Source organism: Rhinatrema bivittatum, chromosome 2 (genome assembly GCF_901001135.1).
Source record: "Rhinatrema bivittatum chromosome 2, aRhiBiv1.1, whole genome shotgun sequence".
NCBI classification, from domain to species: Eukaryota; Metazoa; Chordata; class Amphibia; order Gymnophiona; family Rhinatrematidae; genus Rhinatrema; species Rhinatrema bivittatum.
Window position 1 is genome coordinate 498,133,637 of NC_042616.1, and position 288,358 is coordinate 498,421,994.

General features: G+C 43.6%; 1 protein-coding gene across 1 annotated transcript; it reads right to left on the minus strand.

Moving 5' to 3' along the window:
- Positions 1-30,403: 30,403 nt before the first annotated feature.
- LOC115086185 lies at positions 30,404-242,240 on the minus strand. The gene is made up of 7 exons (XM_029592678.1): positions 242,028-242,240; positions 227,978-228,230; positions 226,573-226,736; positions 196,252-196,411; positions 68,360-68,569; positions 47,345-47,492; positions 30,404-30,644 (listed from the first exon to the last, which is right to left on the minus strand). Exons 1-6 carry the CDS (start codon positions 242,120-242,122, stop codon positions 47,349-47,351), a joined length of 1,026 nt encoding a protein of 341 aa, XP_029448538.1. The 5' UTR covers positions 242,123-242,240; the 3' UTR covers positions 30,404-30,644; positions 47,345-47,348.
- Between the last annotated feature and the right edge of the window lie 46,118 nt (positions 242,241-288,358).

Below are 288,358 nucleotides of genomic sequence, written 5' to 3' on the forward strand. Positions count from 1 at the left end.
CCGGGGCTTGCGCACGTCGCCGATGCAAAATAGGCTTGGCACGTGCAGGAGCAGGTTTTCGGGGGTTACACTCGGTAACCCTTTGAAAATCTGCCCCTATGTGTGGATCAATTTCCTTAGATAATTTTCAAAGTGAAAACATGCATGTGCTTTTACTTTGAAAATTAGTGCAAAGTCTATACGTTTTTTCACTTTGCTGATATGCAGCCATTGCTTCCATAATGATCTGATAAACTCCCAATGTAATCCTTAAAATACATCCCTAAATATGAAGCAACCCTATAGGATGTCCAGAACAGAGGGACGTTTTTGGACTAAAATTATTTTTTTTTAGTCACATGTTTTCATTGGTAGTTCAAGGGAAGTTACATTCAAGTACAGTAGGTATTTCTCAGGCCATAGAAGGCTTATAATCTAAGGAGCCGTTCTATGTTTATTGGAAATTGGAAAATGCTTAGTAAATGACCCCTAAGTTTGTCCCTGAGACAATGGAGGATGAAGTGGTTTGCCTAAGGTAATAAGATGCATCAGTGAGAGACATGGGATTTTAACCCTTTGCTTCCCTGGTTCTTAGCCTTCTGCTACAAACAGTAGGCAACTCCTACACTTCTTAATAATGCTTTAGAAGGAAATATAGCACTATTTATTTTAGGATTTTGAAAAATTACATTTTTTTTTTGCCCTGGAGGTTTTCTCCTGCTCTTTGGGCTTCCAGCTCAGTTGAAAGCAGGGCAAAATCTGGCATCATGAGCCTTCATTCACAATTTACTACCAAGCATTGTTTCCCCTAGTTTATATATCTTTCCAACTCAGTTTAGCCAGTCATTGCAACAATAATCCTCAGCCAGGTTTTCTCAGTGCAACTCATTCTGTAACCATTAAATTATGGGCTACAAATTTTTTTTTAATTTATTTTAATTCATTTTTACACATATCTGATAGATACAATTGGGCAAATTTTAAAAGCCCTACACGCGTAAATCCAGCTGGATTTAAGTGCACAGGGGAGTTACACACACCAAGCCTATTTTGCATAGGCCCGGCGATGCGCACAAGCCCCAGGACGTGCATATGTCCAGGGGCTTGAAAAAAAGGGTGGGACGTGGGTGGTCTGGGGCATGGCGGGGGCATGGCCAGAGGCCTCCGTAGGGCCTCTAGGCCAGGGGATTGTGCATCGGCACTTGGCAACTTGAAAAATAAAGGTTGGGGGGGGTTAGTTAGGGCTGGGGGATGGGTTAAGTAGGGGAAGGGAGGGGAAGGTGGGGCGGCGGAAGGAAAGTTTCCTCCGAGGCCGCTCCGATTTCGGAACGACCTAGGAGGGAACGGGGAAAGCCATCGGGGCTCCCCTAGGGCTCAGTGCGCGCAAGGTGGACAAGTGTGCACCCCCTTGCGCGGGCTGACCCCGGATTTTATAATATGCGCATGGCTGCGCGTGCATGTTATAAAATCGGGCGTAGATTTATGCGCGCAGGGTTGAGCGCACAAATCTACGCCCACACGTAGGTATTAAAATCCAGCCCAATGTTCTCAGAATTATAAGACAAAGAAAAAACATAATTCTAACATTTATATTATGAAATTTAACATTCTGTATACATTGTCAAAACACTATAGGCAATGGGTGGCCAAAATGCAAATAAAGCAGTCATTCAAAGGAATTAAACATTTATCCATATATACTTAAGCAGTATAGTTACCACATGCTAATAATTTTGCCAACCCAACAATGGAATCTACTTAGGAGTGATTATCTAAATATAATCTCAACTGATCAGAATCATTGAAAACATATCTCAAATTTTGATATACTACTAAACATCAGCAGGGAAAGCGTAGAATAAATTTTGCCCCTCTTGTAATGGTCTCCTCTCTCATTGCAATGAACTTTTTTCTCTTTACTTGAGTATTTCTTGCAATGTCCGGGAATACATGGAACTGCTGGCCATAGAAATTTTGCTTTTGATGGCGAAAAAACATTTTTAACACTGAGTCTCTCTCAGATGTGAAAGTAAACTGTACCAATAATACAGCTCTAGTGTCTATGGACATCTCAAACGACTTCTCCAAAATATCTGATATATTCACATCCAAATCCAGAGGGTTTTCTTGTTGCTGGGTATTTTCTTCTCTAAGTTGAGGTAAATAGTACAACTTGGAGATTGCAGGAAGGGCTTGCTCAGGGTATTTCAGAATATTAATCAAGTAGCTCTTGAACAGATCATTAGGAGAGATCATTTTTGTCTTTGGGAAGTTTAAAATTCTTAAATTAGATCTCCCCAGCTGGTTCTCAAATGCTTCTATTTATTCATTTGAAAATTTTCAGATCTGATTAAGTTACTTTGAACCGCCTCCATATTTTCTATTTTTTCTTCCATTGCTTTTAAAGATGTTTCATCTTTGTCACTTTATTTTCCAACACCTGGGTCTTAGTTATACTTTCTTGTACCATATTTGTCAACGTATTAATGGATTTGTCCATCCATACTAGCATACTCCAGATTTCTTCGAGAGTCATTTTCTGAGGCCTTATCAAGGGGGGATTGTAAATAACTTTTATATTTTGATTCTCAATTCCTACCTCCTCTGGGTCCTTTCCATCAATATCTCGGTACTGTGCCTGTGCTTTTTGGCCCCTGGAACCCTGTATATCTGGGTTCTCCGAAGGGCTTGAGGTTTCCTCAGCCCTTCTCTGGATACCAAAGCTAAACGAGGCCAATGGTTTCTCCAGTAATAAAGTTGGTAGGTCCGCTCTCACCAGGACTCTGGACGGCGGTTCGGGTTGTTGGCACGCTGGGCTAAGGGATGTTTCGTCATCCATGGGGCTTGGCATCTGCTCCACACTGTCCTCCCCAGCAGCTCCTCCCTCCGGCTGAAACGGCATGGGTCTCACGAACATGGCCTCTATCCGAGGTTGCCTTGAATCTGGAACTGAAGTCAATGTAAATTCTCTGACCTTGGCTTTCCTCTTTGTATAAGGCATTATGATTCCAAAGCGGCAAAAAGAAAATAGATAAATCAGCCAAGGAAAAAGATTTTTTCTAGGAAACCGGAGCTGCAATGTTTGCATGCACTCTACACGGCGACCATCTTGCCCATGGGCTACAAATTTAACCACTAGGTACCACTTTTGTGAAATGACTCAGACAGCAGTTTCATGTGTCATTTTACTCAAACTGAGCAGATGCTTTCCAGGGAGTATGCACGTAAATGTGTGCACAGAAGTTATGCTCGCCAAAGAGGAGGTATGCAAGTGAATCTCTGAGGGCACCTGGCCATACCAGTGAATTTTCAGAGAACTTTTGTATATACGTTTGCTTTGAAAATCCTTGTAAAAGTCTGCAGACTTTACTGCTATTCTAGGAATTATAAAATTACCATCCCAAAGGTCAGTTTTCAAAGGCATCTATCTGGGTGAATAGATGACTAAGAGATGTATTCAAAACATTACATCACCACATATTTTAGATTTTAAACCTTTCTTTGTCATCAATTGTGGAGACCAGTCTACCTAAATAATCTAGCACTTACACCAAATGAAAATAAAGCACTCTACAGAAAAAGATTTAGACTCCTGACGTCATAATTTACACAAGAAGCCCTTGCAGTCTGACCCAGTATTGTAAACCCTCAAGTACAGGAGCAGTTTTCCATAATACTGCACACAGCACCCAATTCTAGAATACAGTGAGGAGAGAGAGGAGCTGCTACATTTTCCAGTATAATGCAACTTAGAAGCAGAGAAACATGAGGGCAGACAAAAAGATCATATGGCCCATCCAGTCTGCTCATCCACCCAATCAATTTAGCTTTATAATTCCCATCACTCCATAGAAACGCATGAGGTCTTTAAACAGGAAAGGTCAATAAATGTGGCAAGAAAATAATCTCTTGGTTGCTCAGAGGTTCTCTATTCTCCCCTAATAGATTTATGTGTAAGAAATGACTCTTCAAATTTTCCTACTCTCTCAGTTTACAGATAAAGATATTAGAACAGCAGATATAAAGAAAAGACTTTAAAAATAAGGGGCTGAATATTTCCCAAGTGCATCAGGAACACAGCCTGCATTGTGAAAAACATCAAATTGCCTGTGCTTTGTCTTTTCCATGTGTCTAAAGCCAAACACAAATAGCTTAATACAATGTGCCAACAACTTCAATGACTTTTCTTGCATGCAACTCAGTCGCCACAAATTCTATTGTTGATAGGTATTATAAAAAGTAGGAAAATGGATAAAAGAGATGATGAATGCAAATGTTACTGTGTAATGCATGATAGTGAAATAGAGTAGCATGGGATTATTAGTTGGGCTGTACAGTTGGAGGCAATCAAGGTGCAATTGGAGGTGTTAGCTGTGGAGTAATGGATAATCTAGAAACAGTTGTCTCTCTTCCTCAAATCTCTATATTGCCAATGGAGACTGTTTCCCACTCTGACTGTTATTATTATTTTTAGCCAAGACTTCTCAAAACCCAACCTTGGCATTTATAGAAAATGAGTTGTACAGGTTATAGAAACTATACTCAATCTACCCGCTCCTGCTTTCTCTCTGTCCTCCGCCCTCCTCCACGCACCCACAGCTCTTGCCTTTGGGAATTTTAGTGAAGGTTTTCCCAAGAATACAACCCCCCCCCCCTCCCAAGTACTGTGAATTAAATTTCTTACTTTAGCATTGTATATCAGATGAATTTTCAAAGGAGCTACATGCAGAAATGTAACATCATAGCAATTTTCAAAAGCCATTTACGCGCATAAAGTGCACTTACACTGGTAAATCCTATGGACAATTCAATGGCATATATTGTAGCAGTTTTCAAAAGTCCACTTACATGGGTAAAATGCATTTACATGTATAAAATCCATTTTTAAGCATGCAAATTCTTTTGAATATCTGGCCCTTGGAAAATAGTGGATGCAATCAAAAGCAAACCATACAACAAGATGGGAAGACGTTCAAGTCCCAGATGGACGGAGATGTACCGGAAATGGCATTTTTTTTCTGCAGCAGTTTTCTGAAGGCTCAGTAGTGGACATTGTAGTGGCAAAGGAGAGTAAGGGAATTCTGTGGTTCACCGTATACTGCATGCAAGCATTGTTAGCTCTGATCAGCATAAGAACTATGCTAGCTGTGCTGCTTGGCTCTCCTGTGCTTCTTCTACAGCAAATGTAGTGTAGGGATTGGTACGATAAATGCATTGCAGTCCAAGCAGAGCAGTGCCGGGCAACTCGACTAGGATAGCTCTTACACAGATCGAAGCTCACTGTCTCCATGTGACAGCTTGCAGAACTGAACAGGGCCACAGACTGTCAGGCAGATGGATATGAACTGCCCATAATGCGCTCTTTTTTTTCTTCTTAGTAAAGAACACCTAAAAATATATATTTGGGTATAAAAGATTCAGGATTTTGTTTATGAACAGATTTCTTGCAGGTACATTTTGCCACCTTTTAAAATATTTATGTTGAGCTCTGAAAATCGTAAATTAATTTTAACATTTTCGCATATGGACTTTTCTGAGCTATTAGTTTGCTATATTTTTTTTCCAGAACTTGCCAGGTCTGTTTTCTTCTTCTTTCCATCATATCTAAAAAATATGCACACGTTTGAGTTATGACTTTCCTAAAGGAACTAACAGCTGTATGTGCAAATCATGCATATAAATCAATTACCAAAGCCTATGTACTATAAATGCACCCATTAATTAAGCAATGTCAGATGCTGTGAACCATGAAGTTCATTACATCTTTAGCATTCAAACCCTGGATTATTTGAAGAAGAAATGCGAAGTTTACCTAATAGTTAATGAAATTAAGCCAGGTTGTTGCCAGCATTCTTATTTTATGCCTAATTCAGTGTTTAAATGTTTATGAATAAAACACTAACTGCTGAAAGCAGAAATGTTGAAATGTAATTACCAGTAAGTTATAACACACTTGAGGACTCATTATACCAGACTTGGGAGTTTTAAGATTGCCAGTATAACACGCTCTCCAAAAACACAGAATTTTTATGGGCTAAAAGCTGGAAAGACATAAATGCTGTTGAATTTGTCCTGGCTGACTGGAAATTTTGATGATCTTGGTAGTATGATTTATGATTATAACATTTTCCAGTCATTACATGATTGCATTTCTGCATTGTGACATGATTTGCATATGTGAATATCCCAGCAAATTAACTTCTGATGAGTGCTGTGTTCTCCTGTGCAAAGAGCTCACGTCTTAAAAAAACGATCCAGCTGCTACCATACAGGTCATCCTCTGAACAAAGATATTCTGGTTTTATCAGTTCTCTAAAAATATACTCTAAATTTAAACACCAAGTGTTGTATTTTGCAGCCAGATGTAAAAGGCTCTGACTGACATAGCGGCTGGCCTTTCCCCAGAGAAACAATTTCAGTTCTTGATTCTGGCTTTCTGCTGTTGCTGTAGATCTGAATGGTCATAAGATGTCTGATTTGAGATTGCTTTCATCTCACCTTAAATTTGAGTTGTTTGATACCTGCTGATACTGCATTAGCATAAAATGCACACTGTCAATCAGTATGGAATACTTAGTGGCAAAGCTTAAGTTATTTACCTCTCTTTCATTTTTATTTTATCCTGTATCTCTGCTTTTTACCTCCTATTCTCCTAACATTCACAAATGTAGGGTTCTAGTACTCACACTCCTCTCCTTTTTTTCTGTAGGCTTACCTACTGCACACCATCATATTTACTACTATACAACATTCTTTAAATTATTATACTAATAATTATAATAAATAAAAGGTCATTTTTGCTGTCATCTGGGCATAACTAGTACAAATACAGTAATATTTAGCATCTTCAAATACTTTTTCATCTTTTATCAACATTTGTTATAGGATGTGATATTGTACCGCTGCAACTGTCCTACAGATCTGGACATGCTGCTAATGAAAAAAAGCATGGAGTTATGTGTATTTCAGCTGTGTACACACTCACTTACTATTCTGATATACAGAATTGTTTGTGTATATGATGCTTAATGAGCTTGCAAGGACAAGAAAACACTGCAGAATAGAAATGTTCATTTAAGTCAGGTTTGAAGATGCTGAAATTAAAAAAAAAAAAGATTTGGAGAAATGCCTGGTATAGTCTGTCATGTCTGTTGCTACTACTATAGACAGGGAGAAAGATTTTGGAGACATAGATTATTAGGGTGGGGAAAGATTGATGGAAAGATGAAATTAGGGGAAGGTTTAAAAGGGATTGAACAGAGGAGCGAGGAAAATGAATGAGACAGAGATGAAGGACCTGGAGAGAGCTAATGTGTAGTAGGAAGTAAAGAAGTGATGATGGATGGGGAGGAATCTAGAAGAAATGAGATGAATGTCAGAGACCAAAGGAAAAAGATGGATAAAAAGGAAATAAATAAAAGAAAATGCAGGATTGTTATTATTATTAATTTGTGTAGCACATACCAGATGTATGTAATGCTGTAAAGAGACATGTAACAGACATTCCTACCTACTTGGAACGTACAATTTACTCTAGGCAGACATAAGAGTATGAGTTAAGACAATAAGGAAGCAGTCTAGAGAAAGGCAATCAAAATGGTGTAGGGTCTGACCAAAACTAAAGGATTGAAATGAAGAAAAAGGCTTACCCTTTCACCTTTAGGTATAACATTTTTGCATGGAGGTAACCTGTATTGAACGGCAGTTACCACCCTTAACAGAAGACATGAGAGTAACCCGCATGGAGCAGCAGCTACTACCCGAAACAACTAACTGTGGAGATTGGATGGCCTTTTGTATATTTATCTGCCATCTTATACTGTTACGCCGGTCAGCCACGGATACCGCGGCCAACCTCACTCACCTTCCTACTGGGCTGACTCCCAGCTCCGCCGCGGGCCGTTGGAAGGGCTCGCAGGATGCCGATCCATTTCGTGGCCTACCCCGCGGGCAAGAGGCCTCGACTCGCAGCAGGGACGCTGCTGCCATGCTAAGCTCTGCCCCCTGGACCTCCATAGGCGCGTGTGCGCGCCACTGGATACTATTTAAAGGGCCCAGGCCAGGAACCCTGGGCCGGCCCTTTTGATGATGTCACTATGGCGGAGGCTATTGAAACTCCTTCCTGCTTCCTACTCATTGACTTGGCAACGAGTTCTCTTCTTTGCCAAATCCACCTCCCGCTTCGGACTTCGTTCCAGCTCCTACTTCTTGGACTTAAGAGTCTTAGGGTACCCGCTCCTCAGGGGCCCTTTTCTTCTCTCTGGCTATCCACTCCTCAGAGGGCCCTGCGCTTGGACTGTCACTCCCTGCTCCTCGGGGCTTCCTTTGGAACCTCTTCTATTTCTACTGAGGAACCCTCGTCGGTGTACCCCGCTCTGTGGACCACTACCAGACTACTTCTATGGTGGAACCCTGTCTCTCTCTCTCCCTCTCTCTCCACTATCTCCAGTTACTGCTGCTCTGTGCATCCAGCTGTCCAGACCTTGCCTCCCGACGGTGAGACTCAGTGGGGCTCCTCCCCAATGGGGAATACCACCTCTCACCTCGGCCAAAGGGTCCACATACCCACAAATCATAACATATACTATATTAATAAGGTTATTTAAGAAGATTGGTGAGAATATTGGAAGAAGGGCAGCTTTTGAGTGAATATCATTAATTTGATATTTGGATATGGAGATGTTTGAAAGAGAATTCTAGATATGTAAGTTGTTTACAAGTTATCTGTGTTATAAGTAAATGTGAAACTATCTCTACAGATCCCTCTCTGGGCACTGGAGAAGCCGCTGGACCTCTAAACTTATAGTTTAAGACAATATTTTCATAATTTGAAAGAAGCTACAAAAGAACAGAACTCTTCTCAATATCACAAGCAATTCCTCCAGTAGTAGGTGGACGCTAATCAAGTAGGTTGTGGATGGGAATAATTGAGAAAGGGGAAGCTTTAACTGGGTAAGGCTTTAAGGAATCATTTTAGCTATTAGTTAAATTAGCCCAAAATTAAATCCTTGTCCAGAAGTAAATTCTAAAGAAAAGAAGAACATGGGTGAGTGGCAGAGGGGAATATAGGAAGGGAACACAATAGGCCAATTTTGGGTTTCAAAAGAGTTATTAAACCTACTGCATTTGACAAAGAGTTCAGTCTAACTAATAATAAGCAGTAAAAATGATGAGATGAAATTGAAAAATGAGTCTGAAGAGAGATTAAATGAAAGCAGAAAAGAAAAACCATTACTGAACAAACCAAATTATTTTTTAATTTTCACTTTATTTACATAAGAACATAAGAATTACCATACTGGGTGACTCCATGATCCATCAATCCCAGCATCCTGTCTCTGACAGTGGCCAATCCAGATCGCAAGTACCTGGCAGATCCACTGACTAATAATGTTTTATGGACTTTTCCTCCAGGAACTTTTCAATACCTCTTTTGAATCCTGCTCTGCTAGTCACTAGGGTGTGAATCATTTATCTGATGATTGAAAATATTGGACGATATTTTCAATCTCGTCAGATATTGGCGGGTCCCCGATAGCGATAGGAAACCCCACGATTCATTTTGTGGGTTCTCTTATCGTTATGGGGGGGGGGGGGGGGGGAGAAAGGGCACTTGCAAAAACACAGCCCGACCCTTTAAAATTATTTATTTATTTATTTATTTATTTATTTATTGTTTTTGTTATACCGAGTTTCATGACATGCATCACATCAACCCGGTTTACAATTAACAGAGTGTGTAAAGCATAACGTAACGTAAACAATGTTCTCAATAAACGTAAACAATGTTCTCAATAAGAACCTTGAACTTTAGATATAGTGGATCAGATAGAGGATGTGAGAAAGTTACAATAAAACAGGGAAATTAACTTGGAGCTGGAAGAGGGGAGAGATAGAACAGAGCAATATTTACATTTCAGCCTATTAATGTAATAGAGTAGCAGAGTGAGTAAATAAAATATGTGAGTAACTGAGGCAGTACATCACTATGAAATGGTACATAAATAATCAAATGTATAAATACATTTCAGCCTATTAATGTAATAGAGTAGCAGTTAATGTAATAGAGTAGAGTAGCAGTTAATGTAATAGAGTAGTAGTTCTTTAGTATCCCCCCACCCTCCGGACCCCTCCAACCCCCCCCCAAAAAAATTTTTTTAAGTACCTGGTGGTCCAGTGGGGGTCCCGGGAGCGTTCTCCCGCTCTCGGGCCGTCGGCTGCCAGTAAACAAAATGGCGTCGATGGCCCTTTGCATGTGACAGGGTATCCGTGCCATTGGCCGGCCCCTGTCACATGATAGGAGCACTGGATGGCCCGTGCCATTTTTAAAAGATGGCGCCGGCCGTCCATTGCTCCTACCATGTGACAGGGGATGGCCAATGGCACGGATACCCTGTCACATGCTAAGGGCAAAGGGCCATTGGCGCCATTTTATTTACTGACAGCTGATGGCCCGAGAGCGGGAGAATGCTCCCCGGATCACTGGACCACCAGGTACTTAAAAATTTTTTTGGGGGGGTTGGAGTGGTCCGGAGGGTGGGGGGATTCTAAAGAACTAATTTTAAAGGGTCGGGCTGTGGTTTTGGGTTATCGGCTTGGCACAGCCGATAAAAAAAAAACCTATTGAACCGCGGGAAAAATAATTTCCCGATAGTCCATGAATCCGAAACCGGAACTGATTCCAGTTCCGATTCACATCTCTACTAGTCACCTGACAATATCATCATCTGGCAACAGATTTCACAGTTTGATAGTGTGCTGAATGAAAAAGTACTTTCTTTGATTTGTTTTTAATCTGCTGGTTGTTAGTTTCATGGAGTGTCCCCTTGTTTAAGTTTTATTTTAAAGGATAAATAACCATCCTTTATTACCCATTCCACCACACTCAAAATTTTAAAAACTTGTATCATGTCACTTCTCGGCCATCACTTTTACAATTTAAAGAGCACTAGCCTGCGCAGCCTCTCATCATAGGAGAGATGTCCCATCCCTTTTATCATTTTTGTCACTCTCCTCTGCACCTTTTCTTATTCCACTATGTGTTTCTTGAGGTAGGGTGACCAGAGCTGCACACAATACTCAAGGTGCAGTAGCACCATGGCTCAATACAGAGACAATATGATATTTTCCATTGTATTCCCCTTTCCTTTTCAGATCATGCCTAACATTCTATTTGCTTTGTGATTGCCACTGAACAGTGAACCGAGAATTTCATCATATTGTCCACAAGGACTCCTTGGTCCTTTTCCTGGATAGTGATTCTCAATACAGAACCCAGCTTCATATACCTGTTGTTGGGATTATTTTTCCCTATGTGCATCACTTTGCAGCACAGGACATAGTACTCATTCTTTGTGGTACTCCACTAATGACCTTTCTCTATTTAAAAAAAAAAAAAAAAAAAAAGATCATTTTGTCCTACACTCTGTTTCTGGCCTTTTAACCAGATACCAATCCACAATAGAACATTGCCTCCTATCCCATGCACAATGTTTAAAAAAACATATTATGGGCAATATTAAATTGTGTTGCTTTATTGTTAATTAGTTTTGATTATAAAAGCAGATCATGCTGCCACAGATCTAGGCGGAGCTACTTTTGTGAAGACCATATGGATCCAGAGCCTCAGATTACAATGAATGCAAGCAGGAGGTGAAAAAGCAGGATTGATTCACCTATCACATTTTGTGGATAATATACTGAGAGCGCATTTAAAAAAAACAAAACCCTTTAGGTTTCATTTCAGCAATTGCTCATGGGCAAAGGGTCTACTGTAACTATTCCCCAGCCAGATTGGGTTGATGTTGGCTCAAACATTACCCCTGTAAATCAGTAACATTTTAGTAGTGGGCACAGCAGTAGTTAGAAATGTCTAGAACTGCAAAACATTTGAATGCAGTGCAAAAAGAAAGATTATGAATTGAAGCTTTTCTCTAAAAACAACCCAAAGACTTTCTGTATGAATTCAGTTTTCCTGCCTGAAGTTCAGCCTGCTGGTTATTCACATTCAGAAGAAGCATCTTGCACAGTAGTTCTAAATTTGTTTCTTGGTACGAACTGCAACAGGTCTAATTTGTAGGGCAACCAAAATATGCAATTCAATTAGGTTCATGGCCAAAAAGTGTGTTAACTTAGTTATCAAGTTAATAATTGCTGTGGATCTTCTGAAAACCAGAACCTCAGGGAATTCTTCAGGATCAGATTTGGGAACCATTGCTCCATTAAAGTCAAAGAAAAAGATTAATACAAATAAATGGGATAGAAGGATAAAACAAGGCAATGGAGAGAGACAATGACCTTTATTATAATGGAATTAACAATATCGAGCTCAACACCAACTGGCATATAGCTTTGCAAGCTTTCATTTTCTTTGGCAGATGCTGCACACATATCTCTGCTGTATGTTTCAAAACGGGGAATTTTATAGAAGCTCTGTATCTAAGAATGTAGCAATTTAATAGTTGTACTATTCACAATATGCCATGAATTACCACATTAGTTCGTCTTTGATAGAAGAGTATGAAAAATTATCAGCTATTGTATAATGAGATGGAAGAATATTTGAAATAAAACCAGTGCACATAAAATATAAAAAAGATTTTTATTAAGTGACACATACTGAATTTATTGTTAAAAAAAAAAAGAATCCGTTTTCTGCCTGTAGGTTAGTCCTGCACTGTGTTAATAGTAAGAAAATCTGGGGATGAACTCTGCTAAATAAGAAAAGAGGCTTAATCTGAGAGGATGTTTAATAAGTGAAAAAAATTGTAAAAGAAATCATCGGGATTTAACTTTCCTTTATTATACTGCAAGTATTTGTTCAGGAACATAAACAAAGATGCAAGAAATGTGCGCAAGTGGAAAAAATACCGATTTTTTGAGAAATCCCTGGGTTACTAAGGTACAGAATTCAATATCATTGTCAATCTATTAAACTTTTACTACCTAATCTTTTTTTTTTCTTTGCAAAGAAATTACATCCCAAAGCTCAGTGCCAAAGACACATGCTAATAAGCTCACAACTTTTAATTAAGCAATATGTATAAGTAGATTCCCATTAAGCTGTGATTTGTGGGCTAGTTCATTACAGTGGGTTCCAGCCACCAGACATATATTCAATACAAATCAAGCAGCCTGCATATTATCCAGCTTAATGTGAGCCTACTTGTGTGATGTTTTATCACTAGTTCTGACTGGTGACTTCTAGCAACTATATTTTTCATAGCAGTGGGGCTGTGACTGGGACCCAACAAGTTTCACTGTATTATTAGTATACTGGAAGAAGGCAAGATAATCATTTAACAATTATAATCCTGTATTCAAGTATCTTTAACAGGATCAGGGAACAGGACTGGGGAATCAGCTACAGCTACAAAAGAAAGTGTCCTCTAATGTTAAAGCTTTATGAGTTCCGTGAAATCAAAATAATGAAGAAAGGACAGTGACTTTGAAACCAGCGTGTGGGCGCACAGGTGTGTGCAGCATCAAACCACACCCAGAGACGTGGCCATTTTATAACATATGCGTGCAAAATGCCACCTCTTTCATATAAATTGGGGGATTTTAAAAGGAGCGTGCATGAGGCTATTCCCAGTTTTTCCAGTTCATTCCCAGTTCACCCAATTAAGAGAGATCTTCCAACCACCCAGTTTAATAGACTTCCCTCCCCACAGTAAGCCCCAGCCCTTAAAACCCCATCTTTGTGCCTGCTTTTCTTTAGTTTTTTTTTAACTTACACATCATCCATACAGAAGTAAAGTTAAGTGGCATTTTGAAAAATGGTGCTGACCACCCATTGCCCCTATCATGTGAAACCAGTAGAACCACTAGCCCCACCACAAGGTAGGGGCAAAAGGCAGCCTGTGTCATTTTGAATAATGGCAGCTGCTGGGTCTTGGAGTGGGAGGTTGTTCCCAGGCCCCCACTAGACAACCAGGGAAATTTTGGTGAGACATAGAGGTTTGGGAGGGTAGGCTAGGGGGCTCAGCTGTTGGGAAAGAGTGAATATTTGAATAAATGGGATTGGTTGTGGCAGGTCCCAGAAGCATTTTTTAAAATTAAAATATAGTTTTTTGGGGCTTTTGTTTCTAATCATGAAATGAAACGAAATAGGAATATCAACAATATTTCCTATTTCATTTCAAACAAATGCACACCCCTACAAATTAAACAAAAAATAAGTAACAAAAAAAAAAAAATCCTCCATAAAAGGAAGCAAAACTTCAGGGTGACCATATCAAACTCCAAACTCAAAAAAAACAAAAAAAATAACAGTAATTGATACAAAAGTCTAAAGACAGAACAAGGAACACAAGGTAAGAACACATTCCTAACAAAGATCCGGACCATAGCCCTCAATTGCATCCAAAAAAGTCTTCCAAATCATAGAAAAATTAGGGTAAGATAAGTTAAATTTTCCATAGCATAAATATGTCAAAAACTTTGGAACCATAAAGACAGAGAAGGTTTGGATGATGAATTCCAATGCAAAGTAATCAGATGCCTTGCCGCCACCATGTTAACAATCAAAGTAGGGCACCTAACAACATCAGCATAAAATTCAGCATAATACAACATTAAGTACAACTGGATCTAGAGGAATTCTTACCTTGGTGATCTTTTAAATCCATGAACTAATTTCAGAAGAAAAATTTGTAATAGCAGGGCACTTGTACCTGACATAAAAAAAAGAATTCCTTCCCCCATGACCACTCAAATATAGAGGATATTTTTAAAACCTTAGTTTCACTGAGTATAATATCAATATTATAAATTTTTATATCCATTCTACTAGGTAAGAACACTAATAGAGTTTCCTTTACTTAACCTAAGAAAAACATCGTTCCAGGCCTCTTTTGGCAAAACATACCCAAAACACTTTAAGGTTATCAATTAATTACTATAAAATCAGCATTCAAGAGCAATTTGTAAGTAAAATTAAAACTCTGGGAGTCATGAAAGATAGCACTTTATTTTTTTGTCCACATATCAAACAGGTTATTAGAGAAGGATTCTTCAGACTATGTGTCCTTACTGGCCTAAAAAACTTTTGAATGCTACAGAATTTCGTACTGTTCTGCAAGCCTCCATTTTCCCGGTCATTCACTATTGTAATAGCCTTTACGCTGGCCTTCCTTGTTCAACACTTCAGCCGTTTTACAACCACTTTTAAACTCTTCTACTTGATTAAAACAATTTGATCCTATCTCTCCAGTTTTAATGGATTTACACTGACTCTCTATTGGTGAAAGTATTAAATACAAAAACAGCGTGACAGTTTTTAAATTGATTAATGATCAGTCCTATCCTTGGTCCAATGCAAATATGTAGAAATGTACGATCTTCTCAGAAGGGTCTGTTAGACATTCCATCACCTAAATTGGCATGATTACACCTTACTTGGGAATGTTCTTTCTCTGTTACTGGCCCAGTCCTCTGGAATTCCTTCCTTATGGAACTTTGGTTGTGTGACTCGGTTAAAACATTCAGAGGACTTTTAAAGACTTTTCTTTTTAGATTAGCCTACATGTAATTTTAAATAGCTCCCGGACCCCCGCTGGACTTTTAGCAAGTCTTGTGGGGGTCATGAGAGTCCCCCAAGACTTGCCAAAAGCCCCTGGTGGTCCAGCGGGGGCCCAGGAGCTATCTCCTGCACTCGGGCCATTGACTGCCAGTAATCAACATGGCGCCGATAGCCTTTGCCCTTACTATGTCACAGGGGCTACTGGTGTCATTGGTCAGCCCCTGGACGTTTTTGTGGATTAGTCAAGTATGTTATGGCCGGGTTCTGCGGCTGAATAGTGGACCCTTGGGCCAACCCACCCCGAGGGGCGGAGTAGGTCGGGAGGCGGAGCCAAGACTCAGAGGGCAAGGATGTTTAGTAGCAATAGAGTCTGATACAAGATCTTCACCCGGGTACCCAGGACCCCCCAGGAGGAGCCCGTAGGGTTCCGGCACCTTGGGACTTGGGCCCCAGAGAGAGAGTCCAGCAACAGAGAACCAGGAAGTCCACAGATGACAGGGGCTGGCACAAGCTCTTCACCCGGGCACCCAGGACCCCCCGGGAGAAGCCCGTAGGGTTCTGGCACCTTGGGACTTAGACCCCTGAGAGAGAGAGAGTCCAGCAACAGAGAAGCAGGTACAACCAGTGGTAACAAGGCTAGCACAAGCTCTTCACCCGGACAGCTAGCAACCCCCCAGGAGGGGCCTGTAGGGTTCTGGCGTCTTGGGACTTGGGTGCTAGTGAGAGAGGCAGCAGCAAGGAACTAGACAGTTCAGAGAGAAGAGAGTTCAAGACAAGAGCTTCACCCGGGCACCGGGAACCCCCCAGGAGGGGCCCGTAGGGTTCCAGCACCTTGGGACTTAGGAGACAGCAGAGACACCTCTATCTCACAGGCGTAGTCAGGATGGACTGAAGTCAAGGCAAGCAGCAGGCAAGGCGTGGTCAGGACGAACCGAAGTCAAGGCAGGCAGCAGGCAAGGTGTAGTCAGGACAAACCGAAGTCAAGGCAGGCAGCAGGCAAGGCGTAGTCAGGACGAACTGAAGTCAAGGCAGGCAGCAGGCAAGGCGTAGTCAGGACAAACCGAAGTCAAGGCAGGCAGCAGGTAAGGCATAGTCAGGACGAACCGAAGTCAAGGCAGGCAGCAGGCAGGAAACACAGCAAGGAACGCAACTCAGAGCTACAGGACTGTAGTGAACCTCGTTGCAAGGCGAAGAGGAGTAGTCTGAGCGCCGGTTATATCTGAGTGGCGGGTGACGTCATCACTGCGGGCGGAGCCCGGCTTCTGGGTTCTGGGCGCCCAAAGAGTCCGTACTCACGCGCGTGCGCGCGAGGCCACTGCAAGCGGGGCAAGGAAATGGCGGAGGCCTCATGGGCCTATGCGCGTCCCTGGGAGCTGGAGGGTGGTGAGCGCGGCGTTCCCTGGCCCGAAGGTAAGTGCCAGTCAACGAGGAGAGAGGGGAAGTGGAGCAGACCGCAACAGAACCCCCCCCTTTACGGCCCCTCTTGAGGGGTCCAGGCTTCTCAGGATGGTCCTGGTGAAACTGGTGCAGAAGGTCCTTGTCAAGGATGTTACGACTGGGCTCCCATGTATTATCCTCGTCGCTACAACCCTCCCAGGCCAGGAGGTATTCCCACCTGCGGTTATGGAATCGAATATCCACCACGTCTCGTACTTGATAAGTAGGATCCTTATCTATGGGTGTGGCCATAGGATCCGGAGGAGTGCGATGGAAACGGGAAAGGACCACAGGCTTCAGGAGGGATACATGGAAAACATCATGGATCCGGAATGTAGACGGCAGTCTTAGACGATAGGACACCAAGCCCACTCTCTCGGCCACACGAAACGGGCCGCAGAACCGGGGTGCAAATTTCTGTGAAGGGAGGCGAAGACGGATATTCTTGGTGTTAAGCCACACCCGGTCTCCTGGTTGATAAGCGGGGGCTGGTCGTCGACGTCGGTCTGCCGCTTGTTTGGCGGAGGCAGCTGCCCGGCGTAGTTTGCTCTGGGTTCCTCGCCAGAGAACCTGAAGCTGGCGAGCGGTAGCTTGGGCAGCTGGCGAAGTGCTCGCGGCATCGAGAGGGAGTGGTGGTCTTAGGGGCTTCCTGTACACCACCTGGAAGGGAGACATACCCGTGGCTGCGTGGACCTGATTATTATAAGCAAATTCCGCCCACGGTAGTAACTCGGACCAATTATCCTGTCGCTCATTTATGAAAGAGCGAATATAGGATTTTAAGGTGCGGTTCATCTGCTCTGTCTGTCCATTGCTTTGCGGGTGGAACACCGTAGAGAAATTGAGTTTTACTTTAAAACATTTACAAAGGGCTCGCCAGTAACGAGCTATGAACTGGGATCCTCGATCTGACACAATGTCCTGAGGGAGACTGTGCAGGCGAAAGATGTGCTGAGCAAACAGAAGGGCCAGTTCGGGAGCAGCTGGAAGCTTGGGAAGAGGGACCAAGTGCACCATTTTAGAGAAGCAGTCTACGGTTACCCAGATCACTGTATGGCCGCTAGATGGTGGCAAGTCTACCACAAAATCTGTGGCTAAATGAGTCCAGGGTTCCATGGGGATAGGTAGAGGTTAAAGAAGACCGCAGGGAAAACCCGGGCTGGGTTTCTGGTGGGCGCAGGTAGGGCAAGATTGCACATACGTGGCGACGTCCCGTCGGAGATTGGGCCACCAATAGTATCGGTTAAGTAGTTCTAATGTCCTTTCACGGCCAGCATGGCCGCCAATGAGGGAGTCGTGAGCCCATTGAAGTACAGTCAGGCGATCCTTACGAGGAACTATAGTTCTGTCCTGGGTGAGTACCGTCAAGGCTGAGAGACGGACCTTACTAGGATCCAAGATGAATTGGGACGGCTCTGGATCTTCCTCCTTACAGGTGGTTCTGGAGAGGGCATCCGCCCGGACGTTCTTGGCCGCTGGTCGATATTGTAAGACAAAGTTGAATCGACTAAAAAACAAGGTCCAACGGGCCTGGCGGGGGTTCAGGTGCTGGGCTTGTGACAAGAACTCGAGGTTTTTATGGTCTGTAAAAACCGTGACGGTGTGCAAAGCTCCCTCCAGCCACTGCCTCCACTCTTCCAGTGCCAGTTTAATGGCCAGTAGCTCCTTGTCTCCAATGGAGTAGTTGCTCTCAGCTGGGGAAAACCTTCTTGAAAAGTATGAGCAGGGTAGGAGTTTCCCTGAGTCTGAGTGCTGACTCAGCACCGCACCTACTGCGATGCTGGAGGCATCGACCTCCACTATGAAAGGCCTGGAGGGGTCCGGGTGCCGGAGGCAGACATCCGACAGGAAGGCCTGCTTAAGATCGGTAAACGCAGTGACCGCGTCCTCCGGCCAGTTCCTAGCGTCAGCGCCCTTGTGGGTCAGAGCCGTGAGTGGAGCCACCCGATGGGAGTAAGCGGGAATGAAGTGCCTGTAAAAATTTGCAAACCCCAAAAAATGCTGGAGTGCCTTAAGCCCTTTTGGCTGAGGCCATTGGGTAATGGCTGTTACCTTCTCTGGGTCCATTTGGAAACCGGTCGAGGAAATAATATAGCCCAGGAAAGGCAGGGATTCTGCCTCAAAGGTACATTTCTCCATTTTGGCATACAGATGGTTTTCTCGGAGAACCTGAAGGACCTGTCTCATGTGCTGTCGATGAGATGCCAGATCTTTGGAAAATATGAGAACGTCATCCAGGTATACTATCACGAAGGAATTCAGGAAGTCTCGTAGAACCTCATTCATAAGGTGTTGGAAGATGGCTGGGGCGTTGCAGAGACCAAAGGGCATCACGAGATATTCATAGTGCCCGTCCCGGGTGTTGAAGGCTGTCTTCCTATCATCCCCGGGACGGATGCGCACCAGATTATAAGCCCCCCTCAGGTCCAATTTGGTGAATACCTGAGCACCTTGGAGGCGATCCAGTAGTTTCGGGATTAATGGGAGGGGATAACGATCCCGCTTGGTAATTGCATTCAATCCCCGATAATCGATACAGGGCCGAAGTGTCCCATCCTTCTTGGCCACAAAAAAGAAACCAGCACCTGCTGGCGAACGAGATGGCCGGATGAACCCCTTGGCCAAATTTTCCGCCACGTATTCCGACATGGCCTTAGTTTCAGGTAAAGACAGCGGGTATACTCGGCCGCGGGGCGGAGTGGTCCCCGGGAGTAAGTCAATAGAACAATCAAATGGCCGATGCTGTGGGAGGATCTCCGCCATCTCCTTTGAAAAGACATCTTCATAGGACCGGTATGGTTCAGATAACAGCTGGGATGAGCAAACGCTCAAGGGTCTGGACGGAGACGGAGGTTGTAGGCAACGGCCAAAACAAGCTGGACCCCACCGAACCAGCTGAAAGTCATCCCATTGGATGGAAGGCAAGTGCAGATGGAGCCATGGGAGGCCCAGAACCAAGGGATGCACTGCCCGTTCCAGGACGAGGAACGAAATCTGCTCGGAGTGAAGTAACCCGGTCTGTAGCGTAATGGGTACGGTGGAGCTGGTAATGACTCCGGGGAGCAAAGTGCCTCGGATAGACGAGATCCATAGAGGAGGGATCTTTTGGACTGTGGGAAGGGCTAGCTGGGCCACCAAGTCGGCCACTATAAAATTCCCTTCCGCACCAGAGTCGATGAATGCTCGAAGCTGGATTTCCCCACCGGGATACTTCAAAATGACCGGTAAGGTGCAGAGAGCAGCGGTTCCAGAAATGCCTAGGTGTAGCTCCTCCGTATAGCCTAGGCAATGGCGTTTCCCGGACGTTCCGGGCAAGTTGAAAGGAAGTGCCCCTTGTTTCCACAGTAGAAGCAGAGGCCCAGTGTACGGCGTCTCTTCTTCTCCTCAGGGATTAATGGGGACCGGCCCAGTTGCATGGGCTCCCCTCCGGACATTGGCGTGGGAGGTATGCCAGTACTCCTGGGTCTATGAACGGTAGGTGGCTTGCAGGTGGAGCGAGTTTCTTTAGCTCGCTGTTGAAGACGACGGTCCACTCTACCGGCTAAATAGATGAGATCATTGAGGTCTCTTGTGAGATCTCGGCCTGCTAATTCGTCCTTGATACGGCCGGATAGTCCCTCCAGAAAGATGCCCTTCAAACAATCATCCTGCCAACCGACCTCAATGGCCAGTGTACGAAACTCAATGACGCAGTCTGCCACGGAACGAGCTTCTTGCCTGAGGGTAAGGAGTTCTGAGGCTGCTGTACTGAGGCGGGCAGGATCGTCAAAGGTAAGCCGGAAGTTAGTGAGGAACTCTTCCAAATTCTGGAGCATGGAATCCCGTTGCTCCCATAAGGACGAAGCCCAATCCAGGGCTTCACCGTCCAAAAGAGAAAAAATGAATGCCACCTTCTCGGCGTCAGAGGGAAACTGAGCCGGGAGAAGGGAAAACCGCACCTGACATTGGTTTAAAAACCCTCGGCAAGACTTGTTGTCCCCAGCATATCGGGAAGGCTCAGGTAACCACAGATGACTAATCATAGCACCGGCAGGATCAGCCAAGATCCGTCGTGACATGTTTCCCAAGCGGGAGACCAATTGGCCTACCGTGGCCGTAAGAGTGTCAATGCATTGTTGCTGATATAAAAAGTGACGAAACGTGTCCTCGGACTCTTGTTCCTCCATCAAAGGAGCGGATCGCGGGGCAAGGTTCAAACGCCCCGAGAGGTCCTGCATGGACCCTACTAATAAATCAATGTCGCGTATCTATTGCTGCCGTAGATAATGCATTTGTTGCACGATCGCCGAAGGAGACCGGGACCCCGAAGACCCCGCCGAGTCCATGGCCTTGCAATCTGTTACGGCTGGGTTCTGCGGCTGAATAGTGGACCCTTGGGCCAACCCACCCCGAGGGGTGGAGTAGGTCGGGAGGCGGAGCCAAGACTCAGAGTGCAAGGATGTTTAGTAGCAATAGAGTCTGATACAAGATCTTCACCCGGGTACCCAGGACCCCCCAGGAGGAGCCCATAGGGTTCCGGCACCTTGGGACTTGGGCCCCAGAGAGAGAGTCCAGCAACAGAGAACCAGGAAGTCCACAGATGACAGGGGCTGGCACAAGCTCTTCACCCGGGCACCCAGGACCCCCCGGGAGAAGCCCGTAGGGTTCTGGCACCTTGGGACTTAGACCCCAGAGAGAGAGAGAGTCCAGCAACAGAGAAGCAGGTACAACCAGTGGTAACAAGGCTAGCACAAGCTCTTCACCCGGACACCTAGCAACCCCCCAGGAGAGGCCCGTAGGGTTCTGGCGTCTTGGGACTTGGGTGCTAGTGAGAGAGGCAGCAGCAAGGAACTAGACAGTTCAGAGAGAATAGAGTTCAAGACAAGAGCTTCACCCGGGCACCGGGAACCCCCCAGGAGGGGCCCGTAGGGTTCCATCACCTTGGGACTTAGGAGACAGCAGAGACACCTCTATCTCACAGGCGTAGTCAGGACGGACTGAAGTCAAGGTAGGCAGCAGGCAAGGCGTAGTCAGGACGAACCGAAGTCAAGGCAGGCAGCAGGCAAGGCATAATCAGGACGAACCGAAGTCAAGGCAGGCAGCAGGCAAGGCGTAGTCAGGACGAACCGAAGTCAAGGCAGGCAGCAGGCAAGGCATAGTCAGGACGAACCGAAGTCAAGGCAGGCAGCAGGTAAGGCGTAGTCAGGACGAACCGAAGTCAAGGCAGGCAGCAGGCAGGAAACACAGCAAGGAACGCAACTCAGAGCTACAGGACTGTAGTGAACCTCGTTGCAAGGCGAAGAGGAGTAGTCTGAGCGCCGGTTATATCTGAGTGGCGGGTGACATCATCACTGCGGGCGGAGCCCGGCTTCTGGGTTCTGGGCGCCCAAAGAGTCCGTACTCACGCGCGCGAGGCCACTGCAAGCGGGGCAAGGAAATGGCGGAGGCCACATGGGCCTATGCGCGTCCCTGGGAGCCGGAGGGTGGTGAGCACGGCGTTCCCTGGCCCGAAGGTAAGCGCCGGTCAACGAGGAGAGAGGGGAAGTGGAGCAGACCGCAACAAGGTATGTCTGTTTATCTTTGAATGGTGGTGAGGAGTAGTGGTGGAGGCGTTTGGAGTGGTGGAGAGGATGGATCATGGAAGGCATGGGGAGAGAGGAGGAGGGAGGAAGAGGCAGGAGGGAGGAGGAGGTGGGACAGTAGGAGGAGAGATAGGAAGGGATAGGAGGAGGTGGGAGAGAGAAGGAGATAGGCAGGTGAGTGTGGCTGGAGGAGGACAGTAGGGTAGAGCTAGACAAAGAGGGCAGGGGGGAGTTGACAGGGCAGGTGAAGGGGGGAGGTAGGAAGGTAGGGAGGGGAGTGGGAAATGGGAGCAAGAGTGAGGAAAGCAACACCTCTCTAGAAACAGAAGTGGCAACCCACTCATCTGGCAGCCAGGCAGCAGGGTGGACTCGTCTTTATGCCTACAAGTTTGGAGTCAAGGACATCGAGATGCTTATCACTGAGGTCCTTGACAACTACGGCATGCTGTTTGGGAAGTGTGCACAACAAAGAGGACCGAAGAGCAGGTGACCCACTGCTAACATGACATCTAGACCCAGCTGAAGACCAAGGTGGCGAGCCGCAATAAGTATCTGCACCAGACAGGAGGAGGAGCCCCTTTTCCCACATTCCTGACCACCATGGAGCAGCACCTGATTGAACTGTGGGACCAGATGTCTTTGAGAGGATGGATGAAGGCCTGGACACCATGTGACCTGGGGCTGGTAAGTTCACCTTACCTGTAAATGTCAAGTCTGCTATAGATGCCACATATTTTGGCATAAGATGCTCACATTGATTGATGCAGAATGTGCATCTTATGCCAAACAGTACATGTGTACTTCTTAGCATTCATACTTATGTCTTCTTTTTTGTTTCCACAGCTCTTGCCCAGGAACCTGCTGGACCCAGCCATGAAGCCCCAGGGACCAGCAGCACAGCACCAACTCTAACTGCAGCCTTGCAATTGAATAAGAACATAAGAACATGCCACACTGGATCAGACCAAAGGTCCATCAAGCCCAGCATCCTTTCTCCAACAGTGGCCAATCCAGGCCATAAGAACTTGACAAGTTCCCAAAAACTAAGTCTTTCCCATTTTACTGTTACAGTGACTATTTTCTAAGTCATCTTAATTAATAGCAGGTAATGGACTTCTCCTCCAAGAACTTATCCAATGCTCGGACACAATAGAGCTCCTCCCCATGTTATTTTTGTTACTCATCTAAAATGTACGCATGTATGTGTAACAGACACCTAGTGCTGTCACCAGTAAGGCCTAGGAAAACCCTTAGTCAGAGCAATATAGGTTAGTGCATGAGGGAGGTTACCATTCAAATGCAGCCCCTCCCTTTGAGGCTGCAGGAATGGTTATCCCCCTGAAAGGTATTTTAAGCAGCTCTCTCCAATGTTTCCAATGTTGGCTGTCTCTTATGGTTTACTTGGAGTTAGGAGGAAGTGAAGAGCTTTTTCTGCATTGGATTTTTCAGGCCCAGTTAGAGGACCCTGCCTGAAGAGCCTGACCAGGTTCAGGAGAGTATTCTTTTCAGTCTACTCACTGACTGGTTGGGATTTTTCCTCTGGGTTGTTATTTCATGTTTTGACAAATTTTCGTGGTTGGAGCCTTGTGAGATCCTGGGTACCACCTAGACTCAGAGCATGGGGAACCCTGTGCTGGGACTGCTCAGGTTAAAGAAGGCTTGATCTTCCATACCCTCAGTGAGGGAAAAGGACTTGAGTTTAGATCCAGAAGGAGGATTTTTGGCTGCCCCTTCTTTTTTGCATTGTAACTCCTCCCACTGGGGATCCAGAAAAGATAAGAGTCTGAGAGATCAAGAGAGAAAACAAAAATATTGCAATGTGCAGCCAATTCCCACCTCCTACATAAATAAAATGGTCTGATGCCTGGCATCCCCCTCTCCCCAGTTAGTCCTCCTCCCTCCCAAGACCTGAAACTGGGTTACATGCCCTGATGTCCCCTCCCTGGCTAGTTCCCACCCCTTAAGATTAGAGAGAGTGGAATGCTCTTTTGCTCTTCTTTGGATAGACCATGCTCCTCAAAATTAGGCAAAGTACTCCTATCCCAACACCCTCCTCCTCTCTAATACCCAAGCAGGAGCTGCATACCTTAATGACCCACCTCCCACCCCTCCAGAAAGACATTTCCAAGAGATGATCTGAGCATGACTGAAAGCTGGCCCAAATATATGTTTTTACAGAATGCCTTAAAATACTGTAGGTAAAATATCTCCAGATATTCAGTCATTGAAGTGACTCAGGAATTTTGCAGAAATTAAGCCTTTGTGTTTTATTAAAGAAAAATATCATTTAAGTAGAAAAGAATAATAAATTGGAATGCTTGTTGCCCATTTCAGAGCACAGTCTATTAAGAAATATTTTGAGCACAACTCATCCTACAGTAGATGTATTATATTGAGAACTCGTTAAGCAAGTGCATGAAAAATGAGGGATTCTCATCATTCCGTTAAATATAGTGCTAAATGGTATGTACCAGCATTAAAAGCAAATTACTTAGCACTTCACCAATCACAGCATGGGAGCATTCCATTGGAAACAATACTGCAGTGATGCTCACTCCTTGCTTTTATTAAATAAATCAAATGATAATGCTGAAAGATGAGCTGGAAGGGCACTGCTGCAATAAAAATTCTGCTGTGCAATTAAAATTAGATGTAGTGGGAAGGTGTTTGAAATATGTTATAACCAAGAAGGAGCAAGTAGTTATAAACCAGCACAACCTAAACCAATGTGGCATAATTTAAGTAATAAAATAAAAAATACCCAGACAGCAATTGTTTCTGATTCCAAGCCAGTTATCTTAAAGTCATTGCTTCTAGCCGGGCTAGCTAAGTTGCAGCTGAATTGTATATGCACTGGTTGTGGTGTCTTGATAGCTCATCTGGGATTACTTGAATACTTGTATTTGCTCCCAAACATACAAAATATTTAAGACCCATAGACCATTTCCTGAGGTTATAATCCCAAATCATCTGTTACCTGGACTAGTTGAATAGAGTTTAAAATATCCAAATTTACATATATTTTAATTTTAGAATAGTAACAATTTAAAACTAAATTATTAAAGTAGTATAATGCCTCTAATAAAAACACACACAAAAGCACATTGAGTGTTCTATGTGAGATCTCCTCTTAAGGTGACTCTTGGAAAGCAGGGACACACAACAATCACCATGGCCACTATCTCTCCAGATTCTCTCTCTCTTTCTCTCTCTCTCACAGTCAACACCCCACAGAAGACTAAAGGGGTGCCAGGGTTCTTCCAGTGGAGAGGAGAACAAGTCTCTGGGTAGGGATGTACATTCATTTAAAACGATGGTCTATCCAGGAGAAATATACCATATTCCTTTGATGTGTTTGCCCCAAAAAACATATAAGCAAGTCCCATGAATGAAACATGTCATTCATTTAATTTGTTTACATTTCCCCCATTGAAAAGCATTGGTTGCATTAATAAAATAGTGTCTAAGGCTGGGCAGGTTATGTCGGAGTTTCCATAGCAACAAACCCTGATAACTATGATTCATTTGTGAGGTCAGAGGAGAACCAGGATCTGTTGTCAAGGAAATCAGACTGACAAAGCAAGGGAACATATCAGAGGGAAGCATTTTTCTAAATCAACGAATCACTGAACTTTCCATCCTTCTTATTGTATTTGCTGACTGTTTAAGGTGGCAGTTGGATTCTCTCAGTTGTGGAGGATATTAGAGTGCACGATACAATACAAATGCCCCCGATTTATCGTCAGGGGCATTTGTATTGTATCGTTAAATAGGGCACGGGAATTATTTGGCGGAGGGCGGGAAAACCGGCACACCAAAACAACCCCTAAACCCACCCCGACCCTTTAAAACCAATTCCTTACCCTCCCCCACCCTCCTGAACCCCCCCAAAATGTTAAGTTACCTGGTGGTCCAGTGGGGGGGGGGGGTCCCGACGTGATCTCCCGCTCTTGGGCCATCGGCACCATTTTGGCTGCCACTAATTAAAATGGTGCCGATGGCCCGATAAAAAAAAAAACCCTCCCAACCCTTTAAATCGACCCCCCTTAGCCTCCCCCACCTCCCGACCCGACCAATCGCTAACTTTTTTTAGGGAGGCCCGCGCCGCTAAAAAAAAAAAAAAAACCACCCGACCCTTTAAATCGACCTTCCCCCTCCCGACCCCCCCAAAACCTTTTAAAGTTACCTGGTGGTCCAGGGAGGCCTCGGGGGGCCTCAGGGAGAGATCCAGGGGGGCCTCGGGGAGAGGAGAGATCCAGGGGGGCCTCGGGGAAAGATTTACCGTTCCCAGGCATCAGCTGTTCTAAAAAAAAAATGGCTGATGGTTACTCATCAGCCCCTATTATAGAGTATATTGTAATAGGGGCTGATGAGTAAAGATGGCCGGCGCCATCTTTAAAGATGGCGCCGGCCATCCAGTGCTCCTACCATGTGACAGGGGCCGGCCAATGGCACGGATACCCTGTCACATGTTAAGGGCAAAGGGGCATCGGCGCCATTTTCTTTTTTAGAACAGCTGATGCCTGGAACGGGAAATCTTTCCCCGAGGCCTCCCTGGATCTCTCCTCTCCCTGAGGCCCCCCTGGATCTCTCCTCTCCCCGAGGTCCCCCGACGCCCCCCTGGACCACCAGGTAACTTTAAAAGGTTTTGGGGGGGTCGATTTAAAAGGTCGGGTGGGTTGGTTATTTTTAGCGGCGCAGGCCTCCCTAAAAAAAAATTAGCGATGTGAATTGGAATCGGAAACGATTCCAATTCACATATCTTAACGATCAGATTTCTCCCCCCCCCCCCCCCAGCTGAATCTGATCGTTAAGACAATCTGGCACATGATTCACATCTCTAGAGGATATATGCTGCTTTGCTGTTGTGTGTGAATTCTGTAATTATTACAGTCTTTTGTATCAACAGTGCTTTTGTTCAAGATTAGAAACATTCCATCTGTTCTAAACCTGTTAGCAGGTAGCTGCTGTCACACCATGTTCATTTACACAGGTTTTAATTTTTTTTTTCACATCTCACTGTCACTGCCACTGACATAGAGGAAGATTATTGTTTTCCATCACACCCTTCTCCTCTACTGGGGGAATGCATTGCAGGCTGCCTGCCTGGCAGTGGATCTTTATCCAGTGATTTATTAAATGTTAAACCTGTTGATAATCAGTGTAGTACAGTGCTGTAGCTGAACTCTGCCACAGTATCACACATAAAGAGGCTGTTTTAGGTCTCTTTACCTGGGTCTGTGTCTGTTAGATACATCAGTGCATCCATAAAGAGAACAGTAGGTCTGTGTCAGTTACCACCACAGGTACAACCAGTCACTTTGTGGATTAATTTATTTTGTACACTATTTAAATTTCTAGTACACTCACTGTACTGCTGTTTTACCAGTACTCAGTGCTCACACGCTTAGTACAGAATTATACCATTCTTTGCTTTTACTCTGTGTGTGCATCGGCATGCACTGTAGTCAGCAGAGCAAAATACTAAAATAGTTATTGTAGTGTATTGATCAACCTTATACACAGAAGGATCACTGTAGTCACACTAGCATCAGTGTGTCCCACATCAATCCACCAAATTTTCAGAAATAAAGATTAATTGACAACATCTTTTGTCCAACACTGGCGCAGATTAAAAAAAGAAATCCACCATGTCAGGCAAAGGATGTGGGAAGCCTGCAGTTGTTGCAAGGAATTTGCTAGTCAGACAACAGTGAGTCTTCCAACTAAAATAAAGAGGAATTTTTTCAAATCCCAAATGTCCGCAGGAGAGACAGGTATGTCAAGCTGCAAGATGTTGAGATTTGGTAAGCATTTTCCAGTAGTTCCATCAGTGTGTCAGCCAGATCCTGCTGTCTTAGAAGAGAGTGAAAGAGAAGGCACTACTAGTAGCAATAGAGTAGTACCACCACCAGTGCCTTTACACTGCTAGATGTGACCCCTGTGCTGTTGGTATTGTGGTACTTTAGTTTGAGGCTGCTGCAGGATCTTTTTAGACCCCTGTGTTGTTGATGCTGGTTATGGAAGTAAAAGACTACTACTGGATGTGCTCCCTTTGGGTGTATTTTCAGGGAGTTTTGAGATACTTTTAGGAGCCTCACTGGACAGTTGGGCCAGTCTTGCAAACAGGGATTGGGGAAGCCTGTGGGTGGGCCACCTAGAGATAGGGAAGATACACCCCTGAAATGGTGGTGATCTGCTGTGAGGAGGGGACTCTGCTGTTTAGATTCTGTTCCTTTTGGGGGAAAGAACATTTTGAATTAAAAGATCCAAGAGGAAGTTTGGCTATCCCTTCCTTCCTGTTTGAAGCAGCAGAACTTCTTGTTTCCAAGAGGATCCTTACCACCAAGGATCCAGAGAGAGAGAAAGAGTACTTAAGAGACTGTGTAAAATAAAAGAAGATCCAGAAGATCTCCTAACAGTGAGTAAAGGAAATAACATCACTGGGGACATCCATCCAGTGATCACCACCCTGGAGTGAGAGAGGATTTACTCTCTGTGCCATGGGACTCTAACATTTTTTGTTGGTCTGGAAGGGGTATTGCCTAGCTTTAAAAGACCCTGCCCATCTGGGAGCTCCACTTCATCCTAACCCAAGAGAGTGGTTGTTGTCCCTTGTCCCAATACAAGGGAATCCTACACAAATAGAGGAGAGAGACTGTAATAACCAGAGAAGAGAATTATGTGGTGCCGCAGTTTCATTTTTACGTCACTCATCATCACTGTTAACAGTAAAGACTTTTATTCTGGACACTAGCAAAGTGACTCCAGGGTATTCATTTTGCACTCACTGCACCCACTTCTGGAACAACCATCCTCCCCAGGGGAAACCACACATCAGGGAATGTGTAAAGAAGCCACCCCTGTCACATCGGGCCCTGGAAGTTTACCTTATCCCCACCTACAAAGGATCCAGCCTTGAGAGAAAGAGCAAGTGTGAAAGAGCTAGCCGGTGAGAGGTTCCAGCCCCGAAGAACAATAAATAAATGCGTGTACTACACTGGGGTGGGGTTACATAGTATTTATATGAGCACATATCTGGGAAAATGATTTTCCAGCAACTGAAAAACACAAACTTGCATATCATCATAAATGTTCAGAATTCTTTATTTTCATAAGAAAAATTGCACTTTGCAAGGATTGGAATCATAAACATCACCTTTAAACCAGGAATCTTCCAGTAGATGGGGTTTGTTGAAGTGGGCTCAAATGATATACCTGTGTATTTGTACTTCAAATTTTAAATGGATAAGTGAATAGTTTTTACTTATGTTATTTGGACGCATTCACCCTCCTGTAAGATGTCTTGTACTCACATAAGTCAGGAGATTTTCTAACATGCATGCGGCAATGAAATAACCAGTCTACCAGTTCACCCAGACCACCTGCAACTCATGAAGACCCTCCTGGCTTTTCAGCCTGAAGTCTTCCCATTTCACCCAGACCAACCCCACCCAATCATTTTTTTCACTTTTAAAGAAGTTTTCAATCACTTACTCTAGATAATGATCTGGTTTAAATATACGCAAGTAATAGAGTTATGCATGTCACTTTGGCAGGTTGTAAAATAGGAATTTACTTGTGTAAATGTTGGCCTCACACCAGAATGTCTCTAGCCTCGTTTTTACATGCACAAATTCACTCATGTACCCTGATTTACATGTGTATGTTGCAGTTTTAAAAATAGCACAAAATCACGTACATGTGCTATTTTTTACATGTGCAGCTTTTGAAAATTCACCAGTAAGCATTTTGTCATGAATGTGTACATATATCTATAATACTCAGGAGGCCTTTCTGTCTATCTCTTTCATTCCCCTTTCCTAGAAAAGAATGCAATCCAACAAATTGATCTGCAGGTTATTTTTATTTCAATCTAGGCCAGCAGGATCTGAAACATTCTGTAATCTTTCAAAACCCTGCACTGAAGTTCAAAATTGTTTAATTTCAGCATTCTAGCACATAAATGCAGTTGTCTATATTCAACAGAAAAATTTAGGGCACACAAATACAGATTGAATCTTGATCAGAATTATGGTGGGTGCTGGCAGACAATAAACCATGTGCATTCTCATGTAGATAATATACTGTATCATGGATTCTTCCTGAATGTTTGGGTTTCTTTCTGAAACAGCTGCAGCAAACTAAGAGAAAAATAATGGAAACAAAAATCAGTCTGAAAGCAGTCAACAAATCTGTTCTAGCATTGTCTTCTAGGATTACCAAGAGGGATCTTCTCATTTGCTAACTTTACATTCCTGTGACCTGAAATAGGTAGATCTTTCCAACATTATAGCTTGTGTTGTTTCATATCATATTGTACACACAGCAATTAAAGTTGCTGTCACTATATTTTTTGTTCTAATATAGCGTGTTAGCTTTTGTTTAAGATTTTATTCTGCATTTCATTATTGCTATAACCAAGGAAAAGGTAGCCATTTTGGATTCTGATTAAAGAAAAACTGCTACCTTAAGCCTCAACCTACTTAAAGCTAGTTTATTTACGAGTGAATTTTACATCCCCCGCGTGCATAAAATCCAGGAGTTATGCATGCAGCTGGGCCTTGCACGCGCATTTTAGAAGGGGCCCGGTCGCTCGCAACAAAATAAAAAAAACAAAAGGTAGGAGAAAGGGTTTAGGGGGTGGGAGGAAAGAGGAAGGGGAAGAGAGATTAGGTAGGGGTTAGGGAATTTCTCTCCCAGTCCACTCCTTAATTGGAGAGGACTGGGAGGGAACTGGGAGAGGCCCAATCTCATCGCCGCGCGTATGTTTGTAATATTAGGTCCCTCTGCACGTGCCGTCCGCACATGCGCACGCAGATTATAAAATCCGGCACGCATGTGCGTGCCGCCCCCGGATTTTATAACATGCATGCGCCGGCACTTGCATGTTATAAAATCGGCGTGTCCATGTGCACGCCAGGAAGCGCGAGCACATGGACGCATGCGCGCTTCTTTTAAAATCTACCCCTTATTGTATTATTGACCCTGCAGTTCCCCCCGCCTGCTGCTTTGGGCTTCCCACTCAATTGAAACCAGGGCTGGAATCTGGTGAAGTTACTCCTAGTATATAAACCTTGTCTGGGGATGGAGAGTATGCACTATGGCATCCTCAACAACTCTGCAGGTATGGGCCCCAGATCCGGCCAGTGGGTGTCACTATTATACAATGACTAAGACGCCTTCCTGCCAAGGTGCTGTGAATGTTGACAATGTGCGGAAGATCAGAGCCAGGGATTGAATCCTCTGGAGGGCGGTGCACATCACAGCCACTAAGACACCGAGCTGGCCCCATGGCAGGGATAATTTTCAAACTGTTGACTGAGGTAAATATTCCAGGGGTACTTTGAGACCTTGTACATAATTTTCAAAGGGAAAGTGCACCTGTATTTTTCCTTTGAAGATTGTTAATGGAAACAAAGAAGCCAAGGAATTTGCACCTGTTTTTCCTGTAGATAAAATTTCTGTAGAACATAATATATAAGATTTGAAAATACAATCTGCATGCATTATTTTTTTTATCCTGCCTAAAACACGCCTCCAGGAATGCTTCCTCTCAGTTCAGGTAGAAGTACAACACCAGGGAATTCTTTGTGGATTTTTAGCTGGATTAAGTCAAGGAGATTTTTAGTCAGTTTAACTGGGTACATTACTATTTACCCAGGTAAATGGCTTTGAAAATTGCCCTCTGTAACAAATGTCTTACTACATTTACTGAGAGTAATTAATTGCACAACAGAAGTTGATGAGTTTCAGAGTAAGTTAGCTTTGGAACATGAAAGACATTTTATGTTCAAAATAAAGTACTGATGCTTTATAAAACTGGCTTGTATTATTTTTATTTTTTCCATTTAGGAAGAAGGAATAAGTGTACGAGAAATGTGTGTGATTGATTCAAAAGTAAGAGATAACTGATCTAAGCAGCAAAATGTTTTCATGAAAATGTGTTTCACATAAATCATTTTGTAAGAGGCCCATAAATATGCAAAAATGTGAAAGGGTGGGTAATGTATGCAAAATTTTTCATAAAAACATCTTTTGTGAAAAATATTTTCAGAAATGTGCTTTACAGTAGTAAACTTTTGAGGTTAAAATCAAGGATAGTGCAGTTTCTGGAATCCAATGGATTACAAGGTCCAAGGCAGCCTGATTACACATGTAGATTTTGTCAGATGAATCAGATCAATTTCTTTGACTGGGTGACCAGAGATTTAGATCAAGGGAGTTGACTAGGTGTAGTGCACTTTGATTTCAGTAAGGGCTTTGCCACGGTTCTGCATAGCTGACTTATAAATTAACTGAGTGCCCTTGGTATGGGCCCTAAGGTTGACTGACTGGGTTAGAAACTGGTTGAGTGGGAGGTGCAAAAGGGTAGTGGTAAATGGAGCTCACTTCTAGGAGAGGGATATTACTAGTGGTGTACTGCAGTGATCGCTCCTTGGACTTGCTCTTTTCAAAATGTTTGTCTTGGATGTTGTTTGACTATTGGGATAGGTTTGTCTTCTCTTGGATGAAATCTAAATATGTAACATGGCAGACACCCACAAAGATGTGGAAGCTGTGAGGAGGGATCTAGTGAAGCCTGAGGAATGACAACTAAGATTCAATGCTCAACACTTTACCCTCCCCATTGTCACTTTACCCTGCATTACCTCAGGTCAAGTCAGTTTACCCTCCATTGCCTTTACACTTTACATTGTCACTTTACCCATTGGGCCGGATTATAAAAGAGTTACGCACATAAGGTACGCACGTAACTCTTTTAAAACGCCCCTGCGCCCGCCGAGCCTATATTGCATAATCTTCCGGCGCACGCAAAGCCACGGGACACGCGTAAGTCCCGGGGATTTCTTGGGGTGGGCATGCTGGGAGGCGTGATGCGGTCGGCATGTCAATGGGGGCATGTCGGGGGGGGCGTGACGCGGTCGGCGCGTCATCCGGGGGCGGTGCCGCGGGCGTGGTTTCGGCCCGGGGGCCTGGTCCGTGGCCTACGGACCAGCCCCCGGACCTGAACATGGTGGCGGCAGCCAGCCCAGCACGCGCAAAGTTACGCCTGCTTCGAGCAGGCGTAACTTGTGCGACAAAGGTGGGGGGGTTTAGATAGGGTCGGGGGGGGGTGGGTTAGGTAGGAGAAGGGAGGGGAAGGTGGGGGGAGGTGGAAGGAAAGTTCCCTCCGAGGCCACTCTGATTTAGGAGCGGCCTCGGAGGGAACGGGCAGCGCGCGCAGGGCTCGGCTCGCGCAATTTGCACAAATGTGCACCCCCTTGCGTGCGCCGACCCCGGATTTTATAAGATACGCGTGGCTACGCGCGTATTTTATAAAATCCGACGTACTTTTGTTCGCGCCTGTTGTGCGAACAAAAGTACGCGTGCGCACTATGTTTTAAAATGTACTCCTTTTTACTTTACCCTTTACATTTACATTTACACTTTTACATTTTACTTTTACATTTACACTTTACATTTACACTTTACATTGTCTCTTTACATTGTCTCTTTACCCTCCATTGCCTCAGGTACAAAATTAGATTGTAAGCCTTCCGGGGATAGGGAAACATCTACAGTACCTGAATGAAATTCACTTTGAAGTGCTGAAAAAAAGTGTGAAAAGTGGAATATAAATCTAAATAAATAAAAAAATAAACAATGCAAAGTCATGCATTTGAGCCGCAAAAACCCAAGACGGTAACTTTCAAACCGACACACATGCGCAAATGTGGGCGAATTTGCCAGCATGCACACATGGACATGTCGATTTTATGACATGTGCGTGTTTATGCATGCATGTTATAAAATTGGCTACTCACGCACACAATTTTACATCGACGTGTGCACAAATCCAGTCTCGAGCATGTAAAGGGAGGAATTTTAGTAGGCACGCACGGCGACACAATAGACCTATTTCCCATTTCCCTCCCAGTTCACCCCAGTAAAGGAGCAAACTTCCTAAACCCCCTACCTAACTTGCCTCCCTTTTACCCTACTAGTCCCGATCCCTAAAATCCCACTGACAACCCTTTTTTTTTAAATGTAACTACTTATACACTGTCCATAGCAGAAGCAAGTTATGTAGTTGTGGGATCCCTGTGCATGCTAGTGCACGTAACTGACTTCTTAGGTGCAGTCCCAGCCTGCCCATTCCCTGTCACCACCCATGCCCAGACCCCACCCCCATCACACCCCTTTTTCACCAAACCTTTTTTATCCATGTACTGGGAGATATGCAATGGCTGCAGGCCTCTTAAAATTCAAGCGGCCCACACGTGTCCCAGTCACACGCATATCTCTCAGATTTGCCACTTGTAGGGCTTTTAAAATTCGGCCTCAAGGGAGCAATACAGGAAATGAGGCAACCTTTTTCGAAGCATGAAAGTAGAGCAGGATCTGGGGGTGATCACACCTGATAGTTGCCAGACAGGTGGATGCATAGGGAGAGGAATGGTCAGAAGAAAAAAAGAATATTGCTCCTGTATGAGTGCCTGGTGAGATCTCACTTGGAATGCAGTGTACAGGTTGTGGCTCTTTACAGGGGTCAAGAAAGCTTTATACAAATTGATCTTGAGGAGCCCTGTGTCTGAAGCTCTCCACAGGGGTCAATAAAGGTCTATACAAAAGACCACCAGATACAAACAGCTAAGAGCCCAATGTGACATTAACATCATAGCTTCTGTACTGCAAAGAGGCACTGAAGTCTTCTCCAGATACAGTTTCAGCAAAAAGACTTGAAAAGTTTTCCAACATACGAGAAAGCTAACAGAACTCTATGTAAGGAGTGAGAGATGCAATTTTATAACTCCTTATTTAAACTGTAGCCATGTATCCTAGTTAGGTATATCTTTGGTAGCATGATGTCAGAAAAAGAGCATACAGCCAGGTATCTTATCTGTCCATCCACACCAACTGCTCAGCTCTACAATCCCTTTCATTCCCTTAGAGATCCTCTGTGCTTATCCCATGCTTTCCTGATTTCAGATACTCTCCTTGCCTCCACCACCTCCACTGGCGAGCTGTTCCATGCATCTACCATCTTCTCTGTAAAAAAAAAGTATTTCCTTAGATTACTCCTAAGTCTACTTCTTTTCACACATCTCGCATGACCCCTCATTTCAGAGACTCCTCTCAATTGGAAGAGGCCCACCTCCTGTGCATTAATACCTTGGAGATATTTAAATATCTCCATCATATCTCCCTTATTCCGCCTTTTTCTCTAGGGTATACATGTTTAGGTCTTTAAATCTGTTCCATATGCTTTAGAATGAAGATTATTGACTATTTAAGTAGCTACCCTCTGGATAGACGCTACCCGGTTTGAAGTTGCAATCTCCAGAACACAGAAATATTTAAGAGTATTGCCTTCCATTGTACATTTGTAATTATGCTGATTTGGTTTTCCTATGTTCTAAGAATCTTTTCTTGTCTGCAGGCAAGAATATTTCCCCAGCCATCTATACTATTTCAATATGGTGATAACGATCCAGCAAATGAGTTAGCACTTTAAGTGTAATGGTGATGAATGTGGACTTTGTTGTACCTAAGGGCTGGATTTTCAAAAGGTAGTTAAAAAAAGAAAAAGGGAGGAGGAAAGGGTGGGGAGGTAGGGGAAGCGAAGGGAAGGTGGGGTGGGGGGGGGGGGGGTAGGGATGTACCCTCCGAGGCCACTCCGATTTTGATTTTGGAGTGGCCTGGGAGGGAATGAGGGAAGGCAGCGTGGCTCAGTGTGGGCTCGGTGCATGCAAGGTGCACAATTGTGCACCCCCTTGTGCACACCGACCCCTGATTTTATAACATGCATGCGCTTGCTCCTACCATGTGACAGAGGCTGGCCAATGGCATCGATAGCACCTGTCACACGGTAAGGGCAAAAGGCCATTGGTGCCATTTTGATTATTGGCAGCCGATGGCTCGAGAGTGGGAGATTGCACCCGGGACCCCCGCTGCATGCCATATTAAGGCAAGAATTGATCAGTAATTCTGTTATTGGAAAGTCGGTATAGAAAAGTTCTAAATAAATAAAATAAAATAAAAAATAAGATGTATTAGTTGATTATACACAGCCTGGCTCTGGCCAAAGTTTCGCGTTTTAAAATTACCTTGTTAAAAAGTGAAAAAGCACTGAATACTTAAAATATTAAAAATTGAGGGCTCAAATAAATACAGTATATTGAAAAAAGCACAGAGTTAAAATCTAAAAGAAAGCTGCATAAAAAACTAAAATAAAAACAAGTATGTTAAAAAACTATATAAAAATCTATAGGGATGTAAAATGTTTAATATTTTAAGTATTCATTGCTTTTTCACTTTTTAACAAGGTCGTTTTAAAATTATTTTATTTTTTAATTTTCCTCAGTAGTAGAACACTATAGGGATGTGAATCGTGTGATTGATCGTCTTAACGATCAATTTTGGCTGGGGGGGGAGGGAAATCTGATCGTCATGGTTTTTTTTGTTAAAAAATCATCAAATCGTAAATCGGTGGAAAAACTGGCACACCAAAACAACCCTAAAACCCACCCCGACCCTTTAAAACAAATCCCCCACCCTCCCGAACCCCCCCCCAAAATGTTTTAAATTACCTGGGGTCGAGTGGGGGGGGGGGCCGGCGCGATCTCCCGCTCTCGGGCCACGGCTGCGTTAATAGAAATGGCGCCGGTGGCCCTTTGCCCTTACCATATGACAGGGCAAAGGTAGCATCGGCACCATTTTGGTTCCTGTCACCCGACGTCACGAGTGCAGGAGATCGCTCCCGGACCCCCGCTGGACCACCAGCAACTTTTGGCCAGCTTGGGGGGGCCTCCTGATCCCCACAAGACTTGCCAAAAGTCCAGCGGGGGTCCGGGAGTGACCTCCTGCACTTGGGCCGTATTGCCAATATTCAAAATGGCGCCAGCACTACTTTTGCCCTCACTATGTCATACGGGTCGTATGACATAGATCGCTGAATCAAAGAAGTAATCAAAGGAGCTTACATAGAGGCAGGGAAGCCTTTACCCCTCCAGGTTAAAGCTCATTCTACCAGGGCCCAGGCAGTATCCTGGGTGGAAGCTAAGCTACTGTCTCCTGCTTACATCTATCAAGCAGCAATGTGGTCCTCCTTACACACATTCTCCAGGTTCTACCACTTGGACGTTCAGGCCCAAGAGGATGCTGCCTTTGTGAGGGCAGTGCTAACTGAACCATGAGCAACCTCCTGCTCCATTCGGGAGTAGCTTTTTAACATCCCATTGGTCCTGAGTCCATCTGGCTATATGCTAGGAAATGGAGAAATTACTTAACTGATAATTTTTTTTTCCTTAGTGTAGACAGATGGACTCAGCATCTCGCCCTCAGCTGCCCATGAATGGTGCCACAAATCGCCCATGAGGCGAATCTTAATCCCATGAGGATGCAGGTAAGCCATTGCTCTATCCCCAGATCAGGGAATCTATTCTGTTGCAGAGATCTAGCGCTTCATGGTTGAGTACAGTTACAGTCTCCAGTTTTTTTTAAATCAAGTTTTAATCAAGTTCTGATCAAGTTTTAATCAAGTATTAAGTTATATCCAAGCTCAAATTAAATGTTTGAATAGTATGTCCACATTGGCTTTGGAAGAGAATACTGAATGGTTGAGGTCACTGCAGGAGTATATCTAGGATGATGTCAGCTTTAAAACCTGACTCCATCTCCATCTGCTAAAAGGGGAGCACATAACCCATTGGTTCTGAGTCCATCTGTCTACACTAAGGTAAACGAAATTATCAAGTAAGTAATTTCTCCAATTCTTATATCTTCCATGTGACTCATTTGCAATTTACAAAGCATCTTTCTTGAAGTCCAGCTCTATTGCAAGTGTGTCATTGTTTCACACTCTGTATATATTTTGACAATTTGTATGTTGATATCTATACATGTTATAAATGCATAACACAACAGAGTTTACAAGTGGTGTAAATGATGAATGATTGACTAGGGTAATTGATAAATATATGTGTGTTATTATGCCAATTTTATTTTTTGAATTATTTTGTAATAGTTTTTGCCATTATGTAATAAAGCTTGCAATATTAAGCAGCTTTCAAATTATATATATATATATATATATATATATATATATATATATATATATATATGATGTGCATTCATTTGAAATGAAACCAAAAAATAGAAGGCATGAGCCATTTTTTTTTTGTTTCAAATGAACCAAATTTTCTTTCCTCAAAATGAAAAATTATTAATTTTTCACTTTCTGGAAATAATGTGCCCTATTAACAAATAGGATGCACTATTACCAGAATGTGTGTGTGTATGTGTGTAGGTGATAGAGTGAATTTTCAAAGGGGTTTTGTGCATAAAAGTAGCATATATGTTCATATATAGCATGAAGCCACATATGTGCTGTTTTATAAATCTTGAGCAGGGATGGACCCAAAAAACAAATCAGAAGCCAATCCAGTTAGCTGTATAGCAGTAAGGAAAGTGAAGATCAGTGTATGGAAAAAGCCCTTTATTGAAATTGGCCCGACTCTGGCTGAGTTTTGCTCTTTGGTCGAGAGCTGCCTCAGGGGCAGTATATGTTAGCAGGGCTTATTGCATGCCTGCAGGGCTGATGCCACAAAGATTATGTATCTACTTTGTATATAGTCTTTTGTTCCTTTGGTTGTGTACAAATCTGTATGTTAAACCATGTAGTCATGCTGTGCAGCACAAGATGAAATAATCGCGTTGCTCAATTTGTGTTTCCAAAATAGGAAGAGAGCATAAAAAACTGTGGTGTGTATCACAAAAAATTCAGTGGCAGAATGGCAAGGGGAGAGGATTTTCTACACAGCCAATGCAGCTTAGTAGTAGTAGCAGCAAGAAAAAAAGCAGTCTTGCCTGCCCCTAAACTGAAAAGAGATTGTTTAGCTGCTGCCGCAGTGGAAGCCAGCTCAAGCCAGAAGAAATTGAAATTTGGAAGGCATATGCCACCACCATTTATTCCTCTTCCTCTTGTTTTGGAGCAAAGGAAAAAGGCAGGAGAGCCATCCAGGGTTGGCATTAGCAGGGCAGGGGCATAGACAAAAACAGCAGAAAAGCAACACCCAAAACCAGAAGCTTGTTCCTCAATGCTTACTGCTTCTGAGGCAATGGAGGCAGTATTTTCAACAACTGACTCTGAGAAAGAATCTTGTCTAGGATTCCATAAAATAGAAATTGAAGAGTTAGTAACTGAAAGAAAATTTTAGAAGTATAGTCCATGTTGTTTTAGCTTCCAGTGAGGTGATGGGGGAGATAGATAATAATGATGGTGTTGAGAGCAATCCCCCGGGAAGAGCAAGCAGTTCAGGTAGAGACCATGAGCTACTCCCCTAGACTTTTTCCTCAGGATCCACCAACAATCTCAACTCCAGTGCTAGCATTAGTCCTCAAGGAGCAGAGAAGAGATCTGTCAAGACCTACCAAGTCTAGAGGCAATTTAAAGTGAGGGAAGACCCACATTTTGCTTAGAGTATTCACTTCAGTAAGGACATCAGTTGAGAGAAGCAAGTGCAGAATCTGACAAATGCTGGTATACAGCAAGCATCACCTGCAGAAGCAGCATCTACTAGCATTAGCATCAGGGGAGGGTGGCAGTAATAATCTAAGGACCCCTTCTACCATTTCAAGTAAAAGGCTCTAGAGGAAAGGGGTTGAGAAAGGGAAGACTTTCCTCAGCATCCCAGCAGCCTTCTGCTATGCTTCTGCAGTGACAATCCACCATAGAGGAAAAGGGATAGTGTTCCATATAACTATCATGAAGCAAGAAGCAAGCAACACTGAAAATAATAATGAGCTCCATTAGGTGAAATGAGTGCCCTGGATGACCAGCCACAGAAGATAGTGGAGAACATGGGATTTAAAAGTCTACTGCATATGCTAACCTCCAATTACAGCGTACCCTCGAGGATTACATCTAGTAGTCATTTATCTACACTGTGTACAACTATTGCCATAGTCACATATAGGAGCATCTGGGTAAGGCATATGGGAGTGGCACACATTTTACCAGAAATATCTGGATCAGCATGAAAGCTATGCAGTCTTATCTCTACATGAGAGCACACTGGTGGGACCTGACTGAGGCAGAGGCAGGCAGCAGCTCTAGCAGGTACTGAGAATCAGGGTACAGTTGGGTTGTGCTGAAAACCCAGGTGATAGATAGCTGTTATACCTCATGCAATATTTTATTAGACATAAGAAAGATGCAGGAGGGTTGGCAGCTAGACAGAAGATGCAGAAGTCTTCAGGCAGGTTTCAGCATGACAAACGGTGGGAAAAATATGCTGAAGACAATGGAAAATGGGGGATATAAAGGGATTTTCTACTTTGCAAACTTGCTGCACCTGGGGCTGAGGCCCAAGTTCCATGGATGTTATATTTGCCAACTAGCAGGACTTCCCCATGAGCTGGCACAACCTTCCCGAACCCTACAACAGCAGTCCTCACTCGCGCAGCATGGATGCCGCCATCCTCACACCAGCCCTCCTCTCTTTAGGCGCACACGTGAGCCAGCCATCCAGACTTAAAGGGCCCGCAGTAGAAAACTGGCTGTGGCACCCTTGGATGACATCATAGGCTTCAGCCCTTAAAAGGGCATTTCGGATATCAAGACCTTGCCTCAGCAACAGGTTTCCTGCATTCCCTGCAGTACATGTTGCCAGCATTTCTGTTCCTTGTTCCATCTTCCAGCCTTGCTTTGTCTTCTAGCCTTGCCTTGTCTTCCTGTCCAGCCTTGTCTTGTCACCCAATCCAGCATCATCCAACCTGTATTCTTTGTTCCCATCCTCAGTGTCTCCTGTGTATCTATGTCTCCTACAGCTTGCTGCTCCAGATATGGCCTCTTGCCTAGACCTGACCACATTTGCTTGCCTCTTGGACCTGATCTTTAGCCTGGACCCGACTACTCCTGCTCACTACCTGCCCTGACCTTGGCTTTCCTCTGACTTCTGTAAGCCTAATGTGTACCTTGTCTCTGATGTGTCTCTGGACTCTAGCCACCACTGCTGCACTAAGTACTTACTTAAGTCCTGCCAGCCACCAGAATCCAGGGGCCCAACCTGCGGGGGAGATGACTGGTAAAGGTGAGGCTCCAGACTTTCCCACTACAGAGCACGTTTGCCAGCTGCTAGTGTGGGCCTTGGGGGGCTCTACTTCTAGGCTGCATCACTGTGCCACAGCACTAAGGACTAACACACCCTGAATCTGTTACAGATTGCTAAGGCCATGAACTCAGTGAACTTGACCCCAGATTCCACCATTGCCGGCTTAGCGCACCAGGTCCAATAGCAGCATGATCAATTGAATACCATGTTTTGCTATCTTCCAGGCATTGCGTGTTCTGATGCCTTTTCCAGAACCAGTCATCTGACCTGCCATGCCCGTGCTCCATTTGCATCCATCTCCGAGTTATGATGGGGACCCCAATAACTGAAAAGGCTTCAGATGAAATTTGAGCTGCAGGCACCCTTGTTTCCAACTGACTGAGTCAAAGTAACCTACATTCTTTTCCTGTTAGGACACACCACCTTGGCTTGGGCATCCCCTCTTTGGGAATGGAATGACTCACTCCTGGAGAATCTGACCTGCTTTTTGCAAGAGTTCCAGCAAGTATTTGATGAGCCCGGTCTCACCATGGCTAAGTCTTCTAAGCTCCTGCAGATCAGACAAGGTTCCTGCTTGGTGGGAGAGTATGCAGTGCACTTTCACACCTTGGCTTCTGAACTGCAGTGGCAGCTTGATTGAAATTTTCCAATAAGGACTTTTGGAATGCATTAAGGACGAGCTGGCTGCCTGAGACCTACCTCCTAACCTGGTTTGGCTGATCAATCTAGCTATACATATAGACCTGAGTTTCCAGGAAGGGGCCAAAGAAAGAATTTTGACCCAACACCCCGCCTACCTTGCTCCATCTTTTCAGAAGCTAGCGACTAACTGTTTCCCTTCTGAGTCTGGTTTACCATCAGCAGAACCTATGCAAGTGGATTGTTTCCGAATCTCAGCTGATGAGTGGCAGAGGTATCAGACTCTCAGCCTATGATTCTACTGTACTAAACCAGGCCATCTTGCAAGGGAATATCCTAACAAACCGGGAAACCGAAGGAACTAGGCCAGGTGGGAGAATCCACCCTAGGTCATCCTTGCACCTCTCCAGAATTACTGGTTCCACTATGCCTGCCTCACAAAGATGTTTTTCTCAATGCTCTTGCCCTCCAGGACATAGCGCTGGAGGGAGCTTTATCCATGAGGCTCTAATCCAACACTATAGCCTCGCATTCCAGCCTTTTCTTGTCCAGCCTTGCCTTGTCTTCCAGTCCAGCCTTGTCTTGTCACTCACTCCAGCCTCATCCAACCTGTCTTCCTTGTTTCTCAGTGTCTCCTGTGTGTCCACTTTTGATATCTTCCATTTACAGAGATCCTCTGGCAGGATAGATTACTAAGATTACAGTATCACTGACCTTATAGACTGGGAGTCATATATAAAGAGCAAATCAGTCTCTATGTGTTACCCAAGGCAATCATTACTTAGGGAATAGCTACTGCTATTAATTGCATCAATAGCATGGGATCTTCTTGGTGTTTGGGTAATTGCCAGATTCTTGTGGTCTGGTTTTGGCCTCTGTTGGAAACAGGATGCTGGGCTTGATGGATCCTTGGTCTGACCCAGCATGGCAATTTCTTATTTTCTTATGTTCAATCATTCTGGGCCTGCCATGCTTCATGATTCACCACCCTACATTGACTGGGCAGTGATGAAAATTGCTAGATTGAATCCTAAGTGTCATGAACAATGTATTACTAGAGTTTCTCCTGTGCTACTGGGCACCTGGACTGCTATCTCTGAACTTGCGGGCCTACCACTACAGTATACTTAATTCACTGATATTTTCAGTAAGAAGCAGGTGGAGATCCTACCACCTCATCATTTCTATAATTGTGCCATAGATTTCCTTCCAGGTAAGGTTCCACCTCAAGGCCGCATTTATCCTGAAAAGAGACAATGTCTAAATACATTAAAGAGAAGCTGGACCAAGGCTTTATTTGTCCATTATCATCACCAGCAGAAGCTGGATTTTTTTCTGTAGGGAAGAAGGATTGGTCATTACATCCCTGCATTGACTATTATGGTCTCAACTCAATTAAAAAAAAATTGATACCCACTTCTGAACTCTGAGCTCATTGACCGCCTCTGGGATGCAAAGTATTTATGAAGTTGGACCTCTGAAGAATTTGATCCGAATCTGTGAAGGATTTAAGTGGAAGACCATCTTTAACACCCACAATGGACATTATGAGTATCTAGTTATGTAATGCCCCCACAGTCTTCCAATTTATGGTAAATGAGATATTTCAGGACTTCCTCGACTCACAAGTAGTGGTCAACATAGATGACATCCTGATCTTTCACAATCATTGTCTGAGCACTGATACCATGTGAAACAATTCCTGCAAAGGCTACATGAGTGTCATCTCTATGTTAAGATAGAGAAGTGTATTTTTGAGCAAGAAAAACTCCTGTTTTTGTGTTCATCATGTCACATCAAGGCCTTCAGATGGATCTGAGAAATTAAAAGCCATCTTAGAATGGCCATCTCAGAATGGTAGGCCTCAAGGCAATTCAATATTTTCTGTGTTTCACAAACTAATGCAGACAATTTATACCTGGATATTACACCTTGGTGGTCCCATTCACAGCCCTTACTAGAAAGGGTGCCGAAAGCAGGAATTGGACCTCAGATGCCATTTGGGCTTTTATACAGCTAAACAAGGAGTTCACCTTTGATATCTACTTACATTACCCAGATCCGTCTCAACCTTTCATTCTGGAGATAGCTTTGGGTAGATGCTACCTTCCTACAATATAACATTAAGGGTACTCTCATGACTTGCTTCAATTTTTCTAAAAAATTCTCTCCAGCAGAGAAGAATTATACAATTGGTGATCGTGAGCTGCTAGCAAACAAACTAGCCTTGGAAGAATGGTGACATCTGCTGGAGTGGCCCAAGCACCAGATAACCATTTAAACAGATCACAAGAACCTTGAGTATTTGGCACAGGCTCAAAGACCGAGCCCCAGGAAAGTCCACTGGTCATTATTCTTCAATCGATTTGACGGTGAGTTGCTGTACTGACTAGCTAACAAAAACCGATGAGTGGATGTGTCTCCCAGTCATTCAATATGGAATGGACCCTGGAACCCCCATGGCATATATTCACCCAGCCAAAATTGTGGTTTCCACCAACTTCACAGTTCCTGTGTCAGAAGGTTCTCAAGTGGGCACATGACTCCCAACTATCGGGTCATCCTGTTATTACCTGGGCATTGGAACTAATCGTGCAACACCATTGGTGACCACAGATAAAGACTGATGTTCAACATTACATGGGGTCCTGCCCTACATGCGCCATGTATAAAAGTGTCAGAGCATAACTGTGGGGGTTATTACAGCTAGTGCCGTCTCCCTCAGAACCCTGAAACCATGTGGCCACAGCAGTGTATTTGTGAACTGTGTTCACTTAGTGATGACTAATTCCTTCCACACCAAAAAATCTGTTAGTTAAACAGAACTAAGAACTTTGACTGGATGCCTGGTAAGACTCTTCATCACTTCAGTTTGTCAGTTTGCTAAGTTAAACTCACTGCTGTCTTATTTCAGACACTCAAAGATAAAAAAAAAATCGCTAGAACTGCTACAATTTCCATGCTTCTTCATTGATCCTCCCCTGCTACTGCCTTTGACTTTCTGACACACTAGTAAGCAGATGCAATATAGTGCACTCAGGTTAGTGCACCAGGTAACACTCTATTGGACGAGAGTTTTGGACGCCCTAAAATAGCCTCTGATACAATATAGGGATTAGCGCATCCAAAACACGCATATAATCAAGCGCATAGCTAATAGCACTCATCATATGCAAATTCCATGTAGATGAGGCTATTAGCTATTTCCTTGAGATGCCAAAAATTGCTATGGGGTCAATGCACCCATTTTAATGCAGCAAATTTAATGTCTGCCTGGGAGCTGGCATTAAAGCATGCCGCGCGCAAGGGCTCACCCAAAAAAAACAAAAAATCCTGCTTTCTGAGATGCCTTACAGTACTAAGTAGGAAGAACCACAGAAAGCAGAATCATGCCACGCTCAAGGGCTAAACACAAAAAATCCTGATTTCTGTGGTTCCTCATAGGGGGAGCCAAAGAAAGCAGCATCCCCAAGGTCTAGCCCACTTGGAACCCCTGCCGGCAGTAAGTGAAGGAGTGAAAAAATTGTCAGGCACTTAATATTTATTCACACCTTCACTTACTGCCAATTGGTCCACTCACTGTTAAATGTCAGTGAAAGGACCAATCAGGACAGCCCTACTGGGCGTGGGGAGGTAGCTCTGGCCAGGCTGATGTGCCCAATGCAAAGCACTAGGAAAGCACAAATTACCCATTGCATGACCCTTGCAGTGCAGCAGTTCATTTGCTATTGCATCAAGTGCCCAGGAGAGGTAGATGTGCGTGCATTCAAAATACATGCACCTAGTTTGGATGCATGTTTTCTATGCGATGATATTGCATCAGCCTGTAGGTCAGATTACTGCAACATAGAAGATCAAAAATAATCCTTTAGCAATGCCAAATCCAAGTTTTTATAGCTTTTTTAAAAACTCCGAGAAAGCTTTTTAAAACAGGACCTTCCAAACAACTGCTAGAGACAAAAAACAGAACTTCTTGAAGATGCTCAGACTTTACATTAGAAATATATCAGCATCAATTGAGTCAGATAGCCCTCTGGTCTCCTTGCCAACTTGTCTTGCCTTGACTCTGACAAGGCTATGATGTCACACAGGCAAGACTTGGGGCCGATGCAGTACAGTGCGCTCAGCCGAGCGCACTGTATAAACCGCACTCCGACGTGGGTTAAAATAGGTGCTAATCCACCCCCTAATGCATTAGGGGGATTAGCGCTTATTTAACAGACGTCGGAAGTGGAGTGAATGTAATAGCGCTCATCACATGCAAGTGCATGTGAATGAGGCTATTACTCATTCAGTCTGCATGCAAAAAAATAAATGTGCGTCTCAGACGCACATTTATCGCTCAGCTATTAACGCCTGCCTGGTCAGGTGTTAATAGCTGAGCGATAAATGTACATCTAAATGCTGGGTGCCATGCGTGTGTTAAGAAAGCGGGTGCTGAAAAGTCAGCGCCTGCTTTCCGCAAATAAGTTTACAGCAGCTCCCTTGTTTCCTATAGTTACCATTTGTTTTGTTTGCTCAGCAGTGCACAGCCATAGGCTTGAATGTGCCACAGACTTGAATGAGAAACATAAACAAATGAGATGACAATTGTTGTTCAAATTTGTAGAATTCCTCCATTTATTTTGGAGTTCCACGCATGAAAGAAAAATAGACTCATCTATTGTGTTTTACCAGTTCATTTCAATGGAATTCACATCTCTGTCAGGGATTAGGAATCTGTTAAGGCAAAGTTTGGGAGGAGATTCTGTATGGTTGTGTGGGTTTAGGCCAATCTAAAAGGGAATGAGCACTGTACATATAGTAAATGGATTGTCCTGGTGCCTTAGGACAGGACGTGAAAGTTGTAAGTATGACATAAACATTTAAGCATAGATTAAAGACACTCTTTGCTACTCTGAGTAGTAATTTCAAGGGAATTGACTATAGGTCAAGATGAGCCACAAGCAGCATCCTTTGACAATCACTCTAGACTGACTTTGAATTAATGTATCAGGATTCCTGAATCAGGAGAGAAAACCAATTTATTCCACTGGCAATCTAGTTCCCTTTGTTCCTTCCTTTAAAGTCATTTTATTAGCAACAAAGAAAACTATAATATAATTTACCTTATCATCTTGCCGCATTTTTCTTCCTTTCCCTGAACTCTGAGACAGATGAAAGTTGCTGCATTTTGTCCATTTCATTTACATGGTCTTCAACCGCTGTGCTAATATCATTATGTAGGGGATTTATTCCATTAATGTCACCAAATACCTGAAAGAAGAGCATATCAAGTGAGAGACACTATATTCACCAAATCTGTGGTTATGCACAGTTTAAATATGTATTCTAGCTTTCTTCACTTATTTTATAAATATTACACAGCATCTAACTGCCTTTATGAAACTGCATTCTGTCAAATTAGTTTTAAATTACAGCTAGTGGTTGAATATTTACATACTAATAGTGCAAAGTTTATTGAAAGTCATAGCAGAGACAGATAACATGAGAAACTCTTTAAAAAAATAGAACACTGATATTTAAACGCATTTGAAATAACAGTAGTGACATATGATACTCTGAAGGTTAATGATATTGATTAGGGTGCCCTGTAACAGAAAAGGATAAGCTGTTACTCTCAATCACACCTTTTTACTTATCCTGTAATCCAGTCCTGAGTTTCCAGTCATTCTGTCTAGAGTTTTCTTATATCTGATTGCACTCCACGACAGAATTTCCAGCTGACAACCTGTACCCATCTAAGGCCAGGTGCTACCAGTTTGCCTGATAAGGGAAAAGCATAAGATGCTTAGCCTGAGTACGTGAAAGGAGAGGAAGTAGGGGGTTGTTAAATTACAGCCAGCCTTGTGAGAGCTTTTAGAGGAAAGAGAGCTGTTGTGCTATATAGATAACCCTGAAAAATCTCCCCCAGGTGAAAATCAGGATTGTCTGTTGGTGGAAAAATGGACAAGGGGATTGCAAGATGGCTACTTATTGCTGCAAAGGCCCTCAGTCCAAACAGATGCCAAGTTTTGCTTGACTCCGCTACAAATAGAGAAAGAAGATTAGAGATCTGTAACTCTTCTCTCGGTCTTTCAAGGGCCTAAAGGCACATTACATAAAAAATACCATACTGGGACAAACCAATGGTCCACTGAGCCCAGCGTCCTGTCTCCAACAGTGGCCAATCCAGGTCACAAGTATCTGGTAGAATCCCAAAGAATAGATAACAATCCTTCTTGCACATAACAGGATAAGCAGTGGCTTCCCCAAGTCTACATGCTTAATAGTGGTTTATGGATTTTTCTTCTAGGAAGTTGTCCAAACCCTTTAAAAAAAACCAGTTACACTAACTGCTTTCACCACATTTTCTGGCAGCATATTCCACAGTTTATTTGTGTGCTGAGTGAAAAAAAATACTTTCTTCAATTCTTCAATGAAACTATCTATTAGCTTCATGGAGTATCCCCTAGTGCTAGTGCTATTGGAAAGGGTATACAACCATTCCCTATTTACTCATTCCACACTACTCATGATTTTGTAGTCTTCTACCATATCTCCTCTCAGCCAGGCTGAAAAGCCCTAACCTGTTTAGCCTTTCCTCACAGGGGGAGCTGCTCCATCCTCTTTATCATTTTTCTTGTCCTTCTCTGTACCTTTTCTAGTTCTGCTACATATATGTATAACATTCCTGGACTGAACTAGACCTTTCTAAGCATCTTTTTTTCTGAGATGGGGGTAGCCAGAATTATGTACGATACTCAAGAAGCAGTTGGACCATGGCTCGATACAGAGAGATCATGCCATCCTTTTTTTTTATTTTCCTCTCCTTCCCTTACAATACCTAACATTCTATTTGCTTTCTTGACCACTGCTGCACACAGAGCTAGGGATTTCAAAGTATTACCCACTGCATGCCAAGATCCTCTTCCTGGTAAAATATCTTTTCCTGTGTGCACTTTTGTTCTATTTAGTGACTAGGGAGAAAACAGAAAAGGGAAACTGATATCATTACTTTCAACCCTGTCCTTAGCTCAATGGCAGAAGCCAGGTAACTTTTACAGCTAGAGTTTGTTCCAGTCTGCCTCTATTTACATTCGGCTATAATTGAATGCACTGATCCCAGACTGTCCATACCCAGAAATCCTTTACTCGCTGCCTAAAGTCCACTAACCATTGGTAACTATAATTTAAGGCTTCATTTAAGGAACCATAAAAAATATCTTCTTACACTATCCTTGCCACCATGGATGCCAGTGCCCCATAGATAGGATATCTGTTTTGAGATTTTAACCAATAAACATCCCAGTGATTCAATGAAATGTGTGTGTATTGAATAAACACCAGGAAAACTCTGTAAGTCTTCAGGGTTACTGCGTAGTACTTGAACGGACACCATTTTCTTGGGAGTAGAAGGATCCTTCTTTGAGCGTCTAGTATTGGTATTGTGTAAAAGCAGCTCCTGACTTAGGCCTGGATTTTCTAACGTCGCACGGCTTTCTGAATCATGTGGTAATGGGGGGCAGGGGGGCGAAGCGGGGGGCAGGCCTATGAAAGCCAGCAGCGATCGCACCGCCGCGGTGTTATCGCTGCCGGCTTTCGCACCCTATAGCACCACCGTGAAAGGTGGTGCTATTGGGCGCGCTACTGGCAGCAATAACAGGTCTTACCTTATCGCCGCCAGCAAAGTTTCTGCTGCGTCCGCCCCGATGCCGCCCCCGACTCCTCCTCTTCCGGTCTTGACTCTGCCTCTATCTAGCTATCGCACGCGAAAAGGGACTTTTCGTGTGTGATATCGATAGAAAATGACCCACTTAGTGTTCTTGCCACTAGAGATTTTGTGGTTTTAAAATTGGGTTTGTACGAAAAAAGATAAAAACAGAGTTTAGCCTTAGAACTATAGCCTTGCTCTTCCAAATTTAAATGAGAAGTTATCCCATTTGCAAATTTTTCAAACTGGTGATACTGCTTAAATTCAACACGTATCAAACCATAGTCTATAAAATCATCTAAGCTTAGAACTCATTTCTGCATTGAACACCTTAGTTCTCAACATGAACTCAAAGTTCCAGTATTAAATTAATCTGAGCCCAAATTATGGTTTTCGAAGGCAACTTGGTGGCAGCAAGCTTAAAATTAATCAATCATATGCTAAAGTTCACTTTCTAGTTACTGCAGTGTAATTATAAAGTGAGCAAATTATAATTGGTGCATTTTGTCAATGTAGATTGCTGCAAGGTACTTTTTCAAAGGTTATTTATATTCAGGCAAAATAAGTTAATAATGTTTTGGCAATTATCCTTTGACTTAGCAGTTTTAACTGCTGATTCCAGGAAAAATATTTGAACTGAAATTATACAAATTTAAGAGTTCAAATTGCTTGTTACTGCAGCGCATTGCATTATCCTTACAGCACAAAGTCAATCATCATGCAGAGTTCAGGCTGCTTAAAAGTTACGGAGTTTGGTGGACATTCACAGGGAGTTCCGTTATTTCACTTAAGTCAGTTTACAGATGGCTGCCACATTTCCACAGAAATCTGTAACCTTATAATGGTCTCTGCTGCTGCAGTATAGAAGCTTTAGGTTTTGATTCAAACCTTTGGGACATACCTATTCTTTTCAATTTTTTTATGCAGGCTGAGAAAGCGATTACCTAAAGATCTGAATAATCTAGAAAGGTTTCTGCCTCTTACAATTACTTCTAATCAGCTCCACAGAGAAAATATATAGGAATGTTTCCTCCTCTTTACTTCACGCCTTTTGACTTCTTGCATTGGTCTGCTGCTTTCAGAAAGTTGCATTGTGTGATGTCACATTTTGACATCTCTAACATTCTTTGTAAGAGAACTGGCTGAAAAGAGTCACAATTTTTGCTTATATTTATATAACACTCTGAGGGTCCATGCCTGTTCAGAAGCACAACACTAATCCCTCGGTAGGGATTAAAATAATAAATTGGTCACTCAGCTAGTGTGGTGTACCCAGCCTAGAGGGAAGAGCATAAGAACATAAAAACAAAAGATTTGCATATTGGATCAGACCAAAGATCCATCAAGCCAGTATCCTGTTTATAAATATCATCAATCCAGGCAGGATCCTAAAAGGCTGACAGATTCCATGATACTTATTCTAGGATTAAGCAGTAAATATCCCTAATAATGGTTTATGAACTTTTTTTCCAAGAACTTGTTCAAACCTCTTAAAAAACAGCTACACTAACAGCTTTTACCACATCCTCTGCCAACAAATTCCAAAGTTTAAATATGCATTGAATACAAAATGTTTTCCTTTTTGTCTTAAATGTATTACTTATTCCAAGCAACTTCATTGTGTGTCTCCTAGTTGTTATACTTTTTGAAAGACTAAACAGTAGACTTGCATTTACCCATTCTACTCCAATCATTATTTTATAGAGTCCATTATATCTCCCTTCAACCTTCTCTTCTCTAACCTGACAACCCTTTATATCTTTAGCCTTTCCTCATAGAGGAATTGTTCCATCCCATTTATCATTTTGGTTGCCCTTTTCTGTACCATTTCTAATTCTGCTATGGCTTTTCTGAGATGACCAGAACTGCACACAATACTCAAGATATATCTTACCATGGAGCGATACAGAGGCATTATGATATTCTCTGTTTTATTCTCCATTCCTTTCAATAATTCCAAGCATTCTATTTGCTTTCTTGGCCACCGCTGGACACTGAGCAGAGGATTTCAACACTTTATCTATGATGATGCCTAAATCCTTTTCCTGGGAGGTGACTCCCAATGCGGAACTTTGAATTGTGTAGATATAATTTGGGTTGCTCATTCTTTGATACATCACTTTGCACTTGTCCACTTTAAATATCATCTGCCATTTGGATGTCCAGTCTTCCAATCTAGCAAGATCATCTTGCAATATCTCACAATTGTCTTACAATTTAAAAATTTTGAATCATTTTGTATTATCAGCAAATCTGATCACCTCACTGGCTGTTCCCATCTCTAGGTCATTTATACATATTTTGAAAAGCAGTGGTTCAAGTACAGATCCCTGGTTTGCTCTAATATTCACATTTTTTCAATTAATAAAATTGACCATTTAGCCCTACTCTCTGTTTTCTATCTTTTAAACAGTTCTCAATCAACTATAGAACATTGTCTCCTATCCCCTTACTTTAGAATTTCCTCAAGAGTCTCCTATGAGGTATTTTGTCAAACACTTTCTGAAAATCCAGATAAATAATATCAACTCACTTACCACTATCCAAATGTTTACTCACACCTTTAAAAAAATATAGCAGATTGGTATGGCAAAACTTCCCTTGGCTAAATCCATGTTTGTTTTGTCTCATTAAATTTTGACTACAGATATGTTCTTTATAATTGCTTCAACATTTTTCCCTGCACTGACGGAAGGTTCACTGGTGGCGGTCTGTAGATTCCTGGATAAGAAACAGCAAGGCAGGCGATCTAACAAAGCCGTGAGGAAACAACAAAGAAATAGATGCCCAAGGAAATCTTTGCCAAATCTTTATTGGGTGGAGACGTGTTCATTAAAAATGCCTGACTCAGGCCAAGTTTCGCCACATTCCAGTGGCTGCCTCAGGGGCTTGAATTTGAAAACACTGATAGTCACAATGGAATTCAAAATGTCATCCGCAGTATAGACATATCTTATATGAAGTAAGTATTGCTTAAACATCTGTTGGTTCCATTCACTAATGGTTCCACATACGTTCTCTGCAGATCAACACGGACCGCCCCTGAGGCAGCCACTGAACTCGGCCTGAGTCGGGCATTTTTAATGAACATGTCTCCACCCAATAAAGATTTGGCAAAGATTTCCTTGGGCATCTATTTCTTTGTTGTTTCCTCACGGCTTTGTTAGATCGCCTGCCTTGCTGTTTCTTATCCAGGAATCTACAGACCGCCACCAGTGAACCTTCCGTCAGTGCAGGGAAAAATGTTGAAGCAATTATAAATTCTTTGTTGAATGTTTGTAAACATGTCAGGATGTCCCTAGGCCTTTCAGATGTTCACGGCCCTTGCACCCTGTGTGCTCTCTCAATGTGAAAGGCAGCAGATCCTGGCTCAGTGTCCTTGTCTGCCTCGTCCCCATCCGCTAGTAGGAATTTAAATATTTTGGTGACTACCTCCCTGCAGTCAACGTATTCTTGGAGTTCTGGGATGCCCCGTATACGTATATTATTACGCCGGGATCTTTTTTCAAGATCCTCTACTTTTTCAGCGATCGTGGTTAGGTCTGCCCAGATCTGAAATGTATCATCCGCCATTTTGTTTATTACCTCTTCTTGGTTCTCGACTCGGGAATCTAGGTCATCCACTCTGTGACCCACTACTGCAAGTTCCTCCCGAACCTCCAATATCGAATGCAGGAGCTCGTGTTTATGTTGTTTGAGGTCCTTTCACAGGTCAGTGAACCACTCCCGCAATTCAGCGCAGGTAGCCGGTTCGGAGAGTGATACGGGCGCCGCATGGTCTATTTCCAGCTCTGGGGCCTCAGTCTCGGCCAGTTCCTGCAATGGCGTGTCATGAACTTTGCTGGATTTTGAATAAGAAAATTGTGCTAAATCCGGGTTTTTTCATTTGGACGCCATCGCGGCACTCCGGTAAGCGATCTGGAGATCCTTGCAGCATTTTTACCAGCTGGATGCAGGTGATGCGGGCTGATTAAAAAATTGTCGCTGGGAGCTTCCGCACTAGGCAGCCATTCCCGTCGGTGACGTCAGTGCGCCCTGTATTCTTATATAATATAAGAGCGGTATGAAAGTACATGCTTATTTTTAGCCACTTTGAGAGGGACAATTTTCAACCAGGACTATCTACCAGGGTAAATATTTACCTGAGTAAATCCCTTTGAAAATTGTCCTCTAAGATGGTAATTTTCAAAGCCATTTTCATAGATAAAACAGTGCTTTACCCATTGAAATTGCTTTTTACCAACTGAAATGGCCTTTTTCAAAATTGCCTACACAAAAGCCTACTCATCTGTGTCCTGTATGTGAATAAAGTTATGGAGGGGTTTGCATTTATGTACATACTTTTGCATTTTCATATCCTCCCCCCCTCAAAAAAAAAAAAAGAAAACTGCATACAAAATAGCATGTGTAAGTGTGAGGGGGGTCATTTTGGTGGGATCATTTTCAATGGGAAAGTACAAGCATGCATTCCCTTTGATAACAGGTGTAAAATAAATGGGTCATTGAATTCAATGTTATGAAGGCTGTTAAAAAATTACCCCTAAATATCTAACACCAGGCCCAATGTGGGTGTTAAATTTTAGGCATTAGTAGGTAGACACAAAATACATGAAGAACAGCACATCATGCTGTTTCACGCTACCGACAAAACATAATTTGCATGTAATGATCCTTCACTTACATGTGGGAACATGCTAATTTTAGTCCATATCCCTAATGTATTTGGAAACCAGTTTAGTGTACATGCTAATCAATTAGTGGCTAGCATGTAATATTTTGTGCATGCTATTCGGCTTTAGGATGTATGCTAAACTTTAATGCATAGGGCCCTAAATATCAGAGCACTGTTTCTAAGGAAACTGCTGTCATCTTACATCTAAAGACCAGTTTGTTTACTGGCTGTATTTTATATTCTTTAGAAAATGACACCAAATGGCAATAAAATCATTGTAAGTATTCTACTGGGGAATATAAATGCCCTTTGGTTACAGTGAACATATTTTTATACATAATTCCAGTGTATTTTCCCTAGAATTATGTTAAATATTTAGAAAGCCTTTTCTGATAAAGATGAAAATGCTAGATATTCTCAAGGTGTAATTTAACATTTGTGTCAAGATTGCTTCTGAAAATAAGCCAAAGCTACAGTTTCATTCTTTTTACATATCACTCAGTATGCTCTACTTGATTTTGTATTCAAAATAAACTTGCATGATTTTATTCATTTTTCCAGAAGTGTAAGAGTTTAAACAATTTAGGGTTGATTCGCTCAGATTTAGGATTTAGAAAATTTTCTAGTAGATAGTTTTTGTTTATTTTGAAAAATAAAAATATTCATATCCTATATTTGAAAAACATAGCTCAGAGGCCTTTATATCTTATGAACAGTAAAAAAAAACAACAACCCTTTACCTAAGTTTTTAGACTGGTCCTGCCTTAGAATTGTATAATAGAATTTTGGCTTCCTTAGAATAGGCATCATCCTTAATATCCCTTTTCCAATACGCAGATTCCTTCTCCTGATGCCAGTATCCAAAACTGAGCAGGGGAAGTGATCTGGGCATGCTACCAATATGATATCTGTTTGAACTTAAAAGGAAAGAAGCCCCCCAAAAAAGTATCCTTCTTTACTTAAGTTACTACACTTTCATATTTAAGTTTGTTGGAAAGCACTTATGTGCCTCAGCTCCATTAGATTAAATGGGGAAAAAGAAAATAAATATCTTTCTTGATATTGGAAAAAGTAATTTAATATTTATTTTGTGCTTATTGGATATGCTTTATATACCCTGAGCTATATTTTTTTAAAGACTGTATGATAGTTATATATCTAAAAATCTTAAATTAGATATCTATTTAAATGAGATACTGTAGATGTCTCTTTGAATATCAGGCATCTAACTATAGGCAGGTGTTTAAATGGGTGGCAGGAAGAGATGAATTATGCCAGCAAGGTACAGTGGCTGAAAGGAGTGAAGAATCCCAAGGTGTAAAATCTGCACATGTCAGCAAGGCCAAGCAGTACAAGGATCTGAAGGTGTAGGATGAGGGGCATAGCATTAAGGCAGAGTGGCATGGGAGATGCCAGCCATTCCATTGGAGCATACAGACCATCTAGGGGGATGCTTCTTCCTGTCAAAGTATGGCTGCACCTGGCTGTTCCACCAGTTCTGTAGGATATGTTTGTGTCACAAAGTAAACCACGCATGTCAAAGGTAGGTTGTAGGTAGGTACCCAAGTGTGCAGTACAATAGAACTGTGAGTGGATCATGAACTAAGTGATGGTTCATGCGGTGGTGCCACAAGTGTGCAAAAGAATGGATGGCTGTGGCAAGAGATGTCAAGAAGGTGAATATCATACATGAAGAATGGTATTAAAATCCTGAGGAGTGTTTCATTAAGTTTGCAAAGCAATGTATGGCTAGGGTATGATGAAAAGTGGGCAGGTACTGTAGAGAAAGGGTATTGAGCACAGCTGTAGTAGTAGGAAGTACCCTCAGGTACCAAGACTGGCTTGGAATGGCAGCAGCAGCAATAGTGCTGGTATATCTTAAGAACTTAACGGTAAGAGCAGAGCAATGCAGTGAAAAGGGTATCTGTATAATACCTCCAAAGGTATTTGCCAGTTCCTGCACATGCACGAAGAAGCGGAGTGAGTAAGCACCGTAATGTGGTAAGAAAGCTTGGAGCAGCAGAAGCAGAAATGGTACTGGTAAATAATACTAAAATATTAGAATGGTAGTAGCAGAGCAATACAGTGAAGACTGTAGCTGTAATACTCTCTAAGCTGTGGTTGTCAGTTTTAGGTCCATATAGCATTTGAGATAGGAAATAAAGCACTCTGAGGCACTGCAAAGTTTATTGGAAATAAGTAAGAATCTTGAACCTTGCTAAGACTGTTTTGATATGGTTGGAGCATGGCATGCTGAAGCTGGAAGTTTCAGGTCTCAGGGGTTCTGGTTTAAGCAAAACAGGCTTAAGTAGGATAAATTAGGCCTGAGTGGATATGGTTGAGCATGGGATGCTGCAGCTGGAAGTATCAGGTTATGGTGTTGATGGCTGGAGCAAGATAGGGTAATGCAGGACACATTAGGCCTGATTGGATATGGTGGAACATAGGAATCCAGAGCTGGAAGTGTCAGGACATGAAGGTCATGGCTGCAGGATACTTCAGGCCTTGCTTTTCAGGCCAGGGAGGCAAGACCAGTGTGGTTGTTGAAGTGTAGCCCAACTAGTGGTGTTGAGGACACAGCAGGATACAGCATTGGTGTGTTTTGGCCCTTGTACTGGCTTTTTGGGACAGGGAGGAAGCAGCAGTGTGGTTGTTGAAGTGTGGCCCAACTGATGGTGTTGGGGACACAGCAGGCAGTTGCAGTCAATCAGTCACAGTCACTGGATGTTGCTGGATGCTGGATGTAGGCCCTATTGCTGTTATTGAGGCAAGGCAGGCAGACAGTCAGGCAGAGCAGCCAGCTACAGTATGTTGTGAACACCAGCCCCAGGGACTGTCAGGAACACAGCTCAAGGGATGGCATCTAAGGGGTACCTCTCCAATCACTCCAAAAGCTCTTTCAGACTACAGGTATACGTGAGCCCTTATGCCATGATGCGACTGACACAACCCTGGGGATGGCCGTGGTCCACGCCGTTGGTGAGTGAGTGCATCCAGACACAGGCTAGGCTAAAGTTGAAGACTTGAAGTCTAAGCAAGATGAGGAACCAGGCAAAGACTGAAGACAAGGAGTCCAGGCAAGACAAGGGACCAGACGAAGACTGAGAACCAGGACCAAACAGACCAAGACAGGACCAAGACTCCAGAAGAGAAGGCACAGAAACTTTGGAACTCAGAACCAGAACTCGGGAACTCAGAAGACTATTAAACAGGACTAGGAACTCAGAAACAGGACTCTGAATACTTGGAACAGGACATTGGCCTGAAGGCTGAAGACTCCAGAGCACTGAGATGGATTGAAGACATAGGACGCTGGCAAGATGCTGACACAAGCTGAAGATACCAGAATGCTGGACCAGGATGAAGACAGCAGGCGCTGGAACAAAGCAAAGACCAAGACACTGAAACAGGCTGAAGATCAGGACGCTGAACATGATGAAGACTACAGGAAATAGGAGACAACAGGCAACCTTGAAGGATCTGGAGACCACAGGAACTCCTTGAGAAGGCAATCCTGTAGAGACAGAAGAGTCCTTTTATAGAGCATCTAGTGATGACATCATTGAAGGGTGCTGTGGCTTTTCCCGCCATGGGTCCTTTAACAGAAGAAGAGACGTTGTGTGCACGAACCTAGCAAGACAGCATGCCACGTCAAATATTGTCGGCAGCGTTTCAGGGCCACACCAGCTCAGAGACTGCTTCCGGCCACAAAGGAAAGCAGAAACATTGGCATTGGTCTCCCACCAGCCACCACTACATGAATGACCGGTGAGATCTCTCTTGCCACAGGTAGCAAGGGATGAGTGTAGCCACTCGAGGGCCTAACCTGCAAGTGGAACTAACACAGGACCTTCAAGTTCTTTTATTCATCTTGCCACTTGCATGGCAAATCTGGAAAGCCAAGCAAAGGCAGATTAATTTTAAGGAACACTAGCTGCTCCATCAAGTGTGGTGACAGCCTGGAGCAATGAGGGCTTATGATGTCTCCTGTCATGGAAAACACTCTTTCATTGGGGACACTCATTGGTGGGCAAGAGAGATAGTGTTGAGCCACTCTCGCTAGGTCTGACCTGAAGCTCGACTTGTGGGACTAATATGCCAGCATATCTGTCTCTATATCCTTGATGGTCTCTGTGAGATAGCGTGTCACTGAGATTTGAGCTGCTGTCTCCTTTGCTGGTATTGGATGTGTGTTTTTCTTCTGAGCTGCTTTCATGATCGCCTGAGACAGACGTGAGAATTGTTTGTTTTACTGTGCTAGAGGGAGTACTACGTGGCAATGACAGGGTGCTGCTCTAACTTGCACTACTGTCTAACCTGAGCAACGATGGTGTTTCCTCCTGTGCTACATCCCTCTTCTGACTCAAACTCTGTCAGCATGCTCTTCATATATGTCAGATAGCTGGTAGGGATGTGAATCGTTTTAGGACGATTAAAATTATCGTCCGATAATTTTAATATCGTCTTAAACCGTTATGGAACACAATACAATACAGATTCTAACGATTTATCGTTATAAATCGTTAGAATCGTGAGCCGGCACACTAAAACCCCCTAAAACCCACCCCCGACCCTTTAAATTAAATCCCCCACCCTCCCGAACCCCCCCAAATAACTTAAATAACCTGCGGGTCCAGCGGCGGTCCGGAACGGCAGCGGTCCGGAACGGGCTCCTGCTCTGAATCTTGTCGTCTTCAGCCGGCGCCATTTTCCAAAATGGCGCCGAAGAATGGCGGCGGCCATAGACGAAAAAGATTGGACGGCAGGAGGTCCTTCCGGACCCCCGCTGGACTTTTGGCAAGTCTCGGGGGGGTCAGGAGGCCCCCCACAAGCTGGCCAAAAGTTCCTGGAGGTCCAGCGGGGGTCAGGGAGCGATTTCCCACCGCGAATCGTTTTCGTACGGAACATGGCGCCGGCCATACGCGTATGGCCGGCGCCATTTTCCGTACGGAAAATGGCGCCGGCAGGAGATCGACTGCAGGAGGTCGTTCAGCGAGGGTTCCGGCGCCTCGCTGAACGACCTCCTGCAGTCGATCTCCTGCCGGCGCCATTTTCCGTACGAAAACGATTCGCGGCGGGAAATCGCTCCCTGACCCCCGCTGGACCTCCAGGAACTTTTGGCCAGCTTGAGGGGGGCCTCCTGACCCCCACGAGACTTGCCAAAAGTCCAGCGGGGGTCCGGAAGGACCTCCTGCCGTCCAATCTTTTTCGTCTATGGCCGCCGCCATTTTTCGGCGCCATTTTGGAAAATGGCGCCGGCTGAAGACGACAAGATTCAGAGCAGGAGCCCGTTCCGGACCGCTGCCGTTCCGGACCGCCGCTGGACCCGCAGGTTATTTAAGTTATTTGGGGGGGGTTCGGGAGGGTGGGGGATTTAATTTAAAGGGTCGGGGGTGGGTTTTAGGGGGTTTTAATGTGCCGGTTTTTCGATTTTTCGATTTTTCACGATTTTTCACGATTTTTCACGATATTTTACCCCCCCAAATGGCAACAATACGATTCCCTCCCCCTCCCAGCCGAAATCGATCGTTAAGACGATCGAGGACACGATTCACATCCCTAATAGCTGGCCTGCAGGGCAAGTCTCATTTTCAGACATGGATCACATAATGTAGCGAGCATTAATGTGGGGTTTCTGATCAGAGGTCCTAGTCTCTCTGTCACCTGCTTTTCTAAGGACACCAAACATTGCAGCACCTTATCTCTCATTCCCTCTTCCTGTTGAAAGAGGGGAGCCTGAATACATATCTCAATTTCCAGTGACAGATCAAGCAGAGGTGTCTGATGCTCCACTAGCCTCTGAGCATCCTGTATGTTGAATTCCAGTGGTACCATATCTATAATGAGATGCTTGTGAGGCATCTCTAATTCCTCCTGCTTTTTATGGAGAGAGTGCCATGCCTTCACACTTTGGTTCAAGTGCTCAGCTATTTTTCTACACTTCTCTAGTAAACTATGCAGGTACACATGCTATGGGTCCCTGGACCCCAGCCACAGTCCCAGAGCCTCATTCACTACTAGGTGCAGGCTGTGAGCAAAGCATCATACACTAGTGATGTGATTTGGCCGAACCTTTTGGTTCGGCCTTTGTTATTGGCCTGCCATAGGAAATTTTGTTTCCTGTGGTTCGGACCGATTTTATTTCATCTACTCCCCTGAAACGAAGCCCGAAGCCTGCCCCGAATTAAAACGGGGGTTGTAAAAAAAAAACAAAAAAACCAAACCCACCCCAACCCTTCAAATTTAATTATTGCACCCCCCACCCTCCAGACCCCCAAGAATTACACGACCAATACCCCAAGACTTACCAAAAGTTCCTGGTGGTCCAGCGGGGGTCCTGGGAGCAATCTCCCGCTCTCGGAACATCAGCTGCCAGTAATCAAAATGGTACCAATGGCCCTTTGCCCTTACCATGTGACAGGGGCTACCTGTACCATTGGCTGGCCTCTGTCACATGGTTGGAGCAATGGACAGCTGGAACCATCTTAAAAAATGGCGTGGGCCATCCATTGCTCCTACCATGTGACAGGGGCCGACCAATGGCACCAATAGCCCATCACATGGTAAGGGCAAAGGGCCATCGGTGCCATTTTGATTAGTGGCAGCCGACAGCCTGAGAGGGGGAGATCGCTCCCGGGACCCCGCTGGACCACCAGGGACTTTCGGTACGTCTTTGAAGGAGGTCAGGCAAGTCTTGGGGGGTCGGGAGGGTGGGGGATTGCAATTAATTAAATTTGAAGGTTTGGGGTAGGTTTTGTTTTTGTTTTTTTTTTTATTGTGCCCTTTCTGCGCCCCCTGAAGTATGATAAGAAAACCACACAAAATTTCGTGGGTTTTCTTATTGTTTTGTCGCCCTCCCGAAACACGACGAAATAGGAAATATTGTCTCTATTTCCTATTTCATCACAAACAAATGTGCATCCCTATCATATACCCTGATATCCCCTATTGAATATTGCCTTTACTATATTAAATTAATTGTTGGTGATAAAGAACCCTGTATTAAGAGATCTGGCTTTCTGATCCAGCTACCAGCCCCCCAGCATTTATCTAATAGCTGCTAAAATATTGGCAGAGGTATGGAAATTGTCTGCCAGGTGAGTGTGCAGCAAAGCCCACCTGCATCTTGTTGCTCTGGCCCCTGTGGAGCTGCTGCCTGCCCATACCTTGGCCAGGTTCCACCAGTGTGCTGTCAGAGAGAGGAAGGAGTGTGAGGCATTTGTGGAAGTCTAGATGTCACTTATGAAATGCACATTGCTCCCCTGTGCCTTTACCAGCAGCACCTGCAGATGGCAATGATAATGCTTGTACAAACTGGGGATGACCTTTCTGCTGAAAGTGTTCCTGGAGGGCACTTTATAGTTTGGCGCTAATACCTGCAGCAAATGCCTGAAATCCATGTTCTCCATTACCTGCAAGGGTTGAGTATTTAAAGCGATCATCTCACCAATAGTCCTAATCACCATTTTCAATGCTGCCCGCCTTCTTCCCTGTGATAGTGCCACCAAACACCAACCAACTTCCTCCATTGTGTGCTGTCACTTCTTAGATATAGCTGGGGTCTGCTGCTGTCAGCGTGCCAACTGATTGGTAGGAGGAGCTGAAGGCTTGGAAGTTGCTTGAGGACCACTCGTCCCCTTTTCAAATACCAGTGTCCTGTGTTTGCAGAAGGCGATCTCTGATTACTACCATTACCATCCCCAGGTGCACATTGAAGGGGATGCTGCTTCTTCAGGTGATGCTCTATCCCAGAATTACTTAAGTGGCCCAGTTGATTCCCTCAGCTGATGTCCTTCACTCAATAGTTACAATGCACAAAGCATGGGTCCTCCCTGATTTCAAAATGGATCTAGGTCACAGATTTATTTCGAGATTATTGCATCTGTCTGCATCTTTGGGGGTGAATGATGCTGCTGGCACTGAAGTGGTAGTGGAGACAGATGGAGGCTGAGGAAATGGTTCAGAAGATTCAATCATCCTCTCTTCTTTCACTGTCAGTGTGGTCTGCTCTCCTTCACCAACATCAATTCCTGCCTCTCTCCTCTGTCAGTGAAGTGAAAGCTAGAACTTTACTGACTAAACCTCCTAATATTGGGTCTTCATCTAATGCCTCTCCCATCTCTGCTTCAGGAAATCCTTTAAAGGGAAATTCTTCAAGCTCTGTTTCAGAGGAAGAGGATGGCAAAACTGCTTTTATGTCCTTTGCTGCACTAAGGGATTTCACTTCTGGTGCTTTGAGTTTCACCATTTATACTTTTACTTCTAAAGGTACTGGTGGTTGTATTCTGTGGCTGCTACTAGTGCCTTCCTTTTCCCTCTCCTCTGACACAAGAGGACCTGGTAGCAACACTGATGAAACTGGCATATTATCCCGAAATTTCAATTTTTTGTGGCTTGACATGCCTGTTTTTCCTGCTGACATTTTGAATTTGAAAAAATCCCTCTTTATTTTGGTTGGGGGACTCACTGTTGTCTTGCTAACATATCCCCTACCAACAACTGCAGGCTTCCCATATACTCTAGTACCTTTTCTTGACATGATAGGATTTTATCTGCTGCAGTGCTGGACAAAAGATGTTTTAATCTTTATTTTTTAAAATGAAGTAGATGTGTGAGTGACACACTGACACTAGTGTGACTACAGTGATCCCTCTGTGTGTAACGTTGAATAAAACACAGAGAATACACTGCAGTATAACTATTTTAGTATTTTGCTCTGCTGACTAGTGCACTGCACACACATACACACACAAACACACACACACACACACACACACACACACAGAAAAAGCAAAGACTGGTATAATGCTCTAATATGTATGTGAGGAGTAGTAGCATAGCTCTGCACTATAATAAGTACAGTAACAAAATAAATTAATCCACAAAATGGCTGGCAGAATCTGTGGTGGTGACTGGCATAGACTGCTCTCTTTGTGAATGCACTGACTCTTGTACACAGTACACACAGACCCAGACACAGAAAATTAAAACAGCCTTTCTATCTTGGGTACTGTGGCACTGGTACTACACTGGTTCACATAGCAACAGGTTTAAAATGTAATAATTTACTGTAAACACAGCCACTGCCAGGCAACAGTCTGCCTTCCCTGAAGGGAGCAGAAAATGAATAAGACAAATGTTCCTTCAAATCAGTGGCAGTGACAGTGAAATGTTAAAAGAAAAATAAAATCCTGTGCAAATTAACACTGTGTGACAGCAGCTAAAAGGATTAGAAAAGTTGGAATGGTTTTAATGTTGAACAAAAGCACTATTTATACAGAAGACTGTAGTAAAACACAGAATTCCCACTCAAAACACTATGAGGTAGGGATGTGAATCGTTTTTTTGATGATTTAAAACAATTGTCAGATATATTTTAAATCATCAAAAATCGTTAGAGCAGCGATACAATAACAATTCCCCCGATTTATCGTCAAAAAATCGTAAATCGGGGGAGGGTGGGAAAACCGGCACACCAAAACAACCCTAAAACCCACCCGACCCTTTAAAACAAATCCCCCACCCTCCTGAACCCCCCCCAAAATGTTTTAAATTACCTGGGGTCCAGTGGGGGGGGTCCCAGTGCGATCTCCCGCAATCTCCCGCAATCTCCCGCTCTCGGGCCACGGCTGCGTTAATAGAAATGACGTCGGTGGCCCTTTGCCCTTACCATATGACAGGGCAAAGGTAGTGCCGGCGCCATTTTGGTTCCTGTCACCCAACGTCACGAGTGCAAGAGATCGCTCCCGGACCCCCGCTGGACCCCCAGGGACTTTTGGCCGGCTTGGGGGGGCCTCCTGACCCCCCACAAGACTTGCCAAAAGTCCAGCGGGGGTCCGGGAGCGACCTCCTGCACTCGCGCCATATTGCCAATATTCAAAATGGTGCCGACGCTACCTTTGCCCTGACAATGGCATACGACCCGTATGCCATACTCGCCATACTCACGCCGTATTGCCAATATTCAAAATGGCGCCGGCGCTATCTTGTCATACGACCCATATGACATAGTGAGGGCAAAAGTAGCGCCGGCGCCATTTTGAATATTGGCAATATGGCGTGAGTGCAGGAGGTCGCTCCCGGACCCCCGCTGGACTTTTGGCAAGTCTTGTGGGGGTCAGGAGGCACCCCCAAGCTGTCCAAAAGTCCCTGGGGGTCCAGCGGGGGTCCGGGAGCGATCTCCTGCACTCGTGACGTCGGGTGACAGGAACCAAAATGGCGCCGGCGCTACCTTTGCCCTATCATATGGTAAGGGCAAAGGGCCACCGGCGCCATTTCTATTAATGCAGCCGTGGCCCGAGAGTGGGAGATTGCAAGAGATCGCGCCGGGACCCCCCCACTGGACCCCAGGTCATTTAAGACATTGTGGGGGGGGGGGGGGTTTGGGAGGGTGGGGGATTTGTTTTAAAGGATCGGGGTGGGTTTTAGGGTTGTTTTGGTGTGCCGGATTTCCCGCCCTCCCCCGATTTATGATTTTTTACGATTTAAAAAAACAAAACAAAACATGACGATCAGATTTCCCTTCCCCCCAGCCAAAATCGATCGTTAAGACGATTGATCACACGATTCACATCCCTACTATGAGATAGATCTTTAAAAAGTATGCGCGTGCGTACTTTTGTTCGCGTAACCGGCACAAACAAAAGTACGCTGGATTTTATAAGATACGCGCTTAGCCATGCATATCTTATAAAATCCTGTGTCGGCACATGTAAGTCTGCGCAAAATCGTCAGCCTGCGTGTGCCGAGCCATGCAGCCTGCCTCCGTTCCCTCCGAGGGAACTTTCCTTCCACATCCCCCCACCTTCCCCCTCCTTCCCCTATCTAACTCACCCCCCAGCCCTACCTAAATCCCCCCCTACCTTTGTTGTGCAAGTTATGCCTGCTTGAGGTAGGCGTAACTTGTGCGCGCCGCCTCGGCATCCCCTGGCTCAGGCCACAGTGCCGGGGGACTCGGGACCGCTCTTCCGGCCCACCCCCGAACCACCACCATGCCCCCGGACCACCCCCTGACCCCGGACATGCCCCCCAGACACGCCCCCTCCCGCCCCTTTTATGAAGCCCTGGGACTTACGCGCGTCCCAGGGCTTTGCGTGCACCGGCGGCCTATGCAAAATAGGTGCGCCGGCGCGCGAGTGCCCTGCGCACGTAAATCCAGCAGGATTAACGCGCACAGGGCTTTTAAAATCTACCCCTATGTATCCTCCACAAGAGAGAAATTCAAAAGCACTGGGAGCTAGTTTTTGCCTAAAATGTCCCTGTGAATGTCAGATAACATATCAGATTAACAAGTTTATTTTTCTAGATCCCTCACACTTGGAACGTTTCTTAAGGGATAAATCTCAAAAATAGAATAAATTAAGGATTATTAAGGTGATGTGGGTTGTATAAAAAATTACAGACACACTGAAGGCTAGAACTCTCCTTCTCCTACTAGACATGGGCTATATTATTGTTTAAAATATATTATGTATAGTTTTGATTATTGTTATTATTTCTGGAAATTCTTGGATTATTGCATGTGTGTTTAAATGTTATAACTCAATAAATAATAAATAAATAAATAAATAGATAGATAAAAAGAAATTCAAAAGCAAGCTGTAGTCTGGGAATACTTTAAGAAGAATAGACAGAGCAGTGATTTGCTGATTTACAAAATGCTTCCCTCTGATATGTTCCCTTTCTTTGTCAGTCTGGTTTCCTTGACAACAGATCCCAGTTCTTCTCTGACCTCACATATGAGTCAAAGATATTAAGGCTGGTTGCTATGGAAACTCCCACATGACCTGCTCAGCCCTTGGCTCTATCTTTCCAATGCAGCCAATACATTTCAAAGGGTATCATAAATGAATGAAACAAATGACATATATTTTATTTGTTGTTCATTTGTTTTGGGGGGCAAACAATTCAAACAAATACAGCATATTTGTCTTGAATAGGCCATTCATTTAAAACAAATACACATCCCTATTTACTTACATATGTTCATTAAAGCCAGCAAAGACCTATGAAAGATATACGAAGTAGGTTTGCTCAACTAATCTCTTAAAATTAAGAGCATACTTATGCATGGTAGGCAAATTTTTAATCATACACATGCAAGTGCATGAATGTCTTAAAATTCAAGTGTATCTCTTCCTGCACGCCGATATGTGCATGCATGAGTGCATGCAAACTCATTTTAAAATTATCCTGTAATTCTTTTATAGCAATAAAATACAAATACTGATATTATAGTCTTCTAAGGCAATGTTCTACAATCCTCTCCTGGAAGCACACCTAACCAGTCTGGTTTTCAGGATATCCATAATGAATATGCATGAAATAGATTTGCATATATTGGAGACCTATAGTAAGGAAATCTATCTCATGCATATTCATGATGGCAATCTGGAAAACCCGACTGATTAGCTATGCCTCCAGGAAAGGAACTATTCTATAGCAGACCTCTTTTAAGTAAGGTGTTTATAAGAACCAGAAGATTTGCTTGTTATTCTGTTGCAAGATATGTTATTTAAATACAGTATAGATGCTGTTAGTATGAAGATTTAAATAGATTTGTATAGCAAGTCTTAATCAACAACATGGTATATATATATATATATATATATATATAAAATAGTGAGACTGAGTTTATACTCAGAGATGCAGTCATGGATTGGCCTCTGCCCCCTACTTTTACCTCAGATCCCCATCCTTAGCAGCAGGGTTATGTCTCATCTGAGTCAGTTCCTTAAGAGTGCAGGAATTAGAGAGCCTGGTTATACTGGTATCACTGCCAGTTCATGATCTCCTGTGCCTTTAAGAGAGATAAACTGAATAGGGAAACAACATTGCCCTTGGGCTAGATTTGTAAAAGTTTGAGGCCATCAAAATCTTTCTATTTTCTTTTGGTAGATAATTATCCCACCTTCTCTCACCTCCGTCAAAGTTCAGGAATGCCTAGGTTGGGTGGAAAACTGGAAGCCTGTTTACATAATTATACTTCAGCTTCCTGAGAGATTAATATTTGCATAAATTAGCTGCATTAACTACTGAGGGAAAGTGAGAAGCAGCAGTGACAGGGTAGGGATAGGGTGAAAAAACAGGTAATACAGAGTATGGCCAGAAATTAACAGGTTTTTTTAGCCACTGCCTTGAAGACCCACATAGAATGTGATAAGGGATGGGGGCAGGGCAGGGGTTGGCTCAGTGCCCATCCATGTTAAGTTTGGGCCCCCCAAAAAAATTCAATTCTGGCAATGCCCATGGTGGTACTATATATTTTTGCTACTGTAACTCACATATACTCACAGTGTTCCAGTTAATTGTTGTACTATAATAAGCATATATGTGCATTTTGTCATAATTTTTCAGAGATATCTAGGTAGGTGGTAGGTAAGAATAGAGAACTACTCAGAAGTATGAGACTAACTAAGGTACTCCTATCCCAATCCAATTGACTGATGTACGTACTTTTAAAAGGCAAACTGAGCTAAATAGGCAGAAGCAAGCTATGTGTGCATAGCACTATTGAAAATACTGGATTTTTATGCCTTAATTTCTGGAAAAACACATGCATTTATTTCTATGGCTACTTTGCACAAAATCCAAAAGTTGCAATTCCAAACTTTCAGTCACTAAAGAAAAGACTTTAGGAAAACTCGTCTTATTTATGAAATGCAGTAAAGGACACATCTTCCAAACATTTGAGGACAATGCATCTAATTTTGACAGATGAATAGAACCGGAATTATTTACATGATTCTCTAGACATACCTCAATGATGGCGCCATCGGGTAATCTGAGGAAATGTCGATACAGTTCTTGGAAACCACTAAGGTGAACAGTGTAGATGGAGACATGAATAGTGACATCTCCTGTATTTTCTGCAGCTTGAGGGGCATCATCCTGATGCTGGTGGTGACTGCTGGTTACAACAGACCTGTTGAAATTATCCTTCCTCCAGACATAATCATACACTGCCACCTAGTAAGACAGAAAGCAGATTTTATCACGCAACTCCACCCAAAAAAGCATACAATAATTAACTACCAACAAGCATTATGGACAAATAGTGATTTTCAATAAACCAAAAATACTAAATCATAGGCAGCCGTGGCTCTAAAACTAAATTTATGAAGCGGAAGCAAAATGGGCTAGAATAGGTTAGCAGGAAGATTGAAATCTGAAATGTCACCTTAAGGAAAACTAAAATAAAAGGAAGATAGCTAAATGTATTTTTTCATTCTCAGAGTTTAAATTATCAGCTCTATAGGGGTCTATGCATTCAAAGATGTACTAAATTGAAGAAGCTAAAAAAATTATATATATATATACTAGGGATACGAATCGTTTTTTGACGATTTAAAATATCGTCCGATATATTTTAAATCGTCAAAAATCGTTAGAGGCGATATACAATAGGAATTCCCCTGATTTATATGGCCGTATGGCCGGCGCCATTTTGCAATACGGCAATAAGATTCGAGTGCAGGAGGTCACTCCCGGACCCCCGCTGGACTTTTGGCAAGTCTTGTGGGGGTCAGGAGGCCCCCCCAAGCTGGCCAAAAGTCCAGCGGGGGTCCGGGAGCGATCTCCTGCGCTCGTGACGTCGGGGGACAGGAACTAAAATGGTGCCGGCGCTACCTTTGCCCTGTCATATGACAGGGCAAAGGTAGCGCCGGCACCATTTCTATGAACGCACCAGTGGCCCGAGAGTGGAAGATCACACCAGGACCCCCCCACTGGACCCCAGGTAATTTAAGACATTTTGGGGGGGTTCGGGAGGGTGGGGGATTTATTTTAAAGGGTCGGGGTGGGTTTTAGGGTTGTTTTAGTGTGCCAGTTTACGATTTACACGATTTACACGATTTAAAACAAAACAAAACCGCGACGATCCGATTGCCTCCTCCCCAGCCAAAATCGATCGTTAAGACGATCGATCACACGAATCACATCTCTAATATATACACCTAAATTTTACTTAATGTGTGATGCAGTAATTGTTTAACTGCACAAAATTAAAAAAATAATTTTGATAGTGCATAAACACCCAGCGAGTATGCTAATGCATAAAATTGTTGTGCCTTTTTGGTAATAGCATTTGTGTGTTGAATTGCATGGGGCTAATACAAGCTGAGGGCAGCAGGCTTATTGAAGATTTGCTTCCTTCCCACTGTGCTGAAATGCATTCAGCAGAGATCAGCCTCTTCTTCCTGATCCTGTCCCTCCTCTTCCAGGCAGCATGAAGGGAACAGAAAGGAAAGGGTGTCTTGAGCAGACATAGAAGAACAAAAAACTACTCTGCTCTCTAATCCAGTCCCTCCCATCCTGTCGTTCAGTGACAGGAGAGGAGGACATGAGCATGGAGCAGACAGAACTAAGGGAGATGATTTTAGAAAGGACAGACGGAGATGAATGGGGGATCATTTGTAGGTGAGGAGAGAGGTTGCTGGACAAGAGAGGACCAGCTTGTATGTGTGTATGTGATACAGAGACAGTGAGAGAGAGGAATAGTAGGGATGTGAATCGTTTTTTGATGATTTAAAATATCGTCCTATATATTTTAAATCATCAAAAATCGTTAGAGGCGCGATACAATAGGAATTCCCCTGATTTATCGTCAAAAATGTTAAATCGGGGGAGGGGGGAGGGGAAGGGGAGGGCGGGAAAACCGGCACACTAAAACAACCCTAAAACCCACCCCAACCCTTTAAAATAAATCCCCCACCCTCCCGAACCTTCAGAGTGAGGAAACTCGCACAAAGATGAGATTTGTGCAATGTGCAATGTTCTCTCAACCTAGCTTAATGGACTCTCTACCTGGGTAACAGGAAGAGAAGAGGAACAGAAATGGAGAGATGTGAAGGTGAGATGACTGAGAATGAGGGGAGGAGTGTGATCAGGAAAGAGGATGGGGGTGGAAAGAGAAGGGAGAGAACCTTGGAAGGGGAGGGTTGGAAATGATGAAGAACAGGAATCTGAGATGAGAGAAGAAGAGGGAGTTAGTTAGGTTCCAGGATCTGGGGAGAGATGAGTTAAGGAAAGTAAGTTCCAGGATATGACAGGGCAAAGGTAGCGCCGGCGCCATTTCTATTAACGTAGCTGTGGCCCGAGAGTGGAAGATCACACCGGGACCCCCCCACTGGACCCCAGGTAATTTAAAACATTTTGGGGGGGTTCGGGAGGGTGGGGGATTTATTTTAAAGGGTCGGGGTGGGTTTTACGGTTGTTTTAGTGTGCCAGTTTTCCCGCCCTCCCCCGATTTACGATTTAAACGATTAAAAAAAAAAAAAAAACAAAACCGCGACGATCAGATTCCCTCCCCCCCCAGCCAAAATTGATCGTTAAGATGATCGATCGCATGATTCACATCTCTAAGGAATAGATAAGAGGTACAATGTTTGTGTATATGAGACAGAAGGGATTGATGCCAAGTGTATTTGTGTTTAAATATGCCAGATTGGGTGGGAGATTAGAGAGATTGATGTAAGGGAGAACAGAACTAGAGTATGGGCTTTCTCTCCATCCCTTCCCTTCCCTCCACTATCAAAATTCAGATACGCTCTTTCCCAATCTTGTATTATATTCCCCAGATCCTGGAACTTACTTTCCTTAACTCATCTCTCCCCAGATCCTGGAACCTAACTAACTCCCTCTTCTTCTCTCATCTCAGATTCCTGTTCTTCATCATTTCCAACCCTCCCCTTCCAAGGTTCTCTCCCTTCTCTTTCCACCCCCATCCTCTTTCCTGATCACACTCCTCCCCTCATTCTCAGTCATCTCACCTTCACATCTCTCCATTTCTGTTCCTCTTCTCTTCCTGTTACTCAGGTAGAGAGTCCATTAAGCTAGGTTGAGAGAACATTGCACATTGCACAAATCTCATCTTTGTGTGAGTTTCCTCACTCTGAAGGTCCTCATATCTTCAAAAGAGAGCACTGAGCTGTTCGGTCATCTCACTTTGAATGTCAAAGTGGCCCCTAACCCCTAAACTAATACCTAAACCTCACCTCATGTTACTAGGTGGGCTTCCCATAGAGATATAAATACCTATCTAGTGAGAGACCATCATGGCTAGGTGATCTCTCTCTCTCATAGGTATTAGTGCACTTTGTGATAAACTGCCTATTACCATAAAACACACCCCCTTTTCCTATCACATGATATTTAGTGCATTTTGATAAATCCAGGCCTTAGAGAGCCCAAGGAAAAAAAGGTTGGGATATGCTGTGTCAGCACATAGTTGCACTGTCTCTCATATATATCATGCAGCCTAACAACCGATTTAAACAAATCACATGTGTGTATACTATAAAATTAATTGCAAAGAGCTAGCTTTATATAATGCTCTAATGTTAATCAAAACCCAACAATATTGTGCTGGATACTTTTAAACTGATGATGGTTTTGATTAAAACAAGTATGATTAAAGCAAATATTTGCTTATAGCTCTGATTAGTAACAGTTTGCTCATAATGATTTGTATTTTGTTATCCTATGACCATTTAAGTCTCTGTGTTTTGCATAAAGATCAAATATGTCCATTTGTAATTCTCTTGCAGCTATTTACACAGCAAACTGATACCAAAACTGTAAGTGAAGTCAGATGTAGAAATGCAGGCAAACACATAGGTGTTAGATAGAGCGAGACTTATGACATAGTTATATTTCTTCATGTTAGAGGGCTACCTGTTTGCTTGCATTATGTGCTTTCTGATTTCTATAGGAATAGGGGAATTCTAGGAATTCCAGTGCAACACATTTTAGATTATTTCTAGGTGCGGATAATAAAATAAATAGAAATGGCAGACAATACCATAAAACAGCCTTATGTTTCTCATCACTAAACTTGTTTTTTTCTGTTCAGCAATTTGAAGTGTTGCCAGTAGAAAAAACATTGATATTGGTAAGAGCTCTTGTGGATAAAAGATAAAAAAAACAAAAAAAAAATACTTAAGAACATAAGATATGCCATACTGGGTCTGACCAAGGGTCCATCAAGCCCAGTATCCTGTTTCTAACAGTGGCCAATCCAAGTCAAAAGTACCTGGCAAGTACCCAAACATTAGATAAATCACAAGCTACTATTGCTTATTAATTACCTAATAGCAGTTCATGGATTTTTCACTTATAAGATCTAAAATTATTTTATGATATCAATTTTACAATGAATACCTTGGAATGTGTCTAGAGTATCAGATTGAGCTTTATAAAGAGTCTCTCTCCCTCCTTCCCTCCCTCCCTCCCTCTCTCTCTCTCTCTCCAGCTGAGGAAAATTAGGAGTTATGTACATCAATGCTGGAACACCCCTGCCCTCTCCAGCTCTTTAAAATGCACATATGTGGCTGTTTTTGAACACACAAGGCTTTTAAAATCTACATCTTAAGTGCATATTTTTCTTTGTAATTACAGTTACACATATTTTGAACATTTAGCAAGAGCAATCTCTGTATAGATCCAATGAAATGGATTCCTTAAGTAGCTGAGATCATCACCTGAACGTAAGAGTGCTATGAGTACTTTTTATAAATTGGACAGTCTCAGAGGCCAATGCAGTAATCTGTGGATTAGCAACTGTTTAGTGTGAAATTTTGCTACAGATGTTAATGAGCTAGGCATGCTTGACCTTTATTTGTGTGTTACCATGGCCATGAAACACATGCATTCATGGCTGTGGCAATGTGAAAACTTGACCCAGGAAGCAGCAGTTTGCGTGAACTGACCCTAAGGGATTTAAAGGGGCATCATAGTTTGTGCAAATTCCCCTCTCCATACATTTCATTAAAAGTCTTTGTGCTCTTAATGTCCCCACCCATACCTCTGTGCTCTTTGTGGGCTGAAAGACAAAAATAGAGCCCCAAACAATGCCATGACCCTACCCACCCTATTCCCATGCCCCCCAAATCATAGAAAAACCAAATTAAACATCGACCACTCTTCCTCCCTCCGAGCCTCCAAAAGCTTACTGAATTTCTATGGGAGTCTTCCGGGAGCAGCCCTGGCTTCAGCCCAGGACCAATATGGATCACTACTGGTCCTGATTCCAAAATGGTGCTGGTTGACCTCAGGAGCTACTTTGCATGACTCAAAAGAGCTCCTGTAGTCAACCGGCACCATTTTGAAATCAGACGCAGATGAGGCAGGAAGAAGTGGAGGTTTTTCTCCTGCCAGCAGAAGACCCCCACAACTACTGGGTAAGCTTTTGGGGACATAGGAATGAGGAGAAGAGAGTGACCCCTAATTGGGGTATTTTATGATTTTGTGGGTGAAAGAGATTAGAGTGGGAAGGAGACATGGCTTGATATTGGCCCATGAGCAGCACGGGAATGTGGGTAGAGAGGGATCCAAGGTCAACAGAGACTTTTAATGACATTTGGAGGGGGAATCTCACATGGGCTGTGGGACCTCTTTAAATTCTTCTGTGTTTCATGTGAACTGCCACTTCCTGGCCAGGAAAATAACTTGAGGTGTAGTTTAATCCCCTAAGCTGTTTTTGCACACCCATTTTCTCAAAATGACACATTACTGAGCTATATTGCATGGTTTTGCATCACAGATGGTCACTAATGTGCGCTTTGAATGAACTTTTGCACATGGTGAACTATATTTGAAAATTGACTATTTTAAGGCGAATTTATACAACATTTTTTCACAAACGTATTTTCTTGAAAAATGTTAGGTAAAACTGTACCCTTCAAATTCCCCAAAGTACCAAAAAGCCAAACTGAGGTTTTTGAAACAATGAGTTACAAAGAGAAAAAAACCCAAAACAAAACATTTTTTCATGTTTGTGTATTTGTGGATGGTATGTGAAATTTTTCACACAAAAATTCCCTTTTTATAAAAAAAAAAATTGCAGCTTAAACAAAATTAAGCAAGCTTTGAAATTTATACAGAAAAAGTGATCAGTATGGATCTGTGACAATGTATGATGCTTGATATATATATTATTATAGCCTCGATCCTTAAATCAGTATGCCAGCTACCTTTTAAAAATGTGCCTCCCTCCAATCCCCTCCCACTTCCCAAGACAATCACAACCTCCTTCAAACCCCATGTTTCCTCACAGAGATTTGTATTTCCTAAGGAATCTCCATAAGAATTTGCATCCATAATGCCCAGTCCTTTCTGATCCAGACATGAGATGAGTAGATGTCAGATGTACTTTGACATTACAGATATTTTTTGTATATTTTTTAAAGATAATTAGGAATGCATTTCTATATATCTATATCTATCTATCTATCTATCTATATCTATATATATATCTATATATATATATATATCTATATATATCTATATATATATCTATATATATATATATATCTATATATATCTATATATATATATCTATATATATCTATCTATCTATATATATATATATATATATATATATATATATATATATATATATATATATATATATATATATATGAGATTGGCTCTACTACTCACAGGTTGCAAACTTGTGTCTATGAGAAAAAAATAACATCTTAAAGACATGTCTCCAAAGCTACAGATATTCACGGTAGACTCAGATCAACTCTGTCTCTTTTTACTTCAAGATATTCAGGCATAAAGGGGTGCTCCTTTTAGCCTTTAAGAAAGTGTCCCTACCCTTTATAAGCATGCAAAATATAGCTTCAGCTATATTTTGCATGCTTATTAGGGATGTGAATCGTGTCCTCGATCGTCTTAACGATCGATTTCGGCTGGGAGGGGGAGGGAATCGTATTGTTGCCGTTTGGGGGGGTAAAATATCGTGAAAAATCGTGAAAAATCTAAAAATCTAAAAATCGCAAAACCGGCACATTAAAACCCCCTAAAACCCACCCCCGACCCTTTAAATTAAATCCCCCACCCTCCCGAACCCCCCCCCCCCAAATGAGTTAAATAACCTGCGGGTCCAGTGGCGGTCCGGAACGGCAGCGGTCCGGAACGGGCTCCTGCTCCTGAATCTTGTTGTCTTCAGCCGGCGCCATTTTCCAAAATGGCGCCGAAAAATGGCGGCGGCCATAGACGAACACGATTGGACGGCAGGAGGTCCTTCCGGACCCCCGCTGGACTTTTGGCAAGTCTCGTGGGGGTCAGGAGGCCCCCCACAAGCTGGCCAAAAGTTCCTGGAGGTCCAGCGGGGGTCAGGGAGCGATTTCCCGCCGCGAATCGTTTTCGTACGGAAAATGGCGCCGGCAGGAGATCGACTGCAGGAGGTCGTTCAGCGAGGGTTCCGGCGGGGGGGGTTCGGGAGGGTGGGGGATTTAATTTAAAGGGTCGGGGGTGGGTTTTAGGGGGTTTTAGTGTGCCGGCTCACGATTCTAACGATTTATAACGATAAATCGTTAGAATCTCTATTGTATTGTGTTCCATAACGGTTTAAGACGATATTAAAATTATCGGACGATAATTTTAATCGTCCTAAAACGATTCACATCCCTAATGCTTATAAAGTCAGTGTGGTAAGGGGGACCACCACTCCCAATTGGGAGGGGAAAAGAGAATGGTATAAAAAAAAACCCTTCTCCCTGTGAGCAGGAAATCTTTGAGGATGGATTGTTGTGAGATGTGAGGAGTAGGATTTTAAGCCCTAGTGTCCTGAGTGGTATCTAGAGGCCTCTCTCACTGAGGTCCCAGTAAAATTCCAGGGTGGAAGTACGTGGGAGTTCAGTAGAAAAAGAGAAAGAGAAGAAGTTCTAGCAGAGTTTGGTGGACCAATGTACTGGGAGATCCCAGGAGAAAGGGGTAGCCTGCCTGGGAAAGTTCACCAGAGTCAATGTGTGATTCAGCTAAAATCAGCCCAAGACCCTCAGAAGAGTGAGATGAAGATTAAAGGGCAATGAAGAAACATATAACATCTACCAAAAAAGTACTGGGAGGGCCCAGGATATAATGGATACCTGTCCCAAATAGCTGATCTGTTTGAGGACAAGATGGAAAGAGGCTGTGATTTTTTATTTTGTATTCTGGATTGAATGGCAGCTGAAGTGCACTAACCCAAGTGTATTGTTTTGGACTTTGTGTTTTGCTACCAGTGTTTTATATTTTGAACAACAAACTCCACGTGAAGAGTGATTATTTGTGTTTCTGACTGATGTGCAGAAAAGCCTCAAGAGACAAAAACCTAAGGATCTTGAAAACTGTTTCTCATACCCTCCCATACAGGAACTCCCTGGTGAGCCTCCCTGCCTCATCAGGAGATTTAGTTTGGAAGAGATTTCTCCCTCATATCTTTTGCAGTGAGAAAGATTTTTGCCGGATCTCCTTTTGGGAACTCCCATAAGGGACTGAAGACCTGTGAACCTCATTCTACTCCTTAGGTGAGGCCAACCTCAATGACAGTACCCAACTGCATGAGATTTTTGTTGGCCAAGATGTATCCAGTTTTTTTCCAAAGGGACAGCTGCTTAAACCTTGCACCCTTTGGAGAAGGGTCCCCTTGATACAAAGGACATAGGCTGAAGGCCTGTGAGCCCAATCTACACCCTAGATGGGGCAAGCACCAGTGACGGTAGAGCAGCAGTCACCGAGAGATTTCTGTGGCAAGAAAGTATTCAGATATTGTTTTGTAAGGAAGTTTCTTGGCCCATTCCTCCCCATAAGGGTTCCACAGCTGGGATAGTCTGGTTCCCGATTCCTAAGAATTTTCCTGCAAGAGAAGTCACTGACACCAAGACTATGGCAAAGGATCAAGATCTCTGGAGACCTCCTCTAGGATCTCCACCCTATGGGACTAGGACAGGCTGGGTAACTGCGAATAAACTGACTCAAGTAGGACATTTTGTGTTCGACAGGAAACCCTCCAATAGGATTCCCATTTAGCCCACTGGGAAAGCTCTGTCCACTTTAAAATCACCATGGGAAGCTTTACCCAGATACCTGAAATAAAGGACACCTACCCAGTCAGCTATAATTTCACCTTTTATGGAAAAAAATGGACTTTAATCTAAATGTTAAAGAATCAGTAAACTTTTAATTTAACACCTAAAGCCTTGTCCCAGCATTTCATCCCTTGGGATGCGGCATCTAACAGAACACACAGAAAATAACTCACCACTGTCTGGGCCACAAGCGAGAGCTTCACCTCACAAAAAGGATCCACTCTGGGGACAGAGAAAGCTATGGGTGAAGTATTGTCTGGAGCAGCTCCAAAGAATAAATAAGTTTGTGTACCCTTGGGACTTAAAGCTTCCCAAGCAAGGGTTACATAATATTCACGTCATCCAGAAGGAAATTTAGGCCATGAAGTAGGAAGAACAACCATAGGTGCTTCATTAATGCCCACTGCTTCACTTTCAAATTGGCCCACGAAGGACTAGTCATCCACTCATATTCACACTTTTAGTCATTGCCCAGGGTCCTCAGACCTAAATATATTTATTTCAGCTAAGGGCTAGAAAATCTTAGAGCAGGAGTACTGGTGTCGCCTCATAGCTCTCATTTATCAAAATGATTCTTTAACTTTTATTTTATATTATAATCATAGAAAAAAAAATGGGAGTCATAGCCTAAACAACCTGTGCCATTTTACACTTATCACATGCCATGGGAAGGAGATGTGAAAAATCATTCTGCTCTCTAAATATTTGCTCTTATGACTTAGTTTAAAGAGGCTAATATTTTTGCCACAGAAATTATGTCACTCACTTTTTTTTTTTTAAAGAACTTTATGGTAGGGGGGTGGTGAGAACTCAAGCTCCTACAGGATGCCTATGTAGAAAGAAGGCTCCCAGGTATATCCCCATTTTTCTCTGATATTTTATTGCTCTAGGGATTTTTTTTGCACAAGAACCTTTCAGATAATAATGTCTACAAGTAAAGCTGGAAAGATTGAGGCATAATTTTATGGCCGCCTCTGCTGTTAAGTGACCAAACTCAGACCCTCCCTCTCCAGTCAAACCCCACAAACCAGGGCTTACAGTAAATCTTCTATCTCGATTTTTGACCAACTTCAGGAAATGATAATTAATCTTTTTGAGAACAATACTGCGATTCAGGAAATCAAGATGGAAATTTCTCTTACCAATTCTCATTCAAGTGTCTCAAACACATCTGGAGGAAGTGGAAATGTGCACAGGCTGGATGGAAGATGTTATTTGGCCTTACAGAAGCAGTGCAAAATGGCAGACACTCTTATTCAGGATGTCAAGGATTTTACTAATCATAACCACAGGAACAATTTAAAGAGTTTGGGATATCCTGAAGGTGTTGAAAGTAATAACCATGTGGACTTTCTGGAGATGGTAATCCCATAATTACTGAATTTATTGTTTTCTAAATAATTTGAGATGAAACAAGTGCACAGAGTGCCTTTTTTCCCGCTGCCTAATGAACCATTTTATAGACTGTTCATCATTAAAATTCTGTGGTTCCCACTGGTTGCTAAAATTCTTTCTAGAGCAAGGCAAAACCCACAGATTATGTAGGAAGATAAAAGGATCTTTGTCTCACGGACTTTGCTCAAGGGGCAGCCGAAAGATGAAATCACGTTAGCTCTGTATCTACATCTGCAAAACTTGGGGGCACAAGTTGGCTTCGTTTTTCCTTTGTGTATGAAGACCACATATAATAACACCACTCAACAATTTTTGGATCCAAGAGATTTGGAGAAGTATTTGTCTAAGCATGAGGCATTGGCTATGGTTATTAAATGACATTCAGGCTGATACAGTACAGTGCGCTCCGACGGAGTGTTCGCCCGCACTACCACAGACTTTACTGTATTGGCCCGAAAATGTGTCTATGGATAATATCGTGGACATTTATTCTATGGCATTTTCTTCTGGAATGTTGTCTACTGTGACATGTATTGCTGATTTTTGCAAATTTTGTTTCTCTTTTTTTGGGGATATTTTCTTGATTGGTTCCTTTTTGCCTTTTGGATCATGTGATGCTAGCCTGTTCTATTGTATTCCCTGTTTTTTCCTTCTTACACAAGACTTGAGTAGGGGAAGAGCTCAGTAACCCTTTTTCCAGTGGGAGTATGGAGAGGCGAAGATCATCTTGCTGGTGACTGAAGAGGATCAGTAATTATTGCTTTTGGAAATTTTAGGACTTAAAAAGATTGGGGGAAATAGGTGGGCCTGCGCCTCCTGGCCAGAGCCCACCCTTAACCGATGCACCAGGACCACGATAGGATGGCGGCACGATGGGAAGGGGAGGAGGAGAGGCACACAGCGACGCAGACGGGAGTGTTGGCGCATGATTCGCAATTGAGCCCATCCCCCTTGCGCGAGCATGATGACATGGTGCTAAGCCCTGCCCCTGGCTTCAGCGCGTAGAGGGAGCAGCGGTGGCACCGGCTGATAACGTCATCGGCCCTTTAAAGGGCCACGATGGAGGTCTGAGAACCCCCTTTGATCGTGCACTGGCAAAAATATAGTATCGGAGCTGAGCTACCCGCAAAACAGCAAGTACAGCCAAACTCGGATTAAAAAAAAAAAATAGCAGGCTACCTCGGGGGGAAGGAAGGGGAATGAAGGAGCATGAGGCTCTGGGGGCTGACATAGCAAAAAGAGGGGTTGAGGACTTAGATCCAGGCTGGTAGGGGGATAGACCAGCCAGCAGGAGTTAGATCCCAGGCAGGGGAGGTTCAGGCAGGCTTTAAGAGGGGACAACCCCAACCCTAAGAGCCCGTGGGGTACCTTCAGGGGAAGAAAGTAATACTCCAATCAGGTGGCAGACTGGAAGCCACTTGTTAGACAAAAAAAAAAAAATAAAAAAAGATAGGGCGGGAACCAGAAATGTGGTAGCCAATCCCCTCACAGGTACAGGCTGCAGGTTCAATTCCCACTTAGATATATTAAAAAAAAAATTGTTAAAAAAAAAGTTATTTTGATTAACTTCGCCACCTTATCCCATACATATATATATATATATATATATATATATAAAACTTAATAAAGGAACAGATTTAAAAATCTGTTGTAGTCAGAGCAGATAGCCAGGGGAGCGAGTTACTTAGAAGCTGCCCCTAGTACCCAGTCACTAACATTAAAAAAAAAAGAGAGAAAAAGAGAGCGAAACAGAGTATCAGGTTAGGGAGCTCAAACACAGGACTCAATTAAAAAAAAAAAAAAAAAAAGAGAGAGCAGGCGGAAAAGCTAAGAAAAGGCTAGAATGCTTGCGACAATCGCGGGCTCAAAATGCCTTCTGGTCCAGCCAGCAACACTCCCGCAAGCACCACGACAGCGACAGAACAGCCAGGGCGCAAACTGTGTTCAGTGCGTTCAACAGCTTCGAAAGAGAGAAACATAGAAGAAGGATCAAACACAGGGATCATGTCGCCAGCAAGGCAAGAGACCGTGCGGTGCAAAAAAGGAACAAGAGCAGGAAGCAGTCGAAGAAAAAGTCACGGCGGATGAGGTTGGAGTTGAGAATTGTCAGAGCAACAGGCGACTGCATCAGTCGAACCACAAACAAGTGATACAACGTCAGCTGTCAGCCGCACTATGGAGACAAGGGCAGAAGGAGCCACGGAGTTAGGGCTGCAGCAGCACACCTCTGAGAGGGCGACGGCTTCAGACACACCACACCAGAGCCCTCTTGGAGGCCATAGCCGCAGGCCAGCCAGAGCGATTATCAAAGGCCTACGAGCAATGATGGGTACCCGTGCCCACCGAATGGCGAGCCATCCCCTTCTTCTTCAGGTTGGATGCAAGGACAACCTGGACACGGCAGCCAGCCATACCCTACATGGCAGAATCTTGACTGTGCTAACTGGCACCCAAGAGCGCCATGGGGACACAGCATTCATGGCCCATTTCCAGGATAGAACCAAGTGGGTGTTATGCATGCCGTCCGTGGCAGACCCGCGGCACGGCCCCCTCACCTCTCTGCAGTAACTCCAGCTCCTGGTTCCTCCTCTCTGGTGGCATTGGGCCGCCAGCTCCATCCTCGGGCCTCCCCCAGTGCCTCCGGCTCAGCTGCAGTCCCTGGCGACCCCTGTCCAGCCACCACATCCATTGCTTCTCGTCGTGTCTCTCCGCATGGCCCGTGGAGAGACACTGCTACTCGGCACCATGCCCCTCCCTAGGCGCGTGCGTGCATGCATCACCAATTTTTAAGTAGGGCCCACTGCGGGAACCTAGCCGCGGCCCCAGATGATGATCTCCCACTCCCGGGCCGTCGGTTGCCACTAATCAAAATGGCGCCGATGGCCCTTTGCCCTTACCATGTGACAGGGTATCCGTGCCATTGGCCGGTCCCTGTTACATGGAGGGAGCACTGGATGGCCGGCGCAGCCGATAAACAAAACCGCGATCGGGCCGGACGAAAAAAAAAACCACGATGTGAATCGGAACCGGAATCAGAACTGATTCCGGTTCCGATTCACATCTCTAATGATTTATCACACTCACCAAGTAATATTTATTATATAACTATATTACCGTAACTTGATGGCACCTGTTTAATTGATATAATTTAATACATTTAGCAACATTAATTTATGTGCCTTATTGTAAACCGTTGTGACTGTCTCTATCTTACCGACGGTATAGAAAAGATTTTAAATTAAATTAAATTAAATACATGTTTTCAGTGCATTCCAGGTAGTTGTGCGTAAGCATAGATATGCACATATATTGAGGGTGAGATGGTTATAAAATACTATCATAGATATACGTGCAAGCATATATGCACATATATGATGCCATGTGAAGTTGTTTGAATGTTATCCTTATAGATTTTGAGAATAGTTATAAAAGATATTTACTCAGGCAAAACTGCTTTATCTGTGGAAATGTTTTTTTTTAAAACCTGCATGCCCTATATGTAGGGCTTCTGTGTCAGCACTTTTGCCTGCATTAGAGGGAGGCATTCCTTGGGTCAGGTTTGGAACTATGGGGGTCATTTACCAGATGGATCGCACGCGATACGGGACATTTCGCACGTGAAAAGTCCCTTATCGCGTGCGATACCAAGATGGGGGCGGAGTCGGCCCCGGAAGAGGAAGAGTCGGTGCGTCACCGGGGCTGACTCTGCGAAGACGCTGCGGACGATGAAAAGGTAAGGGCATTTTTGCGTCCTATTTCGCGCCCAATAGCTACACCTTCTATGGTGGCGCTATTGGGTGCGAAACCAGCAGCGATTGCACAGCGGAGGTGCAATCGCTGCCGGCTAGCGCAGGACCGCCCCCCGTTTCGGCCCCCCACCCCTAATTACCTAAAGTATTGCAGGCCTGCGATATTAGGCCTGCAATTTGTACATGCTTTTCAAAAGCATGTACAAAGATTTTTTTTTTCCATGAAAGCACCTGTACAAATGAAAAGGTGCAAATGTGTGTAGGTAATTATCCTGGGCTAATTTTCAAAGTGAAATTTATGTGCATCCTTTCACTATGAAAATGAATTTGTCTGTGGTAAAAAGTACCCACAGACTTTACACTTATACACACACAGATAGATTTTCAAATTGTTGCTTGAGCAAAAATGGGGGGGGGGGGGGGGGGGGGGGGAAATAGAACATTTCTTAATTGGAGTTTTTATTCATCAGATTTTTGAAATGTTTTTGGTATTTGGGAAATTTTTGATATTCTATTCATTAACTGGTTTCAGATATTCTTTTTATGAATATGACTTTACTATTATGAGTAATGTTTTATATATCTTGATTTTATTATTTAATGTTTTATGAAGAATGGTAATGTTTCTATTTTTCCATTGTTGCTCTGGCTTGTTGTGGGTTGCAGTTCAGTTCTTCTTAGCACGTTTCTGTTTATACTTTCTGATCTCTTTATTCTGTATTTGGTCAGGGTCTCTCTGTGTTCGGCATATGTGACCAAGGTAAGGTATTTTGCTAGCATGACATTTCTGTGTAGGGATCTACAGCAGCCTGGTTTCCTAATAAGAGCTTTTATTGGTGTTCTAGGGCCTGGTGTAATATGTGCAGTGTTGCCTTTTCATAAATAAAATGGTTAGTAGGGTTGTTTTGGTATGGGAATGGGTATGGGAATGGTAATTCTGTTTGTTCATGGCTTTCTGAGGGCCAAGCCCACATCCAGAATGCATTACAAAAAGTTAAATTCCATAGGTGCTCCAAGTGTCTTTTTTGCAGAGTTTCTGCTTGGCACCACAGGAGTGCATGTAAATATAATGGGGTAGATTTTAAGACCTGCGCTCGGGCGTACATTTGCACGCGCTACCCGGCGCGCATACATATATGCCCAATTTTATAACTTGTGCGCACAGGCTGCGCAAGTTATAAAATCGGAGGTCGGCACACGTAAGGAGGAGCACACTAGAGCACCTTGTGCGTGCTGACGCCCGCGGGCTTCCCCCGTTCCCTTCCCCCTAACCTAACCTTCCCACCCCTTCCCCTAACCTTTCCCTCCCCTAGCCCTACTCTAACCACCCCAAAATTTTTATCAAATCTTTTGCGCCTGGAGGCAGGCACAGGTTGCACACACCAGCAGCCTGCCGGCACGCGATCTTCCAACACAGCGGCAAATAGCCACTGTGTCAGAGGCCTCTTGCCCCGCCCCCAGACCACCCCTTTTTGCAAGACCCGGGACTTAGACGCGTCCCTGGGCTTTACGTGCATCGCCAGGCCTTTTATACAATAAACTGGTTCCCCCTAGTTTATTGTAAACCGGTACGATAAGACCTTGTCTTGAGTATCGGTATATTAAAAGAATTTAAATAAATAAATAAATAAATAAATAAATAAATAAAATTATTAAATAAGCCCGGCACTCATAAGGCACTCTATGCGCGTAAATCCACTGGATTTACGCACGTAGAGCTTTTAAAATCCGGCCCAGTATGCATGTTGTAAGTGATATTTTTGTCTCAGAAGACTGTACTATTGAATGTTCTTTTTCATGTAAAATGTGTTATAAATGCATATGGGAGTGAGAGGGGAGGTGGCGTATGTGCAAGGCTCTAAGGTTTGCCTAAGGTACCAAATACAATTCCTTATCCATGGGTTCTGGGCAGGAGAGGGGAAGCTTGTCAGTTTTTAAAAATATAGATTGCAGGATGGAGCTGGGCTTTATCTGATGGGTCCGGGACAGACATTGAATGAATCGGGGGGGAGCAGCACAGTAAGTTTTTGCCAAAAAACAGGGACCGACCCTGTAAGAACACTGTTCTAGGTCTTATCTTCTTAATTGAAGCCCCAGGTAATAGACCAAAAGATGTCTATATTCATCCACCATGTGGCTCTGCTAGTTAGTTGTGCCACTGAATATACCAGATATAAAGTTAGCTGGATAAGCTTATCCGACAATTTATGAAAGCTCTATGGGCCAATCAGAATTAGCTGGATAAGACATCTGGGTATCTCAACTCCTCCCCGTTACGCCTCCGGAACACCCCTAACATATCCAGCTAAATTCTAGCCTGATTAACTCAGTATCTGACTAGAATTCAGCCGGTTAAACACCCAAATGCTTTTGAATATTGACCTCCAGATGAAGCTGAATTAGCACAAGTTTGAACCTTGTGAACAGTAGCATAGTTGCCAGGATTGAAGCATTGATGATTGGCATTACTGCCTTGCACACAAGTTTTAAAACTTGTGCTAAATCGACCCCTTTTTGCATCTATTCTAAGTGCTGCATTGACTGCTTCAGGATCATAATTTGACCACTTTGAGGTCTCTGAAGAACAGGGAGGGGAAGGGAGCAGAACGACAGGGGCGGAGTGAGTGCTCTCTGCTCTGTCTTCTTCAGGCTCAAAGCCCTCTTCCCTGCAGGCAGCCCAGAGAGAAAGGGCTGAGCTGAAAACTCCCTGGGCTCTGCCTCTTAAGTCTGCAAAGAAGTGCTGGAACTGTGATCCAGGCCGCTCCCCCTCAAAATATAGCCCTTCATGTCCCTTATGCCATCATTTTGAAATGGGAAGATTATGAATGCACATTTAGTTGCATAGCAACCTAGAACTCCACACAATTTCTGAAGATAGATTGAGTTTAAAGATTGTATTTTTTTTCTGAGTACTTTAAAGTATGCATGGAACTTTGCAGTTAGTTGCACTACTGCAGATTTACCCTATAATGCATGATAAACTAAAACAGCAGAGGCAAACTGTATCGTTTCTCTTTTTTAATGAGAGATATGCAAATCCCTATTCTGGATTGTATGCACAAAAACAAGGCCCCAAAAGTACTGTATGATACTTCATAAAATGCCCATGAAACTGTCCTATATAGGAAATTCCATACGACAGCTGCCTTTTAATGTCTCACTGTACATCTCAAGGAACACCAAGGGATTTGACCATACCTGTCCAGCACTCACTTGCAGCTCTTCTATCAGCATCAAGATTAATAAAAGGGATGGGAGCATTTATCAAAATGAGGCTGTCTCAACTGGGCTACCTTTCTTAGGAGAAAGGAGAATGAAAGGAATATGAACACTGCATCCACATCATAGAGCATTATAAGCAATTGAATAGGAGAGTTTCACATTTAAAACTATCGATAAAGCTTTCAATTGAGATTACAATGAAAGAGATGCTAGCAGGTTCAGGTGAACGCATTCTAGGCACTATTAGATTAGCTAAAATAGTTCCAACTTCCAGTTTCTTCTAAAATGATTTTAAAAGTTTAGTTTGATGCATTTCTCGTAGTTATTGGTATTACTGAGTATTTAGATTTGACTGACTTCTAATTAGTAGGTGCTTATCTGGGGATTTATTCTGAACTTTCTGGAGGTCCAGAAGGATTTTTTATTCTAAGGTATATAATAGGCTTACATTTTTTGCAAGATGTTTGCTTTCCTCTGAATCACTCTTAACAAGAGATCAGCTTGACATAATTTCTTTGAAGAAGGATAAATTTGATAGATTTTTTTTTTATTTTTTTTTTTATATCAACATCATAACACAATATCTCAAAAGCAAAAGGAAATAACATGACATAGGCAGAAGAAAAACCAATGCTACTGAAGGAAATATAAGCAAAATAAGAAGAAACTAAATAAACTTATATTACATGTTCTAGCTAGCTCTCTACAAACGAAAGATTCGAGTCCAAATAAATAGAAGAAAAACACCTTGGGGGTCATTTATCAAAATGCGCTAAGGCGTTTTCGCATGCGCAAAGCCCCGTTAATGCATGCGATAGCACCATATCGTATGGTGCGATGCAAACTTGAAAAAGAGGAGGAGAGTGGGCTTGCCAGTCTGTGAAGTGCTATCGCACAGACTTAACACTGATTTTAACTACACCTTTTGCAGTAGTATTAAGCTGTGTGATAGCTTGTGTTACAGGGTGGTAAGGTTTTATTGCATTTCATGATGTCTCCTGAAAGGCCTGTTTTAGTAGATTTGAAGCTCCTGGAGCACCAGTCTACCCATCTGGGGGGGGGGGGGGGGGGGGGGGGAGAGAGAGAGAGAGACTAGCCATAATGTCCTCTCCTTAGATAGGTATTTGTATCCCTATGGGTAGCCCACCTAGTAACCCGAAGTGAGGTTTAGGTATTAGTGTAGGGGGTTAGGGGGCCACTTTGACATTCAAAGTGAATCATACGAACAGAGCAGTGGTCTCTTGTGAAGCGAGAGAGAGAGAGAGAGAGAGACACTAGCTGTAATGTCCTCTCCCTAGATAGGTATTTCTATCCCTATGGGAGGCCCACCTAGTAACTTGAGGTGAGCTTTAGGTATTAGTGTAGAGGGATGAGATTTGGGCAATGTTCTCTCCACCTAGCTTGATGTTACTCAAGTAGAGAGTCCATCAAGCTAGGTTGAGAGAACCTTGCACAAATAACATCTTGGAGTGAGTTTCCTCACTCCGTAGGTCATCAAATCTTCACAAGAAACCACTGTTCTGTTTGTACGTCTCATGTTGAATGTCAAAGTGGCCCTTAACCCTCTACACTAATACCTAAACCTCACCTCGAGTTACTAGGTGGGCCACCCATAGGGATACAAATACCTATCTAGGGAGAGGACATTACAGCTAGTCTCTCTCTCTCTCTCCCCCTCCTTGAATAAGGCAAATACACCCCCAACACATCTAGAGGAAAACCAGGAGACTGACCCCCTTCCTGGGCTACTCAGTCCTTCAGAAAAGATTTCAATTGTTTGGGATAATACAACAGTTCATTTATTTAGAAATATTATATTGTGCTATATTTATAGAGGCTGCTGAATGGGGACTACATATTTACAGTCATAAAATTTCAACATCAAATATATACATAAACTTCTTACATTATACACATTAATAGATACAGATTAAAACCTAATTAAATTGCACAGTTATTCACTTAACATAAAATAATCGATACTCATGTCTGAAAAGCTTCAGTTCAACTAACTACTTCTATGGAAATTTAAGGAAAATTATACAACAAGAGAGTTTTCCTACATTTTGTTAATGTATCATCACATTTTAATCAACCTTTTCTTATTCTGAAGCCATGTCACAGTAATAATTAGGAGTAAAAACCATTCAGAGAATGTTAGCTGTAGCTAGTATTACATAACCTTACCACTCACTGTTTATTCTTATATATCATAGGGGTCTAAAGCTTAGTATGCACCCTAAGGCCATTTAGAATGCAAGCAAAATTGTATGTATTATAAATAGCAAGCTGCAAGAATACCATTGACAAGTGTATTTTTGGCAATTTTTCAAACAGAACATGCCCACTTTATTTTTCCATCAATAGAAAGGGCCTGGGGTGCCTCCTTAGCCCTGGTCCTAGTCTGCGCCATTTTCAAAATGGAGCAAGGTCCTTTCTCTTGATGGATATCAGCCTTTTGACATACAGGGAAGCAAGAGGGGAGGAGGGCTCCCCAACTAGAAACCAATGATTCCTTAGAACTTGGAGAGTCTGGGGGAACCACTCTAGAATAACGAGGTTTTGGTTACATTTTGGAAGTTGGGGGGTGGTCCAGAAGGGGAATCTTCCAGCTATGCTTTATGTGAAAGGGGGAATGGGAGGGTAACATTGTTCATAAAGGTCTACTTGGTGTTTGGGTTGGGAGCCTGTCATCATGTGACCATCATATATTTATTTTTACTTTGGTTTTGGTTGTCAGGGGCAGCCTCGAGTGGCAGTCCCGATATGGAAAAGAATGCCGTTCAGTGCTGAAAATGCTAACATATCATAACGTATTACAGCCCCTTGATGAAGAGCTTGTCAAGGGACAGCTTGAAATGCTGTCCCTTGTCGAGCTGGAATATTGGGAATTGAAGTGGGCATTGGGCATGACAATATCACCACCGACAAGCATCTGACTTATATTCAATGGTGTTATTTCAAGTCAAAGAAGAAGATTTACACAAAAAATCTACATTTGAATAAGATAAGTTTTGTGAACTTTGGTGATTTCAAGATTTAGTTATGAATGCTTTCACACAATTTTAGAAAAGACTGGATATATTATTTGCAACAAAAAAAAATTCAAAAAATAATTTTTGCAGTTTCACATTGGATGATAGTTAAAAAAAGACTTGGGCCTGTCCTTACTATAGAGTTGTTGAGCCAGCATGCAGAAGAGATGGTCTAGTGTCAACCATTGTGGCCCAACAGCCTAACTAAGAAGGCCTTCTTGATGCTCTGCCCAAATTCCAGCCTCCTTGAAGTTGCCTACACTCACTCTCCACCTGCTGCATCATCTCATCATGTCTCATCTTGTTCTCCTGATGGTGGTATCTCATCTCATCTCAGCACCTGCAAGTGCTGCCTCCATGCTGATTGTGTTTAATCTCATCTCAATTTCCGCAAGTGTTGCCTCCATGCTGCTGGGTCTCCTTCTGGGCCTGCTGCCTCCATGCTGCTGGGTTTCCTCCTGGGCCTCCTGCCTTCATGCTGCTGGGTCTCCTTCTGGGCCTACTGCCTCCATGCTGAACTGTTTGTTCTTGGTCCTGCTGGCTCCATGCTGAACTTTGCTGCTGTGGCCCTTAGGCTGTCCCCTCCAGTGCACTCTTTCAACATGGACTGTCTGGGGCGATTGGATTTACAGCACATAGTGGTGTTACTTTTCCCTGTAACATTACAGCAGGACTCTACCTATTGGGGTGCCACTTCCACTTTCTATCTTTTTAGTTGTTATAATGATTGTGTGTAAAGGATAAGATGCCAAGCCTGTATATTTATGTAATGATGCCATTTCTAACTATATGTACAGGTGTACACAGAATGTGCAGTTCATGAAATTTAAAATGTTTTGTGTTCTTTGCTTTCTTGTCCTTGCAGAATGTGATCACCTAAGACATTTACTTTATTTCAAACAGTGCACTACATGTCTTTGCTAATAAAGTGGTGACTGATTTGATAAATAAACTTCCAGGTTGTCTCCTTTCATTGTGTGATTTTAGTGTTCATGTTCAGTATGTACAATGGTTACCATCCACATGATCTTGCATGCTAGAATGTCCTGGTACATTCAAACTTGGCACTTATCTAGCAGGCAAGACCATATGGCCTACGTCATACAAGTGATTGCTCAGTGTATGGTTCTAAGGAAGACAACTTGTGGTAAAGAAGAAGCTCATTACTGGAGACCTTCACTATAACCTCGTGTTGCCTTCTTCACACACACCATACTGTTAGGTCACTCCTGCTTACAGGGTCCAACATGTGACATTGACAGTAGCTTCATGCACAACACAGATTTATTGTGTACATGTAGAGCTTGTGTGGTGTTAAGGGGAAATTAGAGTTATCATCACACAACACTTGATATTTGGTCCCCTTATTTGTGTCATCACAGAAAGGGTATGTGAAAGCTCATAGGCTGTGTACTTGCTGAGTGTTGTGTCACAGTGTTTGCGGATGTGTGACAAGTAGAGAGGAGGAGTGAGAAAGTAGTCTTTTCTCCGCAATGTCCATAAACAAAGAGCTGAGGGTCTAGAGGGCTGCTGCTGCTGCAGGGAAGCAGGCACACTTCAACAGACTGCCTGCCACCATTGTACTGCTATGGCTTAGGTGTCAGTATAATGCATGTGAGGTAAGGATGACCTTACAGGTAGCATCCAGAGCCTGAAGGCAGCCCATTACAGGGATGGCAGTCAGTTTGTGGAAGTGATTAATAGCAGGTAATGGACTTCTCCAAGAACTTATCCACATATTTTTTAAACTCAGCTACACTAACTGCACTAACCACATCCCCTGGCAACAAATTCCAGAGTTTAATTGTGCGCTTAGTGAAAAAGAACTTTCTCTAATTAGTCTTAAATGTGCTACTTGCTAACTTCATGGAGTGCCCCCTAGTCCTTCTATTATCTGAAAGAGTAAATAACTGATTCACATCTACCCATTCTAGACCTCTCATGATTTTAAACATCTCTATCATATCCCCCCTCAGCCGTCTCTTCTCCAAGCTGAACAGTTCTAACCTCTTTAGCCTTTTCTCATAGGGGAGCTGTTCCATTTTATCATTTTGGTAGCCCTTCTCTGTACCTTCTCCATCGCAACTATATCTTTTTTGAGATGCGGCGACCAGAATTGTACACAGTATTCAAGGTGCGGTCTCACCATGGAGCGATACAGAGGCATTATGACATTTTCCATTTTTCTATTATTTTGCTTAGATAATCATTTGTAAATCGTTGTTTGTGAATCCTTCCAGACACAGCCCTTTACAGTGAAACATGGCTGTGTTGGGGGGGCTCTGTCTTTATACTTCTTTGAAGCTGTCTACATAAAGCTATTGTCTTGGGAAGTCCCTCGAAGTATTGTCACTTTATTCTACATGGAACAGCATTAGTGACTGGTTTCACACCTGCTTTTATGCTATGTGCTTTTTTGTGTGATCTGCATTTACTCCATGCTAGCTATTTGTGATCTTTATTTTCTCAATAGTTTTTCAAGTACAGTCTACTGCTCCATTATGAAAACAAATCTTGAGCAGGCAGATGTGTTTTCTGTTACACAGTCACCTAAACAGCGAAGCAGTTACAGAAAGAAAGAGGAGAGCGAGGAGAGCAGCAGTTAACAGATTTATTGCCTCCCTACCCTGGAAGGAGACGTGGAAGGTAAGGCCTATTAGCCAAAGTAGCGTTCAATCAGGTTTTGACGAATCTGGCTGCCACTCAGCATGGTGTCCTGGGCTCATGCAGGAAGACATGGGGGGATACAGGGGGATCCCGGCGTATCTCCATTGGTACTCCATACCTGAGAGCCAGATTATGGAAAACGCTGTAGAGCAGCACGATATCAGTAAATTTGGGTGGGGCATACATTAAATCTCCACCTGTCTTTTCCAAACAGTGAAAGCAACTTTTGAGTACTCCAAAGATGCATTCAATGCCACAGAGGATAGCACATAAGGCCTCATTGTATCTAGTCTCTGCCAGCATGTTAGAAATGGCAATGGGGGTGAGAAGCCAGGACCTGCAACCATACCCAGAATCTTAGCCTAAGTGCCTATCATATGTTTGTGGGCCAGTATATATGCAAGCTAGATATAGCCAAAAGGAAAAGAATAGAAATAGAAATAGAAAAAGCCAGCTATTTAGGAGAACTAAATCACATGTGGGTATTGCAACACTTCGGTGCCAGGCACTTGCAACCCAGCAAAGGCTACAGGTGTGTAGTGGCCTGCCAACTTTGAAGCAATACCTAAGAGCTGCCACACCTGTATTATCTGCAAAAGTGTTACCTCATGGTGTGAATGCAAATGTCCGTGGCAGTTCTGCAGTCTGTCCCCCCATAGAAATCCATTTGTGACCCCACACACAGGGAATAAGCCAGGCCACCAACATGCACAGGTCACTGCTTGTGGTATAGGTGTGTGAGGCTCTACAGAAACTGTGGGCAACAATCTTGAGGATGCCTAAGTAATGGCCCACATGTGATGGTGCTGTGCCAGCAGTGTGGACAGTTTAAGCTTGTGATTCACCAGTGAGATTGAAAAAGTTCCCAAGGAGAGGATAGGAAAGGGGACATTTTGCAAATGAAGATGTTGAAGCATATAGTGGCTGCTCACGCAGCAAGTTTTAGGCTCGGTGCATTGTTTGCCATCACAAAATTTCCAGGCCTCTGAAGCATGGGGAGAAAAAGCCATGACCTGGGCCAATGGCCTGTAGATGTGACTGTACAAGGCACTTGTCAATGCACCGATCCTTTCCTCCCCCCAGATACCCCCATTTGTGTGCAATTTGCCACTAACACATAAGCAGAGATGTAATAGCGAAACAAGCATTTGTCTTACCTATGAGTCAACCCGTCACTGTATAGGCTGTCCTCAAAAGTTTCAAAGAGCCCCAATTGCCTAAGAATAAAGGAATCATGTGTGGCTGCTGGGAACCTGGCTACCACATCCAGAATCTGCATTTGAGTGTCTCAGATCACATGTACGTTGATGGAGTGGAAGATCTTTCTGTTGTGGTACGTCTCTCCCTCTCACTGGGTGGGACGATGGCCACGTGAGTACAGTTGATAGCTCTGATAACATTGGGAAAGAGTGCAAAGGCATAAAAATATTTCTTCAAGTCCATCAAGTCCTGTCTGATGTGAGGAAATATTATGTAGTGAGGAATGCGGTCAGTCACTGCTTTGATGACCTGGTTCAAGCAGTGCGAAAAATTGGTTTGCGTCATTCCCCCCACGAACCCTACTGAGGTTTGGAAGGAACCGCTTGCTGTGAAATGCAGGGCAGCCAAGAGAGCTGAGGCGATACCTGCTAACCACAAAGTCCTTTGGCATGCCCAACAAGGTTGTTCGTGGAGGAAAGATATATATGCTCCCTGTATCTCCTGCGCAGTGGCCTCCTGCATGCTGGCCGCTGGACCAGGCCCTGAGCCCGCAGGATCCTTGGCTCTGCCTGTGCTGTTGCTACTTCACTACGAGGGCTTGGAATGGGCCTTGGGTATTCTTTACATTGTTGTTGTTCCACTTGTTGTCTGCTGCGAGCCTGGTATTGCATCCAGTATGCAGCGATAATTACACTCGCCACAAACTATATGGCTTTAGGAAGGTAGACTGGGTAACGACCGATGGTTTTATTGGGCTAGGAAGTCCTAGTAGGTGTGTCCGTTATCATTCCAGTTTTTATCGCGTGTGATATTCGCAGCAATAATAGTGCAATCCACAATAAATTCTTTTTTCACCGTACCGCCAAAAAAAAAGGTGTAGTTATTTTCCGTGATAAATCCCACAATAATATGCAATAGTCTATCGCACACAGCGCTAGCACGTACTAATTTCTATTAACCCTGCCCAAACTCTTCCCACTTGACTACTAATTTCAAATTTGCATACGCATTTTGCACTACGGTATTTTGATAATGCTGTAATGCACGCGATAAGGTCCTAACGCAATTTGATAAATGACACCCCCCCCCCCCTCAGTTATCTCCTATTGCCTTGGCAGCTAACTCCTTTCCTCCATACCTCTTCTTGCCTGAGAAGAACGTTGCAGCCATTCACATTTCTCTGACATGACCGTTATTGTCTACATATTTGGCCTGCTGGAAAGCTGTTTTTATATTTTGCACCACACTGGAGAGTCAGCAAGATCTTTGTGAGCTACATACTGCATAACCTATGTGTATGGTGCAGCCTTCCATGCCCCAAGAAGGAGCTGTGGAGATAGAAAGAAACTATGTAGAGAAGCCAGATGAGGATAGGGAATGCCTTCCGGATGATGCAACAAGTGTTGCATCCCAGAAAATTCAAATAGTGTAACTTTGACTTTGAACTATCTGGTAGGTGTGAAGATGGGTGAAGTGTAAATGATGTCATGGCATAGGTGAGGAGGATATTTATTTATTTTATTTTATGTATTTAAAAGTATTTATTTCCTACAGCCTTCCAAACATTTGAGGCGGGTTACATAAGAATACATATGTAATAAAATCAAGACTTACAATTTGGGATTACATAAAAGACAATGCCAGTCCATCATCAGCAAATCTGATCACCTCACTCTGCCTACATGCCTCTGTGCTGCTGGCCAAATGCAATTTTGCTCTCTTTTCAGATGATTTTCAGTTAAAGGCCTCCTGTGACATAGCAGATTTGGGCAAAGAGAGGAACCTTTTACACAGTGCATTGACCCTACTTTTCAGATGCCGCCTGGGCCTGATTTAAGCCCTTTCTGTATTGTCCAGGCCAGTTTAGCTTTGGAAAAGGGGAGTCCAACATCTTGGGAGGAAGCTGCCAGTGTTAAGAGAAAGAGAAGTGTCCATTAATTAAGGTAAAGGTGGAGTCCAGGCATGGCCTCTGGGTGTGTATGTGCGGGGGAGCGGGGAGGGGGTTGGTGACATAGAATGCATGCTGCCCTTTTATGACTATAGCTTGTCGTGCATTCTAACGCCCTGCAGATTGTGTTCTTTTTCTCTAAGGAGATGTTTTCTTTGCATGTCTTGCTGCAGCTTTCCCCTTTTTGGGAAAGTTTTTCAGAGCATATTTAAATGAGACCAAGCAAGGATTGCAGCATAGACACCTGCTTTTTGTTTCTCGTCTTTAGAGTGCACTGTTGCCATGCCATGATCATGCTCTGGGATCTTCCTCTGCTTAAATCCAGATGTTCCTGTGTCATAAGAATTTCATGCATATGAAACCAACAATGAATTACATGATAAAAAGCGGACACAGGCCTAAAATAAATCATAAAGGGCATTTGTTGCTTAGATATTCAATAGTTTGGGTTTTTTTCAAATTCAGGAGACTACATTAATTCACCCAAGATGCTGAATTTTTTTTAATACACAATTTTCACATTTCTGAACAGGAGGGTGCAGCAATTCCATCCTCCCAATGTTCCCTAAGTAAATGCTAAAAAAATGAAAACATAATTATTATAGAAGAAACAAAAAATGTATAATTATACTTCTATGCATTATTAAGTTGGACTGCACAGTTGAAATTATTCACATTAAAAGACAAGATCATTCATACTGGATCTATACTGTGCAGACTGGATGGGCCATTTGTTTTTTTTTTCTGCCATCATAAATCAATGGAGAGAAGAGTGTAGCTATTCGACATCTTTTCCTATATGTATGTATAATTTCATGAGAACATACAATAAAAATATGAGAATAAATAGCATCAAAATAAGTTTCAGATGGTGAATTTCATAGGAATTTCAGCATACTAAATGCCATTTATCTTTAATTCCACTTTTTTCAAAGCTTAGGTCCTATTTGCTGAATTCCATGATTTAGACTAGTGCCCATCCAGCACAAAATAGTCTACAATGTATTTTCACTAACATCTAACCTGAAGTCAGCTCCAAAAAACAAATCTCACTGTCATCTAACTTGTTGCAATCATTGAACAAATCAAAAATGGTCCATTCATTTCTAGGAGGCATCGTGAAGAGTTAATAAATCCACTGAGACAGGCTACAGAACATGTCAGAGAAGCTGATCTGGATTCCGAAGAGCTGACAAGAAACCACAGAATGCTTGAGTGGTGAACAGTAATCCTCTAGTGAAATCTATCTTTCAGCAGAAAAACAAATTAAAGGTGGTAATTCAATGATAAAAGAGGCAGGTAGCAACAGGCTCTAACGCTGAACATCTCACAACATCGCTTAATTAAAAGAAGGGTAGTCTAAGCAAGAATATGCATTAGTTAATTTGTTACAGTTCAGTTTGAAATTAAGTCTGATGTGACTGCATAGATGGTTCCTGTTATGAGAGATGAAGGTAATGTTGAGAAACAGGTTTCTAAATGGGGGTCCGGCAGAACAATGTGTTTATGTGTGTCTTGGGGAAGGATCTTGTTTAGAAACATCTGTTATGTTTCTATTGGGGTCTATTTTACTAACCTGTGACATGCATTATTTACTGTGGCAATACATTTTCTTTCAAGGTATGTGAAGCGTGGGTGAGGGAAACAGGGTTAGCAATGTAGGTCAGATCAGATGATTCAGAAGGTTTCACGGAAATATTATCAATAACTATTCAATTTTTATTACTATTAATGTACATATCTATAGCAGAAATTCCTACCTTATGTATACTTGGGACCCACACAGGAGCTATGGAAAAAAATCACATGACTCACAACAAGGTATGATAAAAATCAGGGGGTTCATTTTCAGCCACTATGCAGTTTGGCGAGTTAGCTAGATACTCTTAGCTGTGATATTCAGCAGTGTGGGAGCATCGCCAAATATACCAGACTATTTTAAAGTTAGCCAAATAAGTATGTCCAGCTAACTTTAGGACAGTCCTCAGATCCAACCAGAGTTAGCTGGATGCTAACTTTGAATATCGGATTTAGTTGGATAACATGTCTAATTAAACTCCTTCCTGATCTGCCCATTCCCTGCCCCTGAATTATCAGCCTAAAAACTTTGCCGGATAAGTCACTTATTCTGGCTAATTGGCACCTGCTGACCGTAGCCAGATATTTAATGGAGCCACTTAGCCAGATAAGTCAGACTTATCCAGCTAAGTTGTTTTTGAATATCTGGCTCCAGAGGATTACACCAAAAATCAAATGCCTCCAAATCTCAACTTGTACTCAGCTTTCCTCTATAGCTTTATATGGTAAATCTCAAATGATACATAAGATCATAAGAATTGCTATTCTAGGTCAGGCCAGGATCCATCAAGCTCAGCATCTTGTCTCCAACAGTGGTCTATCTAGGTTGCAAATACTTGGCGGCTCTCATAAAATAGATCTAATTCTTCTTACTCACCCCAAGAGATAGCAATAGCTTTCTTTAGTTTACTTGGCTATTAATGTGTTATGGACTTTTCCTCCAGGAACTTGTTCAAACCTCTTTTAAAACCCTGTTATGCTAGTTGCCTTGACCATGCCCTCTGGCAAAAGATTCCACAGTTTGACAATGCACTAAAAGAAAAAGTACTTTCTATGATCTGTTTTGAATCTGCTGGTTGTTACTCTCATAGAGTTTCCTCTTGTTTTAATATTATTTGAAAGGGTAAATAACTGTCCTTTATTTATTCTTTCCACCACACTCATCATTTTATAAATGTTTATTAGAGGTGTGAATCGTGTGATCGATCGTCTTAACGATCGATTTTGGTTGGGGGAGGAGGGAAATCTTATCATCGTGTTTTGTTTTTTTTAAAAATCGTTAAAAATCGAAATCGGGGGAGGGCAGGAAAACCGGCACACCAAAAAACCCCTAAAACCCACCCCGAACCTTTAAAACAAATCCCCCACCCTCCCGAACCCCCCCAAAATGTTTTAAATTACCTGGGGTCCAGTGGGGGGGGGTCCCGACGCGATCTCCAGCTCTCTGGCCATGGCTGCGTTGAGAAATGGCGCCGGTGGCCCTTTGCCCTTATCATGTAACAGGGCAAAGGTAGCGCCGGCGCCATTTTGGTTCCTGGCTCCCGACGTCACACGTGCAGGAGATCGCCCCCGGACCCCGGCTGGACCCCCAGGGACTTTTGGCCAGCTTGGGGGGGCCTCCTGACCCCCACAAGACTTGCCAAAAGTCCAGCGGGGGTCCGGGAGCGACCTCCTGCACGCGGGCCGTATTGCCAATCTTCAAAATGGCGCTGGCACTACCTTTGCCCTCACTATGTCATACGGGCGACGGGAATCTATCTCTTAGGATCCTGCCAGGTACCTGTGACCTGAACTGGCCACTGTTGGAAACAGGATACTGGGCTTCATGGACCTATAGACTGAACCAGTATGGCAATCTTATGTTCTAAGGGGGAGGAACATTTCAGGGCAGGTGGGAGCACTGAATGGTGGGACATCAACAGCATCTGTGGAGTGGGGCAGGTGCCACATGCAAGGCTCACATCTTGACAGCAGAGCAGAGTGGAGGAGCAGTTGGTGAGCTAGGTGTGTGGGGGATCAGCTTTGCTTGAAGGAGGGTGGGAGTGCAGCAGAAATCTGCTTTGGGAGTTTGTTCCTGTTGTAGGGGCTAGTGTTCAGCAGCCTGATGTTGGGAGGGGGATGCAGGACGAATGTAAAGCTTTGTGTCAGGGAGGCCTAGAAGCCTGGGATGCGAGTGCTGGAAATGGATGGGATTGGAAAGAAGCACAGGATTTTGCTGGTGGGAGTTGGCTTCATTGGGTAGCTGATGGCCCATGTGGTCACTGGGTGGTTTTAGTGAGCGGATGTGAGATTGACTAGGTTGGGGTAAGGCTGGATCAGCATGAGGAATGATGGAGGTTTTGGGGAACCATCTAGGAGTATGATGAGGGGCAAAAGGGATTATGCAAGAGAACTTGGAGGTGTATCTTGAGGATGTGCCACATCTTATGGCTGGGCTTGAGATACACAGGTCCGAGATTTCTAGTGCTTCAGATGAACAGGGTCTCACTGATCAGCTGGGCATATTCAGGCAGAAAGCATGGAGAGAACATATTCTTGAGTAGGGAGCTGTAGTTCAACGTCATGCAGGATGTTCAGGTATGTTAGCAGGATTGATTGCTCCTGTGGTGGTTTCTTAAGCTGGTGAGTATGTAGGGCTAGTTAAGAATTAAGATGGAAAGAAGAATAAGGCAAGGGACTGGTTTGCATAATTATCTGACTTTTCTTCCTGTTCTTCTTCTTCTAATTCCTCTTTGTCTGGTGGGGCTACACATCCAATTGATTGGGCTTCAATAGGATATGGTTCATCCTCTTCTTATCACACTTTGTGAGCTGTGGAAAGGCATGCTGAAAGGCTTAAGAAAGAAGATAACGAATGGATCATACATTAACATAATTAAATTGTTGGAGGGTAGGGGGAGGAAGAAGAGAGGAGGAAGAAGAAGGGAAAGGAGAGGGCAAGTGTCTTAAGAAACATAAGAAAATGCCATACTGGGTCAGACCAAGGGTCCATCAAGCCCAGCATCCTGTTTCCAACAGTGGCCAATCCAGGCCATAAGAACCTGGCAAGTACCCAAAAACTAAGTCTATTCCATGTAACCATTGCTAATGGCAGTGGCTATTCTCTAAGTGAACTTAATAGCAGGTAATGGACTTCTCCTCCAAGAACTTATCCAATCCTTTTTTAAACACAGCTATACTAACTGCACTAACCACATTCTCTGGCAACAAATTCCAGAGTCTAATTGTGCGTTGAGTAAAAAAGAACTTTCTCCGATTAGTTTTAAATGTGCCCCATGCTAACTTCATGGAGTGCCCCCTAGTCTTTCTACTATCCGAAAGAGTAAATAACCGATTCACATCTACCCATTCTAGACCTCTCATGATTTTAAACACCTCTATCATATCCCCCCTCAGTCGTCTCTTCTCCAAGCTGAAAAGTCCTAACCTCTTTAGTCTTTCCTCATAGGGGAGTTGTTCCATTCCCCTTATCATTTTGGTAGCCCTTCTCTGTACCTTCTCCATCGCAATTATATTTTTTTGAGATGCGGCGACCAGAATTGTACACAGTATTCAAGGTGCGGTCTCACCATGGAGCGATACAGAGGCATTATGACATTTTCCGTTTTATTCACCATTCCTTTTCTAATAATTCCCAACATTCTGTTTGCTTTTTTGACTGCCGCAGCACACTGTACCGACGATTTCAGTGTGTTATCCACTATGACACCTAGATCTCTTTCTTGGGTTGTAGCACCTAATATGGAACCCAACATTGTGTAATTATAGCATGGGTTATTTTTCCCTATATGCATCACCTTGCACTTATCCACATTAAATTTCATCTGCCATTTGGATGCCCAATTTTCTAGTCTCACAAGGTCTTCCTGCAATTTATCACAATCTGCTTGTGATTTAACTACTCTGAACAATTTTGTGTCATCTGCAAATTTGATTATCTCACTCGTCGTATTTCTTTCCAGATCATTTATAAATATATTGAACAGTAAGGGTCCCAATACAGATCCCTGAGGCACTCCACTGTCCACTCCCTTCCACTGAGAAAATTGCCCATTTAATCCTACTCTCTGTTTCCTGTCTTTTAGCCAGTTTGCAATCCACGAAAGGACATTGCCACCTATCCCATGACTTTTTACTTTTCCTAGAAGCCTTTCATGAGGAACTTTGTCAAATGCCTTCTGAAAATCCAAGTATACTATATCTACCGGTTCACCTTTATCCAAATGTTTATTAACTTCTTCAAAAAAGTGAAGCAGATTTGTGAGGCAAGACTTGCCCTGGGTAAAGCCATGCTGACTTTGTTCCATTAAAACATGTCTTTCTATATGTTCTGTGATTTTGATGTTTAGAACACTTTCTACTATTTTTCCTGGCACTGAAGTCAGGCTAACCGGTCTGTAGTTTCCCGGATCGCCCCTGGAGCCCTTTTTAAATATTGGGGTTACATTTGCTATCCTCCAGTCTTCAAGTACAATGGATGATTTTATTTATTTTATTTATTTATTTAACATTTTTCTATACCGACATTCGCACGAGACATCACATCGGTTTCCAGACAACAGCAAATTCAACCAACAGGGCTTTACATTGTACCTCCCCAACATCCTCTTCAGTAAACACCGAAGCAAAGAAATCATTTAATCTTTCCGCGATGGCCTTATCTTCTCTAAGTGCCCCTTTAACCCCTCGATCATCTAACGGTCCAACTGACTCCCTCACAGGCTTTCTGCTTCGGATATATTTTAAAAGGTTTTTACTGTGAGTTTTTGCCTCTACAGCCAACTTCTTTTCAAATTCTCTCTTAGCCTGTCTTATCAATGTCTTATATTTAACTTACCAATGTTTATGCTTTATCCTATTTTCTTCTGTTGGATCCATCTTCCAATTTTTGAATGAAGATCTTTTGGCTAAAATAGCTTCTTTCACCTCCCCTTTTAACCATGCCGGTAATCGTTTTGCCTTCTTTCCACCTTTCTTAATGTGTGGAATACATCTGGACTGTGCTTCTAGAATGGTATTTTTTAACAATGACCACGCCTCTTGGACATTTTTTACTTTTGTAGCTGCTCCTTTCAGTTTTTTTCTAACAAATTTTCTCATTTTATCAAAGTTTCCCTTTTGAAAGTTTAGCACGAGAGCCTTGGATTTGCACACTGTTCCTTTTCCAGTCATTAAATCAAATTTGATCATGATTAAATGTGACCTGAAGTGGCAAGACCTCAAAGCAAAAAACGCTGGTATGCCTGCAGGTGTTATGATGGCTCTGTAAGTAAATAGCACATTAAGCAAAATCATAGGGATGTGAATCGTTTTTTGACGATTTAAAATATCGTCCGATATATTTTAAATCGTCAAAAATCGTTAGGGCCACGATACAATACCAATTCCCCCGATTTATCGTTAAAAAATCGTAAATCGGGGGAAGGGGGAGGGCAGGAAAACCGGCACACTAAAACCCCCTAAAACCCACCCCGACCCTTTAAATTAAATTCCCCACCCTCCCGAACCCCCCCCAAATGCTTTAAATTACCTGGGGAACCCCCGCTGAACGACCTCCTGCAGTCGATCTCCTGCCGGCGCCATTTTCCGTATGGAAAACGATTCGTGGCAAGAAATCGCTTCCTGAACCCCGCTGGACTCCCAGAAACTTTTGGCCAGCTTGGGGGGGCCTCCTGACCCCCACAAGACTTGCCAAAAGTCCAGCGGGAGTCCGGAACGACCTCCTGCGTCGAATCGTTTTTGTCTATGGCCACCGCCATTTTGCGGCGGCCATTTTGCAAAATGGCGCCGGCTGAAGACAAAAGGATTCAATTGAGGGGGCCGTTCCGGACTGCCGCCGTTCTGGACCACCAGGTAATTTAAAGCATTTGGGGGGGGTTCGGGAGGGTGGGGGATTTAATTTAAAGGGTCGGGGGTGGGTTTTAGGGGGTTGGCTCACGATTTTAACGATTTTTCACGATATTTTTAAAACCCAAACAGCAACAATACAATTCCCTCCCCCTCCCAGCCGAAATCGATCGTTAAGACGATCGAGGACACGATTCACATCTCTACAAAATCATATTTACATGACGTCTTTTTAGAGAAGATTTGTATTCGTTGTGTTTCATCATAACTGTTTCTAGTGTGTGGTAATTGAAGTCTCCCATTATTACTGCACTACCAATTTGGTTAGCTTCCCTAATTTCTCTTAGCATTTCACTGTCCATCTCACCATCTTGACCAGGTGGACGGTAGTATACCCCTATCACTGTAGTCTTCCCTGACACACAAGGGATTTCTACCCATAAAGATTCAATTTTGTATTTAGTCTCATGCAGGATGTTTATCCTGTTGGACTCTATGCCACACCTCCTCCCGAGTGCTCTTCTCTGTCATTGCGATATAATTTGTACCCCGGTATAGCACTGTCCCATTGGTTATCCTCTTTCCACCATGTCTCTGAGATGCCAATTAAGTCTATGTCATCATTTACTGCTATACATTCTAATTCTCCCATCTTACTTCTTAGACTTCTGGCATTAGCATACAAACATTTCAAAGTTTGTTTTTTGTTTGTATTTTTATTCTGCTTTTTAATTGATAGGGATGTTAGAATTTTTTAGCTCAGGTGAGTTTTTAGTTACAGGCACTTGGACTACTTTTCTAATTAGTGGAACCTCACTGTTGGGATGCCCTAATTCTAATGCATCATTAGTATCCTTTAAAGATACCTCTCTCCGAACCATGCGCTGCTGAGCGACTGTCGGCTTTCCCCTTTGTTCTAGTTTAAAAGCTGCTCTATCTTAAGGAGTAAGATGCCAAGGAATACTTTAAACTGGGTTTGGTGTTTTGGATTTGGTGTTTTGGGTTTGGTGTGTTTTGTCAAGTTGCCTAGTGTGATAGGTCTTTATGACCCTTTTTAATAAAGCTTGTTGCTGACTTTGAGGTCCATATTCAAACACTACTTAGCCTGATAAATCAGACTTAACCAACTAAGTGGCATAGCTGCATATTCAGCAGCCAGCATTTAGCCAGGTAGGTCACTTATCTGGCTAAATAGCCAGATAGTTATCGGGTGGGCAGTGGGTTTAGCTGGGTGGTGCCACTTACCCAGCTAAAGTAGCCGGATAAGTAGCGATATTCAGCCTCATCCAATTAAGTTTACTGGATAAGTTAGGTGTGACCCATAGCAGATATAAAGTTAGCCGAACAAGTTTATCTAGCTAACTTTAGTTCTTATCCAGGTATATTTGGCAGCATTGCTGTGCCTCTGAATATCCCATGCAAGTTAGCTAGATAAGTCTTATCCAGCTAACTTTCATAGCCAGCTGCTCTAAATATCTACCCACAGTATCTTGGGAGCATATAGGCATTACAAAGGTTGGCATGGTTGAATTATGATAATATGAATTATGATAATAAACGTCATGTGCTTGGGTATAGAAGAAGGGGACAGGGTCAGAACAGTGGTTCTTTTTGTTCCTTGCAGAAATCTTCAGCTTCAGAGAGAGGAGGGAGTCAGTCCAGGAGTCAGGGTATAGAGATAAGCTGTCTGTTGGCTTTTTAACAAATCATCATGGGGTTTTTTTCCCAGACTACAAATTTAAGCACTCTTGTAGGGATGTGCAGCAGGGACAGATACGTTCGATTCGGTATTCGTATTCGTCGGGACCTAAATCCGTTACATCCATTTTCGCGGAACCCCAATTCGCCCATTAGTTACATATGGTATTCGTTTCCCATTAAAGTTAAAAAAAAAACATCCCAACCCTTTAAATTTAATTAACTACAACCCCCCACCCTCCTAACCCCCCCAAGACTTGCCAAAAGTCCCTGGTGGTCCAGTGGGGTCCTGGAGCATTCTCCTGCACTCGGGCTGTCGGCTGCTGGTATTCATAATGGTGCCGATAGCCTTTGCCCTTACTATGTCACAGGGGCTACCAGTGCCATTGGTCGGCCCCTGTCACATGGTAGGATCAATGGACGGCCAGCACCATCTTGTGCTCCTACCATGTGACAGGGGCCGACCAATGGCACCGGTAGCCCCTGTGACATAGTAAGGGCAAAGGCTATCGGCGCCATTTTGAATACTGGCAGCCGATGGCCTGAGTGCAGGAGATCGCTCTGGGAATCCCGCTGGACCACCAGGGACTTTTGGAAAGTCTTGGGGGGGGGGGGTCAGTAGGATGGGGGTTTTATTCATTAGTGATGCGTTGCATTCGTGGGGGTTCGCCATACGTTTCAGAACCCCTCGAATGCAACGAATAGGAACCTATACATTGCGGATTGCGCATTCGTTCAAAATGAATGCAGATCCCTACACTCTTGTTCTATCTGCAGAGGAAGTCATCCTCCTTGAAATCAGTTAAACTAACTGTGGCACCGTGAGCGGTCTTGGAATAGCCAGAGAACAGACTTCAGGCTGGATTCTGGCAAGTATGTCATAAACTTCGTATTTTTGTGACCAGAATAAACCAAACAGCACTGCTATTCTTCAGCTCGATAAAGCAAGTGCAGTCATGCAGCTTGCAGTTCAGCTGTATTCTCTTTCCTTAGGCTTCCTTCTCTCCCCTTGACCTCAACTTCCCCTTCTGAGCCTGGCTAGTTAAACTCCTTTTGCAGAGGCCGCCATCTAGGAACAGGATTCCCTGCTGAATCAGGTTTAGGGTGGACTGGGCCAAATTGGCATTGTCTATTTCATTTTAAACAAATGCACATCCCTATCGAATTCCAACCCAGTAAGGCAGCAAAGCAATTTAAAAAAGAAAATAAGATCAAGTTAAGGAATGGGGGACCCAGAGCAGAAAAGGTACATTTCCTAACTCTCCCATCACATCACGTGATTCCACTATTAGATTTCATTTAATTTATGCTTTGTTTTACTATGTATGATGATAATGATGATGTTTCTTCTTTTCAGTATATTTTACTGTGCATCACTTTAAACCTTGTTAGGTGATTAACAAGTGCAAATAAAATAAAATAAAAAAAACATGTAATATATCTGAGCAAAAATATATTTTCATGATTTGTAATCCACCTGTACTGAAGCCCTAGGTAGCGAACATAACAATTGAAACCAGCAATCTAAATAAACAAATAAAAACAGAAATAAATAGCAGCCTGATCAATCTGCTTCAAAAAACATATGATGTTTATGGCAGCTGTACAAAAACACCTGCTTAAACAAAAACATTTTTAAAAGACCTTTGAAAATTTTACCACACTCCATTAGGCATTGCTCCTGAGGGAATGAGCCCCATAAAACTGCAGCAGCCTTGGAGAATGCAAGGCTCCCTTGCGTCTGCCAATCAAGTGTGTTTGACAGTGGGATGTCCAAGAGCCCCCTTGGTGAGGACCAAAGGGACCTGGTGTGTAGGAATTGATTAAAATAATTTAATCTGATGCCCTCTTCATTAATTTAAGGGAGAAGTTGCACTTTTGTGAAGTAATCAGTTTTATTGTAGCAGCATAAGTATACAAGGTTTAATACAGTACAGAAATGTATTTTGTTTGCTTTTCATGGAACAAAGCACTACAATGAAAAATAAGCAGAACTTATGCATTATCTCCAAGTCCAAGTTTGCATTATTATTTACACAATTGCCAACCTATTAAACTCAGCTGAAAGCCAGTGTTATGTCATCCTTAACCAGTCCAGGTCACACTCCTGTAGAAGTCCAGGATCTGTTTCAACATGCCACTGGTAAATCCAGTGAACCTCATATGGTGGATGATAGAACCCAAAGGTGTCACAGATGTCTCTGTGATATATATATATATATATATATCAGTAAGAATAGGGTCAGAAGTTCTTAGTTTTAATCCTTTCAAGGGATAGTTGATCTCACTTCTGCTTCTAGGTTATGGAGCAGGCTGCTGAGTTTGAAACTCAGGCTTACCTGCAAGTTCATAGGTGTAGTGAATTGCACCAATCAAAGATTTGCCATAGAAATCACTTAGCAGAGGTTCTTTGGGATAATCCCAGTGTAAATCCATTGTCTGCATAATTCAGAGTCCTTTTCTTTGTTTGGAATCTCATTGCATATTCAGTAGGGATGTGAATCGTTTTAGGACGATTAAAATTATCGTCCGATAATTTTAATATCGTCTTAAACCGTTATGGAACACAATACAATACAGATTCTAACGATTTATCGTTATAAATCGTTAGAATCGTGAGCCGGCACACTAAAACCCCCTAAAACCCACCCCCGACCCTTTAAATTAAATCCCCCACCCTCCCGAACCCCCCCCAAATAACTTAAATAACCTGCGGGTCCAGCGGCGGTCCGGAACGACAGCGGTCCGGAACGGGCTCCTGCATCTTGTCGTCTTCGGCCGGCGCCATTTTCCAAAATGGCGCCGAAAAATGGCGGCGGCCATAGACGAAAAAGATTGGACGGCAGGAGGTCCTTCCGGACCCCCGCTGGACTTTTGGCAAGTCTCGTGGGGGTCAGGAGGCCCCCCACAAGCTGGCCAAAAGTTCCTGGAGGTCCAGCGGGGGTCAGGGAGCGATTTCCCGCCGCGAATCGTTTTCGTACGGAAAATGGCGCCGGCAGGAGATCGACTGCAGGAGGTCGTTCAGCGAGGCGCCGGAACCCTCGCTGAACGACCTCCTGCAGTCGATCTCCTGCCGGCGCCATTTTCCGTACGAAAACGATTCGCGGCGGGAAATCGCTCCCTGACCCCCGCTGGACCTCCAGGAACTTTTGGCCAGCTTGTGGGGGGCCTCCTGACCCCCACGAGACTTGCCAAAAGTCCAGCAGGGGTCCGGAAGGACCTCCTGCCGTCCAATCTTTTTCGTCTATGGCCGCCGCCATTTTTCGGCGCCATTTTGGAAAATGGCGCCGGCCGAAGACGACAAGATGCAGGAGCAGGAGCCCGTTCCGGACCGCTGCCGTTCCGGACCGCCGCTGGACCCGCAGGTTATTTAAGTTATTTGGGGGGGGTTCGGGAGGGTGGGGGATTTAATTTAAAGGGTCGGGGGTGGGTTTTAGGGGGTTTTAATGTGCCGGTTTTTCGATTTTTCGATTTTTCGATTTTTTAACGATTTTTCACGATTTTTCACGATATTTTACCCCCCCAAACGGCAACAATACGATTCCCTCCCCCTCCCAGCCGAAATCGATCGTTAAGACGATTGAGGACACGATTCACATCCCTAATATTCAGTTCCATAGGATCCAACATTGATCTTGATTGAATGTTACCACTTCCTATACATGCAGGATTGATGGCATTCAGATGATGTCATCTGAGTCCAGATGCATATGAATATTCTCTCTGTGGGTTAATGAAGTTCATCAGCAGACATGTGCTGAACAATACTCCTTTCATAGCTGATATCATGGCTGGATACAAAGTTTTCACCAAGGACAGGTGTTCAGTTCTTGTCCAAGGTTCTCCTTTCACATTGTGAGGTACTGACAAATGTCTGATATGAAAGAAGCATAGCGTTAACACAAGAAGACAAATCAATTGACAATATATTGTGTACCAACATGGCAACGTTATATTTGATCCTTCTCTGAACAGGCAGCTAGGGGCAGTCAAATCATACCAAACTGATATGCTCCCTTATGCTGCAACCTGAGATCAATTGGGCAGTTGCATTTTGTAAAAGTTGCAATTTATTTAAAGGTAGATTTTAATAACCCCACGCGGGCATTCATGTGTACATGTTTGCCGGCATGCATGCAGGTAGTGGGTTTTATAACATATGCAGGTCGACGCGCGCATGTTATAAAATTGGCATGTCCATTTGCATGCGAGTAAAGGAGCAGACTGGGAATGAACTTCCTGAACCCCCTACCTAACCTGCCTGCCTTTTACTCAACTAGCTCCAACCCCTAAAAGCCCGCTAACTACCCTAGGTTTTTTGGTTTTAATACTTACTCGCTCTCCAGAGCTGTAGCAGGTTGCATGGGCCGGTCAGCTCCCGGCACGCGCTTCAGCAGGATAGTGTCTAATGTCGCTGTCCCAGCCTGCCCCTTTTTTGTTTAGCCCTTCCAATGCGCATATGGGGAGATATGCACATGTTATTGTTTGTAAGGTTTTGGGTGGACCCTTGGACACTGTGGCTGCTGACCACGCCCACGGGGGGAAGTCCCGTGAGGGACCACAGGTCAGGCTCAGCTTTAGGACACACAACACAGATAGATCTTTTACCAACAGTATTGAGGAGCCACCAGAGGTGGCAGTAGTGAGCAGAGATGAAGCCCGGCTGGGCTTGTAGTCCCTCAGGGCTCAGGAACAGTGATCCTTCAATGGCTGTGCTGTAGTGAAGAGAAACTGAGATAGTGAGTACAATGAAGTATATGCAGGGTTCTGGAATAGAGCCTTGTTGGTTGAGTACTCACACAGTGGTTTCTCTTGGTAGGAATCACAGGAGCTGAAGTAGAGGCAGGCCCTCGAGGAACGAGTACCTGGTTCCAGGGAATAGCTGTGAGAGAAGTAGATGGTAACTCACTGATGGTGTAGGCAGCGGTATCTTCCAGGCAGAAGTGAAGTCCAGGCAGCGAGTCTGGGAACATGGGCCATCGAGGAGCGAGTACCGGTTCCAGACAGTGACCTGAAAGAGAAGAGAGAGGCCCCTGAGGATCGGGTACCCCAAACGTCTGTCAACCACGGGAGGAGTCACCATAGAGGTAAGGAGGGCGGAGTGGAGATGTTGGGCAGCGATAGTCGTAACAGTACCCCCCCTTCAAAGGGCGGTCTCCTCTGTGGGTACCAGATTTAGGTTTTGAAGGATGCGTGAGATGAAATTGACGGAGCATCTCTTTATCAAGGATGTTAGCCTGAGGCTCCCAAGAGTTTTCTTCGGGGCTGAAACCCTCCCAAGAAAGGAGGTACTCAAGTGTTTTGCCTCGTCTTTGGACATCAAGAATATCTTCAACTTTGACTTCTAGGTCATCTTCTGCGTTGATGGCAGGTGGTTCCTGAGTTTTGGAAGAGAATTCATTGAGTATGAGAGGTTTCAAGAGTGAAATGTGAAAAGTGTTGTGGATGTTTAGTCCGGGTGGTAACTTCAGACTATAGGTGATATTGCCAAGACATCGGAGGAATGGAAATGGTCCAACGTTGAGAGGAGTGAACCGAGTGGAGGGTAATTTCAGTCTGAGATGTTTGTTAGATAACCAGACTTTGTCTCTGGGTTTGAAGACAGGCGCTTGAGAATGGTGAGAGTCATAGAACTTCTTAGCGCGGTCACTCGCTTTGACTAGCATGTCTTTCATCTGAGTCCACAGGTTATGGATTTCATCAGCAGTAGATCAAGCTGCCTGGGATGTCACTGAGAGCTTCAGTGGAAGTGGCTGTGTTGGAGAGCGACCATATACCACTTCAAAAGGTGTTGATCCAGTTGATGTTGCTGGATGAGAGATGATGGCGAATTCAGCCCAAGGTAACAGTTCGGCCCAGATATTCTGAAGGCAACTCACATAGGCTCGAATGAACTGTTTTAAGGTTCTATTCATCTGTTCTGTTTGGCCATTTGATTGCAGATGATAGGCTGAAGTGTAGTCTAGAGAGATGTCAAATAACTTGCACAAGGCCCTCCAGAATCTTGCTGTGAATTGAGATCCTCGGTCTGAGACAATGTGTCTTGGTAAGCCATGAAGGCAAAAAATATGCGATAAGAAGAGCTTCATAAGCCAGGCAGAGCCACGAAATGGGCCATCTTGCTGAAGCGATCGACTGTTTCCCAGATGGTATTCATTCCTCCTGAAGGGGGTAAATCGACAACAAAATCAGTAGCGATGTGTGACCAGGGCTGTTCCAGAACTGGCAGTGGTTACAGCAAACCCCACGGTTGGCCAGAAGCAGGTTTGTGTTTGGCACAGTTGGTACAGGATGCCACGTAGGATAGGGTATCCTTCTTGATAGTAGGCCACCAATAAAAATTCTGGATCTTGAGCAAGGTACGGTGTTGACCAGGATGGCCAGCCAGCTTGGAATCGTGCACCCAAAAGAGCACTTTCTTCCTGAGGTGTTTAGGCATGATGGTCTTACCAGTGGGCACAGAATGTATAGTCGCCAAGATGACTTTCTTCGGGTCAATTATGTGCTGAGGTTCTTCAGGTACATCCTCCTAGAGAAAGGAGTGTGACAGGGCATCAGCTCTGGTATTTCTGTCTCCGAGGCGATATTTAAGCACAAAGTCGAAACGATTGAAAAATAAGGACCATTAGCTTGTCTGTAGTTAAGATGTTGCGCATGGCAGAGATACTCTAGATTTTTGTGGTCTGCGAATATGGTTATTTGATGTTTAGCACCTTCAAGCCAAGGCCACCATTCCTCGAATGCAAGATTTATTGCCAAGAGCTCTTTATCACCGATTATTCTTCTCTGCCGGGGAGAAACATTGTGAGAAGAAAGATCAGGGATGCAAGGCTTTAGAGTCTCCAGTCTGGCTCAATACAGCCCCCACGCCGACATCTGAAGCGTCAACTTCTACGATAAAGGGCTTGTTAGGGTCAGGATGCTGCAAGCATGGTTCCATGGAAAAGGCAGTCTTTAGTCTCTCAAATGAGGAAATGGCCTCCGCAGACCGTTTTGAAGCATTGGCACCCTTGCGAGTCATTGCAGTCAAGGGTACTGTTAAAGAAAAGTAGTTCTTTATAAACCCCAGGAATTGTCTCAGGGCCTTCAGGCTGGTAGGTTGGGACAAATTTTTGATACTCTTGAGCTTTTGAGGGTCCATCTGGAAGCCATCTTTCGACTGATGTAGCCAAGCAAAGGCACTGAGTCTTTATGAAATTCACACTTGGAGAGTTTGGCATAGAGCCGGTGTTCACGGAGTCGGCGTAGTACTTGTTTGACATCTTCTAGATCAGTGGTCCCTGACCCTGTTCTGGGGGCCCACTAGCCAGTCGGGTTTTCAGGATATCCACAATGAATATGAATGAAAGAAAATTTGCATGCACTACCTCCATAACATGCAAATTTTCTCTCATGCATATTCATTGTGGATATCTTGAAAACCCAACTGGCTGGTGGGCCCCCAGGACAGGGTCGGGGACCACTGCTCTAGATGAGTGGGCAAATCCTGGGAAAATATCAGGATATCATCCAGGTATACCATGACACTCTTGTACAGCAGGTCCCACAAGATGTCGTTCATCATGTTCTGAAATATAGCGGGTGCGTTGCATAGGCCGAAGGGCATAATTAAGTACTCAAAATGGCCGTCTCAAGTGTTGTAGGCTGTTTTCCATTCATCGCCACTACAAATGCGAACTAAGTTGTAGGCCCCATTCAGGTCGAGTTTTGGAATATTTTGGCCCCCTGAAGCCGGTCAAACAGCTCTGAGATTAAAGGCAGGGGGTAGCGGTCTTTAATCGTGATCTCGTTCAAAACCTCGGTAATCGACACAAGGACGTAGGGTACCATCCTTCTTCCCCACAAAGAAGCCTGCGCCGGCTGGAGACTTCGATGGTCTAATAAACCCCTTCTGTAAATTCTCCTCGATGTATTCAGACATTGCCTTGTTCTTAATTGCTGAGAGTGGATAGACACTTCCTTTAGGAGGTTCAGTATTGGGTTTCAGTCTTATGGCACAGTCATAGGACCTATGCGGAGGAAGGATGTCAGCAGCTTCTTTGAAAAACACTGAAAGATGCGTATTGGGGCGGCAGTCCTGGCATCACTGGAGTAGTAGGCATGCAGATGACAGGAGCAATCTCCTTAAGGCACTCCCCATGACAACCTGGGCCCCAGCAGGAGAGTTCCAAGGATGCCCAGTCAAATTGGGGTTGGTGCGACTGCAACCAGGGTAACCCCAGGACAATAGGGTGCATGGCCTTCTATAACTCAAAGAAGGGAGTTGATTCAACATGGAGAGCTCCGGAGCGGAGAGTTACCGGGACAGTTTGGCAAGTCACGTCACCCAGTAAGGGCTCTCCATGGATGGTGGATAGGAGTAGTGGAACCTTCAAGGTGATGAGGGGAATCCTCAGATGTTCCACTAGGTGTCGAAGAATAAAGTTGCCTCCTGCTCCTGAATCCACCAGGGCAAGAGTTTGAAACTTAGACAGTCCGCAGATCAAGAAGACTGGGAGAGAGAGCGGAGGAGAGGGCATAATAAGGCCGAAGAACAGTCCTCCTGCAGGACTTAGGCCCGTCCATTTCCCAGACGAATTGGGCATGTTGGGACATCGTGACCAGTCTGTCCAAGTATATGCATCGACCATGCCTCTTCTGAAGTCTTCTCTCTTTGGAAGTCAAATGTCTGTGACCAAATTGCATCAGTTCATCTCCACTGTCAGCCGGAATTACTGGAACCATCTGAGGTGCAGGTTTAGTACTAGCCTCCTTCTGACCAGGTCTTCTATTAGGCCGCAGCTTTTTCACCTTATCACGAAGCCGGTGATTGATCCTAGTAGCCAAAGCCACTAGTTCATCCAGCGAGTCAGATGTTTCACGAGTGGCCAGCTCGTCTTTCAAGCGAGTATCCAGGCCTCTGAAGAAGAGGGTCTTCAGGCATTTGGGGTTCCAGCAGAGTTCTGTAGCAAGAGTCTTAAACTCTATCGCAAAATCAGCCAGTGGTCGGTTGTCTTGCTTCAGGACCACCAGAGCAGAACCGGCAATGGTCACTCAAGCAGGATCATCGAAAATGGATTTAAATAAGTCAAAAAATTCAACTATGTCCTGCAAAATAGGATCCTTGCATTCCCACAGTGTAAAGGCCAAAGCAAGGCCCTTCCATCAAGATAAGATAGAATGTAAGTAGTCTTGGAAAAAGCTGTGGGGAACTGAGAGGGCTATAATGCAAAATGCATGCAACACTGGTTTAAAAAGCCCCTGGTCTTCTGAATCTCTCCCGAGAAACAAACTGGAGCAGCCAGCGGTATAGCAGTCTTTAAAGTTACTTCATGTAACTGACCTTCATTGCTGGAATTAACGCCTTGGGTCTTCTGTGTGTGCAGCTGATGAAACGCTGAAGTGAGTTTCTCCAATACGTCTTGCTGTTCAGAAATGTGCAGGGCATTCAGCTATGCCGGATCCATGGAGTTAGCAATCTGTTATTGTTTGTAAGGTTTTGGGTGGACCCTTGGACACTGTGGCTGCTGACCACGCCCACGGGGGGGAGTCCCGTGAGGGGCCACAGGTCAGGCTCAGCTTTAGGACACAAAATACAGATAGATCTTTTATTAATATTATTGAGGAGCCACCAGAGGTGGCAGTAGTGAGCAGAGATGAAGCCCGGCTGGGTTTGTAGTCCCTCAGGGCTCAGGAACAGCGGTCCCTCAATGGCTGTGCTGTAGTGAAGAGAAACTGAGATAGTGACTAGTGAGTACAATGAAGTATATGCAGGGTTCTGGAATAGAGCCTCGTTGGTTGAGTATTCACACAGCAGTTTCTCTCGGTAGGATTCACAGGAGCTGGAGTAGAGGCAGGCCCTCGAGGAGCAAGTACCTGGTTCCAGGGAATAGCTGTGAGAGAAGTAGATGGTAACTCACTGATGGTGTAGGCAGCGGTATCTTCCAGGCAGAAGTGAATTCCAGGCAGCAAGTCCGGGAACATGGGCCCTCGAGGAGCGAGTAACGGTTCTAGACAGCGACCTGAAAGAGAAGAGCGAGGCCCCCGAGGAGTGGGTACCCCAAATAGAGTAAGTCCAATAATGGAGAGACAGAGTAGCTAGGTACGGAGAGCAAATTCCATCCGTATGGAATCCCTTTGCTAACTCGATTAGCTAGCAGTAGCATAGGCTTTTTGTATCCGGGATGCGTGACATCATCACAAGGGGATGCCCCTGAGGTTCGCGCCAAAGAAAGTATTTGAAGCAGGGCCGTGTGGTGCACGCGCCCTAAGGCAGCTGGACAGCATGGCAGGTGGCAGTGCCCAAGCCGGACCGGGGACGCCAGAGAGGACGGCAGGCAGATGCCGCGGCAGCCAAACGTCTGTCAACCGCGGGAGGAGTCACCAGAGAGGTAAGGAGGGCAGAGTGGAGACGTCGGGCAGCGACAGTCGTAACAGCACATGCCTGTAGGCCTCCGAATTGCCACGTGCATATCACCCCAATTTTGCATAAGTCGAGCTATTAAAATTAACCCTTTAGTGTAGACATTGACAGACCCAAGAAGACCGAATGACAGTAATGCAGCACAGGTAAAATCAAGGCTTTAATGACGGAGCAAAAATCCCGTGTAATCACAATCTCAAGGGACTACCAAACCTTATGGTGGATATTAACTGGACCTTCCATAACGTGACTTATCATTTAACTGTCTCTGAATCTCAGCAATACATTTTTCAGGGTCTAAGCTGAAAAATGACTACAAGTTCATGATCAAATGACAATCCCCTTAAAGCAAGATGTTCTTGTTTAGATAAATTATAGAAGGAACAGAAGAGAGATTGTTCTAACATATTGATGAGGACATGTAGAGGACAATATTCAGCCACAGTTCAGCTTGGTTACTTAGCAGGATAAACTTATCCTGCTAACTAATCCTGAATTTTCAGTGGCATGGCTTTGCCGCTAAATATACCCATCTAACCTAAAGTTATCCAGATAAGTTTATCTGCCTAATTTTAGGACAGCACCAAATAACTTATCTGGCTCCTTCCCGGAACAGCCTTGCCCAACTTCCCACATAGCTGGCCAACTATTTAGTTGGATAATTAGTTATCCACCTAAAGTGTCAGCTGTTCAATGGGGCAGGATATTCAGCCACTGCCACTTAGTCGGATAAGTCCTAACTTATCCGTTTAAGTGGCACTGAATATCACCCTCGTAAGACCTAACTTTGAAAGGTATTGATTAACAGGTCTTCTGGTATATGTGGAGCTCCTGTAGATCTGTTCTTAACTGAAGGCTTTTCTTTAATACAAGTATTACGCTTTGAGAAAAAATTGTGTATACATAAATTTAATACTTTTATAAATATCTGTACTAATGACAAAAGGATCATAGAAGGGGATTGGAACAAAGGATAGGCTTTTCTGTACAGGACATGATTGTTTTGACCTAAGCTTTCTATTAGCTACATTTATAACTACAAATCCATCGTCATCTGAGACCAAATCCTGGGTTGCACCCATCTGCAAAGGATGGTGTATGCATGGAAAGGCCTCCCAGAGGATATGTTGGAGATAAAATCTAACAAAATTCAAGAATGCATGAGATAAGCACAGATGATTCCTAGTTGTAAAGAAGCAAGAAGAAAGCCAGAGTTTAACTGGGGTCTATGACATTGTTCTAAAAATGAATTTGTCAGACTAGATGGGCCTTCTAGTCCTTATCGATCATCATATTTTCTGAGTCTATGTTCTTAAGCCTGCTGGTACTGTATTTTCTCTTGTCTTCTGTCCCACAGTTGAACAGAGATAAAATTGTATTTCATTCCTTAAAAAAGGACCTGCTGAAGGATATCTTTACTCCACCTACTTTCAAGCCTGCAAGGTAAAGCAGATGTCAAGATTTCAAAATGAAATTATAATGCATAATTTCCTGGGCCCAGTCTAACCCCCATGCCCAGTGCTGCTCCTTTTCCCCATGAACAGATGTGCAAACTACTGCAGCCTTTTTTCTTTTCAGTACTATGTGCACCAAAGCCTCATGCTTTGTCTGGGCTCACTGAGTAATGTCTGCTATGTCGCTTGTCTTTATCTTTCTTGGATACATTGTAAAACTGCTTATTATTGTGCATTCTCCCTTTTTTTTTTTCATGCTCTGTATGTTACTCCTTTCTATCTACCTTCCTCCCACTTCTCTTCATATCTCTTTTCTACGAAGACCAAAGGGCTATTATCCTCCAGTCCAGACATGCCACCAGTGATTTCATGTGTGCATTTTTTGTAGGGATTACTTAGGATGCAAAGAAATCTTTCCTATTGGAGACATGTGCTGCCTCCTTTCCTATATTGCACCTGTTGCTTGCTATTTTCACTGTTAGGCCTCCCAGGGGACTGTCCTCATTTCTCTTTTCAGTCCTGTCCTAACATACTGCTGCTTTACCTCTGGAAACAGCAGGCAGAAGATGACAAGAATGCCCATTGGCAGTGGGAAGCCCTTTTAGGAGCTGGTCCAGACATGGTGAGGAGCCCAGCTAGGAGATATATATGGTGGTTACATCTCTATGCTTCCAATTATTTTGGGGGCCATGAGATTATCTTTGTAAGTCCCCCAAAACAGCATGAATAGCAGATGACTATTCTCTTTTATTGCAATAGATATTTGGAAAAACTGATGTTTGGTTGCTATTTGCATACGGTAGTACAGTCTCAAGCCATCCCTCGAGTATTCCCGAGCAAGGCAGATTTTCTTGATATCCATAATGAATCTGCCTGAGATAGATTGTCATGACCTACCTCCAATATTTATTCCAATCTATTTCATGTATATTCATTGTGGATTTCCTGAAAGCCTGACTAGTTAGAATGTACTCGCGGACTGGCTTGAGAAAAACTGGCCTAGTGGAACAAAATCTTTGGCTATGAATTAACCCTTGTAAAACAATTCTAAATGAAAAACAATATTTGATTTAAAAATAAGATATTGTTAAAAACAATACTATTTGGGTGTTTTAACATTTATTTTAATTACCAAAAGTCTATGATTTATACTAGGGATGTGAATCGTGTCCTCGATCGTCTTAACGATCGATTTCGGCTGGGAGGGGGAGGGAATCGTATTGTTGCCGTTTGGGGGGGTAAAATATCGTGAAAAATCGTTAAAAATCGTTAAAAATCGAAAAATCGAAAAATCGAAAAACCGGCACATTAAAACCCCCTAAAACCCACCCCCGACCCTTTAAATTAAATCCCCCACCAAATAACTTAAATAACCTGCGGGTCCAGCGGCGGTCCGGAACGGCAGCGGTCCGGAACGGGCTCCTGCTCTGAATCTTGTCGTCTTCAGCCGGCGCCATTTTCCAAAATGGCGCCGAAAAAGGGCGGCGGCCATAGACGAAAAAGATTGGACGGCAGGAGGTCCTTCCGGACCCCCGCTGGACTTTTGGCAAGTCTCGTGGGGGTCAGGAGGCCCCCCACAAGCTGGCCAAAAGTTCCTGGAGGTCCAGCGGGGGTCAGGGAGCGATTTCCCGCCGCGAATCGTTTCCGTACGGAAAATGGCGCCGGCAGGAGATCGACTGCAGGAGGTCGTTCAGCGAGGCGCCGGAACCCTCGCTGAACGACCTCCTGCAGTCGATCTCCTGCCGGCGCCATTTTCCGTACGAAAACGATTCGCGGCGGGAAATCGCTCCCTGACCCCCGCTGGACCTCCAGGAACTTTTGGCCAGCTTGTGGGGGGCCTCCTGACCCCAACGAGACTTGCCAAAAGTCCAGCGGGGGTCCGGAAGGACCTCCTGCCGTCCAATCTTTTTCGTCTATGGCCGCCGCCATTTTCGGCGCCATTTTGGAAAATGGCGCCGGCTGAAGACGACAAGATTCAGAGCAGGAGCCCGTTCCGGACCGCTGCCGTACCGGACCGCCGCTGGACCCGCAGGTTATTTAAGTTATTTGGGGGGGGGGTTCGGGAGGGTGGGGGATTTAATTTAAAGGGTCGGGGGTGGGTTTTAGGGGGTTTTAGTGTGCCGGCTCACGATTCTAACGATTTATAACGATAAATCGTTAGAATCTGTATTGTATTGTGTTCCATAACGGTTTAAGACGATATTAAAATTATCGGACGATAATTTTAATCGTCCTAAAACGATTCACATCCCTAATTTATACTGATTACTTCTACCCCTGGTTTACTGAGCACAAAACAATCAGATTGACTTGTCTGTTCCAGGAATAGCAGTGAAGCCATGCAGGATGATTTTACTGGCCTTTGTCTCTCATATTGGTCAACTCTTGGGCACCTTGAGACTGGGTAAATCAATCAGAAAACACGGAACATGGCCTAACAGGGCATTTTACAATATTTATGATATAGAAAAGCTATAATTCTGCTCTTTTCATCATCAGAGAACTGACTGTATCTAAAATATAAAATGTTTCAAAAAGCCTAGCCAGCAGCTTTCAACAGATGGCTTGCTTAGAGTTTCTCTGCGACTCACTAGGGGTCGGAGTCTATTAATGTTCATGTTCTCCTTTAGGAATGTTTACATCTATTTGTATTCAAAAGATTTGTACATTGAGATAAGGATATGTGAGGTCCATAATTTGGTGGTGCGACAACTTTCCCAGGTCATTTAAATGATGATATTCATCAGGAAACGAGTCCCACTGAATATACCCTTGTAGGTTTAACGTTACCCAGATAACTTTAGACTTCTTTCAGCCACAACTCAACTTACCTGGGTGGCACTGAATGTTAGAGCTAATTGACTAAGTTTAAGCTCTGCCCCTGGAACCCTTCCATGCCACCATTCTTTTATCTGGGGAAGTTTAACTGGGCAATAACTTAAGCAGCTAAAACTTAAGCTAGGAACAGGAAACTTTAGGTTTGTCTGACTAAGATCTGACCCTAGTTGAACAAACCTGCTGAATATTGACCTCTATGTTTTTTCCAAGATTTTTCCAGTTTCCTCCATTTTCTTTCATTTTAGGACTAGCTAACTGTCCTTCATACGTGGATTTACCCTAGCATTGCTGGATCAGATAAAATAACATAAACACAAGTTGAAATGGAGCTTTCATAATCTATTCATGGATTACAGAAAGTTACGTTTCTGTATGCGGTTTTTTTTGGGGGGGTTTTTTGCATTTTATTTTTTGGGGGGATGTTTTTTGTTGGGTTTTGTCATTTTTATAAATCTCTATGTGAGCATATCCCTGTTGCAGGACATACACTGAAACATTCATTTTGGGGTTTCATTATTATATTATTTAATGTTTTTCTGTTTCTCTGTAATGCATTTGTTGTTTTTATTTTTAGCCTTTACCATTGTTTAGTAATTTCATTTGTTTCTGAAGTTGTCCCTCTAGTTATCTGAATTATCAGTTCAATCATTGTTTCTCATTTTCATTTAATAATGTATAATTTTACTCCTACCTGTTGTGGGAGTCTCAGTTTAGTGGACCTTTGGGCCGACCTGCTGGAGACTGGGAATAGATGGTCAATGTCTCTAATGAATAGCAGGCCGGGAGGCAGATGTTCAGGCAGGACATAGATGCTCTTCACCCTGGAAGCTGGTGCTCCCCCGGGAGGAGCCCGTAGGAGCCCAACCGCTGGGACTTAGGTGGCTTCACCCTTGGAAGCCGAAGCCCCCCCCCCAGGAGGAGCCCGTAGGGGCCCGGCTGCTGGGATTTAGGCGGGTTGTGGATCAGGACAGGTAACTGGAACCAGACTAAGACAGTAGCAATACTGTAACTGGGTTCGGGTACTGGAACCAGGCAGGAACTGTAGCAAGACTCGGGTACTGGAACCAGGCAGGGACTGTAGCAGGTAAACAGGAACCAAGCCGGTACTGTAGCTGGCAGGCAGGAACCTAGCAGGCACTGTAGTAAGCAGACAGGAACCAAGCAGGTACTGTAGCAGGCAGGCAGGAACCAAACAGGTACTGTAGCAGGCAGGCAGGCAGGCAGGCAGGAACCAAGCAGGTACTGTAGCAGGAACGGAGCGACGAAGCCAAGCGAGTCACTCCGGGGCACAGCGCAACAGGAAACCGGGAAGCTAACCCATTGCAAAGCAAGGACTGGACGGCCGCGGCCAGCTTATCAAGGCCACGGCCTCTGACATCAGGAATTGGGCAGAGTCACCACTGGCAAGAAACAGGCTAGAAAAGCGCTCAAGTGGCACGCGCGCGCCTAGGAGCAGGGCGTCCTCAGGCACCTTCGCGGCGGCACAGCCCCAGTGAGGACGCCGCCAAACAGGCCGCAGGTCAGGGCTCCGGAGGCGGGAGCAGGTCCGGGAACAAGGAGGTAAGGGCCTGGTCGCAGTGCTCGCGACCAGGACCGCAACACTACCACCACTGAAGCTTGTCTCTGGCATAATATCTACATGATCATACTGAAGAGCACAATTTGCTTGACGATCTATAAACTGGAAACTCATTATCTGGAAAAATGTGTGGTCCCTGGACCATGATCTATTATCCAGAAAAAAACTAGATTATCTAAAAATGTATTGGTTTCATATGTTCCAAGGTGGGCTACAAAAATAAGATTTGATTAGATTTCATATAATTTGGAAAAACGTATATGAGAATTGGTTGGCTTTATATAATTCATTGTCCAGGAAAACTTTCATTATCTGAAATTCATTTATCAGACAACTCCCATTATCTGGAAAAATGTATTATCCCAAATTGCCTTGCTCCTGACCATGCAGGATAAAGAGTTCTCAAGTGTAATACTAAATTACTACTAGCACTGTTAATAGCAGTTCATAATTATTTCTGTTTCCTTATTAGCTTGAATGGCCTTCCCCTGTTACCAGCAAAATGTCCTTAATTTTTGTCTTTAATTTGACAATGAAAAATATTGCAAAATCCAATTTCTGATACACTTAGGAGTACATTTTCATGGGAGTTGCATGTGTAAAAGTAGCATATCTCACAGCAATTTTCAAAAGCCCATTGACACTCATAAAACCTTTCGAAAATTCAGCCCTATAGAGTGAACTTTCAAAGAAGTTACTGTGTAAAAATAGTAATTTTCAAAAATTCCATTTACATGCGTATAACCCTTTGAAAATTACCTTCATAGACTAGATTGCAGCTTCTGAATCTGCTATCTGCATAAGTTCCCAGAGCTGATACAAAAACTAGTGTGTATTATTGAAAAGAGGAAAAATCAGATCATGTAGAAGTCTGTCAAGACCATGTACTGCATAATACATGATGGATCAGTTCTATTATTTAACTTTGCAAAAGATATAACAATACAGAGTTATGTTAACCATCATAGTCAGCATTAATTTACAGTGGGGAAAATAATTAGAATCTCACTTTTCTGAAGAATGGAGTGAAAATGTAAACAATGCTTCCCTCCAGGCAAGTGCTTTATCAAGTTGACAGGTGCATTTGAATTTCCCTGGGTGGGGGACATAATAGGTTATTTATGTGTCATTTTAATAGAAAGGTCCAACCATCAAGATGGACAGGAGACTTTATCAGTACTGCTGTTTGCAACTAATCCACCAATTTAGTACTCCATGAAAATACCTGCAAAAGAATCAGTCTTGTTTTCACACTCTTTTGTATGAAAAAATCAATGTCATGAGAAAAATGGAAAAAAAGTTCACAAAACTTTTTCTGGCTGTTTCTGTATAAGATTCTACTTCCATGACTCAATAAGTAGAAAAAGCATACAGCTAGACTGGGTTAACATTATTTTATATAGATGGATTGGATATTCTAACACTTAAGATATTTATAGCACAGATCTTTTTTAAAGCCTAGGTTAAATTTTAGGTGTGTGAAAGGCACGCACTGACTGCAATATGTTTTATATGAATGGAAAAGTACGTGATTCAGTGCAGTCCCGGTACAATTAGAAAAAAAAAATGATATACCCAATTCCTGACTTGTGACAAACTAATGTTGGTTCAGTGACCACTTAGTGAACACTTAATCTAGTACTGCTGGCACAGAGGCCTACCAAAACGAGAGGAGTCCATATTTCTATAGGCTTAGGGAAAACTTGTTCCATAGATCACAGAGAGTTACTATATCTATCTCCATCACAAAATTTTTGTAACATACGTTTGGTGCAGAAACAGCCACTGGGGACATTCAGAGTAGGCTTTAAATTTGATGAGATCTTCCACAAAAGGAACCAATAAAGAAATTGAAGAGAAATTCAGAGGAGAATAAGAACAAATTATGTAACACCATAAAAGCAGATGTTATAAAATTGGCACGCATGTTATAAAATACGGTTCCCACACACACATGTGCTCCGGATTTTAAAATCTGCGTGCACATGTGCGGGTGTGTTGGGACTCATGTGGGAGGGTGGGGTGGAGATTTTGTAATCTATGCTTGGCGACACGATTGGGCCTTTGCCTAGTTCCCTCCTAGTCCACTCCAATTATGGAGGGGTCTGGGAGGGAACTTTCCTTTACCTCTAACTACCCTTCCTCTCTTTTCCCCTATCCTCCCTGACCCCTAAACTAACCCTAACTAGTGTTTTTTTTATTTGTTTGTTTGTTTTTTAACTTACCTGCTCCTTTGGAGCAGAAGTAGTTACACACACTGGCCGGCTGCCGGTGAGCGCTTCCTCGGGACAGGGCCTAATGGCCACTGTTCTAGCTGGTCCCCCGGCCCGCCCCTTTTAATTGGCTCAGCACTTCACGTATAGGGCGTTACGCGCGTGGCCAGGCCCTTTTGAAAATGCACGTGGTGACTGCAGGGCCCAGCAATGCGTGTAACCCCCGAAGTTTACGCGTGTGGGCCTTTTAAAATTTACCCGTAAATACCTAAGCTCCTTGCCATAGACATATGTTCTACCCCGATCTTCTGGTTGATTTAATAAACCTTCCAATGCAGGCCCCAAGCACCCTCCACCCATGTCCTCCTTTGATTTCGAGTCCTAATAAGGACAGGCATGACCCCTCAATCACTCCTGTCCTGTGGCACTACAATCGAAAATGGCACTGATCAACACCACAGGGTACATTTTGTCATTTTTGCCATTGCTGGCTGCTGCCATTTTGAATTATTTATTTACTTATCATGTTTTATATACCGTCATTCGGCTTCATTATAAAGCCAGCATCATAACAGTTTACAAACAAGGAAGGTTACAAACATGTTAATATGAATGTTAACAATGAGAGACATTCATTCGCTAAGTTTTTAAATAGATCTAGCACAACGGATTGCACTAAGGGGTGCACAAAGGGGAGTGCCCCTTTGTCGCGCCCCTTCGGCGCGCAATGCCTGGTGGTATGGCGCGATTTAACGGTCCGGCGCTGTCTTCAATGACGTCGGGGGGGCGGGACTCCCGACTGGGGATCTCTCGATACCATTCCCTTCCCAGTTCCTGAAGAAATCTTTTTTTTTTTTTTCTCATGGCTGTGAGGTGTTGCAGGGTACCTGGAGGTGGTGGGTGGCCTCCCTGTGCGTGGACGCCTGGTGGTGAAATATACTGGTGATATATATGATATGATACTGGTGGTGCATATGTGAATGAAAATTGTTCCTGCCCCATTAGAGGCAGATTATGGTAAATGGGTCCGTGGGGATGGCTTGTGTATTGTATGGGAAGTTTCTTTTAATCAGCTGGTGGAAGCAGAAGATGATGTGCAGAGGACCGAGGCAGGCCAACTTTTTAAATTTATGCTCTGATGGTTTCTCTTGTGTGTGTGTGTGTGTGTGTGTGTGTGTATGTGTGTGTGTGTGTGTCGGGGGGAGGGGGGGCAGTGCCTCTAAAATTCAATGAAATTTCTTTTTTTTGTCATTTTGTCATGGAAATAACCTATCATGAAAAAAGAAATTTCAATGAGTTTTCCCTGTCATTTTAAAACACCAGCACACTAGGGGTGTATTGGGTGATTTTAACTTGCACATTGACACTATCCTGATATCTCCCACTTGTGATTATTTCTTATCATCAATGGAAGCACTAGGTTGGTCCCAGATTGTCCACTCTTGTACCCACAAATTTGGACGTGCATTAGATCTCTTTATTATCTGTAAGTTGTGGATCACTAATCATCCTATTACTACTTCCTGCTCTCCTGTCCCTTGGTCTGACCACTATTTAATTCAGACTATACTACCAGTTCCTGATAAGTTGTTCGCTGTGGAGAAATTCCTCACAATGTTACTCACTGATCAAGGATTGACTTGGAGAAGTTACACAGTTCATGGCTCCCTATGCTTCATGCTACCACATTCCCTGATGTGCATGATACAGTGAGTCACTGGCAGTCTCCTCTACATACAGCTCCATATTCTGTTGCCCCTAAGGTAAAACTATTCAGTAGGAAAATAAATAATGTTTCTTGGTATACTTCGGATATGAGGTCCTTAAAGCAGAAAGTTAGGAGAACCAAGCATCGATGGAGAAAAGCCAAAACTACGGACAATTTGGAGCTTAATTGCTCTACTTTTTCTCACTATAGAGCTGCCTTACTTAACACCAATAAGAACTCCTATTCTAAATGTATTGGGCATGATTTTAAAAAGCATTTACTGTAGTAAAACTGGATTTTATTCAAGTAAATGCCCTTTACTCAAATAAGTGAGATTTTGAAAATTGCTACAATATTTGCCATTGAATTCTCCATAGGATTTGCTCAGTAAATGCACTTTACTTGAGTAAATGGCTTTTGAAAATAGCTACGATAGTATCTTGTATTTACACGCATAACTCCTTTGAAAATTACCCCCATTGCCTCTGCAGCCTCTTGTCCCTAAGAATTATTTAGGGTAGTTCATACTAGGGATGTGAATCGGGCTTCGGACGATTGAAATATCGTCGATATTTTCAAAATCGTCAGAAATCAGGGGCTCCCCCGAAAAAATAGGAAAACCCCATGATATTGATCGTGGAGGGTTCTCTTATCGTTTTGGGGGAGGGAAGGAAAAACGGCACACAAAACTAATCCCTAAACCCACCCTGACCCTTTAAAACTGATCCCTTTGCTTCCCCCACTCTCCCGACCCACCCAAAAAACATTTTACAGGTACTTGGTGGTCCAGTGGGGATCCCAGGAGCGATCTCCCGCTCCCAGGCTGACGGCTGCCACTAATCAAAATGGCGCTGATGGCCCTTTGCCCTTACCATGTGACAGGGTATCCGTGCCATTGGCCGGCCCCTGTCACATGGTAGGAGCACTGGATGGCCCTAACTAATTAAGCTAGATATTTCACTTAGATGTAGTTCCAACACTGCTCTCTACATTAGTGGAAGGGAAATAGAACCAAAAGGTTACTAAGAGCCAAGAAAAACAGATAAGTATGAGAAAAAAAAAAGTGTGAAACTTGTTGGGCAGACTGGATGGGCCGTTTGGTCTTCTTCTGCCATCATTTCTATGTTTCTATGTTTCTATAATATGCCATCCTGTTGAAGTATGTGGAATGCCTGGGTATTTCTGCTCAGGTACACTCTTCGTTCTCTCCTTTTCTGACATGTTGCTTCAATAGGGTGACCACTGGGGATTCATGTTTCCACCCAATCTCTTTGTCCACTGGTGTCCCTCAGGGATCAGCTCTTTCTCCCATTTTATTCAACATTTATCTTTTGCCTCTCTGCACCATTTTACCTCAGCTAGTCCTCACTTTTAAAGTCTATGCTGATGATATTCAGTTTTTATTACCCATTTTCACTACAATTGACGCAATGTCCTCTGAGTAGCATTCTTGTTTAATTAAAATAAAATCCTGGTTATTGGTCAATAATCTGGTTTTTAACCTCAAGAAACGTGAGATTGTGTTGTACTCTCACACTGACCTTCTGACTGTACCAGCAAGTTGGTAGTTTGATGGTACCTCTATTCCTATTTCATCTAGCAATCATGACTTCAGAATGAAAGTCCTTTTTCCCATAAATCCAGTCTTTAGTAGAGCTGTGCATTCATTTAAAATGGATATGCAAAACACAATGGATAAAGGTAATACATTTCATTCATCACATTTGTTTTAAATGAATGCATTGGATCAAGTCCTAGGCCTGAGGATGGGGCCTCACCTAGGGCACAGACCAAGGCACAAAGGAGGGGTCGCAGATTATGCCCAAGGGCGATGCCATCCACTCAGCCTAGGCCCAAAGCCAGGGCCTCGAACAAGGGCATAAGCCTGTCCTATCAGAGACCGGGCGCCTCTCTGACATCACCACCGCGTGACACCGGGGCCTTTAAGGGAGGCCTCCAGGCGCCGCACGCCGGGCATCGCATGCCGAAGGAGCACGACAAAGGGGCCTGCCCCTTTGTGCGCCCCTTTGTGCAGCTCCTAATGAATCCCCCCTGCCATCACCTGCCCCAGTCCTCATGACAAGCTCTCGCCCACATCCTTCCGCCTCTACCCCTCCCTCCAATTTGTTCAAACTACTACCATACGAAGATGCTAACCTACCCTATTCCCATCTATAAACAATTCTATCACAACCGCAGAACCTCAACTTCTCTCACCCATCCCCAGCATAAGAGGTCCCTTATCCCAATCATGATTTCACCCCTTACTCAATTCCTCGGACTCTCTTTGCTCTCTCTAACCCTGTTCAATGCCCAATCACTCACAAAAAAACCTCACCTACTTAATGATTACCTACTGGACTCCAACCCTGACATATGTGCAATCACTGAAACATGGCTGAAACCTACGGACATAGCGTTATTCAATTACCTCTACATGTATATGACCTATTTCCAATACCTAGGTCCAAAAGAAGAGGAGGCGGCCTACTCTTAACGTCAAAAAAAGAGCTAAGACTAAATCAGCAGATCGTGAAACCACCCTCCAAACTTGCAATAGGCCTTTTCAAATCGAATCAGCTACGAATATGTCTAATCTACGCCCTACCAGGACTACTACACTCGGATCCATCTCCTCTCATTGAAATCATCGCCAAACACATTAATACGGACTCCCCGTCTATCATCTTGGGAGACTTCAACCTCCACATCGATACAACTCCTCATTCCCTGAACCTATCCCGTAATGTTTTACTTTTCTTACAAGCCTCTCATGAGGAACTTTGTCAAATGCCTTAAGAAAATCCAAATACACCACATCAACCGGTTCACCTATATCTACATGTTTATTAACTCCTTCAAAAAAGTGAAGCAGATTTGTGAGGCAAGACTTGCCTTGGGTAAAGCCATGCTGACTTTGTTCCATTAAACCATGTCTTTCTATATGTTCTGTAGGGATGTGAATCGTTTTTCAATGATTAAAATTATCGTCCGATAATTTTAATATCGTCTTAAATCGTTAAAGAACACAATACAATAGAAATTCTAACGATTTATCGTTAAAAATCGTTAAATCTTGTTAGTGCGCACTAACTCCCGTTAGTGCGCACTAACAGAAAATGATACAAATTGACACTTTCCAGGTCAGTAAAGGTCAGTTAGGAATGAATATGTATTCCTATTGGCTGGATGCCCTCTTATCTATTGATGTTACTAAGGTTCCCACTGAGGTGATGGTTGGGGGGATGGAAAATGGAAATGGAAACTCAGGAACACTAACAGAAAATGATACAAATTATTGACACTTTCCAGGTCAGTAAAGGTCAGTTAGGAATGAATATGTATTCCTATTGGCTGGCTGCCCTCTTATCTATTGATGTTACCAAGGTTCCCACTGAGGTGATGGTTGGGGGGATGGGAAATGGAAACTGTTGGTAGTTGACAAAAAAAGTAATGTGATCAGTCAATGTGACTAGAACTTGTGCCCTATTCCTGATACCAGGGGTGTTGTGATCTTCCTGCACTCAGTGCCCTATCCCTGATACCAGGGGTGTTGTGATCTTCCTGCACACAGTGCCTTAACCCTGATATCAGGGGTGTTGTGATCTTCCTGCATGCAGTGCCCTATACCTAATACCAGGAGTGTTGTGATCTTCCTGCACACAGTGCCTTATCCCTGATACCAGGGGTGTTGTGATCTTCCTGCATACAGTGCCCTATCCCTATTAATACTAGGAGTGTTGTGATCTTCCTGCACACAGTGCCCTAACCCTGATACGAGGGGTGTTGTGATCTTCCTGCACACAGTGCCCTAACCCTGATACCAGGGGTGTTGTGATCTTCCTGCACACAGTGCCTTAACCCCAATACCAGGAGTGTTGTGATCTTCCTGCACACAGTGCCCTATCCCTGATACCAGGGGTGTTGTCATCTTCCTGCATGCAGTGCAATATCCCTATTAATACCAGGAGTGTTGTGATCTTCCTGCACACAGTGCCCCACCCTGATACCAGGGGTGTTGTCATCTTCCTGCATGCAGTGCCCTATCCCTGATACAGGGATGTGTGCAAGAAGATCACAACACCCCCGGTCACCGGGATAGGGTACTGCATGCAGGAAGATCACAACACCCCCGGTATTAGGGATAGGGCACTGTGTGCAGGAAGATCACAACACCCCTGGTATCAGGGATAAGGCACTGCATGCAGGAAGATCACAGCACTCCTGGTATCAGGGTAAGGGCACTTTGTGCAGGAGGATCACAACACCCCTGGTATCAGGGTTAGGGCACTGCATGCAGGAAGATCACAACGCCCCTGGTATCTGGGTTAGGGCACTGTGTGCAGGAAGATCACAACACCCCTGGTATCAGGGTTAGGGCACTGCGTGCAGGAAGATCACAACACCCCTGGTATTAGGGTTAGGGCACTGTGTGCAGGAAGATCACAACACTCCTGGTATTAATAGGGATAGGGCACTGCATGCAGGAAGATCACAACACTCCTGGTATTAATAGGGATAGGGCACTGCATGCAGGAAGATCACAACACCCCTGGTATCAGGGTTAGGGCACTGTGTGCAGGAAAATCACAGCACTCCTGGTATTAGGGATAGGGCACTGTGTGCAGGAAGATCACAACACTCCTGGTATTAATAGGGATAGGGCACTGCATGCAGGAAGATCACAACACCCCTGGTTTCAGGGTTAGGGCACTGCGTGCAGGAAGATCACAACACCCCTGGTATCAGGGTTAGGGCACTGTGTGCAGGAAGATCACAACACCCCTGGTATTAGGGTTAGGGCACTGTGTGCAGGAAGATCACAACACTCCTGGTATTAATAGGGATAGGGCACTGCATGCAGGAAGATCACAACACCCCTGGTATCAGGGTTAGGGCACTGTGTGCAGGAAGATCACAGCACTCCTGGTATTAGGGATAGGACACTTTGTGCAGGAAGATCACAACACCCCTGGTATCAGGGTTAGGGCACTGCATGCAGGAAGATCACAACACCCCTGGTATCAGGGTTAGGGCACTGTGTGCAGGAAGATCACAGCACTCCTGGTATCAGGGTTAGGGCACTTTGTGCAGGAAGATCACAACACTCCTGGTATCAGGGTTAGGGCACTGCATGCAGGAAGATCACAACACCCCTGGTATCAGGGTTAGGGCACTGTGTGCAGGAAGATCACAACACTCCTGGTATTAATAGGGATATGGCACTGAGTGCAGGAAGATCACAACACCCCTCGTATCAGGGATAGGGCACTGTGTGCAGGAAGATCACAACACCCCTGGTATCAGGGTTAGGGCACAAGTTCTAGTCACATTGACTGATCACATTACTTTTTTTGTCAAGCTACCAACTGTTTCCATTTCCCATCCCCCATATATTGTCAGTGGGAACCTTGGTAACATGAATAAATAAGAGGGCAGCCAATAGGAATACATATTCATTCCTAAACTGACCTTAACTGACCTGAAAAGTGTCAAATTGTATCATTTTCTGTTAGTGCGCACAAACATTGGTTAGTGCGCACTACCTCCCGGTTAGTGCGCACTAATCGGAAAAAACGATTTTTTAACTAAAAAATTGTGCCAAACACGATTTTCTTCTCCTGCCAGACGATTTCGATCGTTAAGACGATAGGGCACACGATTCACACCTCTAATGTTCTGTGCCATTTTAATTGGTACTAGGTAGTTCACAGAGCAGGACCCTCCTCAGTAAGATAGCTTGTTAGGTACAGATTGTTATTATCATTTTCTGCCTTTCCCTTTGGTTATTTCTAACCTCTTCTGTTATAATTATTCAAAGAAAATTCATGTTGTGTTATTTTGCAATGTTTACCTTAATGTTTTATGCTATGCTTTGCCCTTATGTTGCTCACATGCCTTTTTAAGTAAAGGTTTATTCTTATATGTAGAATCAGGATTTCTGACTGGGCAATCTAGTGGGGCCTGGGAAAACAAGTGGGTGCAGTCCAGGAGCAATGAAGGGGTGCCCAGATTGCTATAAAGTGGGCACAGTAGCATTGTCTATCCTCAGTTGATTACAAACCCCACTCGGTCTCTACAGGCCGATTCAGTAAAGTCCGCGGGAGAGCGGACAAAAGCCCCTCTCGCCGGTGCGCGCGATGCAGTATTCAAATTAGGTGGCGCGGAAGAAACAGGGAAAAGGAGGCGCTAGGGACACTAGCGTGTCCCTAGCGCCTCCTTTTTGACAGAAGCGGCGGCTATCAGTGGGTTTGACAGCCGACGCTCAATTTTGCCGGCGTCGGTTCTCGAGCCCACTGACAGCCACGGACTCGGAAACCGGACGCCGACAAAACTGAGCGTCCGGTTTTCGGCCCAACAGCTTTTTTTACTCTTCGGGTCCTCCGACTTAATATCGCCATGATATTAAGTTGGAGGGTGCACAGAAAAGCCATTTTTACTGCTTTTCTGTGCACTTTCCCGGCACCGGGTCGACGCTAATTTCTGAAAGTAAAATGTGGGCTTGGCTGCACATTTTACTTTCTGTATCCCGCGCGCATACCTAGTAGGGCCATCAACATGCATTTGCATGTTGAGGGCGCTATTAGGTGCCGCGGGTTGGGCGCACATTTTCCTCCCCTTACTGAATAAGGGATAAGGGAAAACACGCATCCAATAGCAGGCTAACAGTACGCTCCATCGGAGCGCACTGTACTGTATTGTCCTGTTAATGTGGGGCCTAGTGAGTTTCACATGTGCCAGTATGCCCCTTCCTTGACACCAGTTATATAGTATTACCTGAGGGGGGCGCTACACACCTCTAATATGAGGCACATGCTTTTTCCCACACTCAGCGAAGGTGTTCCAGGAGGCAAGGATGGGGTAGAAACGTTTGACTTTTGAAGTATGTGCATACGTCTACACACAGATCATTACACATGCTCTGGAGCAGTTGTAACTTTCTGCCATTATGTGTATGTATACACTGGGACATTCCACACATTTTCAAAGTGGATTTATGGACATAAGTCCACTTAGGAAATTCAGGCTAAAACTCTTCAGGTACTTTGTACTTGCAGACTTGAGCCCTCCGTGGGCTGTTTGAAAATTATCATCTTAAGAACCATCTTAAATTTAAGGTCCTATTAAAATACTCCTCGACTTTGTGCATTTCCCCAATATTAACAGTTTATGCATCAGGATAGGAGAAATCAATAAATTTGATTGGTCAAGTCAGCCTTTCCTGATTTAAAAAAAAGAGCAGACATTTTAAAATAAAGATTCTGCTATTTAAGTAAAAAAATAAAAAAAAAAAGAACAATATTCAGTGTTGTCCACTTTAAAGGCAATTTTCCAAGCCATTTCCTTAGGCAAAGAGTGATTTGCCTGGGTAAACTGCCTGAAAATCTCTCAATCCAATTAAAAGTATGTGGGGGTTTCCAGAGCTGGATTGAGGGGAGATAATTCCAGGGGCCTGTTTAGGATGGAGCTTGGAAAACTATGAACATAGACTGGATTTTTCCTGTAAAATCTGCCCTCAAAATAAAAAAAAATAAAAATAGGTGCAAAGTATGCAGATGCTTCTACCCTGGGCAATTTTCAAAGAGAAAGTACGAGCAAGCTTTCCCTTTGAAAATGAAATCCAGGATGCATCTGCAGATTTTACATCTAGCTGACCCTTTTGAAAATTACCCTTTTTGATGTTATCAAGATGAATATAAAATGTTCAAAGACATCCATAAGTTTTGAATGTTTTGGCATGAGAAAATGTGTATCTTGCTTTTTAATACAGCACGACAATCCCATTCATAATAACCTTTCCAACTGTGCTGCCTCTTTATAACAAGATCTAGGCACTTAAACTGTATTATACCCATGGCAGTACACAAAACTGAAATCTTTTAACAGTAGATTAGACATATGTCAGGCATCAACACTTACTGTAGTTTTACCCTGCATTGCCACTCAGACATCACTTTGAGGAATGCCAGAGTATTCTAGTCAGCACTGTTATTACTGAAGTGTAAAAGATTAGAGAACATGATATATTACTTTTTCTCATTCAAAAATGGGAGTTTAAGCATGAATAGTAGAGTGAACTAGCAATAGATCTCAGAATATTATTAGGGCTCTAACTCAAATCTTCTATATGATGATACATCAGAAGCTATGTAGACTGTATTTGACAGAACTGGCCTAAATATTAACTAACCATACCACTATGCTTTTCAGTTATTGGCATTCTTGTTACATCCCAATCTTGAAAATCCATTTTTTTTCCATACTAAAGACATCCATTTTTCAAGATAAAAGAGAAAGAACATTTATTTTGTAGTTTCGAGACAAAATGATATCTAGTTTTATTACATATTGTTTCACAAAGGCAACTAAATAAAATGCATTTGCTAGGAAACTCACTGGATGCAGAGATGTTGTCTGGTCTTCTGTAAGTGGTTATGAAAGTAAGTGGGCATTTCACCATCAGTAGCATCTCCATTTTACAAAATAGTGTACCAACTTGCCAGCATTTTAGCTCTTTCTGCCTTACACTGCTTTCACTATTACGCATCCTTTCTGTATTCCCACATGTTTATTTATTCATTTAATTATCTATTTGATTTAGGAATAAAGAGATAGTCACCACAAGTTAAGGCTGCCACTCCACCCACCCTTTTCATTATATCCTTGACTTTGCTATAATCTCTTCATAATGTAATTGTTGCAGAGTAGCATTGGAAGAGGTGTTTGGTAATAATTAGGGATGTGAATCGTTTTAGGACGATTAAAATTATCGTCCGATAATTTTAATATCGTCTTAAACCGTTATGGAACACAATACAATAGAGATTCTAACGATTTATCGTTATAAATCGTTAGAATCGTGAGCCGGCACACTAAAACCCCCTAAAACCCACCCCCGACCCTTTAAATTAAATCCCCCCCCCTCCCGAACCCCCCCCCCCCCAAATGACTTAAATAACCTGCAGGTCCAGCGGCGGTCCGGAACGGCAGCGGTCCGGAACGGGCTCCTGCTACTGAATCTTGTTGTCTTCAGCCGGCGCCATTTTCCAAAATGGCGCCGAAAAATGGCGGCGGCCATAGACGAACACGATTGGACGGCAGGAGGTCCTTCCGGACCCCCGCTGGACTTTTGGCAAGTCTTGTGGGGGGCAGGAGGCCCCCCCCCCCAAGCTGGCCAAAAGTTCCTGGAGGTCCAGCGGGGGTCAGGGAGCGATTTCCCGCCGCAAATCGTTTTCGTACGGAAAATGGCGCCGGCAGGAGATCGACTGCAGGAGGTCGTTCAGCGAGGCGCCGGAACCCTCGCTGAACGACCTCCTGCAGTCGATCTCCTGCCGGCGCCATTTTCCGTACGAAAACGATTTGCGGCGGGAAATCGCTCCCTGACCCCCGCTGGACCTCCAGGAACTTTTGGCCAGCTTGGGGGGGGGGGCCTCCTGACCCCCACAAGACTTGCCAAAAGTCCAGCGGGGGTCCGGAAGGACCTCCTGCCGTCCAATCGTGTTCGTCTATGGCCGCCGCCATTTTTCGGCGCCATTTTGGAAAATGGCGCCGGCTGAAGACAACAAGATTCAGTAGCAGGAGCCCGTTCCGGACCGCTGCCGTTCCGGACCGCCGCTGGACCCGCAGGTTATTTAAGTCATTTGGGGGGGGTTCGGGAGGGTGGGGGATTTAATTTAAAGGGTCGGGGGTGGGTTTTAGGGGGTTTTAATGTGCCGGTTTTGCGATTTTACGTTTTTTTGATTTTTTACGATTTTTCACGATTTTTCACGATATTTTACCCCCCCAAACGGCAACAATACGATTCCCTCCCCCTCCCAGCCGAAATCGATCGTTAAGACGATCGAGGACACGATTCACATCTCTAGTAATAATTACTAGAAAGTTACTTTTCTTAGATACACAGAAGAGAAACTGACAAGATGGGACAGTTTTCTAAAATGTATTTTTCCATGGGAATGAATTAAAATCTTCAACAGGGTATTCAGGATGGAATAATTTGGAAAGAAGAATGCATGAGGCAATTTTCAAACTGTCTGCATTCGGACAAAATCTATGGTATTTTTTATCTACTAACTTTCTACCAGTTTTCATAGAGAGAGCATGCTTTTTGTGATGGTAGATATACAAGGAGATATATATATATATAGAGAGAGAGAGAGAGAGAGAGATTTCATTTTATTTATTTCCTTTACATTAGTGGGTTGTTTTTTTTTTTGCTTCATTTTGTTTTACTGTGCATTCAATGATTTCATGTGCACTAAAACAATTTAGGGATAATTTTGCAACAGCCCACATATTAAAACCAGTAAAAAATATGTGTAAGTTGTACCAGTTTGTAAAGTGAACTTATACAAGTGTGTTTTCAAAATGATCCCACCAAATCTACCTGCAAACAATTATACTCCTAAAATGTACACAGAAATGTTTCAGGAAATTTTACATGCATACTTTTGGATTGCCAAAGAATGCAAATAAGTCCAAACTCCATCCTTGGTAACAACTCTGCTTAGTCCACGGAAAAGCATGTGTGTACAGGAATGCACAAATACACAGGCATATTAGATGGGCATGTTATAACAAGTCATGTTGCAGGGTGAAGCACTATTTTTCCATGAAAATACCTGGAAACTATTCTCTCTGAATGTGTTAAAACCATTTATTTATGTGCATTTCTTACATACCACCAGATTCCAAAAATAGATTATCATGGTTTATAAAATAACATTCATAATCATACATAATAAAACTCATAAACCAAAGACACATGTTTATATTTTGCATGGAAGAGAAATTGCCTACAAAGATTTTTAAAACTAGTGACATAACATTTATAATGGATACAGGGGTGATTATTTCTAATTGCCAGAGCACTTTCAAAAAGAGCACAAATTACTGTTATGAACTTTTCTGAACAAGATAAATGTTGTAATTATTTACATGTTCTGTTTCCCTGCCCCTTAATCTTATCAGCATTTTCCCTTCCACTCAAAGTTTTACTTTTGCACAACAGGAAACCAAAATGTGCTCTCTCTCTCTCTCTATATATATATATAGATAGATAGATAGATAGATAGATAGATAGATAGATAGATAGATATTAGTAATTTTCCATAGTGGAACTACTAGACAATATCCTTCAGCTCCAAAATCTAAATTACTGCTCCATATTCCTATGGAAAACTGGTCTAGTTCCTGAAATTTGTCATTGACTTTTGGAATTTTTAATACTTTCCTATCCTTTGCTTCAACCTTATGTTTTTCACTTTCTACAACCAAGCTGAATGCTTGTATCAGGGTTTGCTACTTAGAAACATTTCCATAAAGACCATTTTATTGTTTTTATGTTTTTGATATCTTAAGCTTGTATTTATTTAATTATATTATTATGATCTAATTTGATTATATTTTGTTATCATATAGTTTTTTAATTTTATTGTATTTTCTGATTATTCTTAATTTGTTTTATTTTTGTAAACCATCATGATTGAAAATCAGAATGACAGTATATAAAAGTTTTTAATACCAACATATTTTACATCACAATCTTACCAACTGGGGTCAAAATGGATCCCATGCAGTTTTGATTGACCTTGAAAACACAAAAGGAAAGTTATGACCAATTTTCTTAATATTAACATGACTTAAGATAAATCTGTTCATTTCTTATTCACAAATTATAAACAAAATGAATAAAATTGACTTAGACATGAAATTTTGCATTGCATTTTGAAGATGAAATACACTGTTGTTCAGTTTGTGAATGTGTCTAAACTCCCTGCTATGAATCTACTGTAGGTTTAGAAGCCTTCATCGCAACAGGTTTTTTTGTGTACTGTGGTCATGACAGACAGGTTTTCTACAAGAACTGCATATCTGATGAGCTTTCTTATCAACCTTGCTTGGACACAGTGCACATCTCTTTTTTTTTCCTTTTGCAATGTCCTTGTGGTCAATTTGTGGAACTGAAATTTCAACCCCTACCATCTTCATGGCTAACTGGATTGGTTCCTGAAGTGTCGGTGTACTGGATCTATGCCTGATTTGGGGCATAACTAGTTGATGCCCAAGTTCTAAAAGAAATATTCTTCACCTTCACTTTCCTTCAGACAGTTCCCATTCTGGAAACTTTGCCACCCATATGATGAAAGCAGCAACAGCACCAGCATCAACACAATTGCCAAATAGTACAACAGGCCAATGATTCACTTTCCTTCTTGATGTGAACAATGTACACAAATGGTCCTGGTTATCTACACCATTCTTTGTGGCATTATAATGAAGGACGATTTGTGGCTTTCTTTTGTCACCCTCTACAGTTTCATCATGGTGCATACTTGACAGTACAAGAACAGATTTATTCTGCTTGGGTATATATGACACCAAGGTCAGTTAATCCTTGAAACTGAAGACTGTTCTTCCCTGTTGTAGGCTGTTTTCATTTCATTTGGAGTTTTAGGTTTATTGGATCGAATCATGCCTACATATGTCAAGCCATCCATCAGGAGATCTTCAGCCAGCTGAACAGATGTAAAGAAATTATCAGCCATTACATTCCTACCACTTCCACACCATGAAGCAACTAGCTCCTTCACAACACAAGTGCCCTGTCCCACATCACTTTGTTCACCTGGTTGATGTCCCAGATAAACCTCACCTTTCAAAGGATAACTCATTTCTGCATCACAGCACCACCAGATTTTGATGCCGCATTTAGCCAGTTTGGAAGGTATGTATTGGCGGAAACCACACCTGCCTCGGAATGCCACCAACTGTTCGTCCACACACAGATCTGTGTCTGGGATATAGAATTTCGGCAGTTGTGCTAGAAACAGCAATCAGAAATCATGGAATGGGCCAATTTGTCAGTGGCTCTTCTATCAGCATGAGTTGTCCTGTTGTCAAATTGTATATATATTTCAGGATATCTGTGAATCTGTTTCGGGACATAGTTGCAGTAAAGATAGGTTTCCCTTCCTTTTCTGACCACAGTAATGCAACTGGTTCATGACGCAATTTATGCAGTCCTGCCAGGAGACATAGACCCACAAAAGCCTTTATCTTGTTGCTGTCAACATTATTCAAGTACTTCATTTGGTCAGGATTACTGTTATTCCATTCAGTGATCTGATGTTGAGCTTCTCTATTGGTTTCCAGGACTATAAGATCGAACATTTCCGGTGTTATAAAACATGTGAAAGCTTCCACAGGTGAAGAATAAGTGACAAATTTTGTAATTCCAGGTTGTTGTCTGATGATGTCTTGAACCTTGTATCTACCTATGTTTGGTGCATCTTTATGCCAAATTGTGCAATTTCTTCAAATTAGAGTGTGTGTTGTTGATTCCTGTACTTGTCCACTAGAAGAACTAAGGTTGAGTTGACCATGACCCTTGCCACGTCCACAGCCCTTTTGTGCCACAACAAGTTCTATGTGCCCTTGATGGACATCTTCCTCTTGCAGGAATATCATTTGGTTGACCAGATTCGGTGTCACTATGTTCCAAAGGCTCTGAGATGTGATCAACCTCATTATCAGAGTTGTCTGTATCTTCAAAATCAGAGTCATCACTACCCTCGAAAATTGCTTTCAGAACATATGTAGTAGAATACCGAGCATATTTCTGCCTAGAAGACCCTCTTATAGACATTTTACTGACTGAAAATGCAAAGAATCAATAGTTATACATTTTTAAACTCGCTTAATTGAAAGTCACAAATTCTGAGGTCTTTTTGGACCCTAAATATAAATAGCTGCTGTAGGAAGAATAAAGTAGAATAGTTTAGAATAACATTTGAATCAGACTTACTCTGGACTAAGTGACAAATTCCTAAAATGGTGGCTGTAAATAATTTCTGGGGTTTATATAGTGGAAGCACATTAGTGCATGGGGTCCAATTGGACCCCAGTTGGTAGGAAGAAGATTAAATAAATAAAATAAATAAATAAACATACAATTTCTTTATCAGCCTGACACTGTACAAGCTCTTCTGATAATTCCTGACTTCTTCCTCCATTAGTAATATCTGAGCCCGATTATCTTGCTTGGCAGCTATCGTTTGCAACAAATAATGTTGTTGCAAGTGGAAGGCAGGAAGCAGCAAAGTACCGAACTCACTTAGAAAATAACGCCGTGCATAGCCAGACATCACTGACTAGAGATAGCTGGTAATGTGTACTAAGAATGCGCAAAGGGTGGGAGGGGTGTGGTCAAAGGGGAAGGGGTGGGGCCAGAAGGCTGTTGTGGAGAGAAAGTAAATACAAGTAAGAAGAGAAGGAAATATTTTTCAAAAGAGGTGGATGAAAATGTAAGGGCACAAGATTAGTCTTCAAAACATACAAAGGATTTCAGAAAAGGAGCACAGGAAAGAATATCTGGTAAAACTGAAAAGGGAGGTGGGGGAGGTGGAAATTAGCCAAGATGGCAAAGTAGCCTCTTGTTATCTCCTGTTTGGATTACTGCAACCTCCACCTTTCTTCCCTATGTTCTATTCACAATTCAGCTGCAAGATTTATTGTCTTCTAGCATTGTTATGACTCTTACCCCTCTTCCCATAGATCTACATTGGCTCCCTATCTGTTTCCCCATTCAGTTCAAACTACTGCTTCTCAACTACAAGTGTATTCACTCTGAAACTCCATGCTCTCTTTCCCGTTTTATCTCCCCCTATATCCCTCATCATGACCTCGGTTCATCAGGCAAACTGCTTCTATTTGAGCTGTTCTCCTGGCATCCTCCGTTGCTAACTCCAAACTCTGCATATTCTGCCCTGTGGCACCTTGTGCCTGGAACAGTATTCCCCTGGTGTATATTGCTCCATGTGTGGCCATGTTCAAGTCCCACTTAAAGACCCACCCCCGTTGAGATACTTTTAAATCCAAACATTCTGATGTTGACTCTCTTGTGTTAAAAATTCCTTTCTGTAATACTTGTTACCCATAGAAATTATTTCTCTTGCCTGTGTGTCTCAAATAGATTGTAAACTCCATGAAACAGCAACTTTCTCTATTTTATGTATGTATACAGTGCTGTACATATCTAATGATACTATAAAAATGTTAGATAATATTAGTAGTAGTTGTAGTAGCAAAAGCACAAATGGAAGAAAAAATAGGTAAAACAAGGTAATAAGATGTTTTCATGTATGTCAGTGAAGGAGGAAGGACACAGAGAAGTGAGAGGAGAAAGGGAAAAATATGTGGAGAGAGATAATGAAAAATTCATAACATGGTAAAGAAATATTTGTTTGGTATTCAATGAAAAAAGATTTAGAGAAGGACCTCCCATTGTTCGCAAGGTTACCTACAGGGGCAAGATGGTGGCATAGTTTTTATTATTATTATTATTATTATTTTATTTATTGCATTTCAAATTACATTTCCAAGAATACCCTTGAATTGGTAAACTATGAGACAATTATAAGAAAAATAATATAAGCACTGCCATAATATAGTAATTGGAAATAATGATTTAACAAGAATAAAAAAGCACAAGTCTCATCTAATCCCAATTTTAATACTAAGTGTTGCACTGGAGGTGGACCCTTGGCCTGGTGCAAGATTGGGATGGCCCTCCGGTCGGTACCGGAGAGCGCCTGCCACCAGGAGGTGGAGCACAGGAGGAGACAGAGGCAAGCTGGAGCTTTACCAATAGCAACCCGGGGTTCCCTCAGATTGAGCCCTTGGTTAGCCGGACCGCCTGGTCTTAGGTGGGCCTCACAGGATCTCCTGGAGAGGAAGTGCAGAGGAGTGCCCACTATGAACAAGGGTGCACGATTGAGGTCCAAACTAGAATGTCTAGCGGTCACAGGAGGCCAGAACAGAGAGTCCAAATGGAAAGTGAGGATCAAGGCCAGAGCAGTAGTTCAGAATGGTCAGCTGAAGCAGGGGTCAGTACCTGTAGTCAATCCGGAAGTAGTCAGTGCAGCGGTCAAGAATAGTCAGTGTTCAGGCAGAGGTCAGTTCCAGGCAGCAGTCAAGAGTAGTCAGTGTTCAGGCAGAGGTTGATTCCAGGCAGCAGTCAAGAATAGTCAGTGTTCAGGCAGAGGTCAGTTCCAGGCAGCAGTAAAGAGTAGTCAGAGAACAGGCAGAGCTCAGGTCCAGGCAGCAATCAAGAATAGTCAGGAGCAAGCAATGGCCAGTACTGTGAGATCAGTCCAGAGGGTACTAGCAGGGATGGAGAGATGAAGGAGCAAGAGACGCTGGAACAGGAGACACAAGAGACACTGGAACAGGAGGCGCTGGAACAGGAAACGCTGGAAGGCAAACTAGACCACTGGAGTGTACGACCTGATTGCCAAGGCAATGAGCTAGGGGTAGAGCTGTAGTTTAAATACCCTGCTCAAGTGACGTCAGACTCGGGCGCTGCCCGAGGTTTTCCCACACTTGGCCCTTTAACTTGGGAAGAGCTCCACGCGCGCTCTAGGGGGCAGGACCAACGCCGAGGAGGACACCGATCCCCAACATGAGGACAACTGCGACGAGGAAGGCCGTGAAGGAGCTGAGGACATCCATGGAAGTCGTGGCCGAGCATGCAGGGACTCAAGGTGGAGCTGGTGATGGTTGGACCAGATGAGCAGGCCCAGCCGCTGAGCGGCCGCGGCCGGGAAGCGCAACACTAAGGAGATCCAAGGAACATAATCTCAGGAAAAAGTTAAAATAAATTCCAACAATCAGGTGATACTGGTATACATATAGAGACTTAATATTAAATTGGAGTTGTTTAATCATTGAATAATAGAAGCTCTGCTAGATACAACAGGAGAAGATATGACTGTAGAGGGCAATTTATTAGGGCAATGTAGTAGGATCTGCCGGAAAGATATGAGTCAAACCATTTGTGTGTGGTATCACATAGGCCAATCTCTTTTAGCCTGGTTAAAAGAGTGTTGTGGTTGATATCAAATGCTGCGGAAATGTCTAGGAGGATCAGGAGGTAAGATGTGCCTTTGTCCAGGCCTCTGAGGATGGAGTCGGTGAGAGATAGTAGAAGTGTCTCTGTGCTAAGGAATTTTCTGAAGCCATGTTGTGCCAGGTTTAGAATGTTATGGTTTTCCAGATGTTCAGAGAGTTGGTTGTTGATGATTTTTTCCAGGATCTTTGAAATGAAGGGGAGGTTGGAGATAGGTCTGATGTTAATGTGGTCTGAGATATCTAGATTGGGTTTTTTAAGGATGGGTTTGATGACTGCAGATTTGAGTCTGTCTGGGAAGATACCCTGTTCAAGTGAGAGGTTAATAATGTCAGCTATGGGTTTGACAATGATGTTGGTGACTTGCTTAAGAAATTTTATTGGGATGGGGTCGAGGGGGTGTGTGGTGGGGTTTATTCTTCGGATGATAGATTCCACCTCGGTGGAGGCAATGTGTTCGAAGTATGCCCATGAGGAATTGGATATGTTTGGTGGTTTGGGGGTTTCTGTGGTGGTGTTAGGAATGTTTGCAATCAAGTTAGTAGTTTTGGTGCTGAAGAATTGAGCTAGATCTTCACAGATTTTGTTCGGGTTGTCATTTGGGGGGATTGTGGGTGGGGAGTGTTAGTTCGGAGAGATAGGTGAATAGTGCTTTGGGATTGTATTGATAGTTGTGAATCCTTTTTGTGTAGAAGTCACACTTGGTTTTGTTGATGTCTGAGTTGTAGGTATGCAGCAATGTTTTGTATTTGTCTTTTTGATCAGGTGATTGATTTCTTCTCCATGCTTTTTCTGTTTGTCTTAGTAGGCGTTTTGAATTTTTCAGTTCCGGGGTGTACCATGGGGATTTGGGTTTGTTGGGGTCTTAATTTCTTTTTTTATGGTTGGGCATTTGATCTTTGCTGCTTCAGAGTTGATCGAGATCAATGAGTCAACTGTGGAGTTTGGATCATTCTTGTTTAGGGAGCTTAGGGAGCTTGGTAGTATTTCGGTGAGGTCTTCAGAGGTGCATGGCTTGGTGAATTCGATGAATTTCTTGGGGCAGTTGGCCTCCATTGGAGGGTTTTTCAGAAATAGTTTGGATTGGATGAGCTTGTGATCAGACCAGGGGATGGCTGTGGTTGTGGGTGGGTTTTTGATGGAAATGTGTTCATTGATAAAGACTAAGTCCAGGGTGTGACCAGACTTCTGTGTGGAGGAATTGATGATTTGTTTGAATCTGATGGCCGTCATGGTGTTGATAAGAAGCTCACAGGTGGGTGAGGGAGGGGTTTTGTTGATGTGTAGGCTGAAGTCACCCAGAATGATTGTGGGGGTGGCTGAGTTGGTGTTGTTAGAGATGGCTTCAATTAGGGGGGATAAGTTGCGGTTGAGGAGTCCTGGAGGGGCATAAAGCAGGAGAATTTGGAGGTTTTTCAATTTGAACAGACATAGTTCGAGGGAGGGGGGGTGAAAGTTCAAGTGGTTGGATCGTGAATCAGAGTTTTTTTAGCGCCAGGAAAACTAGTCCGCCTCCTTTCTTTTTCAGTCTGGGAATGGAATAAATGTCATAAATGGCTTTGGGTAGTTGATTGATGGGGGCTGTGTCTGAGCTTTTGAGCCAGGTTTCAGTTAAGCAGAAAATGTCAGGGCGTTGGTCCAGTAGTAGGTCGTGGAGAATGGAAATATTTTTTTGTTATGGATTGGGCATTAAGTAGGAAAAGGGTGAACACTGTCAGGGCAGCTATGTTAGTGTTGGGGTTAATGGGGATGAAGGTGAGGGATCGCCGGTATGTGAAGAAGTTTGTGTTAGATCTTTTGGTGTGGTTGCTGTAGATCAGTTTCGGGATTGGGTGGGTATACTCCATGTTGGGGTAATTTTGTTGGTAGGGATGTTGAAGCAGACAAATGGTACTGAGAGCTGGTGCTGAGCTATGACGAGCAGGGGGGGGGGGGGGTTGGGTGAGGGGGGGGATGCTGATGTGGGTGGTGGGGATTTGTGTTGTTGATTAGAGGCATTGGAGGGGAATGAGGGTGGGGTGGGGGTACAACATTAACAGTATAAATGTAGATGGGTATTTTTAGTGGGAGAATTTTTAAGGACTTGATTTTCAAAGCTCTTTATGAGCATAAAACCCTGTTTTGTGCCCAAAAATCCTGCTTTGAAAAGCAATATATGGGTTTTTCAAGTAAAATTATATGTGGAACCTGCTTTCATGAATACTTTTGCCCACAGTTGCAAGAGGCATTCTGGGGAGGAGGGGAGGATTTACATGCATGCTTTCAATTTTCAAAGTTATGCATGTGAATCTCCACACACAAATGTACACCTGCCCAGGAGCAGAAGTAGATTTGTACTTGTTAGTCAGTGAACAAACCAGGGTCACCAGCAAATTTGTCCTGCAGTTGTCCTGAGCAGAAGGTAATAAGTTGAGTGTGTTTTAGGTTATGTGATGCTATGTTCCGACTTTTATGTTTGCTTTTTTTTATGAATGCTCTTTCCTTGTAAGCTGCTTAGGGCTGTATATTATGTGGCATATAAATCCCATAATAAATATATATATTTATTTATAAAGTGGAAGTATGCACATAATTTTTGGTTTGAAAATGTGGGCTAAAGTCTGTGGATAGAATGGATCCATAGACCTTCACCCTATGCAAGCTGTCATAAAATTTCCCTCCCTGTGGTTAGAGCTCTTTTTGAATGAATTGTACTCAGTGTGTGCATTAAGCAGAGCTTCTCCTCTTCTTTTTAAGATGTATATTTATCTCTCTTAGTGGACTGTTTTCAGTAAAATGGAGTACAGTGCTTCATGTTTGCTGATTACATACAGCTGGTGGTTCCTGTATATTCAGATTCACCAATTGTAAATGTTAATATTTTTCTGAATAGATGAAGTAAGTTCCACGCACTGACCACTATCCCAGATGGTCCCCATCCTGCCCCGACACGCACCTTTCAAGGAACAAGGCACTTCCGCGCTGACCGCTGGATTTGCGTGTGGCCGGGCTGTTTTTAAAATGCGCTCTGCATGCGCACGGCCCAGCCATGCGTGTATCCCTCAGCTTTTGCATGCACTGGCCTTTTAAAATTTGGGCTTGTGTGACTGAATATTGACCTATATATAGTTTACCAATGCAGGATCGAATCTAAGCAGTTGTTTGCTCCTCTCTTCTTTTTTCTATGAAAGATTTGCTAGCTATGCTGGATCTTAGGAAAGATTTAGAATCTCTCATTCATGCATTAGTGATTAGCAGACTTGATTAAATAACTGGTTGTATTTGAGTCTATTGGGGATTGCCTCAAAATGATTGCAGATAATACAGAATAATGCTGCTTGTTTTTTTATTTGGAGCCATGAGCCAGGGATCATGCAACTCCTTCATCATGGGATCTTCATCAGCTATGGGGCAGATTTTAAAAAGTTGCGCGAGCGCGTACTTTTGTTCGCGCAGCAGGCGCAAACAAAAGTACGCCTGATTTTATAAGATACGCGCGGCTACGCGGGGCGGCCCCCGGACCAGCCCCCGGGACCGGAGGACGGAGCGGGGCTGCCGGCCGACGCGCGCAAAGTTACGCCTGCTTCCAGCAGGCGTAACTTTGCCGACAAAGGTAAGGGGGGGTTAGATAGGGTCGGGGGGGGGGGTGGGTTAGGTAGGGGAAGGGAGGGAAGGTGCGGGGAGGGTGAAGGAAAGTTCCCTCCGAGGCCGCTCCAAAATCGGAGCGGCCTTGGAGTGAACGGAGGCAGGCTGCGCAGCTCGGCGTGTGCAGGCTGCCGATTTTGTGCAGCCTTGCGCGCACCGACCCCAGATTTTATAAGATCCAGCATAGCTCTCTGCTTCAATGGCAGGGGAGGAAATTTTGACAATTCACGCATATCCAGCATAGCCTCCTGCTTCAACAGCCGGGGAGCAAGTCTGATATTTCACTTTCAATGCAAAGCCAGCATGGCTCTCTGCTTCATCGGCAGGGGGGAATGAAGAAAGGTGGATCTATATTCAGGCAACAATCAACAAGGACTGAATTACATAGTCTGAATAAACAGATAAGCATGGGTGTAGCTTGCTTATTGCGGTGGTTAATACCCCTAACTAAATTAAGCTATTTCACTTAGATGCAGTTCCAACACTGCTCTAGTCTCTACATTAATGGCGGGGGTGGAAGGGAAATAGAATAAAAAAAGGTTACTAAGAGCCAAGAGAAACAGATAAGTATGTGAGAGAAAAAAAAATGTGAAAGCTTACTGGGCAGACTGGATGGGATGTTTGGTCTTCTTCTGCCGTCATTTCTATGTTTCTATGTAAGTAAGTGCGGTCGTAGCCATCTACGACTGATGGGCATAACAAAATCTGGATTATTCACTGAAACAGAGTGAACTAGGTCATTTATTTGCTGTGGGAGAGATCTCAGGGAGTTGGGGAGACAAAGTATTTGGTTGGGTATAATTTATGTGGGGATTTTGAAAGGGGGATAAGTTGTAATATTTTTATTATGATTTTATTGTTTATACTATTATATATTACAGGTCCATATTTAAAATTATGGTGCTCATAGGAAAAGGACTAGGAAAGGGGAGATTTTGACTCTGGAAATCAAATAGCAGAAGGGAGAGTCCCAGTTTTTTAGTGCCTTAAAAATTTGGCACCCTAGACACATGCCTATATTGCCTATGCCTAAATCTGGCCCTGATATATTGAGAACCACCTTGTGAGTTATTGGAGAAGGCAGTATATCAAACGTAGAAATATAAAAATGTGAGTTCAGGAAAAGACCACATGGCCAATCTAGTCTTCCCATCCACATTAGCTACTCAGCTTTATAACCCTGATGTTATATTCTTATCTACCTGTTTGGCTACCTCTTCCTTTGTGCCTAGAAGAATTTCGCCCCATATACTGTACCGATCCCTTTGGTTTTGCAGCCCAAATGCATGACTGCATTTTTTAGTATTACATCTTTGCTGCAAGACTCTAAACCTTTCCTTGGGCTTCACAAGACCTCCTTCTCATGTCTTCCACACCTTATTGGCTGTCTACACTGTTGCAGATTTTGGTTTGATCTGGAAAAGACAAAACTTTCCAAACAATCCTTCTACAATTTTACTTACAAAAATGTTAAAAAGAATCAATCCAAGGACCAATCCCTGTGGCACACCACTAGTAACCTCCCTCTCCTTGAATTATACTCCATTTATCACTACCCTTTGTCGCATCCCACACAACTAATTCTTAACCCAGTCACTCACTTCAGGGCCCAAACCAAGAGCACTCAGTTTATTTATAATTCATTTATGTGGAACCCTGTCAAAGTCCTTATTGAAATCCAAATACACTGCATATAGTACTCTCTTCTGATTCATCTCCCTGGTCAACCAAAGAAATTGATGAGATTACTCTGACAAGGTATGCATCTAGTAAAACCATGCTGCTTTGGCTCTTGTAATCCACTGGATTCCAAAATCTGCTCTATCCTCTGTTTTAGCAGCAGTTCCATTAATTTGCTCATCACATAGGTCAGGCTAACAGGCCTGTAGTTCCCAGTCTCCTCCTTACTTCCACTTTTGTGAAGAACCATATCTGCCTATCTCCAGTTTATCGGATCTACTCCCGACCATAAAGAAGCAATGAAAAGATCAGCCAGTAGGACTACGAGACCTCTAAGTTGTTTAATGCCCTTGTATGTAGGTATCCCGTCTGGCCCCATCAACATGATTCTGTAAGCATTGATTGAAGTATTTAGTGGAAAATCAGAATAATCACCAATATATCTTAAGCTGGCATGCTTTCTGTAGAGCTTGACACCTTACATATATTTTTCTATAACAGACTTCCTAAAATGTACTAATACAATATCACTCATTATTGAAACTTCAGTGAAAGCACCAATCCTGAAGTGTTAAAATTTTCAATTTCTAAGAAAACTAATTATCATTTTTTACACATGAAAACTTCTTCCAACTTGCCACTAATTAATCTCTATGGATAGTATGTGTGTGTGTGTGTGTGTGTGTGTGTGTGTGTGTGTGTGTGTGAATCAAATTATAACTGCAACAATATTACATAGGAAGGGATTTATATAAACGTCCCTACTGCTGAGGATCAGAGGGAAGGATTGTTTCCCTGAGATTGACAAGAACCCAGAGTACTTGTTGTTCATTAGTGTACCAATCTGCTGCATCTAAGCAATGACAGATTTACCCCAATGAATTGTTGCAAACCACCTTGGATTCTCAAAAGTTTGCCTGTGGTAACAAATTATCTTGATGTGGGAAGAAAAACTATTTGACTGAACAAACCTTGATGCCGCGCTCACAGAGTTGTTGTGAAAACATCTTGAGGGCAATCAAATGCCATTAACACATGTCAATGGAGCTTCTTGTGAATTACTGCAAAAATTACAGTTAAGTGTGCAGCTCCTCCATCACTGTCCAAACGCCCTGACAAAACAGTTTGCATATCTGCTTGAGCATTATAGAAATTAACACCTCCCTTGCAGGTACAGTAATCAGGAAGATGACAGCAGACAATTAATTAGGTCCATCTGCATTACTGTCTATCCATAATTAATGCACTCATTACAGGATTTAAATGGTTTCTGTGTATTTCAAGCAAAAAAATATATAGCACAATGGCATGACAGATATTTTTGTAAAACTTAAATGACGATCCATTTAGAAAGAATTCATGGTGAGTAAAGTACATAGCTTAGAAAATTATCATGAGAGCATGCAAAATCCCCAAGTCATTTAATTTGATACTAACAGTGTAGTGTTGCATGAAATATCATGCATCATCAGAATAGAACGAATGGTTTAAAACTGTCTTTAATCTTTTTTCTCTTCCATTTGTGTATGATATTGTACAATGGTTTCAGGTAAGGCTACTAAAAAAGACTAAGTCATCAGGAAAAGGCTTTATCTCTTGTCCCAAATGCATTGTGGTACTTGAAGTCTCAAATTACCTTGGGAAAAAAAACCCTGCAGACAATGGGACAGGAGCTGAAAAAGAATCATAGATCTTGCTCAGGTTGCCTTTGATAACCTTACTGTATGTTCATAGCTTTGAGAAATTTTCACAGCCGGCCATACAGAAACTGCTTATTAGAGTAATTTGTTTTATAGTCTAAAGCCATAAATCTTATTACAATACATGGATGCATCACACAACTGAAGGACAGTTTTAAGAATGTGTCAAAAAGGCTCTAACATTTCTGCCTTTTAACTTGCTTCAATTATTAGCATAAGATCATTATCCTCGTGCCATTTTTGCTTAATCTTTTGCACAATTTCCTAAAATATAATGAGGTCCATTTTCAGTCACTGAGTGGCTTGGTAGATAGCCAGATAAACATGTCCAGCTATGTAGCAGGGTATATTCAGTGGAGCGGCTGCACCGCTGAATATACCTGGCAATCCCAATGATAGTTATATTTAATCAGCTAACTTTAGGACTGCCCTACGGGCTGACCAGAGTTAGCCACATTGGTTAAGCGGCTAACTCTGAATTTCAGTTAGCCGCATAACTTATGGGGCTAACTCTGGGCCACCCTAAAACACCTCCCGCCTGCCCCAGGAATGCCCCTTTCTTATCCAGCTAAATTCTAGCCAGGTAATTAGTTACCTGGCTAGAATTTAGCTAGAGAAGGGCTAAATATAGCCGAGTAAGCCATGTATATGGATAACTATTATGTTTTCCATCTAAATGGCTTTTGAATATCAACCTCAGTAAATTTAAGTATAATAAACTGATACAAAAAGATGGTGTTTCTGATTCTGTCCTAATGCAACAAATACCAAAATGATATTTAAACCTTAGGCAAAGAGATGAAGCTTGCAAACATACATAATATGACTGGAAGGCTCATCTAGCTAGCTACAGTATTGCATAACCTAATAGATCTTTACCTTTACCTTCATGTTCCCATCACAGATGGGTGAATCTCTAATAAGCCACTCAGTGGCTAGATAACTGGCTACATAGAGATGTGAATCGTATCCTCGATCGTCTTAACGATCGATTTCGGCTGGGAGGGGGAGGGAATCGTATCGTTGCCGTTTGGGTGTTTAGAATATCGTGAAAATCGTTAAAATCATGAACCGGCACACTAAAACCCCCTAAAACCCACCCCCGACCCTTTAAATTAAATCCCCCACCCCCAAATGCCTTAAATTACCCTGGGATCCAGCGGCGGTCCATAGCTAAATCGGGGGAAGGGGGAGGGCAGGAAAACCGGCACACTAAATCCCCCTAAAACCCACCCCCGACCCTTTAAATTAAATCCCCCCCTCCCGAACCCCCCCAAATGCCTTAAAGTACCCTGGGGTCCAGCGGCGGTCCGAAACGGGCTCCTGCTGTTGAAGCGTGTTGTCTTCAGCCGGCGCCATTTTGCAAAATGGCCACCGCAAAATGGCGGCGGCCATAGACCAACACGATTCGACCGCAGGAGGTCGCTTCCGGACCCCCGCTGGACTTTTGGCAAGTCTTGTGGGGGTCAGGAGGCCCCCCCAAGCTGGCCAAAAGTCTCTGGGGGTCCAGCGGGTGTCCGGGAGCGATCTCCTGCCACAAATCATTTTCCGTACGGATAATGGCGCCGGCCATACGCGTATGGCCGGCGCCATTTTCCATATGGAAAATGGCGCCGGCAGGAGATCGACTACAGGAGGTCATTCAGCGAGGGTTCCGGACCTCCGCTGAATGACCTCCTGCAGTCGATCTCCTGCCGGCGCCATTATCCGTACGGAAAACGATTCACGGCAGGAGATCGCTCCCGGACGCCCGCTGGACCCCCAGAGACTTTTGGCCAGCTTGGGGGGGCCTCCTGACCCCCACAAGACTTGCCAAAAGTCCAGCGGGGGTCCAGAAGCGACCTCCTCGTGTTGGTCTATGGCCGCCGCCATTTTGCGGTGGCCATTTTGCAAAATGGCGCCGGCTGAAGACAACACGCTTCAACAGCAGGAGCCCGTTTCGGACCGCCGCTGGACCCCAGGGTACTTTAAGGCATTTGGGGGGATTTAATTTAAAGGGTCGGGGGTGGGTTTTAGGGGGATTTAGTGTGCCGGTTTTCCTGCCCTCCCCCTTCCCCCGATTTAGCTATGGACCGCCGCTGGACCCCAGGGTAATTTAAGGCATTTGGGGGGGGGGTTCGGGAGGGTGGGGGATTTAATTTAAAGGGTCGGGGGTGGGTTTTAGGGGGTTTTAGTGTGCCGGTTTTCCTGCCCGCCCCCTTCCCCCGATTTACGATTTTTTGACGATAAATCGGGGGAATTGGTATTGTATCGTGGCCCTAACGATTTTTGATGATTTAAAATATATCGGACGATATTTTAAATCGTCAAAAAACGATTCACATCCCTATGTAACATTATAGCCACCCAACCCACCATAAACCTGAGCCCTAGGGAGCCTGAAGAGTCATATCATACTGGAAGGGATAGTGTCTGATACTGCTGATGCTGTCCCATGTCATCGAGAAGGCAGGGCTATGTTATTTTATACAATTCTGATGCCAGAAGCAGCTTGCTATCAGTGGCTTGCCTATGAAGTGAGCCAAAGGGTGTCACCCCTTGGGAATATCCTTGAGAGAACTTTGGGAGATTGTGAGGAACTTTGGTGGTTACTGGGTATTTGTGTGTAGGGAACTATATGCTGGAAGGAAGGCTTCTAGGATTTTGGGAAAGATATTAAATATTAAATAATATGTGTGATGTGGAAGGCAGTACAAGCCTGGGAGGGGTTGGGGGTTCCACCTCTCTGGCCCACGGTCACAAATATACAGCTTTGGTTGCCTCTTTTCAATAAGATCATGATGGCTGCTCATTATCTTCAGAAAAGATAGCTAAAGAGATCTTTTGTTTATTACTTAAGGTAAATCTTTGAAAATGTAGCTATCAATTCATGACCTGATATTGAGACAGATGACTATTAATATGTTAATTACTGAAACTTGGCAGTCTAGAGTTATCAAATATGGCACCAGAGAAGGCAGAGTAGAGGAAGGGATGACAATCATGTTTCAAATTGTACTCAAGGCCAGTGGTTCTCAACCTTTTTTCTGTTGGGACACACCTGGCAGAGATCATGCTTACAGGCGTGACACACTGAACACTTGACCATCTCGGGGCTAAATGTAAACACATACTCTACATTTACAGGAACCCACTCCTGTCCCCCACCCCCATCCCCAAACAGTGGGTGCAGAGCAGAATTAGGATATTTCAAATACAACTCGCTATATAAAAAAGATATTCCGATTCTGGTGCTCTCTCAGTAACAGAACGACAAACTCCCTTACTACCAGGGGCATTGTAAATTACAAAACCTGAAAAATAAAACCACTCAGCACGGGTGTAGCAAACCTTCAATACCACTGCAACACTAATTCCAAGAACTCAAACAGCAATAGCCCTTTCTATGAAAAGACAGCAGTGCAGCACCAATGCATGTCCCATTGAGAAAGAGAAAACACAACAAAGAAGATTGATACAAATCCCTACCTATTAGTAAACTACCTCACCTCAGTCACATATACAGATCCAACCTTCACCAAATACAGAATAAAAAAAACCCAAATTACAAATGTGGAGGCAAAAACTGGAATGGAAACCTCAAAACGCCACTCTGCATGCAGTGCAAAACCGGAGAGCTAGAAACAGAAATACATATCCTCCTACACTAAGAAAGTACAAAGAGAGAAGAAATGCACATTCACAAAATGGTTCTTGCACCCCGTCACTCCCCTTCCATGCCTCCATCATCCTTCACTTTCCCAATTATTCTCTTTCAATCATCTGCTCACACTCATATCCCTGCCCAGCATTCCTGACCCCGGCATTCTCTTTCCTGTGCTTCCTCTCTCTCCTGTTTGACTCTCCCTACCCCTTTCATCCCATCTCCCTGCCTGCCCAGCTACCTGGACCCCCTGTTTCTCACCACATCCTGCTCAGCAGCCCCCAAACCCACCCTCCATGCACAGGTAGAAAAGAGGTTGAGGATATTGGGAAGATGGTGGAACGGAGAGGGAGGGTGGGGGCTGCTGAGCAGGAAGCGGTGAGAAACAGGGGGTCCAGGTAGCTGATCCTCAGCATCAATCCCAGGCTCTGCAGGGGAAGATAAAATTTGTATCCCATCAGGACAAGAACAGCAGGAACTGGCAATGTCTCACTCTGATCTAGGTGAAGGAGGAAACAGCCTTTCACTGGGCCAGAAAGAAGAGAAGGAAGTGAGAGTAGCCTCCCATCAGGCCCAATTGTAAGAGAAGTCAACCAACTCCCACCCGGGCTGATAAGGAGGCAGCCATCTGCTGGCCCTGCGACACCTCCCAGGACCTCGCGACACACCAGTGTGTCCCGACACACCTGTTGAGAACCACTGATCTAGGCACTGCACATTGAATTTCTTAGCATACACGACTATGAATAAATTCTAATTAGGATCAGTATTTTGTACATGTTGGGGATTTGCTAGTCTACTGTCCTCCTGAGCATGAATTAGCTAATTTGTAATCGCTTCAGGAAAGGATTGTTGATTTAAATCTGACCGTTAATTATTTTGTTGACGTTGGAGATTTTAACCTGCATGTGGATGTTCCTACTTGTTCTAATTTCCAATAATTTTTTTCAGGTTTGACAGTAAGAGATTTGTGTCAACTATTCAACATTGTCATGCATTTGAATGAACACATTTGAGATTTAATTATTGGGTACCGAGGCAAAAGGGGCTTAAATATTGGAGGTTTGATGAGGTACCCTCATTTGATCAATTCATTTTAAAATTTCTTTCTCTGCACTAGCTCGAGTTCAATTATAGGGGAGAGTGTCTGCACAGAGGCTTTACAGGGGAATTGTTGAAGTAAAATGTTTGTCAGATATTTTCATGGTAAATGTTTTGGTGTCAGCTGACACTTCTCTAGAGTCCTTTGTGGTTTAATGGTGCCAGAAGATCATGGGAGCATTGTATATCATTGCCCCTATGAAACAGGTTAATAGGAGGAGAGTCAAATCCTTGTCATAGTTTTCCATGGAGTTGTAGAATAAAAAAATAAGTGAGCGAGGGGTGAGATATTTAGTGGGTTAAGTGGAAATCATTGGCAAACTTAAGAACTATGAGTTAATCATATCTAAGACAGTCCAAGATCTTGGTCTTATATTGGATCCCTCTCTATCAATGCAACCCTATATTAAACTGTTGTACAGAGCTCCTTTACAAAATACACTTACTCCATCATATCATACCACTCCCAGAACTTTCGGAATTCAGAGCAGTTCTACAATCTTTGGTACTACAGACCACAGATTATTGCAATTCACTACACATAGGCCTTCCCCAGAATACTATAAAATACTTCAATTAATTCTGTTATTTACAATCTTCTCAATAATGTTATACCTCCCTGCATCACTTCTACTTTGAGGCTATACATTCCCTCTCGAATGTCATAATCTTCCAATTAAAGTCTTCTTGAGATTCCTTCCCTATTAATTACCCGCCTTTATACTACAAGAGAAAGGGCCTTCCCTATAGCTGTCCTGTAATTTGGAATGCCCTCCCAATAACATTACACAATATAATAGACCCCCAAAGAATTCCAAAAAGTTCTGAATACTACCCTATTTAAGATGGCTTTTCAAGCAGCAAAAAATCTCTGGTGAGAATACCAACAGCATGCCTTGACTGCAACAAGGCACCTGTCTGTGAACACAATTTCCAGCAGGGCTTCTTTCCCTTTTCCCTCAGTAAGAGCTAATTTTGATCCCCATTCATAATTACAAGCATACCTGGGTAGAACAGCCTGTTGTTCAGCTTAAATGACAAATATAAAGCAGTGCTTATTTGTTAGTGTCTATATTTCTAATGTCTTAGGGGGTTACTTTTAAGCTGCGATAGCCCATTATCGCGTGTGTTAGGGCATTATCACATGCAATAATGCCCTAATGCATGCGATAAATGGGCTTATCGCAGTGGTAACATTAAAATTAGGGGAAGGGGAGGAGTTTGGGAGGATTTTAGGAAAATAGGGTGGCGGCACCACTGCCGGCGATAATGTTTTGGACATTATCACCGGTAGGAGCACGGGAAATAGCACCACCTTTTAGCATGGCGCTATAGGGACGATAGTGTGTGGCATGGCTGCACTGCCGCAGGCGAAATCGCACTACCGTGATGCGGCCAGCTGCACACTAGTGCCCTCCCACCCCCTTTATCACCCCCATCCCCTTTATCACCGCAGCTCATCATTCCGCACAGAATGATGAATCTAGCCCTTAGTTTAATTTTATTGTGCATGTTTTTATGTAACCTGCCCTGAACATTTGAGGAAGCAGAAACAAATGATTTACATAAATAAATAAGGAAATAAATAAATAAATAAATAAATAAAATAAATAAAACATAAGAACATCCAAACTGTGTCAGACCAAGGGTCCATCAAGCCTAGTATCCTATGTCCAACAGTGGCCAATCTAGGTTACAAATACTTGGCAGGATCCCAAATAATAGAGTTTCCATGCTGCTTATGCCCAGGGATAAGCATTGGCTTTCCCCAAGTCTATCTGGTTAAAACAGTTTATGGACTTTTCCTCAAGGAACTTGTCTAAACCTTTTTTAAAACTCAATTATGCTAATTGCCTTTTACCACATCCTCTGGCAATGAATTCCAGAGTTTAATAGTTTGTTGCATGAAAAATTATTTTGTCTGATTTGTTATAATATGCTACTTAGTAACTTCATGGAGTGTCACCTAGTCTTTTTCATTTTTGAAAGAGAAAACAATTGATTTGTATTAACCCATTACGTTCCATTCATTACTTTGTAGACCTTTCCTCCCAGGGAAGCCATTCCATCTCCCTTTATCATTTTGGTTGCCATTCTCTGTAACTTTTTTTAGTTCTGTTATATCTTTTTTTGAAATACAGTGACCAGAATTTCTCACAATACTCTATGATGGAGTGGTAGAGACAGAGGTTTTATGATATTCTCTGTTTTATTCTCCATTTCGTTTCTAATAATTGCTAACATTCTGTTTAATGTTTTGACTGGTGCCATACATTAAGATAAGGATTTCAATATATTTTACACGATGACAGCTAGATACCCTTTTTGGGTGGTGACTCCTAATATGAAACCTAACATCATGTAACTACAGTTGGATTATTTCTCCCTATGTGTGTATCACTTTGTACTTGTCCACATTGCATTTCTTCTGCCTTTTGGGTGCCCAGTCTCTCAGTCACACAAGGTCCTCCAGCAATTTTTTATAATTGGCTTATGATTTAACAACTTGGAATAGTTTTTTATCATTTGCAAATGTGACCATTTCTCTCATTGTTCCCTTTTCCAGAGCATTTATAAATATATTAAAAAGCACCAGTTCCAGTACAGATCCCTAGGGCATTCCAATATTTACCTTCCTTCACTGAGAAAGCTGTCGATTCAGTCCTATTTGCTGTTTCCTTTCTTTTAACTAGTTCACAATTCGCAATAGGACATTGCCTCCAATATCATGACTTTTTAATTTCCTGAAAAGTCTATCTCATCAGGGAGTTTGTCAAGTGCCTTCTGAAAATCCAGATAGATTATATCCACTTTCTCACAATTATTCACGTGTTTATTAATCTCTTCAAAAAAATGAAGAAGATTGGTGAGGCAAGACTTCCCTTCTGTACATCCACATTGGCTGTGTTCTATTAAACCTTGCCTATTTATATTTTCCTGGAATTTTATTTTTTAGAACTGTTTCCATGATTTTTCCTGGCACTGATGTCAGGCATACTGGTCAATAGTTTCCCAGATCACCACTGGAGCCCTTTTTAAAGACTGGAATAACTTTGGCCACTGGGGTGTAAACCATCTGCTCTAGGTGATTTGCTACTCTTTAATTTGTCAGTTTGCCCTATGACATCTTCCAGGTTTACCTTGATTTGTTTCATCATGATTATATCATCACCATTACATGACATTTTTGGAATGAACTACCTCTTCTTCCATAAACACAATTTAGTCTTTCTACTATGGCCTTGTCTTCCATAAGTGCCCTTTTTTAAAATTTCTATTTATGTTTTTTGATATAACAGTAAGCAAGACATTATGTTCATCAGAACAAAGTAAGCTATTACCCCCCCCCCCCCCCCAAACAAACAACAAAGAAACATGATAACATTATAACAAATTTATTACTAATAGCCCACAAAGAGAATCTCAATGGGAGGAGAGAAGAAAGAGATATCAATTAGAAAGAAAAAACAAACAATTAAAGCACATTGTTTGTATATCATATTTTTCTATCTAATTGCCAATGCCTAAATAGGAGCAGGGGTGGAAGAAATAACCTGAGAAGACCTGTTATCAATAAAGAGTTTTAACTGAGAGGGTTCAAAAAACACACACGTGTTGCCATAATGATATTCAAAGAAAAACTACACCCAATCCCAAGAATAGCATCTCTGAGCTGGAGGAAATTCTTCCTCCTCACCTGAGTCTGCTTATAAACATCTGGAAACACCCAAAACTTATGGCCCATGAATATAAATTGTTATTAGAAAAAAAAATTGCAAAATATGTTTTTTTTCCCCATCAGTTGAACAGGTAACCAATACAGTGGCCCATTCTTCAATAAGATCTGTGAATTGCTCCAAGAAATTTGTCAAATTTAATTCAACAGCTAAATCTAATTCACCTGAAGATTATACATTTTAGTTACAGAAGGAAGGGAATCACTGATATCCCAAGCCCTTCCTTAAAATACTTTTTAAGCAATTGGGAAAGAGATAAGAATGGAGACCTAGGAAAATTGAAAAAACACAAGTTTAATACTCTAGATTTATTTTCTAATATCTCACGCCCCCTATGTATTGACAAATGGTCCTTAACAGAATGAACCTTGAAATCTTGTAGGGAACCAGTTTGAGAGTCTAAACATTCAATTCTTTGGTCTTGATTAGTAGATGTTAATTGAAGCACATTTATTTGCCCCTTAGTGGCCTCCAAAGCAGTAGAAAAATCAAAAAAATGTTTATCAACTGTCTTCTCAAGACCTACTTTAGGTTTCCATATATCTTCTAAAGTTATTGAGTCAGGTTTAATCAAGCTAAACTTCCAAGGCTCAGCTGGACCACAAGGAGAAGAAGTTCCAGAAGTAGATTCAACATTACCACCAAATGGAGACAGTCCAGGAGAACCAGGCCCCATAGCCTGAGAAGGTGGAAGGCGATGATCAGGGCTTAAAGATGTTTCAAATCTGGTAGATGAATTGCTGTCTCTCTGGCAGATTCTACAATTGACATGGCTCCTGATATTGAATGTTCCATGGCACTAAAAGTACCAGGAATAGTCGACTGGGAGGAAGAAGAGGGCAGGGAAGTATGTAGCTGACCCTTTCTCATAACCATTGCAGAAATTAAACAAAGACGAGAGTACCTGAAGAGTCCAAAACTTATAAACAAGCAAATCCTGCACTGGAGAAATCCTCACCTGGGGCACACCCCTTAAGTGCATGACTTTGGCGTGCCAGTAGCAGGGCACTTCCCTTTGCTGGCAACTTAGGCTCTCCTCCCAACATCAGATGCGGTGGCTGTGGGGAGCATGCAGCTAAACAGTGATCTGGGACATGGGGCAGGGACAAGGTAGAGATCTCCCCACTCCTCCACGTGCTGTACAGGGCGCCTCCTTTTGCTGGCAGCTTGACCCCTCCTCCTGATGTCAGACACGGTAAATGGGGGAAGCCTGGAGCTGAACGATAATCTGGGACATGGAGCAGGGGAAAGGTAGGGATCTCCCCACTCCCCCCAGTCCCCCCAAGAGCCCCTTTCACCATTTAAATCATTAACAGAGAAATTCATTCCTTCATAAGGTTTCTGCTTGGATATATTTGAAAAAATATTTATTATGACTTTTTGCCTCTCTGTCAAGCTTCTTTTCAAATTGTCTTTTTGCTCGCCTTATCAACATTTTGCATCTACTTTTCCCAAGTTTATCTTTATTTGGAACTTCTTTCCATTGTTTGAAATAAAGATCTTTTGGGCCAGAATTTAAGAGGTCCGCGCAGGCGTACATTTGTGCGCACAACCCGGCATGTACAAATGTACGCCCGATTTTGTAACATGCGCGTGCAGCTGTGTGCATCTTATAAAATCCAGGGTCGGTGCGTGCAAGGGGGTGCACAATTGTGCAACTTGCGTGCACCGAGTCACTCAGCCTTCCTCCGTTTCCTCCGAGGCTGTTCCGAAATCGGAGCGGCCTCGGAGGGAACTTTCCTTCCACATCCCACCTTCCCTTCCCTTCCCCTACCTAACCTGCCCCCCAGCCCTACCTAAATCCCCCCCTACCTTTGTTTTGTCATTTACGCCTGCTTCTGGGCAGGCATAGGTTGCTTGTGTCAGCCGAGTGCCGGCACGCAATCCCTGGGCTCAGCGGCAGTGGAGAGGCCTCTGGCCCCGCCCCCCGCCCCGCACCACCCACGCCCCTCCCATTTTTTCAAGCCCCGGAACTTACATGCATCTTGGGGCTTGCGTGTGTGGAATATAACTGGTCTGTGCTTCCAAGGTGGTATGTTTAAACAATGTCCATGCCCGATATAAACTATTAACCTTTGCAGCTGCACCTTTTAATTTTTATCTAACTCATTTTATCATAATCTCCCTTTTGAAAGTTAAATGCTAGAGCAGTGGTTTTTCCTTAATGTCCTGCCATCAGTTATTAAGTGAAACTTATTCATATTATGATCACTATTGCCAAGTGACCCCACTACATTACTTCTTGCACCAAATCCTGTGTTCCACTAAGAATTAGGTCTAAAATATTGATACAAAGTCACCTGCTAGGCAGCCTCATCATACCCTGACTGTGGCACCTTCCCGCCAGCAGTGTTAGGATTCGTGGACCCTTGGCCTGAAGTAGGGTTAACACTATCTGAGGGGTTGAGTCCCGCAGGTCCCCACCGTCGGGAAGAGAGCCTGGCCGGGAACAGAGGCAAACAGGAACTTTGCCAGTACTGGCCCTCGTTCCCCACAGGTTGAGCCCTTGGGTGCTAGGGCCGGCTGGTCTTAGGTGCACTGGCTGGTCCCAGAGAGAGTAGACGACTGGAGAAAAGGAGTGTTGGTAAGGTTAAGTATAGTCCAAGACCGAGGTACTCTCAGAGGGAAAGGGAGAGAAGGCCTCCAGGGGTGAAAGGTCACTGCAGTTCCGAAGACAATGGGCAGGACCACGTGGGAGTGCCCCTGAAGAGAGGAGATGCAGAAGTAGAGGCTTGTACTCCGATGTGCTGAAGTAGGGCTAGAGCGGGGGATCCATTGTAGCAGGTACGATTAGAGTAGTAGTGCAGACGAACTGCCTGAGACACGGCATTGCAATAGCAGGACCTTGCAATGTAGAAGCGCTGAGGGGTACCCCGAGGAGCAGGGACACAGATGCAGTCCAGCAATATCACAGTGCTGAGCCAGGTCTTGTAGATAGAAAGCACTGAAGCAGGATCTCCAATGTAGAAGTGCTGAGCCAGGCCCTGAGGAGCGGGAAGCACTGAGACTGGGTCCCAGGTGAGGTAGCGCTGAGCAAGGCCCCGAGGAGTGGGAAGCGCGGAGACAGGGTCTCAGCTGTAGTAGCGCTGAGCCAGGACCCAAGGAGCAGGAAGCACAGAGACAGGATCCCAGGTGTGGTAGCGCTGAGTACTGGATGGCCGGCGCCATCTTTAAAGATGGTGCCAGCCATCTTTACTCATCAGCTCTTAGTGATAGGGGCTGATGAGTAAAGATGGCCGGCGCCATCTTTAAAGATGGCGCCAGCCATCCAGTGCTCCTACCATGTGACAGGGGCCGGCCAATGGCACGGATACCCTGTCACATGGTAAGGGCAAAGGGGCATCGGCGCCATTTTCTTTTTAGACCAGCTGATGCCTGGGAACGGGAAATCTTTCCCCGAGGCCCCCCTGGATCTCTCCTCTCCCCGAGGCCCCCCTGGATCTCTCCCCGAGGCCCCCCTGTACCACCAGGTAACTTTAAAAGGTTTTGGGGGGGGTCGATTTAAAGGGTCAGGTGGGGTTTTTTTTATCGGGCCATCGGCGCCATTTTAATTAGTGGCAGCCAAAATGGTGCCGATGGCCCGAGGGCGGGAGATCGCGCTGCCCCCCCCCCCCACTGGACCACCAGGTAACTTAACATTTTGGGGGGGTTCGGGAGAGTGGGGGAGGGTAAGGAATTGGTTTTAAAGGGTCGGGGTGGGTTTAGGGGTTGTTTTGGTGTGCCGGTTTTCCCGCCCTCCCCCAAATAATTCCCATTCCCTATTTAACGATACAATACAAATTCCCCTGACGATAAATCGGGGGCATTTGTATTGTATCGTGCACTCTAACGATTTAGGACGATTGTAAAATTATCTGACGATAATTTTAATCGTTCAAAAACAATTCACATCCCTACTAAAAATTACCAGTATACAAGATGTAATTACCCTCAAAAACTACTACAAAAACTAATTTCCACCTTCAAACCTACTCAATGGGTGAAACATTGTTACACTTCTTAACTGGCAAATTTCAAACTACAATCTTGTAAGAAGAATTCAATAAGCTATGTTGTAAATATTAAGGACGATAGCGATAGGTTTTAGAGATGTGAATCGGAACCGGAATCGGTTCTGATTCCGGTTCCGATTCACATCGTGTTTTTTTTCGTCCGGCCCGATCGCGGTTTTGTTTATCAGCTGTGCCCGAGCAATTTCGTGGGGTTTTCCTATCGTTTTGGGGGAGCCCCTGATTTCTGACAATTTTGAAAATATCGTACGATATTTTCAATCGTCCAAAGCCCGATTCACATCCCAAGTAGGTTTCATGCAATTACATTACTCAATGGCAATGTTTCTGCAATGTGTGTAATCATTATCCACCGCCCTCCTTCCACATGTGTTTTTTCATTATTTCATTATTGAAGTGCTCTAAGTACTCTATATTTTCAATTGATGAGTCTAAAGTTACAAAAATCAGAGAGACAGTCCAGCTTTCACAAATCTCTATAAATCTTGTGGCACGGTCAGATAAATCCAACAAAAAACAGTATACTTTCCTCCCTACATAGCCATGTTTCAGACTTGCCGTCCTTCCTCAGGGGAGATTGGAAAGTGAATGAACTGCTGTTTCCTGAGGTCTGCTGATGTCTTCATAAATCAATGATGTACTTCCACAGGAAACAGCGGGTCATTCACTTTCCAATATCCCCTGAGGAAGGACAGTATCTGCTAATTCCACCTGAAAAATATGAAGTAAACCAAGCTAATATAGTGGAACTAAAACCAACCAATAGAGTGCAGTAACTCCATTGATCCACTACATCCATTTGAAGAAGTAACATAGAATGATCTTTGTCTAATTCATGATGTAGATAAACAAAGAACTGAACAACATCAACAAACTTTCTATACCACAGCCCTGCCCAAAACCTAGTTGCTATTTGTCTAATACCCTATTGATCTTTCAGAATTCCTCCAACTGCAACAGTACCCATATCTCCCATATTTTAGACACAATGGGTATATTAGATATTGGGCGTAAATTTCCTAAACTTGTTCTAGAGGTAGCATTATCCTTTTTAATCCTCCAATGATTGTGAATAATATGCATAATTATAGGATACATCTGGACTGAAATACCAGTTAAAGTCCAAAAAGGAATAGGATCACCAGAAGAGCTCAAAGTCCTTAAACAAGCAGCCACTTTTGGTACATCTTCCTTCGTCATTAACTTAAAATCCACCCATTCTTCTCCTATTCTCACATCAGTTTGTAGTGGTAAATTCCAGTTATTAGGATTAATAGAGGCTTGCAAGTTAGCAATTTTTTCTAAAAAAAAATAAATCAGCAAGTGCCTCACAGTCCACATATTCTATTTCCCTACATATGGGCCTTTTTAAAATGAATTTACTACCACAAACAACTCTCTAGGTTCACTGAGTGAGGAAGCAATTCACATCCTACAATACTCTCCCTCTACCCTATTTATTTCAATTTTATACCACTTTAGTCTTAACATATATTCATCCTTATTTACTGTAGACATATTTTTACGCCATCTTCTCTCCAATATATGAAGCCTCTTTGTACTTGTCACATAAGCCTAAGATATCCCAAGGAAAACTTTTTTTAATGGTCCGTTCATGAAACTTTGCATTTGGGGACCAGCTGATTATGCAAGATCTTCACATGTGTAAATCATTGCATTACTAATGCCTCTACTTTTAATAGAAGAGAGGTCGCTTAAAAAAAGCAATCACAATGCTCCCACAACCTTTTAAAAGAATCTACATCAATTTTTGCTTTGGCTTTTTTAAATTACTTTATTGCCAGCAAAAGAAATAGAGGAAATCTTTAATGTTCCAATCATCCAAAAATGATCTGACCATAATACGGAGAAAAAACCATCTACCTGTTACGGAGGGGGGGAGCGCTAGGAGAGCGATCCCATCTTGAGGGGGTTGTGTGCCCTTGGGCCTCGGCACAACCCCAGAGAACTCCAAGGCCGCACCGAGGGTAGGTGAGGCGTGGCCCTGCATGGGTGGAGATGGACGGTCTGACCCTCTGCCGAACCTGCACGCTTCTGGAGTCAACACAATGGTGTTGGTTATTGAACAGTCCTCCGACCATTCCAAGCCCTTTCGGACCTGCCACAAGAAATGACAAGAAGCAGAAGGCCGGACTACGGATGAGGGCAGACGAAGGCTCTGGAACATAGAGACTTTACACATAGATGAGGAACTTGGAGGTACAGATGAAGACTCACTTGGGTGCACAGATGAAGACTCATGCAAGGACTTTGGACAAAGATTCAGAAGCAAGGTACTGCAGGCAAAGGTATTCTGAAGCAGGATCAAGTACTGGGTTGAGACTGCAACGCAGCACACCCTACACAGCCACTACCCATGGGCTGGTCGCGGACCACGCTTGAATGCGAAGCAGGCTCCAGACGAGGTGTGGAATAGCTTAAAAACTGGAACATGGCAAAGATTCGGTAGAAGCCTGTACCAAGGCGCACCCTACACAGCCCATCCTAGGCTGGTCGCGGACCATGCTGGAATGGCACAGGTTCAGTCAAAGTATTTGGCATGGACAGATGCAATACAAGGAACTCCGAAGACCGGGACGGAAGCAAGCAAGGATTCAAAGACAACTCAGGACTGAAGCAGAAGTCTTCCGGAGGTTTGTACTTGCGCAGGTGAAGTTGGCCTTGTACCATGAGCGCCCTACACAGCCACTACCCAAGGGCTGGTCACGGACCACAACATGGCATGCCAGGAAAAGAGGTGACAAGGAACCTGGGGCACAGGACATCAGGAACAGGCGAGGAACATCAGGACTGGATCACAGACATCAGGAACAGGCAACGGACATGAAGACGAGACATGGAGCTCCAACGAAGGCCTGACAGAACGCTGGAAGGCAAGACATCCAAGAGCAAGTAACTCCAATGCAAAGCAAAGCAGAACTGAAAGAGAAGTCCTTTTATACTGCAGGAAGCAGGCAACTCCCTGGGAGGAGTTTAGATGGGGCACACCCGGCTGGCCCTATAAATAAAGAGAAGAGCTGCGGGCCGGCCCCTTAGGAAGAAGGGAGCGAGGCCCAAACCAGAAAGTCCAGGAGGAAGCAGAGCAGGCCTCAGACAGGCCCAGATGGCAAGGAAGGCCTCCCATGCCATGGAGCAAAACCGGGATAGAGTGCCCAGGCAAGGCCCCGGCTTTGGGGCGGCCTCCAGAGAAAAGGTGAGAGGCCTCCTGTGGCACAGCTACAGGAGGAATTGTAACACTACCATAACAGAGCATTGAGACCACACCTCTTGTATGAACTAACCATTCGGTCGGTACCTCCACGAATTGTCTTACAGCTGTGCAGGAAGACATCATTTCACTTTCTACTGCTGTTCATGAAAGAGCACTGCTAGAAATGAGAATGTGTTTCAGGTACCTGAGAGAAAGAGGTGCTGCCTTGTGCAAACACTGGTAAACCACGCTATATCAATAGATTATAACAGTGTGTGTTTAATTAACTGAGAGGATGACTGACCATCTTACTTTGCCTCACTTTAAAATGCAGAGAAAATTATTATGTTACCGTACAAAACACTGGTTATGAGCTACGTTTCTCATTCACTAGCAATGTATAACCTTCAAACTGTCAGAGGACACTTTACTAATATGTTTTGCTTTGCTCTGTAACAGATATTAAAAAAAAGGCAATGAGAAACATCTGTTTCCAATAATGAAACAATTTGGATCTTAGACATTAACACAAGACATTGATCAAATATACACCGTCCCTTCAACCCTCTATGGGGCCAAAGTAATAAGCCATGTATTAAAACTGTACACTGAAAATCAGCACACAGTTTCTTAAATTATGAGCTCGAAAATGCAGTAAGCTAATGGTATGTTAATACATCAGGCGCTTAAAAAGTGTGATCACTTGGAAATGTGCAGACAAACCCAAGTGAAAATGCATGCTCAGCCTTTTGCATAGGTTGAACATACATCTTTTCTTGGGAAAAGAGAGCAATTTCTGTGCAGTAAAGCCCATTTATGCACAAACCATAATTACTGAGCCCAAATCAGGTTTTCTGCACATAAATCCCAAGTGCTGGACTCCCGCATCACAAACACTAGGTTCACTCCCATAGACTAACACTGGCCTCAGGAACTTTACTCCGCCTTTGCCAAGAAGTTACATTTTGGGCGTTAACAAAACATGGGTTAAGCCTACATTCTTCTCTGCCTTGGAGGGTGACAACTAATGTCTTCCTTAGCATTGGATTTCCGTGCAAGGGCACTAATCAAGTGCACACTTTTTGTGAGCAAATCTCCTTGCTGAATGGGGAACAAAGTAGGCACACAAAAAAATCTGTGCACAACTGCAGGTAAATCTGTGCACTCTGCTAAGTGCACCTTATTGAAAGCCCAATCTCATACAGAAGAATTTAAAGTTATGAAAAAAGGTAGCAGAGTGTGCCTTTAGAGAATAAGGGTATTTGTTCTTTTGTATCCTGTGTGGGAGCTAGGGCTAATGTTAAGAATGTTTGAGGAGTCATATCTTCAGTCCTAGAGGGAGAGGTAGTCATTGCCTAAGGGTGGTGACACCTAGTGACTGGATTCAGGGCCCATAATTTCAGGGTTCCGGAAGGAGCCTTGGTACATGATCCTTGTCCCAGGACTGTCACTACTATGACCAGACTAGGATTGTTGGGGGGGGGGGGGGGGGGAGGAGGTGGAGGGGATAAAATAGAGGGAAATATCCCTGCGTAGTTTTAAATGAAGGCTCATGGCGACAGATCTTAGCCCTGATTCTGATTGAACTGGAAGTACAAAGCAGCAGGAGGAAACTGCCAGGTCAAAAAACAAAAAAATCTCATATCCAACAGTGTTTTTGAATAATGTCCATGAAAGCAAAATGTCTCAGTAGCAAACTAACCTTCTTCTATCTTCAACAGACTGTAAACTGGGGCCATCACAATAACATGATGCAGTAATACCAGGCAAGAGGCCAGTCAGTGAAAGCAGAAAAAAACGGACACAGATGGCATGGATAGAAAACACAACCTTGAGTTTAGCATCTGAATTTCACCGGCGCCAAATATGCAACCCAAGTGACCATAGTTGTTACTTGTGCTGTGGGGATCTAATTAGTGTAAACATTGTAACATTGTATCTGATTTCTGAAAATATAACAATGGAAGCAAAAATAGAAACTCATTATTTTTTATTTTATTATTTTAGATTTTTATATTCTGCTTTATTTGGCATTTCAAAGCAGATTACATTCAGGTACTGTAGGTATTTCCCTATTCCTAGAGGGCTTACAATCTAATTTTGTTAGTCATAAGCCTTCTGCTGAGGTAACTAGTTTAAATTCAGTACAAGTCCTTAGTGATTGAAAAAACAAAAGCCATTCCCAGATGAAGAACTAGTAATATTAGTTGTTTTTCTATGAACATGTGCTAACACTACTATCCTAAGACATATTTACTGGCACCTGATTTTATACTGGAAATCATCAAAGAAAAGTTAAGGATAGAATGGTCATGAAAGTGCAGGCCTGGATCTGGGCATAGGTAACTACCTCTGAGGCAAAATTCTCATAGTGCTGGATCACTGCTGCCACTGCAATGTCACTCTCTGGACATGCCATGGCTTGTCCTATAGAATGGTGCCAGCTCCACAACAGCAAATCCAGCAACTCCCCTGCTTTTCACACAGAAGTAAAATTTAAGCCCTGCGTGCAAGTGCACATGTGTACACATTTGCCTGTACGTGCACATGGATGCGGCAATTTTATAACATACACGCGTGTATATATGCGCGTACACGTGTGTATAATTTTATATTGATGCACGCATCTGCGCTTATATGGCAACTCGAGCATGTAAGTGGGGGGAATTTTAGTAGCTACACACGCAAATGTAATTACCTGTTTCTCCAGTTTGCTCCCAGTTCGGCCCAGTAAAGGAGAGGATTTCCCAAATCCCCTAGATAACTTGCCTCCCATTTAACCTATTAGCCCCGACTTAAAACTTTGTTGACTAGCCTAGTTTCTTTTGTTACACGACTTACACGCCATGCATAGCAGAAGTAAAGTCATGTGGTAGGGGAAGCGCGTGTGGCATATATTGCGTGTGCGCGCACACATATACATCCAATTTTATAACATTCACGCGCAGGAGCACGCATGTGATAAAATCCAGGGTCGGCACGTGCAAGGGGGTGCACAATTGTGCACCTTGCGTGTGCCGAGTCGCGCTGGCTTCCTCCGTTCCCTCTCAGGCTGCTCCGAAATTGGAGCGGCCTGAGAGGGAACTTCCCTTCCCCCTAGCCTGACCTTCCCACCCCTTCCCCTAACCTTTCCCCCTCCTAGCCCTATTCTAATCCCCCCGATCTTTATTTTACCTTTTGCGCCTGCCTTCAAGGAACTTGTCCAAACCTTTTTTAAACCCAGCTACACTAACAGCTTTTACCACATCCTCTGGCAATGAATTCCAGAGTTTAATTATGGGGTAGATTTTAAAAGAAGCGCGCGTGGCCTATATGTGTCCGCGCTACCCGGCGCGTGCACATATACGCCTGATTTTATAACATGCGTGCGCCTCCAGGCAGACACAAGTTGCGCATGTTGGCCAATTGCCGGCACACAATCACTGACACAGCGGCAATGGCCGCTGTGCCAGGTGCCTCTGACCCCGCCCCACTCCGGACCACCCACGCCCTGCTCCTTTTTTCAAGCCCTGGGAGTTACACGTGTCCCAGGGCTTTATGCGCGCTGCCAGACCATTTGAAAATAGGCCCAGTGAGCGTAACCCCCCTAGGCGCATAACCCCCCTAGGCGTATGAATCCTTATCTTAAATGTATTACCTAGTAACTTCATTGCGTGTCCCCTAATTTTTGTACTTTTTGAAAGAGTGAAAAATTCATTAGCATTTACCTGTTCTACTCAATTCATTCTTTTATAGATCTTTATCATATTTTTCCTCAGCCATCTCTTTTACAAGCTGAAGAATCCTAACCTCTTTAGCCTTTCCTCATAGTGGAATCATTCCATCTCCTTTATCATTTTGGTTGCCCTTCTATGTATATTTTCTAATTCCATTATATCTTTTTTGAGATGTAATGAACAGTATTGCACACAATACTCAAAGGGGCGGATTTTCAGAGCCCTGCTTGCCTAAATCCACCCAAATCCCGGCGGATTTAGGCGAGCAGGGCCCTGCGCGCCGGTGCGCCTATGTTCAATAGGCCTACCGGCGCGCACAGACCCCGGGACTTGCGTAAGTCCCGGGGTTTGGCGAGGGGGGTGTGTCGGGGGCGTGTCGGGGGGCGGGCCCGAGCCGCGTGGCGTTTTGGGGGCATGTCGGAAGCGTTTTGGGGCGGGCACGGGGGCGTGGTTACAGCCCGGGGCGGTCCGGGGGCATGGCCGCGCCCTCCGTACCCGCCCCCAGGTCGCGTCCCGGCGCGCTAGCGGCCCGCTGGCGCGCGGGGATTTACGTCTCCCTCCGGGAGGCGTAAATCCCCCGACAAAGGTAAGGAGGGGGTTTAGACAGGGCCGGGTGGGTAGGTTAGGTAGGGGAAGGGAGGGGAAGGTGAGGGGAGGGCAAAAGAAAGTTCCCTCCGAGGCCGCTCCGATTTCAGAGCGGCCTCGGAGGGAACAGGGGTAGGCTGCACGGCTCGGCGCGCGCCGGCTATACAGAATCGATAGCCTTGCGCGCGCCGATCCAGGATTTGCGCGTATCTACTAAAATCCCGCGTACTTTTGCTTGCGCCTGATGCGCCAGCAAAAGTACGCCTATTCGCGCGGTCTGAAAATCTACCCCAATGTGTGGTCTCACCATGGAGCATTACAGAGGCATTATGATATTCTCTGTTTTATTTTCTGTTATTTTCCTAATAATGCCTAGCATTACATTTGCTTTCTTGGCCACCACTGCACATTGAGCAAAGGATTTCAATATATTATCCAAAATGGCATCTAAATCTTTTCCCTGGGTGTTGACTCCCTATGTGTAGCTATAATTTGAGTTGCTGCTCCCTACGTGCATCACTTTGAACGTGTCTACATTAATGTCATCTGCCATTTTGATGCCCAGTCTCCCAGTCTTGCAAGCTCCTTTTGCAATTTCTGACAATCCTCTTTTGATTTAACAACTTTGAATAATTTTGTATCATCAGCAAATTTGATGACCCTTCTCTACATCATTCACAAATATGTTAAAAAGCAATTGTCCCAGTACAGATTCCTGGAATACTCCAGTATTCACCTTTCTCCATTGAGAAAATTGACCATTTAGCTCAACTCTCTTTTTTCTATCATTTAACCAGTTCTCAATCCACAATAGAACATTGCTATCTCAAGACTTTTTAATTTCCTCAAGAGTCTCTCATGAGGGACTGTAACAAACACTTTAAAATCCAGATAAACTATATCAACTGGCTCACCTTTATCCATGTTTATTCACAGTTTCAAAAAAATGCAGCATACTGGTGAGGCAAGACTCATCCCTTGTATAATACAAGTTGTATTCCTTGTTCAGGAGTTAGTATCAGACTGTACTAAAAACACACTTCTCATCTAGTTGTTATGAATGAAAATATTGCCTTATTATTTCTCTTTGATTTGCTATCTAGTACAGAAATCATTTAAAAAATCAGAATGTGTTTTATTTATGTTTTATTTTTATGCTTGATTTTATTATATTGTTTTATTTGATAGTTGTTTATATTTATTTTATTGTTATTTACTGTATTTCACCTAGCATGACTTTGTTATAGGCAGATGATAAATATTTTTAGCAAATAAATAATAATACTCCTTTGGCTAAATTCATATTAGCTTTCTCCAATTAACTTATGTCTATTTATATGTTCAATAATTTTACTGTTTAGAATAGTTTCAAACATTACTCCCAGCACTGACATCAGGCTCACCAGTCTGTAGTTTCCTGGTTTAACCCTGGAATCATTTCAAAAAGCTGACTTTATGTTAGCCACCCTCCAATCTACAGGTACTGTAGCTGATTTTAATGAACACTTTTGGGTAAATTTTAAGTAAGGCACCTAACTGCAAAAGTATATGATGTATAAACTTGAAAGCCCACACAGAACAAGGTGATTCTCAAACGTATGTTTCCAATGTGCATTGAGTTTGGAAATCAGATTTCTTGGCAGATAAATATACACTGAAGAGAAAATTAGGTGCATGATCCACTGCCTTCTTACATTGTTTCACGACTTTGAGACATCTGATGTATTAAACACCTAAAATTTGAATGAAATGTCATAACCCCTACAGACACAAAAATTGTACACTGCAAGAAGAAAGGCATATATGCTAAAAAGTAGGAATAAAACAAAACCAATATAAAATCTCACTTTATGTGATAGGAATGAATTAGACACAGAATAATGACCTTCATATAGCACTGGACTTGAACATGCCTTGAACGTGTTTTGAAGTCCTCTTGGATGTGCTCAAGTTATAATCATTGGTCATATTAATTGCTTTTGGATCAATTATATATATTTTTTAAGCATATTTTCTTTTGCATTTAAAACTCACAGGTATACTGCAATATGCTATTAACTTCAATTCTTATATGTAAAGACAGCATTTATCTGAGTATGTATGAATGCCTCCAGGGAAAATGTCCAGAATATATCAATAGTTATAGATATTTGTTTCAAGACTGTTTTAAAACCCAACACTGCAGTGTTTCGGAATGGATCTCCTTCCTCAGGGGTAATCCAAAGTATGACGGTCTCCTTCCTTTCCTTCACAAAACATTCCAGGTTCTACAAATGCAGCACAAGAGTTTTAAAACATGCCTAATTACCATGAAATAAAATTACATAACACTGCTTATGTGGCAAAAATATAAAGAATTTCTGATAAACTATATATTAGCATAATCACCACACTCGCTAAAACTGAATAAGTTCATTGATGCTAAAGCAATTGCTGCTGCTGTCAGGGGCTTGATGGCTTATGCAAATGGTTTGGCAGCTATTTAAAGGGAAAAGCACGTGAAAGATTGACTATCAATCAAAAGGAAATTCTGCCCGAAAGACAGTCTTTCAATCAAAATTGAAACATGGTAGACAGCCAAAAATATGTGCAAGCGATACATTTTAAATAGTGTGCCATTCAATTTTTCATTTAATCCAAATGGATGAATGGTGTTGAGCTTAAAAAATCCACCAGTTTTCATGCTGATTAATTTTGATCATGTGGATACCCCAAAAAAATTGATTAAAAGGGCTTACTCTTGTGACTTTTGAAACCATTAGTGTTACCTTCTCTATTAATACTGCTATCTCTTTTCACCTACTGCTTTACCTTTGTTGCATATGTACAAGTTAAACTGTATGTTTGTAATGAAATCTCTAATAAATATGATGGGAAAAACCACCTTTGTTTTCATATTCAAGGGGGCAGAACATCAAACAACATCTCGTCAGAGTGGCTATGTTTGAAGAGTGTCCCTCACAAGTTACAGTAATGGGACACCATCTATGTTTAGAGTGTGATCTCTGTGAGGCTACCATCTCAAGACCATGTTGGAAAGAAAAGAACACATGATTTGTAGTTAGGAGACATCACAATACCAACTGTCACACACGAAATGTTGTCTATGCCATACAAATCCATGTTTTAAAGCATATGTGGAAAGGACCACTCATCCAATTAGAACCTGTTTAATTGAACACAGAAGCTGCATTACCACCAAGGATGAACGTGCCCTGATGGTAACATGCAGTATTGAAATGGGACATCACTTTCATGATCTACGTTAGACTGTCTTGGGGCAAATTCCCTTTTTACCACGGGGAGGGGAACGGGACAACAAGACACAACATAATTGGAGTGAAAAGTGGTGGATTTTTAAGCTCAACACCATTCATCTGTTTGGATTAAATGCTAAAATTGAATGGCACGTTATTTAAAATGTGTTGCTTGCACACATTGCCTGTGTGTGAGAGAGACTTTGTGAGTGTATGTGTTTCTGTGTGTGTGTATATGATTTATTTAGTTTATTTATTTATTTAGATAGTTTTATATACCGACAACCGTTCATACATCGTGTCGGTTTACATGTAACTTACAAACCAAAGTAAATATAGGCAGTGCCTTTACAAAGAACATTAGAACTATAAACGCAGTAACAGATAAATAAAAACTAGATAAAATAGAATAGAGAGGGGATTGAGACAAGGAGTGACAAAGGAGGGAGGGAGGGGAGGGAGGGGAGGGGGAGAGGGGGGGAGGAGGGAGGGAGGGGGTCACTGTTACCCCTCCACTTTACAAGGGGGAAGGTTATATACAGGATTTGGTAGAAAAACATTTGTTATGTGCAGGGTATATACATGGTAATATCACCCTGTATACAGCTGTCGGGGAAAGAAGTTATATACATGGGTTGTATAGTATTCTTTGTATACAAAGTGAGGTGAGGAGAGAGGGGCTAGAGGGGGCAAGTGTTAGTGCTGGGTCCTGAGGGGGGAGGGTTGGTAATTGATGATGAAAGGGGGTAGGCTTGGAGGAAGAGCCAGGTTTTAAGTGGTAAAGTGGTAAAGTGATAAAGTGGTGGGGCAGTGTAGGTATGAGAGGGTGTGTGTGTATGTGGTGTTTGTGTATTTATGAGAGGGTGTGTGTGTGTGTGTGTATGAGAGGGAGGGTGAGTGTGGATGGGTGTTTGTATGAGAGAGTAAGTATGTGTTTATGAGATGGTGTGTGTGTGTATGAGAGGGTTAATGGGTGGGTGTGTGTATGTGTGGGTGCATGAGGGTGTATGTATTTGTATGTAAGGGTGTGTATGTGTGTATAAAAGAGTGTGTGTGTGTGTGTGAGAATGCGTGTATATATGAGAGGGTGCCTCTGTGTGTATATGTATGTGTGTGTGTATGTGTGTGTGAGTACCTCTGTATGTGTGTGTCTATGAGACAGTACGACTGCGTGTGCATGTGTGAGAAAGTTCCAGTATATGTATGTGACAGAAGTTAAAGTTTGTGCACCCTCCTCCAATCTATGACAATCTCAGGAGGACTGGAAATTTAAAGTTACTTGGTATGGAGAATGGGAGATTTTTTAAATCCTTGTTAGTTTTAATTATTGGATGTGATGTGTCTCCTGTTTTGAAATATTTTCTTATTGTTTAGTAATACTTTAAACATTTTTATATATATTTTTAATTGGCTGCTGTTCTATATATCAGCTCATTTGACATTCTTTTTATTGGTATGTTTAATGTTTTATATTTCTTGATTGTGTTTGCATTGTTTACAGAGTTTGGCTTCTTGTGATTTCCAGTTCAGTTTTTGCCTGCACATTTCAATGTATATGTTATGATCTCTTTATTCTGTATTTGATGAGAGTCTGTCTGTGCTCTGCATGTGTGACTGACGCTTTAAGTATTCTGCTAGCATGTAGTTTCTGATTAAGGATTTACAATAACCTGGCTTTAATCTGGTTTCCTAATAGGAGGTGTATTGGTGTTTAGGGCCTGATGTAATATTTGCAGTATGGCTTTTTCATAGGTTGAGGACTGGCAGTTATGATATGGAAGGCTCACTATACTGGAATTGTAGTTCAGTTTATTCCTGGCTTTCTGTGGAACAATTCCACACCCAGTGCACTTTACCATAGGCCTAATACCATATGGGATCCAGTAAACCACCTTTATTACTATGAGAAAGGTATTTCATTAAGGGGCGGATTTTCAAAGGCCCGTGCGCGTAAATCCTTGCGCGTAAGTCCCAGGGCTTCCTGTCGGGGGCGTGTCGGGAGGGCGTGTCGAGATGACGCGCCGTTTAGGGGGCGGGGCGCGGCATTTCGGGGGTGGCGACGTGGGCATGGTTTCGGCCCGGGGGCGTTCCGGGGGCGTGGCCGCGGCCTCTGGAACAGCCCCCGGGACCGGACCATGGAGCGGGGTACCCAGCCGACGCGCGCAAAGTTACGCCTGCTTTGAGCAGGCGTAACTTTGCCGACAAAGGTAAGGGGGAGGTTTAGATAGGGCCGGGGGGGTGGGTTAGGTAGGGGAAGGGAGGGGAAGGTGCCGGGAGGGCGAAGGAAAGTTCCCACCGAGGCCGCTCCGAAATCGGAGCGGCCTTGGAGGGAACGGAGGCAGGCTGCGCGGCTCGGTGCGCGCAGGCTGCCGATTTTGCACAGCCTTGCGCGCGCCGACCCCAGATTTTATAAGATACACGCGGCTACTCGCGCATCTTATAAAATCAGGCGTACTTTTGTTCGTGCCTGCTGCGCAAACAAAAGTACGCGCTCGCGCAACTTTTTAAAATCTGCCCCTAAGTCTATTAAACCATTTTTATTGAAAGTGTCTATTTTTAAGTGTATGTAAATATAATATATATGATGTTGTAAGTTGTATTTTTACTTTGGAAGCTTGTACTTTTTAATGTCTATTTTCCATATGCAATCTGTCTTTTTAGGTTGGGGAAGTGGTTCATACATTTTAAAAAGGAAAAGAATGCATAAGTTTTAATTATGTGGGGAGAAGAGGGAAGGAGGAATGAAAGGCTGTAAGGTTTGTCTAGGGCATCTAATACCCTTGTATCAGCCCTAAGAGAGAGTGTGTCACACACACAGAATCCCAGCATTCACCAACCTCTCACACCCCCCAGAGGGCAGATCCTGGAGAAGGGTGGGAGGCAGGTAATAGGGAATGGAGGAGCAGCCTAGAGGTTAGAGCAGCAGGCTGTGAAAAAAGGAAGCCAGGGTTCAAATCCTACTGTCCTTCCTTGAGTCCTTGGCCAAGTCACTTTACTTTCTATTACCTGCCCTGGCCCTCTTGGTGATTTCACCAGCACTGCACCATGGAGGGGGGGACGCCATTTCATCCCTCACTTCAGGCAGCAACTTGCCGTGTGCAATAAAATTTCTTTCATCCTTATGTATAGCACCTTAATCAGCCCTTGGCTGTTCTGACACTCCTTGATTGCTCCTGTGCCTTCCTTCTGAAACTCCTTACATTACTCTCATCCTGACATCCTCATGTGTTGTGCCACCTTCATTCACTGGTACTCTCATTCCAATTGCTCTGGTTGTTTCTGCTGTTTCTTGGATGTTCCTACACATCTCCTTTAGAACTTTGCTCCAGATCTCCTCTTTCAGCTTGTATTTCTCTTTCTACAGCAGTTCTTAATTGCTCTAAAATGATATTGCTTACAGTTACTACATTTCCTTAATTTTTCTTAGTAGAGATCTAACATTTTGGTCGGTTACATTTTTTTGCAGCTTTTCCTGGATACCATTCCTCTTTCTTCCAGTTTATGGAGTACTTTTTTTGTGAGCCATCTCGATTCAAATATAGGGTTTGTGGCAGAAAAATAGCAGAACACTATCTCCTATTTGTCTTCAGGGCTTCACAAAACTGCATCTAATCCTCTTAATATTTTCATTAAGTTCTGTGGTTTATCAACTACTACAGTGGGTCCATGGACAAGATCACCATGGCCTATAGCTGTACCAGAATGTTATTGTCACCTGAAGAGTCTGCACTGTTGCTATACCTTTTGTAGAAGCTAAGGGTGGATACCTTATTATCCTGGGCATTGTGCAACCGCTATGAATTTTTTATTCTTTTTATTTCCTGTCATACTTTAACTGTAACATTCACCTTACTGAGATTTAGTCCAGATGTTATACAATGAATTCACCACTTAGAGAGAAATTTACTCCATTCAATGTTTTTCTTGCCTCAGACCTCATAATCTTTCTGTATGGCGGCCTGGAAGCTTAGCGGCAATGCTGTGCGCTTCCCTGCGGAGGATGTGAGTTGGACTCTTAAGTCACATCTTTCATGCCCCAGGTCAAACAGGCTGGGGCTGATAGGGAGACAGCAACCCCTGCCCCTGGGAGGGAGGGCTATCCAGCCATTGGGCAAATGACAACTTATGGCCGGACTTAGGATCTATGACTGCACTCTCGATCGCAGGTCCAACTCATTGGAACACACTACCGCCAGACCTGCGCCTCAAACCATGTATGAACAACTTCAAAAAGAAATTGAAAACATGGTTGTTCAAGCAAGCTTACCCAGAATGAAAGGCTATCACACTGTGGCCAAAGTAGACCACATTACGTCTACCCTTTTTTACTTTTTCCTCACATTGAGGAACCATATCTTGTTATACTCTCTCTTCTCACTTTGAGGAACCACGTTTTTGTTATCCTTTCTCTTCTCAGCTACCTTTTGTTACCCCTTCCCCAGTTTTGATTTCCCTGTTAAAATGTAATTTCCAAGCTTAACCTGTTTTACTGTAAACCGGCATGATGTCCACAACTAATGCCGGTATATAAAAATGTTTAAATAAAAATAAAATAAATGACTGCAGAATTCTGGAAGGAGCTTTGGTGTCCACTCCTGGCCCCTGGTCGAGGAATATTGTTGCAGTGACTAGGCTAAGTGAGTTGAGAGGGGAAATACATAAAACAGGGGTAAAATCCCCAGGCAGTTATGAATGAAGGCTCATGGCATTGTAGCCCAATATTTCAGGATCTGATTGTGCAGCAAACCCAAAGAAGCAAGAGGAACCACAAGGAGTAAAAGCAATCTGCTGTTTAGGTGCCTACCAATCTTCCGAAAAGGTTGCTAACCACATCTTATAAATGTACATAGCAAGTGAAGTCCCAGAGAATTAAATTCTTTGTTGTTAATGAAGGTCCTACAACACATATTTATTAAAGGTATATTTTTCCATGAGGCCAACTCTATTAAACACACTGGCTCATTATTAAATTGCAAGGGCAGATTATGAATGTTGCTTCCAAAACGTGTTTTAATGAAAAATACTACATCCTGACTTAATCATATCAGCCTTATTCTATCTAATTTAGGATGCAAAAATTATTAGAGTTTCCAAATATTAGTTTCAGTTCTATCAAGCCCTTCATGACTGAATCTTTTTTTTTTTCACTCTGTGATAAATAGTTAATGAGGTAAAAATGACAAAATTTGCATGTAGGCAAATTAGTTTAACAGAGCAATGTCTTTTCTGGCTTCAGAGAATGACCTTACTACTAGAAAAAGATTGGTGGAATACTTTAAAATGATTGTAAGGCTGACTTTCATCATATGAAAAATGGCTTGTCGGAACAATATAAAAATTATAAAATGCAATAACCTTAAATTCTCATCATGCTGTAAATGTGGTCCTGCACATTTACATTTATCAGTTTAATAAAAGCAAATTAAACACATTATACAGCATCACTTTATGGGACAATTTTTAATCCAGGAAAATGTGGATATCTTTCAAGTTAGGTAGTATTATAGGGGTCCCTATAACCAATTCCTAAATGCATATTAGCAAGCAATGTTTTCAATTAAAAATATGATTTACCACTCTTGCTTCTTACACTACCATTTATAAAGTTGATCACAATTAAAAAAATGGGTATTTTATTTTAAATTAGCACATTAATAATGCAGTCGTATAGCAGAGTATTTTCTGGCCTTCATTCTGATTATAGGAAAACAATTATGCATAACTAAGGTAAGAGACAAGATAAATATCTTATGCAAATCAGTGACAGACAAAAAGCTACTAAATATTCAATGCCAAAAATCGTTAAGAATAATTACATAACAAGATAAAGAATAAAACCTTTCTATTTTTTAATACAGCATATCATTGTTACAAATGGTAGTCTGCCACATGTCTAGACATATTCCTAAATCTTTTCATTGTTTTTACTAATGATGTCATGCCTTCAATATGAAGATTTCTGTTTTCTCAATTTCCATTGTATTTAACGGAAAGAAAAATCTTGTAGGAAAGCACTCCTAAACTGCAAGAATTCATGAGCTTTTCCAGATTTGAGGGGCAGCAAAAAAGACAAAGAGAGCTAGTTCTGATGAGAAAGAAACATCAACAAGAAAGGCTGGGAAGGGAGTAGGGGCACAGTTCTTAGATAGGAAAGACACATTCACTGTGTGTTCAGTTCAGACCGGGAGATTGGGTCCTTTCACTATGGGGTAGATTTTCAAATAGCGCGATTTGGCGTACTTTTGTTGGCGCATCAGGCGCCAACAAAAGTACGCTGGATTTTAGTAGATACGCGCGTAGCCGCGCGTATCCGCTAAAATCCGGGATTGGCGCGCGCAAGGCTATCGATTCCGTATAGCCGGCGCGCGCCGAGCCGTGCAGCCTACCTCCGTTCCCTCCGAGGCCGCTCCGAAATCGGAACGGCCTCGGAGGGAACTTTCTTTTGCCCTCCCCTCACCTTCCCCTCCCTTCCCCTACCTAACCCACCTGCCCGGCCCTGTCTAAACCCCCCCTTACCTTTGTCGGGGGATTTACGCCTCCCGGAGGGAGACGTAAATCCCCGCGCGCCAGCGGGCCGCTAGCGCGCCGGGACGCGACCTGGGGGCGGGTCCGGAGGGAGCGGCCACGCCCCCGGGCACGCCCCTGAAACGCTCCCGACACGCCCCGAAAACGCCGCGCGGATCGGGCCCGCCCCCCGACACGCCCCCTCGGAAAACCCCGGGACTTACGCGAGTCCCGGGGTCTGAGCGCGCCGGTAGGCCTATTGAACATAGGCCTACCGGCGCGCAGGGCCCTGCTCGCCTAAATCCGCCCGGATTTAGGCGGATTTAGGCGAGCAGGGCTCTGAAAATCCGCCCCTATGGGAATAGAAGATGAATATTAAGTTCTCCCAAATAACTACTGGCGAGATAGGGGGTATTCAACCACTGTTTGCTGTGTTTGGAAACTCTCCAAATGTTATTCAGAAGGGCCCAAATAATGAAATTCAGGGCATGCAGGAGGTTCGTTCTGCCTATCCTCTCCATTACTGGGTTTCTCTGTGCTTCATCTCTTGCCCATTTAGATATGTGGCTTTTATTTGTCTTAGTAATGCCTCTACCCTGAACATATTTACTCCAGTTCAGAGCATGATCAATTATGGATGGCCTTCAGTATACCCATGTAGTTCTCATTTTATCCAATGAGAAGAACAATGTATATATTATTTTATTTTTTCCTATGGATAATCATGGGAATTTGCTCATACAATTCGCATGATTGTCCATGGAAGGAAAGAAAAAAATGTCCTTTTTGATCCATCAGCTTCCATGTGAATTAAGTTGGAAAAATTCTCAGGAAAGGGTTTGGAGAGAAGTCCTCTTTTGAGGTACCGTATTTTTCGCACTATAAGACGCACCTGACCATAGGACGCACCTAGGATTTAGAGGAGGAAATTAAGAAAAAAAAAATTCTGTCCCCATGATGGGCTCTGTACGGAGCTCCCCCCTGGTGGCCGTCCGTGGGATTTTTTTTTGTTTTGTTTTTTTATAGTAAGGCAGAGAACATCCACACAGGTACTCACACTCACTGGTTTTCTGTCCCTCACATACATACATAGGCTCTTTCACATTCACTAGCTCTCTTCACTTATACACATACCCACAGACAATCACACACTCAGACTCTCCCTCATACACATCTCTCTCACACCAGTTATTTTAAACTTTCATGACTGCTCCAGAATTCAATAATAAATAGTCAGGGCTATATTACATTGATTAGGAGAGCAATTGCTCCTAATATTTCAACAGGTAGTCACTTAATCAGCACAGGCAGTAATTATATTTGCTGGTCTGTGTCATGTGTCCTCCATCCTAGGCAGTATACCACCCCCATGACCCTCCAATACATCCAAACCACAACGAGTGAAGTTCTTACTTTGGACTGCAAGTGAGAGCCTCCGACGGCAGAGCCCGAGCTCCCTGCCGGTTCCGGGTGCATCTCACTGCAAGATCGGCGTGGCGCAGGTCAGTCATCACCTGTTTAAACCGCGTGGGCTACGGAGTCCCCTCCAGTTCAAACAGATCCCTGCCGGTCTGCTGTTCCCGCGGTGCAGCTTGCTGCGAGGGTCGCCGCGGCGCAGGTCAGTCATCACCTGTTTGAGCCGCGTGGGCTACGGAGGCCCCTCCAATTCAAACAGATCCCTGCCGGTCTGCTGTTCCCGCGGTGCAGCTTGCTGCGAGGGTCGCCGCGGCGCAGGTCAAATGCCAGCCGTCTGAACTGGAAGGGCCTCCGTAGCCCATGCAGGTCAAACAGGTGATGTCTGACCTGCGCCGCGGCGACCCTCGCAGCAAGCTGCACCGCGGGAACAGCAGACCGGCAGGGAGCTCAAGTTCCGCCGGCAGAATACACACGCCTACACCACCATGCTGATTGGGCGGAGTTGGGAGGAGGCGGGGGACGGCGCGCGAGAGGGAGAGCTGCTACATTCGCTCCATAAGACGCACCCACATTTTCTCCCCATTTTTGGGGGAAAAAAAGTGCGTCTTATGGAGCGAAAAATACGGTAATTTCTACATGCTTTTAAAAAAGTAACATAGTATCTCAGTGTTTGCAGCACCTACGTCAGTGCTGGTCTAAAAGAATCAGCTGGAGGAAGGGGATGATTGCTTCACACAACTGAAACACATCCTATCCTCATTTAACACAAATACAACAGCCTATTTACAAGTTAGAAAATATGGAGGTATTTTAATTTTTTCTAACTAATGTAGGGACCCTCTAGGTCCCGCCTAACTTTCTTATTGTCCCTAATAAAGGCAAGAGGTAGAAGTAGTTTGCTGACCATCCCTTGCAAATATCTCCTGATTGGTCAGTCAGCCTGTATAAAAGCAGGCGGGGCATGAGGGGAAGTGCAGTATTTTTCAGTAGCTGTGTGGTATTCGGAGTTGGCTTTGTGGCATTTTTTTGTTGAGTTTGGGAGATTTTGGAGAGGACTGGGGTATTTTTCCCCAAATTTCAACCCTCACAGGCTGACACCAGGGGAAGAGGCAGATTCATGGCCCAGTGCCCCCTCAGTCTGGCAAAGAGTGTCTCTGAGAGCTGGAGAAAATTGGTAGAGAGTCTTTGTTTGTGCAGAGTTTATTTTTGTGTGGACCCTGTCCTGCTTTTGTCCTGTCCATGCCTGAGGAGATCAGGACAAGACCTGTGATTCCCTGCCTATAAAACAAGGAGGGTCAGCAATGTCTTGCCAGAGAAGAAGAGCGAAGGGTTTTTTTTTTAGATAAGTTTTGTTCCTTTTTAGATGGGAGGAATTTTTGCCACCAGTTTCTGCCCATGAGAAGGAGAAAAGATTTTGTGTTTTTTCAAGTTTGGGGACTTTCTAACACAGAGATCCAAGAATAACATCATAGATAACAAGCAGGACATCAGAGTCCCCATTATGAGCCCATACTGCAACACTATTGGGTCTGTGCCTAGTGCAAGCCATCTGTAGAGACAGTAACTCAGCAGTGCAGGACTAAGACCAGAAGTGCATTTTTGAAGTTTATGAAGATCAGTTAGAGATTTCTGGTTGTCCATTGGATTGAAGATATTTTTGAGTTGCAGTAAAATTTTTGTTGGACCTTTGTCTTTTTGTGAGAACAAGAGATTAACAATTAACAATTGTTAATTGTTATTCTCTCGTTATGACCTTCTTGTTTTCTATCCTTCATTCTGCCTATTGGTTATCCCCGCGCCCAGTTACTATCCCTGTTGAAATGTACTTTCCAACCTTGCAGTTATTATGTGAACCGGTATGATGTCCCCACAAATACCGGTATATAAAAGTTTCTAAATAAATAAATAAAGAGATGACGCCTAAAGCAAGCACATCCTAAGTGCAAGTCCATCTGAGAAAGAAAGAGATGGAGAAAATGTGTGTTATATTCCCTGGTTGCCTTAGGCCCTGGAGGTTGACACTGCCTCTCTGCCAGTCCAAACCCTGGCATCAGGACTATGAAATAATCGAGGAAGGAAGCAAGAGAGGGAGTTTATGGCCCCAGGACCACAGTGAACCCCAGTTTTTGGGACACAACCAAAGAGAGAGTTTTTGGAGACTGCGGGTCAACCTTTGTGTTCAAAGTAAGTAGTTCAGCAGAGTGAATGTACATGCCACTTAATAAGTTCAAAAAAACAGTTTAGTATTTATTTGAGAAAACAATAGATCTATGTAAAATAGGAAAGCCTATTCTCTTTAAAAGCTGCAGCACAGTTGAAGGACAGATCAGAAGATGAAACTGAAAGCAGAAAACAAAGATAGAGAGAGAGAAACAAGGTGTATCTTATGATTGCAATTGCAAGAAGTAAGTGATAAACTGAGAAAAAGGAATACATTTTAACATTATAGGGGCGGATTTTAAAAGGGTTACGTGCGTAACATACGCGCGTAACCCTTTAAAACCCCTCCTGCGCGCGCCGAGCCTATTTTGCACAGGCTCGGCGACGCGTGCAAGCTCCGGGACGCGCGTATGTCCCGCGGCTTGAAAAAAGGGACGGTGAGGTCTGGGGCGAGGGCGTGGCCAGAGGCCTCCGAAGGCCCACTAAAGGTTAGGAGGCATTTTTAGGTAGGGCTGGGGGGCGGGTTAGGTAAAGGAAGGGAGGGGAAGGTGGGGGGGGGGGGTGGAAGGAAAGTTCCCTCCGAGGCCGCTCCGATTTTGGAGCGGCCTCGGAGGGAACAGGGAAAGCCATCGGGGCTCTCCTAGGGCTCGGCGTGCGCAAGGTGCACAAGTGTGCACCCCCTTGCGTGCACTGACTCTGGATTTTATAACATGCACGTGGCTGCGCCCGCATGTTATAAAATCAGGCATAGATTTGTGCGTGCTGGGTTGCGCGCACAAATCTACGCCCGCGCGTAGGTCTTAAAATCTGGCCCATATTATTTAACATTACTGTGCATTAGTTCATTATACACAAATATACATAAGAACCTTTCCTCCCTTTTACACTTTTAGGAGCTGATGTTCACACTAAGGGTTAAACTAAGATGAAAATGCATTTGAGATACATGGGGTAGATTTTAAGACCTGCGTGCAGGTGTACATGTACACGCGCTACCTGGCGCGTACACATGTATGGGGATTGGCGCACGCAAGGGGGTGCACATTAGTGCACCTTGAGCACGCCGACGCCCGCGGGCTTCCCCCTTAACTAACCTTCCCACCCCTTCCCCTAACCTTTCCCCCCCTAGCCCTACTCTAACCACCCCCAATTTCTTATCTCACCTTTTGTGCCTGTCTGGAGGCAGGTGCAGGTTGTGCGCGCCAGGAGCCTGCCGGCACGCGATCCTCCAACAGAGCGGTAAATGTCCACTGTGTCGGAGGCCTCTGACCCCGACCCCGCCCCACCCCAGACCACCCCTTTAGTAAATCCCTGGGACTTTGACGTGTCCCAGGGCTTTACGCATATTGCGGGCTTTTATAAAATAGGCCCGGCGCGCGTACGGCGATTTATGCACGTAGAGCTTTTAAAATCCGGCCCATACTGTATCAGTTAAAATAAAAATCTATCATCTCTTTCATGCAGAGTGCAGAAGACACTGAGAGGTAAATTTTAAAAGCCCTACATGTGCCAAAGCCAGGAGATACACGCACAAGTGGGGTCAGTGTGTACTGCACGGATTTTAAAAAAGTGACCATGTACACGCGTATCTCTGGTCCATGCACAAGTCAAAAGTTCAGAAAAAGGGGCAGGGAATTGGTATGGTCTGTGTGGGTCATGGGCATGTCAGGGAAGGCCAAGAGATGTACGCATAAATATTTACGTATGTGTAACAATAATACTGCTATGGATAGCATGTAAGAACAAAAACAAAAAAATCTAGGCTAGTCACCAGGGATTTAAGGGTTGGGGCTAATAGGGAGAAAGGTAGGTTAATAAATTAGGGAGGTTTCGAAGAGCTATCCCTAAACTGGACTAACTGGGAATGAACTGGGAAAGCACGTTATGGTGTTGGCATGTGTCCCTTATAAAATTCACTCCACTTACACGGTAGAGGCGGCATTTGTGCGCACATGCACACATCCATATAAAATTGTGTGCACATGTATGTGCATTCAGCCTATTTTATAATATGCATGCATATACACGTGTATGTTATAAAATGGCCGTGTCTCTGGGCATGAGCTGGCATATGAGTGTACATGTATGCCTGAACAGCTGTTTAAAAGTTACCATCCCTAAGAACAATTTTCAAAGACAATTGGCTTAAAGTATGTGCAGAATTCCATTCTTTGAGACATAATAGCATAGTAGCATAGTTAATTATAGGAATTGGTTTAAAATCTGAACCAAAAAAGGCTATTTTCATTTTTTTCTGAAAATTATCAGATACTTTAGGTTTGTTTAAAAAAAAAAAAAAGGTTGCCTCCCGAGGTTTCCTGCAACCCCTGATCTCCCACCAACCACCACCTCCAACCATATAAACATACAGCTGTACAAAAAATGTTTCAGCAGGTCCTGAGACTGCTACCATTTTGATGGCACTTTGGTGCCAGTCTTAGGACTGGGCACTATTTGTAAATATATGCAGTGGAACAGGAGCGAGTGGGAATAATTTCTACCACTTTCTTCTGCTAAGACACCCACTGAAGGGGGTGTGTGAGCTTGGAGGATCCCTGACTTTGGATAATTTCTGGGGCATGTGAGGAGGATTGAAGGGGCCTAGGGAGGCCCAGCAGGGCTTGGCTCAGCCCAACTGGATAGGACTAGACCCTAGTATCTTGGGTGGGTTAGAGGGTCCCAGGGAAGCCCTAGCTGGGTTTGGCTCAGTGCAGTTGGGTAAGCTTGGGCCCCAATATCCTGGTGGGGGTAGGGAGGTCAAAGAGTCCCAGAGAAGCCCCAAGAAGTTCCCAGAAAGTGACAGTGAGGGCCTGGGAGGCCCTATCTTTTTAATGTTTATTTTAACAAGCAAAGCAAACCAAAATAAACATTAAAACAAACCAAATAAAACAAAACCCCTGAAATAAAAATGGAACCAAATTGAAAAAAATATGTTCTGCATATCTCTAGTATATGATTAAGTATTGACTGAATCAGTCTTCCCAGATGAGATCCTTCTTCTGATTTTCTACCACTCTGAGTAGATGAGCATATTCAAACCAATACCACCTGCTCCCACTCTGTCTTCCACTTGACCTCTAAATCCCCTACCACCAAAATCAACACCACAACCATCACCACTGCTTTACACATCTATCAGATACATGTCAAAAATACGTGACAGTGCTGGTCCCAACATATTCACTGGTAGATTATTTTAGATCTTGTCAATGTCATCTGATTCTTATAAAACCAGTACTTAATCCTGCTATCCTTTTCACTTTCTCTGTCTTCTTGCCAAGTATTGTAATAATTCACAAAGCCACTTATATTAATGAGGTTACTGTTCAAAACACTCAGCATTCCTGTGCTTATTTATGTTTGCATTTTAACCATTGTTTCTCCATGCAGGTTTCTACAGTCTTCTTGGAAGCCTGATTCAGGCACTCCTCAGCTATTTATAGTTGTAATTTTTGCCCCATGCAGATTACTGCAATGCCTACCTGGATGCATGATGCAGTCGTATCACTGCTGTTTAAAGTTGTAATTATAGCATTATGCATAATACCTCCGTGTTTCTCTATGTTACTTGCTAGATGAGTGTACAAGTTCCCACACTTAATCCTTCACTCAAATCTGAGAAATAAAATTGTGGACCTGCTATTGGAAATTCGTAAAATTATCAATAACATCATCTTTGGTACCTGAAGACTGGAAGGTTGCCAATGCAATGCCAATTTTTAAAAAGGGATGAAGGGGTGATCCAGGAAATTACAGAGCAGGCAAAACATCTGGTCAAGCAAAATGGTAGAAACTATCATAAAGAACAAAATTGTTGAACATATAGATAAGCATAGTTTAATGGGACAAAGCCAACATGGATTTAGCCAAAGGAAGTCTTGCCTCAGAAATTTACTACATTGATTTGAGGGCATAAATAAACATATGGATAAAGCATTCCAGAAAGCATTTGACAGAAGTCCCTCATGAGAGACTTCTTAGGAAATTTGAAAGTCATGGGATAGGTGGCAGTGTCCTATTGTGGATTGCCAACTGAATAAAAGACAGAAAACAGAGCGTAGGGCTAAATAGTAAATTTTTCCAATGGAAAAATGTGAATAGTGGAGAGCATCAGGGATCTGTTCTGGGACCGATGCATTTTAAAATATTTATAAATGACCTATGAGGTAATCAAATTTGCCGATGATACAAAATTGTTCAGCGTTGTCAAATCACAAGAGGATTGTGAGAAACTGTAAGAGGACATTGCAAAACAGGGAGACTGGGCATGCAAATGTCAAATGAAATTTAATGTAGACAAATGCAAAGTAATATACTTAGGGAAGAGAAACCCAAATTGTAGCTACAAAATGCAAAGTTCTACATTAGGAGTCACCACTCATGAAAAGGATCTAGGTGTCATCATTGAAAAAATACATTGAAATCTTCTGCTCAACAACAGCCAAAAAAGCAAATAGAATGCTAGGGATTATTAGGAAAGGAATGGAGAATAAAACAAAGAATATCATAATGCTTTTGCATCGCTCCATGATGCAACTTCATCTTATTTATTTATTTATTTATTTATATATACATACCGCGGCACGTTCGGAACATCTCCTCGGTTTACATGTAATGAAAAGCAGCAACAGGCTTTACAAGCAACACACAAAGGAGATAATATAGCAACAGGCTTTACACGGTGAACACATATAGTAACAGGAACTGATTGATCTTGAATATAGTGTTCAGTTCTGGTCACCACATCTCAAGAAAGATATAGCAGAATTAGAAAAGGTACAGAGAAGGGCAACCAAAGTGTTAAAGTGGATGGAAATATTTCCCTATGAGGAAAGGCTAAAGAGGTTAGGACCCCAGCTTAGAAAAGACAGCTTAGGGGAGACATGATAGAGGTCTATAAAAAGAGTGAAATGGAACGAGTAAACATTAATCAGTTGTTTACTCTTTCGAAAAGTACAAAGACCGGGGTCACACTATGAAGTTACTAGGTATAGGTAATACATTTAAAACTGATAAGAGAAAATATTTTTTACTCAACACATAATTAAGCTCTGGAATTCATTGCCAGAGGATCTGATGAAAGCTAGAACATAAGAAATTGCCATGCTGATCAATCAAGCCCAGCATCCTGTTTCCAACAGAGACCAAACCAGGCCACAAAAACCAAGAAGATCCCAATAGTATAGCTGCATTTAAAAAAGGTTTGGACAAGTTCCTGAAAGAAAATTTCATTAACAATTATTAAGGGAGAGTTGCAGAAATTAACTGCTTATTTTTGGGATAAGCAGCTTGGAATCTATCTATCCCTTGGGAACCACCCAGGTACTTGTGACCTGGATCGGCCTAGGTAGAAACAGGATGCTGGGCTTGATGGACCCTTGGTCTGACCCAGTATGGCAAGTCTTATGTTCTTCTTCCCAACCCCCATATCTTATCACAAAGCATTGTAATAATCTGAATAACTATGAAAACTAACAAGGCTTTTGTTTAACATCCTATGTCCCTATGAACTTCCCGGGTAGTACCTGGCCACCATCAATGAAACAACAATCCAGTTGGTTTCAGGGAGTTATAGCCCATTGGCATTATTCCTGTTATGTCTAAACATCAAGCATTGCTGGGTTATGCTTTCTTTTTCCATCCTTTGTTTTATCCTTCTAACTTCTGCCCTTGCCTCTGCTCTTGAGAAAGGAAAAGTGGATTGTTTGCAAAACTGCAAACTCCCAGCCATGCTCCTATCACTACAATAGAATATGACAGCAAATAAGGATAATTTGTCAATCTTGTCTGCCCAGTTCCAGTCCTGGCACAATGCCATATAGGCATGTGAATCGTGTGATCGATCGTCTTAACGATCGATTTTGGCTGGGGGGGGGAGGGAAATCTGATCGTCATGGTTTTATTTGGTAAAAAATCATAAAAAATCATAAATCGGGGGAGGGCGGGGAAATGGGCACACCAAAACAACCCTAAAACCCTCCCCCACCCTCCCGAAGCCCCCCAAAATGTTTTAAATTACCTGGGGTCCAGTGGGGGGGGGTGTTCCCGGTGCGATCTCCCGCTCTCGGGCCACGGCTGCGTTAATAGAAATGGCGCCGGTGGCCATTTGCCCTTACCATATGACAGGGCAAAGGTAGCGCCGGTGCCATTTTGGTTCCTGTCACCTGACATCACGAGTGCAGGAGATCGCTCCCGGACCCCCGCTGGACCCCCAGGGACTTTTGGCCAGCTTGGGGGGGCCTCCTGACCCCCACAAGACTTGCCAAAAGTCCAGCGGGGGTCCGGGAGCAACCTCCTGCACGCGGGCCGTATTGCCAATATTCAAAATGGCGCCGGCGCTACTTTTGCCCTCACTATGTCGACATAGTGAGGGCAAAATGGCGCCGGCGCCATTTTATTCAAAATGAGATTGAGATAAGCAGCATGGAATCTAACTATCCCTTGGGATCCTGCCAGGTACTTGTGTCCTGGATTTTCACGGTTGGAAACAGGATACTAGGCTTGATGGACCTTTGATCTGACCGACTATGTCAAGTCTTATTTGTGAAATTTCCCAAAGCAACATTTTGCAAGGTATTTTTCTTTCTGGTTCATTTTCATTCTTAGGGATGGGCATTTGGGTGAAATAAAATAGGACATTTCATTTCGTTTTCAAAGCAAAATGATTGGAAATTCAAAAAAATTGTTGATTTTCACATTTCATTTTGAAAATATAATTGATTCATTGGGCCTAAGACCAGGTCCCAAGCCAAGGGCTCGCCTATGGAATAGGCTGAGACCCAAACCAAGGGCCTTGGCCTATATCAGAGTGTAATGCCTGATGATAGACCCATGGCCTAGGCCTGAGTGCAATGCCAGGATCTCACTGATGCCCAGGCCTAATCAGGGACCTTGACTGAGACCCAAAAATTGTAAAAACCTTATTTACACTGGGGATTCAGCATCATGGTCTAGACCCAGGCCCAGGCCCGATCTGACCCAGTCCGGAGACCAGGTCTCAAAGCTGGAGCCTCGGCATGGACTCAGGCCCAACATCAGGTCCAGACCCGGACCAAGGCACAATGCAGGGACCTATCCCAGTCCCAGGTTCAACACAGGGACCTGACCCAGACCCAGGCTTGATGACAGGATCCAACCCAGAGGCCGGTCCCAACACCTGAACCTTAGCCTAGACTGGGGCACACCATGACCCAGTCAGGAGACCTGTTTCTGATGCCAAAGCCTCAGCCCAGACCCAGGCCTGATGCGGGACCCAACCTGGTGGCCAAGTTCCAATGCCGGGGCCTTGGCCTGGGCCCAAGCTTGACACTACGACCTAGTCCATAGACCAGGACCCAAAACCTGGGCCTTATCCTGGACAAAGTTCTGATACCAGTACCTGACATGGAGGTCGGGTCTCGATGCCTGGGCCTCAGCCTCGGCCCAGGGTCAGGCCCAGGCTTCAGAGCACCTCTCTTCCATTTTTTTTCTTTGATTTTTGAAGACTTCTGACACTGTCCTCTGGGGGTCATGCCAGAGTTAATTAAATGTGGAGCATTCACCCCAGCAGACGACACCATTACATCAAAATGGTGCCGTCCACAAGGGTGAATGCACCAAAATTAATTGACTCTGGCATGACCCCCAGAGGAAGGTGTCAGCTGGTTTCAAGAGTCAAAGAAAAGAAGACAGGTGGAGTGCTTTGAGGCCTGGGCTCTGAGGCCTTGGCCTGACCTTCGGCCAAGGCACAGCTTCAGGATGTAGCCCTGGGTCAGGTCCAGGTATTGGGCCTCTGACAGGGGTGAAGCCCTGGCATCTGGACTCCATCTACAAAGTGGGTCATGGCATCATGTCTGGGGACAGGTCACAGCCTAGGCCAAGACCCAGGCAGGAGGCCAGGTCATGGCATTAGGCCAGGGCCTTGGCCCAGAACTAGGCCAGATGCCATGACCCGACCCAAGGCCCAATGTGAGGACCCAACCTGGACCCATACCTGATGCTGGGACTTGACCCAGACCCAGGACCAACACTGGGAAATGACCTGAGACCGGGACATCGGCCTGGACCTGACCCAGAGGCCGGGTCATCATGCCAGGGCCTGGGCCTAATTCAGAGCCCAGACCCATGCCCAATGTTGTGACCTTGTCCAGAGATCAGGTCCTGAAGCTGGGGCCTTAGCAGGCCTGATGCCGGGATCTAACTCTGAGGCTGGGTCCAGATGCCTGGCCCTCAGCCCAGGGTCAGACCCAGACTTTGGATTGCCTATCTTCCTTCTTTTCTTTTTCATCTCTTGAAGCCAATTGATGCCATCTACTGGAGTTACACCAGAGTTAATTAACCGGTGAACTCACCTCAGCAGATAGTGCCATTAAATCAAAATGGTGCCATTCACTGGAGTGAATATGCCGAAGTTATTTAACTCTGGAAGAAGATGGCATCAGTTGGCTTTAAGAGCTGAAGAAAAGAAGACAGAAGAGGAGAACTCTGAGTCCTGGGTTCTGAGTTCTGGGCCCAACTCTGGACTGTGGCACAGGCATTGGGACCCCTTCCTTCAGGTCAGGTCCTGGCATTGGTCCTGGTTCTGGTCCAAGGTCCCAGCATCGGGATCCAGTGTCCAGACCAGGTAATAGCATCGGGCCTGGACCCAGGCTCTGGACTAGGCTGAGGCCCTGACTGTGGAACCTGTCTCTGGACTGGGTCACGGCATCGAGTCTAGGCCTAGGCCCAAGCATCAGGACCTAGCTTTCCATCCTGGTCCTGGTGTTGGGCATGGGTCCGGGTCAGGTCCCGGTGTCAGATCAGGATCCAGGTCCCATTTTAGGCCAAATACCAGAGGTTGGGTTCAGGCCTTAAAGCCAGGGCCTTGTGTAGGGCGTAGACTGAGATTGTGGCAACCTACTGTGGCCTAGGCCTACGCAAGACCGAGGTTTCAGCCTGGGCCTAGGTGTTGGGACAATACGGACAGTTAGGCCCAGGCCGAAGCCTCAGTCTTGCATAGGCCTAGACAACTGTAGATCTCTGCAATCTTGGCCTACAACATATGCAAGGGCCTAGGCCTCTGTGTCAGATCTTCTTTGGATCTAAGTCGGGACCAGGGAGGATCCTAGCCCCAGCATTTTTTCAGCTCAGAGGGATGGGTGGGGGGCTTGGGATGCCTTGTGAGGCCCCATTTCTTTTTTTTGTTTTTTGGGGTTTTTTTGTTTAAATGTTTATTTCATTTTTTTTAATGAAATAAATGAAATAAACAATTGATGAAATGAAAAACAAATGAAAATTAGAATGTATATCAGTGAATGATGACAGACTTAATTGGCATCTCAGAGACATGGTGAAAGGAGGACAACCAATGGGACAGTGCTATACCGGGGTACTAATTATATCGCAATGACAGAGGAGCACCCCGGAGGCGGTGTGGCGCTTTATGTCCAGGATGGCATAGAGTCCAACAGGATAAACATCCTGCATGAGACTAAATGCAAAATTGAATCTTTACGGGTAGAAATCCCTTGGGGAAGACTATAGTGATAGGAGTATACTACCGTCCACCTGGTCAAGATGGTGAGACGGACAGTGAAATGCAAAGAGAAATTAGGGAAGCTAAACAAATTGGTTGTGCGGTAATAATGGGAGACTTCAATTACCCCAATACTGACTGGGTAAATGTATCATCGGGACACACTAGAGAGATAACTTTTCTGGATGGAATAAATGATAACTTTATGGAGCAATTGGTTCAGGAACTGATGAGAGAGGGAGCAATTTTAGATCTAATTCACAGTGGAGAACAGGATTTGGTGAGAGAGGTAACTGTGGTGAGGATGCTTGGCAACAGTGATCATAATATGATCAAATTTGAATTAATGACTGGAAGAGGAACAATATGCAAATCCATGGCTCTCGTGCTAAGCTTTCAAAAGGGAAACTTTTCTAAAATGAGAAAAATAGTTAGAAAAAAACTGAAAGGAGCAGCTACAAAAGTAAAAAGTGTGCATGAGGCATGGTCATTGTTAAAAAAATACCATTCTAGAAGCACAGTCAAGATGTATTCCACACATTAAGAAAGGTGGAAAGAAGGCAAAACTATTACCGGCATGGATAAAAGGGGAGGTGAAAGAAGCTATTTTAGCCAAAAGATCTTCATTCAAAAATTGGAAGAAGGATCCAACAGAAGAAAATAGGATAATGCATAAACATTGGCAAGCTAAATGTAAGATATAAGACAGGCTAAGAGAGAATTTGAAAAGAAGTTGGCCGTAGAGGCAAAAACTCACAGTAAAAACTTTTTAAAATATATCTGAAGCAGAAAGCCTGTGAGGGAGTCAGTTGGACCGTTAGATGATCGAGGGGTTAAAGGGGCACTTAGAGAAGATAAGGCCATCACGGAAATATTAAATTATTTCTTTGCTTTGGTGTTTACTGAAGAGGATGTTGGGGAGGTACCCGTACTGGAGAAGGTTTTCATGGGTAATGATTCAGATGGACTGAATCAAATCACAGTGAACCTAGAAGATGTGGTAGACCTGATTGACAAACTGAAGAGTAGTAAATCACCTGGACCAGATGGTATACACCCCAGAGTTCTGAAGGAACTAAAAAATGAAATTTCAGACCTATTAGTAAAAATTTGTAACCTGTCATTAAAATCATCCATTGTACCTGAAGACTGGAGGATAGCTAATGTAACCCCAATATTTAAAAAGGGCTCCCGGTTAGCCTGACTTCAGTGCCAGGAAAAATAGGGGAACGTGTTCTAAACATCAAAATCACAGAACATATAGAACATATAGAAAGACATGGTTTAATGGAACAAAGTCAGCATGGCTTTACCCAAAGCAAGTCTTGCCTCACAAATCTGCTTCACCTTTTTGAAGGAGTTAATAAACATGTGGATAAAAGTGAACTAGTAGATGTAGTATACTTGGATTTTCAGAAGGCGTTTGACAAAGTTCCTCATGAGAGGCTTCTAGGAAAAGTAAAAAATCATGGGATAGGTGGCGATGTCCTTTTGTGGATTACAAACTGGTTAAAAGACAGGAAACAGAGAGTAGGATTAAATGGACAATTTTCTCAGTGGAAGGGAGTGGGCAGTGGAGTGAGATAATCAAATTTGCACATGATTTATTTATTTATTTATTTTATTTTAAAACTTTTCTATACCGTCGCTAAGTTATATACCATCGCAACGGTTTACAAATAGGCACATAGACTAAGGTAAGTAAATGTAGGATATCGTACATTCTAACAGGTGCCAATAACGTTCGGTTACAATTTCATAAATAAAATCATTATTTGAGTAATGTTGGTCAAGTCCAGGTATATATTATTGAGTTACTATTTCTTTGAGATATTACTTCTTAAATGTAGGATTGAGTAAATTCATTCTCATCTGCATTACCCTGTACTTTCATTCTCTACCCTCAACACTCTTTAGTGAAGGCTTTTTTAACGAGCCATGTTTTTAAATTTTTCTTAAAAGTTTTGAGATTATTCTGTAATCTGAGTTCAGGGGGCATCGTGTTCCATAGTATGGGCCCAGCCAATGATAAAGCCCTTTCTTTCACTTGGGTTAATTTTGCTGACTTTACTGAAGGGATTGTTAGTAGTGCTTTGTTTACTGAACAGAGGTTTTTTTGTGGAACGTATACTTGGAAGGCTGTGTTTAGCCAGTCTGCTTCTTTATCATATATTAGTTTGTGTATGGTGCATAAGGTCTTGTATTTTATCCTGTATTCGATAGGTAACCAATGTAAGTCTGCTAGAGTTTCGGTTATATGGTCCCTCCTCTTTTTTCCCGTCAGTATTCTGGCTGCAGTATTTTGAAGTATCTGGAGTGGTCTTATCGATGTGCTTGGGAGTCCTAGTAAGAGTGCATTGCAGTAGTCAGTGCTGGAAAAGATAAGTGTTTGCAATACTGTTCTGAAGTGGGCAGGTGTGAGTAATGATTTCAATCTTCTGAGTACCATAAGTTTTGCGTAGCCTTCTCTTACTTTTATAGATATGTGTTGCATCAGGTTGATTTCTGGGTCCATTATTACTCCCAGATTCCTTACTTTTTTGGCTATCTCAATTTTTTTGTTATTCCTTAGGGTTATCGGTGTTTGAATGATTTCAGTATGTTTTCTCTCAAGGTGAAGGAATTCAGTTTTGTCAATGTTGATAACCAGTTCCATTTGATTTAGTAGTTGTTTAATTTGTCTAGGTACATGTTAGCTAGACTTAATGTTTTCTCAATTGTGCCGTCTATTGGTAGAATTAATTGAATGTTGTCTGCGTAAATGTAATGTATTATCCCTAGGCCTGCCAGCAGATGACATAAGGGTAGCATATATATGTTAAAGAGGGTAGCAGACAGCGCTGAACCCTGAAGTACTCCTGTTTCAAGTTTAAATTTTTCTGATAATGTATTTTTAATCTGGACTTGAAAGAACCTGTTGTTTAGGTAGGATCTGAACCAGTTTATTGTTTTGTCACATACTCCAATTTATTCAAGTCTTTTTAGTAGTATTTTGTGGTTTACTGTATCAAAGGCTGCAGATAAGTCGAGCATTATAAGGATGTAATGTTTACTGTTATCAAAACCTCTTAGTATGTTGTCTGTTAGTGAGAGAAGTAATGTCTCAGTACTGTAGTGTTTTCGGAAGCCGTGTTGTGAAGGGTACAGTATGTTATTATTGTCCAGGTGTTCAGCTAGCTGTTTCTGTACTGTTTTCTCTATTAATTTAGCTAGTAACGGGAGGTTTGAGACTGGGCGGTAGTTAATGAGGGCTAGTGGGTCACTGTTCTTCTTTTTGATGATTGGTTTAATGATTGCCCCTTTTAGTGTATCTGGCATTAATCCTTCAGTTAGGGATAGGTTTATGATATTAGTTAGTGTTGGGGTTACTACATTGGTAATCTTTTTTATCTCAGTTGTTGGTATTGTATCGATTTTGTGTGGAGCAGGGTTTATATTTTTTATCATCGATTCAACTTCTTGTTCTGATACAAAATTGTTCAGAGTAGTTAAATCACAAGCAGATTGTGATAAACTGCAGGAAGACCTTGTGAGACTGGAAAATTGGGCATCAAAATAGCAGATGAAATTTAATGTGGATAAGTGCAAGGTGATGCATATAGGAAAAATAACCTATGCTATAGTTACACAATGTTAGGTTCCATATTAGGTGCTAGGGATGTGCAGAGCAAAATTTTATGTTCATATTTTTTATGTCCGAAAGGGGGTCCCACTTGCGGCCAATATGGACATAAAAAAAATCCAATGAGTTGGGTATATGTACATATGTGCAAAAAAAAAAATTAAACCCCCTCACCCTACTTAATCCCCCCCCAGACTTACCACAACTCCCTGGTGATCGAGCGAGGAGTGAGGACGTCATTTCTGCAATCCTTGGCGAGAAGCATGTGACGTCGGTGGCACGTCGAGTGACGCGGCGTCACGTGATTCCCGGCTCGTTCGCGCCGGACGGCTCGTTCGGCCCAAAAAGAACTTTTGGCCAGCTTGGGGGGGCCTCCTGACCCCCCCAAGCTGGCCAAAAGTTCTTTTTGGGCCGAACGAGCCGTCCGGCGCGAACTTGCCGGGAATCACGTGACGTCGGCGTCACGTGATTCCCGGCTTGTTCGCGCCGAACGAGCCGTCCAGCGCGAACTTGCCGGGAATCACGTGACGTCGCGTCTGAGTGACGCAGCGCCACGTGATTCCCGGCTCGTTCGCGCCGGACGGCTCGTTCGGCCCAAAAAGAACTTTTGGCCAGCTTGGGGGGGTCAGGAGGCCCTCCCCTCACCTTCCCCTCCCTTCCCCTACCTAACCCACCCGCCCGGCCCTGTCTAAACCCCCCCCTTACCTTTGTTGGAGGCGTAAATCCCCGCGCGTCAGCGGGCCTCCTGCGCGCCGGGACGCGACCTGGGGGCGGGTCCGGAGGGCACGGCCACGCCCCCGGGCCACCCCGGGCCGTAGCCACGCCCCCGGGCCCGCCCCCGGAACGCTCCCTACACGCCCCGAAAACACCGCGCGGTTCGGGCCCGCCCCCCGACGCGCCCCCTGACACGCCCCCTCCGAAAACCCTGGGACTTACGCGAGTCCCGGGGCTCTGCGCGCGCCGGTAGGCCTATGTAAAATAGGCTTCCCGGCGCGCAGGGCCCTGCTCGCGTAAATCCGCCCGGTTTTGGGCGGATTTACGCGAGCAGGGCTCTGAAAATCCGCCCCTTAGTGTTTGGGTCCTTGCCAGGTTCTTATGGCCTGGATTGGCCAATGTTGGAAACAGGATGCTGGGCTTGATGGACCCTTGGTCTGACCCAGTATGGCATGTTCTTATGTTCTTTCCACCATTAGAAAATAGTGCATAAAATTCACAGCAGTGTGCACAAAATGGTACAGAGATTATTAAATAAGCCTCTGTACAGGGGAAGGTGAAAAAAAAAAGCTTCTGTAGTTAATTTTGCAGCAAACAAAAAAGTTCCTTCCTACACCCAAATATGCGAATCACCTCAAAATTGCTGGATAAGCATTTCCCTAAGCTGCAACATCATACCTGCCAAAATCATTTTCCTCCTAAAGCTTGTCTAATTTACATGTGATTTAGTATTTTAGCCATAATTACTGCTTCAAGCAAAATGCTCCATAATTTCACTACTCATTGATTAAAATAAAAGCCCCTCCTTTGAAAATGGTTTAAAATATTACCCCTTAATCTTAGAGGATGCCCCTTTGCTTTATTTGTAGTTGTTTCGGTAAAAAGATTGGCTGTGCGATTCTTGTAGTATCCATCCATATAAATCTCTTCTTGAATATCTTTTTCCTAATGTAAATAAGTAGCTTGGACAATTGTTTACTGTCTGCAAGTTCTTCCTTCTCTTTATTAGCTCAGTGTCCCATATTAGAATGTTTTGTAACCTTTCTGTATTCACTGTAGTTTTCTTAAAGAAATATTATGTAATTATTAACTAGTCAGTGTTTTGATAGGACAATTTTGCTGCATAATCTAAAAAATGAATTTATAGGACAGACATGCATATATTGTTTTGCCTACCTTTCTTCTTTCACCATTAATTCCTCGCCACTGCTCTGCCTTTCTCACAATGTAGCTCAGCTCCTGGTTGGAAATTTCTAGGTCATAGGGAACATAAAATTTGTCTTCTTCACTGTGAATTCGCTGAAACACATCCATTACCCAGCTTTCTGCATGCAACCTGAAGAAAAAAAAAATTCAGTACTCATCTTTAATGTAAGTTGCTTTTTTAAAGTTTTTTTTCACAAATATTATCCTTCCATGTTTGTCAATAGATTTCACCTCTTTACTTCATAATAGCACGGGAGTTGAGCTAAATCAGGATGTTACATATCAACATTATCCCATATTAGCCTGGAAAAAATATTTTAAAATGAACAAATTCATACATCTTTTCTTTACAGTGTGAAAGGTATCAGTAACAGTAACCCATGGCATGCATCCTAAAGGCAATTCAAAACTGTGTCCCACCATATTGCATGCATTGCCTTCAATTATAATGTAGCCTCACAGCATGGGGGAGTCTCCATTTCTTAATTTTTTCTGAAGGCTGCTTTGTTATTTTTTGACAGATTATTAGAAATCAAAATAAGTAAATTGATCCTTTAAAAATGCATGTACTTGATTATAATTATTGTACCTAAATTATAACCAATAAGTAAAAACTTTAGACTTTGTACTTTGAGATAATAGATGAGCCTTGAGAACTTCAATACAACTTTGTGCAGTGGATGGATTATCAAGTTGCAGTATTTCTACTAGTTCTACAGAATTGCACTGTAACATGTTTCTTTTATTGTAATTTTTTTTTCATTTCAGGACATACAATTTAAATCAACTAAATGACTATTAATTCCATACTGTTTTTATGTTAATTTGTTAAACAGCATTATTATCAATTCTATCAATAATGTTCTATTTTATTTCTGTCATAATTTTACATCATATAATACAAAAGAAAGAAAATATGTCTTAAAGAGCAACATACTGTATTTGTATAAAGAGAAAACATAACTTTGAATTACATCTTTGAACCACATTAAAGGCTGCAGTTCAAAATTAAACCCAAGAACAAAATTGAAAACTTCAGTCACAGAAAAGCAAATCTTTAAAGCGCATTAAAGAAAAACAGAAACATGCTAAATAATGACATTACATCTGCCTTACATTCCATACATTGTAACTAGTGAGAGGAGACATCAGATTACACCTCATGAAGGGATCTAGCCTCTAATTCCTGTGCAATCAAAAAGAATCTAATTGCACTCGTTCAAAAAAGGATATGAAAAACTGTCATAATGTAACAGAGTGTCAAATTCTACACCATATAGCTATGGTTGTCCTTTAGTAGAATGACAATTGTGGCCTTAACAGGTCATCCTGCCATGCTGCCAGCAGTGTAAGTCAAAGGTCTACATTCAGACCCTGCGCTATTTATTTCTTATTTACATTTTTTTTATACCATACAAATCAGCCAAACCCATCAAGATGGTTTCAAAAATTAACATGCATAATAAAATACTAAAGTACAAATATTGTAAAACAAACAAATTGCACATATGTTTTACACAAGACATATAAAGCATACATCCTCCATCTCATACCATATTTCCTGCCACTGTAATTTTCTCTTTTTTCCTTTTCTTTCTTTCTTTTTCCAGTCTGCCAGATCAGATCCAAAGCTACAATCCTGTTCTATCACTCACACTTAATTAGGTTCCGATCAAACTATCCGATATGAAAAGAAGAAACTCTTTACCAGCTTGCAAAATTTAACTCTTATCCAATAAAAACTGATAACTTATTCCAGAGTTCTGGTGCAATTAAATTACAAGTTCCTTTTTGCAATTTATTAACTTTTGATCATACTCACAACTTCTAATTGATGACCCTGGGAAAATCATAATTATCACCCTGGTACATTAATGGTGGGGTGGAAGGGAAATAAAACTAAAAGGTACTAAGAGCCAAGCGTAACAAGTAAGAGGGGAAAACAAAAGTGCATAGCTTGCTGGGCAGACTGGATGGGCCGTTTGGTCTTCTTCTGCCGTCATTTCTATGTTTCTATGTTTCTATGTACATTCCAGATCTGCACTTTTCAAAAGCAATACCCCCATATACTAGCCCATGATATCCAGAGATCACTGATAGAAGTAGAGGTATGTTAAGTCTGGTCATTGTGGGATTTGAGCTAGGGATGACTCAGATCATAAAGCTGTTGTCTTGACTGGTTAACTAAACTGAGAAAAAAGGAAAAGACCACAGCTGCAGTGGGACTACAATACACTTAAGAAATGGCCTCTGAAACTATACTCCAAAGAATTGGATGTGTTGGAGGACCAGTAAAAAGGGATTGCTGTCGTGAGGCGAGGATAATGATTCCTTGGGCTGCTGTTAAGTTTATACAGCTTATCTTGTACAAGCAAAAGATAGGCCTTAATAGGTGGCAGCTGATACACCATGAGACTGAATCCTTTGACTGTCCAGTCACCTCTCCCTTATTTATTTAATAATTTTTATATACCGACTTTTCATGCGAGCATTTCAAATCGGTTTACAGTAGTTAGCAAATATTCATTTAAAAATATTTGCATTTCCAAAAGAAGAAAGGAAGTAGATACATCATTTCATAATGTAAATAAATAAAATAGTAAACTAAAAATAGAAGGCTAAATAATCATAAAATTTAAAGGTCTACCTGAAGCAATGGAGAAAACTGCAGCTTGAATTCTATTAAGTTGATTTTTTTGGGCAATGCTAGACAGCATTTATTTTATTTTATTTAACAGTTTTTTATACCGACCTTCATAGTAAATAACCATATCGGATCGGTTTACAGTTTAACAAAGGGGAAACTAGAGTAACAATTCAAGTAAACGAAAGATAATAATAGGTAGGAATAAGTCAAAGTTACAATCAACAGGGGGAGAGAACTTGGGAGCTTACAACAAGCTGGAAAGAAGAAAGGCCGGTAAAAGTATTGTTACCATAGAGTGTACAAGTTAAAAAACTTAAAAACGGTGCTTAACCTGAAAGTCTCAGAGTCCATTTTTTCTTCGAGAAACAGAGTGCCAGACCGGGTAGGAAAGAAGGCCAACTAGTAATTGTCTGGTGGTTCAGGGAAGGCTTGGTGAAAGAGCCAAGTTTTAAGTCTTTTTCTGAAAGTTAAAAGGCAAGGCTCCAGTCTGAGATTTGATGGGATGCTATTCCAGATAGATGGGCCTGCTATCGAAAAGGCTCTGTCTTTGGTTGTAGCGAGGCGTGTGGCTTTAGTGGGGGGAACATTGAGAGTGCCTTTGTAAATATCTCTAGTTGGTCTGTTAGAGGAGTGGAGTTTGAATGGTATTTCCAGGTCAAGTTGAAGTTGATGATGGATGGTTTTGTGGATTAAGGTGATTGATTTGTATAAAATTCTGAAATTCACTGGTAACCAGTGTAGGTTCCTGAGTATGGATGAGATGTGTTCGCAGCGGCTGGTACTGGTCAACAATCTTGCTGCCGCATTTTGTATCATCTGCAGAGGTTTGGTAGTGGATTTGGGGAGTCCTAGTAGAAGGGCGCTGCAGTAGTCTATTTTGGCGAACAGTAGCGCTTGGAGGACTGTCCTGAAGTCGTGGAAGAATAAGAGTGGTTTAAGTCGTTTTAGGACCTGTAATCTGTAGAAGCAGTCTTTAGTTGTTGTGTTGACCATTTTCCTTAGGTTTAGTCGATTGTCTAAAATCACCCCAAGATCTCTAACCTGCTTACAGGTGATGTGAGAGTTGAGTGGTGATGGTTGGGAGATATTGTTATCATTTGAGGAGATGAGGAGAAGATCTGTCTTAGAGGCGTTGAGGACCAAGTTTAAGCTGTTGAGTAGATTGGTGATGGATAGTAGGCAGTTATTCCAATGGGTGAGCGCTTTTGAGATTGATTCTGTTATGGGGATTAGAATCTGTACGTCGTCTGCGTACAGATAATGAATTAGGTTGAGATCTGTTAACAGTTGGCTGAGGGGGAGGAGGTATATGTTGAAGAGGGTTGGGGATAAAGAAGATCCTTGTGGTACGCCAAGATTAGATTTTGTTAGGGGTGACTCTTTATTGTTGATTTTGACTTTGTAAGTCCTATTGCTGAGGAAGGACTTGAACCAGTTGTGAGCAGATCCGGAGATGCCGATATCTGCTAGGCGATCCAACAGGATGGTATGGTTGACGGTGTCGAAAGCCGCCGAGATGTCTAATAGGACTAGTAAGAAGGAGTGTCCTTTGTCTAACCCCATAATAATATGGTCTGTTAGTGAAATGAGGAGGGTTTCAGTGTTGCGTGATTTACGGAAACCATATTGCGAAGGGTGTAAGATCTTGTGGTCTTCCAGATAAACAGAAAGCTGTGTGTTTACCAGTTTCTCCATTAGTTTGGCGACGAATGGGAGGTTAGAGATGGGTCTGAAATTTGCTGGTACATTTGGGTCTAAATTGTGTTTCTTGAGGAGGGGCTTGAGTGAAGTGGTTTTTAGACTGTCTGGGTAGCTTCCTTGGGTTAGGAGGATGTTTATGATGCTGGTCAGAGGTCCTGAGATCGAGTTTGGGATGAGAAGCAGGAGTCTCGATGGAATATTATCAGCCGGATGGCTAGATGGTTTCTGTCTTTTTAGAAGGAATTCAATCTCTTTGGAGGAGATTGATTCGAAACAGTCAAATTTGGGTCTATTTAGAGAATTGGAATTCTCGCCTGACTTGAGGGGAGTTGTATTTGTAGGAAGGAGGGCGAGGGTATTTAAGATCTTCTGTTGGAAGAAAGAAGCAAGTTCATTAGCTTTGGAGAGAGCTTGTTCATCTGGAATAGGTGGGGAGGTCGATTTAGTGATTTGTGTTACGTAAGCGAATAGGGCCTGGGCATCATACTGAAAATGGTGTATTTTGTTTGCATAGTATTCCTTTTTTTTCTGTAGAATGGCGGTCCTGTAGTGATGTAAGAATCCCTTGTATGTTGAAAGGGTTGTTTGGTTAGGGGTTTTGCACCATCTATTTTCTTTCTGGCGTAAGTCCTGTTTCATCTGTTTCAGTTCCGAGCAGAACCAGGGTTGGTTTCCCTTTTTTGTTGGGTTGAGTGATTTGGAGATTATTGGGCACCATTTGTTTGCGACTGTTTCTGTAATCTTTTGCCAGGAGGATAGGGCTGAGTCAGGATTAGCTAGGTCTAGGTTAGAGAGTTCTTTGGATAGCTGATCGCTGAGTATGTCAGATGGACATGCTTTCCTGAATTGAATGGTAGAAGTGTGTGGTGAGGTGTGTGTCTGTTTGTGTGTGGAAAAGGAAGATTCTATCAGGAAATGATCTGACCAAGGGATTGGGGTACAGGAAGGTTCTATTGTGCAAGTGAAATTAGAATTGATGAAAATTTGATCCAGGGTGTGACCAGCTTTATGCGTGGGGCTGTTGATGGTCTGAGTGAATCCCATCGCGCCGAGGGTGGTGAGGAGGGCTTCACAGTTGGTAGAGCGAGCTATTGCATTTGTATGGAGGTTGAAATCCCCCATAATCATTGTTGGGAGGTCTGAATTAATATGTTTCACGATGAATTCTACGAGGGGTGATGGGTCCGTTTCTAGAACTCCCGGGGGAGCGTAGACTAACAGAATTTGTAGGTGTTTAGATTTGACTAGACCCAATTCTAATTTGGATTCTGTCTTGATTGTATGTGCGGTCAATCTGAGTTCTTTCTTAGTGGCTAGAAGAAGTCCGCCTCCTCTTTTTTTGTGTCTATGGAAGGTGAAGATGTCGTATGTCTGGATTGGTAGTTGGTTGGTTAAGGCAATGTCCGAGTTTTTTAACCAGGTTTCTGTGATGGCACAGATGTCTGGGTTGATATCCAAGAGGTAATAATTGAGGATGTGTGTCTTCTTAGTTAAGGATTGCGCATTGATGAGGGTTACTGAGAGTAGCGTGAGGCCTAGAAGTTGGTTCAATGGTGATGTCATGATAGGGATGATTCTTTTTTGTATGACGTTGGTGGAGTTAGTTAAGGGGGTTCTCCTTTGGTTGTGGATGATTGGGATGTTATATGTGAGCATGGTGAGAGTGTTTCTGGTGGAGGTTTGTTCTGAGATGCGCTTGATTGGGTCTGGGTTTGGAGGCCCACTGGTGTGAGTCTGTAGGAATTCAAGAGATGCCTGAGGATGGGTGAACGAAGGTGTCGGTCTGAATGAGTAGATGTTTGGATGAATTGCTGAAAGGTGTTTGTAAGTTTGTTGGTTCGGCTGGAAGAGTGCTCTGTCCTCTGTAAGCTTGAGTGGTTTGTCTGACCGGTTGCTGGGGTGATTCTGGTCTGGACGGTCACAACAATTAAATCGTGGACTATTATATTTCCGGGCTCCGTGACTAGGTTGATAGTTAGAATGCTAGTATGCTAGTTGAGTGGCATCGGTTCCTTTGCTCTGTTTCTGGCCACCTATTTGGAGGAACGGGTCCCACATATATATATATGTGGGACCCGTTATGATATATTTCTGTACCAGTTTGTGACAAGGTCATTGGGTCTGTAGATGCATCATTGCTCCATAAGTGGTAGTAGTGGTGCCCCATGCCACTGGCATTGGGGTTGTTTCCAGATGGAGGATGTCATTTTCTTCCTAAAACTAGATCTTTCATCTGCTGCTCCTGCCAGCTCCCTACCTCCGTCCTGGTAGTATTCTGCCTGCCTCAGCAGTCGGAACCTGACTCTGCTGAACGACCCTTGCTGCGACAACCATCCTGATGCTCCCCTCTACCGTGCAGGATTGACCCACCCCACTCCCCTGTTACATCACCCAGGCACTGGCTTAAGGGGCCTCTTTGTGTGCCCTTTTGTGCACCCTCTGCATCCATCTTCTTCAAACTTCCAACGCCCCTGGATCTAACTTCCTCTTTAGACAGGTTGTATTTAATTCATTTCTTCTTACGTTTTCAATTTACCTTAATTTACTGTCTGTGTCATGACAAATGAAATTCCCACTATAACAATTGTAAATATGGCAGCCTTAAATTCCATCGTCGTAAATCTCCTCCCATCCATACATTTTCTGTGATTACCATTACGCCCACTTTTAAAGCATCCACCTTAATGCTTACTTCTATTTCCCTCCTAATTTTTAATGATCAATCTATCAGGAAAAAAGTTCCCATCATTCATGATTTAATATCTACTCACTCGCCTGATGCCATTCTGATTTCTGAAAACTGGCTTTTTGACTATGATAATTTAATCCTAAATACCATCTGTCCTGATGGCTACATTCCTTTTATGGAACCAAGACCTAACTGGTGTGGAGGAGGCTTACTTGTCAACAAGGCTTCCCTATATCCTTGCAGGAAAGCCTTGACTTCTAAATGTCCGTATGAAATGATAGTCATTTTTTCCTCTATTACAAATTTTTGTGTTGTACACTGTCACTCTAGACTACATACTCAGGATTTTTCTCCCCTTCTAGAGTCTTTGGCTACTCTGCATGTGGACCTATCCAATACCTTATTAGCTGATGATTTCAATCTCCACCTTAATTCAAAGCCCCTTCCACCTGCAGCCTCGTCCTTACTCGAGGCAATAGCTGGATTGGACTGGGAACAACTGATAGATGGGCCCACTCACAGACTAGGTCAATTCCTGGACCTCATCTTCTATAATTCTGACCATGCAAATCTAACAGCTGTTATGTGTTGTGCGTCCCGACTGCGCTCGGCCCATGCCCAGGCCTGCTCACCTCTCCAGCTCCTCCAAGAGTTCCGAGTCGTCCTCCCCTGCAGCAGTAGCAAGCACAGTTAGGCCTCAGTGTCCCGCGGCGGCGGTCGCCGGGCCGTGCATTTGTGCATTTGTGCACGCTACCTGGCGTGCACAAATGTACACCCAATTCTATAAGATGCGCGCGCTGCCACACACATGTTATAAAATCCAGGCTCGGCGCGCACAAGGGGGTGCACACTTGAGCACCTTGCGCGCGCCGAGCCCTAGGGGAGCACTGATGGCTTTCCCAGTTCCCTCCAAGGCCGCTCCAAAATCGGAGTGGCTTTGGAGGGAACTTTTCTTCCAATCCCCTCCCCACCTTCCCCTCCCTTCCCCTATCTAACCCACCCCCCAGCCCTACCTAAATCTCCCCCTACCCTATTTCATTTTTTACGCCTGCCAGAGGCAGGCATATCTTGCGCTCGCCAGCCAGCTGCCGGCGTGCAACCCCCAGCATAGCCGCTGTGCCAGAGGACTCAGGACCACCCCCGGACCACCCCCGGACTGCCGCCCTGCCCCCGACCCTGCCCCCTTCCCACCCCTTTTTCAAAGCCCCAGAACATACGCGTGTCCCGGGGCTTGCGCGCACCGCCGAGCCTATGCAAAATAGGCTTGGCGCACGCAGGGGCAGATTTTCGGGGTTATGCGCATGACCCTTTGAAAATCTACCCCATACTGAATAACCAGTAAACCGGTACAATCACATACTGAATAACCAATACTAATATTAAAAATAGCACATTGACAAAAATTATTGGTTTTCCCAAGGAAATTAGGGTTGACGGGTTTATCGCCATAGGAACCTAGGGTTCAAAAGGTTAACACCAGGGATGGCCACTACGAGTACATAGTGATGCCTTTTGGCCTTTGCAATTCCCCTGCGGTGTTCTAACACCTGATGAATGAAATCCTTAGAGATCTCCTTTACTCATTCGTGGTGGTGTACTTAGATGACATTCTGATATTCTCAAAAGACTTGAAGTTCCATCGCCCCCATGTCAGAACCGTTCTCCAACGCCTCCGAGAAAATCACCTTTACGCAAAACTTGAGAATCACATCTTCGAGCAGAATCGTCTACCATTCTTAGGGTACATTGTTTCTAATCAAGGATTTACTATGGATCCCGAAAAACTTCAGGGAATTCGCTACTGGCCCCAGCCAGTCAGCCTCCAGGCCTTGCAAAGATTTCTTGGATTCACGAATTATTATAGAAGCTTTATAGCCAACTACTCAACATTAGCTGCTCCACTCACTGCAATGACCAAGTCTCCGAGTTTGGAGTCCTCAAGCTCAATCAGCATTCCATGCGCTAAAGGAAGCATTCTGCTCTGGGCCCTGTTTATGACATCCTGATCCTAACTGTCCATTTGTCGTTGAGGTAGACGCGTTCGCTATCAGAGCCAGTGAAGTACTAAGTCAGTACTCCTCCAAGGGTACACTGGTACCGTGCTCATTTTATTCTCATAAATTTTCACCTGGGGAGCAGAACTACACCATCGATGATTGGGAACTCCTAGCGGTTAAGCTTGCACTCCAGGAGTGGTGCCACTGGTTGGAGGGCGTTCAACACAGATTTACTATATTCACAGATCAGAAGAATCTGGAGCACCTCAAGGAAGCGCCATTATTAAACCTGAGACAAGCCCACTGGGCATTATTCTTCAAACGATTCAACTTTGAGTTGCGTTACCGACCAGCCTCCAAAAACCTTCATGCTGACCCACTCTCGCACTCTCTCGAGCCTGAAGATACCCCAGACATCCTCAGGTAAATCATTGACCAGGCCTGCATGTCCCTTGCAGTTACTGCAACTGTACCAGCTGTTAAACAGTCATCCCACGTCGGCTACGTGAACGCGTACTCCGCTGGGCCCATGATTCAAAACTAGCTGGACATCCTGGTTGAGCACGAACCATAGAAATGCTGATGCATTTTTACTGGTGGTTCAGTATGGTGACAGACTCTCGTAACTATGTGGACTCATGCCCAATATGTGCAAACAGAAGCCACCCACCGGCTGGCCATGGGGACTCCTGCTGCCACTACCAGCGCCCATTGAATCATGGGCCAGCATATCTACAGATTTCATCACTGATCTTCCACCGTCTTCAAACACTGTCATCTAGGTCATTGTCGACCGTTTTTCCAAGATGGGACATTTCATCCCACTCCGGAGCCTCCCATCAGCTCCCGAACTTGCCAAACTATACTTGACACACATTTTCCGACTTCATGGGCTACCTAAGGAAATTGTATCAGACAGAGGCCTACAATTCACTGCGAAGTATTGGTGGTCCTTGTGTCAAAAGTTTAATATTCAGCTAAGCTTCACTTCAGCATACCATCCTCAGGCGAACGGCCAAGCCGAAAGAACTAACAGGACCTGAAAGCCTTTCTCAGATGTTACGTAAATGACCAGCAAAATAATTGGGCCGACTTGCTCCCTTGGGCCGAATTATCTCATAATACACATCTTGCTGCCGCCACAGACGTCTCCCCATTTTCTGTGGTATTTGGACACCACCCACGACTACCATTGCCGGTACCATTCTCTGTGCCTTCACCAGCAGTGCAGTTCACGGCACAAAGTATCCGTAACATATGGAACCAAGTAAAAGAACGACTCACCCAGGCCACAGAACGGTCTAAGAAGTTCACTAATGCCCATAGAAGGGCCTGGTCAAAAGGTATGGCTAAGTACCAAGCACATTAGGCTGCGACTCCCCTCACATCGCCTAGCATGTGAGGGGAGTCGCAGCATTGGACCTTTTCCCATCCTCCGGAGAGTAGGAGCAGTCACCTACCAGCTACAGTTGCCGCAATCCATGGGTATCCACAATACCTTCCATGTTTCTCTACTGAAACCACTCGTGCTATCTTTGCCTTCCTGCAAAGATCCACCTCTGCCTCAAGTGTCCACTGAGCCATATCATACCCTCCAGGTAAGAAAGGTCTTCGATCTCCGTCGCCATCGAGGACGCTGGAAGTATCTACTCTCTTAGGAGGAATAGGGCCGAGGGGAACGCCTGGGAGCGCTCACAGAACATCTTGGACAAGGACCTCCTCAGGGCCTTCCACAGGGCACACCCAGACAAGCCTCATCTGAGGAGGGGGAGGCCTAGAAGGGGAGGTACTGTTGTGCGTCCCGTCCGCATTCGGCCCGTGCCCAGGCCTGCTCACCTCTTCAGCTCCTCCAAGAGTTACGGGTTGTCCTCCCCGACAGCGGTGAAAAGCACAGTTAGGCCACCGGCGTGGTCACCGGTGTGGTCCTCCTCGACAGCAGTGGAAAGCACAGTTAGGCAGCGGTGGTCATCGGGCCTTCGTCCTCCAGTCAGGTCTAACGGTGGGGCTCGGAGTCCTCCGTGGTGTTGTACTCGCCCCTAGGTGCGCACGGACTGCCCAGCACCTTAAAGGGCCAAGGGCAGATTCCAGCTCTGTGGCATGCCCTAATTGATCATACTATAACAGGAAGCTCATACCCTGACTTCCTTGCCTTGGCAATCGGGTCGATCCTAGTGATTTCTAGTTTGCCTCTGCATTTCCAGCCTTTGTTCCAGTCTCTTTCCAGTCTTTGTTCCAGTCTCTTTTCAATCCTGTTCCAGCGACCTTCTGTCCCCTCATCTCCACAGGTAGTACCTTTCGGACTGTCTTCTCGGTACTGACCTCAGCTACCCTTTGACTACGTTGATTGCTGCCTGCCTCTGACCTTCTGCCTGTTTCTACGACCATGTCTGCATCCTGCCTGGAACTGACCTCTGCCTGATTACAACCACATCTGCACATTGCCTGGAACTGACCTCTGCCTGAACTCGACCATGTCTGACTGTCTCCTGGAACTTGACCTCTGCTTTGGCTGACTACCCACGGACTGACTTCTGGTAACTGACCCCTGTTTTGCCTGACTATCCACGGACTGATTACTGACTTTGACCCTTGCATTGGCTGACCACGCTTCCTTGAATCTGGCCTTGATCCTTGCCATACATTCAGAGACTCTCTTCTGGCCTTCTCAGGCACCCAGGAATTCTGGCCTGAGTATTGACCATGCTCCCTTGATCGTGGTGGGCACACTCCTGAACTTCCTATCAAGGAGATCCTGCGAGGCCCACTAAGACCAGGAGGCCTGGGTACCCAAGGGCTCAACTTGGGGTACCTAGGGTCGCTAGTGGCTAAGCTCCAGCTAGCCTCTGTCTCCTCTTGTGCTCCCCCTCCTGGTGGCAGGAGCTCTCTGGGTCCGACCAGGAAAGCTACCAATCCTGCACTAGGCCAAGGGTCCACCTCCTGGCGCAACATTATGTAACCAGTTCCATAGTTTAACTATTTTCTAATTCATGTATCTGGAAATCTTAAGTTTAACCCTCCAACAGTTCTCATGATTGCAAGAAAATATATAAAAGAAAAAAAGTTGATCCTGAAACCTTCATCAAAGCTCTGCTACCAAACAAACCTAATATAATTGGCACTGACATTGGCCATCTGATTTTAAATTGGGATTCATCAATTTCAAATTCTTTAGACACCATTGCCCCAAGAAAATTGTGTACCATCTCTTCTAGCCTAATGCCCCCTGGTTTTCACCCACGCTACGCAGCATGAAAACTGCTCTAAGATGCCTTGAAAAATGCTGGTGTAAGAATCCATCCCTAGAACAAAAAAAATGCTTTCTTTACCCATCTAAAAAAATATAAAAAACAAATTGACTATGCTAAAAAAAATCATACTACACTAATGATATACAGATGGCCAATGGCAATCCCAATGTTTTGTTTAAACTGGTAAAATTTACAACCTCTCAAATGGCTGAATCTTGCAATCATATCTCTAATGCTTTATGTGATAAATTGCACATCATTTTCAAGACAAGATATCCAAAATTTCTTCTGAATTCTCTTATTTACCCATCCCTAAAGTTAATTTACCTCTGGTTACATGTTCCTGTCCATTTTCTCTGAAAGTGACTCCTCAACCATATCACAACTACTTACAAAACTGAAGGTTTCAAATAGCCCCTATAACCCCTGTCTAGGTCAATTACTAAAAGATTGTCAAGAACATATTTCTCCTTTTCTGGCACAATTAGTTAACCTTTCACTCAATACTGGGACATTTCCTGACATTTTAAAACAAATACCTACAGTACCTGAATGTAATCCACTTTGAAGCGCTGAAAAAAGTATGAAAAGTGGAAAAAAATCTAAATAAAAAAAAAAAAAATAAATATATATATATATATATATATATATATATATATAAAATAAAAACCTCTGTTCTTTCTATTCCTAAGAAAAAATCTACCGATTCCACCAACATTCTGTCCAATAGCTTCATTAACCACTTTCGCCAAAATCATAGAATTTACTGTACTTCATCAATTAACAACTTACATCAATGACAACAATGTTCTCACTCAAATCAACATGGCTTTCGCAAAGGAACAGCACTGAAACCCTGCTCTTTTCTTCCTCTATCAACTGAGGATTTGATGCCAATATAGATTACATTATAGTTTTTCTTGACATTTAAGCAGCCTTTGACACATTAAGGCATGACATTCTTCTTGCTAACTTACAATTCATAGGTATTAAAGACATTATCCTCCAATGGTTCAAGTCTTTCTTATTTAATCAACCTCAGCAAGTTAATATTGGCTTGAATCACTCAGATTGGTACACTATTATTTGTGGAGTTCCACAAGGCTCCTCATATTCCCCCATTCTATTCAACGTCATCTATTTACTGCCTCTCTATCATATTTTAACAGGTTTAAGCATAGATTTTAAAATCTATACCAATGACATACAATTCATTATACCCTACACATCCTCTTGGTCCAATCACTAACCATTATGTATCTAAAAACTATCAAAACCTGGTTATTGCATAACTGTCTGAAATTAAATACCTCAAAAACCAAAATTGTACATTTATTCACCATACCTCTTTCTGCCTGTCACTCTCCCCCTCATCTTATATTTGACAATTGAACCATTCCCATCACCAATCAAGCTTGTAACCTAGGAGTCATTCTGGATTCAAATCTATCCTTGTCTGTTAATATCTTCTCAGTTGTAAAAACCTCATTTTACAAAATTCACCTCCTAAAAAGACTAAAATCTTTTTTCTATCCTGTTGACTTCTGAACTGTTTTGCAAGCCCTAATCCTGTCTGGATTAGACTATTGCAATGCACTATATTTAGGTCTCCCTGATTCAGCCCTTCACCCATTATAATTAATTCAAAATGCCTCTGCTCGTTTCCTTACTAATATTAAAACCAGAGACCATATTATCCCAACCCTCCTCTCAACGTACTGGCTTCCCATCCAGCAACATATTCATTATAAAATTCTATTGTTAATCCACAATTTCATTTACAATCCATCTGCTGTATGGCTGTGCACCTTTTTACGTCTATACCAACCACTGCATCACCTCCGCTCAGTAGACAAAAACCTTCTTCAATTAAAATTGCAAGGCTTGAGATAACAAGAAAGCGTGCCTTCTCAGTAGCATGTCCCTCTCTCTGGAACTCCATTCTGGATAAACTCAGGCTCTTTACCACCCCAAAAGAGTTCAAGAAAAAATTTAAAACCTACCTATGCTCTGTCGCTTTTGGCAAGCTACAGGCTGACTGATAGCTTGTTCCTTACTTCCTTTTTTCCCCTTCCTTTCATGCTTATAGTTGGTTTTTTTTTAACCTGATGTAATGAATTGTTCTCTGTTATACTTTTATTAATTATATGTTTTTTATTGTTTTAATTATATATGTTTACTTCTTGTAAACCACCTAGATCTTACATTTTTTATAGGCAGTATATAAAAGATTTTAAATAAATAAATCACTTTGTGCTATAAGGCCTGATTCCCAGAGGTCAGCATGGTGACTTGTCCTCACAGGGACTCATTCCGTTTGTAGATGTCCAGTACTTCTGTTCCTCTGTCCATGGAATTCCCTGCACTACAGAAAGGCACTGGCAGAAGAGAGAGGATCCCAGTAAAACTATCACAGATTATCAAAGAACAGACATACATGCAGACCAGTTAGAAGTCTAGGCATTTACTTCAGGTTATACTGGGTAGCAGATTCAAACTGGTTGGCTTTGATCTTGACAACAGAAGACCTGAACCAGTGCTCAGTCTGCAAGCAAGTAGGTACACTCTGGGTGTAAGACCAGAAGGGTTGCACAAAAGCAGATCAAGCCCAGAGTTGGAATGTAGGGCTAAAGTTCTGTAATATGAAATTGGGCAGCCTTAAAGGTGCTGAGAATGCTGAGGTTTGGTCCTCTAACCAATTCAGTTCCTCAGAGATGTAGTTCTGGAGACAACCCTAGAGGCTGTTCCCTCCAGAACTTTGCTCTTTTCCCAGATTAGTCCAACAATCAGTTTATCCATCCTCAGACCTGAGCCAACCTTCCCAAAAGTGTTTCAATAGCGTACAAATGCATCACTTTTGATGGCTATAGTACTTCAAGGCTGATGGTTGCATCAGAAAAGATACTAAGAAAGCAACACCTAGAGAAGAAGGAAGCCCGCCCCCCCCCCCCCCCCCTTTGCCAGCGCACCACAGATAACATAACACTTTATGATTCCCAAGTACGTAACATCAGTAGAGGGGTAAGTGTTATCTTGGTCTTTGCACTCCCCTAGAAAAACAAAAGCTGAAAAAAGCTACAATATAAATTGGAGGAGTCAGGAAGACATAGCTTCAGCATGTCATGTCAAGGCCATCTTGCATCCTCCAGACAGAAAACCACTATCAATAGCTTTCAATGAAAAAGTCATCACACAGATACTTCTTGCCTAATATTACTGTCTGCTATAAAGTAAAAAAAATCATTCATATGTTATTATTTTCAAGTGAATATTTTCCTAATTTTTCTGTTGACACAAAATAGAAATATTTCTTTCTAAGTCAATAGAGAGAGATTACACATAGAAAAAGTATTGTGATCCCTAATGTAGGATCAAAATAAGGAAATGTACTGCATATGAAATAACATGATTCTTGGAAACTTAACTGATTGTATGGAATATATCAGTCATTTTATATGACAAATCAATTTTAAATACATACTGAGATAACTGTTACAAGATAATTTTTATGTAATTAAAGTGAAAGGTAGAGAGTTGCATGACACATGTAGAAAAAGAGAGGCTACAAAACTCCCTGAGATGTAATTAAAAATATATAGATATATATCATTCTACCTGTGCTGATTGCCACAGGCAATGTTTTAGAAATGGGACATGCACTACACTCCACCATAAGTTCTGTTGACAGCTAATTGGTTTGTGTAATTCAAACCTCCAGCTCTTCTCTGCTCTATGCCCTACCTTTAGGACAATCCTCACAGCATTATGACTGGCAGAAGTTGTTACTCTGGCTCCTATTTTAATTTTAATCTATTTTCAAAAAAGTGGCACTTGTAGTTTATATGTTTTGCAAAGTTAAAAAGAATGCATGTGAAAATCTATCCTGTTTTTTTTACACTTCTGTATAAAATAACACTGGACATAAACTATCATTGTAATTGTGTCAGGAATCAAACTGATTTGTTGCAATAAGGTAAAGCGTGTAGCCTGGAGGTTTATATTTTTAATCATAGTAGGCCGGTGAACTAGAACTAGAACAGTGTTGAAAGTGTTATGAAGCATTTCATATCTCACCATGTGTTCCCAAACCTGTCCTTGGGACTCCATATCCAGCTGGGTTTTAAGGATAGCCATAATAAATATGCATGAGATAAATTTGCATATATCTGGTCTCCAGTGCATGCTGATTTAGTCATGTATGCATTGAAGTGGTTAACCTGAAATCCTGCCTAGTTGCATGATATCAAACTGTACAAATTAGCCTTGTTCACTCATAGACCATAGGTATGTAAATAGATCTGAGGAATATTCTTTGCAGACATCCTGAAAACCAGTCTTGTCTGTGGCTCTCGTAAAAATCCCAGGACCTTTATTTTTAAATATTTTTTTTATTTAGCTCATGCTTTTTCATTAGTAACTTAAGGCAAATTACATCATGATACTGGAGTTTAAAAGAATTTGTGGATCCTAACCATGAGCAATCAGTTTCTTCTCAGTAACATCTTTAGCCTTTCCTCATAGGGGAGCTGTTCCAAGTCGTTTATCAGTTTGGTCGCCCTTCTCTGTACTTTCTCCAGTTTAACTATATCTTTTTTGAGATGCGACAACCAGAACTGCATACAGTATTCTAGGTGTGGTCTCACCATGGAGCGATACAGAAGTATTATGGCATCCTACATTTTATTTGCCATTCCTTTACTAATAATCCCTAACAGTTTGTTTGCTTTTTTGACCTCCATAGCACAATGAGATGATGATTTCCATGTAATATAAACTATGATGCCCATTGGTAACTTTTAAGATAGAACCTAATATCGTGTAGCTATAGCATGGATTATTTTTCCCTATATGCATCACCTTGCACTTGTCCACATTATATTTAATCTGCCATATCGATGCCCAATCTTCTAGTCTTGCAAGGTCCTCTTGCAATTTATCACAATCCATTTGTGATTTCACTATTCTGAAAAATGTTGTCATCTGCAAATTTGATCACCTCACTTGTTGTACCCCTTTCCAGATCATTTATAAATATGTTAAAAAGCATCTGTCCAAGTACAGATCCCTGAGGCACTTCACTGTTTATCTTTTACCACTGTGAAAACTGACCATTTAATCCTACTCTGTTTCCTGTCTTTTAACCAGTTTGCAATCCACAAAAGGACATTGCCTCCTGACCCATGGCTTTTTAGTTTTCTTAGATGCCTCTCATGTGGGACTTTGTCAAACACCTTCTGAAAATCTAAATAAACCACATCTATTGGTTCACCTTTATCCACATGTTTATTAACCCCTTCAAAAAATGTACCAATTTATAAGACAAGACTTCCCTTGGTGAATCCATGCTGGCTATATCCCATTAAACTGTGTCTATCTATATGTTCTGTGATTTGTTACATTCCGCGGCCACTAGATAGATGGATAAGTCATTTATCCGGCTATCTGACTAGTTGGCTATTTTGTGAGTGGATATTATGTGGATCAGGGTGGCCCATAGCTGGATAACATTTCAGGCTACATAGCTATATTGAGACTTAGCCAGATAAATTACTAGCTAGGCTAGACGTGCTTAATGGTAGATCTAGACTTAGCCAGATAACACTTATCTATCTGGCTATGTAGCTCTTTGTATGTGTTAGGATTAGTGGGTATGTGGACCCTGGGCCAAGGTGAGAGATGGTACTACCCACAGGGAGGAGCCCCGAGAGCCTCACCATCGGGAGGCTCACGGGGCTGACATCAGACACAGCTGACATCACGGGGCTGACATCAGACACAGCTGACATCAGACACAGTTCAAGTCTAGAGTCTTTATTAAAGAGGTAGAGCAGCACTACCCGCAGAGCGGGAGATGCAAGAGTAAAAGTCACACAGATGCAGTGATGCCACGGGGTCTGTGGAATGGGGAATACCCAAGGAGGGTACCTCAGTATAGTTGGTAATGGTCCGCAGAGCGGGGAACACCGGAGAGGGTCCTCAGTAGAGATGGTAGTGGTCTACAGAGCGGAGTACACCGATGAGGTCCTCAGTAGAGAAGGTAAAGGTCCGCATAGCAGGGTAATCATGACAGGCACAGCGATGGTTCCAGGGAAGCCCCGAGAAATGGGGCAGGCAGAAGTCCTGAGCATCAGGCCTTCTGAGGAGCGGATAGCCAGAGATGAGGAGAGGGTGCCCGAGGAGCGGGTACATGGGACGTCTACGCCAAGGACGCAGAAGTTGGAATGAAGGGTCCTCTGAGAGCGAGGCAGATTCAGCAATGAGGGAACTCGTTGCCAAGTCATAGGTAGGCAGGGCCAGCCGGCTTAAATGTCGAGGGGGAATGACTCATCCGGAGGGGACACCCCTGAGGTTCCCGCCATGACATGCTTAAGACTGGTCCGTGCGCGCACGTGCCTAAGGGATTCCGAAGGCAAGATGGCAGTCGGTCGCGTCCGTGCTGTCCAGGAAGGCCTGGGAGTGGTAGACAGGCCTGCGATAGCTGGTGAAGGCCACAAGTCTTCCCCACGGAGTTAAAGAGGTGAGCAACAGAGTCTGCGACCGATGGGCGTAACAGTATGTGGCTATTCAGCAGCATAGCCATGCAACTGAAGATCCTTGTAACTTAGCCGGCTAGGCTTTCATTATCTACCCCAGTATTTTTAAACAATGTCCAGATCTCACTCAAACTTTTATCTTTGCAACTGTTACTTTTAGTTTTTTTCTAATTTCCTCATTCTATCATAGTCTCTCTTTTTAAAGTTGTATGCTAGTGCAGTTGCCTTACTCAGTATCCTCTTTCCAGTATTTATGTCAAATTTCATTGTATTATGATTGCTTTTACTTAGAGACCCCACTACAATAACCTCGCTCCAGGTTGTGCATTCCACTGAGGACTAGATCTAATGTAACTGCCCCTCTTGTCAGTTCTAGGACCAGCTGCTCCAAGAAGCAATCATTTATGGCATCTAGAAACTTCACCTCTTTAGAATGTCTTAATGAGACATTGGCACAATCAGTACTGTGATAATTTAAATTTTCCCATTATTTAATGTTTTGCCAAATATATTTGCTTTTCTAATTCCAGCTAGCAGTTCACAGTTTCTTTCTTAATCTTGGTTAGGTGGCTGGTAGTATGCCGACTGCTATACCCTTATCCATCATATATGGAATTTCTCTCCATAAGGATTCCACTGTGTATTTTGTTTCCTGCAGAACTGCTTTTATGCTTGACTCTAAGCCATTCTTTATGTATAGTGCCACCCTTCTTCCAATTTGATCTGCTCTGTTACATCAATATAATTTATATTCTGCTTTCAAAGTGTTACTCTTATGCCATGTCTCTGAAATACCTATAATGCCTATATCCTTGTATAATGTTCCTCCTCTTAATCCCAATCCTGGCCCCCAAGACAACTTTCACCCCTTTGGTTCATATCAGACCATAAACCCCACCAATTGTATCACTATTAGGGATGTGAATCGTTTTTTGACGATTTAAAATATCGTCCGATATATTTTAAATAGTCAAAAATCGTTAGAGTCGATATTTAATAGGAATTCCCCTGATTTATCGTCAAAAATCATAAGTCGGGGGAAGGGGGAGAGGAAGGGGGAGGGCGGGAAAACCGGCACACTAAAACATCCCTAAAACCCACCCCGACCCTTTAAAATAAATCCCCCACCCTCCAGAACCCCCCCCCCAAAATGTCTTAAATTACCTGGGGTCCAGTGGGGGGGTCCTGTTGTGATCTTCCACTCTCGGGCCACGGGTGCGTTGATAGAAAAATGGCGCCGGCGCTACCTTTGCCCTGTCATATGACAGGGCAAAGGTAGCGCCGGCGCCATTTTGGTTCCTATCCCCTGACGTCACGAGCATAGGAGATCGCTCCCAGACCCCCGCTGGACCCCCAGGGACTTTTGGCCAGCTTGGGGGTCCTCCTGACCCCCACAAGACTTGCCAAAAGTCCAGCGGGGGTCCGGGAACGACCTCCTGCACTCGAATCGTGTTGCCGTACGGCCGGCGCCATTTTGCCATACGGCAATATGGCCATATTGCCGTATGGCAATATGGCCATACGCTCGTGACGTCAGGGGATAGGAACCAAAATGGCACCGGCGCTACCTTTGCCCTGTCATAAAATACGCATGGCGACATGATTGGGCCTTTGCCCAGTTCCCTTCCAGTCCACTCCAATGAATACCCCCAGATATTTAAATTTGTTGTTGTCATTTAATTGGATGCTTTGGTTTCAAAGATTGTTCCAGCTTAGGTTGACAAGAAACATTTAAAATCTCAGAGTTATCCCAATTAATTTCAAATCCCAAAGCCCTGCTAAAATCACTCATCTCTCCAACCACAGCCTCCAAAGACTTCTCTGGGTCAGTCAAGGTAAATAACACATCAACTGCAAACAATGACAATTTGTAAGTAGCCTTCCCTATACCAAAACCCACAACTTTGGAATTGTCTCTGATCCGTATTGTGAAGCGCTTAATGAATGAAATTCCCAAAGTCTCTTTTGCCCTGTATGTTTGTCTTTATGAGACTGTAAGCTCAATTGAAAAGCGGCTGTCTCTTCTATGTTTTTTATTAGCAAACATTCTACATTTTTTTCCAGGATTACATTACTTATTATGGCAGCAGCATCTTCAGACTCTGCATGCATGGAGAGACACTCTGCACCCCAAAAACAATGAAAAGCAACCAGGCTTCTGGTGCTGCTCCAGTGTTTCCGTTGAGTGTGATGGGCAGCAGACATTTCCTCCACCATCCCTTAGTTTCTAAGCATGCCAAGGCAAAACATGACCACAGGATATGTGTTTTATTGCCAGGACATTTGACAAACACAAATTGGGGGGAAAAAAACCTCATAGGAAGTCTATTTTTTTATTCTCAAGAATAAGAGGTATCAGTTGATGTGGCCACAAAGTCCACACACTTTTGTGGAGAGTTCTCCAGAATCCCTTGCAATATATGTAAGCAACAGCTCTAGAAACACATTCAGATTATGTCAACACACTGGAATAGCCTACAGAGAACTGGAAGTGCCTAAATAATATAAATGGAGGAATTTACAGTCCATGATTTATGTGAGGCAGTCAGAAAATTGTGCCATGCTCAGTCCATCAGCGGGAACGTTGCTCGGTTGCCCCAGATCATATAAATGTAGCAGAATCCACGGTTGCACTACTACTAAACCCTGGGAAAGTCCTATTTTCAAGCTAGAACAGTGCAGGTCAGTAAGGGGGAGGAGATCATTCAAATGTAGTCCCTCCCTTTTAGGTGTCTAGAATGGACGTCCCCTTAAGGTTTTTAAGCAGCTCCATAGAGCAAGTCTGTGAGCAATTCTTTATGGTTTTTGTGAAATTAGGAAGTATCTGAGGAGCTTAATCTGAGTTGTATTTTTCAGGCCCAGTTAGGGGAATCAGGCTAACCCAGCCTGTGGAATCTGACCAGGGTCGGGAGAGTTTCCTTCCCCAGTCTACTCACTAGCTGGTGGGAATATCCCACTGGGTATATTTTCAGGCTTTTTACAATTTTCTTGGTAGGAGGTCTGGTGAAACCCTGTGCACCATCTGGATTCAGGGATTGGGGAACCCTGTTTTTGGGGCTGCTCAAGTTAGGGAAGACCTACCCCTCTACACCTCAAAAAGGAAGAGGAGCTGGTGACCCAGTGCCAGGATGCTATGGTGGAAATTTGATTTACAAGGAAAGAGACTTTGTTTTGAAGCTCAGGCAGAAGGGTTTGGCTGTGCCTTCCTACCTGAAGGGAACATCAGGAGTTGCTGTTGCAGAAGGATTCTTCCCATCGAGTATCAAAGTACAAGGAAACAAAACCAAGGGACTTAACAAAACCATGAGTAAGAAATTTTCTGTCATCTCTAAGGACACCCACCCGGAGTCTTCACCCCTGGGGAGAGAGAGGGACTTGTAAACTTTCTGTGCCAAGACTGTTTTGTCCATTTTTATCCAGGGTCAGAGGGGAATCCCTGCTACACAACCAAAGTGGGTACCTTTCTCACCCAGGGCCTGCACTCCTCCATTCCCTGGAAAGTGGGGATACGCTAGGTCCTTGTCAGGGCCAGTGGAAGCACTAGGCGAACTAGGCCTGGGCCTAGGGCGCTGGGTATTAGGGGGCGCCTCAAACAGTGGTATCCCGAGGGGAGCCAATGCCCCCGGCTGCAGGGAGACTCATGCGGCTGCCAGTGGACCTCATCCCACTGGCGGCTGAGCAGCGACACATAGCAGGCAGATCGGCAGGGCCGTGGTGGAGCTCACATCACCATGGCCCAAAGAAAAACATTGTGTTTAAATGTGCAAGTGCTCCTCCTCCTTCCTGCCTGCGTGGCCCCAGAAGAAAATGTTGCCGGAGCCGCGCGGGCAGGAAGGAGGAGGAGCATCAGCCGTGTGCTGTGCTGTGTGCCGGATACACACAGCAAGAAGATCAGCAGGGCCATGGTGGAGCATGGCCCGAAGAAAAAATTGCGTCTAAACATGCAGGTGCTCCTCCTCCTTCCTGCCCGCGCAGCCCCGGAAAAAACGTTGCTGGAGCCGCGCGGGCAGGAAGTAGGAGAAGGAGCATCAGGGCGTGCAGAAGAGGAGCAGCGCTTACGGGCCGCCGCGAATCCCAAGTCACAGCGGCCCGAGAAGAGAAAGAGGCCTGGTAGCAGGGCTGCTGCAGAGCCCATCCTGCGGCGACCCGCGAAGAGGAGGCCCAGAGGTGAGAGAGAGGCTGAGGGTCTGTAGAGTGTATATATGTGCGTGTATGAGATGAGTGGAGAGATTGTATGTGAGAGTGAGTTGAGAGACTGTGTGTGGGAGTAAGGGCCTAAAAGTTTGCAGAGACAGCATTTGAGAGCCTCTGTGTATGTGAGAGAGACAGCATGTGACAGTGAAAGCCTGTGCTTGAGCAAGACAGCATATGGAGTGAGAGAGAGCCCGTGTGAGTCAGACAGCATGTGCAAGAGAGAGACTGTGAGTTTAAATGATTGTATGAGAGAGAGCATGTGATAGTGAGAGCCTGTGAGTGTGTGTGTGTGTGTGTGTGTGTGTGTGAGAGAGAGAGAGAAAGCATGTGAGAATGAGAACCTGACTGTGTGTTTGAGGGAAGAAGATGGAGAGAAAAGAAATAGAAAAAAAGACAATATAAAAGGAATTGGCAAAAAAAATAAGAACGGGAAGGTGGAAAAAAAAAGCCTGTGACCAACCGATTAGAAAACTAAGATCAGACAGCAAAGGTAAAAAAAAAAATACTTTTTAGTGATTGGCACATGTAATCTTTGGGAATGTGCAAGAGTAGCACTTTCTCTATGCGGATCTCACAATGTACAAGATCAGCATGGAGGAAGTGGAAGCCCACGGGGCCTGCACAGAGGAGGCAGCAGAATGGCCTTCAGTGTCAGTAGAAGCAATTGGCGCCTCCCCAATAGCCATGCAGCAGCAGTGACAGTGGCAGCAGAGGAATGAGAGAGGCTCCGATGTTACTGGCTAAAGAAAGAGAGGGGGGTCTGCCTTCAGTGTGTGCATGTGTATGAATGGGACTCTGCCTGGGGGTGTATGTGTGTGAATGCATGGGTGCCTGCCTGGGGGTCTGTGTGTGTGAGAATGAATGTGTGCATGCCTGGGGGATGAGGAGGGAGTGGTGTGAAAATGAATGGGAGCCTGCCTGGGGGTCAGTGTGTGTGTGTGTGTGTGTGTGTGAGAATGATTGAGAGTTTGCCTGGGTGTGTGTGTTTGTGTGTATGTGAGGGAGCCAGTGAGTGTGAGAGCATGAGTGTGTATGAGAAAATCCAGAGGAGTAAGAGTTTGTGTGTGTGGGGGGGGTGTGTGGAGGGGGAGAGAGTGTCTTAGAGCCTGAGAGTGTGTCAGTGTCTGTGAGAGCGAGAGGTTCTCATTCTCACATGCTTTCTCTCTCTCACTCTCACACACACACACACACACATACACACAGGCTCTCACTGTCACATGCTCTCTCTCATACAATCATTTAAACACACAGTCTCTCTCTTGCACATGCTGTCTGACAGTGTATGTGTGAGAGAGAATGGACATGTGAGTATGTGTGAGAGAGAGAGGATAACCTCCTAATCCTCGACAATATCAGGGTGACTGGAAATCAAGAGCTCCCACAGAAGGGGACAGCCGGGACTTTTTAAAATCCTTATTAGTTTTAATTATTGGATGTTATTTGATATATGTGCTGTTTTGAAATATTTTATTGGTGTTTGGGAAATTGTAAAAAATGTATATGATTTTAATTAATAGAAATTCTATTTATCAGTAGTTTTAAAATATTATTTTATTAGTATGGTTTTACTATTATAACTGATGCTATATGTTTTTTGATTTTATTTGTTTTATGAGGAATGGTGATTCTGTTTTTCTATTGTTCATACATGGAGTCTGGCTTCTTGGAGTTTCCATTTCAGTTTTTGCCTAATCTGTGCTCCTTTATTTTGTATTCTGTATTTGGTGAGAATCTATCTCTGCTCTGTGTGTGTGACCGTGATGAGAGATCCTGCTAGCATATAGTGTCGGTATAGGGATCTATAGCAATCGGGTTTGTTTTGTTTCCTCAGTAGGTGGTGTATTGGTATTCTAGGACCCAGTGTAATATTTACCCTTGCTTTTTCACAGGTATGTTGTTTAGGTTCTTGGTGTTATTACTGTTACGTTATGATGGGATTGCAGTATAGATTTTGAATGTCTTTTTTGTGGGGTTTTGTGTTAGTTCACAATGTGCTGGCAGTGGAAGGTGTTTGTGCTGCTGTTACTGTGAGATGACACCAGAATTTGAAAATATCTTTTAGTATGATGAGCTGTAAGGGAAACATCCAAGCTCCATTGTTTGGGGGAATTTCAGTGGATGCACAGAGTTACAGAACTGGAGGTGCAGGATTTATATTGACATTCTGTCCCTTCCTATATATTCCAGACTTCACTCTCATAGCCACATAGAATTAGTTGAATGAGGCTATCAAATAATTTTTTAGTAGTTTTACTAGGTGTGAAACTGGCCAGCTTTTTAAAATTAAACAGAAGACCCTTTGGACTTTTTTATTAACAGTTTTTTTTTATAACCAATTTTAAAGCAGGATCCATGCTATAGAGGTGGGTGTGATGAAGAAATGTCATTTTGGCTCCCCCCCAAAAAAAAAATTCTTCTGTCTAGAGATGCCACTGATTTTCTGTGATCTTAAGCTTAGTACAAGAAGGATTACGGGGGGGATGCTGGAGAGGCACACAAATGCATTAGCCCCCGGGCGCCGGAGACCCTTGGTGCGCCACTGGGTGCGAATTATATGGGGCCGCAAGTAGCGGCAAAGAGGAGTGGAGATTTGGCGGGCCGCGAGCAGTGCCCAACCTGCTCGCGACCCAGAAAACCACACAGTCAGTGGGCGTGATCGAGAAAGATGTAGGAGTTGGGGCCGAGACCGGGGGGTGGAGGGCGCAAGGGAGAAGGCTCGCCTAGGGCGTCTAATCCCCTTGCACCGGCCCTGGTCCTTGTCAGTGAGACTTCTGCACAGATGGAGAGAAAGAACTGTAAATTAAATGGCTTAACAATGAGGCTGAGAACTGAATCATTTGTGCCATATCCAACTGCTTTTCTTCAAGTAAACTTTATTTTTTACACCACCACAGAGTCTAGAGTGGTTTGTTCTGGCATAGATAGCCCTCAGTGGAACTTTACTATTGTGTATCTCTCGCAAGGATATACAGACCCGCAACACACCCTTAGCACGCGGGGCCCTGCACCCAAGAAATAATAAAATTATTTTATAGCCCCACCAAAGCATAGGCTGTTCCTGGAAGTGGGGGTAACATTAAGCGCTCTTCATGGAGCACTGCATCACTAACTTTGCCCTCAAAGGGAAGTCCAAAAGTGTGGAGACAATCAGATGAGCCCTTACTTATGTTTGCGTTTCTGCACATCAGACATTCCTTTAAATAAGCTCACAATCTCTTTTATTCCATATTTCTTCTATTTATATCCTTATGTACATACAAGATCAGTTTTATACACATCAAGACACATCTTCATCATCAACTAATTCTGATGCTTTTTTAGATATTCTTATCTTTTTTTTTCTTTATACTTTTCCTTTGCCTTCTTACAATATGAAGATATATTTTCACTGAAGAAGCTCATAGTAAGAAAAAGGTAAAAACTTGGATCTTTGCTAATGATCCTTTGCTTGTCCCAGCTGTTGTGGCTTGATTCAGGATGCTTTATGAATATGTAGTGGGTTACAGAATTTCCTCTTTTCTGTTTTCAAATTTTGGATGGAATTTCTATATGCTGGTGATGGATGGTAATGAGTAATGTGTAGCATTTTTAAAAAATGTCTCATTTTTTTGAACAGGGAATGTGGAATAGAAATATTAATCAATAAATGCATAAATATTATCTTTCTCCACTCCAGTCAGTCTCTTCTCTTTCCCTAGAGTGCATTCAGAACTGGAGTCAATGTCCCCTGTGTTGGGAAGCGCTAGGGAGTGGTTCCATTTCTGGGGAGAAAGTGTGCCCTTAGGCCACGGCTCGACCCCAGAGGAACTCTGAAGAAGCGCCGAGGCAGGCAAGATGTGTCCGAGCATGGGCGGACAGGCTGAAAACCAGGGGCCCTGACCTCTGCTGACACTGAATGCACCAGAAGAGACCAAACAATGTAATGCTGGTCTCTGGGATAGCCCTCCGGCCACTCGATAGCTCTTTTGCACCCACCATATGGGAATGGCAGGTGCGATGGGACGGACAAAGGTCGAGGACAGGTGATGGTACTGGAACAAGAACAAGACATGGGTACTTGGAGACTTGGACGAGATGTAGGTGCTTGGAGACTTGGACGAGTCAAGACACTAGGAGGTTAGACGAGGATTCAGGATACTCAGATATAGACAAGGATTCAGGATACTCAGAGGCTTGGGCAAGGACTCAGGATACGGATACTAGTACGGGATGAGTACTGCACTGCAGCGCGCCCTACACAGCCACCCATGGCTGGTCACGGACCATGCTGAAGCGGAGCAGGTTCTGGTTTGAGTCTAGGGCATGGACAGAAGCAGGCACAAGGTACTCCAAAGACCACAAACGGGATCCAAGACTCGGAACTCGGCATTAAAAACAGAAGCCTTCCATAGGCTTGCGCTGCAGACATGAAGGTAGGCCTTGTGCCATGAAGCGCCCTACACAGCCCCCCATGGGCTGGTCACGGACCACGACAGAGGCACACCAGGAAAGATGAGCATGTAGGGAACCTGGAGCAGGACAAAGAGCTGGAGAGGAGGACATCAGGATCAGGGCTTGATCATGGGACATCAGGAACATCTGGAGACAGGAACATCTGGAGAGAACACGGGATCTCCAACAAAGAACAAAGGGCCTTGAAGAAGCAATGGGCCTCAGAAGCCTCCTGGATCGATAAGCTGGAACAATGGAGAATCCAGGAGCAGACTGGCTCCTTGCGAAGGCAACAAGGGACTAAGAAGGAGCCCTTTTTATAGAGCTGGAGAGAAGACGCCCTGGAAATGTCATCAGGTGGGGCTGCGGGGCTTTTCCCGCTGTAGGCCCTTTAAATGTCAGAGAGAAATGCAGCCATGTGCCTAGAGGAAGGGGGATAGCCGCGAAGATCAAGCAGAGGCGACACTAGGCCACAAAATGAGGCCCTGACATCAGCAGCTCCATGCTGCGGAAGAAAAGCAGGTCAGCAGCGGCTCCCTGCCACAAGAAGACATGGTGGCAGCGGCTCTGCCCACCGCAAAAGACATGCGGTTGCAATCGGGCTGTGAGTCAAGGTGTCGGCGGCGGCCTCTGGGCCGAATGAGGGATGGTGGAAGCGGCAGCCTCCGGCCGTGGAAGGTGACAAGCTGTTGTGGGCCTAACTGCAGGCAGCATTGTAACACCCTGTGCTACAGTTATTCCACAACTAAAGAGCATATTGCTCTGTAAAACATAAATGAATCTTTATTATGTCTACATTTAAAATTTCTACAAACTATGCTAATACGATGGCCCTGGACCTCAACAACCTTGAAACCATGCCAAATATCAGTGGACCTTTTCGTTTTCTACCTCTTAACATGCTCACTAACTATCAGACCATTTTAGGCATCTTTATCTCAAAAGCAACAAAAGGAGATGGAGATATTAAAGTCTCTGGTGGAAGGATTCATTTTTCATTCAGAATAGTCTTCACTTATTTTACCTGAAGAGAGAAGATGAAAAGGGTAGAGAAATACAAGACAGAATCTCTGAAAAGGTGAAATGTTGGCCGCAAAATATATAGGAATTGTCGAACTTGGAAAAGGCATGCTTCTGTAGCCTTCAGGAACAACAGGTTGAGTTGATAACTGTAATCAGCATTATTCAGGACCAACAGTTTCAACATAATGCATTACTGTGATTGATGCATAAAAATGAGACTCAAATGACATCCTTGTATGTCACAAACATTCACAAAATTTGCAATAGAGAGGCCATCTATTAGCTCATTAACCTATAAAAGGAAATCCAGCCTGTATCAGGGATTCAGACTGCCACACCTCATTTAGGGATTGAGCCAGAAGAACTCCTAATAATGAGTGGTGCTCCTTCTCAGCTTCCTCTCTCTCTCCACATCTGTCAACATGTGTCCACTAGCCCACATTTTTAAGTACTTGCTGAGGAAAGACTTGGATGCTCTAGCAGAAGCTCTGATGGGCCTTGGTGTGGAAGGAACAGGCAATCTATGCCATAATACTCTCAAAACAATATTTATGATTATCCCTCATTTCCCAACTATCCTTTCCCTTTCTCTTCTAATGCTTTCTGTTGCATGTACAATGTGCTAGTCTAAATATATAAAGCAAATTGGTCTACTAAAATAGGTGTTTTAAATCAGTATATGAATTATTATAGTACATTCTGGGATATAAAATATCTTTAAATCAAAATCCATTTTCAATATGCAGAGAAATCCCATGACCTGTGCAGACTAGATAGAGAAAAGTAGATCCAGCAGTGATGCTGAGTTGAAAAATGTTATTTTTAGTCAATGATTATCCCTGGAAGAACAAAGAATCCTAACTTTCAAACCTATTTGATGATGTACTGGAATTGCACGCATTAAATGGATGTCAGAGATTTATGAATTGTGCAGTGGGTTGGTGCATGGATTATGAAATACAAAATACATGTTTATGTTTCAGTACAGCAAATATTGCAAGTCAATGAAAGCGCATACTTTCCTACCTATTTTATAAACATATACATGCATATTTTACCCATGAAAAAAATATAATATGCATGCATATAAACCCTGATTTTTACATGAAGGCAGGTTTATTTTCAAGTATGTACGTATATCATTTTGAAAATATTTACTTGCATGTACTTGAAATCTCCAGTTTGTTGATACCTCACCAGTTCACCCGTCCATTTCCATTTCACCTAGACCTTCTAGTACTTATCCTGAACTTCCCCCCCAGTTCACCCAGACATCCCATCCACAATTTCAGACAAAAGACATGTCTGATTTTGCTTGTGTTAGTCAAATAGCATATGTAAAATTATACAAATAAGTATCTCTGATGAGTGGCGGTATATAAAAAACTTTAAATAAATAAATAAATAAAATAAAATAAATATGTGTAAATAAATATCTTATTAAATACTAACTTCCATGCATACCTCTTGACCATGGCTGGAATGCTCCTAGGCTGCCCCTTTTTTTGTGCCAGTAAGTAGGTGCGTGAAACAAAAAAATGCACATACTTTTAATGTTTATAAAATAGCATATATGGATTACATGCTACCTATAATCCCTTTGAAAATGCACTCATTAGTTTCAATAGTATAACCCTTTTTTTCGTACAACACTTGAAAATAGAATACTCCTGCCATAGTGTAATTTACTGGATTATCTCCCCCCCCCCCCTTCTCCCCCAGCGGAGGAACAAATGTTATTATGATTAAAACAGTTCTTAGATTAATCACATGACAACAATATTCACAAGATCCCTTAGATTTGGAATCACTGAGAATGCTTTCTTACCTAAGCAAATAGACATATAGTGTAGAAAATGAAATGATGGTTATAACAGTGTAAAGCAGCATTGTGATCAATATACCCGGGATTCCTGATTGCTGTGTTCTGTAAAACAGCCAGTAGAGCTTTGCTGCATCAGCAATTGGATTATCTGCACTGTAGCTAAGTCGCTGAAATGGAATAAAGAAAGAAATGAACAGGAATAGGAACATAAGAACGTTTTTACTCATAAGTGCAAGCTTACACACATATATAATATATTTATTTATTTATTTAGCTTGAAATTAGCCCATGCATTTATTTGGTGGGTTGCAGGATGATTAATCTTTCACAATCCTTTGGAATGTAAAATTTAAAAAAAGAGTGGTTATGATTGGACTTTTTCTACTGTAACACCTGCCAACTAGAAATTGTAAGTCAAGGTCTTTTCTGAAGTCTAGTAGCATATGTAGTCTGAAGTGCAGAAACAGGTTAAATAGAGATATGAAATTTGCATTTGATTTAAAAAAAATACATTATGATACAAATATGAAGATCCTTATTCTATTTAACGATAGCTGACACGAGAGATGTTATATCAATAATTTTCCAAACTTTCATTTGGGATCCATTTACAATTTGTCTATTACCGTGGCTTTACCCACATGAATGCTTCTGAAAATTGTTCCCTTTAGGCATGTAGTTTTTGCTAATTTTCAAAAAGAAACTATCCAAATAGTTTTTTTGTTTTTTTTGTTTTTTTAAATAAAAACTGGCATAATTAAAAGCAATAAAAGTGTGGGCATGCTTTAAAACTATGTTTTTTATTTGAAAATTGATCCCATTGTATACCTTGGCTTTAGAAAAAATATACCACTATTTAGAATATGTAAGGCATTCAACATGTACCTTTAAATAACAATAATAAAAATATTGTATGTAAACAGGACAAAACATTAAAGGGTAGATTTTCAAAGGTGCACATGTGCATCCCGGCTTTCCCCAGTTCCCTCCCAGTCCTCTCCAATTAAAGAGCGGACTAGGAAGAAACTTCCCTACCCCCTACCCTAAACTCCCTTCCCCTTCCCCTCTCCTCCCCAACCCCTAAATTCTACCTTTTTGCTTTTTTTTGTTGTTTTCCAACTTATTTCAGGGCTCAACCTGAAGTAAGTTGCACGCGCCGGCAGCTGGCCAGTGGGTGACTGGGTGTCACTCTGTGACAGCGATCAATGTCGCTGCCCCCTGGCCCACCCCTTCAAAGCGGCCCAGCACTTATGCGTCTACCTGGGTTTATGCACGTGGCTGGGCTCCTTTGAAAAGGCGCCTGGCACAAGCAAGACCCGGCCAAACCCCAGGATTTACATAAGCAGCCCTTTGAAAATCTACCACTAAATGCCTAAGATTCATGTTTAAGTTATTTCACATGACTTACCCCCAGGAATGCATCCATTAAAAATATTGCCAATGGGTCTAGTACTGTCCAGAGACCTAAAGCAATGATAAACTTTGACAGCAAAGGAGGATATGAGTCAAACATTAGTTGATAGCCCCATCTGCTCAAAACCATAAGAAGCATCACTGCATTCAAGGCTAGAGGTCCTATCAAAACCATGGCCAACTCTTCCCTGGTATGTAGCAAAGAATTCTGGTAGCACAGGTCCACAGTATGAGGAAACAGCTGGAATCTAAAGATAAAAACAAGCATGTTACACTAAAGAATTATTAAAATTTCAGTTTGCTGTTTAACACATTTATCTACTTACCTATCTGTTGCAGTATCTAGATTAATTTTCATGCAATTGAGAAAATCAATTTATCTATTTATTTGTATTAATTAGGATACCCATGATCTGGACCGATTTATAGCCAATTAATATAGGCACTCGGAGCCCCCCCTCCCCCAATTTGCTACCACAAGCATTCAAATAAAAATAATTACCAGACACTGGTTGGGAAGCAAGAATGCCAAAACTTTATTTATACACTATGCGTCTGATATACAAACTGTGTTCAGTGCTATTTAGCTGAAGAAGCATGACTTTTGTGATTAAAAGTTACATGCACAAAAAGTAGGTGTATATACTGGGCAGATCAGGGGTAGAGTGAATTAGCAATATAACATAAGTAGCTAGATACTGATATTCAGAGTTAGCTGCATAAGTTTACATCTAAGTTTAGATGCCCCATAGAGCATGTCTAAACTTAGCAAGGTAGACTTATCCGGTGAAGTGCACACATATACGCATATATTCAGTGGCTTTGCCAGCCGCTGAATATACAACATAACTTAGCTGGAGTTGTTCTAACCAGCTAACAAGGTCATTTACCAAATTGCTCTAAGGCATTTTTGCATGCGTTAAGCCCCTTTAACACATGCGAAAATGCCTTAACACCTGTGAAAGCACCATAACGCATGGTGTGATGCAAATCAGAAAAAAGGGAGGAGTTTGGGAGAGAGAGAGAGAGACTAACCATAATGCCTTCATCCTTGGTAGGTATTTATATCTCTATATGAGGCCCACTTAGTAACTCAAGGTGAGGTTTAGGTAATAGTGTAGGGTAGGGATGTGAATCGTTTTTTGACGATTTAAAAAAATCGTCCGATATTTTTTAAATCATCAAAAATCGTTAGGGTGCGCGATACAATAGAAATTCCCCCGGTTTATCGTGAAAAATCGTTATGGGTTAGTGTCCACTAATGGGAGTTATTTGGGGGGAGGGCGGGAAAACTGGCACACTAAAACACCCCCTAAACCCACCCTGACCCTTTAAAACTAAACCCTTACCTTCCCCCACCCTCCCGAACCCCCCCAAAACTTTTTACGAGTACCTGGTGGTCCAGTGGAAGCCCCGGAACCGATCTCCTGCTCTCGGGCCATTGGCGCCATTTTGGCTGCCACTAATAAAAATGGCGCAAATGGCCCGATAAAAAAACCCCACCCACCCTTTAAAAATTACCCCTTTGCTTCCCCCACCCTCCCGAACCCCCCCAAAACCATTTTAAAATTACCTGGTGGTCCAGTGGGGGTGCGGGGAGCGATCTCCTGCTCTCGGGCCATCGGCTGCCACTAATAAAAATGGTGCCGATGGCCTTTTGCCCTTACCATCTGACAGGGTATCTGTGCCATTGGCCGGCCCCTGTCACATGGTAGGCGCACTGGATGGCTGGCTCCATCTTTAAAAATAGCGCCAACCATCTTTAAAATGGCCAGCGCCATTTTTAAAGATGGCGCCGGACATCCAGTGCTCCTACCATATGACAGGGGCCGGCCAATGGCACAGATACCCTGTCACATGGTAAGGGCAAAGGGCCATCGGCGCCATTTTTATTAGCGCAGCCGATGGCCTGAGAGTGGGAGATCGCTCCCCGCACCCCCACTGGACCACCAGGTAATTTTAAAACAGTTTTGGGGGGTTCGGGAAGCAAAGGGGTCATTTTTAAAGGGTCGGGGTGGGGTTTTTGTTTATCGGCTCGGGCGCAGCCGATAAACAAAAAACCAATCGTGCCGGACTATAAAAATTGTAAGATTTGAATCGGAATCGGAACCGGAACCGAACCGATTCTGGTTCTGATTCACATCTCTAGTGTAGGGGTTAGGGTTCACTTTGACATTCAAAATGAGATGTACGAACAGAACAGTGCTCCCTTGTGAAGATTTGATGACCTTCGAAGTGAGGAAACTCACCCAAAGATGACATTTGTGCAATGTTCTCTCAACCTAGCTTAATGGACTCTCTACCTCACTCCGAAGGTCATCAAATCTTCACAAGAGAGCACTGTTCTGTTTGTACGTCTCATTTTGAATGTCAAAGAGGCCCCTAACCTACAGGGACTTTTCTTTTCGTATGCGATAGCTAAATCAGGATGGAGTCTGCACCAGAAGGGGAGAAGTCGGGGCAGACTCCATGATGACTTCGCTAAAAAGGTAGGACACCTTATCACTGCCAGTAGTACACCCAATAGCGCCACCTTTCATGGTGGTGCTATTGGGTGCAAAAGCCGGCAGCAATAGCACTACGGAGGTGTGATAGCTGCTGGCTTTCACAGACCCACCCCATTACCACCAGATTCTCTAAGGTCTGCAACCTTAGAAAATCCAGGCCTAAGTTACTTACGCAGCCAGCTTTGAATATCTACCCCAATGTATCCGAGCCAAAGATCATTGCCCGAAGGGCTAGGGCAAGGGTATTAAGCACCCTAGGTGAAACTTATAGTCTAGTGTCCCCATTTCCTGCCAAGTGCTCCCTGAATTTCCCACACACAATTAAAAATTATGCAGTTATAATAAAAGATTTTACATGGAAAAGGACATTGAGATAAAAATATACTTACGACATGCATATTAAATTTACATGCACTGTTATGATGCTAAGCAGAAAATCCTTGCAAAATATAATCTCCAACACCTTCAAAATCCAAGTTTCTATGTATTTTTTGTGATTATTTGATATAACAAAACTTTTAATTGCAAAAATGATACTCAACCAGATAGAAAAAATTCAAAAAAGTTCAACACCAAAAAAATATATATATATGGACAAAATGGCAGCTTTCATATCTTTAAACATTACCACCTGGTAATGATTTTAACTTTTTTTAATCATCAACCGCATAACCTCCATCCAAAAACGCTGATGTGCTTAGCGTGTATAACATTTATAGCTTTCAATATTTTTGTCTTTTTTATAAGCACTTAAAAAGTGTGCACATAATTTTAAAACTTGTGAATTAAATTTTTATAAACATCTTGTCATGAGAGTTATAATTGTTAGCAACATTGTAGGCATTCAACAGTTCAAAGCATTATATTCAACTCAAAAAAGCTTACTGGCCTCCCAACAAGGCCACATTTTAGACAAAATGTCTTTCCTCGGGGGATGTCATAAGAACATAAGAACATGCCATACTGGGTCAGACCAAGGGTCCATCAAGCCCAGCATCCTGTTTCCAAGATTGGCCAATCCAGGCCATAAGAACCTGGCAAGTACCCAAAAACTAAGTCTATCCCATGCTATTGTTGCTAATAATAGCAGTGGCTATTCTCTAAGTCAACTTACTTAATAGCAGGTAATGGACTTCTCCTCCAAGAACTTATCCAATCCTTTTTTAAACACAGATACACTAATTGCACTAACCACATCCTCTGGCAACAAATTCCAGAGTTTAATTGCGTGAAAAGTGAAAAAGAACTTTCTCCGATTAGTTTTAAATGTGCCACATGCTAACTTCATGGAGTGCCCCCTAGTCTTTCTATTATCCAAAAGAGTAAATAACTGATTCACATCTACCCGTTCTAGACCTCTCATGATTTTAAACACCTCTATCATATCCTCCCCTCAGCTGTCTCTTCTCCAAGCTGAAAAATCCTAACCTCTTTAGTCTTTCCTCATAGTGGAGCTGTTCCATTCCCCTTATCATTTTGGTTGCCCTTCTCTGTACTTAATATAGTCAATATGCAAACACTCTCCCAAACTACACCATGGCTTTCTCTTTTCTTCAACAGATGCCATATTGCTTTTAAATATCTGTTATATATTCCATTCAGGTAACTACAACCCAACCAATCAGAGACATGATGAACTAAAAGAACCAATCATCAAGGAGGAAACCTTCAGACAATGAATTACAAAAAATCAGAGTGATCATTGATAAAACTTTCTCCCTCATCTCAGCAAGATGCACCTGCCACACAGAAATGACAGCAAGCAACCCATGCTGTAATGACAGAAATGGTCAGTTTGGATTAGAGATGTGAATCGTGTCCTCGATCATCTTAACGATCAATTTCGGCTGGGAGGGGGAGGGAATCGTATTGTTGCCGTTTGGGTGTGTAAAGTATCGTGAAAATCGTTAAAATTGTGAGCCAGCACACTAAAACCCCCTAAAACCCACCCCCGACCCTTTAAATTAAATCCCCCACCCTCCCGAACCCCCCCCCAAATGCCTTAAATTACCTGGGGGTCCAGCGGCACACTAAAACCCCCTAAAACCCACCCCAACCCTTTAAATTAAATCCCCCACCCCCAAATGCCTTAAATTACCTGGGGGTCCGTAGCCTTAAATTACTTCCGTAGCGGCGGTCCGTAGCTAAATCGGGGGAAGGGGAGAGCAGGAAAAGCGGCACACTAAGTCCTGTGGTCTTCAGCCGGCGACCATTTTGCAAAATGGCCGCCGCAAAATGGCGGCGGCCATAGACCAAAACGATTCGACGCAGGAGGTCGTTCCGGACCCCCGCTGGACTTTTGGCAAGTCTTGTGGGGGTCAGGAGGCCCCCCCAAGCTGGCCAAAAGTTCCTGGGGGTCCAGGGGGCGTCCGGGAGCGATTTCCTGCCGCGAATCGTTTTCCGTACGGAAAATGGTGCCGGCAGGAGATCGACTGCAGGAGGTCGTTCAGCGAGGGTTCCGACCCCCGCTGAACGACCTCCTGCAGTCGATCTCCTGCCGGCGCCATTTTCCGTACGGAAAATGATTCGCGGCAGGAAATCGCTCCCGGACGCCCGCTGGACCCCCAGGAACTTTTGGCCAGCTTGGGGGGGCCTCCTGACCCCCACAAGACTTGCCAAAAGTCCAGCGGGGGTCCGGAACGACCTCCTGCGTCGAATCGTTTTGGTCTATGGCCGCCGCCATTTTGCGGCGGCCATTTTGCAAAATGGCGCCGGCTGAAGACCACAGGATTTAGTGTGCCGCTTTTCCTGCTCTCCCCCTTCCCCCGATTTAGCTACAGACCGCCGCTACGGAGGTAATTTAAGGCTACGGACCCCCAGGTAATTTAAGGCATTTGGGGTGGGGGATTTAATTTAAAGGGTCGGGGTGGGTTTTAGCGTGCCGTGTTTTAGTGTGCCGTGTTTTAGTGTGCCGCTGGACCCCCAGGTAATTTAAGACATTTGGGGGGGTTCGGGAGGGTGGGGGATTTAATTTAAAGGGTCGGGGTGGGTTTTAGGGTGTTTAGTGTGCCGGTTTTCCTGCCCTCCCCCTTCCCCCGATTTACGATTTTTTGACGATAAATTGGGGGAATTGGTATTGTATCGTGGCCCTAACGATTTTTGATGATTTAAAATATATCGGACGATATTTTAAATCGTCAAAAAACGATTCACATCCCTAGTTTGGATTATAAATGTGCAACATCAAATTTATCTGGTAAAAAGAAATGCTCCTGAGCTCACCACTTTGACCTAAAGTCAAATGGGCCCAGCAATAATATTAACACACTAAGTAGTCATAACTTGAAAAAAAACAGCTTTCACTACTCCTTTAGTATGTCCTCAGAATGGTAGATTAGAACCAATCACAACACCCAAGCTTCTGGATGGACAAAGCTGTCAACTCAGTATCATTAAGATGAAATGAGGAAGGCACAGAACTAATGCTAGACCTTTGCAGCAGAATAATCTCGGTCTTAGTGAGTCTTAAAGTGAGCGTATTATGGAAGAACCACTGTTTCACAGCTGAAAGACAAATCAATACAGAATTGATTCATTCCAGGACAACTGCATGGGAATAAACTGTATGTCACTGGCTTTCAGCTTATATCCTGAACAGAGCCCTGCCGGCAATCTCCAAATTGGTGATTAATAATTATTGAACAATGCTGACAGGTCAGATCCTTGTGGCACTCTGGAACTCATGGGATGCCGAACAGAACAGCTACTACCAATCCTCACTTAATACGATCTCTCACTAAGGTATGACCGAAACGAGTTCAGTACAGTGCCTGAAATCCCACATTTTCTTGACCAAGGATGCTCCAACCAGACCTATGCCCCCCACCCAGCTAGTTGGGTTTTCAGTATATTCCTAATGAATATGCATAAGAAATATTTGCATATATAGGAGATAGTACATGCAAGTAAATCTCATGCATATTTATTAGGGATATACTGAAAACTCGAAAGGCTGGGTGGGTTTGAGCACCTCTGACTTAAACGATAGAGGTGGATTTGATGATCTAGCATATCAAACACTGAAGAGATGTCAAGTAGCACAAGCACATACTTTTACCATTATCAAATACTTGTCTAATTATAACCAGGCTAGGAAGCAGCAAGATAGGGATGTGCATATGTTTTTTTCATTTTTGTTCTTAGTGCATGCTAATATTTTTAGTGTACATCAAATTGAATTAGTACGCACTAATGTGATTCAGTGTGCCCTAAGGTGATTTACTGTGCCCTAACTCACTTGAGCACACTAAAACAAAAATGTACTAAAAAAATGAAACAAATAAAAATATAATGAAATGATAAATAAATAAATAAATATATATATATATATATATATATATATATATATATATATATATATATATATATATATATTTTCCAACTGCACATCTCTATAGCAAGGTCTCAGTGCTGAGGGACTTTCTGAAGCCGAACTGGAATTGGACCATAATCTGATGCGCTTGTATAAAGTCTTCCAATGCGCTAAAAATGTGCATCCAAACTGGACACACATTTTTTTAATGCATACACAATCACCTCTCCTGGGTGCTCGATACAATAGGCAAATGAGCTGCCACATTGAAAAGAATGTGCTAGGGATAAATTGTTAGGAAAACAGGTTAGGAAAGAGTATGCTGAATTTTATGAGTAGCCAATTTGCCTACCTGTTGCACAGCCATGGGTTATGAAAATGAACATTCGTTAAATTGAGCGTCTGTTTTCCTAACCTGACCACTGGCAAGACATATTTTTTTTCATGTTTCTGCTTTTCTGTAAACTTTTGGGGCTCCTCAAGACTTAATGCCAGCTACGGGGCTGACGCTAAGTTTTGAGGGTAAAATTGTGTGTGTCAGGTGCAAATTTATTTTTTACATAAGTGGTACTAGTTAATAGTCTCATCAAAATAGCATTTACATGTGATGAGCATTATTAGCTACATGCTAGTTTGGACACTCATTTTAGATGCGCTAATCCCTTTATTACATAAGGGATTATGGACGTGTGTCCAATATGCACGTCCAACCATGGGTTAACCTGTGCTCTAGCTTAAGCACATGGTATTTCATCGGCCTGTAAATAAGGTACAACGATGTCTTTCAGAACCTTCAAAATTGCCACATTACAAGGGTTCAAAGGAAAAAAAGATGGATTTACTAAAACAATCACCTAAGTGACTGCAAAATTTGAGACCTTTTGAAATTCAAACCATTTCATATCCATATTTGAAGGGAAATCATTAAACCAAGAGTTTACTGAAGTGAATTTGAAGGAGATGTTCATGGTCCTCATGATAAGAAATTCATAAAATCATCACAGCTAAACTGCTGCAGAATAACCCTTAGGCGATATTGTCAGGCTCTATATCAAATTAAAATTTTCTTGTTAGTTATTCCTGACACTCTGAAATCGCAAAGCAAAGAAAGATTTTTTTTGCATCATCATAGAATTATAGTGGGTCAGTTGAGATTTAAGGGCCAGAGGAGCCTCAGAAGTTCAGGAATGGCACCAAAACCTCTCTAATCTATGCAAACCTTGCCTTCCCTCACAGAGATCAGGAGTAAACCAGCTTACATTCTTCACGAAACTAAGAAGGACCACATTATCAAGAACCTCATTAAGGGTTGCCAAATGGCTCCAGATTTTCAGGACAGATTGATCCAGTCCTGGTTTTACTCCCCTGCTTGCAGGTTCTTATAATCTTGCTTTTCTTAGGGAATGCAATAGACAAATCACAATAAGTCCCAGCATGCAATGGGGCAAAACCAGGACTGGATCAACCTGTCCTGCAAATCTAGAGTCACTTGCAACCTTGGTTGCAGGCCATATATAAGTAGCAGAGTTCACATTTGGAGGCTCAAAATCAGCTAATGCAACAGCTAACTGCTCCTTAAACTATTTAGTATCAAATCTGCCTCATCTCATAATTGACTGCTGTGAAAGCTCTGAAAGAGCAGGATCTTCAGAGCAAGGATAGGAAAAAATAATTAAAGAGTGATCGGTTCAACAGACCCTTTTAACATCAAGATCAAAAGAATAACAAGACACAACAGATGAGTTTATAAACACCAAATCCAATATGTCCAAGCTTATGAGTCGACTTGTGAATATTTATTTATTTATTTTAACTAAACAAAAACAGAACGTTGCAACTTGAGGTACTGCAAAAAAGCAGATGTATTGTACTTTTACTTTTAATATGTAATTAACAAGACTTACCAGAGAGAGTGGTATCAGAAAGATGTCAGTGTGTTCGCAGTCTCATGAGCTCTTGCCCTTACAGGGCTACAGCCCCTCTCTTGACTTCACCACTTAATAATTACGTCATTTACCTACTCTCTTCAGGTTTGTCTATTAATTACCTACTCTCTTCAAGTTTGTCAATTAAACTTATAATCTTATAAAGTGCAAATATGCCTCCCTTAAAATCCCTAAAAACACCCGTATTTGACCATCTAACATGCCACAACCAATCATTAAAACATTGTATGTTTCGATTTATGCTTATCTCTCAACAGTATTTCTACTATGTTTCTTCGCCGTGTTACTGCACTGCTTCAGATGAATCGCCCGACATTGGCCATGTTTCGGCGCACTCCTCGCGCCTGCTTCAGGGGCTACCGTTCCTTCACAAACTCTGTTACAAAAAACATAAGTCTATAAATACCTTTAAAACGATGTCTATACGTATCTCACTCTACTAATGCATTGCTACTTACAATTCAGTGTGGCACAGATTCTTCCTACCGCTTTGTCTTTCAAAAAATGGCGCTCAAGCGCTAATCTTCCATCTCTACCGGATATCAGCTGTTTTATACTCTAGCCTCAAATCTGGAACTAACCTATCCACTACAAGAAGACCGCCCAGTCAACTTCCTTATTAAGCCCAGCCGGGGCGATTGTATTCAACTTAAAGATCCAGCGCTGTTCGCGCTGTAATAAACAAAGATTTAAATCCCCTCCCCGCTCATCCTGCTCAATACAGTCCAAAACCGTACTATGTAAAGTCTCAAAAACATGGGATTGTTCAGCGCAATGCTGAACTAATGGAGCTTCCATCCTTCCTCGTTTCAGTGCACTCTTGTGCTCCGTCAAACGCGTTTTTAATGCTCTCGTGGTTTTGCCCACATAAATGAGCCCACAAGGGCACCAGATGGCATATATAACATTTCGAGAGACACAGGTAGTTGCTCTGATCGGTTTAAATTTTTTTAATTTCTCAAGAGGAATATTTATATTGGAATGAGCAAGTGGGCACATTACACACGACCCGCATGGGAAATGACCATTCCCTTCTTCGGATCTAATTGCTGGAACTTTAAAATGTGACCTGACCACCTGATCTTTAATGCTCATTCCTCTTTTGAAAGCTATTAAAGGCTGAGTTACAAACTCATTGTGAACCTGTAATACGTTCCAATGTCGTCTAATACTCTGCACTATCTACTAAAATCCAGCGTACTTTTGCTTGCGCCTGATGCGCCAGCAAAAGTACGCCTATTCGCGTTTTTTGAAAATCTACCCCATAGTATCTTTTAGAAGCACTAAATTAATTTGAAAAAATAGTTTATTAATACAAAGAAGTCAACTGAGTCTTCAATGGGTGACTAACTGAAGAATGCCATCATTGCATATTCTTAAATAATCTATATTGTAAATTGTCTACTTGTTTTTAGTATATTCAATATAGGCCTGGTTTTCAGCTCATTTACACACTTAAAAATAGGTTCTTACACATTTAAAGGCACTTTTCCCTTGTAAGTGGGCTTTTGAAAATTGATACAATACATACCATTGAATTATCCATAGGATTTACCCACGTAAGGTCACTTTACACGGGTAAATGCCTTTTGAAAATTGCTACAATAGATTGTTACATTTACACATGTAAAAGCTTTTGAAAATTACCCCATAATAGGTACATTTTAAAAGCCCATGCTTGCCAAAACCGGGAGCTATGCGCGCTGAGCGAATTTTAGAAGCTGCCCAAGTATGTGCGTATCTCCCGCTGCACGCACAAAGAAAAAGTTTACAAAAAGGGGCGGAGAGCGGGCATGGTCTGGGTGGGGCATGGGCTTCTTGGAGCCTGGCCAAGAGATGAGCGCCTAAATACTTACTGGCATGTTCCAGGGTTCCCTGCCACATGAATTTACTTCTGCTATGGATGCTGTGTAAGTTTTAAAACAAAATTTAGGCAAGTCAGTGGGTTTTTAAGGGTCGTGGCTAACAACAGGGAAGGGATGCTTTTAAACTAGAGGGTTTGGAAGTCCTACCCCTTAACCGGGAGAACTGGGAACAAATTGGGAAAATAGAAAATGGCATCAGTGCACTCCCCTTGTAAAATGTATGCGCATGTCCATTTAAAACTAAGCGTACATGTAGGTGAGTCCAGGCTATTTAATAACATGCGCACATGTATGCACCTTTGTGGCGTGGGCCCTGGGCGGAGGCCAACAAATGTGCGCACATGCACCATTTTAAAGGTCACCATCCCTGGGAGCATCAGCAAAATACAGCTTTAAATAATGTACTCAATGACACTCACTTGCAAGCTTCCATGTATACTGGTAAAGAGTTCAGTTTTACTCATAGTGCTAATTTTCAGAAAATGAAAACATGAAATTGTATTTCTTTCTATAAATAGTCTCTCTCTTGCTCTGTGGTCAGTCTCTGTGTCTACCCTCCTTGATCTGTCTCTTTTTCTATCTAACCTGAGGCCCCAGAATGTCAGACATGAAATATGTAAGATTCTTCACAGAGGCTTTCCACTTCACTTATGACTTCTTCAGCATCTGTCAACAGCTTTTCATCAGATAACAAAAAAAAAAAGGCTCCAGCTCATGAACTAGAACTACAGTACTCTTGTTGTGGCTCATGATTTGGCTTAAAAATAAAAATCAGAGTTGAAGCTTGGTTTGATTCTTTCGGGAATTAGGTTAAAGTAAATCAAATTTGATCAAGATAAAGATGGAGGAGGACCACATTATGGGGGTAATTTTCAAAAGGAGTTACATGCATAAATGTAGCTACTATTGTAGCAATTTTCAAAAGCCATTTACTCAAGTAAAGTGCACTTATGTGAGTAAATCCTATAGACAAGTCAATGGCATATATTGTAGCAATTTTCAAAAACCCACTTACTCAAGTAAAGTGAATTTACCCCAGTAAACCTGGTTTTTACTCGAGTAAATGCTTTTTAAAATCAGACTCTATCTGAATTGTAGTGCATCTCATCCCCTAAGTTAAATTTGAAACTGTCTCCTAATCCTTAATTGGGCAATTTTCAAAATTGTGTGGACAGGTGAAAAGTCTATGGGGGAACTTTTTCCCTGTGGAGTTTGCCCCAGTTCTCAAAGGGAAAATATTCAAGTACCTGCATATACATTTGCACCTATTTTTTCACAGATATTTTTTCTGGTAAAGAAAGGAACGGTAACTTTCAAAGTGGTGAATGGGCGCATCTGTGCTCGTGTTCATCAGACTGCACCCAGGGACGTGGCTATTTTATAACTTATGCACGGATATGTGCACGTTATAAAATAGCCTGGCCACATGCACATGTGTACTCAGTTTTAGGCTGGGCACGCACTTTTGTGACCAAATCCGACTTCTACTGCATAAATTGTATTTTTATTCATATTCTGTTTATGTTTATTATTTTTCTTTTGTTAATTTTTTAAGGACACGTTTTATGTTAGTTTGATTATAATTATGTTGTTGTAAACCGCTTTGGTCAATGTCATATTGGTAAAATGGTATATAAATATGTTAAATAAATAAATAAACAAATAAATAAATACATAAAATAATTGAGGGGATTTTTAAAGGGACGTACACTGACACCATTGCCACTAAAACCAGTTCACCCAGTTAGGAGCTAGGTCTTCCAAACCCCCTTAATTTTACAGCCTTCCTTTCCCTGTTAGCCCCGAAATTTAAAACCCCACTGATCTGCCTAGTTTTTTTTGTTTTATCACTCATACATCATCCATAGTAGAAGTAAAGTTACGCGAGAAGAAACCCCAGTGCACACCAGTGTGCATAATTATTTACACACAAATTTCATATGAAAATCCTGGAACACCCACGCCCCACCCAGAACATGCTCATGCCCTGCCGCACCTTGAAAACTTTTCATTTGCGCACATAGTGGGCGATATATGCATATCCGGGTGGCTTTTAAAATACGCTTGGCAGGCATGCGCCTGACATATTTGTGCATCCCCTAATTGATGCACACATTGGGCTTTTAAATTCACCTGAATGCACATAGGGCCAGATTTTATAAAATGCGCGCGGGCGTAGATTTGTGCGCGCACCCCGGTGTGCACAAATCTACGCCCGATTTTATAACATGCACGCGCAGCTGTGCACATATTATAAAATCCGAAGTCGGAGCACGCAAGGGGGTGCACACTTGTGCACCTCGCGCGCGCTGAGCCCTAGGGGAGTTCCGATGGCTTTCCCTGTTCCCTCCGAGGCCGCTCTGAAATCGAAGCAGCCTCGGAGGGAACTTTCCTTCCACTCCCCCCCACCTTCCCCTCCCTTCCCCTATCTAACCTGCCCCCCAGCCCTACCTAAATCCCCACCCCCCACCTTTGTTGTCTTAGTTACGCGCACCGGCCAGCTGCCGGGGTACGATCCTCCGGCACGGCCGCCGTGCTCGAGGCCTCAGTCCCGCCCCCAGACCGCCCCCGGACCAGCACCCTGCCCACGCCCCCGCCTCCTTCCCACCCTTTTTTCAAAGTCCCAGGACATACGCGCATCCCGGGGTTTGCGTGAATCGCCGAGCCTATGAAAAATAGGCTCGGCGCGAGCAGGGGCACTTTCTCAGGGTTATGCGTGTAAGTTACGCACGTAACCCTTTGAAAATCTGCCCCATAGTTTAGAAAATGCAAAAGTACATGCATTATTTCTCTCCTCAGTCTAACTCCATCCTGGTAATGCCATAAAAATATTCTGGGTAAAATATGCATGTTGTGGAAGAATACATGTACTTTTGATCAAATAAAGGGTGGGCAAGGTAATTTTCAAAAACGCCCTTTTACCCATGTGAGTAGCCATTTACAAGGGTAAATGACTTTTGAAAATTGCCATCAGTGAGGGCGATTTTTGAAAGATCTATTCCCAGGTAACTAAGCAGTTACCCAAGTAAAAGCATGGGCTGAAAACTGCCCTCTCCTTCCATGCAAAGCAGCATGGCTGGTGATTAGGGAGGGCAGAGCTGGCCGACAACATGTAAGACTTCCATTTTAAGAAAGGGACAAAGTTCACGGGTACTGAAGTACCCATGGTGCCGCTGACCCATGAATTTTTCAAAGGGAAACTCCGCAGGTGATCTCCCTTTGAAAATTAATTTGCAGGCCCATAGAACAAAGTAGCCACAGGCTTTTCAAGTCCTACACAAATTTTAAAAATTGCCCCCATAGAGAGAAAGTGTAGAGAGGATACAGATATTTAGTTACTGTAAATATGTTTTAAAAGATCAAAGAGAAAAGAGATAGGGAACGTTATCAGGTAAAGAAAGATAACTTTACTTACTTTGAGACAGGGACTGAAATTGCATGGAGGAAGAGCCATTGAGTGCAGTAATGCATATAAAGTCTCAGAAACCAAATCACAGCAGCATGCAGCATGAGAGTCCAGAAGCTCCATGTGCGCCACTGGGTCAACTCGAGTTCTGAAAAGGCTGCCCAAATCACAAAGCAGGTATGTTTGACAACTCTTCTGCCTGTCTTCACATCAGGCACTGTGTGACAGCTAAAAATAAAGAAAGAAGGAATATGTATGTTGGCTGACAGTACACAGCATACAAGGGTTTATGCAATAAAGGATAGCATGCAAAAAGGCCTTAATGAACATGCATGTTAAATTGTGCCCTAATGACTTTATCAGGAAATTGCTAGCATTAATGTTTACGTGCATGTACATTAGCAAGCATCATATGAAAATGAGGTTTTAATGAGCAAATGGGAAGTCACATGGTATGATCTTCTCCAATTGTATTTATCATGAGCTTTTTAAAGCCTAAAATTATACATCTGCTTAGGGTCAGGTATTCAGTTTTGGATGTTAACACTGACTATCAAAATCCTGTGTTAACAAACCCAAAATAAAATGACCAGTTAACATGGGAACTTTCATCTCCCCCATCAAGATTCCTCCCCCTCTACATCCTGCAAAATTAATCACTCCCCTGCAGCATCGCTTACTCCCTTGTGACATCATTAATGACCTCCCCATGACATCATTAACCACCATTCATAACATCACTAACCCCTCCACAGAATCATTATCCATCATCCCTCACAGCATAAGTTTTCAGATTTGATAATGGTCCCAAAACTAATCAAGAAATGTTTTAAGTTAGTTAAATAAAAAGGTATCACCTTATAGTTGTTTGTTTCTTGACTTTTATTTCTATATATTGAAGTGTATTAGCAAGACAGCCACACCAGTGGACTAACATAACATCAAAAGTAAAGATTTTAACAATGTTCTACACTAAGAGGTGAATTTTCAAAGGAGTTATACACGTAAATGTAATATACTATTGCAATTATAAAAAGCCATTTACATGCATAAAGTGCACTTACACAAGTAAATACTATGGACAATTCAATGGCATATATTGCAGCAATTTTCAAAAGCCAACTTACTCAGCTAAAGTGCATTTACACATGTAAAACCCATTTTTAAGCATGTAAATGCTTTTGAAAATCAGGCCCATAGGGACTGAGCTTTGAAATAAATTGAGCATTCTAGGGATGGGCACCAAGGTGGTTATCTGTATTAGAAACTAACTGAGTGATAAAAGCTAGAGAATATTATCAAATGGATTTCATGCAAGGAAAGAGTAATTATGTCAGGGCTCAGTCCTGGGCCAGTTCTGTAACAGATAAAGTCGCCAAAATGTGAAGTGATCTAAGAAAATTTGAGGAATAGTCAAGAGCTTGTCAGCTAAGAATCAAAAGCATAGAGTCCCCAATTTTTGTTAGATTTCTGCACATTTTGTGTTTTTCATCAAGGGTATTCACTCTGTTACAGATCTTACCATTGTCTGAAAAAAAATAGGTAGCAGTATATAACAGGGGATAAGACGATGATATGTACAATACAAAAGGAGATCTCGGGATGATCATATTGGATAATTTAAATGTTGTGAAATAGTTAAACAAGGTAGTAGCCCGAGCCAGAGGAATTTTAAAATGCATAGATAAAAGTATAACTAATAGAAAATAGGACATGATAATGCCTTTCTACAATTACTGGTGAGATCTCATCTGGAATATTTTGTCCAATCCTGGTTGCCATATCTCCTAAAAGATATAGGCAGAGAAGACATTCAGAGAAAAGCTACCAAAATGATGTGGAGTTTGCACCAAAAACTCATGAATATGATTAAAAAGTCTTAATATGTATACCCAAGAAGAGAGGACAGGTAAGATATGATATATGAAACAGTGAAGATAGTAGAGGGGAAATGAGTAACGGAATTCAAAATAAGGTAATGGTTCCTGCTGGACTAATCACAAAATATTTAAAGAACTCATGGAAAGGTTATTTGAACTGTTGTGAGCGTGAAGGCGTGGTCGCTTCTGGCGGGAGATGTGAGCCCTTGGATTGTCACACCACTCAGGGAGGATCCCCGAGAGCATAGCGAGAGGTCAGCTGATGCAAGCATGGGCAGACAAGGAGCAGAACAAGACTGGAATGAAGACAAGGAGACTAAAGGTCTGACCCTCTACCGGTCCTGCATGCCTCAGGAAAACCAACAACGCAATGGTGGTCAATGAACAGTCCTCCGACCGTTCCAAGCCCTTTATGACCTGCCGCTGGATAACGGCAATAGGCGGCAGGCCGGACAGAGGATGAGGGCAGACAGAGGCCTTGAAACATGGAAGACTCTGGATGAAGACTCAGGCAGAGACACTTGGAACGTGGAAGACTCAGGACAAGGTTCAGGATCAAGGCACCAAAAACGAGGATTCAGGAACAAGGTTCAAGATCAAAGTCAAGTACTAGGTTGAGGCTGTGATGCAGTGAGTCCTAGACAGCCCACCACAGGGCGGACCCATGGACTGGTCACAGACCACGCTTGGATGTGAGGCAGACTCCAGACGGATACGTGGAAGATGAAACTGGTAACATGGCGAAGATTCAGTAGAAGCCTGTATCGAGGCGCGCCCTACACAGCCGTCCATGGCTGGTCACGGACCATGCTGAAGCGGAACAGGTTCAGTCAGAGTCTTGGGCATGGACGGAACAGCCCCAAGAACATCCAAATACAGGAACGAGAGTCAGGACGGATGGCCAAGATGGGACTTGGCTTCAATCAGGAAACAGGACCAAGACAAGACTTGGCTTCGGGCAAGGATGACCCTCTGGAGAATTAAGCTGCGAATGAGAAGACAGGCAATGTACCATGAGGAGACGAGACCACCACATGGCACACCAGGAAAGGGTGGCATCAAGGAACCAGGGGTTCTGGAAGCAGAGGTGAAGACAAGGAATCAGGAAGCAACATCAGGAACCAAGGACATCGGACATCAAGAACGTGGAAACATCTGTAATATGGACGAAGGAGCTCCAACAGAGGACAAGACCAGGAACATCAAAACGAGGAGACCAGGAGCATGAAGAACACTGAACACAAAGCCATCAAAACAGAAGAAGACCACGGAAGACCTGGACCGGTCACAAAGCACAGACAACTGTGGAACCCGATCCGAAGGCAAAGCAAGACTGAAGGAGAAGCCCTTATATAGGGCTAGAACAGGAAACTGTCATCAGGTGGGGCCCTGGAGCATATCCGGCCGCGAGCCCTTTAAATCTTGTAAGGAGGTGTGGCCCTGTGCCTAGAGAGGCAGGGAGAGCCCAATAGTGGTGTCTCTGCCACAAGGGAAAGCTCAGGGGAAGCCCCCGGCCACAAAGCAAGGTCAGAGCAGGAGTTGGTGGCTCCCAGCCGCTGAAGGCAGGCTGACTCGCGGCTCCCTGCTGTGAGAGAAGGCCCCAACGCGGCGGTCCAGGCCACGGGAGTGCAGCAGAAGCGACGGCCTCCAGGCTGCTTGGGAGCTCAGTAGCGCGGCACAAGGTAGGTGGAGAGGCCTGCTCGCGGGATGGGTACCGCTGGCAGGAATCATAACAGAACCCCTTACAGTTCTTTAAAATATTTCCTTAAAGACTGGAGAAGTTCTGAACAACTGCAGTGTTATGTTTTGTAAGAATGTGAACCCTGGGCTGAGATGAGAGGTGTCTCCGCCCACAGGGAGGAGCCCTGTGAGCCTTACCGTCAGCAGGCATAGTCTCAGTGTCATGGGACACAGCTAGAAGTAGAGACTTTATTATAAAGGAAAGAAACAGTCATGTCCACAGAGCTGGAGATGTAATAGTACAGTCCGGAGCAATGAGGAATGACCAGAACGAGGCCACAGATGAAAAGGTCCAGAAATGACCCACGGAGCAGGGTATGCCAGGGATCCCCTCTGACGAGTGTAGGCACCTCAGGAATATGGATCCGGTAGTGGTCTGCGGAGCGGGGTATGCTGAGGAAGTCTATACAGTAGATGCTGTAGAACTGGTAGAGATGCCAGAACCCGGAAGTGGCTCCTGTAGTTGGTGTGTCAATATTCTGCAGTGTAGGAAATGCTGAATGGCTTCTACTGAAGGAAAGCCGATAGTGACCCGAGGCTCGGGGTACACCGTGGAAGTCCTCAATACAGTTCGTATGGTAGAAGTCAGTAGAGGTACTCACAAGAGATGGTTCCAGGAGAGATAGAGACCTCAGAAGCAGGTCTGGTAGAAGTCAGGCAGGTAGGCCCTTCAAGGAGCGAATAGCCGGGAATGCAGGGGAGCCCCCGAGGAGCGGGTACTCAGAGCGTTGAAGGCCAAGACCAAAGTCAGGAACAGGAAGTCATTGAATGAGGTGGATTCAGCAAGATGGAGCTAACTCAATGAAGGCAAGGGCCGGTCAGGTTAAGTACTGTAGCAGGTTGACATCATCGGGAGGGGACGCCCCCGAGGTTCCCACCATGACGTGTACAAAGGAGGCCCTTGCATGCGCGCCTAAGTAATTCCGGATCCAAGATGGTGGTCGGCAGCACCCACGCTGTCCTGAGAACACCGGAGAGGTTGGTGAGGATTAGCAGAGACCGCCATTCTTCCCAGACTTGATGGTGCAGGGAGAAAAGAGGTGAGCATGAGAGGTCACAGCCGTCTGCGCGCACGCCTCAGCTAAAGATTTAAAGGGCCCACAGCAGGAAGTCACCGCCAGCCCTTCCCTTGGATGCCAGGGCTCTTCCTCCTCGAGCCAAGGCTGCCACTCCTCAAATGTGAGTTTTACCACTAGGAGCTCCTTACCGCCTATCCCATTGTTGCGTTCCATGGGAGAAAATTGTCTGGAATAGAAAGAGCATGGGTGAAGAGTGCCTGTCATAGAGTGCTGGCTCAGTACTGCGCCTACACAGAAGAGGCATCCACTTCAATTATGAAAGGCCATGATGGATTGGGATGCCAAAGACAGGGTTCTTGAAGGAAGGTGGTATTTAGGTGCTGGAAGGCCGACATGGCCACGACGGGCCACAGCTTCGGGTTCTCTGCTTTACGGGTCAGGGCGGTGAGTGGAGCTACAATCTTAGCATAGTTATGGACGAAGGTTCGGTAATAATTAGAGAACCCCAGGAAGCTTTGCAGGGCCCGCAGGCTGACAGGTTGAAGACAGTTCAGGATACTTTGGAGTTTTTCTGGGTATATCTGGAAACCATGGTGGGAGACTAGCCAAGAAACGGTAAACTCTCTATTTCAAAGGTACATTTTTCAAGCTTGGCAAACAGCAGGTTGTCTCAGAGATGTTGAAGTACTTGGACGACATCTTGGTGGTGAGTTTGTACGTCCTTGGAGAACACAAGAATATCATCTAAGTAGATAACCATGGAACTGTATAAGAGATCACAGAAGATCTCGTTCATCATGTTTTGAAAAATGGCTGGGGTATTACAGAAGCCAAACAGCATTACAAGGTACTCATAATGCCTGTCCCGAGTGATAAACGCTGTCTTCCATGACAATCTCAGGGCATCTGGAAATCAAAATTTGCCACGTATGGGAAGCAAAGGATATTTTAAAATCCTTATTAGTTTTTATTATTGGGTGTTATTTGATTTGCATGCTGTGAAATATTTTATTGGCATTTGGAAAAGTTGTATGAGTTTTTATTTATTGGATCTTCTATTCAGCTGCTTTGAAATATTTATTCTTTATTAGTATTGTTTTACTATTATGATTAATATTTAATATTTCTTGATTTTATTTGATGTTTTATGAGGAATGGTGATGTTTCTGTTTTTTTCATTGTTGCACTTCATACAGAGACTGCCTTGTTGCTGTTTCCACTTCAATTTCTGTCAGCACATTTCTATTTATGCTTTATGGTCTCTTTATTCCATATTTGAGGGGCCCTCTGTGTTCTTCATGTCCCTCAAATATAGACTGTGATTGAGGTGAGGGATTCTGCTAGTTTGTTATTTCTGCATAGATATCTATAAAAACTGGTTTATTCTGTTTTCCTAATAAGAGGTGTATTGTGTTCTAGAACCTAGTGTAATATTTACAATCTTTTCATAGGTAGGATTGTTACAGTTTTTGCTAGTTTTTGTTCTGTTCTATTATAAGAGAGTTACTATATTGTAATTGTAATTCAATTTACTCATGGATTTCTCACGGCCAAGCCCATACTCAACATGCATTACCATAGACATAACCATTTGGGTTCCAAGCATCATTTTTGCTTTTCTGATTGGCACCACAGCACGCATGTACATTTGATATTCATGCTGTTGGTGATAGTTTTACTTCAGAAAACTGTACTTTGTATTCTGAATGCATGATTTTTGAGTGGGGAAGGTATGACTGGTGGGGTCAGGGGGCACAAGGCTTTAAGGGGGAGGGCAGAGCTGGCAACCAGCATGCTAGGATTTCAGTTCACTATATTTTGTTCATTTTTTATATATCTTTTTTGTTGTTAAGTAAAACAAGTCTCTCAAGCATGCTGACAAACTGTAAGTTGTCAAAAACTCATAAGAATCAACGTAATACATTGTGAAACAATGATGTAAATGTCTGGTCACAATCAAAAATATTTAAAAATATTTAAAAAATGTGATACTTATCGCAAACTAGATCAAAGTCTATTACTTCATCCACTTCTTTTAACGCGGTCTGCGTTCAGACTCGCAGACCACGTTAGAAGAAGTGGATGAAGTAATAGCCATTTGGAACTATGCTGATGGAACGAAAATAGATCTCAGTGGATGTCAAAGTTAGGAAGCTTGGAAGGAGTCGGGACTTAGGACTTCCATCTAGTTTGCGATGAGTATCACATTTTTTAAATATTTTTGATTGTGACCAGACATTTACATCATTGTTTCACAACGTATTACATTGGTTCTTATGAGTTTTTGACAACTTACAGTTCATCAGCATGCTTGAGAGACTTGTTTTACTTTAAGTAAACATCATAAAGCACTTGCAGGAATTTTCCTGCGAGTGCTTTATGATGTTTACTTTGTATCTGCTACAAAGCAGGAACAAAGTCTCTGTAGGTGTGCAAGTACCCATGGGTCCAACTGACCCCCAAATTTTCAAAAAGAAACTTTGTGGGCAATTTCCCAGCCTCTTAAATTATACACATTGGATTTGTCTGATGATGTTGAATCCTCTAATCTATCCATAAGATATAGATTAGGGATGTGAATCGTATTTTGATGATTTAAACAAATCGTCAGATATTTTTTAAATCGTCAAAAATCGTTAGAATCGCGATACAATAGAAATTTCCCCGATTTATCGTGAAAAATCGTAAATCAGGGGAGGGGGAGGGCAGGAAAACCGGCACACTAAAACAACCCCTAAACCCACCCCGACCATTTAAAACAAATCCCCCACCCTCCGGAAACCCCCCAAAATGTTTTAAATTACCTGGTGGTCCAGTGGGGGGTCCCGGCGCGATCTCCCGCTCTCGGGCCATCGGCGCCATTTTGGCTGCCACTAAAATAAATGGTGCCGATGGCCCGATAAAAAAAAAACACCCGACCCTTTAAAATGACCCCCTTAGCCTCCCCTCCCCCCCAAAACCTTTTAAAATTACCTGGTGGTCCAGCAGGAGCGCGGGGAGGGATCTCCCACTCTCAGGCCATCGGCTGCATTAATAAAAATGGCGCTGATGGCCCTTTGCCCTTACCATGTGACAGGGCAAAGGTAGCGCCGGCGCCATTTTGAATATTGGCAATATGGCCTGAGTGCAGAAGATAGCTCCCGGACCCCCACTGGACCCCCAAGGACTTTTGGCCAGCTTGGGGGGGCCTCCTGACCCCCACAAGACTTGCCAAAAGTCCAGCGGGGGTCCAGGAGCGACCTCCTGCATGCTGGCCATCCGATGCCAGTACTCAAAATGGCGCCGATCGCCTTTGCCCTCACTATGTCACAGGTACCGATGGTCGGCCCCTGTGACATAGTGAGGGCAAAGGCGATCGGTGCCATTTTGAATACTGGCAGCAGATTTGTGTATTCGTGGGGAATCGCGATATGTTTCGCTTATTTATTTATTTATTTAGGAACTTTTATATACCGGTATTAGTGGGGACATCATACCGGTTCACATAATAACTGCAAGTTTGGAAAGTACATTTCAACAGGGAGAGTAACTGGGCACGGGGGTAACCAAAAGGCAGTATGAAGGATAGAAAACAAGGAAATCATAACCGGAGAATAACAATTAACAATTTAACAAATTAACAATTTACAATTTACATTGAATAACTCCTTAAAGTAAAACAAGTCTCTCAAGCATGCTGATGAACTGTAAGTTGTCAAAAACTCATAAGAACCAATGTAATACGTTGTGAAACAATGATGTATATGTCTGGTCACAATCAAAAATATTTAAAAAATGTGATACTCATCGCAAACTAGATGGAAGTCCTAAGTCCCGACTCCTTCCAAGCTTCCTAACTTTGACATCCACTGAGATCTATTTTCGTTCCATCAGCATAGTTCCAAATGGCTATTACTTCATCCACTTCTTCTAACGTGGTCTGCGAGTCTGAACGCAGACCGCGTTAAAAGAAGTGGATGAAGTAATAGACTTTGATCTAGTTTGCGATAAGTATCACATTTTTTAAATATTTTTAAATATTTTTGATTGTGACCAGACATTTACATCATTGTTTCACAATGTATTACGTTGATTCTTATGAGTTTTTGACAACTTACAGTTTGTCAGCATGCTTGAGAGACTTGTTTTACTTAACAACAAAAAAGATATATAAAAAATGAACAAAATATAGTGAACTGAAATAAAGTAAAGTGACTCTATACCATATGAGAGTTTGATTTTGATACTGACTCTAGGAGTAAGGGTCCTACAAGATTTAATGGCTATTTGATATGATAAAAAATATACCAGTTTAACCATTTATTAGATTTTTTGTGTTTACAAATAGAGGTTCACTGGAATACACGTTTGTGTGGTTGTGGGTGTGGTCTGTATATTACACAAGTATATAGAGATGTTTCATTCCCTCTCTCCAGATTAACCCACAATGCCTCCTTCTTACCTCATAAGTGTTGCAAAATGTGCCCTCAGGCCTGGTTAGGAGCTCGGAGGCATGGTCCCATCTAAGGTAGGATGTGAGCCTTGGGTCACTGCGTGGCTCAGAGAGGAGCCCCAAGACACACCACGAGAGGTGAGCCAGTACGAGCACAGGTAGAGCAGGAAGAAGGCTGGAGTGAAGACAAGGCATGGATTATCCGGAACAGGAACAAGGCAGGCTCAGACCTCCGCTGGACTTACATGCACCAATGAGATCCAGCAACGCAATGCTGATCTCGAGAGTAGCCCTCCAGCCACTCGATAGCCCTTCCAGACCCGCTGCTTGGGAACGATAAGTGGGTGAGGCCAGACGGAGGCTAAGGGCAGGAACATGAAGATTCAGACGAAGACTCGGGATACTCTAAGGGTTTAGGTGTAGACTTGGATCCTCAGGAGACTCGGACGAAGACTTGGATACTCAGGAGACTCAGATGAAGACTTAGACACTCAAACAAGGACTCAGGATACTCAGGAGACTTGGAGGACTCAGACAAAGATTCAGGAAACTCAGAAGAATTGGAGGACTCAGACAAGGATTCAGGATACCAAAATGATAAGGGGAATGGAACAACTCCCCTATGAGGAAAGACTAAAGAGGTTAGGACTTTTCAGCTTGGAGAAGAGACGACTGAGGGGGGATATGATAGAGGTGTTTAAAATCATGAGAGGTCTAGACCGGGTAGATGTGAATCGGTTATTTACTCTTTCGGATAGTAGAAAGACTAGGGGCACTCCATGAAGTTAGCATGGGGCACATTTAAAACTAATCGGAGAAAGTTCTTTTTTACTCAACGCACAATTAAACTCTGGAATTTGTTGCCAGAGGATGTGGTTAGTGCAGTTAGTATTGCTGTGTTTAAAAAAGGATTGGATAAGTTCTTGGAGGAGAAGTCCATTACCTGCTATTAAGTTCACCTAGAGAATAGCCACTGCCATTAGCAATGATAACATGGAATAGACTTAGTTTTGGGGTACTTGCCAGGTTCTTGTGGCCTGGATTGGCCACTGTTGGAAGCAGGATGCTGTGCTTGATGGACTCTTGGTCTGACCCAGTATGGCATTTTCTTATGTTCTTATGTTCTTATGATACTCAGAAGACTCGGACAAGGATTCAGGTTGCTCAGAAGTTTCAGGCAAAGATTCAAGAGTCAGGCGAACGTACGGGGCGAGAACTGCATTGCAGCATGCCCTACACAGCTGCCCATGGCTGGTTGCGGACCACATTGAACGCGAAGCAGACTCCAGGTGAAGAATTGGAACTTGAGACTGGAACATGAAGATTCAATAGAGGCCTGCACCGGGGTGCGCCCTACACGGCCACCTGTGGCTGGTCGTGGACCATGCTGGAGCGGAGCAGGTTCTGGCAGGGTCTTAGGCATGGACAGAAGCAGATTCAAGGCTCAGGATACTCAGAAGCAAGGCATTAAAAACAGAAGTCTCCCAGAGGCTTGCGCAGCAGACGAGAAGAAAGCCTTGTACCACGAGGCGCCCTACACAGCCATCCGATGGGCTTGTCACAGACCATGACATGGCACGCCAAGAGAAGTGGACAGATGAGGGAACTGGATGAAGAGCTTAAGATGAGACGGACGAATTCAAGACAGGAACATTGCACATCAGGAATATGGAACATGGCACCCAGGACTTGGGACATCTGGACACGGAACATCTAGAACATCAGGAATGGAAGACAAGTGACAAGGGAGCTCTGACAAGGGATGAGACCAGGAACATCAAGGAGATAAAGTTCAGGAACACGAAGGACATGGAACAAAGATCCTTCAAGGCACAGGAGACCATGGAAGACCTGGATCGGAAGGAAGATCACAGACACTGTGCAAACCTGATCTGAAGGCCCTGAAGAATGGCAGCAAGGCCCTTTTATAGGGATGAAGCAGAGATGATGTCATCATTGAGGGCCACGGGGCTTTTCCCGCCACTGGCCCTTTAAAAGCAGGAGAAAGGCATGTGCCCACACTTATGCAGAAGCAGGAAGAGGCAGACATCAGTGGCGGTGTCCCTGCCACATGGAAGGCCCGGAGGAAAGTGGCATCGGCGGCAGCAGCCCTGCCGCAAAGAGATGAGACAGGCAGCAGGAGCGGCTCCGCGCTGTGAAGAGGAGACTCTTGCCGATGGCTCTAGGACCACAGGGGAGCCCGGAGCATCGCGGCTCGGCCTGCTGCGGGATGGCATCGGCAGCGGCCTGGCTGGCCGTGTTCAACTTTGGAAGGTAGGTGGGGGACTGCCCGCGGCTAGCGGGCAGAACCACAACAATAATCCCTGCAATTCCGTTTCTTTAATATAATTTTTTTATCTCCAGTGCCATGCCTTCTCCCTTCCTTCCTACTGAGCCCTTCCTGAATAGACTGTAGCTTGGTATATTGTATAACTATATCCCAGTCATGGTTCCAGTTTTCAGCATGACAGCCATTATATCCAAATCAGCTTCTTTCATGACTGCCTTTAAATCTGGGATATTCTTTCCCAAAAAAATTAGCATTAGGGTACACAACTTTCTAGATGTTGCCCTTTTCCCCTCATTTTTATGAGCATTTAATGTTTTCCTAAACTTAGGGTATTGTTTAATCATGCCATATTTAGTGCCCATTGCTCCTCTTATACAGCCTTGGGCGATTCATGCCATTGTTTTTGGTGCCCTTCACCCAATTTGGGGGGGCTTTGGGGTGTTTTGGCCATTCTTACTGCTTTTTTGGTCTTCTGATGGTGCCTTTGAGAACTCCTGCCACTGCTGGTCCTGCCATTGCAGGTCCTTGGTCTCTTCATGTCAGTTTTGATGCCATGTGGACATATTTTTGATATATTAACATGCCTTGCCCCTCTGACGATGTCTACCCACCAGTTTTATTAGAAATGATTAGAAAAACCCTATTTGGGAGCCCAAAATAGGCTTCATTGCTTCCCTCATTGACTATAATGGAACATGAATGAACAAATACATGAAAACATTATTTTCATTTGAAATGAATTGAATGAATTACTGCAACCTATGAAACAAATGAATGAACCAAAATTAATTTTTTGACTCTGCACATGCTTATTAATTAGCCTTTGGCAAAAGCCATCTGACAATGTTTAGAGCAGACATATAGAGGACATATCCTTGAAAAACAAATCTGAACCTTAAACATGAGATAAACACTGTCAAGTGGGAGAATGAAGAGTCTGCTACTGCAAACATGCAGCTCTGTGGAATAATTGACTGAACAACTTCAAACCCTAGGAGATGCATTGAAGGGGTAGAAGTTGCATTACTAGTCATTCAAGGATCCTCTTCAGCAAGGCTGTTTTAAACAGGATGGGCCCCTCTCCACTCACTAGGATGAGCCCCTCTTCACTCCTCACCATATAACATTTTGGGGCAATTTACAAACCATGGACTCAACCGATCCTTTTCAAGACATAAAGAAGATAATTATGGTATGTTAATGAGCTATCTTATTTTACCTTCTCTTCTCTTCTTTTTTTTATTTTTTAATTTTTTTACCATTTTATTATTTCTTTAATTTTCTGTGGGGATCAAGCTAGGCCCCTGAAGGCTTTGGCCCCCCTGGGTAAGTGCCCCATTTGCCCTATGGATAAAATGCCCCTGCTCTTGAGGATACAGTGGAATGGCCAGAAGTTTTGATGTATTCAATATGTCTGAGCTGACTTCAGAAAAATTCTGCCATTCATTTCTTCAGAAAGAACAATGCTAGAAAGTAAGGATGCTCCAGATTCTGAATCACAGGGTTTAGAGAAGCCTAAGTTAAAATAACAGAAAATAAAATGCTGTCACTGCTAGAAATAAGGACATTTTCCAAGAGTTTGATATTTTGCACCCAAGGGAAATAAGTCATCAAAATGCAAAGGACTAAATATTTTTCAATATTTTCCTTTGAATAGCATCAAAGGAAAAATACTCAGAGAATAAAAATACTAATCTTATGACGAGAACGCCACTGGATCCACCAAAAAGTAATATACATTCCCAAGTAATAATCAGCCATAAAGGTGAAGTGACAATTGACACCAAAAAGCCATTTTCATAAGATTTTGGTGCCTCAGGTCATTTAACTGAACAGCATGAATTACTCAATAACTACACTGCAGGAAAGGACAGATATGTAACAATGTTTCTATGTTTCTAATGACAGATGGCATGTCCAAGGAAGCAGTGGGAGTAGGAAGTATTCAACTCAAGCCATATGGAGACAAGCAACTATGAAAGTCAGATAACTGAAGATGTTTCCAAATTAACAGATGCTGGATTGAAAGTGATTTCTGACAAAGACAGTTGTGAAGTAAAACATGGCAAAGAACTTGTGTTCATTGTATCAGCAGACGTTGCATTTATCAGAAGAATGCCAAGGCTATATTAATGAGTGATCATGCAAATATTGTGCAAGCAATTAATGCCAAGTTGTGGCATCAACTCATTGCATATTTGAATTATGACACTCTAAAATGCTTGAGCAAGTGTGAGTTCTAGATTGCCTCAAAGGTAAACACCATCCAAAACTGGAATTGCAGCTAATCAAACACTATTAGAAGCAGCATGAACAATCCTTATAAAATTAGGGTTACCAGTCAAGTTATGGGCTGAAGCAGTAAGTACTGCTGATTATTTAAGAAACTATCATAATAATAAGTTACTGAAAGAAAAAATCACTAGAATAAGTTTGGACAGGCAAAAACAAATACATACTTTACATAGCATATTTTAAAGTGTTTGGATGTCTTCAATAAGCCTGGATTCCCAAGCAATACTTGAAGTCAGTTGAAACAAACAAACTTATGATTTTAATTGGTTATTATGAAAACAGGAAAGGGTATTGTTTGTATGATCCCAAAATGAAGATTTTGATAAATAAGGATCCAGACATTTTTGCATCAAGAAATTTAGCTGAAATTCCAGAAAATTCCACAGTGCTATCACTCATATAGTTCTGAGAACCCCTAGAGCTAGCTCAAAAGAAAATGGATATGCTCTTAAATCGATACCTGTTGGGGAGGGGGGGGGAATTAATATTGTTAAAACACCATCAACAGCAGCTCACTTGACCTGGCACACCACACACTAGCTATAACCCTGAAACTCTGCATACCCAATTCAATAATATCCTGCAATGGACTTAAAAAAAAAGTCCAACACAATTTCTGTCAAAAATAGGCCCCAAAAGCTTTAAATGAAAAGCATAAAAATATATGAGGTATTTATATCGCTTATCATGTGCTTTCCAAATTTTCAAGGACAAGGAATTTTGAAGAAGGTTCCAAATCACAGACGAATGATGTCCCAAATCTTGCCTGGCATGTTTGACTGTTTGTATGATACATGTGTGCTATGGAATTAAATATACAGATCTGGAAACCACATATTCAAAAAGATATAAACAGGATGGAGTCAGTCCAGAGGATGACTACTAAAATGATCAGAGATCTTCATTGTAATATGTTTGGTGACATACTTAAAGATCTAGATATGGGATATATGAAAGAAACTTAAATACCTCATAAGTATCAATGCACAGGATGTGGATCTCTTTCAACTGAAAGGAGACTCTGGAACGAGAGGTAATGGGATCAGGGTGAAAGTACTGAGGAGTAATCTAAGGAAGTATTTTATCACAGAAATGGTGGTTGATGCATGGAACAGCCCCCCAATGGAGGTGGTAGATACAAGGAAAGTATCTGAATTGAAGAAAATATGGGACAAACAAATGTAAGTGGTAGGGATTAAAGAGCAGAGCATTTGTATGGATGGACATGGGCAGACTAGATAGACAGTTTGGTCTTTTTCTTTTGTCATCTTTCTATGTTTTTATAATTTTATCTATCTATCTATCTATCTATTTATTTATTTATTTATTTATTTATTTGAAATCCTTATAGTATGCCTAGGCAACATATGTTTTACAGGCAAGTTACAATTCATAATAGGGATGTGAATCGTTTTCCATATCGTCTTAACGATAGAAATCGTGTGGTAGGGCAAGAAAATCGTCTTAGGCACGATTTTTTAGTTAAAAAATCGTTAAAAAATCGTTTTTTCCGATTAGTGCGCACTAACGGGAGTTAGTGCGCACTAACTGAAAATGATACAATTTGACACTTTTCAGGTCAGTTAAGGACAGTTTAGGAATGAATATGTATTCCTATTGGCTGCCCTCTTATTTATTCATGTTACCAAGTTTCCTACTGACAGTATATGGGGGATGGGAAATGGAAACAGTTGGTAGCTTGACAAAACAAGTAATGTGATCAGTCAATGTGACTAGAACTTGTGCCCTAACCCTGATACCAGGGGTATTGTGATCTTCCTGCACACAGTGCCCTATCCCTATTAATACCAGGAGTGTTGTGATCTTCCTGCACACAGTGCCCTATCCCTAATACCAGGGGTGTTGTGATCTTCCTGCACACAGTGCCCTATTCCTGATACTGGGGGTGTTGTGATCTTCCTGCATACAGTGCCCTATTCCTGATACCGGGGGTGTTGTGATCTTCTTGCACACATCCCGATATCAGGGATAGGGCACTGCATGCAGGAAGATCACAACACTCCTGGTATTAATAGGGATAGGGCACTGCATGCAGGAAGATCACAACACTCCTGGTATTAATAGGGATAGGGCACTGCATGCAGGAAGATCACAACACCCCTGGTATCAGGGATAGGGCACTGTGTGCAGGAAGATTCACAATACCCCGGAGGAGTGAGGGTCAGGCAGCTCCCCCCTGTCTGTGAAGCCAGCCTCTCACTAGTAATGCAGGGAGGGAGCTGTCTCAGACTTCACCATCCTCCCCCCCCCCCCCTTACCCACACACCATTCACTAGCTGGGACATGGGGGAAGTCAGGAGTGAGGGTCAGGCAGCTCCCCCCTGTCTGTGAAGCCAGCCTCTCACTAGTAATGCAGGGAGGGAGCTGTTTCAGACTTCACCATCCACCCCCCCCCCCTCACCCACACACCATTCACTAGCTGGGACATGGGGGAAGTCAGGAGTGAGGGACAGGCAGCTCCCCCCTGTCTGTGAAGCCAGCCTCTCACTAGTAATGCAGGGAGGGAGCTGTCTCAGACTTCACCATCCTCCCCCCCCCCCCCTCACCCACACACCATTCACTAGCTGGGACATGGGGGAAGTCAGGAGTGAGGGTCAGGCAGCTCCCCCCTGTCTGTGAAGCCAGCCTCTCACTAGTAATGCAGGGAGGGAGCTGTCTCAGACTTCACCATCCTCCCCCCCCCCCCCTCACCCACACACCATTCACTAGCTGGGACATGGGGGAAGTCAGGAGTGAGGGTCAGGCAGCTCCCCCCTGTCTGCGAAGCCAGCCTCTCACTAGTAATGCAGGGAGGGAGCTGTCTCAGACTTCACCATCCTCCCCCCCCCCTCACCCACACACCATTCACTAGCTGGGACATGGGGGAAGTCAGGAGTGAGGGTCAGGCAGCTCCCCCCTGTCTGTGAAGCCAGCCTCTCACTAGTAATGCAGGGAGGGAGCTGTCTCAGACTTCACCATCCTCCCCCCCCCCCTTACCCACACACCATTCACTAGCTGGGACATGGGGGAAGTCAGGAGTGAGGGTCAGGCAGCTCCCCCCTGTCTGTGAAGCCAGCCTCTCACTAGTAATGCAGGGAGGGAGCTGTCTCAGACTTCACCATCCACCCCCCCCCCTCACCCACACACCATTCACTAGCTGGGACATGGGGAAAGTCAGGAGTGAGGGTCAGGCAGCTCCCCCCTGTCTGTGAAGCCAGCCTCTCACTAGTAATGCAGGGAGGGAGCTGTCTCAGACTTCACCATCCACCCCCCCCCCCTCACCCATACACCATTCACTAGCTGGGACATGGGGGAAGTCAGGAGTGAGGGACAGGCAGCTCCCCCCTGTCTGTAAAGCCAGCCTCTCACTAGTAATGCAGGGAGGGAGCTGTCTCAGACTTCACCATCCTCCCCCCCCCCCTCACCCACACACCATTCACTAGCTGGGACATGGGGGAAGTCAGGAGTGAGGGTCAGGCAGCTCCCCCCTGTCTGTGAAGCCAGCCTCTCACTAGTAATGCAGGGAGGGAGCTGTCTCAGACTGGTATCAGGGTTAGGGCACTGTGTGCAGGAAGATCACAACACTCCTGGTATTAATAGGGATAGGGCACTGTAAGAGATGACTGTAGTAGATTGAATAAAGATCTGATGTTTCTGCTCTCCTCACACCAAACAAAAACAACACACAAGCAGAGAAGCCCTTCTTACAAAGCTGAGCTAGTGAGTTAAGTAGGAGGAAAAGTAAACATACTGGTCCCAGTGTGGCTACTTAAAAAATACACTTACCAACAATCAATTACATATATTTGAACTGTGTACAGTTCCAGCCAGGACCACCTTTCTAAAATGCACAGTGATTGGCAAATTCAACATGCACTAGCATTTCAGGTGCCTGCTAACAAAAATAATAAACAAACAAGTTCTAGTCACGTGAGTGCTGATCATTACATTACTTTTTTTGTCAAGCTTCCAACTGTTTCCATTTCACATCCCCCCAACCATATTGGTAACATCAATAGATAAGAGCACAGCCAGCCAATAGGAATACATACATACATATTCATTCCTAAGTGACCTTTACTGACCTGGGAAGTGTGAACACTTTGTTTCATTTTCTGTTGGTGTTCGTTAGTTTCCAGTTCCATTTCCCATCCCCCCAACCATCACCTCAGTGGTAACCTTGGTAACATCAATAGATAAGAGGGCAGCCAGCCAATAGGAACACATATTCATTCCTAACTGACCTTCAGTGACCTGGAAAGTGTTTATTTGTATCATTTTCAGTTAGTGCGCACTAAATCGAGTTAGTGCGCACTAACGGGGAGTTAGTGCGCACTAACTCGAGTTAGTGCGCACTAACACGATTTAACGATTTTTAACGATAAATCGTTAGAATTTCTATTGTATCGTGTTCTATAACGATTTAAGACGATATAAACATTATCGGACGATAATTTTAATCGTTGAAAAACGATTCACATCCCTAATTCATAATAATTCATAATTCATTAACAAACTAGACTAATATTCACAGATAAATTAAAGCTATTCTTTGGCTTACCCAGGACTTCTTTTGTACTCTACTACTTTCTATAATTAATATTAAACAAAACCTGTTTGAAAAGTAACATTTTCAATAACATAAGAACATAACATAAGAAAATGCCATACTGGGTCAGACCAAGGGTCCATCAAGCCCAGCATCCTGTTTCCAACAGTGGCCAATCCAGGCCACAAGAACCTGGCAACTACCCAAAAACTAAGTCTATTCCATGTAACCATTGCTAATGGCAGTGGCTATTCTCTAAGTGAACTTAATAGCAGGTAATGGACTTCTCCTCCAAGAACTTATCCAATCCTTTTTTAAACACAGCTACTAACTGCACTAACCACATCATCTGGCAACAAATTCCAGAGTTTAATTGTGCGTTGAGTAAAAAAGAACATTCTCCGATTAGTTTTAAATGTGCCCCATGCTAACTTCATGGAGTGCCCCCTAGTCTTTCTACTATCCGAAAGAGTAAATAACCGATTCACATCTACCCATTCTAGACCTCTCATGATTTTAAACACCTCTATCATATCCCCCCTCAGTCGTCTCTTTTCCAAGCTGAAAAGTCCTAACCTCTTTAGTCTTTCCTCATAGGGGAGTTGTTCCATTCCCCTTATCATTTTGGTAGCCCTTCTCTGTACCTTCTCCATCGCAATTATATCTTTTTTGAGATGCGGTGACCAGAATTGTACACAGTATTCAAGGTGCGGTCTCACCATGGAGCGATACAGAGGCATTATGACATTTTCCGTTTTATTCACCATTCCTTTTCTAATAATTCCCAACATTCTGTTTGCTTTTTTGACTGCCGCAGCACACTGCACCGACGATTTCAATGTGTTATCCACTATGACACCTAGATCTCTTTCTTGGGTTGTAGCACCTAATATGGAACCCAACATTGTGTAATTATAGCATGGGTTATTTTTCCCTATATGCATCACCTTGCACTTATCCACATTAAATTTCATCTGCCATTTGGATGCCCAACTTTCCAGTCTCACAAGGTCTTCCTGCAATTTATCACAATCTGCTTGTGATTTAACTACTCTGAAAAATTTTGTGTCATCTGCAAATTTGATTATCTCACTCGTCGTATTTCTTTCCAGATCATTTATAAATATATTGAAAAGTAAGGGTCCCAATACAGATCCCTGAGGCACTCCACTGTCCACTCCCTTCCACTGAGAAAATTGCCCATTTAATCCTACTCTCTGTTTCCTGTCTTTTAGCCAGTTTGCAATCCACGAAAGGACATCGCCACCTATCCCATGACTTTTTACTTTTCCTAGAAGCCACTCATGAGGAACTTTGTCAAACGCCTTCTGAAAATCCAAGTATACTATATCTACCGGTTCACCTTTATCCACATGTTTATTAACTCCTTCAAAAAAGTGAAGCAGATTTGTGAGGCAAGACTTGTCCTGGGTAAAGCCATGCTGACTTTGTTCCATTAAACCATGTCTTTCTATATGTTCTGTGATTTTGATGTTTAGAACACTTTCCACTATTTTTCCTGGCACTGAAGTCAGGCTAACCGGTCTGTAGTTTCCCGGATCGCCCCTGGAGCCCTTTTTAAATATTGGGGTTATATTTGCTATCCTCCAGTCTTCAGGTACAATGGATGATTTTAATGATAAGTTACAAATTTTTACTAATAGGTCTGAAATTTCATTTTTTAGTTCCTTCAGAACTCTGGGGTGTATACCATCCGGTCCAGGTGATTTACTACTCTTCAGTTTGTCAATCAGGCCTACCACATCTTCTAGGTTCACCGTGATTTGATTCAGTCCATCTGAATCATTACCCATGAAAACCTTCTCCATTACGGGTACCTCCCCAACATCCTCGTCAGTAAACACCGAAGCAAAGAAATAATTTAATCTTTCCGCGATGGCCTTATCTTCTTTAAGTGCCCCTTTAACCCCTCGATCATCTAATGGTCCAACTGACTCCCTCACAGGCTTTCTGCTTCGGATATATTTTAAAAAGTTTTTACTGTGAGTTTTTGCCTCTACAGCCAACTTCTTTTCAAATTCTCTCTTAGCCTGTCTTATCAATGTCTTACATTTAACTTGCCAATGTTTATGCTTTATCCTATTTTCTTCTGTTGGATCCTTCTTCCAATTTTTGAATGAAGATCTTTTGGCTAAAATAGCTTCTTTCACCTCCCCTTTTAACCATGCCGGTAATTGTTTTGCTTTCTTTCCAACTTTCTTAATGTGTGGAATACATCTGGACTGTGCTTCTAGAATGGTATTTTTTAACAATGACCACGCTTCTTGGACATTTTTTACTTTTGTAGCTGCTCCTTTCAGTTTTTTTCCAACAATTTTTCTCATTTTATCAAAGTTTCCCTTTTGAAAGTTTAGCATGAGAGCCTTGGATTTGCACACTGTTCCTTTTCCAGTCATTAAATCAAATTTGATCATATTATGATCACTATTGCCAAGCGGCCCCACCACCGTTACTAATGTTTTAAAAGTTTTAATATTGGTCTCCATCTTAATCTCTGGCAGGAATTTGTTCCAGAATAAAGGGCCAAATATTGAAAACACCCATGTAAGATTTTCCGCAATCATTGTTCTCTCTCTATAGGCCCTCTGAGCACGTGTTTATTTTCTGATCACAGGGTCTGGGCGGGAGCAGGGGAGTTTTTCATATTCTCTTCCAGAAGCTCTTAAAAATACCATGGATTCTCTATCTGCAGGGATTTGTGCACCAATGCTACAATTTTATATTGCAACATCTGTGCCTTTGGCAGCCAATGAAATTCTTTGAAAAAGAGGGATACATTTTCAACCCTCTTACAACACATGATCAAGTAGAGCACCACATCCTAAATCAACTGCAAACTGGATTTTTCATTTAAGAAACACATGGTACAAAGTTATGCTGTACTCATTTGTCCCAACACCAAGCTTTGAACTAGTGTTCTAAAATTATCTTTAGAGAGAATGTATCTCAATCTTCACAATAAATGCAGCTTAAAAAAAGGCTGCTTTTAGAACTACTCCCAATTGGGGTTGAAGAGTAAAGGAAGAGTCTAAGATGAAGCCTAAATCACAAACTTTGATTACAAGAGGATGTTGTGTCTGTGGACCCTTGAGCCGAGGCAAGATTAACACAACCTGCAGGGAGGAACATTGCAGGTTCTCACTGTCAACAGGCAAAGCAGAGACCAGTCAGGACCTTCACCTATACCAGACTTTGCCTGCTGGGGCTGGCAGGACTTAGGTGGGGTCTCTGCTGATGGAAGAAGAGAAGGTCTGTAGTTATCCAGATCATGGGCAGGCGGTGGTTAGGCATATCCAGGGTTCAGGCCGAGGTCAAAACCAAGTATGAGTCTGAAAGAGGAGAAAAGGGATAAATAGGCAGGGTAGGCAGGCAAGGGCAAGAATAAGTGAGTCGAAGACTGAAGACAAGCTGGACAAAAAGTGGAATGTAGGGAAGCAACAAGTACTACTGAGTAGAGATGTGAATCGTTTTCCATATCGTCTTAACGATAGAAATTGTGTGGCAGGGCAAGAAAATCGTGTTAGGCACGATTTTTTAGTTAAAAAATCGTTAAAAATCGTTTTTTCCGATTAGTGCGCACTAACTGAAAATGATACAATTTGACACTTTTCAGGTCAGTTAAGGTCAGTTTAGGAATGAATATGTATTCCTATTCGCTGCCCTCTTATTTATTCATGTTACCAAGCTTCCCACTGACAGTATATGGGGGATGGGAAATGGAAACAGTTGGTAGCTTGACAAAACAAGTAATGTGATCAGTCAATGTGACTAGAACTTGTGCCCTAACCCTGATACCAGGGGTATTGTGATCTTCCTGCACACAGTGCCCTATCCCTATTAATACCAGGAGTGTTGTGATCTTCCTGCACACAGTGCCCTAACCCTGGCACCAGGGGTGTTGTGATCTTCCTGCACACAGTGCCCTATCCCTATTAATACCAGGAGTGTTGTGATCTTCCTGCACACAGTGCCCTAACCCTGGCACCAGGGGTGTTGTGATCTTCCTGCACACAGTGCCCTATCCCTATTAATACCAGGAGTGTTGTGATCTTCCTGCACACAGTGCCCTAACCCTGGCACCAGGGGTGTTGTGATCTTCCTGCACACAGTGCCCTATCCCTATTAATACCAGGAGTGTTGTGATCTTCCTGCACACAGTGCCCTATCCCTATTAATACCAGGAGTGTTGTGATCTTCCTGCACACAGTGCCCTAACCCTGGCACCAGGGGTGTTGTGATCTTCCTGCACACAGTGCCCTATCCCTATTAATACCAGGAGTGTTGTGATCTTCCTGCACACAGTGCCCTAACCCTGACACCAGGGGTGTTGTGATCTTCCTGCACACAGTGCCCTATCCCTGGCACCAGGGGTGTTGTGATCTTCATGTACACAGTGCCCTATCCCTATTAATACCAGGAGTGTTGTGATCTTCCTGCACACAGTGCCCTATCCCTAATACCAGGGGTGTAGGGATCTTCTTGCACACATCCCGGTATCAGGGATAGGGCACTGCATGCAGGAAGATCACAACACTCCTGGTATCAGGAATAGGGCACTGTGTGCAGGAAGATCACAACACCCCTGGTATTAGGGATAGGGCACTGCATGCAGGAAGATCACAACACTCCTGGTATTAATAGGGATAGGGCACTGCATGCAGGAAGATCACAACACCCCTGGTATCAGGGAAAGGGCACTGTGTGCAGGAAGATCACAATACCCCGGAGAAGTGAGGGTCAGGCAGCTCCCCCCTGTCTGTGAAGCCAGCCTCTCACTAGTAATGCAGGGAGGGAGCTGTCTCAGACTTCACCATCCTCCCCCCCCCCCTCCCCCACACACCATTCACTAGCTGGGACATGGGGGAAGTCAGGAGTGAGGGTCAGGCAGCTCCCCCCTGTCTGTGAAGCCAGCCTCTCACTAGTAATGCAGGGAGGGAGCTGTCTCAGTCTTCACCATCCTCCCCCCCCCTCATCCACACACCATTCACTAGCTGGGACATGGGGGAAGTCAGGAGTGAGGGTCAGGCAGCTCCCCCCTGTCTGTGAAGCCATCCTCTCACTAGTAATGCAGGGAGGGAGCTGTCTCAGAATTCACCATCCTCCCTCCCCCCTCACCCACACACCATTCACTAGCTGGGACATGGGGGAAGTCAGGAGTGAGGGTCAGGCAGCTCCCCCCTGTCTGTGAAGCCAGCCTCTCACTAGTAATGCAGGGAGGGAGCTGTCTCAGACTTCACCATCCTCCCCCCCCCCCTCACCCACACACCATTCACTAGCTGGGACATGGGGGAAGTCAGGAGTGAGGGTCAGGCAGCTCCCCCCTGTCTGTGAAGCCAGCCTCTCACTAGTAATGCAGGGAGGGAGCTGTCTCAGACTTCACCATCCTCCCCCCCCTCACCCACACACCATTCACTAGCTGGGACATGGGGGAAGTCAGGAGTGAGGGTCAGGCAGCTCCCCCCTGTCTGTGAAGCCAGCCTCTCACTAGTAATGCAGGGAGGGAGCTGTCTCAGACTTCACCATCCTCCCTCCCGCCTCACCCACACACCATTCACTAGCTGGGACATGGGGGAAGTCAGGAGTGAGGGTCAGGCAGCTCCCCCCTGTCTGTGAAGCCAGCCTATCACTAGTAATGCAGGGAGGGAGCTGTCTCAGACTTCACCATCCTCCCCCCCACCCTCACCCACACACCATTCACTAGCTGGGACATGGGGGAAGTCAGGAGTGAGGGTCAGGCAGCTCCCCCCTGTCTGTGAAGCCAGCCTCTCACTAGTAATGCAGGGAGGGAGCTGTCTCAGACTGGTATCAGGGATAGGGCACTGAGTGCAGGAAGATCACAACACCCCTGGTATCAGGAATAGGGCACAGGTTCTAGTCATATTGACTGATCACATTACTTTTTTTGTCAACTACCAACAGTTTTCATTTCCCATCCCCCCAACCATCACCTCAGTTGGAACCTTGGTAACATCAATAGATAAGAGGGCAGCCAGCCAATAGGAATACATATTCATTCCTAACTGACCTTTACTGACCTGGATAGTGTCAATAATTTGTATCATTTTCTGTTAGTGTTCCTGAGTTTCCATTTCCATTTCCCATCCCCCCAACCATCACCTCAGTGGGAACCTGGTTAACATCAATAGATAAGAGGGCAGCCAGCCAATAGGAACACATATTCATTCCTAACTGACCTTTACTGACCTGGAAAGTGTCAATTTGTATCATTTTCAGTTAGTGCGCACTAACTCCCGTTAGTGCGCACTAACACGATTTAACGATTTTTAATGATAAATCGTTAGAATTTCTATTGTATCGTGTTCTATAACGATTTAAGATGATATTAAAATTATCGGACGATAATTTTAATCGTTAAAAAACGATTCACATCCCTACTACTGAGGAGTAATTGGACATTGCTTCTGGGAAGCTACCTTTATGTAGGGCAGTGCTGGTGATGTCATCTCTAGGGGCCGCGGGGACTTTCCTGCTACAGTCCCTTTGAATCCTGGGCGGTGGTGCATGCACACACCTAGGGGGAGCCGCAGCATGTGCTATAAGTTGTGTCCTGATGGTGTCTTGGCACAACAGAGAGCAGCAACCTGCCATGTAGTTTAGCTAGCAGTGTTCACCGCATTAGTGGACAGCGAGGCTGAGCCACCCTAGAGAAGTGAGTGCAGTGGTTTGTGGAGTCAGCCTACGGATTGCCAATTGCAAAAGTACTATGGCTCTGAAGCCCTCTTCCTGAGGCTATGGGTTTTCTAGGGTCCCTTTGATGGAAGTCATTCAGGAGGATGATGTCCAAAATGTTGGAGGCAGGCTTCCATGAATTTTCTTCCAGGCCATAGTTCTTCCACGAGATCAGCCACTCAACCTTTTTGCCCCTTTGGCGGGAATCCAGGACTTCTTGGATATAGCATCTAGAGATGTGAATCGGTACCAGACTCATTTCCAGTATTGGGTTCGTAGTAAAACCGCGGGAAATCTTCGTTTGCGGTTCTGAACCCTTTTTTTTCTGGCTGTCTGGAGCCAAAAAAAAACAAAACACCCTGACCCTATAAATCTCATTATTTAGAATCACCCACCCTCCCAACCCCCCCCAAAAATGTTTCTAAAGTACCTGGTGGTCCAGTGGGCGTCCCGGGAGCGATCTCCCACTCTCGGGCCGTCAGCTGCCAGTAAACAAAATGGTGCCGATGGCCCTTTGCCCTTACCATGTGACAGGGGCTATTGTGCCATTGGCCGGCCCCTGTCACATGGTAGGAGCAATGGACAGCCGGTGCCATCTTTAAAACTGATGAGGCGAATCCATTGCTCCTACCATGTGACAGGCACCGATAGCCACTGTGACATGGTAAGGGCAAAGGGCCATCAGTGCCATTTTGATTAGTGGCAGCCGACAGCCCGAGAGTGGGAGATCGCTCCCGGGACCCCCGCTGGACCACCAAGTACTTTAGAAAAGTTTGGGGGGGGTTGGGAGGGTGGGGGATTATAAATAATGAGATTTAAAGGGCTGGGGTGGGTTTGGGGGTTATTTTTGTGTGCCCTTTCTTCCCACCCCACCCCCAAAATGATAAGAGAACCCCACGAAAATTTTGTGGGGTTTTCCTATCTCTTTCATGGAACCCCCCCCCCCCCTCGATTTCTAACGGATGAGAAAATATCGTACAATATTTTCACCCATCAGAAAAACGATTCACATCCCTAATAGCATCGTCAGCCAATGCATCCATAGCCACTTCCTGTGGTTCAGGCAACACTCTGTAGGGCCAATAGAGTACTACTGGCTTAAGCAGGGAAATGTGAAACACGTTATGGATCTTTAGAGTAGGTGGAAGCTTTAACTTGTATATAACAGGGCCCAATTGCCAAAGCATAGAGAAAGGTCCAATAAAGCATGGTGCCAGGCACATAGAGAGGAGTCATAGGCACAAGTGTCGGGTACTTAGCCAAAGATTCTTTCCTATCTTGAACTGAGGAGATGGCCTTCTTCGGGCATTAGTGGACAGCGAGGAAGGGGTGGGCCCGGGGAGGTGAGTGTAGCGGTTCGCGGGAGCAGCCTGTGGACTGTCAAACACACAGAGGGTAGGTTTTATCATTAAGTTCAATTCTTAAAGGTCCTCAATATTGTCCTCATCTCTGATCCAAAGTTTTGTTTAAAAGAAATCTATTATTCTTCATCTATTTCCCAATTTCCTTAAAGCAACTTGACAGACAATATTGTCATTTTTTCCCTATGAGTAGCTCTACTGACATGTACAATTGAATGACATCAACATAAATTTTATATTTAAGTCCATACACTCTTATAATTTCTCCCAAGGAACTTAAATTAATGTTAAATAACACTGCAGAGAGGCCAACCCCTGATGTATTCCAGAGGTGACAGTTTTTGTACAAAGAACTGCCTTAGCTTTACAACTTGGAAGGTTCTTTCCAAAAGAAAAGATAGAACCCATGAACAAATTGTTCATCCAATAATGTCTTTAGTCACCCAAAAATAATATCATGGTTCAAGGTATCAAAGGCTGCAGTTATAACTAGTTAAAGAAGAATAAACAGACTCTGCAATGTAGGCAAGCCTATCCTCCATAATTCTGTGAACTTGAATGATTAAATGAAAAGAAAAAAGAAAACTAGGATAAAGTTTTTGATTCATCTCTTCCAATATTCCAGACAAAATGAGAAAAGTTAGAATCCAATTATGTAGATATTTTGCTACCCTATGCTTCTGCAACTTGCCTTTCTCCTTGCTATCTTTACCTTTTTTCTTCTCTGAAGGATCTTGCTCTGTCATCAGTAAAGAAAATATATTGATATATTTGCCCCGTAAAATCTTATGTCTTAATTCAGGGGAACATGAACCCCCAAAAGAAGCAATAACACTAAATGCATGCTCATCGGTGGGTACCCTTCATCCAGAGCCACATTCAGATGCAGGAGTCATCACTGACAACCCAATTCTTAGATAAAGGTAAAGTGAAACTAATTTTCCTATCTGTCTCAGACTCAGAGGCTAAGGAAGAAGAGTCAGACTAGTACTGCGATTCAGAGGAACAACATACCTCAGCAGGTCCATCGGGAATATTTCTACACTTGCACTTTTCTTTATACATCGACTTAAGAATGAAACTAAAATTTAAGATTCCTTAACATTTTTAAATTTTAAAGTCTTAGATAAACTTTTCCTCATACTGTATGTTCCTTTACCTCACTCTACATGAAGACACCCACCTTTTATACCTTGGCAGGCATCTAACTACTTATAAAAATCTGAGGAAAACTATCAGTTGTGTCCTTTTCAGAAGCCTTCACAGAAGAAATGCCATCTTCTGCTTGAACATGAAGATGTCTCAATTGATATATAATGAAGGAAGTGATAGAAAATGAGAAGAAGGACCAACACCTATGGAGGTAATTTTCAAAAGGATTTGCACATTTAAATTGGGTTTTTAAAAATTCCTGCTTTTAAGTGCATAATTCTTTTGAAAATTACCTCCTTAATGTCCCTTGAACATTCACTGACAGCAGAATTCAGACAACTAGCCCTGCCCATTTCAAGTACTTCTCCTCTAAACTGAATCTGTTGCACTGGAGGTGAACCCTTGGCCTGGCACAGGATTGGTACGACCCTCTGAGGGTGCCTGCCACCAGGAGGCGGAGCACACGAGCAGAGAGAGGCTAACAGGAACTTCACCAATAACGGTCAGGGGGCTCCACAGGTTGAACCCTTGGATTCTCGGACCACCTGGGCTTAGGTGGGCGTCTGGGGGTCTCTCAGAGAGATGACGGAGAGGTGTGTTCACCAAGAGAAGAGGTGCGCGATTGTCGGTGAACAGGCGAGCTAGACCGGAACAGAAAGTAGTGGAGACCATGGGTACGAGGCAGGAACTGAAGGTCCTCCGGGCAGGGTAGGCAGCACCTAGTGGTCTAGCTCGAGGAAGGCCGCAGACAGCTTCAAGGCAGGAGGAGCAAAGACTGTGTCCAAATGGAGTTCAAGGGTCAAAGCAAGGGTATCCATCCGAGGATGGTCAGCCAAAGCAAGAGTCAGTTCCAGGAATCAGTCCAAGCATGGTTAGGGCAAGCAGTGGCCAGTACCGGGTATCAGTCCAAGCATGGTCAGAGGCAAGCAGAGGTCAGCTCCCAGGTGTCGGTCCAACATGGTCAAAGGCAAGCAGAGGTCAGTTCCATGTAATCAGTCCAAGCGAGGTCAGAGGCAGGCTGAGGTCAATACTGGGTATCAGTCCAAGGACGGTACTACCTGGGTAGCGGAACGTGGAACAAGACTCAGGAACGAAGGCACTCAGGAACAGATGCTGGAACACTGGAAACAGGCACAGGAAGCGGGAACACTGGTACAAGCACAGGTAAAAGGAATGCAGGAACACTGGAACAAGCAAAGGAAGAAGGTCGGCAACTAGCTTCACAAGGCGGAGAGTGAGCGGCTGAGCCCTGCCTTTTAAGCAGGGCTAAGGTGACATCATTGCTGGGCACCGTGGAGTGGTTTCCTGCAGCGGTGCCTTTAAAGGTCGGCCTAGTGTGCATGTGCGTGCCTACGGGCGGGGCCAAGGAGGCTGAGGCCGCAGAGCCCCGATGCGAACCACTCTGTGAGGCCTGAGAGCTGGAAGGAGCCGGAGACATGGGCGCTGGGCGTCTGGGGCACAGGTGACTCGCTGTGGCATCCTTCGAGGAGGGGCTGGGAACCCCAGAGGGAAGAGAGAGGTCAGCAGGCCTGGCAGTGTCCTTAGAGTGGCTGGGGTACACAACAGTACCCCCCCCCCCCCCCAGGCTTCCCCCCTTCTCGGTCAAGGTTTTTTCAGGATGGGAGCAATGGAAATCCTGTAAGAGAGCCTTGTTGAGGATGTTATGTGAGGGCTCCCAAGAATTTTCCTTGGGGCCGAACCCCTCCCAAGATAGGAGATACTCCCAACGCCTTCTCCGCCGTCTGACGACCAGGACTTCTTCTACTTGGAGGTTGGTGTCAGATTCAGTGGAAACTTGGGTTGGAGGTAGCGAATGTCGAGAGGGCCATGACAGAACAAGAGGTTTGAGGAGGGACACGTGGAATGTGTTATGTATCCCCAAGCTTGGAGGAAGTCGGAGTTGTTACATCATGTTTAAAAAAGGATTGGATAAGTTCTTGGAGGAGAAGTCCATTACCTGCTATTAAGTTCACTTAGAGAATAGCCACTGCCATTAGTAATGATTACATGGAATAGACTTAGTTTTTGGGTACTTACCAGGTTCTTATGGCCTGGATTGGCCACTGTTGGAAACGGGATGCTGGGCTTGATGGACCCTTGGTCTGACCCAGTATGGCATTTTCTTATGTTCTTATGGCTCTGACTTGTCGTAGTACTGTGAAGGGTCCCACATATTTTGGACCTAGTCTCTGTGAGGGCAGACGGAGGTGAATGTGCCTGGTGCTGAGCCATACCTTCTGGCCTGGAAGGAATGTGGGTATCCGACGATGAGTATCCGCAAATTTTCTTGCTTGTTCGGCGGCCTGACCCAGTCTTTGAGTGACTTGCTCCCAGAGTTGCTGAATTCACTGAGCCATAGCTTGGGCTGCTGGAGATGATACGTTCAAAGGAACTGGAAGTAGAAGACGGGGCTGCCAGCCGTAAACAACGTGGAACGGGGAGCTTTCTGTGATGGCTGCAACGTGGGTATTATGAGCAAATTCTGCCCATGGAAGGAGATCATTCCAATTGTCCTGCTGGTCATTCACGTAGGATCGAAGGAAGGCCTTGAGGGACTGGTTTGTCCATTCAGACTGGCCATTTGCCTGAAGATGATAGGCAGAGGTTAAATTAAAAGTAAAGTTGAATTTGCGAGAAAGTGACCTCTAATACTTTGCAGCAAATTGTGGGCCTCGGTCCGACATGATCTCCTTTGGGAGCCCATGAAGGTGGAAAACATGGTTCAAGAAGAGGTGACCCAGTTCGGGAGCTGAAGGTAGGTTAGGCAGAGTTACAAAATGGGTCATCTTGGAGAAACATTCTATGATGACCCAAATTACAGTGTTCCCCTTGGAAGGGGCTAATTCCACAATGACGTCAGTGGTGAGGTTAGTCCATGGTTCCATACGTGCCGGAAGAGGCTGGAGAAGACCCCATGGGCATCCAGTGGGCATCTTCTGCTGGGGTCAGACATAGCAGGAATCCATGTAATCCCAAGAGTCCTACATGCTGGGCCACAAATAATGCCTGCAGAGCATCTCTAGGGTCCAGGCCCGACTGGAGTGACCAGTGAGTCGAGAGTCATGGGCCCAGCGTAGTACTCGCTCTTGGAAGTGACGGGGCACCACCATCTTACCAGGTGGCATGGTGGTGGTAACTGCAAGGGAGATGCATGTGGGATCTATAATGTGAGTCGGAGCTTCAGGAGTATCCTCTGTATCTACCGAGCATGAGAGTGCATCAGCGCGGAGATTCTTCACAGCTGGGCGGTAGCACAACTCAAAATTGAATCGTGCAAAGAAGAGGGCCCAACGGGACTGCCGTGCACTCAGTAGCTGGGCTTCCTTCAGATGTTCTAGATTCTTGTGGTCCGTGTAGATGGTGAACTTATGCTGAGCCCCCTCAAGCCAGGGACGTCACTCCTGGAGGGCTATCTTCACAGCCAGGAGTTTGCGGTCCCTAGTGGTATAATTGCATTCAGCAGGTGAGAACTTGTGGGAGTAAAAGGAGCACAGGGCTCCCTTTGTGGAGTACTGGCTGAGGACCGCCCCTGCGCCAATAGCACAGGCTTCAACCTCTACGATGAAGGGGCAGTTCGGGTCCAGATGGCAGAGATAGGGACCAGTATGGAAGGCCTCCTTGAGGGCCTGGAATGCAGACTGAGCTTTGGGACTCCACTCCAGGAGGTTTCATCCTTTCCTAGTCATGGTAGTGAGTGGAGCGGGTAGCGTGGAGTAGTCTGCAATAAAGTAACTGTAATAGTTTGTGAATACCAAGAACCTTTGCAGAGCCCACAGACCAACAGGCTGGGGCCAGTTGCAAATACCTTGGAGTTTGTCTGGGTCAATGGTGAATCCTTGGCTGGAGATGATGTAGCCCAGAAATGGGGAGACTGGACTGTTCAAAAAGGCATTTCTCAAGTTTGGCGTAGAGATGGTGGTTTCCTAAGCCGCTGAAGTACGGGTCTGGACATGAGAGCGATGGGATTCCATGTTTTTAGAGAAGATCAAGATGTCATCCAAATAGACTACAACATAGGAGTATAGGAAGTCTCAGAAGATCTCATTCATCATTCTCTGGAAGATGGCTGGGGTGTTACATAGCACAAAGGCATCACTACGTGTTTGTAGTGTCCCATCTCGCGTATGAATGCCCATCTTCCAAATGTCTTTGGGCTGAATGCGGACCAAATTATAGGCCCCACACAGGTCCAACTTGGTAAAATCTGGGCCCCCTGGAGCCAATCAAAAAGCTCACTGATGAGCGGGAGTGGGTACCTGTCTTTGTGGGTGATGGCGTTCAGGCCGTGGTAGTCAATACACGGCCTTAAGGTACCATCTTTCTTTTTTGCAAAAAAAATCCGGCACCTGCAGGGGACGTGGAAGGCCTGATGACTCCTTTGGCCAGGTTTTCCTTGATGTAGGCTGACATGGCCTGAGTCTCAGGAAGCGAGAGTGGGTATATTCTTCCTTTTGGAGGCGTGGTACCAGGTAACAAATCGATTGGTAAACTTCCGGAGAGGTGGCAAGATGTCAGCCTTTTGTTTTGAGAAGACATCTTGTTAGCGTAGGGCGCAGGTAGTCCAGGAAGAGTCATGGAAGTTAACACAGGTACAAACGGGGACACCCGCCATAAGGAATGTCTGGCACCGAGAACCCCACTCGGTGAGCTGGAGCGACTCCCAGTCGAAGTGTGGGGAGTGTAATTGTAGCCAGGGTAGACTGAGGATGATGGGATGTATTGACTGTTTCAGGACCAAGAGAGGAATCTCTTCATCATAGAGAGTCCCTACGGTCATCCAGATGGCTAGAGTGCGATGGGTAATACGAGCTGGTAAAGGTTCTCCATGAATGGAGGCTATTCGTAAAGGAACCTCCAGGGGTTGAGTAGGAATACGGAGTAATGTGACCAAGTCTTCAAGAATAAAATTCCCACCGGCCCCCATGTCCACGAGGGCGGCGGTGGAGAACAAATGTGCTTCCCTGATGAGGGAGATGGGAAGCAACAATTGAAAGCCTTTAACTGTAGTGCTCAAGCTCGGGACCCCCACCAGGCTTAGGCTTTGGAGTTTTCCGGACGCACTGGACAGGTCTGGATAAGGTGGCCTAAACCCCCACAGTATAAACAGAGACTGGATTTCTGCCTTCGAAGGCATTCCTCGGCAGTAAGACGACCGCGGTTTATCTGCATCAGTTCTTCTTTAGGTGGGGAAACCGTTGGTGGTGCCCTTGATCTAGGGCTAGTGGACTGAGGTGGTTTTGGAGCCACTCATCAAATGGCCTTTACTTCCCGATGCCGTTTCTGGAGGGGGTGGTCAATCCGCCCGACCAAGGAGATGAGGTCCTCCTATGACGCAGGAACCTCTCGGGCTGCTAGTTCGTCTTTCAGAGCAGGGGACAGTCCATCGAGATAAAGTGCCCACAGGCAGTCTTCCTGCCATCCCAATTCCATTGCCAGGGTTTGGAATTCCACAGTGTACTCTGTGGAGGAAATGGGACCCCTGGTAGAGGTGGAGGAGATGGTGTCCGGCTACTGCCTGTCAGCCTGGGTCATCAAAGGTGTGTCAGAATGTAGCAATGAAGTGAGGGAGCTGCTGTAGTAGGGAATCAGAATGCTTCCAAAGCAGGGAGGCCCATGCCAGGACCTTCCCCTCCAAATGTGCGAGAATAAAAGTGATCTTTGTCACTTCATCTGGAAACAGAGAAGGTTTGTAGCACAAATTGCATGCAACACTGGTTAATGAAGCCTCAGCAGAGACGAGGGTCCCCATTGAATTGGGGAGGAGCTGGGAGGGTCAGCAGTGCCCGTGAGGGCAATGAACCAGAGGAAGCGCTATTAGCAAGAGTCCCCAGGATTGGCCATAGTGGACTCTGCGAGTTGTGATCGTAGTTCCTCGATTGAGGCGGTCAATGCCTCGAGGTATTGCTGCTGCTCCTGGACACGTGTAGCCAGGGCCAGAATAGCCTGCAGGCCAGAGGACTCCACCGAGTACATAGTCTTGGCAACCTGTTGCACTAGAGGTGGACCCTTGGCCTGGCGCAGGATTGGTATGGCCCTCTGAGGGATCCCAGAGGGCGCCTGCCACCAGGAGGCGGAGCACACGAGGAGACAGAGGCTAACAGGAACTTCACCAATAAGGTTCCAGGGGCTCCGTGGGTTGAGCCCTTGGATTCCTGGACTGCCTGGGCTTAGTTGGGCCTCTGGGGGTCTCTCGGAGAGATGACGGAGAGGTGTGCCAACCAACTCCAGCATCCAGCATTCACCCAGCCACTCCAGCATCCAGCAGTCATCCAGCCACTCCAGCAGTCATCCAGCCACCCCAGAATCCAGCCACTCCAGCAGTCATCCAGCCACTCCAGCAGTCATCCAGCCACTCCAGGATCCAGCCACTCCAGCAGTCATCCAGCCACTCCAGCAGTCATCCAGCCACCCCAGAATCCAGCCTTCATCCAGCCACTCCAGCATCCACCATCCAGCATTCTACGTCATTCAACATCCAGCATCTTACCAGCCCCACCAGAATCCAGCATCCACACGCATCCTGCCTCTCTAGAATCTAGCACCCAGCATTCAACTAGCCCTCGAACATCCAGCAGTCAACCAGCCTCTCCAGTTAATCAACATGACGCAAACCTTCCCTATCCCTATCATCCCGCACTTCTCCCTCAACAGAGTTAATTCTCCCTTTCCCAAGATACAACGCACTAAGAGATCCTTGATCCCTATCATGACCTCACCTCTAACCCAATTCCTAGGCCTATCCTTAATCACGCTAACCCTCCTCAACTCTCAATCTCTATCAAAAAAATCTCACTTGCTCAATGACTACCTACTGGACACCCAACCGGACCTGTGTGCCATAACTGAAACATGGTTAAAAAACACGGACACACCACTAATCAACCAATACCAACACAACTTTACGACATTTTCTCCATCCCTAGAACAAAAAAAAAGAGGGGAGGATTACTGCTAGCTGCCAAAAAAGAACTTAGACTAACCCAGCATGCAGTTAAAACTTCAACTAAACTTGAAATCGGGCTTTTCAAATCAAACCAACTCCAGATCTGTCTCATTTACGCCCGCCTGGGCTCCTAGAATCCGACCCTTCACCCCTCATAGAACTTATAGCCAAACATATCAATACCAATTCGCCAGCGATCATTCTAGGAGACTTCAATATTCATGTGGACTCCCCATCTCCCTCAGCCAACTGCGAAGCCCTCCTCTCATCCTTCATGGCCATGGGCTTCAAACAAATTATTAACAAACCCACGCATAAAGCAGGACACACACTAGATCTTATATTTACGAATGATCCGATCTCGACCACTGCTCTTCCTACCTGCACCCCCATCCCATGGTCAGATAACTCAATTATAGAAACGGAAATTTACATAAAGAATAAACCCACCAACAACATCTCCAAATCCACGATCCAATTTAGAAAAACCTGTTCCATGGAAACTCTCAGCAACACGCTCTCCAAGGAACTAACTAATCTGGACCCTCACAAATCCGGACACCGCCATGAAATCCTGGCTAACCATCACCCACGCAGCAGCTGATAAAATATGCCCGTTGACATCCAAAATATTAATCCTGCCTGTACTAACAAAAAGCCCTGGTTCTCACCAGAATTAAGAACACTTAAACAAAACCTTCAACATAAAGAACAACAATGGCGGAAGAACCCCACTAATATGGCACGGGCCTCCTACAAAACCACCATGAGCTACTATAGGACCACTATACTTCGTACCAAAAGAGACTTCTACGCCAAAAAAATACACGGCTTCATATATGACCCAAAAACACTCTTCTCATATGTTGCCACACTCACCACCCAGATTCCTCCTATCATCCCGGAAGAAGAAGCACAAAACAAATCCACCGAGCTGGCAGTCTTCTTCGACAACAAAATAAAAAATCTACTTATCCCGCTAACATCCTCCAACCCCATTCCTAACCCCAGTCACAACTCCCAGCCACCTCTGGACCAAAACCACGCCCCATCGACACTCAAACGGTCCCTAGAATCTTTTGATTCCACTTCTTCCTTAGAAATAGAATCTATCATCAAGAAAATGAAGCCCTCATCGCACCCTATAGACCAAATTCCAACCAAACTCCTTCTCACAATTCCTAACATCATCGCCAAACCTTTGGCCGACATTATAAAACTGTTCACTCACAAACGGAACAGTCCCAGATGCCTTGAAAACAGCCTCGCTGAAACCTTTACTAAAAAAACCAAACCTGGACCCATCTAATCCCACAAATTTTTGCCCTATCGCTAACTTACCTTTCATAGCCAAGCTAATGGAAAAACTTGTCAATACTAGACTCACAGACTACCTCGAATCCCACGACATCCTATACCCATCACAATTCGGTTTCAGGAAACGCAGAAATACTGAAACCCTCCTACTCTCATTAACTGACACCATCCTGTTGGGCCTCGACAAAGGTCAATCATACCTTCTAGCTCTGTTAGACATCTCGGCAGCGTTCGACACAGTGAACCACACAATCCTCATCGACCGTCTCATGGAAATAGGTATCTCAGGTGCTGCTCTCCTCTGGCTAAAATCCTTTCTAAGCGACAGATACTACAAGGTAAAAATAACCAACAAGGAGTCGCACCCGGTAGCTGCCAAACAAGGAGTTCCCCAGGGTTCCTCGCTCTCGCCGACCCTATTCAACATATTTCTTCTCCCCCTATGCCAACTACTCGATAACCTCAACCTCACACACTTCATCTATGCGGACGACGTGCAGATCCTAATCCCCATCAAGGAACCCGTCTCCGACACGCTAAACTACTGGAATAGCTGCCTTCACGCCAATCAACCTCCTTCTCACAAGTCTCTGCCTCGTTCTCAATACGTCCAAGACCGAACTGCTAATCATTTCCCCTAATGATAACAATATACTAGCCATCAATACTAACATACCTCTAGTAAATCAAGTGAGAGACCTTGGAGCCTTCCTAGACTCCAGAATGAATTTTAAAAAATTCATCAACAACACCACCAAAGAAGGCTTTTATAAACTACAGGTATTAAAACAACTAAGACCTCTCCTTCATTTTCATGACTACCGTTCGGTCCTTCAAGCCATAATATTCTCAAAGATAGACTATTGTAATGCGCTTTTACTTGGTCTCCCAGCCTCTTCCACCAAACCTCTTCAAATGCTGCAAACGCCACAGCCAGGATACTCACAAACTCCCGCCGCATGGACCACATCACCCCAATTCTAAAAATACTTCACTGGCTACCCATTCGCTACAGAATTCTCTTCAAGACACTTACTATTATCCACAAAACCTTATTTCAAGAATCCTCGCTCCAACTTACCATACTCCTCAAACCACACTCCTCTGCAAGACCCACCAGATTCTGCTATAGAGATTCCTCCAAGTTCCCCCCAAAAAATCCATTTTTCACAACTCTATTGAAAAAACGGGCACTATAACTGCTGGACCGCTTCACTGGAACTCCCTCCCACCAGATCCTCCGCCAGGAACATTGCCATATCACGTTCAGAAAAAAATTAAAAACTTGGCTATTCGCCCAAGCTTACCCCTAAAAAAGCCTCAGGGTCACCCACACAATCTCTTACTCAAGGATGCGTCCATCTCCGCAACTCAAAGGAACTGTTGCCCGACTAACTGCACTATCTCATAATCTTGCTTAATCTCATATACATTAATGTAAATTGTAAATTTGCTCAATTTCATATATACTAGGAAAATTTTTGTACATAATTCTTATCCTGTAAGCCACCCTCTCCTCCTTTGCCCTTTGTTCAACTTAACTGTTAAAATTTGTTTAGAATTTGTTTAACTTATTTTTCTCTAACAGCCTAGTTCTACATTCCCTGTTATAGTAACTTTTTGTTCTTCTTTGTTGTTGTTTTGCCCTGTTAACTGGTTACCCTAGTTTACTGTAAACCGTTCCGATAAGACCCTGGTCTTGAGCATCGGTATATTAAAAGGAATTAAATAAAAATAAAAAAAATAAAGAGAAGAGGTACGCAACTGTCGGTGAACAGGCGAGCTAGACCGGAACATAAAGTACCAGAGACCACAGGTACAAGGCAGGAACTGAAGGTCCTCCAGGCAGGGTAGGCAGCGCCTAGTGGTCTAGCTCGAGGAAGGCCGCAGACAGCTTCAAGGCAGGTGGACCTGGTGGTCGCAGGAGAAGAAGCAAAGAGAGTGTCCCGAATGGAGTGAAAAGGTCAAAACCAGGGTATCCATCCAAGGGTGGCCAGCCAAAGCAAGGGTTAGTTCCAGGAATCAGTCTAAGCGTGGACAGAGGCAAGCAGAGGTCAGTTCCAGGTATCGGTCCAAACGTGGTCAAAGGCAGGCTGAAGTCAGTACCAGGTATCAGTTCGAGGACGGTATACCTGGTAGTGGAACGTGGAACAAGACTCAGGAATGAAGGAACTCAGGAACAGATGCTGGAACACTGGAACAGGCACAGGAACACAGGAACGCAGGAACTCTGGAACAAGCACAGGAACAAGGAACGCAGGAACACTGTAACAAGCACAGGAACAAGGAATGCAGGAACACTGGAACAAGCACAGGAACAAGGAACGCAGGAACACTGGAACAAGCACAGGAACAAGGAATGCAGGAACACTGGAACAAGCACAGGAACAAGGAACGCAGGAACACTGGAACAAGCACAGCACAAGGAACGCAGGAACACTGGAACAAGAACAGGAACAAGGAATGCAGGAACACTGGAACAAGCACAGGAACAGGGAACGCAGGAACACTGGAACAAGCACAGGAACAAGGACGGCAACTAGCTTCACTCGAGGTGGTGACGACCCGTTTGCCAAGGCGAAGAAGTGAGTGGCTGAGCACTGCCTTTTAAGCAGGGCTCAGGTGACATCATTGCTGGGCGCCGGGCGTCTTTAAAGGTCGACCCTATTGCTCACGCGGCTTGCCTAGGGGTGGGGCCGAGGAGGCACAAGGCCGCGGAGCCCGACGCGAACCACACTGTGAGCCTGGGGAGCTTGAAGTAGCCGAAGACATGGGCGCCGGGCGTTCTGGGTGCAGTGACTCGCTGCGGCAGCCGGAGAGGAGTGGCCGGGGACCCCCGAAGGGAAAGAGAGAGGTGAGCAGGCCCCAGCAGTGGCCTTAGCGTGGCAGGGGGGCCAACACCGTGTTTCATTTTTTTTAATAATAGTTTCATACATATATAGTTATAGAATACTGCAAGACTTAAAATTATTTATTTTACTTTTATTTCTTACATTTTTTTCCACACTAACAGCAAGCTGACCAAGGTGGTTTACAACAATAACATACAATAAAATACAATATAATCATAATGAGATTACCCTAATTAAAACATTGGAACAGTCCATGATTTCACCTTTTTCTAAAATTATATTACAATGTTAGTAACCTTGGGTCAAGAGAAGGATGTGATTGTATAAATCAAGACTTTTAGCTAATGTATTGCATTTAATGGAATTTGGAAAAATGGTTATTAACCACTGTACATGGAATAATATTAACATTCATAAAAATGTCACATGGAATTTGGCAGTGCTGTCCAATCTCTAGACTTCGATATTCTGTCTCATATGAATCTTATTTGTCTTTGCATTGACAAAGGCTAGAGGGGATTTACTTTCCTGGAATGGTCTATATACTAAAAGCTTCTGTGGTGCAGATGATGTTACTGTTTTTATAAACCAACAAAAGGATATTGTTATCCTAGAGGAAACATCATGTTTTTCATCAGGCTTCATCTGCCAAAATTAACTGCAGTACAAATGAAAGACTGTTCATTTGTTCAATGAAGGGCTGTTTTAGGAACCAGGGAAACAAGTAGAACATTAAAAACTATTTTTTATGTGGATTGATGGGTTAAACATCCCTAGTGTCCAATTTGGTCAACCAAAGTTTCAAGACCAGATTTGGCAAATCACAGCAGAAAAAAATGTACATAAATGTGAAAAAGCAAACGTGAATATTTCATGACTAGATTCCTTGCATATAGTTATGACAATATTTGTTATGTGAATTTCTGTTTTATAAGTATATCATTCAACATTTTTAAATATATATTCTGCCGCTTGTCAGGCCTGGATTTGTCAATAAAGCTCAATAATAGGCCTGTGCCTAGGGCAGCAGAAATCTGGGGGGAGGGGGGCAGCAGGCTAGCTGAAAATGTATGCCTTCCATTAAAAATAATATAAAATATACTAATAAATATAGTGTAAAACTAGTTTCATAATGTAATATAAAAGATAGAAATCTTTGCCAATTTGCTTCATAATTTTTAAATTTTTTGCTACATAATCTACCCTTGAGCTGCCACAGGAAGCTAGGGGGCTGTGCTTAGACCTTCTGCCCTCTGTTGTCCAACCTTGGGGGGGGGGGGGGGGGGGGGGGGGAGAAGACGGGATGGACAGCACCACTAGTGCCTAGGGGTTCCAAAATCCAAAACCCATCATTGCCTCTTCTGACACTTCACAGTAGATTACTTTCAGGGACTGTGAGTATTTCCCAAATCCCTGAGGGTTTACAGTCTAAATAAGAGTTGATTTTTCATTATACAAAAAAAAGGGATTTTAAGTGTCAGATACAATGAGACATGAAAAATATCAATCAGGGTTAGTAGGCATTCTCCTATCATTCTATATGTGGTGGCATAAATTAGAATGAAATTGAATGAATGATTGAAAAGCTGTTGAGGGAGGATGGACAAACACATACACATACTGAGGCCGATATTCAAAAGAATCTGAGATCCTAAATATAGGCGCCTAAGGCCTAGATTCATCAAAATGCTATCAATATAGCAGAAATAGAGCCCGCGCTAAAAAATGGGCATGCTAAGGCTAATTTCCTGTGTATCAATTGTATAGGCAATTATTGCATCACACATTGCATCAGTGTGTTGCGCATTGCATCAGCACACTGCAAATCATTTTACGTGGCGCACATTGATTTATGCTTGGTGCATTATTTTTCTGGTTTATATATATACTGGCTTGCTGCAGCTGCCTTTTTTAGGGTGTGTCAAGGATTTTGAGATAAGAAAAGAGAGAAGGCTAAGTTGATGGTAGTTGGTAGTTGGTTGGAAGTATTTAGCAAGTCCTGAGTGAGGTATGACCTGTGGCTTGTTTCTCATCTGTTTTCCTTTCCCTTTGTCTATTGTCTTGATCTGTGTGTGTGAAAGATTTGTTAGTCTGTCCTGTTTGTCTGTCTTTGTGTTTGGGTGAGGCGTGGTGGTGAGGTGTGGTGGTGAAATGGAAGAGGAGTGGTGAGGCTTCGTGATGAGGCAGAGGAGGAGTGGTGAGTTGTGGTGGTGTTGAGGAGTGGAGAAGATGGAGTGTGAGAGGCAGGGGGAGAGGAGAGGCATGAGGATGAGAGCAGGGAGGAGAGGAGGAGGGAGGATGAGGGAAGGAGGAGGAGGAGTAGAAGTAAGAGTAGAGACAGGAACAAGAGTAGAGATAGGGAGGGTGGAAGGGATAGGAGGAAGCAGGAAAGGGAAGGGGATAGGCTGGCAAGTCTGGTGGGAGGAAGATGACAGGGTAGAGATAGAGAGAAAGGGCAGAGGGAAGGGGACTTGATAGGGCAGGTGCAGGAGGGGGGAGGAAGGGAGGGGAGAGGGGATTGGGAGCGAGAGTCAGGAAAGGGAGGACACCTCTCAGGAAGCGGACGTGGCACCCCGTTCAGGCAGTCAGGCAGCAGGGCGCGTTCGTCTGAGGGCATTGAAGTTTAGCCTGGAGGACCATAAGATGATCATTGCTGGGATCCTGGAACATTATGCCATGTTCTTCAGCAGTCGTGCGGTCAAGACTTTGAGGGCATCTAAGGCCTGATCTGATGCACTATTGGCCAGCCATGTGGCTGATGTCAGGGGCCAGACCTTGCCCCAGTCATGTGACTGGAGCAAGGTCATGTTGGTGCCATTGTGAAAAAATGGTACTGACTGGACCTGGGGCTATTGGGTGCCCCAATGCAGTAGTGAGTTAGTACTTTTGAGTTTAGGGGAAATGGGAGGGGGGATTCAAGGTGGTAGGGGTTTAGGTTTACATTAGAAACGGTGGGTGCCTATATCCTAAAAAGTTTGTAATACCATTGGGGGAACGAAGGGGGGGGAGGGGGGGAACCATGCCAGCACAAGTCTGTAACAAAAGGTAGGGTGGGGGAGACATACCTTATTTTAAGCTGACAGGGTTGAGGGGTTGTGAGGGCCATCGTCGAGTTACTACTTTTATTGGATGCTTTTTAATGTAGTTGTTGAGGCTGCCTCAAGTGGTGGTCCCAGGGTGAGCAGGAGGTCAGCTTTCACACCCCCCCCCCCCCAACTTCTTTTTTTGTTTTTTGTGAGCGGGCTTTTTAGTGGCATGGCCTTTTAAGGCAATGGTAGTCCCATGAGGTTGGGGCGGTAATCACAGCTAAAGGGAGGGACAATGTTGCATTGTTTTGCCTCCCAGTATTTTGCTGCGAGACAAAACAATGTCCCAATACACCCATGATGATTTTCCAGAGAAGGGGCCTACTATTAAAGTGACCACCCCCCCCCCCCCCCCCCCCCACACACACACACACACACAGACAAAAATATTGCCACTTAGTGGATCTAGGTTTTACTTTGCTATCCGGACTGTGTCTGAATATGGACCTCAAAATTAATAAACACTGCTGTTTTCTGTGTCTCATTAGCTTTCTATATCAGACTTTAAAGCCAAGAGTTAAACCTAACATATAAAACGAGTTATGATGTCAAGTTTTAACCCAGCTTAATACATAGACCCCTTAATTCTTTATATATTATAGGGTAAACATATAAATTCTATTCAAGACAGTTCTTGATCATCACAGTTAAAAATTGCTAAGGAAAGAAAGGCTCAGTAGAAGAAGTTTTACTACCCACTACCTCATAAATGAACTGTAGACCTACACTGGATTTATACCTGCTGGGAACATTAATAAGAAATGTGATGCAAATACCACTGACTCTTGCCAATTTTGTAAAGAGAAAGAAATTATTTTTCATTTGGTGTTTCTTAGCATTCAGCTAAAATCTTTGACTTCCCACAAGATGTATTCCTTGTATTCAATGTATTGTATCAACATTTAGGTTTGGGCTTGATAAAGAGATATAAAAATGTGAAAGTGTTAATTAATATTCTCATTGGGTAAGCAAAATCATCTGTCTTAAACACACGGAATGAGAAAGTGAAGCAATGTTCAAATACAAACAAAAGTCTCTTATGATGGACAAGTAAATAATCTTGGAGTTTTTAATGACAAATAGTGTTACAATAATGTTCTTTGCTATCTACAAAACTGTAAATTAATTTTGAAATGGTAAGCACCGTGTGTTATGCCGGTCAGCCGAGAGGCCGACCAAGCTTACCCCTTCTGGCTTCGGTCCGATGCGCTCCAGACCCCCGGGGGCTACCGCGACGTCGAAAGGCCTACCCCTGCGCTCAGGTCGCCGTCGCAGCGGAAACCCCGCCCCTGACGTCCTCTAGACACGCGCGGCAAAGCCAGCCCTTCTTTTAAAGAAGATCAGCACAGGAAGGCCGGCCTACCACCACTGGTCTCCGCCCCTTCCTGGAGGTATTTAGCCTGCCCTTGTTTGCTAGCTCATTGAGTTAGCAAGGATCATGTTGGATGGAAAGCCTCCGGTCTATGCTACTCTGCCACTTCCTTGCTGCCACTGGAAGCTCTTTCTGCCCTTCAGGGTATTCTCTAACCTGGGTACCCACTCCTCGGGGGCCCTTTGCTTTCTTTCAGGTGCCTTACTGGGATCAGGTGCTCGCTTCTTGAGGGCCTGCTCTCCCTGCCTCGGTGCCTGTAACCATCTACTTCTGCCTACTGGAATCGCTACTACCCAGCTACCATCTTAGTGAGTAATCTAACTTGTCAGTCTGTCTCATCTACAGCTCTGCTGCACTGGGTACCTGCAACCGGACTTCCCTAAGCACCTCTGTGAGATGGGGCTCCTCTGCCGAGTATCCCTGGACCGCTACCTCTGGATTGCCTCACTACTGTCACCTCTGGTGGAACTCATCAGCTGTTTAATAAAAGACAAATCTCTGTGTTTGTGCGTCCTGAGTCTAGCCTGGTACTGTGGTTCCTCACAGGGCTCCTCCCTGTGGGCGTGGTCATCTCCACAGTACCCCGGGAATCCACTCAAACGCCTCTAAACCATAACACCATGCACAAATAACTGTAGAGTATTCTAATTATATTTTATTGGTCTTATGAGCTAATGAAATCTTTTTGTAGAAATCAGTCTTCTTTTTCCTCCTCCTCCTCCACCTCCAGTATTGACAATGCCAGCTTGCTCTCCTTCTCATGCTCCTCTAGAACTGCTATCTAGGGATCCTCCTTTTCTAGAGTTAATACAACATCCTCCAGTTGTTCAGTCTCCTCTTGGTCTGGAAGATTATCAGTTAACATCCTAGGATCCAGCTGTGACAGAGGATTTGGAAGTTCTTCACGAGTGTTTGTGGAGAGTTGTAAGGAAAAGTAGAAAAGATGGTAAGTCAGAGCTTCTCAGATAGCTCCAGGTGACTTCCACAGACAGACTGATTTTCAGGCTTTCCACAATGAATATGCATGAGATAAATTTGTACCCACAAATATTTATCTCATTCATATTCATTGTGGATAGCCTGGAAACTTGACTGGCTGGGAGCTATGGGGTTATCAGGTTAGTCATGGGAAGCTTTGTGGCAAGTAGAAATGAAACCAGTTGTATATGATGTGAAACTCTGTAGTTTTGCCTCTCTATACACTAAAGTAGCTGTAAACCCTGAGAAAGGCCGAGGTCTAAGCATGTAAGTATATACTCACTTGCTTGCTCTACAACTTGGGAGGTGTGATGCTTTTGTCTGCTGGGAGATCTTCACCTTTCTTTGGTTCCAGGGCATTCCTCAGTTATTTCTCTGCTGATGTTAGGCAAATGGGATACCAGCTATTGGTGAGTCTAGGCTACCTTTTCTTTATTTGTTCTTTGCAGTCCTGAAATCTTTCATCAACATAGTTCATGAATCTTCAGAATACCACTAAGTACCATTTTGTTGTATGGCCATATATTTGTATGTCTGTACAGCAAAATGGTGCTGGATGACCTCGAGTCTAGTGCCATTTTGACACTGCTTTGGTGATGGTTTTAGAGCTAGCTCACACTGTTTTTAAAGAGTGTAGCAAGGCAGAAACAAGTGGGAATGGCCTCTTCCCCTTTCCCTCAGGATCCCCGCAACAGGTGAAAGTGGGGGCTGGGGAGTCCCAGCCCTTGCTCATTTCTGAAGGGTAGGAGGGAAGCTTAGAGAGGCCCAATATAAGGACTGGATTAGTCCTTGGGGATTCATAAGAGATAACTTGGAATATCCCAGTGTTCCTAGCAACTTGAATGCTGTGAGCCAATCCTTTAGATCCTGGATGAGGAGGATCTCTTATATCCTGAATATCTGTTAAAGCAACCCTGTTGAATCTGTTAGTAGTGATTGTAATAAATATGAAAGCTAATTGGAATATTCTGGCCCACACTTCATTGACTGTGAGTACTGTGAATCTACTGTTATAATGTGATAGTTAAGTTAATGAAGGTGTTACCTTTATGTTATGAATAAATCCTGAATGAAATGATAGTGTTGCATCCGTCGCCGCTCGACGCCCTCACTCCGCCCTCTTTACCTCTGTGGCGACTCCCTCTGGGTCTGATGGATGGCTGGCTACCACGGCGTTTCCATGCCATCTCTCTCCGGCGTACCCGGACCGGCTCAATACTGCAACTCCGCCATCTTGTCCTGATGCCTAGGGGGCGCGCGCGTCCCAACTCTTGTATCAGCAAGGGCGCGAACCTCAGGGGCATCCCCCTGAGATGACGTCATCTGCTTCCAATATTTAAAGGTCTTTGAAAACGCTAACAAACCGAATTAGCAAGGATATGGATATGGATACGGACAAGGAAACGCAAAGGGATTCGTTCCGAGCTACACTGCCTCCGCGGACTTACCAGAGGTACCCGCTCCTCGGGGCCTCGCTCTTTTTCTTTATTTTCAGATTACAGATAGGAACCGGTACTCCCTCCTCGAGGGCCCATGTTCCTGAACACTGAAGATTCTCTACTGCCTGGAAGCTATCGCTGCTACAATCAAATGTGAGTTACCATCGCTCTCTCAGAGCTTTCCCTGGAACCAGGTACTCGCTCGAGGGCCTAATCCTTTCCAGTTCCTGAGCTTACTTGAGACCTTACGTGAGTTTTGTCATCTAGTTCTATTCATGAACTCTGCCTACTCTGCCTACTCACTTTCTACAGTTTCTCAACAGCTCAGCCATCCTGGGATCGTTCCAGTACCTGAGGGACTACAGCCCTGCCGGGCATATCAGCTCACTACTGCCACCTCTGGTGGTTTCTAATAACCTGTTTAATAAAAGAACTAATGTATGTCTATCTCCATACTCTAGACCAGCCGGTGGTCCCTCTCGGAGTTTCCTCCCGAGAGCTGGTCATCTGCCATCGGCCCAGGGATCCATCCACAACTATATCAGATTCATTAGAGATTGCTACACCTTAGCAAGACGATATCTGAGACACTACAAGATCGCTGACTCTTCCCTCTCCAGGAGCCCGCTACACAGAGCTTTCTCTACAGATTGCTCCTCCTATCTGATTGCTCATCCCATCAAGCATCTTCTCCATAACAGATTGCTAATTTGAGCAGCAGATATACAACGTATTGCTAACTTCCTAGCAAATCGCTAACAGATCACTAATAGACTGCTAACTCTGCAGTCTAACCACTAACAGATAGCTATGTTTCATATCCTGTGGCTAGCAACCTGACACCTGGGGAGGCTCCGGCTGGGCATGGCTCAGCCCAGCTGGTTACTCATAGGCCTGGGCTTATTGACAGGGGGAGGGGGAAAG

Excerpts from the sequence above, each read along its gene's own strand:
- LOC115086185 (XM_029592678.1), bottom strand. The coding sequence starts at position 242,122 with ATGCTGCATGCTGCTGTGATTTGGTTTCTGAGACTTTATATGCATTAC. Across the intron at positions 226,737-227,977 it reads TAATGGATGCATTCCTGGGG|CGACTTAGCTACAGTGCAGA; the intron begins GTAAGTCATGTG and ends ATTCCATTTCAG. Across the intron at positions 68,570-196,251 it reads TTAATGGTGAAAGAAGAAAG|GTGGCAGTGTATGATTATGT; the intron begins GTAGGCAAAACA and ends CTGTCTTACTAG.